Here is a 258,893-nt window from a genome sequence, read left to right on the forward strand (position 1 = left end):
ACCCCTCCTCCCCTTCCCCCTCCCCCTCCCCCTCCCAGCCGCCGCCGCTGCCGAGCAGCGCGACCTCCTCCATCTCGTCGGCGCCGGCGCCGGCGCCGGCGAGCGGCGTGAGCTGGAGGTGGGCCATGGCCGTCAGAGAGAGAACGGGAAGGGCCACGAATCGTGGGGAAAATGGTGGGCGGGCGTATTTGTATATATATATAATTATAATTATTATAATAGTAGTAATAATAATATGGGAAATGAGGGGGTTTTCTGGGAAATGGGAGGAGTTTGAGGGGGTTTATGAAAATGTCGCAGATGTACTACTATTGTTCGTTTGGTTGGTAGGCAGCATCTGGAAGGGTCAAAATTCTCCCATTGGATGATTTGATTATTACTTCCTGATGACTCTCTCGGCCACCGGACTACCATGGTTATAATACAAAATTTTAATTTTAAAACATCACTTTAAAGTAGATTTTGAATTTTTTTAGAGTACTTTCTTCGTTCCAAAATATAAGTATATATGTGATTTAAATCATGTGCTAAAATATAATCATTTCTATTAATATCACATAACTACTTGTCTAATCAACAATTTCTCATTTAAAATCCAAAATTAAGTCTATGACTTAAATTTTGGCTAACAAGCCATTCCAACTGCGAAAAGATGGAAGCCTAATATTTTTTTATGTTTTCATATACGATGTTGGTTAGTTTAAATTGAAGAAATATAGGGAGTGTGTATACATGGGGAAGGGTACTGTTGCTTATTTTCCATTCTAACATATATGTACCCATTTTATTTTTCTCTTTTTTTCTTCATTATGCCATTTTTTTTCTATTACACAGCTTGTCTTCACTTTACCAATATTTTATCACACCAAAATACCATAAAATATTTCAAGAAAAAAACTAGCAATAAAAGTGGACAAAATTATCACTTGGCACCATCATCTTCCTTATCTGAGATTGTCAATAGTCTCCATTTGTTTGGACAGGAAATCATAGGTGGTGCTTTTCATTCTTTTCTATTGTCAAAGGGGCATGGTTTGGTCCCAGAGTACTCGTACCTAATAACGTGGATAATACTGAGAATTTTGCAAAATGGCCCCTCTCCTTACGTCCAAATCTTTATGTTGCTCCTGATACTGTTATCGTTATTAATATTTTTCGCTTATGCTTATGCTTGAAGCTAAAATTTAAATTTTCAAACTTTAAAGTTGAAGATAATTTTAGAATTTTGTTTTATCATAGTTTACTTTCTAGCCTTGGATTTCTAGCCTTGGATTCTAGATCGCTAAGAATACATATATAAAATTTTTATATATAAATTATTTTTATTTATAAGTATGTTATTTTGTTTATTCGTTGAATAAACGAAAAGACTGGCACCTTGGTCAGTACGACTAATCGGGTTTGTATATGAAAATGGTACGACGATGGTCGCGGCAATTTGCAGGCGATTGACGAACGAGAAGAGAATGGGTCATCGTGATCTCTTTGGTTTGGAGGAATTTTATAGAAATTTTAAAAAAATTAAATTGTTTTTTTTGAAATTCCTGTAAAATTCATATGATTCAAAAAAAAAAAGCCCTCAAATTGGTTGGAGCTGACGATGATGTAAATGCTAACCGGTCCAGAGAAAGAGAAGAAAAGGAGAGAAACGGTCAAGGAGGCGTGAACTGCAAGGCAAAAGATTTTGGCGACCAGACCAACGAACCAGAGACGCAAGCAACGAGTGCTTCCATGCCTGCTTCTGGATCAAGCTAACCTGTGATTAGCGAGGCTGCCATTGGCTCTAAGTAGTCTCGGCGGGAGGTTTAATGAGTAATAAATAGGTTGTCAGGTAAACAGTTTTAATGATATGACAATATATTAATGAAAAGAGATGAAATGAGTTTTATGGATATAAAACATGTATACACAATTACCTAGACAACTTATGTCTTGTATGTAACCTAAGAAATAAATAATAGATGAAACTAAGATGAGTGTTTTATCCTACTTTTAAACATTATTAGATGACACGTCACTCTAGATAATCGTGTTCATAAAATTTACATTGAGAATGGACTTCGTGCAGCCAAATGTTTGGAATGCACTATCTAAAAGAGGAGAAATTTGTGTTCTTTTGCAGCACCACAGTATAGATTATTTTGGTTTTTATGTGTGCCTTTTTCTAGACGGTTAAATGGAGTGGTTTTGTAAAAAAGTTTCTATGCAAAAAATTATTATCTCACATTCATGAAGTAGATTTTTAACTTCATGCAGTTAATTACATTGTTGATTTATTTTTTATGCATAAAAATGTATCATCTCACAATTAAATATCTGATAAAAATTAGATAATTTTTTATGCATAAGAAAACACGATCTTAGCAACACTCGAGAGTGGGAGAGGGGCAGGTCGATATGGATGTCGCTGGTGCCGGTAGGCATGGCATGGGCGGCACTGTTGATTTATTTTTTGCCTTTTGGGGTTTGTGAATGATGAGAGAAGAGCAAAGCAAGTGTAGTACAAGGTTGTACAACGTACTACTGCTGGTGTTGCAGATAGATGCCTTGGAAACGGTCTTCAGTGTACTACTGGGATGTGATGTTTGGGGAGTTTTAAGGCCACATTATCTCTTAGCTATCTAAAAAATAATTTTTTTAATGATCTGACTCTTAGCAAGTAGCTCATAATACAAATGACGCTATATATCATTCTTACTTGACATTAAAAAAGTATGTGCAATAGACTATCTCTTAAGTAAGAGATAACTTTCATCTCTCTTCATTAAAAAATTATATAGTATATCTTATAGATACATTTTAGAGGAGGTCTTCCTGTGCAATTTTTCGTGGGATTTTTGAGAAGGCAGAAGATCATGCAACCAGTATGAGAATCGGTAGTTATGTAATTTAAGAAATGGTCTAGAAGTCATAAACTAGAAAAACAAACCTTTCCGTATTCTCCAAACTAAAGCTAGAGTTTTATATTCTAGATAAGCTGAGTTTTTTGTGTTATGGAAAATTGGCTTCTGATCAGCTGCTTAGTCTTAAACTCCTGTAATAGTGCCTTCTTTTATAGCCTGTCTTTGCTTCTCCTAAAAATCTTTATTTTCTTGAGAAATTATTATATTAGAGTTTGGTAAAGAAAGGAATAGATGTATTAGGATTTGAAAAGGTAAAAAAATAAATGCAGAGTCACGTCGCAACGACGCATAAGAATAATACAATTGGGTAGCTAGCTGCAGATGCATCCCATGTTCCACCTACCCCTTCATGTCGTCGAAGAGACTAGGTAGTTATGTTCTCAGCTGATATATATATATATTTATAAATAAAAAATAATTTATAAATATCATTTTGATATATGTATTTTTATTAATTTAAAAAGAAAATGAAAAAACAAACTATGATAAAAAATCTTAAAATCAAATATAAATTTAAAGTTAAAAATTTAAAACTTAACCTATAAACCAGCAAAAGTGAAAAGATAAGACTGTTTTGATGGGGCCGATTGGACATTACGCTCACGTTTTTAAACTCTTGTGGATAAAATATGGCGTGCCATATATACTGTGGCTAATAATTATTTGATAAAAAGATTGTGTTTATGATATGCGGTGTACTGGGTTAAGTTTTTGTGGCAAGCTAAATTATGGCACGAGATTAAAAGTTAGGATAACTTGGTCAAACCTCCTTGCAGAAGATGTGGCAAGCAAGCAAGGTGTGGCTAACATGTCATAAGGACGATAGGAATTTACTGAATTTTGATAGAAAACAGGTCGATTCCTCCAAAATTTATATGAAATTCCTCCTGGTAGGCTCTAAACTACGCGATGGCAAATGACGAAGGACTCGCACTCGCTAATCGCCGGCGTCAAACTGGTGTTCACCGGCCTACTGAATTACTGTGCGTGTTACCCTTTTTCAATAAAAAATTACAACTCCTAGTCTAATCGAAATGGGTAAAGTGTAATTGGTAATCTCGAGGATTTACTGGCCTGTCTTCGAAGATGAGCAGGTAGTGTTTGCATACTGCGTTCTTAGGGAGAATATGCGTATATTATGAGCGTTTGTGTTGTGCTGTGTAATTTAGAAAAATGTTTCTGTCTCCAGATCAAGGATTCTCGTAAAGATTGTTATTTATTTACGGATATGTGATTGCATCGATAGTATTTAAATAGATCGTTTTGTTTCTCTTATCGATGAAATATAAAATTTTAAACTACTTTAATTTAACCTATAAATTTCAAATCTAATTTACATTAAAAAAAAAGAAGTAATGGGCAGATGGTACATTGGGCCGGAACTGGAGAAAGCCCAAGTAGCCATCTGGACCTTAGGATAGAGCATAACAGGATCCCATTTCAAGGCCCAGTTTCGCCAGTGCTCAGCCTTACTCAGCTATGCGGCCCGCGAAATGGCATTTTTTGTGAAAAGAAGTCTATTCTACATCCCTAGGATAGTTTTGATTTCCAGCTAATAAAACCGGTTCATCGAGACTCCCCGGGTTATTTTGAGGGTCATTGTTTTGCAATTTCAAAAAAAAAGAGATAAACAATATACTATTTATAAATAAAAAAAATTTATGAATAAAACCTTTATACATGTGTATTCTCAACGTTCGAAGAGCAATGACTGAAAAACAAAGGACGATGAAAAAAAATCTCATAATCAACTTTAAGTTTAAAACTTGAAAATTCAAATATTAGCTTCTATACATAAGCAGAAATAAAAAGATAGGAGTGTTTAAGAGTGGTTTTATCTGCGTGACATTTCGGCCGGTCATGTTTTGTCTGGCACCTGTTCTTCTGCTGGTGGCCATCTCGCTCATCTGAGCCTTCTCGTAGCACAGTTTACCTTGCCGGTGTCATCGTCGAGCTCCATCTGCCAGATGACTGAAACTGCCTGTGCTGGCTGTTGCTGTTGGCGTGTGTACGTGCTCTCAGGTTCAGACTTTCAGACACCGGAACAAACAAAAGAAGCCTCCTTTTGCAGTTTTACATTCACAAATTCAGCAGATGTCTGTGCCTGCGTATAATTATTCGATACTCCATTCAACTCCAGATCTCAGAGCTACTTACTGTTCATGGTATGGATCCATCAAATGAAACTTGTGCCAGTAACAATCAGATGCATTTACATGTAGCTATTTTTTTCTCAAGTATCATTATGACTCCGAAACGCATGGATTTTATAGGATTTTCATAAGGAACGATTCGGTTCTTATAAAATCGTCGTGAAATTCCTTAAAACCAATAGACACCGATAGATGGAAGATTGGCCCTGTTTGAATTTAATTATGGATTTTGGATTATTGCAACCACGCTTTTCAAGTGTTTTGTGCAAAAAAAAAAGTATTACTATAAAAGTTCCTCGCCTGCCATTCCTAGAACAAGATTTCTATTTTATACTCCAGTCAGTTCTAAAATATAATTATTTATATGATTCTAATTTTGTACCAAAATATAAATATTCATATCACTATGTTTGGCACTACTTGTCTCATCAATCAATTCTTATTTTATCTCCACCCACTCTGTTGCTCTTTATTTATTAAATTGCATCATAGTTTTTTTTCGCAATATTAATCTCTACTAACTGATCTTAATCTATAGACACTTCCATTTACTAGTTTATATTATTAAATAGTTATCATAAAAATAAAAATAAGAGGATCCTTCCATTATAAAACCTCAGCTCTCTCGAGCATAGCCGGAGAGGAGCAAGAAGATAGTTTTTATAGTTTATTGTCACATCGGATGTTTGAACGTTAATTAAGAGTATTAAATATAGACTGATAACAAAAACTAATTATATAAATAAAGGCTATTTCATTAGACAAATTTTTTAAGCCTAATTAATCCACGATTAGCAAATATTAATGTAGCATCACATTCGCTAATCATGGACTAATTAAGCCTAATAAATTCGTCTCGCAAAATAGTCCAGAGTATGATGTGGATTTTATTAATAGTCTATGTTTAATACTTTTAATTAGTGTCCAAACATTTAAATGTGACAGTGACTTAAAAAAAATTTGAGGAAAACAAATAAGTTGCCTGCCAGTCAGCCTGGGCATGGTCAAAAGACAGGAATACCTGCCTGGCTGACTGAATGAAAATGAATGCAGTGCAGTGCAGGCAGTCAGAGCTATAGCCATACTAGAGCCGCTGGTAACAGCTCTCATGCATGCCGAAAGTTTGGATAGTTTTCTGCATGACATGGATATGATCGATGGAATGGATGTGATAGCTCGGCTAGAGGCAGCTAATTGCCACTCATGCTACACAGTAATGCTATTTGGATTGTTTTTTTATTATTATTTTTGAGAGAGAATGTGCGAAGAAATTAAACAAAAAAGTAGTTGTAATTATTTGAGATAAAGAAAGCACGTACAAAACTAGTTAGTAGTAGTATAATTTGAGAAAAGTGATATTTTTTTGGAGACGCGTGAGTAGTGTATACTATGTATTAGTGACGGGCCAAAGAACAATAATTCACAAGCATCCACGTCCATGGATTTGATTGCTCGGTGAGCATCGCCAAAGACTACCCAACATGGATCCGAATTCTAAAATTTGGACCTCCAAATAAAACATTGGTTTCGCAACCACCTTAAATATGTGTAAAGAAAATTACTATTCCATCCCACAAAAGGTATAATTTACAATGTTTTATGGTCAATGTTTGACTGTCTATCTTATTTTAGAAAAAAATATAATTAGTATTTTTATTATTATTAGATAATAAAATATAAATAATATTTTATGTTTAACTGTTTTTTAAGAAATTAGATAAGACGAAAAGTTAAACTCTGGATACAAAAATTCATATATAGTTAAATTGAAACCGATGCAGCCGTGGTTTTTATTTCTGTTTCGGTTGATAGTTTAGGATGTGTTATAAGTCAGTTTGTAGTTATATATTTAAATGATGAATATATCCCACACCTAAAAGGCTGATAGAACACGCTCTAAACAGCTTAAAAATAGTGTATATGCAACACCAATACTATAAATTTTATAGTTTAACATAATTTATTGTTTTAAGCAGTGGTTTCTAAACCGGTAGGATTGTGTTTTTCGAGGAATACCTACTGATCCCTCCGTTTTTTATTGACGTTATTGACTTTTGAACGTACGTTTGATCATTTATAAATTTAAAAAATTATATTGGTATTAATAATTTTATTATGATTTGACTTATTACTGAATAAACTCTAAACATACTTATTATTTACATAGTTGCATAAAACTTTTAAATAAAATAAATAACTAAAAATAGATTAAAAAAAGGTTAACGGTGGTAAATAAAAAAACTCGAGGCACCAGATAGGAGCCTAAAACCGTGTCAAAACGCATTGCGACACTATGTGGTTTTTGAAATAGAATATGCTATGGTACGAGAAAGGCAACCTGCATATGCACGTTCTCACGTCCCTTTCTGTGCTCAATTATTTTGTATCTCTCAGCATCGATTACGAGGGTGCTTAGTTGGTGAAATGAAAATTTTTACGTGTCATATTAGACGTTTGTTTGATCGTATGTCGAAAGAGGTTTTTGGACAAGAATGAAAAAACAAACTTCATGGCTGGCATAGAAACCGCAAGACGAATCTTTTGAGCCTAATTAATCCATCATTAACGTATGTGGGTTACTGTAGCACTTATGGCTAATCATGTATTAATTAGGCTCAAAAGATTCGTCTTACGATTTCTCACATAACTGTGCAATTAGTTTTTCGATTTATCTATGTTTAATACTCTATTTAGATGTCTAAAGATTTGATGTGATGTTTTTGGGCGAAAATTAGTGGAAACTAAACGGGGCATATATATATATACACACACAACCTGTCAATTAAAATCCATGTTCATAGAGCATGATAGCTCGGTGTCCCATCCTTGGTCTTACGTGCATGGCCATCCTGGTCTTTCACAAGGGACAACATGAACATAGTGTCACACCCACGGCTATCGGTTTCTTCATTTAAATTGAACCACAAGGACAAAAGACATAAGAGGTGATTGCTCAATATTTTTCAGAAAAAAAAGCCCAAACAACATATTTAAATAAAAAAGTTATGTATATGTTTTAGCGATCTAAAAGTCAAGACTGAAATATAAAGACGATGAAAAACCTTAAAATCTACTCTAAATTTAATATTAAAAATTTAAATTTTGGCTTATAAGCATAAGGAGAAGCGAAAAGATGAGAGTGATAGAACATCTCATTTTATCTCCTTTTCTTTGACATCTCGATCGTTGATTTGTTCCATGTGTCAACCATGCTGATAATCACATGGATCCTGTAGTACAATGTCCCCAATTATGAATTGTCTCTACATGCACGATTGGCTCCGTAATTGGACTTCCAAAATGATTTGATTGTCCTTTAGACAAGATGGAGCATGATTCTCGTGTGAGTTTAGATATGCTTTGATATACAAACCCCAAGATTTGTGATATGCATTACAACAAACAAAATTCCTATTTAGATGAAGCGTCGTTGGACACCGGGGAGCACAAGGTGGTGACACAGACTCGTAGGTATATATGACTCTACTCACCAGATTTATATCGTGATGCAAATGAGTTTGATATGTAATTTTTACATTTTAGCTCTTCTTATTTTACAAATAGATATATGAAAAAACTTGTTTTAGAAATGGACCGTTTTTCTCGGTGCCAGTGTCATTGACGCTGAGGTCCAATGTCTTGGCACTAGGATGCTGGCGCCGACACCCCCACCTCCATGGGCACTAAGATGAAGAGGGTCGACGCCAAAGGGATCAGTAACGATGAATTATTTGTAAGTAACTTATTTTACTAACGTTATTGGCATCGAGATGGTGGACCTTGACGTCAATTACCCTGCATCCGAGAAAATGGTCCATTTCTAGATTAAGTTTTTAAAAGGATCACAAAGGAAAAAAAACAGTGAATTTGATGCATACGTAAGTGTGTGTTTTCGATATAATCCTAGTGAAGTAAGAGGGTTGCCACTGATCTCCGTCTCTTTAAAGTCCATATTAAGAATGTATTCGCAGGTGTATGAGTATGACGTACGTGTGAGCATATGCGTCTTTGATATAATCATAAAAACAAACAAACAAACACTTTGTTTAGAACATAATAGCCTTATTTAAATTCATCAATTGATAAATGTATATAATTTATATATATATCTAGATTTATTAGCATCCATATAAATTTAGGCAAGACTAAAAAATTTTATATTGTAATACGGAAGGAGTATGAATTATCCTACCATAAATTTTCACAAACATGCATACTCCTAGCTGACAACTGGCTGTCCATGCTTGAGACATATCCACCTGTGCCTGGAGCTTCTCTCTAGCTCACTCCACTCCATGCACCCTGAACACAACCAAGGCTGCGTTCAGCAGTGGCTCATATATTCGGCACGAAAAACGTAGTAATAAATTAATACATGATTAATTAATTATTAGTTATAAAAAATAAAAAAATAGATTAATATGATTTTTCAAATCAACTTTCTTATAGAAATTTTTTTATAAAAAACATGTCGTTTAGCTGTTCGGGAAACATGCGCGTAAAAGACGAAATAATCTGGGTTAGTAAGAGAGGGAGAACAAGAACGTGGCCCAAGTCCTACCAAGTGCAGCGAAACTACCTTTAATAGTTCAATCTTTCACAAGCAAACGGCCGATGCATCATAAAATAGAGAAAGAGAGAGGGGGGGGGGGGGGGTACTGTACATCATAGGAGGAAGGACGGCCATGTAAAAGGAGGAGGAAAAAGATACAAAGAAAAGCAGAGAATGGTAGTAGCAGCATGCTTGAGAAAGCAACAATAAAAGCTTATCATACATGCAATATATGCAGTTTTTCCTCCTCCTGCTGCTGCTGCTACTCTTGCAGAGATGATGACTGATGAGGCAACAAGGGGAAATAATGTTCTACCACTAGTAACTGTCTTGGAGCTAGATTCATTAAAAGCATTGGGGGTTCAGATTTGGAGCAGGGAAATGTGTCAAGTGTGAGGAAATATGGGTGAATATGAATGTTTTGGACATGAGAGCAAACTATTTGAAACTCCAGAATTGTGTTTCTTACATCGAAATGTAAGTAAATGTTGTCGTCACCACCGGCACTGGCCAAATGTTCCTTGATATGAATGGAAAAAAATGCTATGTCTTAACGTCCTACTCAACCAATTTTGTGAAACATGACCTACGTCGTTGAAGAAACAGACACCCATTTTCTTACTCTATGCACTTAACTTGCGAACAAACGACATCGTATTTGAACAACACAATCCAGTGAAAAAACATGAAACAAGATACAAATAATAGCAACACTTTGAGCATATCCTAATTTTTAGTGAGGGCAACTAAGGGGCGAAATCCCATTGGACCAAGGAGATACTTTGTGCTAACTTCATGCTGATGTTAGTATATTACCTATGGTATCAAACTTGATACGGGTGATACCACTTAGGATAACCATACATGACTAGGTACCATACCGACATTCAACATAAACTATCACAATGTAGTATGTCTGATGTTTAGTACAGCTAAATCCGAAATAAATTCCTGATTTTTTAAAAATAATTTACTCCGAATAACATGATCCAATTACGGAAACCCCCCTCCTACCCCAATCATTCACCCCCATACCCAAGACCCTTCGTATTATTCTACACCCTTTACTGACCTAGATTCTCTTGTTTTTATACGTATGTTTCTTAAACTGCTAAACCGGTGTATCTTTTACGAAAATTTTCTATAGAGAAGTTATTTTTAAGAAAATCATATTAATATATATTAAATTTTTATAATTAATAATTAATTAATCATATACTAATCTATTATTACGTTTTCCGCGTCGAATAACATCTCCTCAGCCGAACGCGGCCAGAGCAGCCAAGTGCCCCAATCATCCCACAAGGGATGACATACATGCATGCATGCCAATGCCAATGCCACCATTGCCGAAGGAAGAAATAGAGAGCTCCTCCACTCCCTCATCATCATCATCATCATCAAGCTTTGCATGGAGCAGCAACAAGATTACAAGAACACCTCCAACCAACCAACCAGCCCACCCAACCCCAGCACTACTTGTCCCACACCACCATGCCTCCCTCCCTCAATCACCACCATCCACATCTCCCTCTCTCTCTATAAATACCATCCTCCATGGATTCGTTACCACATTCTCCTCCCTCCCTCCCTCTCTCTCTCTCTCTACAGCAGCAGCTACTACAAGACAACAAAGCCACACCTCTCTCACCATCACGAAGAGGAGAAGAAGAAGAGAGAGAGAGAGAGAGAGTAGTATAGCACCGAGCAATTACAGCAGCGGGAGACAGGCAGGCAGACAGACAGAATTGCCTGCCAAGAAACGAGAGATCATAGCCACACCTAGAGAAGGAAGAAGATCATCCCTCCATCACTATAAGAGGAGGAAGAGGAAGGAGGAAGGAGGAAGAAGGAGATCTGTGCGTGTGTGGGGGGGATGGGGATGAGGCCAGGGTGGGTGGGCGGCCTGGTGGAGGCGACCTTCTTCGTGGGGTGCCCCTCCCACGAGAGCCGCAAGAAGAACGAGAAGAACATCTTCTGCCTCTCCTGCTGCGCCAGCATCTGCCCTCACTGCTCCCCCTCCCACCGCCACCACCCCCTCCTCCAGGTCCATTCCCTACATCTCTCTTACTTGTGATCTCAACACTGCCTGATTCTGATTCTTGCTTTTCTGCTTCTTGGGCTCCCTTCTGAGTTCTGATTCTGCGGCAACAAGAAATGGAGCAGTTTTTCTTTTTTTTTTTTCTGAATCTGTTCGTGCAACTGCAAACCCTGAATTAATTAATCAACTAATTAGCATTTTTTTCTTGGGGTAGTAGTAGTAGCAGCAGCAGTAGGAGTGAATTGATCGATTAATTATGAGGTTAGTGTAGGCCAGAGATGAGGGGGGTGGTGTATCTTGCTTTTTGTTTTTGTCCTGTGCTGTCTTTTCATGTGCCCTTCTTGACTTCTTCTTCTCTCCCCTGGATTAGATTTTTTTTTTGTAACACCCTGGATTAGATTTGGGTTGCCACTTCTTCTGATTGATGTTCATGCATGCTACTACTAGTTCCTCTCTTTTGGGATTATATATATATTTGTATGTATGTTTGCTAATCTTTCTTGGCTTGTTGCATCGCCATTGTCGCCTTGTGATCCTTGGGCTAATCCTGCCACCATCACAGGCTTGAATTAGGGGGTGTGATGGTGATGGCATCCGGTAATTATCAGCACCTGATCTGCCTGGGACAGCAATATTTCCATATGCACTTTGTGGATAATTCCACTGGTTCTTGGCATGTACTAATTCTTTACTTTGGGAGGTACTAATTAATTGTGGTTAAACTGAGCTAGGTAACTTATGATTGTATATGGGTGTGTGAAAAAAAAAATTCCTGAATGGTGTAGAAACTTAACTGAGAGAGAATTTGAGATGCAGATTCTCCTGTTGCATTTGCATGCGAATATGCAAGACCAAAAATTGATTGATTTCTTTCCCTTCAATTCAATTCTGCTTTGTCCTCTTGCTGCCTGTTCCTTTCCCTGCATGCCTTTCATTCAACTAACTTTGGTCAGTAAAATTTGTTGGGGGTGAGCAGTTGAAGAGGTAAAAGCTGTGAAGAGTTCTTTTTTTTTTCTTTACTGCTTGTCCTTCACTTGAAATGGGCATAATGACATACCCTTTTTCACTTGTTGAATTCAAAGTTGCTTCAATTCTCTACCATGTTCTACCTTAGCCATCCAAGTTTTTGGTAAATTGATTAAGTAATTATCATCTCTGGCAAATTCTGAAAATTATCATCTGATTAAGTAATTGGGCATAGTGCCATCCATAGCCTTTCACATGGTGAATTCACACCCCCTTTCTTTTGTGTTCTAACTAGTATTAAAATTTTAGCAAGATGATTAAATTAATTATACATAAATCACGAGATTAGGGCGGGTCTAGGAGATTTCCTTTAATAGGCCAGGTTATCCAAACTGCCTTGCTATGTATAGATAGAAACACACAAATATATTTCTCATAGAGAATCAATCACCTGCCTCTGCAAAGCAAAGCACAGGTGTGGTGTCATTTGGTGATAAAGAGAAAAAAAATGTAAAGGAAGGATATTATTATGGCATCGTCTTAGAATTGTTACTGCCAGGATTTACCATATGTGTGTGCTATGGTAAATTTGCACCCTTGTCTTTTTTACCAAAGAAAGGCTCAATACTGTTCCCTCCTTACCTCACCCTGCAACCGCCCAGTGGGCCCCACTCTCAGCTTCTCACTTGCTGATACTGTTCATCAAAGCCACAGTGAACTAGTCACCCTTCCAAAATTTTATATATATATACATATATTCCTATAATAAATTTATTTTATATTTTTGCCCAACGTTTGATTTTGAAAATTTTGTAAAAAATTAGTCACGCATAAAATACTATTCATGTTTTAGTTTTATCATCAAGTAAGAATAAAACTATTAATCGTAAAAAAAATTAAATAAGACGAAGAGTCAAAACATTATATGAAAAAACATGAAAAATAATCTTATTTTGAAACGGAGGTGTATATATTAATTAATTCTTTCTTTTTTTTTCAATGCATCATCTCTGCCATTGGCTGGTTGTGTTTTTGGTGTTTGGATTTGGAATTTTTACCCTCAGGGCCTTTGGTTGAGGGTCAGGGGCATTTCGGTAATTTTATCATGTCCCCCCACGGTCAAAGCATGGTCCTGCTTTTCGTACGTACTACTCTGGTATCAGCTGCAGCAGCAGCATCCATCCTATTGGAGGATAGCTGCACGAATCCTAAAGCGCCCGGGTGGCCTGATCCGACGGTTCCTGGTGCAGGTGCGGCGGTACGTGTACAATGACGTGGTCCGCCTGGGCGACCTCGAGAAGCTCATCGACTGCTCCTACGTCCAGGTGATTAATTAGCTTAAACCAATACGTTGTCACCGCTAATTAATTACCACTGTGATTAGTGACCAACTGCTAATTAATGTAATTAACGTAATCATGTTGTTGCAGCCGTACACGATCAACAGCGCGAAGGTGATCTTCCTGAAGCCCCGGCCGCAGTCCCGGCCGTTCAAGGGCTCCGGCAACGTGTGCCTCACCTGCGACCGCATCCTGCAGGAGCCCTTCCACTTCTGCTGCCTCTCCTGCAAGGTGGACCACGTCATGGTCCATGGCGATGGCGGTGACGGAGGCGGCGACCTCTCCAACATCCTTCTCCACCAGCACCACCACCATCACCAGGGTGGCGGCGGTGGTGGAGGAGGCGGTGGCTTCCCGCGCCTTGAGGACCTCCGTGTCGGCATGGAAGATGACGATACTGTTGCCGTCGCCGCATCCAACCCGGTTGGGCGACGTGGCGGAGGTGGCGACGGGTCTAGCGACAATGGCGGTGGCAGCGCCGAGACGGAGGAGACGGCGGCGAAGAAGAAGAAGAAAGGAGGAGGGTTCTTCCCCAAGATCCTGTCACTGGGGAGCAGGAGGAAGGGTGCACCCCACAGATCACCCCTGTCCTAAACCTAATCACCACTTTGCCCCCCTACTAGCTGTTAATTACTCCAATTAATTAGCCATCACTAGCTAGCTAGCCCTAGCTCTACTAGCTGGTAGGCTTAGTGTGCCACCTCATTATAGCCCTATGATTAGCCATGTAGATTGAGAGATGAGTGAGTGTGTGTGTGTTAATTCGTGTGTTGGTTGGTTGGTTGGGTGCTTGTTTATGTGATCTAGCTTAAGCCTAGCTTATGCTAAGCTTAGCTAGGGCCACTTCTAAGCATGGCACTTAGGGAGTGTTTTGATGAGATAGAGGAAAAGGGCAAGTACTTATCCTCCTGTTACAGGACTAGGTAGCTAAGGCACAGACATGTGGGCCTAGGTTGCATGGCTTCCCCTGGAGATGTGTGTGACTAGCTACCAATTTTGTACTCGATGTAACAGCAAGGGGTTACTTGCATACACTTCCATAACCACATATATATAATTAATTAGTTAATATCATTCCCCAGATTATCAGTAGATGTCACTGTTGGTGAATAATTAATTGATGTTAAGCTGTTCAGTTGGTGTGATGGTTCCACACCGATCCTTGGAGTTCACAAACTTTTTTCACACCTAAATAAAGCATTAAACTGAGATGAAATAAAAAAAACTAATTGCATGGGTATGAGTGAAATCGTTTGACGAATTTTTTAAGACTATTAGTCCATGATTAATCATAAATGCTACAGTAATCTATACGGTGCTAATGATGAATTTGTCTCGCGGTTTTCATATGAGCCGTGAAATTTATTTTTTCATTCGTGTTCAGAAATCATTTCCACATCCGGTTCTGACATGCTATCTAAAAATTAAATTTTCTTTTCCTTGATTAAACACCCCAGGCTGTGTAGCATAGCATCATCTGTACATGCATGAGAGTGATCTGATGTGTCTTTCTCCGAGGAAATTGTTTGTCACTTTGACCGACTTAGAGAGAGAGAGAGATGCATGTGATGCAACACACACACATCAATTCAGTTGCTCCAGGCCAAACTCTTCAATTCAGTTGCTGGTGAGGAAAAAGGAGGGGGAGAAGCTAGGCCCTGTTTAGTTTCTAAAAATTTTCACCCAAAAACATCGTATCAAATCTTTAGACACCTAAATAGAATAGAGTATTAAACATAGATAAAATGAAAAACTAATTGCACAGTCATGTGAGAAATCGTGAGACGAATCTTTTGAGCCTAATTAGTACATGATTAGCCATAAGTGCTACAGTAACCTACATGCGCTAATGACGGATTAATTAGGCTCAAAAGATTCGTCTCGCAGTTTCCATGCCAGCCGTGAAATTTGTTTTTTTAATCGTGTCGGAAAACCCCTTCTGACATCCGATCAAACGTTCGATGTGACATGCAAAAATTTTCATTTCACCAACTAAACACCCCCTTAGATGGTGTTTAGATTGAGAAAATTTTTAGGAGAAGTGTCACGTCAAATGTTTGACCGGATGTCGGAAGGGGTTTTTGGACACGAATGAAAAAATGAATTTCATGGCTAGCCAAGAAACCGCGAGACGAATCTTTTGAGTCTAATTAATCCGTCATTAGCACATATTGGTTACTATAGCACTTATGGCTAATCATGAGCTAATTAGGCTTAAAAGATTTGTCTCAAGATTTCTTATATAACTGTGTAATTAGTTTTTTTAGTTCATTTATATTTAATGCTTAATTTAAGTGTCTAAAAATTCGATGCGATATTTTTGGAATAAATTTTTGGGAACTAAAGAGGGCCTTAGCTGTGCCTGTGGAATTGTGCTGTTCTGTTTCCATGCCATTGTGCTTGCCTTCAACTTTTGCAATGTGCCACACTGTTGGCTTCTCTCTGCTGCACAGTGTGTCCATCCATCCATCAGCCAATGGCCAATGCCACTCTCATATCACCTGGATGTCTGTCGTAGGCTGAGCAGGCAGGCAGGCAGGCTGCATCTTTATTAACCCTTTCCCATCCCTTCCTTTACACAAAATAATCTCAGGCCTCCTAAGCTACGGCTGTGTTGTTTTGGTGATTACTTGAAAATTTTGTGTAAGTATGCGAAAACTTAAGCTACGTCCTTTTTTGTAGGTTACACACCATTCACTTTAAATCTGCCTTTGATCACCCATTTTAATATATATATATAATTATTTAATTATTATGATGTATTTTATTATTAAGTAAAATTTAAGCATAATTTATAATTTTACATATTTTTTAAAAAATAAATAAGATAAATGAATAAACATATATAAATATATATGCTTAAAAGTCAACGACATCAACCATAAAAACTGGAGACAATACTTGTGTTGTATCTTACAGAACTATACTCGTACTCCCTCCGTCCCATATAATATGAGATTTTAACTTTCTGTTGGTAATGTTTGATCACTCGTCTTATTCAAAAAATTTAAAATATTATTTTTTTTATTATTAAAAGTAGTTTAAGTATTGCTTATAAGTTTTTATATTTGCACTAAATTTTTGAGTAAGACGAATGATTAAAAATTATAATTAAATAATCAAAATTTCATATAATATGAGACGGAGGGAGTAATATTTTGGCCTCATTTGGACCATAAGGGATCAAAACAAAAATATAAAGGTGTATAAAATAGAGTGGGTAAAACTCAAGAGTACTACTATACATGCTTAGGCTAAATTTTCAGGCTATAAGAATATCCCTAACAGCTCATCTAAATTTGGTCATCCATATCTTTATTATCTAAACTAGTTTTATTCTTCATATCTCTTTGTACCCTACTAGATCATCCATATATGATATCCTCTATATCTTTTTGGAGGATGCAGAGAGATATTCAAATATGAAGGTTCTCTCCTAATATGGATGACCTCTAAAAGTAGATGATAGGATAGCTGCTCTGTTGGAGCTCAATTTAAAATCTTCGTTCTCTATTTTCAGAATAAAGGATGGGATAGATGAGCTGTTTGGACGCTTAAAAGGAATAGATAGCCGGGGAGATCAGCTTGATTATCCAAAGTACCCATTAATTGCATTTAATTGACCGGCAAATTAACCCGTTGATTAACTGAGCTGTGTCAACTCCGAGGCGATCGATCCCAACACATACATTTGGGAGTGTGGTCCCCTGTCGGTGCCACATGAACCGATCGAGACAAACAGCAAGCAACAAAAATCCATCTAGGCCAATTACAATGGCAAGCTATTTGGGATAGCATTTCATTCAAATTTCATGCCATTTGACTGGCCTCGAATTCAGATGCTACAGACCAAATCATTTTCTTCCTCTTCTTTTTGATGCTACACGTACTATACTTTTCGTACTACCGTCGTAAGATAACAATCCAACTTGTGCGTGCGCGCCGTGCGTCTTGCGCTCCGTCTGTCTGCGCCAGCACGTGCGTCCGTCCATCCATCTGCTAGATCGTACGTATAGCAATTCCGATTCCTGTATATTTTCTATATTTTTTAATTCTCTATGTTACATATATATATTTATGTTAAAAATGCTATATTTTTCTCGATTCCCTCGTTCTGTCAATCCTGTTTTTCAAAAGAATCCAAGATTTGAGCTAAATTCTGCGAAAATCCTTTGAAATTCCTGCGCTGCAAAGAAAAACTCAACCCAACATTTGTTGTTTTATTCGTATGCAAATGAGTCGAGGGAACCAACTCGATCCATTCTTGTTTAGTAAAAAGGCAAAATGCTCACGGGGATAATATTATGCAGGGGATGGATTGGATGCATTCATAATTTCATTCACTAATCTTTGGTTTGCATGCATGGCAAAGTTGGCAGCATAACATGAGCAAGCTAATGCGTCCGTACACCAGTTTATTACTTCCTCTATTTTAAAATAATACAATATAGTAATCTTAGTAAGGTTGCAAATGACATGGAGATTAATTAATTTATCTTTTTAATCCGCAAGGGCTGGTCTGCGGTGATATTGCCATCGAATTGCTGGCCCTTTTTCCCCTCATTGCCAAGTTCGTAGGGAGTATTTTTGACTCGGAAAGTCGTGCGCCCCGTCTTTTTATTGCTCATTTTTATAAGGTAAAATTTTAATTTTTAATTTTTAATTTAGAGTTTATTTTAGTGTTTTTATTGGACTTTATTTTTACAATATTGATTTTTAGATCGCTAAAAATATGTATATAAAAGTTTTATTCATAAATTATCTTTTTTTTGCAAATACGTTGTTTTCTCCTGTGTTTTTTTTTGCATGACTAGATTAATTTTAGAGGTTTCCATGGGAATTACTCCATCCTTCCATAAATAATATATGTATTTAGATTTATATCAACACTGAATTTGCATGCATTTGGCTAGATTAATTTTAGAGGTTTCCATAGGAATTATTATTAATGCACAATACTCATCCATTCAAGAAAAAGAAGAAACTATATTTTTAATCATTGGTTGACAAACTGGTGGTCGAAAATAAAAGAGTAATTAAAGTGTGCATCATTAATAAAAAAACTACTATATGAAATGGTATATAAGGATATATATTGAACTGATAAATTTTGATATGTGAACGGAGGATAGGCAAAAAAGTTAAAAAAAAATCCTTTTTTAATAGAGCTGAAGGGCCAGAGAAAAAAAAAGTCCTTTTAAAACAAGGAGTACACTGTATATATATAACCTGTGGCGTAGAATGGAACCATTGGCTATGGCGCACACTATTTTTTAGGAGTAATTGATTGCAATCACTATACTCTTTCAAGGATGTCAAGTCTCACCACAACACGCAAACTATAGCTAGTTGCTAAAATAACTTCAATGTTTATCCATTATATATATATATATATATATATATATATATATATATACCAATAAAAAGCAAAAAGACAATTAGAATATCTTTTACTTTATCAATCCCCGTTAATACAGTTACCCCCTATTTTATTTGCTTCTAATATATTTATTCTCTATATTTACGAACTTAAATTTAAAGATTGACTAAATGTGAATTTATTTTAGAATAAATTAATAAGAGGCACAAAATGATTTTCGAATGGAGGTAGTATTTCAATCAATAAATAAAAACACAGGCATATAGCCTATAGCTATAGGCCAGGATGATTATAATCTAGTTTTTGGACAACACCATTAATTCCACCAATATCCAGCCCCTCGTCACGTGCTTGTCGACTCATGAGACAAATGAATTTTAAAACAATTATTTTAGAGTTCCATTTATATCTTTTTATTTCATGTTATTTTTCAATGTTAGCTTTTAAATTGAATGACACATAAAAATTGCACTAACAAATTTTTTTTGTTGCTTTTTCTACGACTTATCAACCATAGCCAAAACAACCAGTGGTGTACCTTCATCTTTCCGGGTGCTCGGATCCCGGATAAATTATCTAATTCTTACCTAATTATATCATATTAATTAGTGTACCAGTAAAAAAAATAGTTTGTACGTATTGGACCCCGATAATTTCTATTCTGAGTTCGCCATTAAAAACAACCAAACCTTAATTTAAATCACTGTATACCTAGAAACAAAACAAATGAAAAGATATCATAATCGATTGTTTGAGATTGGACGACATTCATGCATGCATGAGCAGCATTCAAGCATGTACAAACCGTACGTGTGGACCACGAGTAATTAATATCGTGCAAGAGAGCTGTACCTGTCCTGTCACCCTATCTTTTCGCTTCTTCTCGTACATAGAAAATTAAAATTAAAATTTTCAATCTTAAATTTAGAATATATTTTAGAATTTTTATTGTAGCGTATTTTTTAACCTTAACTTTAGAACTCTAACGCAACACATATATAAAATTTTTATTCATAAATTATTATTTATTTATAAATATTTCGTTTGTTTTTTTTTAAATAAGTGAAACGGCCGTCCCCTATTGGTATAATATACTTAGCGTATGTCGAGTGCTAATGTGCATGATGATTGAGCTCTCTTTCAACAGTCAATATCGATATCAATTGCGCGCGACCGAATGATGGACCGAGCCACTCGTGCCAAAATCATTTTTTAAAAATTTATAAACCATTTTACTTTTTAAATTTTGGAACTAAACTCTCTAAAAACTATTTTCAGATATAAACCTTTGTCACGCCAATTTAATCATGATGCGTGGCCAAAAGATTCAGACATAAAAAGTAGTTTTTCGAAGGGTTTAGTTTTAAATTAAAAAATTCACCAACATATACGTTGAGCTCAAAGAAATTGGTAATATTATTTTAAGAAAAAAATTTCCAGTTCTACTATATATAGTAATGGCTCATTTAGATAAAAGCAAACGCAGGAATTATGGATAAATTAACAATATTCTAACTGGCGCATACTTATAATTAACAGCTCGATCTAGTTAAGGTCTCATGCATTCGTTATGCTAGTTAGCCGTCCTAAAAAAATATTGTTTTAAACTAAAAATTGATTCTACACTGAGTGTATTTCTAGACTGGCACCAACTACTTAACCCCCTTGTCTTTCTTGTATTTTTCTCCTCATTTTCACTACACAATAATAAAAAACACACTAGTATTTTATCTCCTTCTTAACTAGCTAAAAACTATACACCATTCGGTTCCATAATACTACTTATATATAGTTTTGCATGGATAAAGCTTTCATCAAACTTTTACTTTGACCATAAATAACCACTAAAATACCTACCTTCAAGAATAGAGGCTATACGTATATATTAATCTTAAAATATATTTAATAATATTTCTATATATATTAATAAAAATTAATGGTTAAAGCTATTTTAAAGATCATATTCTTGTTTAAAACAATTAGTAAGTATTATGAACCAGAACGAGTAAACTTTTAAGAAATTTATACTCTTTTTGTTTCATATTATAAACTTTTTAGTTTTATTTAGATTTATTATTGATAATACATATAAATTATTATCTATATGTATTTAGACATGACCAGAAGATAATAGAATTAGTAAGTAGATTAGATTATCAATGGAAGGCTGGCGCATATATAATTTAATTTGCTGGTATGGTGTGTGTGGACCGACATGCCGGCGACACGACTGATCCAGCCATTGTGTGCACACATGCATCCTCCAATACGTTGCATGCATGCGTTATATGAGAGGCTGACAAGCCACCCCCGCCCAATTACCCAAAGATCCTTGATATTAATTTCTATTTAAAATATAAATATTTATTTATCATGTAATATTTTCTTATAAAAATTAATATTAAATATAGTTATATTTTAGAATGGATGGAGTATTTTAGAACGAAAAAGGCAGCTAGAGTTGGAGACATGTAGCTACAATGTATGCGTGTATCTATTTGTCACCCCATCAGTTTCTCTACATTAATTGTACAGGGACACATATTTTTCCGTATGGGTACCCCAGCCGTAGAATAATTCAAATCGAAGAAAGGACATTTCCTATCTTGTTTTACATGGAGTATAAATTAAAGTTGTGTTTTTTTCTGGCTAGATATAAAAGATAAAAGATTATTCGATTTTGTGATATGTATTTAACGGTATAACATGAAATAGCTAATATAAAGTTGAGAGTTTATTTTACAACAGTGAGATGATAGTCTTTTATGTATAATCTTCTTATAAAAGTACGCTGTTTAGCAGTTTAAAAAATATGTATACAAAAGTTAAGGGAAAAATTAAAAATAAGCTAGGCAAAAGAACCTAGCCTAAGTCCAAGATATGCATTCACATGTATTAAAATATAACTACACTAAGATTTTTTTGTTAAAAATATGATCTTACTTAATAAAAAATAATCTAGGTTGATCTTATTTTGGGAGGTACGAGAGGGGGTAAAATAATCTTATTTTGTGATGAATGATGTACATAATAGGTCGATCTTACTTAATGGTGTATATTTATGTGCTACATGCACATCTGGATGCATGGCATTTGTGCAGAGGATTAAACAAACATAAAAGTATTGCTCTCACAGTTGTACAATATAAAGGGAGTCTGAGCCAATTTTCCATGTTAAGTCTCATCAAGGATGACTATGCTACCTTGCTACTATTGGCTGCTACTGCACAGTAATAGTATATATGAGCATCTATCCATCATCTATACCCTCCAAACAATGGAGATCATTGTGGCCCATCCCCAATCTATGAATTGGTCGTCTCATATATGCATTCATGTAACGGGTGCCCACACCTCCCCTGTGCCCAAACATGGTCTCATGTTTTCTCCCTTTCAATGTAGTGTGGCCCTCATAGATAGGGCTTTATTCCCATTCTCACGCCACTGTATTCGTGCAGACGGTTGAGTAGTGTTGGCGTGTCCGTGAAACCGTTAGATCCACCGTTGTACTTGCCATCACATACACGTGCGGGAATCCAGATCTGTGTCAAGACACGGTCGCCAGAATATAGGGTGTGCTACATTGATATTGTCGGACCGACAAGTAGAATGTATGAATGTGCTATAGGCGTTGTTGTCTTTACTTCAAAAGACTGTACATAGAAACAAGACGGATATATCGAATCCTTGGCGGTTGAATAATCGTCGGGTATGCAAAATAGAGACAAAACATATGATGGCCCCACTTGTACCCACCATTATTTTATTTATTGAATGCATGAATAAGATGATACTCTACCTCTGACAACTCAGTATATAAGAGGTAACTAATCTAGGATACTAGCTAGCAGCTAAAGGTAAAACATGTCACTGTTATATGTAACAGTGCAGTAGAACATGTTATTGAATCAAAACATAACCAAAACTAACAAAAAAAAGGGTCCTAGGGGTTACATAGGATTCTATTATACACAGATAATTTGCAATTTATATTATACATGAAATTACTCGCCACAACTACAAGACTACTCACACACATAATTAGGTGTCGGGTTATCATATTCGAAGAGCGACCTCATCGAAATCTATTTTTTTCTAGATCCGTCCCCGAGTTCTTTCAACCTGGTGATCCTAATGGATACCAGAGGATGTACAAAGCTGAAGCTGGGGATCTGGATCAGCTTGGGTCGCTAGAAACGGTGACATGCAAGAGAGCGTGTGTGTTTCGCCAATCTTGGAGAAGCAGCGGTAACTAGCAACAACCAACGGCTGCAATACGCAGCAGCAATACTGACTTTATTGTAGGCCAATGATTGATGTATTATCTAGCGGTTGCAGTGATCAGGGACGGATCTAGCAGAGGCCCCCAACATGCTAGAGCCGCAAGAAAAATAGGAGAGTGAGAAGAAAAGGAGAGACCGAAGGAGGAAGAAGTTATGGGTTTAAATTTTCGTGAAAATAAATTTTAAATCGAGTAATTTAAGAGGCTAAGTTCTTATTTAAAAAGGTGCATACACCCCGATGGAAAAAAAAGTACATACGTGTTGTGTCTGGCAACAACACCTCCTGAAAACCCTGCAGAATGTAACATGTTTGCACGATGAAAACGGGCCGTATATATCCTGGTAGCTAGGTAGCTTCAGCTCCTCTGAGGTCTCCATCCATCTACTGTTTCATCGTCTCAACATTGTCAGCTTTACCACTTGCAAAGTTGCTGAAAGCCCTACCAATCAGCCCATCTCTCTCTCTCTCTCTACAGTTTCTGTATGACACGGACTGGCAATGATTTTCACCGTCGGTGCTTCTAAATCGCGCATGTATATACCTCTAATTTGTGATGCACTTTATGGGCTAAGTAGCATCATAAATATGTACAAGTTTGCAATAGTGTAAGATACTACATCTGTCCTAAAATACAATAATGCTAAATACCTAAATTACTACTGCCTCCATTTCATTGTAAGAATTTCTAACTTTTCTTAAATTTATCAATTGATGGATGTATATAATATATATATGTCTAGATTTATTAATATTCATATGAATCTAGGCAAGGTTAGAAAGTCTTACATTGTGAATCGGAGGGAGTAAAAGAGAAATAAAATAGCTGATGGTTGGAGCTGAATTTTCTCAGTTATCTATAACTGCAAGAGCTGGTTGGAGTTCAATTTTCCTACAGTGGTCTGATGCCCTATAATTGCAAGGGTGGGACCCAGTCCAAAGAAGCAGGTCTTTGCCATGCAGGCTTTTTCCATGGCATGCATTGCCAAGTGAGAAGGACCACCACAATCCACAAGTGAGAAAGACTAGGTTAAGAGTAGGATGATGAAGAGAGAACCACCAATGGAAGAAGAGCTATGTAGGTAAGCTAGAATGCTAGATAGATGATAGAAATAATTGAACCTGGAGGGGCATGGACCATCTCAAACTGGTGCTGGTTTTTTGGAGCAGTGCGCAACCATGTCTCCCATGTCCCATGCACTTGGAGTTAATTTGGTCACCACCAGCACTGCCAGCCCTAATATTAATTGCTTTGCATCAAGCAAAAACATCCACACACATGTAGTTAAACACTTGTAGTCACCCTGTGCAAATTGGAAGTCCCATGGCCTTAGTTCAAAGTGCGAGAAATTTACACGAAAACCAATTTCGCGAATGTACCTCCCCCTCACAGAAATCCTTGGTTCATGGCTCTTAGAATAGTGTCATAGAAAAGGATCCAATTGCCACAAGTATCAGACACATAATATCAACATCCAGGTGTCTCTAATAGCCTAGAGTTTCAATTTTTTGTAGTAGGAGGAGATAGACAAAGGGGACAGAAAAAAGAGAGATATGAAGTGATGTGTTTTGTGTCATGTTGTTAGTGATGGTGGAGTAAAAGGCCCAATGATGGAGGGAAGAAAGCTGGGGAACAAAAGGGGTGGGGTTCCAAATGGCAGTGGGCTTTGAGATGGGCCCCCACCCTTGAGGCTGCAGGAGAAAGGGAGACAGCCCCCATTTCCCCATCTGTACCTTCACTCAGAGGCCCCCCTTCAGAAATTTAGATTTCAGAAACCCCACCATTCCCATCATTATTGTACAATCACTTTGACCATTGGTCTCCTTCCTCGTCCTCTTCCTCATCCTCTCTCCACAATGATGGACTGTCTACGACTGCGTTTGAGATCCATTTTGGATTATGGATTTTTGTTGGCATGCTTTTTAAACTCCTAAGCTGATATTTCGTATAAAATATTTGTCTACAGGTGCATTGAGATCCATTCCGGATTATGGATTTTTGTCGGCATGCTTTATACATACAAGTTCATCATTTAATCTTTCATCTTTGTAAAGCAAGATTTTACATTTTACTAGCTAACTTAGTTTTTTATACCATCAACTAGCTATAGAAAAACAGATAATTTCAAAATCCTTATCACTTCCACACAGGGCCTACGTGTGACGTGGTTGTTGCTCTATGTACACATCTGCTAATTAATTAGATTTGTTTTCATCATTTTCTATTTCTATCCTTGGCTTTTAAACCGCTAAGATGTATAAAAGTCACACTATAAAATTATATTGGATTATTTATTTTATTTTTCTGCTTAACCAATCAGGCACTAAGTATATACTAAATTTAACCGGTCTATATTAAGGATTGAATTAGATGTGTCGGATTATAAACCCGACATGACGGTTAGACTCACAACAATACTGACTTGATTGTAGGTTGCCCACATCAATTTTCGAGCTCCGCTGTTATCTGCTACATTTAAAAGGGTCTGAGGTTGAATCATATTATTTTGATTTCAATTTGTTATTTCAATGCAAAAGGATGAAAGAAATTTTGTCTTTCCAGAAAGAAGAACCTGGTTTTTTACAATCTTGTTCTACTCTGGCTGCATTAGCTAAATTTTACTTCAACGTTGGCCACTTAACTTTATTGATACTAAAATTATGCGAATTCAATGTCCAGCAAACGTGGGCAGTGACGTGTTGTACCAGCTATGAAAAGCTCACATGTGTGCTTCTTGGCACGTGCAAGCAGCAGAGGATTATGTGGTTTCAAGTGCCTCCTGTTCATTGCAATGTGTCAGCGTGTGGGGCTGTGGAATCTCTGAAACAGTGTGCAATCTTTGCATTGCTAATGAATCAATTATCTGGTCCAGCTTAAATAAGTTGGTCCAGCCCAAACGAATCCAACATTTCAGCCTGGCCCACCAAGACCAGGAAGGAGGATTTATTGCAAGTACAGAAAGAGGTCATCATTCCCCTGCCCAATTTCCACACAATGGTTTCTTCTACTTGGGAATTCACATAGAGCTATAACCTACAATGCAATCAGAATCAAAGTATGGTCAATTACCTGAGAGGAGCAGGCGTACGCGAAGACAAATTTTTTACATCTTCGTTCTTCATGATGCAGAATATGGGCAAGTGCCAAGGAATGATCCCAGTGCTGCCAGATGACGTCTCAAGAAGAGGTACACAGACTCTGTGCTCACTGCTGTTATCCTAGCAATCATGCCAGTACCCTGCAGCACGAGGAAAAAAAAGATGTTTTCACATGTTTCGTAAGCCAAATAGGCAGATCATCGTGGTAGTGTCAGGAAAGCTGAGGCAGCGACAAACTATGCGACCGAATGGACTGCAAGAGGCGATAAGTGGAGGCCTCTGGGGGTGTAGAGGTTGTAATCTTGTAGAATAACGGCCTCCAACAGAAGTGGGAGGGCGCAGTTGTACAGACATCATCTTCTTTACTTCATCTTGCATCTGCTCTTGTATGTGCTTCAACTTTGGCCTGCAAGAGGAAGCATATAACTGATTCACTGAACCGCGGGAAGCAATATACTAATTCAGGTCTAGCCACCTTGGTGTCCACTAGACTCAGTAAATTGTTAGACTGGAGTCAGTCATGGACTCATGGTTCATGTATTCCTGGTTCCAATAATTTTCTTATAAATCTGGAGTCCACTGTGGTCCACGGATTCCTGATTCCCATTGATTTTCTAGGAAATTTGAAAGATAATAGACTAGCACAAGTGTAGTAATACCAAACACAAAAATGGAATAGCAGTCCATAAGCAGTACACAATCTCTTATCTCTAAAGGTTAAAAGGACCTGTGCAGAAGGCAAATGTAAGTGTTTCATGCCCTTACCCTAGCAAAATGACCATTGCAACCACATTGTATTCCTGCATTCGGTCAGCAATACTAAGATTTGAGCTTTGCTACAATAAAACCTGCTCAGACATTAAAAGAGGATACATGGCATTGCATTAAGCACAACTGACGATTAGAGTGGAGATGAACTGGATGAATCAGACAAATGCTAGGAAGAGCTGAAAGTTCAGCTTTTACCGAGTCAATAAATAGAGGCTGATCTTCCAGAAGAATATGGTTGATGCTCTTGTAGAAGCTGAAATTCCATTTTTCTCCACTCTCGTAACGACCACTTGTAAATCAATCTACGACGACCAAGTTTGAATCAGCAAAGACATGAAAGACTTGCTTCTGGTGGTATCGAGCTGTTGATAATCAGGTTACAGGATCTGGAATAAGTGCGAAGAGTGTATCTTTTCCAACTCTTGCCTACTACATGTAATGAAGGGTCATTATCATTGCCATTTTAAAAAACAAAAAATGAAGCACCCTAGTAAGAAATTCCGAGGCCTTTCGATTTTGAAGGCACATTACCTCTAAAACATGCTCAGAACATTTTGAATCCACAGCCTTGTACACCTACACAAGAACTTGCCCATTAACAAACACGAAATAATCAACATATTCTCCAACAACTAACTACAATTAAATTTCAATAATGAAGTTTGTAATTACACTGATTAGTGGGGCATTGCTACTTGAATTATTCTTTTAGATAATGGATAACCTAGCTGATGCGTCAAAGACACACAAAGCCCAACACCATATTATTGCAATGGGCTACTTGAAGTTTGGGCGTCCACGGTGTGCATGAAAAATAGTAAGGGCATTAGGGCTTGTTCACTTCATCACCCCAAAAAGAACCCTACTAGACTTTAGTAGTGCCCGATTTTGCAAAGGGAAAGTAAGGTTGAGTGGTGTATGGTTAGATTCCTTACCAAATTTCTGTGAAAGTTTTGCGAGTAGAACATTCTAGTATTGACTATAGATTATGCGAAACATTCGTTCGCTAACCGATATACTCCCTCCATATTTTTATATATGACACCGTTGACTTTTAGAATCACGTTTGACCATTCGTCTTATTCAAAATTTATATCCAAATATGCAAAATTATAATGCATAATTAAAGTTTCTATAATAATAAATCATATTATAACAAAATAATTAATAATTATATAATTTTTTTGAATAAGACGAATGGTCAGACGTGGACCTAAAAGTCAACGGCGTCATATAAAAAAATATGGAGGGAGTATCATTTTTTGCCAACTAACGAAATTCATAGCATCTATTCGCAGCCTTATTGTGGTGCATACTTTGACTATAGTTGACTACAGCTTCTGCTGAAGCAAAGGCCGTGATTTCCTCATTTCCATGACGTACAGAAACCGAAATGCAGAACGTTTACTCGGGCAAACGCATGAGAAGAACAATGGAAAAAAAAGGAACCTTGGTGGAGGCCTGCGTGGTCATCGCCGCCGTGCACCCGTCACCGACGTCCACCGCGAAGGAGATGACGTCCCCCTGAAGAGAAAAAGGGGAGAGACGCATCAGGCACCCCAACACCAGCCATCCAACCAACAACCAAACTGTTGGTTGCTGCAATCCAATCCAATCCAATCCGGAAGAGAGAGGAGGAGGAGGAGGAGGAGGCTCACGGAGACGATGCCGCCGCCGTAGGTGATGGCGTAGAGCCAGCCGGCGCCGGAGGACGTGGGGCCGACCTGCCAGAGAGCGCCACCGGTCAGCCAGAGAGCCGATCTTGTCGCACGCCGGGGGAGGAGGGGGGAGGAGCGGCGGGTACCTTGGAGGGGGCGATGAGCTTGAGAGGGTACTTGGCGAAGCACGTGGTCACCACGGACCTGCCCCCCACCCTCTCCACCCGCACCATGCCAGTCGCCGCCGGCGCCGGCGCCGCCATTGCCGCCTCCGCCTTCGTGAGTCGATGAGAACGAGAAAGTCAACTGCGTTTACTTTTCTCCTCCAATTTGTGAGCCCGACCCACCAGGTAGAGGCACTGCTGCGCCGCGTGAAAAGCAAAACTATTGGGCCATCATTCTGGCTAGTGGGCTGACTGGTCCTTGTGATGGGCTGACTTGCCATCTACTACATCTTCTTGGAATTTTTTGAATTTTTGAATTTATTTATTAAATAATTTACAAATTTAATTTTGTATTTTAAAAAATTTAACCTCCTACCGCCCTAGAAAAGCCTACTTGGCATACGGTAGGGTGGACGGTAGGAACGAGCGATGACGACAGCTCGACGATTTTATATTAGCCCATTTCCAGAGTTTTTTTTGGTAAAATAACCACCCTGACTCTTAACTTTTGACTGGGTTACGTCTTTTTCACCTTCCTATACGGCGGTAAGAGACTAAATACAAAAAAGATTAGACCACCGTTTGAACAGGTCAGGCCACCGTTTACCACCTTATCTTTTCGCCCTCTGGACCGTTTGCTAAGAGGTTACTTTTGTGATTTTTTGAAATACAAAATTAAATTTATAAATTATTTAATAAAACTAAAAAAAATCCATCTTCTCGTGTTAAACGAGTACGGAGTTTAAAAAAAATCGTCTAGTGGGCGGGGGTCCGGTGCACCGCCCACCGATTCGTGCGCGCCACGTGGCCCGTAACATGGCGCACCGACCGGGGCAGGAGCACTCACGTCACGCACACGGTTTCGCGGTACTCGACCGACCGCGACCGCACCCAAACACCTTATCCATCCGAACCAATTGACCCGTCCCCGCGCGCCTTCCACTTCCGCTTCTTCCCACGCGAGCCGGCGAGCGAGAGCGCGCGCGCCATGGCCGCCACCGCGGCCGCCACCGCCACGCGGCCCGCGTCCACGCCGCTCCCGTTCCCGGCCGACGTCGCGCCGCGGCAAGCCGCCGCCTCGCCCGCTCGCCGCGGGACGAGGAGGCGCCCCCCCGTCGTCGCCGTCAGGTACGTGACGTAGTATAATCCGGCCCTGCCCTCCAGGCGCTCGACCGATTGCCTCGGTGGGCGGCCGGCCTCTCTGGACGTCCCCCGCGCGTGTCCGGTCGTACCGACGTCCCGCTGATGTGTTTTGCAGGTGCCAGTCGACCAGCGTCGACGACAAGCCCAAGCCGAAGCGGGGCTTGCTCGACAACGCCAGCAACCTGCTCACCAACCTGCTCAGCGGCGGGAGCCTCGGCGCGATGCCCGTCGCCGAGGGCGCCGTCACCGACCTCTTCGGACGCCCGCTCTTCTTTTCGCTCTACGACTGGTTCATCGAGGTGATCAACCCAGTCCGTCTCCTGCATTCTTTACACGCACGCACTAACTCTAACTCACATTCTCATATCATCTCTAGACTCTAGTAGTCTAGTGCGCTGCTTTGTTCCACTTGCTTTTAATCTTTAGCTCATAAATTTTGTTCCACTTACTGAAACCGTGCATCTGTCCACTGTTTCTCTCCAAACTAGCACATGACATGATTCCACAAATTTGTGATATTTAATTAATGACTTATCTGAATTATGGTTCAGCACCATTTCTTGACCTCCATATTCGAACCTTAACTGTTCGATTACTTAACATGCCTTTAATTTATTTTGCAATTCTAGTCATTTTTAATTCCTTGTTCAAACTTTATGCCTTCAAGTTTTTCTTTTTGTATTTATCCATAAATCCATTGCCAAATGCACATTACACCATTCATAAAAACAGTGAAGTTAGATGCCAATAGTTGACTTATGTCCCTGCTGTTCAGGTTGCTGCATTGTATCTTTTGATTCTCATTTTCATCTTTTGTTTCATAATCTAGTAGCTACGAGGGAAACTTATGCAACGATGCTAACCTTTCATGATTTCTTTGCAGCATGGCTCTGTTTACAAACTCGCTTTTGGACCCAAATCATTTGTTGTTGTCTCTGATCCAATTGTTGCTAGACACATTCTGCGAGAAAATGCTTTCTGTTATGATAAGGTATTCTTCTGATACAAAATTTAGGAATATCCTTAATTGACTCCATGCATTATAAGCATAATTTTTTAAGGCCCATGATAGCTTTCAGGTGTCAGCTGATTTGTAGCATGTGCTGCTTCCTAGCAACTGAGTTTCACTTATTGTAGTATATATCACATGAGCACTGGCGGATCTAGAGTGTGGTCCTGGGACCACCCGAAAAATCCCAGCTTAAGCCTATATATATAGAAAAAATAAAAAATAACACATGTGTGAAGTGGAAAAAAGAGAAAAATATCATTTATTAACATATGCAAGATGCATTTTTGATCAATTTTATATTTCTATTATATATGTTATATTTGTGACAACTAAAAAAATAATGTAACTTGCATCACCCATATAAAAAATCCTGGATACGCCACTGCATAGGATGTTTTCTCCCATCCTTGGAGAGGTATATACCTCCCTACTATTTGATTGGTAAAAAAATAAAACTGGTTGAATTGATTATAACTAAAGTGTATGGTCGACACTGTCAAGACTTTTCTAATCCTTGGGAGGTATGAAAAGGTATACATATCTCAATAGTTTTAGATAGAGGCATATACCTATTGACTAAAACTAACTACTTTAACTCGCAAAGATTGAAGTAAACATCAATAACAGATATGGAGATGGATTTTAATCTTACTCTTAGTTATGAGATTAGTTGTAGTACATCACTTCGTGAAGAGGTATCTCTCAAGTGGCACGGATAACTGATGTTTCTACTGAACTACTGGTTTAGTTTGTTATGTTTCTTTCTTACATATCTCTGTACTTGAAATCAGGGAGTTCTCGCTGAGATTTTAAAACCAATAATGGGGAAGGGTCTTATACCTGCTGACCTTGATACCTGGAAGCAAAGGAGAAAAGGTTAGAAAGGTTGTATATTGAATCTTAGTTTGTGTATGTTAGGTTTGCTTCAAGTGAACTGCTTCATATTTTTGGTGCACATCTAAGGCCATACTTGTCAGACTTTTTAAGGTCTTTTAGTTTCAGTTGTCAATAGTAATGGACTTTTAATGAGGCAACCGATATAACCAAACGATTGCATGCCTTTTTATGGGAGAACTGAGTATTCTAACTGAACTATTTCATAGCCTAATGTGAGCTTTATGTTTGCATTTCACACAGTGCTGTGCTGATTGTGGGCCTTTTCCAATTTCCTTATTCTGCAGTTATAACTCCTGGGTTCCATGCCTTATTCATAGAAGCTATGGTGAGAGTATTTACTAAGTGTTCGGAGAGAACAATATCTAAGCTTGAAGATCTTATTGAACTGGGGGAACATGGCCAAAATCATACCATAGTGGACCTTGAAGCAGAGTTTTCGAATTTGGCTCTTGACATAATTGGCTTGGGTGTCTTCAACTTTGATTTTGACTCAGTTACTAAAGAATCTCCTGTAATCAAGGTTAGCATCATACAATAGTCTAAACCTCTAATATTTGACAGTTGCTTTTTCACAAGAATCAGATATATGTTAGTAATTTGGAAATTTGAGCAAAAATATGGAGTGTTCATCGTGCACATCTATTAATAGGCACAATCACATGACACTCGTTTGTTCAATGAGGTTTTATCTTCCCTTATTTGTGGGATTTTAATTTCTGTTCTGCAGGCAGTATATGGAACACTTTTTGAAGCCGAGCATAGATCCACCTTTTACATTCCCTATTGGAATATTCCTATAACTAGATGGATAGTTCCAAGGCAACGGAAGTTCCACAGTGACCTCAAGGTTATTAATGATTGTCTTGATGGTCTCATAAAAAATGCAAAAGAGACGAGACAGGTTTGTTTAAACTGCTGCTTTATTCATACATAGTTGCATGGTTTAGATCTAGTACTGGTTTTGATATTTTACAAACATGAAATTCAGGAAGCTGATGTCGAAAAACTCCAGCAACGAGATTACTCATCATTGAAGGTTCGCTGTGGTGATACCTTCCTGTGTTCATTTTGCGAGTTCCAGATATCCTTGTTATGAACAATAGGTCATTTTGGCATCATGCTTGTAGGATACCAGTTTGCTGAGGTTCCTTGTTGATATGCGGGGAGCTGATGTTGATGATCGCCAGGTAGTCATCAAATCATCAATATTTTTCTGAAATTAATATCCTATGACATCTATTTCTTTCCGCGCAGCACAAATAAGTTGACAAAAATACATGTTTTGTGCTAGCTACGAGATGATCTTATGACAATGCTTATTGCTGGGCATGAGACAACTGCGGCAGTTTTGACATGGTCTGTTTTCTTACTAGCCCAGGTATACACATTTTTTTCATTACCATGCACAGTTCAGTGATTATTACTTTAAAGTTGGATTGAGAATCATTGGATGTCTGCATCAATCATATTCTAATATGATGCAGAATCCCACCAAGATGAGAAAAGCACAGGCAGAAGTTGATTCTGTACTCAACAATGGGACAATTACATTGGACCAGCTCAAGAAATTGGAGTATGTTACCACTTGTAGTACCATTCCTGTGAATTGAACTGAAAATTAGCTGTTGTTTATCTATTTTATAAAAAAAAATTAAGCAATAAGTTTGCTTTACCCCTTTCACATGAATTTTAGGTACATAAGATTGATAATTGTTGAAGCTCTTCGCTTGTATCCGCAGCCGCCATTGTTAATCAGGCGTGCTCTGCGCCCAGATAAATTGCCAGGTAATCTTGTCCTTGTTATTTCAGATTTCTCCTAAATCAAAAGGGTCATGTGAAAGACACAAGTTTGTTAGGTATACACATGCCAGATATTGAAGGGCATGTGACATAAATTTAAAGTTCTATTCATCGGATTGAGACACATATTAAAGAATGCTTCTAAACTACTACTTTTTTGCGTAGGAAGTAAGAGAGGAAGGAAAATATAGCATGCTCTCATGAAAAAACATATTTTTTGAATTTTCATTCACTGTGCATAGTGAAATTTTGTTGTCTTGGGCAAATGCAAAATGTTTGTAGTTTCATATCCCCAATTTACCTATGAAAATTCATGCAAAGAATATGCACGTTATATATTTTTTTTCTCTAGATTTACTTGTGTGGTATTTATATTTTATTTACAATTAGCATGGTGCTATTTATATGTTGGTTCAGCTACATTGATTTACAAAGCAGGATTTTTGTGTTGTTATTTCTTAACATAAATATTTAAATAGCATACTTTAGTCAAGTCATTTTGAGTTTTCAACTTTAGTTAGCTCTTTGTCATTTATCATTTCTAATGATGTAATGCTTTTGGTATGTTTTTGCATGTTCTTAACGACTTAGTTTAGTAACTGGAGTAACAGAAAAATCATCTTGCTTTCCAACGTTGTTATGTCCATGAACATGCAATTCCCTGGATCCTTCAACCTCCGTAGTGTCCTTCCATACTGATCATCTCATGTCTCGTTGTCCAGGTGGGTACAATGGAGCAAAAGAGGGATATGACATACCAGCTGGGACCGATATATTTCTCTCGGTATGATGTGCAGCTGTCAGATTATTAAGGCTATACTGGCCTCCTAATTTGAGTCTGTTCGGCGCCTTATGAAAACTGTTGGCTATGTAGATATACAACCTTCATAGATCTCCATACTTTTGGGATCGGCCAAATGAGTTTGAACCAGAGAGATTTTCAGTTCCAAAGATGGATGAGAGCATAGAAGGGTGGGCTGGTTTTGATCCTGACAGGAGTCCTGGTGCTATGTACCCTAACGAGGTCTGCTAGTCTCAATTTTTTACTGGTACCTTTGATGTCATTCTGCAAAAAAATTGACAACAGAACAAACCTGCTATTCCCAGATTATAGCAGACTTTGCTTTCCTTCCTTTTGGTGGAGGACCCCGCAAATGCGTGGGAGACCAGTTTGCACTCCTGGAGTCGACAGTAGCCCTGGCCCTGCTATTGCAAAAGTTTGATGTAGAGCTGCGAGGGTCACCCAATGAAGTAGAGATGGTGACAGGAGCAACAATTCACACGAAGAGCGGGTTATGGTGCAGAGTGAGGAGAAGGACCTGATCAACCACCACTTGGCACAAAAAGGTACATCTTGACTTCTCATAGCATATGCTTTAACCAAGTAATTAAACAGATTCACATGACAATATCCCCCGTTAGTAGGGACAACAATTTCATGCATCAGTGCTATCTGTTCGACACATGGGCTCAAATTCTGCATGCATGCACCTAAAACAATTATACACATACTTAATGCCAAAGTCGATCATTGCACCCTTAATGTTTCACCTGAGGTGCCCGGTTTCTTCTAAACTCAGATAACCTGATCTAGGCTGTGGCAGCATGCCATTTGGTAGTTCAGAGAATGGAAGCAAGTTAGGTTTCAGTCTTGTGTTTTCTTGGCAGGTGGCCACATCATTATGACGTGGATCAAACTAAAGTTAGGCTGTGCAAAACATGGACCTCTGGTTTTCATATGAGCTGTTCGTTTTGTGCAGTTGTTGTTCTGCCGTGCCGCAGCGGGATGCATGCAGTGAAGGAAGCAAGAAGCACACAGGAATAAATGCATCGATGCAGACAACCATGCACGGGTAAGTAAAGCCAGCTACCCCCAAGTTCTTTTTTCATTCATGATGTGATGGAGTATAGAAGTATATTTGATTATTGTACCATGCATACGCATCTGGGCGTGCCTGTTTGACTGCGAAAAATCTTTGGGGTTGAACTGGGAATTCCTCTTGAGTTGTTACTTCATCCCAGGCCGAAACAGCACGTTCCTGCGACCTTTTTGTGGTCAGCAAATTCGCTGTCGGCCGAGCTGTATGAATGGTACGGATGATCCAGTCCATTTTAATCAAATCTGCACAGACAATGAAAGCTAGTTATTTTTTACAAACTTGCCTATATTTTGTGTAATGACTAGTTTATCTGCTCTTAAATATATATTAATTTAATTGTTATTATCTCTGTTTCAGGTTACAAGATATTTTGGTTTTCCTTAGTTTCATATGTATATTGGTGAATTTTGACATATATATGTGTATAAGACATATATATTGGTTTATAGATGAATCTAGAAAAAAATTAAAACATTCTTATTATAACCTGAAACGTTATAAACGGAGCCAGTACAATATACTGTCTCCGAGCTGGGTCACATCATATCATGCATAGTTAGACTTCTTGTAGTGAAAGCCTGAAAGGATATAGCAGGAGATAAAGTAGCAACACCCTAATGTGACGCTATTTACCGTGTTAATCATACATCATGGATTAATGGGATGCTTGAAGCCTAACACTCTCAATAGTAGTAACCTGAAGTGGACCATAGTTAAGCAAAGCTAGTTTCTTTTTTGTGCCTTTGACCATGTCTAGTGACTCTTCATCACAAGTTGACACAATTAACTAAGGTTCCTTGTAACTCAGAGAGCGAAGGTTCTAGAAGAGGCGTAGACCGATCTCAACACACAATATATATGTGTGTTTGATATGATGGTATTGTGGAAAATACTTGTGCCGGACAACTATGACTTGAATATTCAACGCCACACTTTGGACTGGTAGGGCACGTATGTGACCATTTCAGGGTGTAGGAGCACCCACGCTTTTTGTCTATAAATTGTACACTTGTCAGTAAGAGAGCTTTTGGAACGTGTTTGGGGCGCGGAAATATTTATCTATTCTTCTCTGAATTGAACCCCATTGAGCAAGTTCAATAGTATAGTCAACTACTAGCTCTAATCATCTATAGTCAATATAATAGTCAATTCATACAATAGTTATCTACAGAATATTTATATATGGTCTCACGTGTCATACACACATGGCGCCTTGAAGCCCGTGTTGTAGCTAGCTACAAATTAGCCCACTCTCTTCTCTCCTCTTATCTCTTTAAAATATGTTTATAGCTGGCTTATTATCTACTATTGTACTTGTTCTTAGGGATTTCTTTGAAACGGATGAATGCAAAACAAACAGGAATAAAAACGTAGAAATATGGTAAGATTATATATGGAAAACATAAGGTTGAAAATAGAAGAAAAGCATGACAGGCTGTTTGGAACATAGAAATAGAGTAAAACACATGATTCTTGTTATGTGAGTAAAATATAGCTTTTGTTGTTTGATGAGACTCTTAAGTTGCAACCGTTTGAAGTCATATGCATTGATTTGTCTTGGACTTATCAAAGGAAAATAAAAGGAGGTCCGAATGAATGTTCCAATTCCTATGAAATGCATATCATGGGCAAAGGAACAATTCCTCCAATTTTTCTATGGCCCTTTCCTTAAGGTTTGTTCCATTGTTTGGATATCTCGGATTAGATCACCTAGGCCTTTCTGTAGTGCTAAAATTCCCATTCCTACATGGGTTGAAATTATTTCCAGAGAAATTCATAGGTTCTAAATAGGCCTAAACCTACTTGGAAGAATATTTAGTTTTATTGCACAAACAAAAGAAACTAGGACCGATAGTCATCCATTCAAGCAATCCTTGTAGGTTTGGACAACTCATAATTCTTGCAAGTGAAAGCAAATAACTAGATCTAGATGCACTGAACAAAAATGGGTTCTAATCTTTTTGTTGTTTCTAACAAAAGCAAATGAATGAATTGATATAGCAAAGCATAGGAAGGAAGTGATTCCAAATTGATGAAGTGACTTGGGAGCAATAGAAAAAAAGAAAGGAAGAATGAATTGACGTCCAAAAGGGGACGAGGGTGCAACCTAGCAAAGGGCGAAAGCACCGGGAAAATTCCTAGCAAACCTTTGACTCAGAGGTGAGAAGTAATGGACTTCATAAAAGTAAAACCATGCTCCATTAGCAAAGCTAATATATGTGGTTCTTACAAATTTAGGGTCAGTTATCAGGTCCAGAGACAAGGCATTTATTTAGTGGTTCTAGCATCAAGCAACTAATGTGAGGATTAATTTTTTTTATATCCATGGTGTTATTTGAAATCTACTGGGAAGAGTTTTTATCATGTATTTTTCTGCCTTTAAGTAAGATAAAACCATCACAGAAGAAGACAGGAAATTCAATTCTTAGGATCTATTCGGTTTGGAGGATGTTTAAGGAAATTTTGGAGGAATTAAACTCTTACCTATAAAAAAACCCTGTAAAATCACTACGTTCCGAAGAAGCCCTTACTGAATTAAGAAAGATATCACTAGAAATAATGAAATTTCTACAAAATTCATATGGACATTTTCCGGCGATCGTAACATGGCTTTGTTAGAACGTGAACGTGTGTATCCTCCTGTGAACAACCCCATTTCTTGGTTCTTTGGATGCTCTTTGAACAGACAAATTGGGTAGTTACTAGTTAGGCGTCTAGACTAATTCTCTGCTTCCTTCCCACCAATCCAAGGTTGAAAGGTCAAGATCTTGGTGGGACCCATTCCTCACCAAATCCTAACCAAACCCTATCCTCTCCCTCCATCCATTTCTATCTTGTATTATCCTATTATTATACTCACATGTGTTAAAATAGTGACGTGAAACTGATAGGTAATACTCTAATGCCAAGACCAATAGGTCATTTTCTTGGGCTAGCTAGCAAAGCTGTTCTTACACTAGTGTTTGCAAACACACTAATTTTTTCGTCACATGATAGAGTAAGACATTATTTGTGCATTGAAATAGCATGCCACATCAGTATTTTAGTACTATGATAATAAAAACTTCAAAATCAACTTTAAATTTAAGGTTAAAAAATTAAATTTTAACTTATAAATATAAGTAAAAACGGAAAAGATGAGATTGTACTTTAAGTAACGTGTCAGTGAACGAATGTGTAGGTGTATAGGTGCCAAAGAGGTTGTGTATGTGCGTCTTACTAGTAATAACTTTGGCGACCTTTGATGCAAGTTAAAATGGGTGATTGTTTGGTTCTTTATGAAAAAGACAATACAATATATTTGTAAATGAAAAATAATTTATAATAAAATTTTATATATGTATTCTTTTATATATCTAAAAGCCAAGCATGAAAATAGACTTCAGTGAGAAATTCTAAAATTAACTTTAAATTTAAGATCGAAAATTTAAATTTGGTAAGCAGAAGCGAAAGATGAGTGTGAAAGTATTTTTAAATGACGCAATTTAAAGTTGGTTTCCTTGGAATCTATATTGTGTAGTAATAGTAGCACTTAGAAGATTACATATGGAACATCAACCGGAACATTAACCTTAGGTCTTGTTTAAATTGCAAAAAGATTTTGCAAAAACATCACGTCAAAACTTTAAACATATATTCGAAGTATTAAACATAGTCTAATCACAAAATAAATTTCAGATTCTGCCTGAAAACCGTGAGACGAATCTTTTGAACCTAATTAATTCGTCATTAGCGCATGTTGGTTACTGTAGCACCTATAGCTAATAATGTACTAATTGGGCTCAAAAGATTCGTCTCATTATTTCTCACATAACTGTGCAATTAGTTTTTCGTTTTGTCTATGTTTAATACTCTATTTAGATTTTTAAAAATTCGATATACGTTTTTGGGCGAAAATTTTTGGAAGTAAAACAGCCCCTTAGGCTAGGGAAGAAAAAGGTGCTCAATTAAAAAGAAAGGAGGTAGCTTAGGTAGCAGCGTGTGTGGTAGAGATGTTAATTATCAGGGAGCATGTGAGTGCGTGACTTGAGAATAATATCAAGTCAACCCTTTGACCCATGTCATCGCGTAAGCTCACACGTCACCGCTTGTCTGCATCCGTCAGCTGGGCCCCACTCTCACTGCTCGGCTCCGCTCAGCTGCTCTGCTATTAGAGTACAAATTTATAATCCGTCTATGTATTTCTACGTTTCCTCGAAATAAATCTAAGGCCTCGTTTAGTTTTCAATTTTTTTTCTAAAAACATCACATCGAATTTTTAGACATCTAATAAATCATTAAATATAGATGAACTAAAAAACTAATTGCATAATTATGAAAGAAATCTTGAGACAAATTTTTTAAGCCTAATTAGTTTATGATTAGCCATAAGTGCTACAGTAACCAATATGCGCTAATGACGGATTAATTAGGCTCAAAAGATTCGTCTCGCGGTTTCTAGACTAGCCGTGAATTTTGTTTTTTCATTCGTGTCCGAAAACCCCTTTCAACATCCGGTCAAACGTTCGATGTAATGTTTTTACCAAAAAATTTTGGCAACTAAACACCACCTAACTATACCTACGTTCAGCTTCATTTCGAGAGTCTATTCGGAGCACATGAATTTTATTGGATTTTTTAAAAATAAGAGATCAATTTCTCCAATTATTTTCATGAAAACCCTCCAAACCGGAGAGGTCCTTCGAAATATTTTATATTTTGAAACGATCACCAAAAAAACTAGAAATTAACTAGTAGCAACAACAATTTCAAAATTGTGGTGCATACTGGAGAGCTTGTAAAAAGAATTCTTGGCCACACATCATGTAGTAGGCTCGCAAGATGCTTTTATGTTGTCAACTCAAAGGGCACTGTACGTACGAATACAAATTTTGTACCCCAGGTGTAGTCACAATCATGTTGAAAGCACCAAACAAAACACAGTTCAGTCGCATTTGACCTTCAACTAGTCAGAGCCGTGCAAACTCAAACAAACAAACATGTATAATATATATACTTAGGTAGCTGGATGGGAAAGAGACAACTGACAAGTGTATACGTACGCATGCTTGCTTAACTACCCGAGAGGCTGCCGTTTTGACACACCAAATTGTTCTTCTTTTGACCAAGACAAACAAGCGGCGAGTTTTCGAGCTCTCCACGTGCACAGGGTTAGCACAGTATTGGTTTTAGGCACTGTTTAGTTCTCGAAAAGAACTTTTTAGTGTCACGTCGGATATTTGATCCGACGTTGGAAATGGTTTTTGGATACACTGTTAAACTATAATGTAATGAGTGCGTGTATACGAGATATGCATGGATGGTTCTGTTTAGATTGCTAAAGATAGGATTATGTTAGTTGTGATCTATCCGGAATCGTCGCATGCGATAATGATGTAAAACCCGGTGATGGTTGTTATCACCGCTATATAAACAAAGGTGCGGCCCCTAAAACGGGGTTCAACGCTTTTGCACCTCTGGTTTTGATATACACATGAAAAACAAATTTTATAGCTTGCCTAAAACCACGAGATAAATCTTTTGAGCATAATTAATTCGTCATTAGCACATGTGAGTTACCGTAGCACTTTATAGCTAATCATGGACTAATTAGGCTCAAAAGATCCGACTCACGATTTCTTTCCTAACTGTACATTTAGTTTTTTTATTTATATTTAATGTTTTATTAGATGTTCAAAAATTCAATGTGATGCTTTTAAAAATAAATTGGAAACTAAACGGGTCCTTAGTCCCATATCGATAATTTGATGATGAAAGAATATAAATTTAAAGGTTGGACAGTATTCATGCATTAGGCTAGTTTTTTAGGTTGTGTAGGTCCAACACCTTTTATTAGACTTGAGGTCCCAAGCACATACATGCACCAATGGATCTAAATCGCATACATGAACTTACAGAGGCGAATCCATCGGAGGAGCTCCATGACCTCCAAATCGCATACATGCACTAACGGAGGGGAATCCAGCGGGGGAGCTCTACAACCTCCAAATAGCATAAATGCATTAACAAGGGCAGATTCAAGCCCCCCTTCACGACCTACAAATCTCGTACATGTACTAAAGGGGTCCCTTTGCATCCTAGATCCACCACTTACTAAGGGATCACCGTGACCTCCAAATTGCATACATGCATTAAAGGTCCTTTAAATCATATATATTTTACCTCTAGATTGCATTTGCTCATATATATATATATATATATATATATATATATATATATATATATATATATATATATATATATATATATATATATATATATGAAAATTAGATCCTACTATCAAGTGTGTGTGTATATATTTTGTGTATATATATATATACACATACATACATATATATATATATATATAGAGAGAGAGAGACATATATGATTTTACCTTTAGACCATATTTGATCATACGATGAGATCATATATGACTTTATCTTTGTACATGCGATATGTTTGTAAATGAACTAACTAAGGTTGTTTAAGGTAGGGATGGCAGCGAGGCTGCACTCGTAGGGTTTCATCACCTCGTCCTCGTTTCCATAGCAATAAAATGTTCTCATCCCCATCCCAAGACACGGGGGAGGATTTTTCTCCGTCCCCATCCCATGCAAGTACAAGTTACCCAACGAGTGCCCATACCCGACAACGGCGAGCTAGGGTGGCGGCCCTAGCGTGCAGGTGGCGATGGCGGCGAGCTTGCGTGAAGCGGGGCGACATGGTGAGGCTTGTATGTTGCGATCAACAGCGCCCATCGGTGGTGCAGGCGGTGGCTGGTGCCTTAGTAGCCTCGTATCCTCCGTGCTCTGGCCGTCCGGCGAGATTCAAGAAGAAAGAGAAGTACAAGAGTAACTGAGGCAGAGAAAGATTGAAAGAAGTCGGCCGATCGGGAATTTCCTAGCCTCCTAGAATTTTCTATTTGCTCTCCTTTTATATATGGCTGCTAGTTAGGCCTAATGGGCTGATATTTTTATTTGGGTCGGGCTGAGAGATATACCCACATGTATACGAGGACGGGGGCTAAGGAACATCCTTGCCTCCCGCCTCACCCGACGGGAGGAACTTAGGCTGATATTAGTCTCATGGATGTTGATTTCACCCCGCTTTCGTAACCCTAATCTTGCCCACCGTGGATCGGGGTTCGGGGCCATTGCCATCCTATGTTAGGGTGTTTTGAGGGTGGAGGGTGAAAAGAAAACGGTTTGTAATTTATAGTGAAAAACATACTTGGAAGAAAGTTGGACGACTAAAAGTAGACTTTACCCCGTATTATTTTCTCAACCACTTATCGCCATTCTTGTCTCGTAATTCGCGTTATCTTTTTTATTAATAATGGAACTCCCGTAAATCTTCTCATGGATGCATGTTTACACTAACGTAGAGAGCTAGTGTGCATACGTCAAATTAGGGTTCAAAGGGGCACGTTGTGATTAGATTAGCCTACCTAGCCCCAGGCCATCCATGTCCCCATCGAGCTACTGTTTCATCTGGGCAGGAAAGAGGGAGACGATGATGGCGAAGACGAAGTATGTATAATAGGATCAAGAATGGATTTTTTTTTACATATCCTTAAATTGTTCGTTGTTTTAGATTTAAGGTCTATGATTATACTATATATATATATATATATATAGTGTAGATGCAGTAGAAATTTTATAAGAGTAACATAGAAACCAGAATATATAATATTACGATAAATTTGTATGTCATATATTATATATTATGTTAAAACATATGAATTGATAAATATAAATTAGCAAAGTTTCAAACAAAATTTTTAATATACTTATTAAAAAGGTACCGTTACATTGCACAAAAGAAAATGGTTAAAGATCGACGAGAGGAGATCGATGTCGTTAACGTTTTTGGTCTTTTTTTTTTTTTTTTGTCATCAGTTAGTGAAGCTTCCTGGCTGGCTGGCTGGCTGGCTTGGCTAGTCTCTATGGACTTAATTAGCTGGTCGTCGTCTTTAATTTCGCTTCCCTGCCTGCCTGCCTTAATTGCAATTTGCAAAGTTGTTCTGAATTGCTGCTGTTGATCTCCTTATTGTCGGAGTTTCACATGTAGTAATGGTTGCTGTGTAGTAAAGGATAGACAGCGTTCGCTAGCCATAGTGTAGAGTGCATGCTCACCGACCGACGACCAAACAAATTCTTTGCCAGCTCTTTCCATTATGACTGCATTCATGATTATTTGGCCTTTTCATGTATATTTGTAAACGCAAAATAATTTATGAATACAAATTTTTTTATGTATTTTTAGTTATCTAAAAGTTAACAATGGAATATAAATTTCAGTGAAAAACCCACGAGATCAACTCTTTAAGGTTGAAAAATTATTTTTTGTTTTATGTTTAAACATAAGTAAAAACGATAAGACGAGGGTGTATATATATGCAACTGACTCTCGTGCTAGGAAGCATATTAATTATTAGCTGACCCATGCACCACTACTTTCAATTCCGTTCCTTTTTTATTTCATGGTTTTTCTTTCAAATATGCGCGTTCCATTGTAAGTACTGTACATTGTGCAGTTCTTGTTTCTTACAAAATATACTCCTTCTGTTTCTTTTTAATATTTAACATCATTGATTTTTATTACTCATTAAACTAAAATTAAACATAATTATTAATTTTTCAATGTTTTGTTTTATTATTAAAGATACTGTAAGTATTACTTATTGTTTAAATATTTGCTTTTAATATAAGATAAGTGCTTATACATAGATTAAAAATTAATGATATCAAACATTAATTGAAAAGCAGAGAGAGCACATACCAACTTTTAGTGCTAAAATGTTGTTTTAGAGTATATCAACTTCTTATCTACTCGATCATCTCGATCAAGCCCAGCCATCTACTATCATTCAATTTTCACTACCTAGTTTCTTAGCTATTTTTTTTCCTTTGTTTTTAATCCTTGTAGAAAGCCGATGAAGTACAAATACTTTTGAGATGGAGCGTTACCTAGTTTTTTTTTAGTGAAATTATACAAATCACATACAATAATTTTCTATGAAAAACTCATTATGTAGGCTTGAATTTTGTGCTAAGGTCTAATAATCAACCCCAAATATTTGTAAATGTGGTGCTGTTTAAAAAAGCATAAGATTCTGACTACACTAGAAAACTGAAGTTTTTAGCATTGGCCTTTTCTTATAATCTATTAAATAGATTAAATTTATGAAAGAAACTGTTGCTGCTAGATGTTAAACAATACATCGCCTGAAATCATTCATTCATATTAGGTTCGTTCTCCATTACGATACTTCTAAACATGAGATTTGTTCTGGTCTAACAAAAAGTATCTCGATTTGTTCTGGTTCAACAAAAAGTATCTCGATGGATCAAATCGTTTCCGACCATTGGATCTAGCTGAGTAAGATGTGTACTGTTAGATCCAACGATCAGAAATAATTTAATACCACGAAGTACCGATACTTCGATATATTTTTTATTAATTTTTATTAGACTGAAACATCTCTTTCTGGCCGTAACTGTAGTTTTATAATATGAAACTTACCAGAAACCTACAAAGACAGGTGGTGTGAGAACGAAGCTAACGTGTGAAGCGCTGCCCGACCGGTATGTCCGTGCTATGGTAGCTATCGCACGCGCGCCGGTACGTCGCCGGCGCCATGAACGGCGGCGACATCACTCGACGTCGCCGACAGCCGACGATGGAGACGACAACCAAATCAACCAACCCAAACCCCTCCCAAAAAAAAAACTAATTAAAAAATACAAGAAAAAGGAAATCTCTTTCAAAGATTAAAAAAAAAGAATGGAAAAGGAGAGAAGCTGCCTCAAGCCAACGGCGCCGAGTGTGTGGGGCCCACCCGCCCGACGCCTTCGCGGAAACCCACCTCGCGCTTCCAGAAGGCGGCTGCCCGCGCATCCTGGCCGTCCGTTCGCGTCGCTGGGCGATCCGACGGCTCGCCTTGACGTTTGACTCGTCGCCGTCCTCCCTATAAGTAGCCCGCCTCCGTCTCTGCCGCCACGAGAACTCTTCACACTTACGGCGACCATGGGCGACGCCGGCGGCGGCGGCGGCATGGCGGCGGCGCACTGGGCGGCGCTCTACGGCGGAGGCGGAGGCGGAGCCAATGGTGGCGCGGCGGCGGGGGAGGGGTCGGGGTTGACGGTGTCGAGCCCGACGTCTGGGGGGTCGGGGGGGAGCCCGACGAGGGCGGCGGCGGCGGCGGCGCAGCAGGGTCCGGGCGTCGAGGCGGGGCGGGTCGGGAAGCCGGCGAGGAGGCGGTCGCGCGCGTCGAGGCGGGCGCCCGTCACGCTGCTCAACACCGACACCTCCAACTTCCGCGCCATGGTGCAGCAGTTCACCGGCATCCCCTCCGGCCCCTACGGCCCCGCCGCCGCCGGAGGCGCCGGCCCGGTCATCAGCTTCGCCGGCGGCGGCGGCGGCGACTATGGCGGCGGCGTGATGCCCGTCCGCCCCTCGCCGACTCCGGCCTCCGTCATGTCGTTCGACCACCGCCTCGGCCACCAGCACCACCGCCACGCCTCCACCCCCGCCGCCGCCGCGTCGCTGCAGAGCCAGCTCTTCCGTCCCCACCACCACCACCCGTACGGAGGCGGCGACGTCGGCTACGGCGGCGGCGGCGGCGCCATGCCCGGCGACATGTTCCTCCACGGGTTCGAGTCCTCGCCGGAGGACAGGCTGCTGCTGCAGAGCATCCAGGCGGCGCAGATGCTGCCCAGGCCGGCTTCGGCTAACAACACTAATGGCTACAACTTTGGGTGATTCATTAGCCATCACACACACACTTAGCTGGGTAATTAAGGTAAGCATCAAGTGCTAATTAGAGAGAGAGAGAATGATATTAGCCATTAATTAAGGCTATGTAGATCAGTGATACCAATCAAGATGCATGCTTGATTGATTGCTTAATTTTCTCTCCTCTTGGTTAATTATCACCATGATGATGTTTCAATTAATCAAGGTTTTATCTTTTTTTTTTGTTGGCCTTGCTGTAGAAAAGAGAGAGGGATGAGCAAGGCTAAATTAAGTTCTTTAATCACAGTAATTAGTGGTAGCAAGCTATACTTTCCTCATGTGAGTTTAGCTTAGCTAGATGCCTTAGATGGATGAATGTGAAATGGATTATTGGAAAAGATAGCACGCCATGTAAATATTTCTCAAACAGTTTGGTTAATTTTTGTGCACTTTCTGTGATCGCTAGTGCAAAAACTTGATATTGAGGAATCTTTTCTTTCTGGATTGCCTTGCTTTGGAAGCAAAGTTTGAGAATGCTATTATATCCTCTCCTAATTAATCAAGTCGATCGCATTAATCACATGTTGTTTTCTCGAATAAAAATGTGCCTTTTTTTCTTTCTGGCTACCAACCCATTGGGTTTGATCAATATTTTGTCCTCTCCTGTATAAATATATTCTTCGAGTTATGTATTAGTGGCTGAGCCATCACATAAATATATTATAATTTTTAAGCTATGTCTTAACCGCTGACCCATCACGTATATAATTGAATTTTTAAGCTAGCTGTTAATTGTACAATATATCCTTATAATAAGTATAAGACCAACCTTTTCGAACTTTGATTATAAATACTTACTCTACCCCATTGATCAATTCCAGATAATTTAGTACACACATAAAACTATCTTTATGGTTCTATTTACTTACTTTTTTGGTGATGAAATGTTATGTAATAGTTATGCACACATCTATTTAATCCGTTTTCTTTTATTCGTAGTTCCAAAGTAGTGTCATATTTCTTGGGATAATTTTTTTTATCAAAGTGGTCACTTATTTTGGGATGATGGAGGGAGTTTCTTTTAAAATATTTAATTTATAAGCATGGAGACTATACATATAGATTTATCTTACTACATCAATAATCATTTATTTATTAGTATATATATATATATATTAAAATAAAAATTGTGGTTTAATTGTTTTTAAGGCCATGTACTTATTGAAAATATTAAGTATAATAGAATTAGAAAATTAACTGCTAAACCATCTTGTATATGTAATGCATTTTTAACTAATTAATGTATTAGCCGTTGAGCCATTGCGCATGTGGATGGCTCATTGTATACTACTTTCATTTTATGTTTGTGTAGAATTGTAAGTATTCTATATTTATGCAAAAGTAAGTTTTTTTTTATGAATGAAGGTGGTGGTATCTATTTGTCACACATGCTCCATTTGTTAGAGCAAGTTCAATAGTTAGCCAACTACTTGTTCCAATTCATCTATAGTCAATCTAATAGTCAATTCATACATTAGTTACCTACAAAGCATTAATATATGTCGCCACATATCTTAAACAAATTGTATCTTGGAGCCCGTGCTACAGCTGGCTACAAATTAGTAGCCACTAGTCTTATCTCTCTTCTCTTATATCTTTAAAATATATTTACAGCTGGCTTATAGGCTGCTATTGTACCTGCTTTTAGGTGGTAGATATGGATGGATTCATAGGTCTATGTGCTTAACAATTTTTTGGTTCCCATAGTAATAATCTGTAACTCGATCGATCCCATGACGATCGGATGATGCAAGTCAAAGTCATAACTGTTTAGAATAGTCCAACTCAACCATTAATATTGTTTAATTAATTTAATTAACTAAACTAACTAGCTAGGTCAGTTAAACATGCTGTATGGTGTGCATGTAGCTATCAGGGGCGAATTTACCACCGGTGCTAGGGGCTTCAGCCCCTCCTAACTGGTTGACGCTATTGAAGCCCCCTAGCTCCCAACAATTTTTTTTATTACTGAAAAGAATAAGGGCTGAAAAGAGAATAAAATCTGAAAGTAGATTTTAGCGTTCATACGTCTTTAGTTCTTTTTCTTCTAGTTTTTCCTAATATTTTTTTCTGGATCCGCCACTGGTAGCTATGGTAGCATCTCTCTTTGTTTGTTTCTACACATGTATGGATGAATATATATGTTGCTTTGTGTTGTCTTTAATTTCCCTTTCAGGGGTTTGTTTGTTGTGCAACTCAGAAGATCTTTTGATCAATCCATGCTGCTTAAGGTCAAGCATCCACATGGGTATTATATTTGCACGCTACTTCTTCCGTCCCAAAATATAATCGTACTTATAATTTAAACCATGTACCACAATATAAAGCATGTATGCATTGATGCCCATGATTTCATAGCCAATTAGATGCTTAGAACTTTATCTAAAAAATTAGATGCTTAAAAAAGGATTATAATCAATTCAATATTTAAACATTAGCCATTGAAGTGACTAAAGAAAAATCTTTTAACATCTCCTTAATCTATATAAATAACCTAGAAATATATTTTGGAACATAGAAAATGTGATGTATCATATGTGCTTATCGCATATGATTAAATAGTAGGCGGCATTTAGCAATTGATATATTTGTGACTCCTGAACGGGGTTCCATGTTATAATATGTTTCAAACACTACCCCCATCATTTTTCATTTCTTTTTATGTTTATAAGTTAAAATTTAAATTCTTAACTTACATTTAGTGTTAATTTTAGGGTTTTTTTATCGTAGTTTATATCACTAAGAACACATATACAAAAGTTCTACACACAAATTATATTTCGTCCGTAAATATGAGCTTTGGCTTTGTTATGACTTCACGCCACGGACAAAGATGTATATGCAATCGAGTCGAATACTATCTGCACGTATAAAAGGAACTCAAATGTAGAGTATATCCGAAAACCTTAGCACTATTCACTTTAATTGATCTCTCTCTTTTACAAGATGGGGATACAGGCTTTTATAGTTCCGGATCTCCCCTTGTACAATTACTAAACTGCCCATAAGTAGTTACACATAGAGCTAGAGAGTATGATCGTAAAGTCTCTAGGCCCGGGGGACCGCAGTGCCAACTGTCTTGGTTATCTGAGTGCAATTGAGTATTGGTCCCCTAGTATCCAGTAGGAATATACCTAGAAGTCTTCTTCGGCAAGCTTCGTCATGCCTTGTTTGGTAAGCCTCTACCATCTTTATTCGAATCCTTCCTTCTAGAAGCCCTACTGCCTTGGCTCGAAGACGTTTCCAAGATTCACACGCATATGCAAGTCACAACATTGTCTGAGAGCCAAATTATCACAACATGCCTAAGAGTCGAATGTCATAACATGCCTGAGAGTCGAATGTCACAACATGCCTGAGAGTCGAATTGTCACGACATGCCTGAGAGTCGAATTGTTCGGGCGAATGGGCAAAGGGGATGGCCCTCTACGTACCAACAGGCTTTTTCCCTAGAAAAGCCAAAATAATGACACCGTACCTATTTGTGTGTTCAATTTGAAGAGCATAACAATTATTAAACAAATAATATTTGAATAAGAGTTGAAATCACAATGAGTGATACAAAACCTGACAATATCACAAAGGCATGCACCATTCCAAAAACGCCATTTGTGCCCATACCCAAAAAATTCAAAAAGGAATTTCGCTAATGCTCACTAGAAAAAATATATATACTAGGTCTGGTTGATGCTCTAATTAATTTGGTTGAAAAATAACACACTCTTTCATGCAATGCATGGTTGTAATAATGCAAGTCAATATAAAATGTTTGTATGCCTAATCATCCAATGTTAGTAGAGGGCGGAGTTCTGACGTGTCAAATTAAGCTCCAAAACATCGTGTGCTTGTTTGAAAGAGATCATCGGTGACGGCCGGCCAGTGCTTGTCTTTGCCTAATCAACTAGGCTTGCTTGCTTCGCGCCTAATTACTCTCTACCCGTTTTACACTTGGATAGATACATGTAGTTTCAGATGGAGACATGTAGTTTTTGTAACTGTATTTATACGTGTGAGTATGTATGCTTGTCTGTACGAACAGGACAAAACTGTCGAGGCAACTTTTGCTAGCTAGAGCTGAACAAAACCATACAAAAATTGTTATGGTTGATTAGTCTATTATATACTCTCTATGTTTTTTTTACGCCATTGACTTTTGAGCCTACGTTTCACTATTCTTCCCATTTAAAAAATTATATAGTTATTAATTATTTTTATGATTTGATTTATTACTAAAATAACTTAATAAACTAACTTATAACATTTCATATTTACATAAATTTTTGAATAAGACAAACAGTTAAACTTAGATCCAAAAGTCGACGGCTAAATAAAAGAAACGGAGGAAGTATTATGGAATTATCTAGTTACTTCGCTTGAATGGTTTGGTTTCTTGATCATTTTATTTTATTTACTATTTACAAATAACTAATTTAACTACCGATATAATTTGAGTTCACCCACCAAGGTTCAAATCGTAGAAGTTATACTTTCTTTTGTCCAAAAAATTTGCTTTAATTTTAGGATGAAATGTTAGCAGCCCACAGAATTACTATATTTGCCAAACATATGTTGAGCGTTCAATTGATCATCCTATCTCTCAAACCAAACAAATTATTAGATTCTAGATGGCCTGTATATTTTTCCCCCTTCCTGCAATTTAGTTTAATCTAGCCAGGTCAAATAGGCAGCATCACTGAGGATAAAATCAAGCTCCAAAATCGAGTGTATCAAGAATTCGATTAATTGGCCGAGTCAATAAAAAAGAGGGTCAATTTGAGATGACGTCATGATCAAACAAGTGAAATCACCATGGCTAGCTGCTTACTAGTCATGAAAAAAAAAGGGGAATAATCCATTTTGATGACGAGTTGACGACAATAGCACACCCCAGTTGCAGTATTGTTTTTGACCTAATTGATCACTTTATAATCAAGGGATTACATGCATTGATATTAAAGCTCATCTCCCAGAATAAACCATGATGGATGTTAGAAACTTTCTTATAAATTATGCAAGATTTTCGCGGAAAAATAGTTCAGTTCCTCCGAAATTCCCACGAAATTCGTCCAAAGCGAATAGGCCCTAACTACATGTAAGTTCCAAAACCGAAAATCACACATCAAATAGAACTCCCAGCCAAAACCACATGCTGTACTTAGTGATGCTGTGTTGGTGCAAATTTGATTAGGGCACAGGTAGATTAGATTGCTCTCTGATACAGGAAAGGACTTAGGCCGGCCCACCAGCAATCGTATTATGCTAAGGCCCATATGGTAAACTTTGACGGCCCATCCTATTTTAGCCTAGGTTGTCACAGCCCATTTTACGAAGAAAACCAAAGCTGATGAGAAGCTTATGGTTATGGTTATGATCACGAGAAGCAGCTGAAATCCAAAAAAGTTTAGTTTATTTTCTGGATTCTACGATTTATGGGAAAGAGTTTCTGAGTTCTGAAGATTCTACGAGAAGAAAATGTAGCTACAGAAATTCCCAAATTAGCAATAGTCAATCATCGTTCCACGCCAGGCTGCAATGGCTCATTCCTTCCCAGGTGCTTCACCCGTCTAAAAAGTTATTTATTTTTAACTTGTGTTATACAAATTAATATAAAACCGTCATACAAAATAAAAAAAGAAAAGCAAAATTCATTTTCAGAATTCAGGAAGAGACACCACATGTCATGCACTCACACACCTGGGCTCCAGCTGACAGTGACATCCAAAACGGTAAAAAGAAAAAACAGTAAATTTCGCAAAATTAGATATAGTTTGACTAAATTATCGTACAACTGCATATTCAATATTTATATCATAAAACTACATGTTTAATGAAAGAACTATATGTTCTAGAACTCCAACGTTGTCTCTTTTAAATCACAAAGCTATATTGTTAATAAAACTTATGCTAAATCTATAGCTTCATGATATAATTTCTTAAATATATAGTTTTGTGAAATTTTTAATACAATGTCTTAGATATGTAGTTTTATATATACGCTTTTGGGATGATCTTAACAGCATATTTGGATAAACAAAATAATTTATGAATAAAACTTATATATATATATATATATATATATATATTCTAAGCGATATAAAAGGTCAAAGCTGAAAAATATACTTTGGTAAAACAATTCTAAAGTCAACTCTAAACTTTAGATTTTAAAAATTTTAAATTTTAGCTTACGAGTATAAGAAAAACGAAAAAAATGAGGTGTTTAGTTTTGTAAAATTGCTCGAATTTAACTTCTTGCCACTCTTACAAATATCACATAACATATTTGTCACCTTCTGTCTATCCGTCTATCACATGTGACCCAATGATAATTTTGAGTGACAAAAAATTAATTATTTTACGTAGATACATGATGATGACGTCACCACGTGTTCCTCTCGATTCTCGAATGCTTCTTCTCCTTCCCTTTCCCCTCTCTCAGTCCTCTCTCCCTCCCCTCCCGAACCTTCTTGAATCCTCCTCCTCTGCATCGCCATGGCCGACCACCACGCCACGGCGGACGCGGCGAGGCAGCCGCAGTCGTCGCAGGAGGAGGAGGAGGACTGGAAGGAGGCCGAGGGGGGAGACGTCGAGGCGCCGGCTCCGGCCGCGGCGGCCAGGGCCACGGCCGACAATGGCGGTGTCGGCGCCGGAGGTGCGGGGGACAGGCCGATCCGGGTCTACGCCGACGGAATCTACGATCTTTTCCACTTCGGCCACGCCAAGTCGCTCGAGCAGGCCAAGAGGCTGTGAGAAATCCCTCCCTCCTCCCTCCATCTCCTCTCGCGGGTCTCTACTCATTCGATTCGATCTGTTCCTCGTGGTGATGTCGTGATTGGCTATGTGTTTTTTTTTTTGATTTGGAGGATCTTTGCACGGTGTGATCAGAGGTTGTTTGCTCGTTTTGGGGCGCTTGCAGCGAGAGATTTGAGCGAGAAAAGTTGCTTCCTTTAGGACATTTAGTTCATTAGTTGGGAATCTGACGCCATTGTCAGTTTCCTCCTGCGAGTTGCTGTCATCTGCGATGCTTATCTGGGTAGATCGTTTCGATGATTTGGTGTAGAAAGTGTCTTTTTACTGTTGCCGATCAGGAGGTAGTCTGACGGTGAATCTTGCTGTAGATAACTTACTAAGAAAAATGGATGGATGATAATTGCAGATTTTTTTCGTGCCTTTTATCATTTGAGGGACATGCTTGAGCAATTTCAGTAGGTTTCACCTAACGTGATATGACTCTGGATGTCCTTTCTTGTTTGTTTGCCATATCATGGATCATTCAGAGAGGAAAAACTATTGATAGATTCCTTCAAATAATAATGCTGTTTGCTTTGGCATTATTGTGCCATTCTCGGTTTAATGTGTGTGGTAATCTTGCTTTGTTGCATTTCAGCTGTCGAGTAACTGAGATTATTGGTTCGATGTGATCAAATCAATCTGGTCTGAGGAAATGCGCTTTTCTGTTCCAAACTAGTTACTGTTTTAAGATCCATTATGAGTTCCTTACACTTATCGTTCACAGAAGACCTGTTGTGTTGTAGGATGGTTACTTCTTAACTAATGAGAAGTGCCATGTGCTGTCAACCCTGTAGCCCTGTAGCTTATGGGGATTGGGACTCTCTTTTCCTCAAATATATTTTGTGTAAATAATAATATTAGTGTTCATATGGCATGCAGACACAGGAGCTCGAAAATGCTTTCGGCTATTTATGGGGAAAGTGCAGTGCTGACTTTTCCGAGGCATATTTAACTTTTGCAAGGAACCTTGCACTTGCAGTCATTCTCTGTTTCTTAAGCATGAAGCTGTGTTTCTATCTTTAAAGGTTATGCTGCGTGATCTTGACAAACATTATTATTTTATCCAATTGCACACCTCGTAAAAGAAAAACAATTGTTTGCTTGCCTACTTGGAACCACCCCTTTTTTGGTTATATGTTACATAGATTTGTGCATACTGAGTCACCTTTTTTGTGTTTTGTGCTATGTAGATTGTGTGCATGTATTAATGTAACTTCTGAATAGTAGCAGCCTTGTTAAAATTTGTATTCAATATATAGAAATCTATTTACCGGATCTTTTGTAATACGACAAAGATGTTAATTGACTGAATTTCCTTCAATAATTTAGGTTTCCTAACACATATCTCCTTGTTGGATGCTGCAATGATGAGTTGACACATAAGTACAAAGGGAGAACTGTTATGACAGAGGATGAGCGATATGAATCACTTCGTCACTGCAAGTAATCTTGTCTCATGCTTTGTTCTATTCACGTATTCAGTAAGCCTATATTTTTATCTTTTGTTAGTTTTTTTTAAATATAATAACAATACATATTTTCTTCTATTCCCAGGTGGGTTGATGAAGTCATTCCTGATGCTCCATGGGTGGTAACAGAAGAGTTCCTGGATAAGCATAACATTGATTTTGTTGCTCATGATTCTCTGCCGTAAGCATTCTGAAAAGACCTTTATGTTTTGAAAAAAGTCCATTTTACTCACCCGAACTATTTCACTAGATCAATTTGACCCCCTAAAGTGTTTTTTGGCTCATTTTATCCCCTGAACTGTTGAAAATGGTTTACTCCACTCCTTATTAGCATTTCTCTTTGTTACTCCCCATACGAGTATTTTAAGCTTATAAGGGGTTAAGTGCTCCAGTGAAATTATCCGGGGGAGTAAGATGAACTTTTTCTTATGTTTTTAACATAGTGAACACTTCTGACTGCGATAATACCTATGCTGGTATTTTTATTTTTTTTCCTATTTAAATCTATACAGGTATGCTGATGCTAGCGGAGCTGGTAATGATGTCTATGAATTTGTGAGTCCTAATTTCCCAAACTGTTGTGTTCAATTATGATATTGATTATTTCTTTTGTGGTAACAGTTATTATTTGTGTGTACTTTGGCTGTTTGGCATATTTCTGACAGAGAACAATATCATTATGTTTATCAGGTCAAAAAACTTGGTAAATTTAAGGAAACTCAGCGCACAGATGGGATATCAACGTCAGATATTATAATGCGGATTGTTAAGGACTATAATGAGTACGTTATGCGGAATCTAGCCAGGGGGTACACCAGAAAGGATCTTGGTGTCAGTTATGTGAAGGCATGTGATACTAACCTGATACTTTTACCTCAATTCCAACTTGAATAGGTGGTCTTTGTATTTTAACAGTTTTGCGGTAGTGTTTTGAGGTGACCAACTGATCTTTGATGCACCTTTATCAGGAAAAACGACTGAGAGTTAACATGGGATTAAAAAGCCTGCGTGACAAAGTGAAGCAGCACCAAGAAAAAGTAGGGGAGAAGGTACTTATATTCACAATCTTCCTAATTTGTGTCAAAGTAGGGTTTAACAATTGTTGCCATCTTAGTTTCTCTCTATGTTGATCAGTAGTTGGTTAATGCAGTGCTACTTGCCTTGTATGCCAATTTTCTTTTGATAACCAATCTGAGTGTGACATTATGGCATATAAACGTATAATCTTTTATGGATAACGTTTTGTTAGTTCAACTAGTAAGGTTTTTATTGGGAGCTAAAAATGCATTCTCAAGTTTACCATCATGATGATGCTACATGCCAATATCTTCAGTTTGACATACTCTCTTTTCTAGTTCAACTAATCTTTTGGTGTTCAAAACCTAAAGAATCCAAATCTGATATATGTATCTTGTTTACCCTTGTACTTCAAACAAAGACAATATTTTTTCCTTTTCAAGTTGCAAATTACTCCGTATTTTAATAAATATCGTTGTTGACTTTTTGACACACGTTTAACCATTCATCTTATTTAAAAAACTTCCATAATTATTATTTAATTTGTTATGATTGGTTTTGTTACTAAATATATTTTGATTATGGCTCACATTTTCACATGTTTGTAAAAATTTTTGAATAAGATGAACGATCAAGCGTGCTCTAAAAAGTCAATGGCATCATCTATTAAAATATCGTAATAATATTTTAGACCGACAAACCTATCATTTCCTCTAAAGTTAACCTGTCCAAATGTTTTGAAAATAAACTGGCCTTTTGCAGTGGAATACAGTGGCAAAACTCCAGGAAGAGTGGGTAGAAAACGCTGATCGATGGGTTGCTGGTTTTCTAGAGAAGTTTGAGGAAGGCTGCCACTCAATGGTGGATCTCTCTCTGCCGCTCAGTGTAATATAGCATATGCTTCAAGGAATTCAGTGCTCACTTTATCTTGCTTTGAAAATTTTCCTCAGGGAACTGCCATCAAAGAGCGGATCCAAGAGAGGCTCAAGGCACAATCCAGGGATTTCAGCCTCCTACAGTACGACGGTGAGGATGTCGACGAGGAGGACGACGATGACGACGATGTGCGAGATTAATGCCACCACTGTAAATATACATCAAGTCTGATACATACATACCCTGCATGTAGCAGATCTTCAATCCTTCAACATGCCATGTCTCCCTCTCTCCATGAATGGTGAACTTGTGCTCCCCAGGTAGATGGTCTTGGTGCTGTGTTGTAGCAGTAGAACATGCTTTTTTTGTTTAGGCAAAGTAAGCCTGTAAAAGACCTAGTCGATGGCCTGGATGGTTTTCTGGAAGATACATATGTGCTCAATTATGTTTTTGTTTAGAACCCAAGAACACTATATCTCAATTGGGTTATCTTACATATTTCTTTTGTAGTTATTGCCCATACCTTTTCTTTTGTCGAGTTCGTTCATTTTTGGAGATAAAGAACCAGAGCTGAGCAGGTCCAAGATTTACCAACATGGTGAAGAGCTGGTTAAATGGGGCATTTGTAAATTTATCATTGTTTTTTTTATATATATAATTTTTTTTTTGCAATTGCCCCCATGAATATATATGATCGTCCAATCAGGGTTTTCGGCATGAAAAAAAAATCATTACAGCGTTGCCAGTGGCTGTGCTGACTTGCCCCCATGAATATATTTTTTGTTAATTTTCAATAAAAAAACATATAAATAATTATAAAAAAAATCCTCCGGCGGCCGGGGCGCCATGGCACGATGACGGTCGCCCACTACGTCCACCGCTCCGGCGCCCTATTTAACCAGTCCGTCGCCGGCGACGGACGTGACGGCGGCGTCCCTGCAGCCTCTCGGCCCGATCGGCTGTCGACCATTTCAGGCACAGGCAGGAGGGATCATGATGTGGACGCTGGCTTTTCTGGAGTTTGAGAGCAGCGGCAGGAGGAAGACGACGACGGTGCTGTTTGCTCCTCCATCAACCCGTAAACTAGTAAAAATCAAAATCGCTCGTCACATTTGAATTTATACAGTAATAACAACGAAATATCTCTTTTTCTGATTTTTTTTAAACATATATAAAACGCATACGCTCGTAACATACACACAGTTATCCTTTCGAATGAACACACCCTTAATCCTTGCAAGCACCTTTAAATAATAAGCTGGCTGGACGGATGTCTTGTTGTCGTTTCGTCTAGTACACTGCTTATCACTGAAAGAAAAAAAAAACATAAATTTTCCTTTTTCTGGCTATGAGATTATGAAACCAAAAACTGTGGACCAAAACCTCCTGTATCGACAAATTCCACTGCTCCCCCACTAACCACCCCTAGTTTGGCCAAGCAGCCAGTCTCTCCCCAGCTCCAAATTTTATAAGATTTTTTTTTTTTGCCAAACAGTCCCAAACTCCAAGATGAAATCTTGGAGCTTGCAAGGGAGAAAACAAAACAAAAAAAAGCAAGCCTTTCCTTTGGTTCCTTTCCAATTGGCTACATTGCCATTGGAGCAGCTTGTTGCCTTCTTCAGACTTTCTTGAAGTCTCAGCCAAGAAAGCGAAGCCACAGAAGCTCAGGTGGTATTAGAATACGTTTGCTCTGTGCTGGGGCCATCTGGAATTTGAGGTGAGATTGGTTTGTTTCTTGCCATTTCATTTCCTTGTGCCAGGAATTTTGGTATCTCTTCTGGTGCCTTATTCTGATTCTTTCATGCCTCCTAAGTTTGTTTGTGTTCTTGCAGATTCAGGCTGCCATTATTTAGAGGCCAAAGGAAATGTCTGTCACTTTCTTGTCTGAGGTGTTCAGGAAGTTATGATTATGATGAATATGCTTAGTTTTATCAATTTGTGCTTTGGATTTCCTGTGATATTTGTCAAGGGTCGTAATATCTGATTACGTTTGTTCGTGTTCTTGGAGCAGACAGAAATATCTGGCACCATTTTTCACCATAATGGATACTTCTAAATCCTAATCATTGTGCTTTGAGAGGTAATGAGCTTGAGTGTGCTTTGTGGTCTTTAATGCTGATCTTTGATTGTGGCAAAATAATGTTGGTCTCTAATAGTGGAGGTTGCCCAGTTGTTCAACACACTTCAATTTTCTTGTGAAGCAAGAAGACGGCTACTACATTAGATTTTACTTGCTCCTTTTTTTTTTCTTTCTTGAGAAATAAATGGAATGAAAAAATTGTGGGCTTTAAATTTTCTTGCTTGGATTGCTTGAAAGAGTTTTTGCTCTTCCTTTTCTGGGAATGGTTGCCTCAATCCTGAGATTGCAGATTTAGGGGTTGCTTTCATAGAGGTGGTAACTTCTTTCTTGCTTCTATTTTGCCCTGTAGTTCAAGCCTTGCAGTTATAACATGTGATCTTGATCTTCTCTCATTACTCTATGCTGCTCCTGCTGTTTCATTTGCAATGTGATTTGGTTGTCAGAGGTATGAGATATTGAACTGCTACTTCTAGGTTGCTGAGCCGATCTTTGATATACTTTTTTCCTAGTTGTTCAGTTCTGAAAATAGTTTGTCAGGTCCTATTCTTCCTTTTTCTTCTCTTGAATAACTCTGCATTTTGCAGTTTGCAGTTCAGAAGACAAAACTCTGTCTGACAATTCTGGACGAAAGCAAAGATACAGAATCTGTTAGAAGAAGAAGCCAGCAATCTGATCATCAGTTCATCACCAGGCATGTCTCTGCTGTCGAAGCTGAGGCTGGTGACCGTGGACGTGACCGGGACTCTGATAGCATACAGGGGGCAGCTCGGCGACTACTACTGCATGGCGGCCAAGTCTGCCGGGATGCCGTGCCCTGACTACAAGCGCGTGCACGAGGGCTTCAAGGCTGCCTACGCCGCCATGGCCGCGAAGCACCCGTGCTTCGGCCATGCCTCCGACATGCCCAACATCGACTGGTGGAAGATGTGTGTCAGGGACTCGTTCGTCAGGGTAACAGAACATCTGCTGTCATCATCTTTCAAACCATGAAAAAAGATGATTTTTTAAAAAAAAATGCAGTGTTGCAGTGTTTAGCTTTTTCATCGTCTGCTTATTAGCTTATCAGCCGTAGCTAAACTTTGAATTTTGAAAGCTTAATTTCAGAGTTGATTTTAAGGTTATTTCATCTTATTTTGTTATGTAGTATTGGTTTTTAAACATCTAATAACAAAAATATAATTAATATCTATAAATTATTCTCGGTCCCTTTGTTTCGAACTTACGAACATTAGTATCAGGTAGATTTATATAGAACGAATTCAAACATACAACCTCTGTCCCAAAATAAACAAATTTCTATGTTTTTTTAAGAATTTTTGACTCTTCGTCTTATTTAAAAATTTTTGATGATTAATATTTTTATTGTTACTACATGATAAAACATGAATAGTACTTTACGTGTGACTAATTTTTTTAAATTATTTAAATAAGACAGATGATCAAACGCTCAACCTAGAAAACTTAGAAATTCTCTTTTTTGGGACGGAGTAGTATGTACAAATAATATATATTAATCAATATATAAATCTAAATATAGCTAAAATGTCTTTTAACATATGAAACGGATAGAGTAATCAAAATGTGATCTTTCTTGACATGGTGTAGGCTGGGTACGAGTACGACGATGCCACATTTGAGAGAATATTTCGACGGATTTACTGCACGTTCGGTTCCTCTGCCCCCTACTCGGTGTTCCCGGATGCGCAGGACTTCCTCCGATGGCTGCGCCGCAATGGCTGCGCCGTCGGGATCGTCAGCAACGGCGAGCGCCGCTACAGGGACGCCGTTCTGCCTGCGCTTGGTCTCAATCAGGTCTGCGAAAATAAATCTCTCTCTCTCTCTCTCTGAATCGAGCTCGAATCAGAATCGCGCTGCTTCTTGATGCTGGCTGGTGTGGTGCGTGCTGATGGAAGGGGTCGGAGTGGGATTTCGGGGTGTTCTCCGGCGTCGCCGGCGTGGAGAAGCCGGACAGGAGGGTGTACGAGGCGGCGCTGGAGATGGCCGGCGGCGTGGCGGCGGCGGAGGCGCTCCACGTCGGCGACAGCATGCGCAAGGACTACGCGCCGGCGCGCGCGGCCGGGATGCACGCGCTGCTGCTGGACAGGTTCCGCACCGCGGAGGCGGAGGGCTGGCGGCGGTCCGGCGCGGTGGTGCTCCCCGACCTCGCCGCCGCCCGGGAGTGGCTCACCGCCGGCGAGGCAGCTGCCCGAGACGTCTGACACAAGAGAGAAATGCAGCGACCAAAATGCATGGAAACTTGTAAAATATCACCCCAAGTTTCGAAACAAATCGCAAAAATTTCACGCGAAATCGAATTTGGTTTGCCAAAAATCTGTGCGCCGAATTCTGTCCATACATTTCGCCTTGTATGTATGCTTCACATATTGCAGTCTCTTTTCGTTTCAGCCTCGTTACCTACAGTTATGAATTTGTCTGGCAAAATTTAAATGAGCAAGAGTCATTCAAACAAGACAAGAATTCGGATACCTGGTGCTCCCTTTTGTTCGTAAATATTTGATGTTAACAATAAAATTTAGTCAAAAAATTTAAATTATGACTATTGATAATTTTTTTAAAAGGTATATTAAAACAAAAAAAAGTATGTACAAACTTGCTTTAAAGAGCTCTGTCTTAATATCATATAATTAGAAAAAAATTAACAGTAGTAGAAAAATACATACTTTAAAAGTATTGTCATATAAATTGTACCTACAAATATTATAAAAGTTGTATATAAAAAATCTGTATATAAAATGTTAATATTTAGAAAGTTTGTATATACGAAGTGTTCATCGGACAACTGTATCTGTTGCGCAAAGATTACAGCTTTTCGACAGAAAAAAAAAAGCTATTGTGGCAGTTTTGTTAAATTCATAGCTAAATTTGTAGCAAAGGGCGAAAGTTTTAACTTCGTAGCGGCAGTTCTATGAAATTTAATCCGGAGAAATGAGTCAACTAGGAAAGGCCCACATTTCAGTGACAGCGGAGACACTCCTGCATTATTGTGGAGTAATTGCAAGTCGAAATATCCATCCACGAGCCCCGCCGTGGCCAGCTCGTGGAGAAGGCGATGCTGCGCGCTTGCGGCGGCGCCAGCGCGGCGCCGGTGCCCGCGCTCGTCAGGGCGCGCCTCGCGAGGCAGGCCTCCTCCGCAGCCTACGCCGCCGCCGCCGGTGCCGCCTCCCGTTCTGCTCTGGAAGAGCTCGCCGCCGGGCGCAAAGGTTCGCTCCTTTTACTCCGACGCTCTCTCTCTGTCTGTCTGTCTGCGGCATTTCGCCGAACGGTTGTCAGTCGCGCCGCGAGAAGCGGCCTCTCTCTCTTTCTCTCTCTTCGACTCTTCCATCTTGTATAATGCTGTTACGCGTTGAACCCGCTCGGGGGTTGGGGCCGTCGGGGTAAGAGGACGGACGGCCTGGACGCGCGAGCGCCATGGTGATTGCTTGCTTGCTTGAGGAAATGCTTTTAAGTGATTTGTGCATTACTTGTGATGCTGCATTTCAGCCTTGTTAAGTGGCTGTCTGGCTGAAAATTGATCCAATTGATTTTTTCTGCGCCTTTAAATACTATGTCGGTTTCAAAATATGAGGATTTGTAGGTTGTTTAGCAAATACTAAGTTTGAGCCAAAGGATAATCACTTTGGATTGCTTAGATTCCCTTTTGCAAGCACCTGATTACTTGTAGAATTATTAGAGTCAGGGAAATCATGGGAATTAGCGTAGAAATGCTTATATTATGGTACATAATTTGAATCCTATGAATGATTATATTATAGAACGAGTGAATAGTAATAAATTGTCGTTCGTTGTAACTGATTTCCAGAAGCATATTTTTGTTGTTCAAACTAATTGTATGAAGAGAGGTGCTACTCTGTGATGTTTTGTGTACAAAGGTGCCTGATCATTGCTATAGAGCTAATAAGTTGACTCTGATTAACCTTCAAGAGGGTTAGCAATAATTCACGATGGTTTGTTTTTTTTTTCCTGTCGGCAGCTAGATCTGTCCTGTGGTGCTCTGGTGTTGTGTTACGCATAACTATACTGTTACAGATAATATTAAGAAGTTGTGATAGTTAAGTTCTTCTAAAGATTGCTCCTAATTAGTTTTGGTAGTTTAAAACAATTTAAATGCCTAAGAACAAAGTGGAGTTGAATTTTTCAATTGTGATACCTTGTCCTGTACTGACACACTAAAAATAAATCATAGCTGATATTTCTTGTTTGGGTTAATAATAGGCTATGGTTAGGAGACTACTTACTAGACTTGAAGGATGGCATCATTTTCTTTCACTTTAGTTAGCATAAAGACTAACTTCAAACATTTTTTAGGTTTGGCAAGAGTAGTATTAAAGAAGGGAAAGACTCAAATATTTCGAGATGGGAGTCCAATGGTGTATAGTGGTGCTGTTGACAGAATAATTGGTCGACCTCCTCCAAAAACAGGTGATGTTGTTCTTGTAGCTGATGGGGCAGAGAAACCTATTGGATGGGGTCTCTATAACTCCGTGTCCATGTTTTGTGTTCGACTGATGCAACTAGAAGAAGAGGCAACAAGGTGAGTTCAAGTCCTGTGTTTACTGACAATTTGAGAACCTAAGCTAAAATATTCCCTATTTTTCCTATTCACAGGGACCCGACATGTGCACTAAATATGGAAAGACTACTTGAGGCAAGGATTTTATCTGCTGTGGATTTACGGCGCAGTTTGGGTCTCCCCTCAGTTCACACCAATGCTTATCGTCTCATCAACAGTGAGGGGGACAGGTATATATATTATTCTCGTGTCTCGACTTATGTTATACTTATGTGGTCAGGTCACTAAAGGAACCATGTTGAGATCAATCATCAGTTCATCACAAAAAGTGTAATCAGTGCAGAACTGTTTGGAATTCTAGTTATAGAGTTTATCTGACCTCTGCTGCATTCTTCTGGTGTATTTAAGACAAAAATATTTTCCTTACTGCCGTTAGGGGATTCTCCACTCTCCAGCTGATTCAGTGAATGCTAATCACTGGTAGTGAAGACATTTAGTTTTTTCATGGAATCTTTAGGGCCTTATGTCAATGCTGCTTTTTTCCTAAAAAAATGGACCTTTTAACTCTCAAATAACTGGTTTTGATATGCAGATTGTCTGGTCTAATAGTGGATATCTTTGCTGATGTTGCTGTTATTGCTTCATCTGCTGCTTGGGTTGAGAAATATAGGCATGAGATCCAGTTCCTTGTTAACAAAGTAAGTGATGTCAACCATATAAAGTGGAGATCGTCAACAGATATTCTAAAAGAAGAAGGATTAGATGTGTCAGAACAAAAGGAACTTGAACCGTCCCCATCTTCACACAGTGGAACAGTAGAGGTGAATCAGCTCACTTAATAATTGTTGAAAGGAAGCTATTCTATTAGTTTTTAGTAAGCCATTAAATTTGGTTTAGCTTGAGTACTAATTTAAAGAGACAGATGGCATTCATGCCTTCTATTCAGCATAGCAATTAGCCAATGATCTTGGTTTGTCAGATTTGACATCTTTTCTTCGTGCTTGTTATGTTGCCTTTTATTCCAACTCTTCTCAATTTCTGCTCTTACTTTCAGGTCATGGAGAATAATGTTCTCTATCTAATCTCATTGGAGGGGCAGAAAACAGGGTTTTATGCAGATCAACGTGAGAACCGTCATTTCATATCGACACTCTCAAAGGGTCAAAGGGTTCTTGATCTTTGCTGCTACACTGGTGGTTTTGCTCTAAGTGCAGCAAAGGGTGGTGCTAATAATGTCATCGGTATAATGCCATATGCTAGTGAACCTTTGTCCTTTGCTGATCTGCTCATATGTTTCAATAGTGCAATTGAACCATTAATCAGGAAACTCCACAAAAGAGTATCAATATTAGTTTTGATTTGTAACATTATGCATGTTATCATTAACTAAAAAAACATTATGCATGCTTGACTGGTAAGAAAGAAAACGTAACTAGTGTATCCTATTTCAGGCGTTGATTCATCAGTATCAGCACTGGACCTTGCGAATAAGAATATTCTCCTGAATAATCTTGACACCGAAAGAATTTCATTTGTAAAAGAAGATGCTACTGTATTCATGAAAGGTGCTATCTCAAGAAATGAGTTCTGGGACTTGGTAATCCTTGATCCTCCAAAGTTGGCACCTCGAAAAAAGGTAAACATACTACGAACCTTGTACTCTCATTTGACTTGAAATGAGATTTTTCATTTGTAGATATGAAGTGACAAAGAATGTAATATGTCCAGCAGTTTGTGAATCACCCAAGTGCCCTTTAGCACAGGAACATCAGTTTGCTACTTTTACCTGTTGACACTTGTTTACTGTCAGTACATATTCCATTTGGCTCTATATAATCATATCATGAAGCATATGTGTTAATTTACTGAAGGTTTCAGAATTGGAGAAAAACAGGAACCTTGATTTTGAACCATAGTTTTTATTAAAAAAAAGAAGAAGAAATCAAGTAAGGAGCACGTCTTAGAATATGCTACTCCTGTACTATTTTAGTCGAAATCATGCACTTGTAGGGGTACTTAAATTAGATGGGGAAACCAGTCAAATAAAGCCTCTTTACAAGACCGGAGAGAGTCCGATTCTGGTTTCCCAGGTGGTTTCCAGAAGCAATAAACCATTGGTTTTCTGAAGGCTGAGCTTACCATTGTTCTCCTTTTTATCAAATGTGTTGATGATCACCTGTTCTGATGTCTTTAGGTGCTACAAAGTGCGTCTGGTATGTACAGAAGCTTGAACGCTCTTGCGATGCAGGTGGTTAAGCCTGGGGGGTTACTCATGACATGCTCCTGCTCTGGAGCTATGACCCAAAGTGGTCTCTTCCTCAGAACCATTCAGGTATTTGTCTTTGCTCATGTTGCATAACCAAGTACTCAACATACACCTTGTCACCAATATATATCCAAAGCAACTAACACTTTTTACTATTGTCAATTGAAACATCTAATAAGGGTTAAATCTAATGGTTTCCAGCATGACAAACTGTGAATATTTTAGAGAAAAGGTAGGGCAAAACACAATGCCTAATTCCAGCTTCCAACTCAAGCTTTTCTCCCATTTTTTTCAGTCGAAAGTTTGCAATGTAACTTTGTTGCCCTCTTGCAGCCGTCATACTGGCTATAGGTTTAAGGTGCTAAAACATAAAGTGCATTCCATTTCTTGTAATGATACCGATAGGATTCAAATAAGCTTGTAATGTTTTACGTTGAAAATTACCGTCAGTTTATGCACATTGGTGATAACATTCCCCTCTTGTTTCCAATTTCAAGGGTGCTGCATCAATGGCCGGCCGAAAGGTTACGGTTTTACGTCAGGCAGGGGCAGCCTGTGATCACCCCATAGACCCTGCATACCCTGAAGGTCAATATCTCAGCAATTACTTGCTCCGAGTGACGTGAAAGAGAGGCTCAAAATCCTTCTACTGACCAATTATTATCACAGAACACATCTGAAGAGCTCCCTAGTTGTAGCTGTAGATCATTTTTAAGTCAATACTGGTTAGATCAAGAAACTTTCTGAACATGTATGAATGGCATAGCTTTTGAAGATTATATACTAGTCAATTTTGTAGTGCAGACTATAGTTATCCTTGTTGAGATTAACGTTTTAGACAAATTATATATGGAGTATTGAAAATGAGTAATCATTCACATGGAGGTAGGAATGCAATAAAGGTAAAGTTGAACTACAATCTGCAACAGTATAAAAACAATTTCATTGAGCTTCTGTGGTATTTAAAATTTTCAACAAAAGGAGGCTGTATATATAATTTTCTTTTCCAACATAATGTACATCAGGGTCGCTCATACACGGGCCTAATTCGTATAAGCCGTATTGGCACTCCACCACGGCTAACAAATAAAACTGCTATCTTAAAATTTAAAATGTACAAGATACATTTGAACCATAAGCCCAGCTTGCTTGATGTTGAATATGCAACTTAAATTTGAGAGCTTATCAACGGCCTGCAGGGTGTCTGTTCCATGACAAGTAGTTGTTGTCACCCAATTTCCTGAAAGAAACCAGAAGCAAATTAGAGATGCATTTCAGATCAGAGAAATGAAGTAGCTCACAAAGGCCACCAGAATAATTCTAACAAGAGTTCACTATAATAGGATAGGAGTCTTTCTGGGCATTGTGCTTCTAAGAACTCTCTAGGTTCAAGTCTGAAGACACATGGATCACAATTCACATATTGCAAAGGTCCCTTGGTGTACTAACATCATCGCAAACACTGATGAGTGATGACAATTTTGTAGCCTACAACTGGCTTTTTTGGTTGGGTTGGATGGGGTACACCAAGAAGAATTCAATCCAACTTCAACGTAGATTGGTCTCCAAACAAGGCCTAACAACGCCCCCACTATCCCCAGGGCACATGTGCTTCTTCAAATGATTGCATTACATGAGAATTGATAAGTGCTAACCTTGGTTTTATCAAGTACAGCAATGTGAATGCAAATGCCAGGAAGAAGCAGAGTCCACCAACAGTGAGATATGCTAGACCAAGAAAATCATTCTTTCCACCAAGCCATGTTGAGGTAGAAAGTACCAACTTCTTTTTGCCACCAAAGCTATATGTGTTGTAGTTGTTCTCCAATGTCACCGTAATGGTGTCACCTTTCTTGAGGTCAGTGTGTATCCTACCATACAGCTTTCTGAATGTTGGAAGTGCAGCAGTTCTCATCCAAACGATAAGGTCCTCTTGTTTACTCAACTGCGTAGAAAGTAACCAAAAGAGTACTTTAGGTAAAATTTATTATTCTGACTGCTCAGAGGATTTTTCTTTCCATTTAAATTCAAATTCCAATTGGTCTTTAAACAGGATGACACGGAAATACTAAAAGCATAATTGCCTGTCCAATATATATGTGATAATCTACCAGAACAGAGAACATACCGGTATGTTTGGATCAAGTGATTTTCCACCTTTAAGAGGACCATTCTGGAAGTTTTTTGGAAAGACATTACTCCCGAATTTGTGCTCCCTGTCACTCTTCCAAGAAATGTCCTTCTTGTCCACTCTAAGGTTCGAACTGTTGTGAACGAAGGCATACGTATCATTAAATGTGCTCCATGCAATCAAACCACAAGGAACAATTGCCGTTCCATTTAGCACGCTCTCAGGATCACAAGTGGAGGTGTCGTTTTCCTTTTTGGCATCTCTGAGCTGTGTATCACTCCGGCTCTTGACATATCTGTGCGAAATATATGATTTAATCAGGGGAAAATGTCATGCAAGGCAAGAAGAATTCTCATTTCGTAAAAGTCCTAAAAGTAAAACAAAAGGGCGAGCAGATCAAAATGAATCATTTCCAAAATCAATACTTTCTAGGCATCTGTACAATAGAGACAGATGTAAATAGTGTATTCTTAATTTCAAGGCTATTAGAGAGAGAGATTGATTTAGCCCATTTCTACCATGCATAAGATATTTTTTGCTTTGGGAAACTTTAACTTAGAACATATGTTGAGGTTGACCATTACACTGGCTTAACCAACATATGTTGTGTAACTATTGTATTGGTAATTTGGTATGGTACTGTTCGTACGCTATAGATATACTGTACCAACAGCAAACTATTCAGGGAGGATCTACTGCTGTGACAGATTAAACATAAGAATAATTAGTTTTTTAGAAAGATGGATTTATTTCCTTATAGGTATATTACATGCATTAGAGATAAATTCCCTCAGTTTGGATATAATTTTCTTAAGGTAAAGAAAAATCTTCCCAAGAAAAAAACTGTGAATTCATCCAGTTTTATCATCTCATTTTGTAGTTCAATCTTTCTCTACCCCTCGTTTCTAAAATAATAATCAACTTCAAGCCATTGTTCCACCCTTCCTCTGCACAGCAGCTACCTCGTGTGGACCAACAATCACAAAAAATCTTGACACATCTCATTCAAGAATTTATTAATACAGAGCTACTGGTTAAAATGTCTTTGAAATACTTGTGAAAGCATATTGCATACCTCCTATGATTCTGATAGAAATTATCCAGCTGGTAATACACAAAAATTGGTGCATCCATATCTTTTGGGACCTGGAATAGAGAACAACATTAAATGAAATATTCCAGCCGATGATTATTTTAACGCTCAAGGCAAGATGTATATTTATAAATTAACTGAGCTATCAGTATATCACACTGCCACTGTTTGACATTCTTGTGGCTAATGATTTTCATTCCCAATTTTTCAGGGTATAGAAGAATATGCATGTAGCTAGGATCATTCACCTTTAGAGTCCTTGAGCAGCTTTTGTTTGTTGTTGGGTTCTGGATGTAAGCAAGCTTGTCAGTTTTATTAGTAGCTGGGACACATGCATCATCATATCGATCAACAATCTCAACAACCTACAACAAAGGAAAGAATAAACATTAACCAAAAAGAAAAGGACGTTGCACGCTTGGCCCTGATGTACTTTGAAGCTAAAATCAAAACAGACAGCATACCTTGTGTGAAGCCATCAACGAAACAAGACCAATTGGGACAAAAATGACGCCGACAAGAACGAAAACCGAAATGACCTGCACAAGATAATAGCAACCATCGATCAGGTGTTGAACGTGTCATCTCACTCAGAGCTAAAATCTAATTAACGGCAGCTCCTATTTTGTCTTATCATCTTACCCATTTTGGAGTAAGAATTGGCTTGCAAGCTGGGAGCTCCTGCTGAGTAAACTTGGAATCTGCTTACATAAAGAGAGTAATTAAAATAACTTCCATACCAAATTTAACAGTTCCACCAAAACATCATCCCACCATCAGAGACGATGGCAGACCATTCCAAAATCCAAATTGCAAAGACTTCGTTGATGACTCAAAACTCCAGTTCTAAAGCTAGAGTCAAGTCAACTTCTAGTCTGCTACTATTGTAATTGTAAACAAGAAAAACATGAACTAGAAATCATATAACAACACAAGCCCAGATTGAAATCTAAATTAGGACATCAGAACACAGAGTACTCCAGCAAAATTAAACCTTTGGTACAATAAAAGACCTAGACCTCCTCCAAACTCATATAATCCATATCACAAAACAGGAAAGAAAAAAAAGGCAATCGATCATTCTAAACCCCGATCAAGGGGGAAAACCCGAGGAACAGTAAAGAGAACAGCATCAAAGATCTCACACTTGGGCTTCCTGGTGCTCCTCCTTGGCGCCGCCGCGCCACCGTCGCCGGATCCACCGGAGCTCGATCCGGCGGCCTGGCTGCTCATCCCACCGCCCGCCAAGAAACGCCTCCGCTACCCCGAGAAATCCGCGCAGAGAAAAGAGACGTCGACTCCGAGAAACCAACCGCCAAGAAGCCGCCTTTCCCGGACACCAGAATGCGCGCTTTTTTCCTCCCCCTCGCCTCAGAGATTTGGAGGCGTACAAGGCGAAGGCGGGGGAAGAGAGGAGAGGAAAGCTACGAACTTGCGGTCCTGCTGCGGCGGCTGTTGCGAAGATTACAAGGGAGGAAGGGTTTGACTAGGGCGGGGAGGGGAGGGGAGGAGGTGGAGGTGGTGGTCGTCGTGGACTCTCTCCGCGTTGAGCTGCTCCAGCCGGCAGAGACGACCAGGAGAGGGAGGGGAGTTGGAACCGCGGAATGGAATTTGCGCAGGAAACTGTCCTACTAATTGTTATTATTAATTACTAATTACTTTGAGATTTTCCTTTAGAAGTTTCTCATGGTACTTTTCCCAGCTCAAAAATGGTATTACACCCGTTTTCGTACTGTAAGATGTTCTTGTCTATTTTATATTCGTATAGATGCTAATAAATATATATAAATATATAAACGATGTTTATTTATCTATATATATAAATTTAGGTAGAGTCAAAATAATTTATAATATAGAATCGGAGATTACAATTCTAGAAGTACTGTCGTACTAGTATTAGAACGGTTGGGGTTGGGTTAAGTCGTTGGATTGGATTGTTCTGGGTCTTTTCTTGCTGGGGTGAAAGTTACTACTACCATGTGAGCTAACACTTATTACCGGCTGCGTTAGAAGGCGAACGTCACGAAATCTGATTAGTCCATGAAAAATGATAAACGCAATTAGTATATGGTTAATTAAGTATTACTATTAAAAATTTAAAAAATAGAGTTATTTAATCTTTTAAAACAATTTCTATATAAAAAATTTTGCACGAAATATATTATTTAATAGTTTGAAAAAGCGTGCTAAAAAATAAACAACTAGCTCAGCCCAACGTGCTGAGACGAAAGCAGCCCACGTATTAGTTCTTTTACCTACTTTATGGCATTATAGTAGAATGGAGGTTTGTTTTATCAATTTTTAAGTAGTTCTTTTTTAAAGAAAATGATATTGATAATTTGATATGGCTAATAAAGTAAGTGTGGTTGTACCTAAAATAGACGTTATCAACTTCAGCATACTAGATGTTTAGACAAATACGGTGGTATATTTCGAGTCAACACGTGGCGTGGAAGAAATAGCAGCCAGGCAAGAAGAGATAATAATATGAATAGGACGATTATGTACGTGTTGATGGTATCAAAACAATCAATATTTCTCTTATCTATTGTAATTGATAATTATTTGGTTTATTTTTTTTATCTATATGCTCGAGGATAATTCTTTTCCTAAAATTATTTATTGCTTACATCGTACCTCTGTTCTGTTTTACATGTGGTTTTGGGCATTAACACAGCCTCCAGTGTACACGTTTTACCATTTTTTCTCAATATTAAATGTATGTTTTAAAAAATTATATATCTATAAATATACGAGAGTGTTTTTCATGACAAATCTACCAGTACCGTCTTTAAAATGCCAAATCCACACATTTGGGACGTCAACTACTTGAAAACAGAGAATATACTATTAATCTTTACATCATATGTTCTGGATTTTCTTTTATGTTTAGTTATATGTCACTATTGAAGAAAATGATACAATTCAATTCCAAAGAAAGAAAAGGAAAACTAGCCTAATCATCCCCAAATTCATAGATCTGATATTGTTGGTGAACATTCTCAAAACTAGCCTAATCATTCCCTGGCCCATTCTGTCTAATAAGCCCTAACTCCTCTAATTCATAGAGCCCAGTAAGGATGGCCGAAATTTGTTTTTCTTCCCCTTTGCATTCTACTACAAATTTGCTTGGAAGATCAAACATCTTTTTAGATAAACTCTGTGTATAAAATTTATCCAGACAAAAAGCAACATTTTTATTTACAAAAAAATATAAGTATTTATAGAATTCAAACGTTATATAAGTATTTATAGAATTCAAATGTTATATCATAATATAAATATTTCTATACTTATTTCTATAATTTTAATTATTCCAATGAGTCAAGAGATAATCAGATTTAGACTTGGAATCTAACCAATTCAAAATTTAAAGATTGATAACTGAAGTGACTAAAATAAAATATTTTGACATCTCCTAAGTCTATAGTAAACAAACTATAAATATTTATATTTTAGAACGGAGGTATTATATGCTAGTTATATACTATTATCGTCTTTTAAAGATGTTTGACTTTTTAACTTGTAATGTTTGACCATTTATTTTATTCTAAAAATTATGGAAATATCATTTATTTTGCTTGTGACTTATTTTATTACAAAAGAACTTTATACACGACTTACCTTTTTTATATTTATACTAATTTTTTAAATAAGATGAATGGTCAAACATCGTAAAAAGGGTCAAACATCATAAGTAGTAACAGATTATATGAATATGAACAAGTAATTATATTATAATTGTATTGTGGTATTTTTTTGTGATTTTAGGAAAAGAAATCATTCAATTGATATACGTGCATTCGTTAAGTTAAAACATGGGGGAGTACATATTCAATCTTTGAATTTCTTAAATTAATAGCATACTGCCTTTACATTATAACAATATTTTACTTAAAAAATTACCATTAACATGCTATTAGCATTATTTTTACATGCATCATCTCTTAATTGCTGCATATATTTATTATTGACACATATGACTAACTTACATTCTAATTTTTTTCTTTTTATAACCAGTAGAGTTAATACAAATGGTTAACACGTACAAACCCCAATCATTTTTTTCTTTAGAACGAAAGTACAAATAAAAATAAGACGTCGGTGGTGGCAGATTCAGTGCTCTGCCCATCACCATTAGAAAAATTCAAATTTGAAGTCCTAGTGCTCAAAATAAATCGAAATTTTGCCAGCTCAAAAAGCTCAAACGATCGTTCAAACAAACAATCCGTCGTTTAAAATAATTAAATTCTCCACACAAAGCTCCAGGTGGCCCTCGCCTCGTCGTCTTCCTCGCCAACGCACTTGCCCCGCTGCACCTGTGACCTCCCACCCCCATGGCGATGGCGATGGCCACGGCGATGCGACGCGCGGCGGCGCTCGGCGCGCGCCACATCCTCGCCGCCTCCTCCACCTCCACCCCCTCCGGCGTCTTCCACTGCCGCCACGTACTCCTCCCCCCCTTCCTTTCCCCCCCATCGCCTACTCCGTCCTCTTCGTATCCCCCTCGCCCTCCGCCGGTGTGGGGGGCTGAGGACTGTATTGTATTGTATTGTATTGGGGTGGGTTGGGAGTTGAGCCTCTTTTGCTATCGGCGGGGTTGCGCAGATGAGCGTGGGCGCGGCGATGGAGAAGGTCCGCGCGGCGGGGCTGCTCCGGACGCAGGGCCTCATCGGCGGCAAATGGGTCGACGCGTACGACGGCAAGACCCTCGAGGTAGGTGGCCTACTCCTAGCCCTCCCGCCCCGTCCTCATCTCACGTCTCGGGGTTGCTCTTGGGTCGCTTTCTCTCCTAGGACGGCTTGCCAATTCCTTTTTGTGGAATATCTTTTTTTTTTGTTAGCTCACTGTTATTCTGTTAAGTTTGTGTGTTTACCATGCTTGTGGTTTGCTGTGATGCGGATTGAATCGATTTCAAATGAATCACGGATTGGTACAGGGCATGGAAATTGGGATTGCGAGGGTGAAATTTATATTGAACTATAAGTTAATTGGTGAATTTATTAATCGTGTGTATGCATGTCTCGGTTATGAACATGCTGTTTGCCCTTGGGAATCCCAGATATGAGACGCTTAGAGCTTATCAGGGTAGACAAAACTGGCGGTTTCTCCGCTGCTGTTACCGGGATTATCGTGATAACCGCTATAATCGCAGCGAAAAACCACCCAAAAGCAAAGCACAAGAAAACATGATAATCATGCTCTGTGGGGCAGCGGTTTCGGAGCATGGAGCGGTAACATAAACCCTGGAGCTTATTAAGCAAAGTTATTGATTGCGAGATGCTTCATGTCTGGTGGTTTTTATCTCGCATTACTAGGTGGATTTCAAGGATTTTTTTATTTTCTAAACCTTTTTAATAAATAATTTTACTCTCACGCAAAAATTTCACCATTTGAACCTTTTTGGCCATGTCACCCCTCACGCCAAGCTGGATAGCGTGGCAGGGCTGCCGCTCCACCACCACTGGTGTGGCAGGAACAAACTGACACGCCAACTATTCAACTGACAACGTTGTCTTGATGCACCAGACGGGGTGGCATGGTCAAAAGGATCAAATGGTGAAAATATTTATATAGAAGGTTTAGTAATAACATTATTTATTAAAAAGGCTTTAAAAATCGATTTCAAGAGGGGCACTTATAATACTGTGTGTTGAAATGTGAAATCATTACTGAGGCTAGATAAATGCCATACACTTAAGCGCAGAGAAAGAATAGCTCTATAGCTTTATACTTCTGTTAGAGCTGTATTTGCCGTCACTGTTAACCTATAGCCTTCTATGAAGAACATAGCATTGCAACTTAACCTGGTAGTGTGCCCTTGTCCTTTTTCCTTTTTTTGCTTAAGGTAGTTTTATCAATTGAACTGGACAATACGGACACCTTGCTACCGGAAATAAGTTTATCCACTGTATATACCTCTATTTTATGACAGGGTTAGTTGTTGATCATTAAAATCTTATTCTTTTCCTCTCTTAGGTGCAAAATCCAGCGACTGGAGAGATTCTTGCCAATGTGTCCTGTATGGGCAGCAAAGAAGCATCTGATGCAATAGCTTCAGCTCACAGTACATTCTATTGTATGTCAGACTTATATAAGCTGCATTCAACTTTTATGCTTGAGAATTGTTTTATTAGTCTAGAACTCCAGATCCTTTTAATGTTATTGATTAAATTGCTTTGAGATTTCAATAGGGATACTGAATATTTTGAATTAATGAAATTTAGTTTGTCTCAGTTCTGTTTATTCTTCTTGGCAATGATGAGTGCTAGTTGTCACATGCAACTGATGTTTTGTTCTTTACAAATATCTCGTTATATATCAGAAAATGGCTTCTGTTTTTCTTAGATGTTATGTAGCTCTACAATATCCTTCCTAATGTCAACTTTGGTTATTAGAGTAATTCATAAACAAGTCATAGAATTCTTCTTTCGTTGCAAGTCTTTTGAAATTTAGTACTGGAAAATTATATAAAAGACGGGTGATTTTTTCGCTTTTTTGTGGAAAAGCCAAACAACATATTTGCAAATTGAAAATAATTTTTGAATAAAAATTTTATATACTTATTCTTAGTGATCTGAAAACAAAGGCTGGAAAATAAACTTTGGTGAAAAAAATCCCAAAATCAAATCCAAATTTGAGGTTGAAAATTCAAAATTTCCCTCATAAGCATAAGCAAAAGTGAAAAGATGGAGGTGAGATTTATATGACAGGCTGACCTCCAATGGAATACCTCGACTATACCCAAATGCTAAGAAGAAACACAGACTAATAGAGAAATATACTAATAGAAAAACAAAGATAGAATTTGAAAGAAAATTTCCTTCCTTTCATTTTTTTCTCCTTTTCTGTATCAAGCTAGTTATGGCTGCTCTTTGCCTTGTAGAACATTGAATTCCACATTCTTATAAAATAATTAGGTCTATATGGAATTATGGATGCAACTTTGGTCTCTATAATACTATTTTTATTTTGGCACAATGATTTGATAAATTATTTTCCTTTTTCTTGTTGATCACCTTCAGTACTAATTCTTCTGTTTGAATATTAATCCTTTTCATTTTTAGCTTGGAGCAAACTCACTGCAAGTGAGAGGAGCAAGGCTCTAAGGAAATGGTATTTTTTTTATGAGCACCTATTTTAATGATTTAATGATAATACTGATTTTTCTGTAGTATTACTTAAATGCTTTTTCTGACTATCATATTCCACAAAGGCATGATCTAATTATTTCACATAAGGAAGAACTTGCACTTCTCATGACACTGGAGCAAGGGAAACCTATGAAAGAGGCTCTTGGTGAGGTACTTTCTGAAATACTGGACTGATATTAGTTAGTTGGAATTTGTCATTCTAAAGACTTACTGGAGCCTCATTGGTCTCTATAAATATTCAGGTCACATATGGTGCAAGTTTCATAGAATTCTTCGCCGAAGAAGCAAAGCGCATTTATGGTGATATTATCCCCCCAACTCTATCTGATCGCAGATTATTGGTTTTGAAGCAGGTGATATGCTAACACATTTTACTTTTCTTAATTCTGCTCAAATAACTTTAGTTCCAATCACTTAACCAGCTTGTTTTTTTTACACATTCACCAGTTCGTCTTGAGCCATTGCCGATTTATAACTGTAATATGCAGAGTATCAGAGTACTAGTATGATATACTTTACTATCTTTGCTGAGCATATACATTTTTATGGAAGGGGAAGAGTGATGTACTCAGAAATGAGTATCAGTTGCTCTCTGATTATGCCCTAGGACTTAATTTTCTCTATGGACTTCCTAATTGCTATATCCTTTTTTCTGGAAGATCCCAGCTACTCGGCCTGTAATGCATATTCATATGCAAATTCCTGTCTTTGTAAGCGTCCCTAGAAATTTTGGAATAATTGCTTGTAACAAGGAAGACAAGGTTTCACCTTCTTACGACTTTTTGTGAAACTCTGCACAGTGCTGACTGACAATTATCTTTGATATTTAAAAATCCTAGTTTAGCAACTTTTCCATCTTCATTCTAGTAAGTAAAATTGATTAAGCGTAAGGTTTAAACACTCCATTACTGAACTATAGTATAGTTTAATATTACCTATGTTTCATATTGTAAGACTTTCTAGTCTTGTCTAGATTCATCCGTTGATAAATATATATAATTTATATATATGTCTAGATTCATTAGTATCTATATAAATTTAGACAAGGCTAGAAAGTCTTACATAGTAAAACGGATAGAGTAAATAGTTTTCTTGACCTGCTGGCTGTAGTGTATCTTTAATATTTAATCCCTACCATGTGAAAATTTACCTATAAACCACATACTATATATCTTAATGTTTCTTTTATTACAGCCCGTTGGAGTAATTGGAGCTATTACACCATGGAATTTTCCGTTGGCAATGATAACCAGAAAGGTCTCAAGCAATGCACTACACTTCTGTTGTTTTTAAATGTTCAAAAGGGTAAGACAGCTAAGGTAGTACACCTAATTCTCTTATATGTGGTTTTGTACTTTTGTGCAGGTTGGACCAGCATTGGCTTGTGGTTGCACTGCTGTTGTTAAGCCATCAGAGTTCACACCTTTGACAGCACTTGCTGCAGCAGATCTTGCTCTTCAAGCTGGAATACCAGCTGTAATTCTCTCAAGTTATCCATGACTCCCATTTTGTTCAATTATTTATTATTACTAGCATAGTTCTCATGCAATTCAAGGGTATAAAAAAACATGCATCGCAATTATAAAATTCACAGTACAAATGATCATTCTCAAATCTGAAAAACATGCTATTCACGTCAGATCAATGATCAATCAAACAGTGGATACACACGTGTGAAAAAGATACAGTACTTTATTAAAAATACTAGTACTAACAACACACGTCTATGTAGATGCATCCATAGAACAATGAATGGGGATTGGTGTGAGGAGGGATGGAGGTTTAGAGCACATATCACCAGTTCAGTACCAACTCCTTTTAAGTACTACAGAAATCTAGACTCCTCTGTTATTCACACATGCAGAAGTTCCTCCATTATCTGTTCATTCATCCAGTGTTATGTTTTCTTCTCATGCTTCCATAATTGGTCGCATCTTGAGCATATTATTTTATCCAGGGCGCACTAAATGTAGTGATGGGTAATGCTCCTGAGATAGGTGACGCACTACTCCAGAGTACACAGGTTCTATTTCGTCCCATTTTTCATCATACCTGCAACATTTGATTCTTCTGAGTTAATAGGATAAGTAAGAACAATTTAGTTTGACAAGATAATTTACTTTTAATAGGTCAGAACAATTACATTCACAGGGTCAACAGCTGTTGGCAAAAAACTGATGGCTGGATCAGCAGATACTGTGAAGAAGGTATTACTTAGAAGCTACATAAGAAGACCTCTCTGTTGACATAAGAGTTCTGATGTTTGGACAATAAAATATACTATGAATGCTGAATCTCCTTTAGAACACACTTGATTGCCACATTTTATATAAGGATGCAAGGGATCTGAGAAGAAGGTTTCAAAAAGTTAATGTTAACTGTCAAGTTTTGTAAACTGGCCCCTAGTGCTTTTTCTTTGTTCCATCCTAGTCATTAATACCATCATATAGGTGTATTTTTCCCACAATGTCTATATCACTAATTAGATATGTTGAAAATATCTACGAAAAACAGGCTGAAACTTTTCATTTGGCAGAAGCTGGTGGAAATGCCTGCATTTTGGAACCCCCTAATGTTTTTTTTGGGGGGGTGGGGGCGGCTAGTTTTACTTGTCAAAGCATGCTAGTGCACTTAGCATGCAAAGTTCCTAAATGATGTTTTGTTCTTTTAGATGGGTTGAATATAGAGTTCTAAGGTTTAAGCATTATTTTGGTTAGTAATATTATACCATGTCAATAATATACTGCTTTGGCATTTCTGCTTTTAACCTTTTTGGTGGCATATTGATAACAATTACACCATATTGTCAGTGAGTAAGATCATTTCACTTTGTGGTAATTTATATATTCTTCGTGAGACTTCTTTTCAAAAGCATCGCCTGCTCCACCATCTGCTCTGATGTTCATGCCTACAAGTTATTTTTATAGGTTTCTTTGGAGCTTGGTGGCAATGCACCTTGCATTGTCTTTGATGATGCAGATATTGATGTTGCTGTTAAAGGCAGCGTAAGTTTAAAAATGACTTATTTACCATTTCAGCTATTTTTTGTGTTGTACTTTGTTTCTCACTGATATACTGATCAACATATATCATATTTAATTTTGTTTCTTTAACTTGTAATATGATGGATATTTATGAACACTGTTTGTGTTCAGCTTGCTGCCAAGTACCGGAACAGTGGACAGACATGTGTATGTGCAAACAGGATATTGGTGCAAGAAGGTAGATCTCTAGATTGACCATATATGACATGTTTATGCTGTTAGGGCCTATTTTGTTCTCTTACAACAGTGTACATCTCATCTGTAGGCATCTATGAAAAATTTGCAAGTGCATTTATCAAAGCTGTTCAGAGTTTGAAGGTTGGTAATGGGCTTGAAGAGAGTACAACACAGGTACATAATTGTGCCATTATAACCATTATAAATATAGAACTAATGACTTTTGGCAACTTATATTCATTGCTTAGACATTCTATGCAATGTTTATTTATGAGCTTTGTAAGTATACCTAATGTTACAGTACTTAAATTACTTACCGTTCACCTTCTGGATGAATCCCCATGGACCAATTTTGCTTCTCTGCTCTGTGCACTTTGTTATCCTCATATGACATACATTTGAGAATTGATAAATTCCCAACTTAGGATTTCTGCTTCCTTTAACGTGCAGGGTCCTCTGATCAATGAAGCTGCTGTTCAGAAGGTGTGTATATTCTGCAGACTTCCAATAATTTTCCAATATTGCTAAGTGGCAGTTCCTCACATGTTTCATCTGTTAACCTGTTTTCCTCCAGGTAGAGAAGTTCATAAATGACGCCACTTCGAAGGTAATTAGAGGGTAGGGTTTCAAAAAAGTAAAATTCCACTGATTACTGCCCCTAGTCCCATCTGGTTTTCTGGGATAGGTTGTTTTCTGGATTTATCTTGGAAAACATTAGCTTGGCCTTGGCCTGTAAGGGTATAACTTTGGCTAGAACTTATGTTGTTTGCTTGCTTACCTTTTTTTTTTTTGGTCCAGTTCTCTTTGCAAATGCATGTAAGATACCTCCTTCACCCTTTTGCAGGGAGCAGACATCATGCTTGGTGGTAAAAGGCACAGCCTTGGGATGTCATTTTATGAGCCAACTGTAGTAGGAAACGTCAGCAAAGATATGCTTCTTTTCAGGTAGGGTTCAAAATTTTGATTTCACCTTATTTTAGTGCATATGCTTTGCCTTCATGTGAAGAAATGCTCAATCATTGATCAAGCCTTTAGCATCCATGTTCAAGTTTCTAAAAGTCAATTGACTTCAGGGAAGAAGTCTTTGGTCCAGTTGCACCTCTTGTACCATTCAAAACTGAGGAAGATGCAATCCATATGGCCAATGATACCAACGCAGGTTCGTACCAGTATCCAGTATATTGATAACTATTCAACACTCATTTTCTTATAAAGTCTGTTCAATGCAAACCCGCTAGGAAAAAAAACCCTTGCATTTTGGCATAATGTCGGAGTATATTCTATAGTGAGAGACCAGGAAGCTGCCATTGTTTTAGCTGGGATATAGGATTTTTACCATGTCAGAGTAGGCCTGTCTACCTTGAAAAACCTGACAGTTATTTATGCATAATCCAGTTATGTCCTGGTTTTACTTTAAGGTTATTTATCAGAAATTGAAGTACGATTACTTCAGTATAATCTGGTAACTAGCCTTAAAACATGAATCTATCTGAAAGTCATACTTAAAATTAGGCTATTGATCAGAAAGTTTTGTGAAAACTGAAATACGATGAGAAACCATGTGCATGCTGCTAACCTGCAGAAACTGTGGGTCGTCATTATTTGCCAATGAAAGTTTAGCTGTACATGATTGAGCTGTTCCGTGTGTTTGTCTTGATGCCCCAAGAATTATCTCAGGTCATTTCACTTGACTGATGAGTGCTTCTTATATTGCTTGATTGCAGGCTTGGCTGCATACATCTTTACAAAGAGCATGCCTCGTTCATGGCGCGTTTCCGAAGCTCTTGAATACGGACTAGTTGGTGTGAATGAGGGAATCATTTCAACAGAGGTAAGGAGCACCGTTCCAAATAACAAAACCCGGGCAAACTCTCCCTCATGGTCCATGTATCAATGCTCTTCTACCTTGGTTTTTCTTTTTCAGGTTGCGCCATTTGGCGGGGTCAAGCAATCTGGCCTTGGGAGAGAAGGATCGAAGTATGGCGTTGATGAGTTTCTAGAGGTTAGCATTGCAACTAGTCATGCAAAACACTTTCCTATCTGTTCTTGACGCCTATGACCTATCCTGTTCTCGATGATCACCTCATTGCTGTGGTTGCAATTGCAGCTCAAGTACATATGCATGGGTAACCTGAGCTGATCCACCTGGAAATGGAGGGGCAATGGTGAGGCAACTGGCTCCTGCAGGACAGGTTAGTACTTAAGAGTAAAACTATAGAGTAACAATAAAGTGAAGTGAGCCAGTGAGCCAGAATAAAAAGGCCCCCAATGAGTTGTACATGATGTGAACCGTAAAGCACGGCTTCATCTCCGATCTTAGTTTGCTGCTCTACTACCTGAGAAATCATCACGCTACTCATCAGTAGTGTCCATGTCCAAAGACAAGAACTTTAATTCTACCACCGCAAAATAATCAAAAGCATCTAGTGAAGCAATAACAAAGCAAAAGCAATCCAATGGGCTCGCCCCTTGGTCCATTTTGCAAGATTCTTTAACTGAGTTTGCAGCTCGAGAACTTTTCAGAACTCATGTGGGCTGTTGAATCTTAGTACTATAATAATTGCCAGATTTGCTACGTACTTCCTGTTTTTCTTGTGCCTCATTCAGCCATGCATGATGCATTGCTGGGTCGATTCGTTGGCGCAAAATGCGGGCTTTATATAGAGATTTGGAGGATAAGGTGGTAGCCACTTCTTAACCTGTTCGTGCTCTCTTTTTCTTCTTGTTTCTTGATTCTTGGAGGTGAGGCTTCCGCATTGTTTAAATCCCAGTTCAGATTTAGGGTGCGTTTAGATTCCAAAAAATTTTGGAAGCAATGTCTCGTCATATGTTTGACCAGATGTCGGAAGCGATTTTCAGACGCAAATGAAAAAACAAATTACAGATTCCGCCAAGAAACCGCGAGATGATTTTTTAAGCCTAATTAAGCCGTCATTAGCATATGTTGGTTACTGTAGCATTTATGGCTTATCATGGACTAATTAGGCTCAAAAGATTTGTGATGTTGTTGGAAAAAAATTGGAAACTAAACAAGACTTTAGTTAAATTTCAGACTTTTGGGTGTCTCGTGTTTAAGCAACTGATTCTAGTCAACCTATTTTGGGTCATTTGCTGCTAAAAGAGATCCCACCAAGATCTGTGTTTGAGGAAGTGAATTCTACGGGATCTTACTTCTTCCATCTTAAAATATAAAAACCTAAATACTAACTACGAATCTGGATAAATATGGATAGACTAGGAAGTATGCCCACGAAAAAAAATAAAAGTAGAATTTAACTGAACTATTTAAAGAGCCGAAGATTACGAAAGTAGCTACCCTGTCCGAAACTTCTCCAAACATGTCCCAAAACTGTACCATTTTGCATCGACGCCTTCAGATCACATCGTGTAGAGTATATATGTATATTTGGAGGAGATAAAAAAAAAAGCAGAAGAGAGAGAACGTAGGGGCGGTCGGCGGCCGGGATATCCTCTCGAGTCTCCAAAACTCGTACTACTATCATCCCTGCCTTTTCACTTTTGCGCCAACCGAGGCATCAGCAGCAACAAGACAACAAGACATACACCATGGACGTAGCAGCATGCAGCAACTCCATTTGCTGCAGCTAGCAAAGGGTAAACGAAGCTTCCTCTTGCATCAATGGCACCTTTCCCTCCCTCTCTCTCTCTCTCTCTCTCTTCTCTTTTGCCCAAAGGATGCCTGTCTCTTGCCAGTGGGACCCACCTGCCAGAGCAGAGCAGAATCCGAGGCCAGGTTGCCCAGGATGATTTGCCTCGGAAGTTGTGCTAGCTAGCTTTCAGTGTGTGATGACGCTTTTGGAGTTTGCTAGCTCCCGCCCCGGCCCTAGCATATAGTACGACTCACCTCAAACGTTTGAGAGATTCTATGTTTAAATTTTGTCCCCAAATATAAGTATGTTCATATCAATATATACGTCTTACTCAAATTCCTATTTATTTTACTTCCATCACCCTCCACTCTCTAACTCAAATGTTAATAAGAATTACTATATATAGCACGTCCTTTTGCTCGCTCTATCCTTTATTTATTCCAAACAAGCTATAATTAATACTTTATATTTGAGGATTGCATGGGGGTTCAACCAGAAGCTTCCTTGAAATCTCTGCATCCATCCTCACTCTCTCTATGCTTTATCTTATCTCTCTCTATCTATCTACATTTCCCAAGCACCGACAAAAAGTAAGTAGGACTGGACTAGGGTACCCTGCACCTTTATATTGAAGATGGCAGAAGAAGGAAAAATATTAGGCCCGGTTTGAAAGAGGTGAATAGTTGATGGATGACTTATTACTACCTATGGAATTAATATTTTTTTATTTTTAAAACTTTTTATTAAATAATTTTATTACTAAACTTCGAATGAAATTATTTTTATTGTATGAACCTTTTGGCAATGCCACCAACACTGACGTAGCAAGACAACGTTGTCACACAAAGTTTTTGATGTGGCGTGGCCAAAAAGTTCATACAGCGAAAATATTTTTCTCCAAGTTTTAGTAATAAAATTATTTATTAAAAATATTTAAAAAATAAAAAAATCTGGAATTAAATATTATATGATATAAAAGACGTTGATAAAGAAATTTTATGGGTAAATTGAAATTTTGGGTGTGTCACACGTATAATCTACTCGATACTCCCTCCGCCCCAAAATAAACCAATATTTCACTTTTAACTTATAATGTATGATTCTTCGTCTTATTTGAAAAAATTTTACGATTAATATTTTTTATTAGATGATAAATTGTGAATAGTATTTTATGTGTGACTATTTTTTTAAAATTTCTTGAATTTTTTTAAATAAGACGAATAGTCAAATGCTGGACACGCAAACCTAAAGTTTGTCTTATTCTGAGACGGAGGGAGTAGTACATACTCGATGATTTTGTTTAACTAAATGAAATAGGATTAATTTAGAAAACAGAGAGAGGGAAATGTAGTTTAGAGTTATATTTCAGCCCTAAAAAGAGAGAAAAAAAAAGAATGATACTCTCTAGTCGAGCCAAAATAGTTGTCGTTCTAATGCAAAGTTAAAAAATGCCTAACATCAGGGGTTTCTTGACCTATTTTTTTCTCTCATGTATATATATCCCTGGAAGGTAGGGTAGTACCCTCTTAGGGAATTCACAATATGCGAAGTAGAAATATATGTTGCAAGGAACAATTAATTCTCACCAGAGAAAACCAAAAGGGAGATCGAGTGCAAAAGATTGGAGATACTCGATCGCTGTCTGTGTCAATAATATAAGATGTTTGATTTTTTTCTTTCAATATTTGACCATTTGTCTTATTAAAAAAATTGTGAAAATATCGTTTATTTTGCTTGTGACTTACTTTATTATCAAAAGAACTTTAAGCACGACTTATTATTTTTTATATTTGTACTAAATTTTTAAATAAGACAAATGGTCAAACGTTGCAACTAGAAAAGTTAAACATCTTACGTTATGAAACGGAGGTAGTATATTTAGGTACCAAGGGATTCATTGCCTATTTATGCTTGTTCTGTGGTGTTGTATTGATCCTATTTTCGTCCGTGGTTTGCCTATGTTGGAGTGTCAACTTCCACTCCTTCCCTTTCTTCGCTGTGCTGTGCTGTGCTGCTGTGCTGCAATTGATCTGATCACATTTCTGATATTTGCCCGAAGATTTGTATTTTTATGAGGAGTTAATAGGCTGAATCATCCACGTATTAAGTGACATTTTGACACAGAGACCGACATCCTGAAAAGCTTCTCCAAATGCTTAGATCCATCATCCACATATTAATTAAGTGACATTTTTGCAGAAGAAACATCCTGAAATGCATACATAGTTAATTAAGCTCAATCCCTGCTATGATACATATGCATAAACACCTTGATGACTTAGCTTTATATATATAATTTCAGAGAGTTCTTCCAACAGTACGGTGTGTGCATATATAATGCAAGGACAAAAATACAAATCAACTAAAGAATTGTTAGAAGATACGTTCCTGCAGATTGACTGCACTTCGTTGCTTTCGTGTCTTTTCTTTTCTTTTATGGAGCCTTTTGTCACTGCACCTTATGTACACGTCATTCTGTTCATTATGTTGAATTGTTGATGGAGACAGCCCTAATGGGTCGATATGAACAAGATATAAACACAAAAAACTGGAGCAGTTAATTAATTAATCAATCTCTCCGGCCGTATGTAAGAACTGGTGTGTGTGTATATATATATATATAGGAGAATTAGATCCTACTATCAGGTGTAGCTATTTCTTTCACGTCTATGATGCAGAAACAATTCTATACCTATTTCTGCTCTCACCCAACAGAAAATATCGGTTTCTGCTTTAAATCGTATTTCTGTTCGTCGTTGCTTCCCGGGTTGAAAAACAGAAAAGATCACAGCTGGCTGCTTCTCTGGGATCAAACAGAGAAAGATCGTTGTTGGTGGCTTCTCCGGACTGAAACAGAAAAGATTGTAGCAGCTGGTTTCTGCTGCATCATCATTCTCTGGATTGAAACAGAAAATAACGTTGCTCTTCCGGCTAAAAAACAGAAATTACTATAGCATGATTGATCCAACAGTGAAATTCTGAAATTTATATTCCTCCGGCAAGAAAACAGAAAATATTGTTGCTGTTCTTCCGGATTAAAAACATAAATTAGTATCACCTTTCGAAATTTGTATTCATCCATCTAGAAAATAGAAAATATTGTTGCTTCTCTTCCGGAATAAAAACATAAATTAGTATTACCGTATTTCAGATTGTTTCTGCTTCTCCGGCTAGGAAACAGAAAAAATCGTAGTTGTATTCCTCCGGCTAGAAAACAGAAAATATTGTTGAAATAGAAATAACGTTAAAACAGAAATTAGTATAACGTGATTGTTAAAAAACAGAAAATAACGTTAAAAACAGAAAATAACGTTAAAAAAACAGAAAATATTGTTGGAACAGAAAATAACGTTAAAAACAAAAAGTATTGTTAAAAATAGAAATCAGTACAACGTGATTGATCCAACACTGAAATTTTGAAATTTATATTCCGGATTAAAAACAAAAAATAGTATTACCGTACAGATCGTTTCTGCTTCTCCGGCTAGGAAATAGAAAAGATCTTAGTTGTATTTCTCCGGCTAGAAAACAGAAAAGATCTTTGAAACAGAAAATAACTTGCGTTGCTGCTCTTTCGGTTAGGAAACAGAAAGGATCGTTCAAACAGAAATTAGTATTACCGTATTTTAGACGTTGGATGCTTCTTTGGCTAGGAAACAGAAAGGATGTTAGTTAAAAAAATTGGGTAGGAGTAGCTACACCTGGTAGTAGGATAGAAGCTTTCTATATATATATATCTAAAATGTTATCTTAATTAATTAAGAGAAGTGCTGTTTATATATAGATTAGGAATATATGAACATTATTATGTTGTTGTCAAGAACCAAATTCAATGCATGCGAAATACAGTACATCGATTGATCGTTTGCGTGCAGTACGAATACACACCTGTCTTTCTTCTTTTTCCTCTTTACATGGCTGTAGAATCATCATCATTTCGATTAGGCCCACACCTGAGGGGCTTGATTGCAAAAATTCCTTTTGATAATGCATACCTATATGCATGATGCATGTATGTAATTAAGCTCGTTATTATTTGTCTTAGGCTAGCTAATAAGCCAGCTAGATAGTATGATATATAATTAAACATGTAATGTACTTATATTTCTTAAATTAGTAGTATATGATTTCCTTGATTCCATGTGTATGATATGATTGTACAAATTAAGCCAATAATGTTTGGGCAGATTCGTGTTGCTTTTGCTTTTGCAGGAGTACTTTGATGATCGATTCACATTTCTGCAGGTTGATAAGATATATCCTGGTTATAAAATACTTCCTGCTAATTATATACGAGGCTATATATATATATATATATATATATATATATATATATGGGGCTATATATGGGTCAATATGTAACACATGTTTTCTAGTGTGTTCATTAGTAATAGCTTGAAATGTTCCATGTGTTCATTAATACAGATCTATAAAATTTATCCAGCAATTGTGGCATTGTTAATTTTGCGGGTTGATTAATTTGGCAGTATTTACAGAGAAAACAAATATCGATCTAGGTATATAATCAATCTAGTATAGCTAGTAATTAAACTATGGAAGGGTTCATCACTTATATGGTTAACTTAATTGGCGAATACATACATATATTCGATCAACCTTGAACCGAAGCTAGCTAGCTAGTCACCTAGCTAATTAAGTTTATCAAGTATTTCAATATACAATCCAATAAATTAAAAAAAATCCCAGAAGTATCACCTTGAAAGTTCCATTAATTAACATGTGTTTTTTGATGGATCGATATGATATACATGCATGCATGCCTCAGATCAACGAAAGCTAGTTTCTTCAGCATGCAAGAATGCCAAATTAAGTTACACATTTACACCCACGAAACCATAACACAAACACAATTACAATTACATAGAACTTACACGCATCCCCAAAATAGATAATCTTAATTAGAATTTGAGCTGCATCATCATCATTCATCATAAAGCACATGATGATCGATCGATGCACCACTATACCCACAAAGATCATCCTGATTAATGCCGCATTAATTAATATAAGTACGTAATTAACCTGTTGCTATTATAATTAATATTGCCCATTGATTCCATGCACGAACTCGAAGCTGTAAAACTTATTTAGCCACAGTTCGATCGATCACGAGTCAATTAATTAATTTTTTCTGAAGTGATTAACTGATATAATTATCAATTAACTTTACTTAATTAATTAATTACCCGTAGGATAGGTTCCTCGTCTGAGCTCCCATCACCGACGGGCTGCCTCCTCCTCCTCCCAGCTGCTGCGGCCGCCGCGGCGACGGCCTCTCCAGCTTGGACACCGGCGGCGCGTCGTAGCCGCAGCCGCCCTTGCTCCCCGTCGAGTCGCCGGACATGATCGGCTTCGGCTCGTAGACGTCGGCGGCGATGGAGTCCATGACGTCGATGCCGCCGTCCATCATCGGGGGCGGCGCCATCTGAAGCTGGCCGCTCTTGCCTGCCGGGTCGTCATCGTCGTCGTCCACGTCGTCGCCGCCGCCGCCCCACATCATCGGGCTCTTCCCGGTGGCGCCGTACGGGCTGGCCCTCCTCGTCTTCCCCAGCGAGCCGATGCTGCCGCCGTCGCTGCACGCGAAGAAGCTCTCCATTGTCGCCGTCCTTTGGTCCATCTGCTGCTGCTGCAGGTCGATGTGGCCGCCGCCGTACATGTGCAGGTCTTGCAGCGACGGGAACCCCATGGAGCACACGTCGAGCATCGCCTGGTTGCCTAGGGACTTGTACCCCGCCGCCGGGCACGCCGCGACATCGCCGGCGGCGAGCGTCTGGTAAGCTTTCTCCAGGATGGATTGCATGTACTTCCCCTGCGCTTCGATCCTCATCTGCAGGTGCTTCTGCACCTGCATGCCACCAATCAGAATTTTGTTGGACAATGCATGCATGCATGAGCTAATGTTCATTACTAACTAATTAACCTAATTAGCTATCTTGCTAATCAATAATTAAAGTTATTGATGATGAGAAGCTAATCAATATGCATGGCTATGTGTAGCATGGGAATGAAGGGGCGCAGTTCATTAATTAGCTGCAGAAAAGTTAGGGTAAACTTCCTGCTAGTGCTTTATTTAAAGGGAGAAACTTGATGAAACTTCATGGGAATTTGATGGTGTGATTTAATTTGAATGCATGCATGCATGGATGAATGCTTTTCTTGGTGAATTACCTCCAGCTGCTCATGTAGCCTTCTTTGCACCTCCATCTGCATTCTGATGGCATCGTTCACGTTGCGGCTGAGAGATTAATTCGCACACAAAAATGAGATTAAGAAAAAGAAGCTAGTAACTGAACAAGGCAAGGAAATAAATTAAAGATCTTAACCAGGATTGATTCTGCAGGACTAGTTTATTAGTTACTAGTGTTAATCTGTGAAAAATAACCTACTCATGGTTCATGCTTCTGCCCATTATGCCTGAAGAAGATGCCGCGTTCCTTTGCATCTCCATTGCCGCGGCTGCGAAAAATTTGAACGTCAATCTTGCAGCAGCAGCAGCAGCTAGCTTTTCATGATTTGAAGTGAAATTGAGTTGAACACTTGAAATTAATTCAGACGTGAAAGGGATCGGGTTGATAATTAAGCTGTTAATTTACCTTCCTTGACTGAGTGGTCGCTGAACTCCTTGTGTGGTTGCTTCCCTAACCTGAATTTCTGTTCAGAACATAGTTCAGAGCAGCAGCTAAATCAACATGGGAATATAATTACCAGCTCGAGATAGAGATTAGAGAGAGAACAAGGAGAAAGAAAACCTAACCCTAAGTGGTGAGTTACCTGGAGATGGCTCTTGAGGTGGTAGAGGGTGAGTCCCTTCACACCCATCACCCTCATGATCGTCTTGGGCGTCGCCTCTGCAGCAAATTCCATGGATTAATCAGAACAAGATTTTTGTTCCTGTTGCTGCGCTGCAGAGAGAAGAAGGATTGAAGATAGAAGCTGTGTGTGGTGGGGCTCGTACTGTCGGGGCCGCCGAGCTGCGTGACGGCGTCGACGAAGCGCTCGTGGAGCTCCACCGTCCACCGGAGGCGGGGCTTGGGGTCGGTGGTGAGGACGAGCCCGGAGTCGCCCTGCACGCACATGGCGGCGGCCGCCGCCGCCGCCCTGCCGTCATTCGAGCTCACGGCGGCGCCGCCGCCCTTCTTCGAGCCCGGGAACATTATCCTACCCGGCCTACACCCTCTCTCTCTCTCTCTCTCTCTCTCTCTCTCTCTAGATCTCTCTCGAAGAATTAATTCTCTCTCTCTCTCTCCTCCTGCCCGATTGGAGAGGGACGGGCAGATTCAAGAACAAGGAATAGGGTTCCTCGCGACGAGCAGGGAGACCCTCCCTCCTCTTCTCTTCCTCGCCGGCCGTTGCCCTTGATCACTTCATCAATTCAAGCTAGCCTGAGCTCATATGCTCTTTACTCTCTCTCTCTCTCTCTCTCTCTTTTGGCTTTGCTTCTTTTCTCTTTCTTTCTTTCTCTCTCTAGGTAGCTATAGGGGTGTGTAGCTAGCTGGGGAGGAGTCTTCTCCTACAAAGGGAGAGGGTGATATTCCCCATCCTGGCCGGGAAAAAGCCACCTCCGGCCGGCCGACCCCATGACTGCTCCAACCCTCTCCTCCTCCGGCCACCTCCTTTCGCAAAAGATGAGAGAGAGAGAGAGAGGCTCCTTTTAGTTTTAATTTGAGTGTATGCTAATATAATTTACATACTTTGCACAACATGGTTAGTAATAGCTGCTACATATGTTATCAATCTATATATTTTAGAGCATTTTTTCCATCTCGAGGAGTACCACGAGGTATTACTGTTTCTAATGTAAAATTTGGTATCTTCTAGTATCTAAGCTACTAAAAAGTACCAAATTTTACATAGAAAACAGTTGTATATACCGCTCGGTATCTTTTCAAGGATGGTAAAATTGTTCTATATTTTATACATAGTATATGAATAATCTCTCCATTATTATTTTTGGTTTGTTCGTTGGTCGGTTCAAAATTGAATTAGCAAGTATATAAGATAAGTCGGCATACTATCAAGAAGAAATTAGATGTTTAATTAGAACTGTCTCATATATGTATGTATAATGTTTAAATATATGTAAAAGCAAACAGAGATTTATAGGAATGTCTAGAGCCTTAGATTTAGTATATCAAGTAATAATACTCCGAGTAACACATACATAGGATATAGTATATCTTAAGCACACTGCTACCGGAGAGTAATTAGGATAATTTTCAGATTAATATATGGAGCTTATTTGCATATTTTTACATAAACATGTTGTCCAATTAGAATCCCTTTAACCAAAAGAGTTCGGAGAAATTAATTATAAACAAATCCTATATTAAGATTGGATTGATTATTTATATGTTTCGGTCAGTACAATATATATATAGTACATATATTTTTGCGACATGTCTTGGAACTCGTTTACACGTGGATCTTCTCCCCCCATCTTTGCAAAATCTTCCATCAATCTCTTTCAGAATCGGAGGATGTAACAGTTAGAGCATGAAAGCATAATTAATTAGCATCAGTTTATGATTAACTGTGTTCTTTTTGCTCTAGCACTAAGAGCGGTACAATAGCAAGCTATAAATTGACTATATACATATTTTAAAAAGATAAGAGAGAAGAGAGAAGCACAGTGAGCTACTAATTTGTACTGTAGCCAGCTGCAGCATGGACTCCAAGATATAGTATGTGTATGATATGTGGGACCATATATTAATGTTTTGTAGGTAACTATTATATAAATTAACTATAGATGAATTAAAGCTAGTAGTTGTCTAACTTGCTCTAAACAGATCATATGCTGATTTTGTCTTTGCGTGCCCCCACACCGTTGGATCTTATACTCTCTCTGCTTTTTATATTTCCCCCTTTGGCACTAGAAACAAAACAAGTTAGTAGCTCCTACTGGCCTTTATTTTGTACTTAGTGTGTAGTGTGCATACCAAGTTCCTTTTTGACCAGAGAGTTGCATTTGTTGTGGTTTTTATTTGTTGATGTTGTTGTCCAGACTACTTGTGGCTCTAAACATGCATGGATGTTTTTGATCATTATTTGACCAAAAAATTTATTAATATCTAGTAGCATAATGTGATGGGGAAGTGCATGTTACTTTGAGCAGAATGACTTCAATTGTCGTTCTAAAGTATCCTAAATGATATTTAAAGCAGAAAATCTATATCTATATCAACTAACAAGGAATTTGGGTAGTTAGGACTTAGTAGTAATAACTACCTAATTAGTTAACTTTTTGAACCTTTGGTTTAAGCTAGATATAATAGAGGAATTTACCCTTGTACTTAATTTATACACTACTTTTCATGAGGCGGTGAAAACTCATTGAATTGTGTTTAGAGAATTGAATATATATGAATGTCAAATGCCTTCTTCATAAAATGTTTATTTTGCCCTTACCTGAAAATGGAAGCGATGCATGAAAATTAAATGATCTTTTATTTATGTTTTTCATTTAATTTCTCACCCAAGCCAAATCAATTACTTTATGATGGAGATATAGTACTGGAACTATGTCCATGCTTTGCAATGGATCCCGATTGACCGGATATACTACGTACAACTCTAATATAAATGAAATAATTAATTAATATTATTCAAATATAAAAAACATGTAAAGATGTATTCTTTTCTATAAAAATCTTGCCAATAACAAATATGCTTACATATTTGTAGCCGCAAAATTAAGATCTACAGAAGAAACGGCCAGCTAGAGTCTATTACATTTACAGGCCATCACCGTCCTAACTCTCGATCGGCTAAAGAGTAAGACCGATATAACACACACACACATGTGTGTGTATCATTAATTAAACTTTTTACAATATCACATAAGCTACATATAAACTTCTGAATATACTAGCTAAATGCCCCAGCTTTGTTATGGATAAAAGAAAATGTATTATAATACCGTCTAAAATAAGTAAATATATATTTTGCAAAAAGCGTGACACCCATCTTTTTATATGGAATGTTCAATCTGATTTGATTTTACATGTAGCTATCCATTTATATTTAATTATTAATTTCTTGATATTAAGTTTAATGAGTAATTTAAAACATTTATAACAGGAACAAATGGGATGGCGGATTTACTACCACCAACACTACTTTGTTTTTACCTTATTTTAAAGAGCGTAGATAGCTAGAGACTTGTCTTTAAAAAATTAAACAAAAGAAGAGCTAGCTAGGTATGCTAACATATAGGTGCAACATATAAGTACTCCGTCTGTTTTATACTATAAGATGTTTTACTCATACATGAATTTATCCATAAATCAATGTGGATGTTTTATATATTTGTCTAGATTAATTCATTAGAATATATATTAGTCTAGGAAGGACTAAAATATCCTATAATATGAAACGGAGGTAATATGAGTGTAGGAATAATAATGAGTATCACACATTGCTCCCCCAAAAGGTATCTAACATTCAGACAGATCCATTGCTGCAGGAAGCCAGGAACTTATCATGTGTAAATGATTGCAATGTAGAACAGATTTTGTGGGAACTGGAAAAAAGGGTGAGAAAAAATCGTTGAGCCCTGTGAGCCATTGACAGTTTGGACAAGAAGACATATTGATGTTACACACATATATTTACACAAAAGAAATCTAATCAAAGCCCCCCATTTCTTCCATGGTATATATAGCTAGCCACTCATGCCATTGGTGTGCTCATGTGGGGCATGCACATAGAATTCATGCAACTTTCTCTTTGTTTGTCTTTCTCTTCTTTCCATTGCTGAGTGCTGACTGAGGCCTTGAATGTGGTGTCAGATGACCAGATCACACAATTGATACTATATATGTTCTGCATAAAAATGAACCAAGAATTTTTTTATCTTATAATATATGATGCATGAATGAAACTAATTAATTAAATACGACTTGCGCCTTGATCGATCCCTTGATCACATGCAACAAAACAGAACAAATTAAGGAAGCTGATGCATGCATGGTTCCATAATGAATGTTGTTCCTAATTAATTTTGCTAACCTCAGAAATCTCTTTTTTATTAGTACAAAATTAATTGGGTAAACATATGTAGAAATTTTGGAAATTAATCCACGGCAGACCAATTGATTGGAACAAATTAATAAACTGAAAGAGAGAAAGGTGAGAGGTCCCTTTTGCACTTATTAAGAAAGGAACCCTATAATGTTTTGCATGATTAATCATGAGTCTTGTTATCATAGGACCCTCCTCGTGTACATGTCCGTTTCTGATGGGTTTTTTTTCATAAATATCAATATTTTTTCTGCGAGCTAAATCTCAATATTTTGATGGCATCAATCTATGTACACATGACAGCTTGTAAATATATAATAAAAGACAAAACCATATACAAAGATCAGCTTATATATATAATAGATATTGATGCTACAAGGGGAATCAAAGGAGCATATATTCTTCCTCTGCAATCACCACATGTGTTTGCATGCTTACGTCAGCACTAAAGCAAGCATTCATTCACCAACAACACCTCAAAAAACTCCATGCAAAATAATATAATTAAGAAAGAGATTAGTGAAGTTTGTGGAAGGTCAAAATTAACTAGGATTTGAGCTTCAAGCTAGCCTCCATAAATGACTGGGGTCCCATTTAGGAAGGGGATTAGTTAAAGTAGAGAGAGAGAGAGAGGGGATGAGTAAGAACATTGTAAAGCGCCCGTGCGCTAGCTAGCTGCCTCATGCACTGCCATTTTCTTTATCCACAAGGGAATAGATGCTTCCTTCTTTGACAATTAAGCAAAGATTCTTCTCAAACATTCCTCAAATGTGGTTTTATTTTGAACACTATTGTATGTAACTAGACCTTGTGTGTGCCCCTTTGCTTAAGCAATAAGAAATCGATATATATATATATAAGAGAAGTGGGAGGCATGAATGGGAAGAAATACGGCGGTAATTAATAATTAATCTGTGGTGGTAACTAGTGATTATTCTAGGGTGGAGAATCTTAATTAGTCCATCAAAAAGGCAGTAAATTTGAACTTGTTTGACTGCTATATATGATGACTCATGCAGATTTTGTCATTCCAAGCTGTAGGTGTAATGAAGACACTAATTAATAACCCCCTACATCCCATGATATAAGACATATATATCTTTCTTTTTCTCTGCCTCGTAATATATATAAGAGGCTTGCGTGCAAGCGTGCATCAAGGGCACATATAAAGATGCTTGTTAACTAACTCTCATAATCGTCACGTAAGCAAATTTGATGACAGGGAGAAAATAGAGAGGAGAGAGAAAAGTCATTGTCATGTATGACAATGGCTTAGAGTCGATTCTTAGTATTTATTAAAGTAAATTTTGTTGTGTAGGGGTGGATAAAAAGAAAAGTAGCATAATAAAAAAAATTGTTGTATTAATGAAAAATCATACTTGACTCTACCTTTATACGTACCATTATAAAATATATTATTGTTGCTGATATAGATTAGACAAGAGTCTACAGTGGATTCCACCTTTGAACATGCCCTACCTAGCACATATCTTTTCTCTAAATTTGATTTATTTTAAATTCTTCACCATCAAAACGTCCGACCATATTACATACATGCATACATGCACCTTATAATATAAACGAGAAGATGGTTATAACTCTTAGTTTTTTCTTAGTAATTGCACCTTATATTATGGGATGATGGGAGTAATAAAGGTGTATAGTCGCTTGGAGAAAGACCCTCCTCCTGCCCCTCTCTGATCAAACAGCGAAACATACATATTTGTACCATGACCCTTAATTATAAAGTTTGGATAAAATATATGCAAATCTCAGTTTTCGTTTCCATGAAACAAAAAAAATATCTTATTTACCCCAAACTTCTCAGTACATGTTTTTAGGTTATGAAGTTCTTCTAATGTATCCCATTTTATTGTGGGCTTAGTATTTATATGTGTACTAACTACTAAGTATTTATTACTCGTCCTGCAATCAACTCTCAGTAAACAAAACATCATCGATTATTATATGAAGTAAATTAAACATTGGTTGAATTAATGGACGGTCCATGCATGCATGCACACTGTAAAAGTCTGTTTTTATGGTCAATATTACAAAATGAAGAAGTAAAATTAACAGCCATAGACATCAACATCAAAAATCGTTTAAAATGCATGCAACTTTTCTCATGATCACTACTCGACCTCTGCATTCTTTTCTGCACGGAGGTGGAAGAATAAAGACGATATATTCTGAAGAACAACGCTATATAATAGCAGCCTTATTTGAGCATATACTCGATTTTTAATCAGTGATGTCTTGTTTTGTTCTCACAAAAGATAATGGCCAACAGTCCTTATCCTGTAGCCAAAATTAAATAACCTTGTTTTGTCTTTTTCATGGATGCAGCTAGCTAGAGAGAGAGAGGACAGCACTACCGTATCGAAGTCAACTAATCTATTTTAAGACAGGCATCAAAATCTAATGACGTTATTTCTGATAAATTTCAGAGCCTTTATACGGATACATGTATTTGATGCTTATGTCAGTCTCAATGCATAGTTTTATGATATAGTTACCAAGACCGTAAACTAGATAACTGAGCCAGACGAGTTTCATGGGAATAAAACTCCTCTCTCGTCTCATGAAACTCCCTCGTTTAATGATTTTACCAAATTAGCAATTTTGCTGATGTAGCACCCTGTTTAATGTGTACGACACTCCTATGAAACATGGATTGAGACTGGGAGGCTGTGGTTCAATTGGAGACTCCTGTGAGAATAATTGATCCGATCAGATCAGAAGCCGAACTAGTGCCAGCAGAAGTTTTCAGTTAGTTCTCCGAAGAATCTTTGCCCCTTGGCCGTTATTCATAACTGAAAAATAAACACAATAAGAAGAATACAACATCTAGAACAAAATTCATAACATATCAGTTAATTATTTAATGGAAATAAAATTCAGTAAGACATATGTGGCATGTTTTTAATTAATTAAAATTTTCTAGGTGGCATCAGGTCAACATATATATCGAGAGCAAAGCAATCGTGCATGCATGACCCAAAAACTTGCTTGGTACCACCTCCATCCCAAAACAATGCACTTATAAATTATTTAGTAGAGATTAAGGTTACGCACAAAAGACTTTGGTGTCTCTCAATAAATGGAATGAACAGAGGTGGAAGGGTAGACGAGGGTAGAATGAGAAGATATTTGACATGGAAGTAACTGATGAAACAAGTGGTATCATAAATAGTATTAGAAATACTTATACTGGGAAACACGATTTGAATTTTAGAAATGTTTATATTTTGGATCGAAGAGAGTACGAGAGAAGAAGAATGCTGTCAAAATTATTCTTCATTTACTCATGGAAAACATATATGTGTAGATTTGCATCAAAAAGTTAATTTGTGCTATTAAATTAAAGTTCACCGCGGGTTTTGATAATAAATATATGACACATTAATAGAAATAAGTTCAAAACTGTATTTTGGAGAACATATATTATTTGATGTTGAACATGGCATGTTACGTTTGTGTGACCCGAGAGAATACTACTCCCCTCTGTTTCGTAATGTAAGATATTTGATTTTTTTGTTTGCAAGGTTTGACCATTTGTCTTATTCAAAAAATTATAGAAATATCATTTATTTTGCTTGTGACTTACTTTATTAATTATCGAAAGCTTTAAGCATAACTTGTCATTTTTATATTTATACTAAATTTTTAATAAGACGAATGGTCAAACGTTATAACCAAAAAAGTCAAACACCTTATATTATTACATTATGAAACATTGATAGTATATGTTATGTAAAGTACTAAAGTGATGTTTAATTAACATTCAACCTCATTGTTAATTTAAGCTAAAAAAGCTATATATCAACATCCGCTAGAGACATAAGCATGCAGTTAGCTTACATTTCAAGCAGACATTTGGCGACCGATGACTTAGCTAGGACAACTTTATTGTTATCTTTATTTATGTGGGAGCTCCTTTACTGTCATTCATAATGTGCAAACCCTCATATAATTACATTTTAGTGATCTAAGAAGCAAGATTCCTAGTAGGTGCAGTTAAGAAGCAAATCAAAATCGACTAATCTAAGAAACAAACAATAACATCTTGTTTCATCTTTCCATGATGATCTAGATCCATCAGCTAGTTTAATTAATTAATTAAGCAGTTGATTAGAAGGTTATATTTATATAGAGTTTCTTTCATAGCATTTTGTACACATAAAACATTCTTAATTAATTATAAATTAAAACTCTTACAAACAAAACTCTTAACTGTTTAATTTCATTATACGGAGTTATAAAAGTCTAGATTTATTCACAGCATGCCCCATCAATGTTTGTAAAGATTTTGTAACAAAAGCTTTGTACGTATAGCATTTTTCTTTCTGCATCTCTAAAACTAATAGTTCATTAATCTGTGACCTTAGCAAAGCCAATACAAATTAATCACTAGAGACATTATTAGCGCATAAATGAAAAGTCATCTTTGGCCTCACATGATTAAACACCACACAAAATAAAGTTCATCTTCTACCTTTAAAGATGTACACTTGATGACAGAGCCTTTTCTAATCATCATAGTGTAGCCTATTAACATTTAGCAAGGTTAACGTGTGAACATTCTTGGTTTGATTGTCAAAATGGCTCCCAATACTATTATCTATCGTGGTGAAAGAAACATATCTAAGCTGCTTTGTCTAAAGGAAATCTATGGAAGTGTCTAATGTATATCCTCTCCTTTTTTTTTCTCTTACCTTCCTTTTACTTTTCTGTGATCTTTGAACATAAGATGAGATGAATGCCGGTCGTTGAGCCCCTTTTTGCAGTTATTTTTGCAGTTTGTACAAAGTGATGTTCATATGATGAGCGATCTTGCCCGGTTTCTAGTTTATCCTCCGTCCCTAAATATTTAATGCCATTGAATTTTAATTAGTCAAATAATTTACATAATAATTATTTTTTATTATTTTATTTATTGCTAAATATATTTTTATGTATATATATATAGCTTTACATATTTTATAAAAAATTAAACAAGACGAATAGTCAAACGTGTATAAAAATATCAATGACGTCAAATATTTAGGGACAAAGGGAGTACGTGATTAATCAACGTAATTAAGATTGTGTCATGTTAATTCTTTCATACTACTGCACCATATAATTAGCCAATAATGGTATATATATATATACTCCTATATTTTAATTGTAGTGGATTGAGTCAGCTGTAATAATAATTAATTACTAGAGATATTTTAATTAGTCAGTTAATACCAAGGCGTGTGTAAATGGCCGGTTTGAACTCAGAGCAAGCTTGTCGGGTCACCGGTCAAGAGAGGGGCTGGTTAATTAGTAATCAGGTAGTTTTCTCCCTTCTAATTGCAGTTTTTACCTGGCTAATTAAGCTCATCATCGACCTGCCTGTGACTGAATGGGCGACACTTAGCTTTCATGTGTGCATCTATGTCGGCTTTGATTTTTGTGTCGCTCTTCGCAACTTTCACCCAAGTCCCAACCAATGGTCTCCATGGTTGAAAAAATATTTCCTTGCGAAAGTGACGATGCACTTGTTCTTTGACTCCAACATAAAACTTCCTCAATGTATACACACATATATAAGCTCACTTATATTGTAATTAATTAGGCACATATATGCATTTCTTTGTTTTTTTCCTCAATTCTACAATACTATGAACTACGTAATACATATATATATATAGTTAGTGTCATAAGTAGACTATGCAACTTAATTGATCTATAAGCGCGTCTGACTGGTTCACTTACGCCCTCTGTGTATATAGGTCTTAACAATGTGATTGTTTACCCATGGTAACACATAGACACTCAGTTAGTAAATAAAAAAAATGCTACAAATAACTAAGGAGTGTCTGTATTTGTAATGTGTTTTGTAAAAGAAATAACTGAATCCTCCCTCCAGAAAATCTAAACTAGGCTGCAGCCTAATGATAGTTCTAAAAGGAAATCCAATTGAAGGTGACCATAGTTTATTGGGCCGAAGAAAAAGAGGGCCAGCCTGAAATGCAGTCATGATCTATTGGGCTCCAAGGTTTCTTCATGGCCCAGTAAGTATGTGCATGGCAATTTGGCACTGTTTCCTCTTTTTAAAAAAAAAATCGCATGAAAAAAGAAAAGGTACACGTAAACAGCACACTTTGATGATGAAAAATTAATTAAGTTTCATGACAGATGCTAATCTACTGCTACTTTCAAATACTAGGAGGAGCAATAATTAATGTTTGGATTGGACAGATAAATCAATTTTGCACTTTTGGTTGTCAGTTGGTCTGTTGGTGCATGAACGCAAGCAGTAACTGAGAGCTGATGCGTCCTTCAGTCAATTAGAGTTAATTAATTAATTAACTCTTGTTGGCCATACTGAAAGAAACTAATTAGCCGAATAATTTCAGTTGTTTATAGCACGTGTATGTCAATATCCTACTGCCCTACTCACTTCACGTTTAATGTACAAATACACATCCGTACATGTTTTTCTAGCAATAAGTATGAACTTCATACATATCATACATATAGTTACATCATTTATACGAGATTTAAAGATGTCTATATTTTCATATATATATTTCGATGTCTATATTTTTCTGTTGCGTAAGAGCATAAACAAGTACAAAGTGTTTCTGCATCGTCTCTGTGACGCTTCACCATAGTGTCACCGTATATATATCACGCATGCCTTCCTAAGCATATTGTCGAAATCATTAATTACCACCAACAAAGTTCACATGTAATAGGATCTCAACCATGAGGATCAACACTACAGCCACATGCATTCAATTAATTTGCACTCCATCTATATCTATTTTTGTCAATAAAATTTCCATTTGTCAAATTAACTATTACTTGCTATGTATCTTGGACAGCTATGAATTGACCTGAACATGTCCAAATTTATTATTAGAAATAGCTAGTTTTAGTATTGACAGAGTAAATAATCATTCGCGCAGACAAAAAAAACCAGAAGAAACCAGTGACGGAGTCAACAAGATCATTAAGTCTAAACCAACGCTGTGAACACTTGATAATAACAACACCAGCGGCACAGCCTGAGATCGACTAGCAGCCCACAGCTAGTTTAATTTCCTTTGAAAGAATCCTCTTGAAAGCTAGAGAAATCCAAAATATTGTCTATAATTCTCAAACTTTTTCTTCCACTTGCAAGTCCTGTCGCAATTGACAAAGAGGGATCACTTTCAGGTTTCAGCCTAATCTTTTTCACTTCTGCTTATATCTATTAGCCAAAATTTGATTTTTTTTAATTTTAAATTTGAAGCAGATTTTAAGGTTTTTTATCAAAATTTATTTTTAGCTTTGGCTTTTAAATCGTTAAGATAAGAACATGTATATAAAAAATTATTTATAATTTATCTTTTATTTACAAATATATCATTCGGCTTCTTTACGAAGATCCAAACAATCACTCATTGGTAGTGATCTACAGTAGTAAATTAAATGGGAATTGGCCCGGCACCAAACAACGGCTCCATGGCAGTACAGTGTCTCAATCCCAACCGTCCGTGCTGCCTCTTTCGAGATCATATTATTGACTCCATCGAGATCGTACGGCTGTGATTGCTCCGGCAGTGACGCCTCGCCTGTTAACGCCTGCCCATAAGCCCGTATTTAATTCTCTAATCAAACAAAGCAAAATAGAAAAGGGTGTGTATGAATAATATAATATACAAGCTCTGAATTGAACCTTACAAGTACCATGTGATTATCTGATAACTGGCAAAAGAAAATTAGGAACATTAATATTTGGTAGTGGTGCTGTCATTGTTTCTAGAGACATTTTTATGTGACGTGTTGCACATTAGATTTATTCCAAGTGATCAGATTAAGAAGATGCAACTTGAGCTTAGGTCAAACTGTCTCATGAAGCCTCTTGAAATGTAAGAAATTCCGTTTTATCTTGTGAAAGCGAGTTAGAATTATGGTGTGTCGGAGCATGTTCAATGGTAGAGTACATTATAGGCTCTATCTTAATCCCGTCAGCAGAAAAAAAAAGCTCCTCATACCAAGAAGAGTCTTTCAAGCCGAATCTTCGTAATTACAGGCTAATTAATCCTCCATTCACATTTCATCTAATCAGCGCCTCTAATTAGAGTCAGCATATGTACAAAGCAGATTTTCTGGTTGTCTTCTCGTTTTATGTGCTAACAGTCGATGTTTTGCTAACTCCATGCAGGATAATCACTTTTCTCTCTCCTATCTCCTCTCTCTTCTACGTCAGCGAGCATGCAGCAATAGAGACGATAATGAGAGCTCTTTGTACGTGCCCTCAAATGACTGAATCAAGGCACAACGACCACGGGCCTCTACCCGGGCTCATGGGTCCTAAGTAATAGATCTGATAATTTTACGTAGGTGATAGTGCAGTTAAAATACGTAAAGTCTTAAGTTTGTCAAAGCTCAGAAAATTTCTAAATCGGTCACTAGATGTATCACTCTATGGGTCTATTTGGGGAGTTTTAGATTCTGAGAAACAACTATTCGGTAACCAGCTTCTGAGAATCTGGAAAAGCTCTGAAACCCAACTTCTGGCTTCTTTGTTCATTTTCTTACAGATTTTCATAAGTTATGGACCGTTTGGGACCGCTTTTGACAAAAACAGCTAGCTTTTGGCAAAACTATAGCCAAAAGAAGCTTCTCCAAATAAACCCTGTACACACAGATACACTGATGAATGTACAAAGACCGAAAGTTATACTTTCGTTATCATCGTAAAGATGTCGAATGAGAACCCGGCAAGGCTTAAAGAGTATACTAATATTTGCTTTTGCACAATTAATTTGCATGAGAAAAAAAATGGTAGCATCATAGAAACAACAAGATAAGGCGTGAGAGCTTGTGAATATAGTGGAGGCCGAGTCGGAATCACAGTCACCTCCACATCTTATCTTCCCATCAATCGAAAGGAGATGAGAAAGATAATTGGAAACAGAAATTAATGGAGCAGGAAAACGACCTCTGACCTCCATTCTTTATATATGCTACTAGCTGGCAAAGATTCAGCACTCACTACACACATATATAGTTATATATACTCAGCTTCTCAACTATAAACAACATTGAGTGCCCCACTAGACAGTAACAGCTAGCTATAGAGCTTAATTAGTAATTAACAACAGCAATTAGCCTATTGGATATTCCTTAATTTCAAGAGAGAGATGTGTACACTCCCCATGTTTTTTTTTAATTATGCGCACACTTCAATTTGTAACAGAGAAGAGAAGGCTTGAGATAACCATGGACACAAAAAAATCCGACTGATATTGCCTGTGCATAATTACATATAAAATCTATAATTTAAAACTAACCAGTGATTAGAAATGAACCAAGAATTGCAAAAGGACATGTAGTCTATTAATTACAAAGGTCTTAGCAGCACTTGAGTTATTGTGTTCGACTCCTTGTTACAGCGAATTAATATTCCAGGATTCTAACGGCTTCGTGCTTTCGGTGGTAGGCGATGTACCCCTCGACAACGAGGCAAGAAAACAAATTACGCTTGTCTTTTCGTTTCTTCTTATATTTTTAAGCCGAAATTTAAATTTTCAATCTTAAATTTAGGTTTGACTTTAGATGTTTTTTATCATAGTTTATTTTTAGTTGTTGCTTTTAATCATAAAGAACGCGTATATAAAAAATTATTCATAATTATTTATCATTTGCAAATATATCTTTAAAAAGCTAAACGATCACACCCTTACTCTTAGAGGGGTAATTAAGCAAGGAATAATTCCATGTAATTTATTTGTGCAAGACAATTCATGGCAATCTATTTCCTCCGGGTTTTTAATTTAATATCGTTGTCATTTGAATATAGTTTTGATCATTCATCTTATTTAAAATTATTTAATTATTAATTATTGTATTGTAATTTTATGTGTTACTGAAAGAACTTTAAAATAACTTACAACTTTATATATTTATATAGGAAATTAAATAAGACGATGGTTATATATATATTATATATAATATATAATATATTGCCAAATAAAAAAACAAAGCAAGGAGGAGCACCGAGGCATAGCCAACCGTGCCAACTAAGAGAACAAGCTACCATGACCTAGTCGATCGAAGCGAGTTTGTTCCACCCACTCAAGTCTAATGGTTAGGCAAGCACACTATGCTTTATTTTATTTTGAGAAATCAATAGTAAACTGATCTTCTTGAACCTAAACACAATTATTTATGGACATTACAATCTTAGTGCCATAAGTGCATATGTATGTCACATATGGTGCGTTGCACCTACTCAAGGATCTATTTTCTGTTTCCAGTGTAATCTAAACTATTTTCATATAAAAACCCTATAAAATCCTACATGTCTAGCTATAGATTGACATATTCAATGCCTAAAAAAAACCGCGAAAAATGCTTATTTCTTTCGTGTCAAAATAAAAGCAACTCATTTCTTTTGTATATGAAATGCTGAAGAATATAAAATAAAAGATGTGCTTGTTTAAGAAAAGAGTCATTTTTAGACCGAAACAAAAGAAATAAGAAGTGATATAAATTTTGGCAAAGAGTTGGCCTTTTTTTTCTATTCCTCGATGTGTTTGTCTCCACAGTCCACACTGTTCATCTCCTCTCGCTGCGATCCCCAAATCCCGAACTGAATCCGCCCCAATCCATGGACTGGATGGCTCCTCCCAAGCCCACCTCCCCTCCCCTCCTCTGGGACTGGGCCGACGCCGCCGTGCCGGGCTCCTCCGGCGAGGCGGCGGCAGCGGCGGCTGCTCCGGGGAGGCGACGGAAGGAGAAACGGGCAAGGGCGGAGGAAGTCGGCGGTGGCGGAGGAGGAGGAGGAGGAGGAGAGAAGGTGAGGTGCCAGGTGGAGGGGTGCGGGCTGGAGCTCGTCGGCGTCAAGGATTACCACCGGAAGCACCGCGTGTGCGTCGCCCACAGCAAGTTCCCCCGCGTCATCGTCGCCGGCCAGGAGCGCCGCTTCTGCCAGCAGTGCAGCCGGTGAGTCTCCTAGCTCTGGTTCCTTCTGCTTGCTCGCCGGAGCTTTCTTCTCCCCCTTTTCTCTGTCACCTGTCCGCAAAGGTCGCGCCTTTGCGCCTCTCTCTTTTATCGGAAAAAATCCCTGGAAGCCTCAGTTGCTTATCTGCAAAAAGAAAAAAAATTCCTCCTCCTCGTTTCTTCGAACAGGACGCATCTGCAGGTCAATTACAATCGAGTGATTCGGTAATCGCGCGATTGGCTGTCGATTAGTTTGTGCAATGCAAAGCTTGCGCTTTTACGTGGCTGTACAAGGCTCCCGCGTGGGTGGTGATTTCCTGCCCTCCGTACGGGGTTGCTTTGGGTTTCCACATATGGGAAGCTGAGATGCTTCCTTTCCACTATTAGTACTGTGTTGTCCAAGTGGTGCATCTGCAATTGTTGTTTCCAGTTTTAGTATGGTACTTGACTACTTGTCCTGTGCCTTCATATTTGGGATTGGGTTGCTGTGCTTGCTGTGCTTTGAGCCTGTTACTACTGTGTTGTAAATTGTAATTACTGTGTGTGGAGTAGAATCATCTTGTATGTGGTATATAAGTATATATGTACTGTTGTTTTGTGTGTATGGGATTTACCTGTAGCCTGCAAGTAGTAGTTCCTGCAACAGTGTACTAATTTGGTTTTGGTGAATGTTTGGGATCTGGTGATGTCAAGGTTCCATGCGCTCTCCGAGTTTGATCAGAAGAAGAGGAGCTGCAGGAGGCGTCTGTATGACCACAACGCTCGCCGTCGGAAGCCCCAGACTGACGCATTCTCCTTTGCAGCGGCGAGGGTGCCGTTGTCACTATTGTTCGGTAATTTGCTCGTACCCTGTATGGATTTGCAAGAGAAGCTACTGTTCATTATTTGGCTCTGTATTGATGTGTGCGAAAAATGGCATTACTAGTGATCAGCTTTTAAGATCGTTATCTGTTTCCTTCTTGGCAACCTACACCTACCTTATCCTAAAATACTTACATGTTCTTACTTCTGAGCTTACTATCCTTTTGTGCCTGGTTTTAAGTTTTTTATCCCCTGATTAAATTGAACAAAAGAATTAGCACAGCTTCTGATCTTATCTGGATTACTCATAAAGAAACTATATTTTTATCATACTTTGTATCAAGTTTTTATACTTTTACCTTGTTTTCCCCCTTCAAGTAAACTTTACCTTTGCACCAAAATTGAAATCACACTGCAGATGATAGCCGAGAAATAAGTTTTGTCTGGAACAAAGATCTACTCAGCCAAGTAAAGCCTTTCGCTGTTTCTCCATGGGAAAGTTCATCTGAAGTTGGGACAACTGATGGACATATTTATTTGGATAAATCTCACCTATCCAAATCTCTCCCAACATTTAACACCAACATATATGAACTTTTACGAATGAAAGGTATAATTTTCCAAAGATTTAAGTTTTCATGAAAATATTATCAATTGAGACTATGCAATCTTCTCTCTTTCATAGTTCAGCACATTGCATAGATATTTGAAGAACTTCAACATTATACATTGTATCAAATGCCAAATTCTGATTCTGTTCTTTTGTTGTTAAAAAGTGGAACATTTATGCATATCCAATTATCCATAGATTTAGCTCATCTCCATCAGAACTAATTATAGGAATGCAAGACTCTTTTTTTTCTGGAGTGTGCATACCCAGGAAAGATAGGCCCATAAGATTCTATATTTGGTATAAATGCTATATGTGGGTGGGTGTTTGGTTGGAGTGATTGGAGCTTTAGATGAATATTGACAGATGCTGATCCACGTTGGTTGCAAGAATTTAATTTAAACAGTAAACAACCGTTTGAACTATAAAGTAGTGGTCTTTGTGGTCATCGGGCAGAGAGCTACTTCTCCAGTCAGCAGTACAAGTGCAAGGATACAACAAAGAATGACCTTGGGCATTCTTTTGGCTCCTTTGCTCTCATTTACCCTATTAATTATGTTAGATACTCTTGATGACAGTTAATTCCTGCTGCTCGATGTGCTTGGAAATGGAACATGCACCAAAAATTGATTAGCAACGCAACAAGTATTTGTATTAGGCTTTGGTGCCAGTGTTGCATTATTAATGTGCAGTTAGTTATTGCATTTGGTTTGAGATTGTATGTAACAGCAGCAACTATTTCCATGTGGTAGTATTCGAATACAGGGATTAAACAGGGGGCATTATTGTACCCAAAACCATAACCTGATGCTATGTGAATGTGCATACTAGTCTAAAACTACTTGTATTGCTAGGGAGTATTATATTATGCTATGTCTTTTACTTTTTTTTTTACATAATGGGAATGCTATCTTTCTTTAGGGCATGCTATAATATGCAGAAGTCAGCTCACTTCTGTGTTCTTTTGTTAGATGAAGATAAAAGATTATCTAATTTTTGTGATAGCTATTTCATGGTATAAACAATGGAATTAACTACTACAAAGTTAAAAATCTACTTTAGAAATATAAGATGATCAACTTCTATATAGAAACTTTTTGAAAAAAAATATACCGGTTAGCGGTTTGGAAAGCATGCGTGCAAAAGCTGAGAAATAATCAACCCTAAAGAACGCAGAAGTCCTTAACTTTTCCTTAGAATGCCTGTTTCCTAGTTCTCTGGCTCTCTGCATATGGGAGAAATAGTTACCAAGCTAAAAGTCTACTTACCAGACATACTGTAAAAGTTTCTTGGGTAACCTGCTCATTTATGCTAAATTTCAAATATATATTTCAAATGAATATGGACCACTCAGTCCATTTCCATTCCAGACATCTCTACACTTAGATGTTCTTCAGTTCAGTGTCCAGATTCTGATGGGAGAATCACATTTGCTCCATTTCGCAGGTCCGGACGCATCTATAACTGCTTCAAAATTCGATGGAGCGCCGGATCTTCAGCATGCTCTCTCTCTTCTGTCAGCTAGTTCTTCTGGATTACCTGATCCTGTACAGCAAGCATCTCGCCTCATCCAATTCACAGGCGGCAGCCAAAACAGCCGGGGGCTCCCTCCACTTCATGGAGGGAACTCTGGTTCAGCATCATGTGCCGATGTACAACCTACGGCACAGCCGGCTCATCTGGTCCGTTTTACCATGGGTGCCAGCAGCAATGCTTGTGAGTCCAATTTCTTCAGTTTGAACCAGATAAACTAAGGGCCTGGACCGTAAGATCTGTCGTCGATTTGCGCCAATATCCACCAAGTTGGCCTGAGCGGATTCAGGAATTGCTTCTATCAACTATCAGAATGCAAAGTGCCACTGGTAATGTTGTCGACATAAATATCAGTCTCATCTGAACTAAAATCGAACCAAACGATGGCCTGCTTGTGTTTGCGTTTCAATACAGTTGCAACCTGTGGTTGTCCCCTTTCTTCCCTATTATTTTATGCCAATGTACCTATGTTCAAACCGTGGTCTCTGTCATTTATACCTGTACAACCTAGTTCCAAAATGTCATGTATTTGAATCTGTTCTTGACGAATTTGGGACGTGATTTCAAACTGCTGTTTTTAGCAGCGGCATGTGGTTTCAATACAATGGTGGTATGCTTTGGCTCCATAACAATATTATTTTTCCAAGAAAAATAATTTTGTGAATGTGTGCAAGCAGAACAAATTTGGCATTGTGCAGGAAGAAAAGAACAGCTATTCCCAGTTTTTCTTAACTTGGCCTCAATTAAATTACATTTGTTCTACAGAACGTGCATCCGTATACCATCTTCCGTTGATCGATATCATCAAAGAACTATTAGACCGTACTATCTCCATACCGAAATAAGATCATTTTTTAGTTTTTTATACAATGTTTTGACTCTTTATTTTATTAAAATTTTTTACGATTAATATTTTTATTTTTACTAGATAAAACATGAATAGTACTTTATGCGTGACTATTTTTTTTAAGTTTTTATATAATTTTTTTAAATAAGATGAATGGTTAAACGTTAGACACAGAAAAAAAAATAAAGTTAAAATAAAGTTACTATGAGACAGGTAGTATTATTCAACGTACATAAAACAACCTTGTCTCCTCGAAGCAAACGAATCAAACAGGGACGGCTCAGTTGGGGATGGATGCAGCAAGGATGTCACTATCACAGTTGTGTTGGTATAAATATGTTTGACTCGTACAATCTTGTGGCTGAAACATTGTGCCGTCTGTCAAAGACAGCAAGACAAGCCACTGCACAGCTAAACAATTGCTCAGATGATGAAAAAAAAAATCTTTATTACCTGTTTCTTGAAGAAAACTTCGTTGCTGTCATACACTGCACCACAAATATAGACCAAATTAATTTAACATCAAGACAAAGAAAGGGGTATTCAAAATCAAACTGGGAACACTTGGTTACAACAAGCATATGTTATTAACATAGGAAAGCTCCATTAGATCTTGTTAACATACAAGGCAACATCTATATTCCAGAAGAGATTACTTGAGCTGTGCAACTCACACAAAGATAGAATCGAACAACACAGAAGCTCAAAGCCTAGGAACTTCTGCTGGCACACAGACCCTATCAGCTGGTACTAATGAATACATGGAGATTGCCTCTCTTTTCTTCATCCTCCCTTGCTTCCTCCCCCTGATCCATGTTGCAATCATCTACATTGCTTTAGTTTCAGTCCGTTGTCATGGGCTCAGAGATGCAACAGCGGAAGCGTGCTTTACGGACATTGCTCAGAACCTCCATCTCTGCACTCTCAAGCATACAAACGATATCAGTAAAGGCGGGGCGAACTTCAGGGTTCGCGTCCCAACAGAGAGTCATGATGTGGCTTAGAGCAGGCAGGCAGTCCTGCGGGATCACTGGCCGAGCACCCTTGTTTACAACAGCGAAAGCTGCCTGAACAGCCGTCATGTTTGTGAATGGGAGCATGCCAGTTATAAGCTCCCACAAGACAATCCCAAAGCTATATACATCAACTTTATGATCATAAGGCCTGTGCTGGATCATTTCCCTGAAACAAATAAGGCCAACCATTAGCTCATCAACAAAATGGGTAGACTATATTGATACTTTGTTTAGAAAATCAAGATTGCGCGCGCAACTTGCTACTAGTGTGTCAACAGCAAGACAAACAGTTACCTCTTAATTTTTGCACATGACAAAAGAAATTATCAAACAAAAAGGAAAAGTGTTAATGTTATTTTCTGTGAATGGTAAGTGACTATAACATATTCAACAGTGCATCAGTATGAACTAAATGTGGGCCACACTAGACCTACTTCATTAATGTTGTAATAAGGTTAGTCAATCCACTATGCCATGTGTAAAACCTGGAATAATTCAGTTGATTTGGGATGGCACAAAAACGACAAATCTGGATGGAACTGCACAGATAAGTCTATACAAAATTCAACTAGCCCAGAAAATTGCAGAAGTTGGTGTGTATAGTTGGGTGTCCAGGTATACTTCTAAAATAAAGCAATCCTAAACATCTTACGTTAGAAGTGAAACTATTCGCAGTAAGTCAGCAACAGATTGCTGGCTGGCAAACAGACACCATTCTATATTGGAGGCCATGCTATACATGCGTTGGCATATACAAATAACACAGGAAAAAAAATCAAACAGGGGAATATATAACTTACGGTGCCATCCAGCGATAGGTTCCTGTCTCTGGTGTCATACCCTCAGTTTTCACTTCAATGCGAGCCACTCCAAAGTCAGCAATCTTAATGGACTTATCAGCGGCAATTAATAAGTTATCTGACTTTAGATCCCTGTGGATAAATCCCAAAGCATGCACATAGGCCATCCCCCTGGCTATATCCAATGCCTGTTTTACAGCCAACCTCAAAGGCACTGACTTGTTCTGCCTTCTGGCCAGAAACTGCCGGACTGAGCCACCTTTAGCATACTCAGTAATGATGCACCACACAATCGACTTCCTACATGCACCAATAAACCTCACAATGTTTGGGTGCCTCAGTCTAGACAACATCATAACCTCTTGCACAAATTGTTGTTCCAACGCTTGTGCTCTCTCTGGATCATTCTCAGGCTTCTCCAGTAGCTTAATGGCAACATCCTCTCCATTGTATGTTCCCCGGTATAGCTTCCCAAAGGCTCCTTGAGCAAAAGGAACCCCCATGTCCAACCTCCCTAGATCAATGGCCCATTCCTCATAATTACTTAGTATCTCAGTCGGATGGCTTGGATCCATCAAAACACGAGCTAACGCATCCTCATTTAGCGTGTGTGCAGCCACACGGTTGGGGCGGAAGACACTGTTGCCAACTGAATAGCTTGCAGTTGGGGCATCGCGGAGGCCTGGGTGCTTAAGTATAACCGTGCGGGACTCATTCGATCCCACGCTGCTGTTGTCCACCGACATGGCAACAGAACCCCCAACGTAAGCCATGTTGAATCCGTCGGCACTGTCAACAGACATCTGGGAGCCCTCCACAAACTTATGGTAAGATGGCATGTTGTATAGGCCATTGATCTCGTTATCTTGCATCCCCTTGCCACCGCCACCGCCACCGCCTATCATATCATGGAATCTCGGCTGCCCGTTCATGTCGAAACAATCCAAATCCAACGCGAATATTACTTGACCTGGGGCAGGCTGTTCATCCTTGTACAACAAATGCCCTAGTTTTCGCTCCCGCTAGCTGCAAAACAAGCTGGAATTAATGGACAACGACACAAAAATGCAATTCTATCATACAATCATACCAACTAACAATACCTAGGTTTGCACCACCTTTCTACCCAAAACACCACGAGAAACAATCCCAAAAATGTTCGACACAAACAGACAACAAATTCCCACTAAAAACCATACCTTTCTCAACCCCACGCAACATCTACAAGCCTTCCACCCACAAGCGCGAAACTTTATCCAAACCCCTCCCCAACCCGATCGCCCCCCTCCCCTCCCCCAAATTCCCGCAACCACACACCAAAACCCATCAAATTCCGGCGCCCAATCCAACACCCCACCTCCCAATCGCCCGAAAACCTCTACAACCCCACCCCCCCTCTTCCCGATTCGCTCCCGAATCACCTCACGCGCAAGAAGCTCACCTCGGCAACAAGAAGCAGCAGCAGCAGCAGCTGATCAAACCACCGCGCAAACCAACCCCGCCCGCAGCAGCAGAGCGCCCGCCGGAACCCTAGCCAGCGGGAGGAGGCGGGCAGCGGCTCCGGATGGATTGGTCGCGCCTGCGCGTGGGTGGGCTTCTCGGCGTCGCTGCTTTGCTTTGCTTTGCTTCGCTTCGCTTTTTTGCTTTTTCTTTTTTTTTTTTTCTGAAGGGCGGAGCAGCAGAGACGACGACTCGACTCCAGTGGGAGAAAAGCGAGAGGAACAAGTCGTTAGTGTCATTTTCTTTGGCGTTTTCCCGTTTTGCCCCCTCGCTTTTGGGCTTTTTGCAGTTTTTGTCCTTGCTGTCGTTTTCACGGCAGCTATAGCGAAATGGATTTTATTTTTAAAAAGAAAAATCAGATTTTTTTTCTTGTTTATGTTTAGATTATTGGTTCGATTATACTGCATGCGTGTAGATAAAGGAATAAATTTTGAGTGAGGGTGATGAGAACTTGAGATTGTGGCGAGGGAGGTGAAGTTAATGCAACTGTCCAGAACAATAAGTTGTGGTTGTTTTAGCAGTTATTATAATACAATAATGCAAGCTTTAGTAATATGTTTTTTAATAGAAAATTAAGCTTTAATAATATGATAAATCTATATTATAACATAGTAGATTGATTGATATAATTGTATCTAAAATTAGATGATAAGAGTTATATATAAAATGTAAACATAAAAAAAATATAAGTTAAGACTTGTATATAAAATGTAGATATAATTATACGTGCAACGATATCTCTCAAATAACTTTAAAGTTGTATATTAAATCTAACTTTCCATGCAATGCATGTGGCAATCCCTAGATAAATTACTTCGTACTCTTTCTGTTCTAAAATATAAATATTTCTAGATTTTTTAACATATATTAAGGTTTGAAAAAAATTATAATGTTATGTAAGAGGGTGAAAGTAAAGGTGGAATAAAATAAGAAAAAAGATTAAATAGAAAGTGATCGATAGGATAAATATGCTGTGAACGTGAATGATAAAAAAAAATCTTATATTACGAGGAAAGATTAAACTCTAACAAGGTGAAAGTTTGCGGTGAAGGTTGTACTTAAATAGTAATGCGGCCAGAAAAAATTCATTTTTTTCTCCCCTTCTCCTAGCTTCCAGTGAGCGGAGGTGTCAGTGCGAGCCAGCCACCGCACCGAAGCTGGCGGCCATGGATCCGGACGCGGCGGAGTGGCCGTGCATCATCCAGGCGCTCCCGGCGCTGCCGCCGTCGCCGTCGTCATCGGGAGCCCTGAGGCTCCCGACCATGGTGCAGGCCCTCCCGGCCGCCACGGAGCCGCCGCTCGCCGCCGCCTCCGCCTCCAGGTCGAGGGCACGCCGGTCCGAGCCGCCCAGCCCGCGCCGCACCCGCTCCGGCGGCGCGCCGGAGTGGACCCCGGCCGAGACGCTCGCGCTCGTCGCGGAGGTCGCGGCGGTCGACGACGGGTGGTCCCGCTCCGTCTCTGCCTTCCAGAAGTGGGCCATTGTCGCGGAGAACCTCGCCTACTCCCCCGCGTCGCGGGGGAAGGCGAGGGGGAGGGGGAGGGCGGCCAGCGAGTGCAGGCGCCGGTGGGAGATGCTCGCCGCGGAGTACGGGGCGGTGCGGCGGTGGGAGGTGCGGGGCGGGGGTGGGTACTGGGGGATGAGCGCCACCGCGAGGAGGAAGGCCGGGCTACCTGCGGACTTCGACGCCGAGGTCTACGGCGCCATGGAGGCGCTCACCCTCGTCGAGGAGGCGCTTCTCGCCGATACCGCCATCGCCGCCGCCGGAGAAGAGGTGCAGGGCTTGGTCGGTGCCGTTGGCAGCGGCAGTGGTGCCGATGAGATTGGTCAAAAGAGCGCCGGTGAGGCTGGGGAAGCAAACGAAGGTGATGCTGTGAAACAGGATGAGGATGACGATGGCGGCGAGGAGGAGGAGGAGGAGGAGGAGGATGGCAATGAAATGGTGGAGGAGGAAGACGATGACAATGACAATGACAATGACAACGAAGGCACACAAGTAGATGGGGGAAATGCCACTGCTTCTGATGGTGGTTTGGGTATGTTTCTTCTCTCCTTTAGCATTTCATGTTCATATGCCTGGATATTCCGGTATGGTAGCCATGTGCTCTGAATCCGATCATGATACATCGTTGATGCTTGATGGTGAAGTAGTAAATCTCTCTGTTAGATAGCTGTTTTATTTGAGTCTGCAAATCCGCAATGCAATCACGGGGCGTCGCAAGGATGAAGGATAGAACGTAAAAGCAATTCAGAAATAAGGGGATATGATATGGTTGTACCTAAATGTGGATTAACTTGTATTCGCGTGGATTCTCTGTATAATTTGGCCAATGGAAATTTTGCAGCTGAATGTGGTTTAGTTCTCTTAATGTAGGATTGAGAACAGTGTGGTTTGTTAGGCTAAAAATTTGTACTGTTTCAGTATATATATTTTTTTTCACACTAGTCTTATTAGAATAGCTTTCTTATTTGTTTCGCAAAAAAGAAATATTTTTTTTTCATGTCCACTATGATAGTATGATTGTTTTTCCTTGGGCTTGGTTGAGACTAACAGACTACGCATCCTGGATGATGATGATATGGTATAGTTATAATCTTCAGGAAATCTTTGTTTGCACAATCAGGGTTCACCTTACCACCAGGTACAAGGTTACCATAGCCCAGTGGTAAGCGTGGTTACCACGGTAACCAAGGCAAACCATGAAAAATCATACTTAAGTTACCAAAAAGATAAATTAATGTTTAGATTTGTTTGAATTTGGTGGGGTTACCACACGGCGGTAACCAGCTGTAAGGTGAACGCTGTCCACAATATGATTTATAGAGCTATCCAGCACTTCCTGTGTCGTCAGGTCATAATTTTTATGTACCGGTATGTTGTTTCAATTTAATGACACACTCGAGCTGTTCTTAAGTCTTACCTGAACATGGTTTGCTTTTCTAAAATAAATGGTGCATTATTTGTGAAAATGTGGTAAACCTTTATTTGGTGATTAGTTTCAGCTTCTGAAGTTGTGTGAATCCCTTAATTAGTTTCAGCTTCTAAAGCTTGTGTGAGGCCCTTTTGATACAGTATGTGAAATTGAAAGTTCTAATATGAAGGAGGAAGTATTATTTCATATTCAAATTGCTATACAATGCACAGTGCAGTGAAGGTCAAAAATCAAATTCTCACATAATATACGAGTTTTACTGCCCAAGCTTAAATGGTACTCCGTAGTACATATTGGTACCTTTCTAAGGATGATAAAAGATCCATAATAAATTGGTTTCACCAATAAATTTGGCTTTGGTGCTATGTTTGCCTTGTTTACAAAACAGCATCGGTGTTAGTTTGATCTAAGTCCTGCTTTTATCTTCATTGAATGTAGAAAGCTTCATCCAGGAACCAGGATGATAGTACTATGCTTAGCTACATGTGTAATATTTCATACTATCTTCTGCTATCAGCTTACAATCTGTTTTTGTTCTCATCAAGCCACCTGACATCTTTCACTGATACCTTTTTTTATGTTATGCACTTCTAGAAGTAAGTGAAACAGAAGAAAACAATGAGTTGAACAAAAGCCAAATTGATGGATGTCAACTGGCCAACAAGTTACAAGAGAACGCGCAGCATATCCATATGCTACTCAAAGAGGAGGCAGGCGAAGGCCAGAACCACAATATTGCTATCTCATCTGATGCTATGGAGACCACTCGCCAAAAAGCCGATGAGCTTATCAAATCGCTGGGTGGGCTTGTGAGCTACCTGAACCAGTTCACTGATCTGATCAAGGAGAATGGATTCGAGAATGTAGTCGGTATGAGCTGATCTATGATGAACTAAATCTCTAGTAGGATGTAGGTTCCCTTTGGAGGGTTAAATCAGTCTGCCAGAAATTCGCCATGTTCTACCTTCCCCATCGTTGTAAATATGAGTGCACTGTAAGATGCTTCTAACGAAATTCTGTAGGTTTGTGGCAAATAATTAAGTGTCTGCCTAGGTTTTCTGTCAATCAGTTCCTACAGTAGTTGGATTTAACCAAGCCCAACAACACGCACAGATCTTCAAGCATATATAATGGCCTAATTTTTTTTATTGATGGATCCAAAATTTTCAAGCATTTGAGAATAGCAAAACTTAATAACAAAATACGCTGATTATTCCGTATGCTTTATATTATAAGATATTTTCAGCCTTACCATTTTGTTTATGTTTTTTTTTCTTATAAGCTAAATTTTGAATTTTTAATCTTAAATTTAGAATATATTTTGAGGTTTTTACGTAAACATAGTGATATTTTCAACATTAAACAAATACACTCTCTCAATATATGTAATCTTGTGTTCAATAGAACAAAAAGTACCAAAACATCTCGTTTCAAGTAACAAACATGATGTGCTTGAGCTGAGTGCTGTACAGAAAACCAAGATTGCAACTATTCTTAGCCCTCCACGACGCACCTTTTCTCCCCTCCACCTCCTCCCTTCCTCCCTTTCTTTAGCCATGCACATGCATAACGCATAGCCCCTTCTCCCCGCCGCCGCCGCCACCGCCTCGCCGTCGCCCACGACTCCGGCCGGCGTGCGTCGTCCCCCCGGGCCTCATGGCGCGGCCTCGGCAGCCTGGCCTCGCCGTCGCCGTCGCCGTCGCCTGGTGCCTCTGCGGTGCCGACGGGGCCGCGGGGCGCACCGAGGCCGACGTGCTCACCGCGTTCCGCGACACGCTGCGCGGGCCGGACGGCGCGCCGCCGGCGCCGCTGCGGGCGTGGGGCACGCCGGGCCCGTGCCTGGGCAACGTCTCGCAGTGGTACGGCGTGTCGTGCCACGGCAACGGCAGCGTGCAGGGCCTGCAGCTGGAGCGCCTGGGGCTCTCCGGCGCGCCGCCGGACCTGGGCGGGCTCGCCGCGCTCCCGGGCCTCCGCGTGCTCAGCCTCTCCAACAACGCGCTCGCCGGCGCGTTCCCCAACGTGTCGGCGCTGGCCGTGCTCAAGATGCTGTACCTGTCGCGGAACCGGCTCTCCGGCGTCATCCCCGACGGCACGTTCGGCCCCATGCGCGGCCTCCGCAAGCTGCACCTCGCCGCCAATGACTTCTCCGGCCCGATCCCGGGCTCCATCACCTCGCCGCGGCTGCTCGAGCTCTCGCTCGCGCACAACCGCTTCGATGGCCCGCTGCCGGACTTCTCCCAGCCGGAGCTCAGGTTCGTCGACGTCTCCGGCAACAACCTCTCCGGCCCCATCCCTGAAGGCCTCAGCCGCTTCAACGCCAGCATGTTCTCCGGTAGGCAAATTCACGGCGTCTTCCTCCTCGCCGGCCATCGATTCGTGTCGACGTGTTCTTGATCTTGGATTGATCGGCCGCAGGTAACGAGCACCTCTGCGGGAAGCCGCTCGACGTCGCGTGCGACACCTTCGCCTCGCCGTCCGGCATGTCGACGTTCATGACCATCGCCGTAGTACTCATCATCGTCGGCGTGATCCTCGCCGCGGCGGGGATCGCGACGGGGGTCGTCGGCCGCAGGAAGCGCCGGCGCCGGCGGCGACACGCGGCGACGGGCGACCAGACGCCCTCTAATCCGAAGCTCCACACCGCGCCGGCCGTGAGCATCAACCAGGGAGCCGCTACCACCAGCGCCGCCGCCGGCTCCGTGGCCGCGGCCGGCGGCGCCGCCGCCGGCGGAGCGGCGGCGAAGCGCGCGTCGCGGCGCGACGAGCACGGGCGGCTGGTGTTCATCCAGGAGAGCCGCGTGCGGTTCGAGATCGAGGACCTCCTCCGCGCGTCGGCGGAGGTGCTCGGCAGCGGCAACTTCGGGTCGTCGTACAAGGCGACGCTCTGCGAGGGCCCCGCCGTGGTGGTGAAGCGGTTCAAGGAGATGAACGGCGTCGGCCGGGAGGACTTCTCGGAGCACATGCGCCGCCTCGGCCGCCTCACCCACCCCAACCTCCTCCCCGTCGTCGCCTACCTCTACAAGAAGGAGGAGAAGCTCCTCATCACCGACTACATGGACAACGGCAGCCTCGCCCAAGTCCTCCACGGTAGCCATCCCAACCCAACCAACCAGTCATGAATCTTGCATCATCATCTCGATCGCCATGGATTGGAAATGAATCAAATCGAGTTGTGCCGTGATGTGTAGGGAATCGGGGAGCGATGCTGGATTGGGGGAAGAGGCTGAGGATAATCAGAGGGACGGCGAGGGGGCTGGCTCACCTGTACGACGAGCTGCCGATGCTGACGGTGCCGCACGGGCACCTCAAGTCGTCGAACGTGCTGCTCGACGGCGGGTTCGAGGCGGTGCTGTCGGACTACGCGCTGGTGCCGGTGGTGACGGCGCAGCACGCGAGGCAGGTGATGGTGGCGTACAAGGCGCCGGAGTGCGTGGCGGCGCAGGGGAAGCCGTCGAAGAAGAGCGACGTGTGGAGCCTCGGGATCCTCATCCTCGAGGTGCTCACCGGCAAGTTCCCGGCCAACTACCTCCGGCAGCAGGGGCGGCAGGGCACCAGCACCACCGACCTCGCCGGGTGGGTCAGCTCGGTCGTCAGTGAGGAGCGCACCGGCGAGGTGTTCGACAAGGACATGGCCGCCGGGCCCAGCGGCAAGCACTCCGCCGCCGTCGAGGCCGACATGCTCAAGCTCCTCCACGTCGGCCTCGGCTGCTGCGAGGCCGACGTCGACCAGAGGTGGGACCTCAAGACGGCCCTCGCGCGCGTCGAGGAGATCAGGGATCCCGACCCCGCCGCCGCCGATCCCTCGCCGCCGGCGGCGGACTCCGGCGAGCCCCGGTCGTAACCTCGCAACACACACGCGTACGTAAACCCAAAGCAACTCCATGGATCGCCGCCTGGTCAACGGTCAGCGCTTTGCATGCACGCAGGCATGCGTGCCACGTGGCATGATACGGTGGGACCAATTGCATGGATGGAATTAATTGGTGGTTTGGTGAGCGATACAATGAACAAATTGAATTTGACCAAATTTGATGCATATGCATGGAAATTTTGAGCGTGTGTAAAATTGGATTTCGGCCTAATTGATTTAGCTTAATTTCGGAAGGTATATACGTGGTTAGCTATGTTGATTAGAGTGTAAGAGTGAGTAAATTGAGATTTTGGATTTTTTTTTCTTCTCTCTTTTTTTTCATACATATACATTTACATTGGTAATTAAATTGAATCTTGTTGCTAGCTCCTTAGTTGAAGCTCCTTGTATAAAATCTCGAAGTACAAATTCGCAGAATTTTCGCCAAAAGTTAATGTTTAGATTGTTCAAATGGAGTTTGCCAGTAATGAGTATTTGGGAGGGAAATGGTTGAGATGGGCCGAAATGCGGCCCAGCCCAATACCTTTTGCTCTAAAATCTGGATTTACATACAGTAGTGCATCTTGTGCCTCTCTTTTACTACATTTGAATATCTGATGGAGAATGGAGTCACCAACGGTTGCTCGATACTCCCTCCGTTTCATAATATAAGATGTTTTAACCCTGTCTAGATTCATATGAATGATAATAAATCTAGACATATATATATATAATATACATTCATCGATTGATGAATTTAGACAAGGCTAAAAAGTCTTACAATATAAAACAAATGTGGTAAAAAAGAGAAAAAATTATTTTTATTTTACCTTTGAATGGAACTAAGGGAAGATGATACACCCCGAATTTTAAGGTATGCTTGGAGATGGCCGTGCAAGGTCTGTTCATCGCTAATTTCTTTTGAAAGATATTTCTTTTGTATTGATGGGTCAGAAGTCCCCAAGGCTCTAACCACGTACTCAGCTTGTTCAAAATCTCCCCTTTTCGACCTGAGATCAAAAAACAAAGTCAAAATTCTACCGGCAGCCAGGCAAAATAGTCTCAAAAGGATTAGTAACATTATCCAAGGGTTTAAATTGTTTTATTTCCATAAATTTTTACATCAATTTATATGATCTCAATCCCTGAGAGAAATAAGTGACGAACTAACAACTTTTTTGGCATAAGAAATCAAATTAGACTGATTATAATCTAGAGTGCACAACCAATATTTGTTTCCTCCATTTCATATTATAACATGTTTTGGTCTTACATAGATTTATCCACAAATTAATATATATTTTTTATATATGTATTTAGATTTATTAGCATCCACGTGAATTCAAATATAACTAAAACATCTTATAACTAGAACGAAAGTAATACCTTTTAAACAAGAAGATGCTCTCATCTAGAAGCGGGAATCATCAGGACAGTACTCCAACACATCAGCATATAGAGTACTGTTCCTTGGGCATGAAAGTTTCCCTTTGAGTACCTCCAAAAAAAACTACTAATCTCATTTGACATACTAAGATTTAATAATTTTGTATAAAAATTATCCTCCAAGAGAATATCTATTTGATTTACCATACCATTTGAATGGCTAAACATGGCTCCTCAATTACCAAATCTAACAAGTCGTTATGCACTAGCGAGATTGCTATATGTAGGTCCATGTGGGTGGGACCCATGAGTCATCCTACTCCTTGCCAAATTTAGGTGTGGGGATTAAGAGTTATATTAGATTTGAAGTTGTCAAACCTAATAAATAGCTAAATTTAGATATGAGAAGTCAAAATTTAGCTATTTTCTTGGAGATGCTCTGACGAGCCAGTTTGGAAGAACTACACTCTGCTGCACTTCAAGCACTTTCTCCTGACTTGTCGTCCATTTCTGTTGCTGGACACGGCCGATAGATAGGCCGAGCAAACGAGGCCTGCCTCACCCAAGAAATTGTGTCTTCCATTATCAACATGGCAAAACAATTTACCACATCCTAATCAGCTGCCTGGAAGCTCTTCAGCTCTAGACCCAATCTTAATACAATCATACGCATTCTCTGCGTATTCCCGAAAAAAAAAGACCTAATCTTGGTCAATGTAAATTATTCCCGAAATCTTAATACAAAGATACGCAATTCTTATGTGTTCCTGAAAAAAAAATAGAATTTTTTTAGTGAAAAAGATCCAAAAAAAAGAGTCTTTTTGAACTTTTAAGAAGATTTAACATGATACGATTGCACTACATTTCTTGCATCACCCACAGATTTGGTCGGTTGGTGCTCCACTGAATTTCAGAGACTGAAACATTGGTGAGTGTACAGTGTACACACCACTGCACCCTAGTGTCTGAAGTCCCAATGGAGCTGCAGCCAGGTCCAGATGGCAGCAAAAAGAGTATTCAGACGGAATAAGACCCAGTTTGGATACACAGGGATTTTTTTATCTCTGTCCCATCAAATATTTGGATACTAATTAAAAATATTAAATATAGACTATTAATAAAACCCACCGCATACTCTGGACTATTTTGCGAAACGAATCTATTGAGCCTAATTAGTCCATGATTAGCGAATGTGATGCTACAGTAAACATTTGTTAATCATGACTTAATTAGGCTTAAAAAATTTGTCTAATGAAATAGTCTTTGTTTATGCAATTAGTTTGTTATCGGTATGTATTTAATACTTCTAATTAACATCCAAACATCCGATGTGATAAGAGACTTAATAAAATCTCTGCATCCAAACAGTCCCTAAGTTGTCTCAACAAAGTTGATCCGTTTGAGATAGCAAATATATTACTAGTACATTTTTTATGTCGCGTCAGAAAAAGATTGTGGCGAATAATTAAGTGCAAAATCGTTAGGAGTCGTCACTTTTATGATGGTGCATATATGCATACAACTGCACAAGCCATGCGTGTGAGAGGCATATTATTCGCCTGAATTTAGTAGCATCTGTCATTTCATTTTGAAAGGGTAGGCACACCTGCAGGTTGGGCTATGCTCGATGCAAGAAAAATCCTTTACTTTGGAGTCGAACTCTACAATTTTACCATATCATGTGCAGGCTTTTAATTGTTCGAGGACATATCATGCACAGACAGGTCAGGATTAGTCATAATAGTTTTAGGCTGCGTCCATTTTCTTTTTTCCTTTTAAGATGAAGATGATGATTTTCTAATTTTTTTTAGTTGTTTAGTGGTATAAACGAGAAATTGAATACTGTAAAGTTAAAAATCGACTTTACAGTTGTGAGATATTGAACTTAACTTTATATAAAATATGCACTCTTAAATAGTTTAAGAATTGTGCGGGTAAAAACCGAGGAAAAATCAAGGGATAAGCTGCGCGGGGGTACGCAGACAGCTTAGCATAGCAAAGTAGCAAGGACTGCATGATGCTAGAAATTCGTAGAATTTTTATATGGGAAAAATTGTATCACAGTCCTTTCCTAATTTATTACTCTCTCGGTTCTAAAATATAAACACTTTTTAATTATCATAAATAATCATATTTTGAAAGGGAGAGCACATGATAATGTCCTTGGGTCCAAACAAAGGTTTAGGCCTCATTCGGTTTGTAGGAATTTTATAGGATTTTTAAAGAAATACTGTTCATGCGATTTTTTCCTTTTCCTACCATTCGGATTGCAAAAACCAATCATAGGGAAATCATAGGAAAAATTCCTATGCTGTCAATTCCATGAGAAAATCATAGGAAAAAATCCATCCACTCCAAGCTCATGTTTTATTTTCTTTGCTTTTGATGTGTCTTTACTTTGTACATCCGAACAACATATCTTCTATATTACTGTATTTTCTAATCCTCTGTTTTTCACCTCAATTCCTTTTATATTCCTGCGATTTTCCTATCCTATATTTTTCCTATCTTGCAATCCAAATAGGGCCTTAGTATGTTCCTGAGCTTAGCTATCAATATCGATACTAAATATAAATAATTAGGTTTTTGAGGCTTGTGATAATTACTGCGGGATTGAGATAATTCTTAATGTTTAAATTCAATTTCTGCCTCAACTAGTTTATGCATGACTAGGCTAGTTTGTGATGAAACGTCTTTTTAATTTATTCTTTCTTCCTATCACACTTTATTACCACTAGTACATTATGATAAAATATCTTTTTATTCCTGCTTTATCACCACTAGTATAAGGTGATAAGAATATATTTTGGATGTGCTTATTGGCTCAGAGTGCCATTGATTTGTCTCCTCTATTATGGCCTGGTCGACCGCATCGTCTTAGCATCATAGCTAGGGCAAAAGTAGTGAGTGACATTGATCATTAAAGCGGTGATAATACATATATATATGTGTTTCTTTCTGGAATCATTTGCTTTGCACATTTGATAAGCTGCCAATTGGATGAAGCATATCATGCAGAGATGTAACATGCTAGCCTTTTGACTTTTCATCTTATTTAAATTTTTTAGTTTTTACAAAATATTTGAATTTTTTTAGTTTTTTGGTACAAAATATTTGACTTTTTTTAGTTTTTGGTACAAATATTTGACTTTTCGTCTTATTTAAATTTTTTTGCGATTAATATTTTTATTATTACTAGATGATAAAATATGAATAGTACTTCATGCGTGACTTTTTTTAAAAGATTTTGAACTAATTTTTCACATAAAACGAATGGTTAAACGTTAGGAATAGAAATTGAAAAAACAAGTTTTTATGGAACGGAGGTAGTAACTTGTAATATTCCTGATCCATTTAAACGCATCGATCATGTGTGCATAGAGATGTGCATGCATATATACATGTCGAACTGCTCCGGCTTGCTTAGTTATGTCGGATTACTTTATTTTAATTTGCAATTAACCAATTATTGCACCATGGGAGAAAACTACAAAGTCATATCTCAATTTCTGTTTTGAGATCTCAACGAATTAATGGTGTCCTATAGTTTGTATACTAGGTGAACCCTCACAGAAACCGGAGAATATTGTAGGTGATGGACAGTTGGTAGTCTCCAGCCCTTAGAGCGGATATAATAGTAGACTATAAGTCAGCTATAAGTATATTTTAAAAAGATAAGAGAGAAGGGAGAGAATAATGAGCTACTAATTTGTAACTAGCTACGGCACGGGCTTCAAGACGCAGTGTATGTATGACATGTGAGATCATGTATTAATGTTTATAGGTAACTATTGTATGAATTGACTATAGATGAATTGGAACCGGTAGTTGGCTATACTATTCAACTTGCTCGTACATTGTCAAGTTCATGAGACATAACAAAGGCAAAAAGTAAAGATGCGAGTGTTTGGGTGTTTCATATGATAATTTTAAAACAAAGATTTTTTACTTTATAGAAGATAATTTAGTTCTTTATGCCCTCCAACAACTATTAAAAAAATAAATAATCTTATAATCTCAGCTATCTCAAACAGTACATTTCCGTTACATAAAACCCACCCTGCCATAATGTGTCCCAGTTGAGATACAGGAGTACTGTTTCCCTCCTGCTTAACATTGTGATCTTTAGTCCTACATAACCTAACATACTAAGATCTTTCTTTTGGCAACTGATTAGGGTTTGGTGATTGTGCTTATTCGATCAATTACTCTGGTCATGATTTCTGTCGAGCCATGGTCGTTGGTTGTCTACAAATAGGCCAGCACATGTCGCATTTTCAGATCGGCCTCCTCAAGTACCTTTGGCTGATTGATGGTCAGCAGTGAAAGAAAGCCATTAAAGTTGGTGGTTCAGGTTCAGAGTGACCCATATCACAGGTCAGTTTTCTCAGCCATGGAGGTCTCAGCTCAGGTCAGGTATATTGGACATGCATGATAGTATGTATTGTGGATGAATTTATTAGGTGTCCCGGCCATGAGATGAGGATGATAGTGACAGATGATTGTGCTCAAAGTATGAGGAAAATTGGTTGCACACTGTATCACCAAACAATGGATGTTTCCTAATTGGACCTCCTTCGCAACGCTGGAATTTTATAGGATTTTTATAGAAAGAAGTTCGCTGGAATTTTATAGGATTGTCAGAGAAAAAAGTTCACTGTCTCTAGAATTCCAGTAAAATTTCTCGAAATGAAATAAGTTGTTGGAAATACACTGGTAGCAATGTGACTGCTTAAGAGTGGCATAATTAAACTGACATGATGTTCTTGACTGGATGATTTTGACAATTTTAAGTCTATGAATATTGACACTCAAAATTTATCAAATACCATGAGTTTTTTGGAACAAATGCATTCTAAGTTGTAATCAGGGTCCTTGGTGAAACATTTTAGTTGGACTGTCTATAAAATTGGGATCATAATTATTTTCTATGGTTTAGTCTTATTGGCACATACAATGATGATTACCACTTTAAACATTGGGTTCCGGTTATAATCAATAGCGTTGGGATTACTGGTACCCTTTTTTCCCTGCTTGATGACAACACTTGCAAGTGACATGCAAATGTGCGATAAACTTTTCTCCTCTATTCTTTTCATGACGATCGTGACACAGAAACAGAGAGAGCCGTCCACATTGGATCGATCACACCGAGATATGTTTTACTAATTTGCCAAGTGCTTTTAGAAAGTTCACGAGCCCTTTAGTTTTGTCTAAACAAAAAAGATATTCAGATAAAAGTTAAAAATGACATGCTTCAATACACTTTTTTTTAAAAAAAAATGAACTTGAGGAAACAAAAGTGTGTAAAATCATTAAAATTTCTCAAATTAAGGATGTGTGTGCATCTGAATAACAAGCAAGTTTATGCAGGTGACCACACGCATGAGCGTGTCAAATCTTCATCATATCATTCCAAGAGAAGCAAGCAAAGATAGCAGGGCCAACAATTCCACGAACATGCAACGAAACAAAAAATCAGCGAAACTGCCGAAAAGCAAGTTTGTATGTTAATTGCATATAGGTGTGCATGGACAATCTACCCTAACAAACATCCAAAATGCTCAACAGACAAGCTACATGATTCTTTCTTGTGCATCAATCACATTTTGATCACCAACACTCAACTACTACAAATCATATAATTAAATTGGTTTTTTTAAAAAAATCATAAAAGAAAGTATACTTACAAATCGTTTTGGTGGATTATACTCTGCCACACATAGACAACGATCAACCGATCGTATCTAAATCTGAACAAAATTTAAAAAATTTCAGACACTTAAGAAAAGGACAAGTACTTGATTCTCCCATACGATAAATAATTAATATTGGGGAATATTCTCCACTAAATATCATGAAATTAAACACCCAAATTAAATTAAACAAAGGAGCTCCCCACATGTGCAACACCACTGAATAATTTAGCCCTTAACAAACCCATTTTCCCCAGCTCCCACTCACCCATTTGCTCCTTTAAAATCTTGCCATTGCCACCACCTTCTCCCTCCCTTCTCTTTCTCTCCTCTCCCTCTCTTTCTCTCTCTAAACCTCACCATTGGTGCTCTTTTAATCAGTGAGAACAAGTGCAAAGTGGGGAGAGAAGAGGAGAGCAGAGATGAGGGAGTGAACTGAAGAACAACCACATAACTAAAGCATCTCTCTCTCTAGAACACAAGAACTGCACCAATTGAGTGCACACTAGCTAGCTGATCTGATCATCAACAGTGGATTCGGGCAAAGAATTTACCTGAGGTGAAAAGACGATGAGTTTTCTTGAGCAAGCAATGGAGAGGAAAGCGGCAGCGGCGGCGCCGGCGAGGCTCGGCTCCATCACCAAGCTGACGGCGGCATCGTCGTCCTTCGCCAACCTCCTCTCCACCTTCCTCGGGCCGGCCGGCTCCTCCGAGCCGAGGCCGAGGCGCAGCTTCGACGAAGGCGCCGGCGGCGTCGGGCTCGGCATCGTCGCGGCCATGAGCCACGTCTGCCTAACCGAGGCCGAGCCGATCGCCATCGGCGCGGCGGCGCGCCGCCGCGCGAGGGAGGCCGAGCTCTCCGAGAGCTACACTTGCGTCATCACGCACGTCGCCGGCGTCGACGGAGCCGGCGGCAGCGTGAGGAAGCGGGTGTACTTTGGGTTTGGCGACGGCGGCGGCAGCGGCTGGCTCATGGAAGCCGACGAGGCGGCGCCGGCGCCGGCGGCTGACTTCTTGAGCAGGTGCTGCCTGTGTGACAAGAGGCTTGATGGCCTCGACATCTACATGTACAGGTAAATAAAATTTCATGCATCACAAAAAGAATTAAATTTTTGATGAAAGTATATATTTTATATTGTACTCCTACTTATTTGGCGCCAAGGATCTATTCAGTATTTGCTCAATATTTTGAGTTTATAACATTCATTAGAACTTTAATTTTCTTTTTTTGACTGTCAAGCACAGCACCTTGCTCATATAGAACCTGCCATTAACCTTGCATAGGTGAAAAAAAAAACTCGAAAATAGTTAAGTTTATATTCTTTCCAGAAAGCGGTTGGAAATGTAATGTCAAATATCATACGTGAGTCATTTTCCCTTTTTTATTTTTACCTAATCTTTTTATCTGTAGCTTTTTGGTTGAGAAGGATGATATGGTTTTCTCTTCCTGGAAGATTATTATCTAGTTCGTAGCTTTTTAGTTTTAGTGAAGTTGCTTTGTTTATGGAACACAGCTAACTTTCAATACATGTAAAAAAGTGTATACACGATTAATATGCCAAGTCAATCACAAAGAGCTAACGGGATACTCCTATATACCAGATCAATCGACAATGTTATAACCTGGATCCATAATAAGTTCATAACTAGTGGTGCTTATGCCTTCCATTTTATATTATTAGCATGATAATCTCTAGCCTGGAGAGTGAAAGTGAAGACCTTTCTCTAGTGATTCCACAATAAATACTGTATATATAATGTAATAACAGATCCTATTCTGGCTCAGCTCAACGATTTCCCCTTTTTAACTCGATTCAAAAGATATTCAAGGTAGAATGAGATCACTAAAACAGCAAACCCAACAATAACATTTTCAGATGGTACACATCGCATAGAAATATCAGTGCTTCTTTAAGCTAGCCCTGGATTTGTCAAAAGCTAGAAAAATTAGAGCAACCACTTACCTCTTTGTGCCATGTCTCAAAACCTGTAGGGGGGAGAAAGCCTTCTGCAGCTCCGAGTGCCGGTGCCACCAGATGCTGATGGACGACCATGCAGAGAACTGTGGATCTGAAGCACTCAAGGCCAGCGACTACTCGGCCTCTCCACACACTGCTCCGCTGCCCTTCTCTCTCAGCGTCGCAGCTGCCTAGTCGATCGAGCGATCGATCGACCGCATGATGTCGAATTCTGTAGCAGAAAAGAAAAATATATAAAGAGGTCAAAGAGATCAATCATTTAATTAAGCGGATGAAACATATAAAGAGTAATCACTAGAATGCTTCTTAACTGTGGCTTGAGTAATAAGAGAGGACTCTCAAACTGAAAAAATCAAATTAAAGAGAGGAAGAAAGTTTTGAGATTATGCTCACCGCAAGGCACTGGAAACTCTGTGCTTGCAATATTATGTATGAGCAGGAGTGATTAGTTAAGAAATTTGATGTTATGTTATCAGATGAAGTTTCGGTAAGAGAAATAGTGTCCTGCATACCAAGTATTTAATTGGCTCAGGTAAAAGTTTCATGATCTATTATTTCTTCTAATGAAGGAGTGAATTTCGGTATTTTCTAATTAAGCACTGGTAAAATCACAGCAGAATCTGATTTCTGAGGGAAATTTCGAGTTGCAAGTACAAGTCCATTTAAGTTATAGATTGTCACAAGAAGCATTTCCTCATCCATCCCGATCACAGTTACTGTACAAGCATCCATATGGACCATATGGTCCATGCATGTGCAAGCACATTATTTTCATATTTTGTACTAGGTGCCTTGGTAAGATCAACTAGCAACCTTGACCATTCTTGCTCACATACACTATGGCAGTATCATCAATATCAGACTAGCAGTTGATGCATCAGGAAACATCCGGTTGTAAGACTGACATCCCTTGGGACCATCCATTACACAGCACTATTAGTATGAGCATACAAGAAAGTTTAACATTTTGTCAAGCAAACAAGGTAATAGGTCTGGAGCTATTCTTACTGCTGTATTGCCTTACTTTGTGCATTTTGATTTGGCATAGTCTTCAAAATTAAACTTTAACCATTTATTTATCTTATAATATATTCTCAATGGCTACAAAACCAATATCATGTCATGTGAAAACGCTTGAAAATACGAATTTTTTAGTATATTCTTTATAGACTACACAAGCATATTCTTTAATAAAAAACAAGAAACAAGCATAAAAATCTATGATATTATAAAGATAGCTCGAAAAGAAGACACCATGTCCACTCTAAAGGCTAGAAATTACAATATTAATCAGAGAAAAACAGAAGAAATTAAATCGTTATAGTGGGGGTCTAGATTATAGCGGTGTAGATTGATCGATATAGATGCAAACAAAGTATAATGTTGTATGTGAAATCATATATAGAGATAGAAGTTAAGAGTTGTACGTGAAATCTAAATCTGAAAAATATAGTTACATCCATAGAAACAGAATTTACTTAAAATTGAAGAGTTGTATATGAAATCCAAATCTAATAGAAGCTAAGAGTTATATGCGAAATCCAAATTTGTTTTTATAGAAAATACATTTACAAAGATAGAATTTAAAAGTTGTATATCAACTCTAACTCTACTTCAATCATCTAGCTCGGCACAAAACTGCACACAGAATCTCCTAGTTTGACTAATGTTGGCCAAACTTGTAAGGTTTGGTTTATTTTCTTCAATGCGTCCATGACTTACAAAATTTAACAGAAGGAGACATTTTTATATTTCTTTTGACGGAAATATAAGTTTTTAATACCTGATAGCAAGCCATCAGATGTGTGCCAAAAGGTGATAACAGTGCTGTACTAAAAATGTCTGGGAGGCACGTGCCAATAATGTATGCTGTTTCCATACTGACCTGGGACAAAAATGCTCCCTTGAATAGTTTCTTGGTGTATGAGAAGCAGGATATAATCTTGCCATCTTTGGAATTAGATTCTATGGCCATTCACTCCGTATCTAAACCAAATGAATATAAGCATCATTTGATTTAATTGATCAGAAGCAAACAGTAGCTTGGAATGGACCGAACAGCAGAGTCTGCCACAATCTGCCTCCTCTGCATCTTGAGCATCACTATTCGCATCATAGAAGGCAATGATCATAAGACGTACTTATGATCATCATCAGTTCTGAAGGTAATGGAATTATCAGGCAGACTGGCAAATGTTGTATGGTTACCAGGTAAGAACCTACACAAAAAAAAAGTGACATGTTAACCTTCTTAATGACGCTGTAAAATAAAAAGCAACTGATACCATGAAAGAGACACCAGGACACATTAACTCACCTCTCAGTTATGCATAATACAGAAAATCAGTTGTTTTATATTTGGAATTTCTGTTATGCTGATCCAATAAGGGGACAGCAAGGAACTTCCACACCTGTTCCTGTGTACCATTGTTCTTCAGTTGTCACCCAGTAGCAATAGCTCTCTCTCTCTCTCTCTAAAATTTGAAGGAATACAAAACTAATAAACTAATAAAGGGATATAAGTGTCCTAGTAGGAACAATGCATTGAAACAATTCAAGTTCACAAATACACGCGGTCTTTCTGGTTATTCATCTATGACCAAACCTTGCTGATGCAAAATGATGGTTTGAATATTTTTCCTTTTTTGCATGCACAATAATGCACCCCTGCTAACAGTGTCTTTGTTGTGCAAAATATTCACTGTCGAGCTAAGAAACAAAATTATAACATGAACATTTTATGTAGAATAATTCACTGTATTTTGAACGACAAGCCTATCAACAATATCGTAGCATCAGAATTAATGAGTCCATTAGCAGCTACATTTCCCAGAATGTAAATGCAGCCACGTAAATATGAAGATAAGAGTTACGATGATGCAAGGAAGTTGTAATATCCACTCACAGAATGAAAAATGAGATGAACAGTTGATATGCAAATCTACTGGTTCAATTAAGATAGCATATTTAAACTAGTCCCCACAGCGAGTATATGCCAATATAGAGCATCTGTGTAAAGTATTTGAAAGAATTTGTTCTGTATCCACTCAACACGTGAAGCTTAAAGACTTAAATCTAGTCCATCAGTCTTCTCGCCCCAAAAGGTCTGATTTTGCTGTAGTGGATGCTTTGTCCTTTGTTCTAACAAAGTAAATTCTAGTTCGCCAAGATGTGGATTGCGCATGATTGTCATATGAAATGGAAACATAACATCAACCACATAAAGAATACACTTGAAAATATCGTGTACATCTAGAATGAAACAAGAATACATTAAATAAACAGGAAAATTCAAAGATTGTATCATTATGTTTACTCTAAAATGGGGTAATTGTTACACAAATTATAGGCTCCACATTCAAGTAAGCAACCCAGGAAGAGCATTTTAGGCCTAATTGGGTCTGACGGTCTGACCTCTGGTTTTAGTCCAGGATTCAGATCTGACAATGTTTTGTAACCAGACCAGGCCAAGACTAGGACCAGCTTCGTCAGTCCAAAAATAACCCTAAGAGTTCCCTAAATATAGTATTGGTGAAGGTTCTATTCCTCTTGGGTAAAGCTGATGCGTATAATACTCCCAATAGAAAGACCGCAAAGATAGAAGTGTTAGATTTGGCAGGCACGAACCCTACAGCTAGCCCTGACCTAACTCTCAATCAATCTTTAAAACTTTTGGCACAGCCAGAGGTTCTTCTTGCAAAAACATTTCTGAACTAGGGTTTTATTCACCCTTTATACCAGTGGTCGGACTTTGGATCAAGAGTTATACACCCTCAAGCACAACATCACTCTGATCCTAGCCAAGCAATTCTCAATTCTCAACTTCTGAAAGGGCCAAAAGATGGTGTACATCAAAACACACACACACACACAAAAAGATGATGATCTCCTCAAATATGGCAAGATATGTTCACAATCTTAAAGATAGGGATGTAGATAGCTCAATATTCTTCTGTTGGACTAGTAATAGAAAGATACCATCGTTTTTTTCTCAAGTTGTGCCTAAAGAATCTAGTTCAAAGGTTCTCGTGGAGTTCTAGACAATAACCACTCCAGCCAATGATTTAAGGAAGTCAACTGGTATTTCCACAGCTCCCGTAGAACAGCATAAGATAAGGACTTTTGAGGAGATGTAATTGACTGTGATCAATATAAAGCTTCCATCAGCTAAACAAAGATAAGAAGGACACTACAAATCTTTTTAGGCATCTAATCTGGAATGATCAATTGCCTAAACACTAAGCAGGTAATATTAACTGCAATGATAAAACAACTCATATATGTTCAATGGATCTAGTCTTTAACTTCTTTACTACACCAAGCTTATTGGGTTAATTTTGTGTTTCATAACAAAATGACAGACTTAACCTTACAGAAAAGGGAAAGAAAACTCTGACAGGGAGACAACAAATTATGTTAGCATGCTGTGTAGTCACCAAATACTGATTCCAGTAGTATCTAGTGTGTATTGGGATGGCATAAATAGGCCTTCCCAGACCCATTTTTTTGTAAAAACAACCACTTGCGACTGTATATGCATAAAATGGAACATGCAGACGTCTTCTTGCATATAGAATTCATCAAAAATCACTGTAATTGATCCTTTCATAATGTATTCCCTGATTTACATTCATGGAAAGTCATCATGGATTGGAGAGAGAGAGAGAGAGTGAAACCAACGCATGTCTATTAAATACAACCTAGTTCAACAGTTTAGGATCAGCAAAGAAATACTAACTCATTTTGCTTACAGCAGCTCAAGCATGGATCTTAGTAGAAAAAATGAGTGTTAGATTGTTCACATTCAGGGATATTAAGAGAGACTATACTGCTATTATATTTTTGCTAATGCTAAGGAGGCATTGTGCGTGGACAATACATACATTATGAATTTATGACCGTATCATCTCATTAATTCAATTTTCTAAAAAAATGATGAAAGAACATATTTTCCCCACAAAAAAAGGAAGCATATTTCATCTGAAGACAACATAGTTAAAAGCAAATACCGAAATATCATTGCATTCGAAGTGCTAATTTTTATCCTGCATTTCCACTAACCTGTAGAATCATTTTCATAACAGACTGTTACTTGTCACAATCACATTAGAGAATAAATCCTTCAGCATTTCATTCTATAACACATGCACATAATTATCTGGAGTCCAAAGCAGTTTTGATTCTTTGATCATCGTTGTCCAACAAGTTCACCACTAACTCTTTGATGCTAATTGCTTTTGTTCTACAGCAGAGATATGTACGAAACATCATAAGTTGGAGGGAGAATATTTTTCTCCTATATAAATGGACACAGATCAATACATTTATGCAAGTAAGGAGGCACCCAAGACATGCTATTTAGCTCCACACAAATAGTTCGAAGATGATTCATTGTCTTTTAGTATCCCAACAAAAACTCCGAACTTTCTTTGCATTTGCAACCACCAAGTTGTCTTATTTTACCAAATCTGCTCGGTGGACTAGAAAAAACTTCATCCAGTACATCTGCCAAAACAATCCACTCTTTGTCCATGTCACTTACTTTGCCTTGATTTCATTTGCTGGATATGCAGCACTAAAGGTCATCAAGCCACGAGATAAGTTAAACACTCTAAGGGACTTGGATGTGCTATTTACTTCTATATCTGCATCAACTGTGTCAAGCATGGCTACTGTTGAAATGGAGGATTTCTCAAGCGCTCAGCTCTGGGTTTTGACTATTTTAATGCTGATTGGTGGTGATATATTCACTTCAATGCTTGGCATTCACTTCATGAGAGCCAAATTTGGTAGAAAAGAGCCAGTCAACACAAGGGATCACTCATCTTACATTGATATAGAGCCTATTACTTCCACAAAATTTAATCCCAGCACTCAGGACATGAAGGTTACTGTTTCATTTTCTGAACCCCACATGGAAAATGAAGGACATGTAGAGCCCAGTACAATCGAATTTTTTGGTTTTGTAGTGATGGGATATCTTCTAATGACAAACTTAGGCGGCTCACTACTTATTTACCTCTACCTTAACCTGGTACCAAGTGCACAGCAAATTCTAAAGAGAAAAGGCATTGGAATGGTCATATTCTCAGTATTTACAGCCATCTCCTCGGTAGGAAATTGTGGTTTCACTCCAGTAAATGAGAATATGATTATCTTTCAGAAGAACTCCGTTCTCCTATTGATAATTATTCCTCAGATATTAGCAGGAAATACATTGTTTGCACCATGCTTGAGATTGATGGTGTGGTCAGTCGAGAAGATTACTGGAAAAAAGGATTGCCGATACATTCTTGAACGTTCAAAGGCCATTGGATATAAACATCTAATGAGTAGCAGGGAGGGTGTATATTTGATTTTAACTGTCGTGAGCTTCATCATTATGCAAACCGTATTGTTTCTCTCTTTGGAATGGAACTCAGCAGCTTTGCATGAAATGAACAGCTACCAAAAGATAGTATGCGCTCTATTTCAGTCGGTCAATTCAAGGCATGCAGGTGAATCCATCACAGATCTGTCAAACCTCTCTTCAGCAATCCTAGTCTTATACACCATCATGATGTAAGTCCCCTCTGAAACCTTCTCCCAACAATAAGAATGCCCATAACTCGTAAGGAGGAAAACTTCCTCGAATTGTCGCTCCAGTCAGTAAACTGTATAGTTCAACTACCTCATCATGGACATTACATTTGCCTTCCTCCACTTATAATTGTCCAATAGTGATTCCCTTCAATATGATCAGCAACAATCAAATAGTATACCATATACTTTACTGATAGGAAGGTTGCGCATGGTAGCATGGGAGCATAATGACATCAGATAATCTTTAAGAATACACAGGAGAGCTTCCTATGGTATTATCTATTAAGAAAGGAAAAAAATCAATCACACAACCCCACATGCCAATCTCAGTGCTAGATTTGGTTAAATGTTATAGCATTTCAAGAACCATTTACAGGCTACAGCATATTACTGCTAAGAAGCTAATCCAGTGTATGCTATCATTCAGATGAGTTGCTCTTATTATGAACTCTTAACGCATACTTGGACTAACTTTTATGTAGGTATCTTCCTGGTTACACTTCATTTTTACCCAGAAATGATGATGGGGATTCTAAGACCAAGATGATAAAAGAAAGAAAAAGGCTATTGGAGAACTGGATCTTCTCACAGATTTCTTATCTCGCCATCTTTGTCATACTGATTTGCATCACCGAGCGAGAATCGATGGCCACAGATCCACTTAATTTCAATGTTTTCAGCATATTGTTTGAAGTTGTAAGGCAAGTCACTGAAATTCACTGTATTGAATGTAATAAAGCTCTCTCTCTCTCTCTCTCTCTCTCTTTTTGCAACATTATCATCACTGAACATCTGGCTCTGATGACTGACTGTTGCAGCGCATATGGAAATGTGGGGTTCTCAGTTGGTTACAGTTGCAAGAGGCTGCTGAACCATGATGCACACTGCAAGGATGCCTCGTATGGGTTTGCCGGGAAATGGAGCGACAGCGGGAAAGCAATTCTGATCATCGTCATGCTTTTCGGGAGGCTTAAGGCGTTTAACATGAAGGGTGGAAGAGCCTGGAAGCTTAGATAGCATCTACCATTTCCAGAATATAATTTCCTGAATAGTGCTGATCAGCTTCAGATGTACACAACAGAGCTGGTGACAGATTCGAGCCTAGCTTAGCATGACAAAGGTGATTCGGTGAAAGGCGCCCATTAGCACTGTTGCCTTCCTTCACCAAGAAGCCATCTTTCGACATAGTTGTGTTAAGATATATTGAAAATGCTACATTGGTATCCACGGCTCGATCCCGTTTCTAGGGGAATTTAACTTTTTCCCACTCTTACGAGTGGTCAAAACAGATTTGTCACTCAGTGTCTATGACATATGTGCCCTCATAAGTTTATAACATATGGGTTTAATGATAAATCTATTATCAACATTCGTAAAAGTGCCAAGAAGTTAAATGCCCCCGTCTAGGGTAGGAACCCTAGATTCTGCTTGACTCCATAGTTCTCTACGCCGATTCCAGGTCTTCCACCCTCCAAATTTCACCATCCAGAGCAACAAAAAAAAGCTGACGCATTCAGAGAAGAGGAGAGAACTCGAAACGACTAGAAAATCCCAGCACCAGCACCGCGACGCGACGAATCGAATGCTAAATGCGCACTGGTCCTAGCTCCAAAATCGGGAGCAGCGGGTAGCGGAGGGTGGACCGGATCGATTCAACTGCAACAATCGCAAACATCCCAGCGATGCGCTCCCGATCACTCTCCCACTCACCAAAAAAAGGCAATAATACGGCATAGCAATCGAGCGGGAAAAGGATGCATTCGAGAGGACGGAGTCACGAAACGTACACGCATCTCGTCGGGCAGCGAAGGGAATCCAATCCCCCTCGCATGGCGGCGGCGGCTCGACCTCGAGCGCGGCAGTCGGCGACGGCGACGACGAGAGAGAGAGTCTGAGAGAGAGAGAGTTTGGGCTCTGCTTCGGTTGGTTCTCCGGTGCACGGCCCAATCAATTTGGCCCAACAGTGCTGGTTTTGCTTGGGCCTATTTCGTTTTGGGAATAAGTTCATTCGAGGTCCTTCAACTTAACATCGAGTTTATCTTAGGTCCTTTAACCCAAAAACAAAAACGTGTGCCCCTAAATTTGTTCACGATGACCTAACATAGGCAGTGAATGGCTCAATCGTTGTGCCCAATAGGCCCAGTTTACTTTTAAAAATAATGCTAGGAAAACGATATATACGGTTGGAACGGAATACATTAATGTGTATGTATATTAAACCTGATACATATTATTAAACCTGATTATTAGGTACCAGACCTACATCCTTATGAAACGGGATGCCGTTCCATAGTCTCCCTCTTCTAGGCTTAAGCCCAACGAGCAATAGAATTCATCTTTAACTTTTACCCATATTGATCCTCTCAAAAGAAAAACTTGTATACTTAGTATTCGAAACATTTTTAGATGTGACCTTTTATTAGCTATCCTTTATCGACGCAGAAATACAAAGCTGTCAATCAGAAGTTAATGTTGCTTTATGAAACAATTAGGATGTAGTTAACGAGAGAAACAATATGATCTGTGACATCTTAGTTGGTCAAAAACCTTAAATAGATATGGAGGGAGCACTACTAAAGTTACGTGTGAGATAGCTGAGATGTACATATTGTTACACCCCTCTTTCTTATATACTTTTAAATCAAAATTTGAATTTCGAACCTTAAATTTATAGAGTTAATTTTAGGGGCTTTCATCGTAGTTTATTTTTCAACCTTGACTTTTAGATTGCTAGCATATAAAAGTTTTATTTATAAATTATTTTATGTTTGCAAATATGCTAAGATCACCCTCTTAGACTTTTATGATAGATATTTGAGAGTTAACATACACCATAAACAGCCCGCGATGATTTAATTGTTGTAAAGTTGAAATTTACTCTTTGAAAAATCATATGAGAACCACGGGACACAACGTTTTAAACTTGAGAAATGTACCCATAAAAAACCATATTCTATTAACCTAAATGATTAATTAAAAAATCTCTCGTCTTTATTTTTATTTTAGGATTAATTTAATTATACATAAATTCGCTAAGTATGGGTATAAAATAGTCCTATAAAAGGGAGCAACAAGGTGTAAGAAAAAGAGAAGAAAAGGAGTTTGGTGAGATGGTGGGGAATGAGATAGCAAGCGGACAAAGACAAATCATGCCAATTTGGCCAAGTGCGTCACACAATTTTTTATCTAACATTATTAATATTGAACCATTCGTTTCTAAACAATACACATTAACCCACTTATAATTTCGTAAATCCACGTATAAAATATTTTAAATAAAGCAAACTATTAAACGTGAATCAAAAGTTAAACATCGGAAAACGATGAAAAAAAAAGCCCCGATGAGCTGCGGCAGCCCGACACGTACCGAGAAAGCGCTACGGCTGCAGGATGGCAGGGTTGGTAAATACGGCGGAGAAGGGAGGGCAAAGAGACCGGCGGTGGACGCTTTCCACGGCGAGCTGACGCCATCGCCGCCGAAAAGAGCTTTTTTTTCCTCCCCTCCTCCTCTCGGTGGTGGTCTGCCTCGCTGGGGCATCTCTAAAAGCATCCGACTCCGACGCCGCCACCACCACCGCAGCAGCAGCAGCCACCCACGACGACGACGAGCGAGCGAGCGAGCGATCGGTCCGCGGGGGAAGACGATGAAGAAGTGCCCGTCGGAGATCAACTTCGAGGCGTTCATCCACGGCGGGAGTGGGGAGGCCGACCCCGCCGCCGCCGCCGAGCAGAAGCCCGCCGGCTCGCACCCGCCGTTCATGATGTTCTCAGCCGCCGACCTCTCCGCCTTCAGCTTCGCCGACTCGGTGAGTGCTCTGCTGCTGCTGCTGCGACTAGTACTGATTTGCGCGGAGTGATCATCAGCTCCTTGTACCTTTCAAATCGAAAACCTCGCTCCAATTTTTGCAAGTGCCCTTTTTTGTCATGTATATGTATGGCTGCTTAGATGTATTCTCTGCAAGCTATGTTTCGTATTTGAAAGGAATTTAAATAGCCGGATTGATATGAGGGCGTCCTGAACTCTAGGCATAGAGAAGATATTAAGAAATTTTTTAGGTTAATAGGCTAACAGGAGAGTTTACCTTGTCATGACAGGGGTTAATTGGGTTGTTATTAACATATGATGACTAGAGTAATAAATAATTAGTCACTAGTATATTAAGAAATGAAATGCTTTTTTACATAAGGATGATGATTACATACTGATTAGTACTGCTGATTAGTCATTAGTATGTTAAGAACTGAAGTAATTTGTAGATAAGGAAGATGGTTACATACTGATAAGCCAATCATTAGTATGAAATCTTGCAATTACAGGAAGTAGTATCTCATACTAGCTCTGGTTGCTTATATTAATCTGTACTTGATTCTTCATGTGCATGATTAATCACTTGACTAATTGTACTTTTGTTTTTGTCCAAGCAGAGCACCATCACTGGGGCCATTCCCAACCACATATGGCCCCAGACCCAGAGCCTCAACGCACGGCATCCTGCGGTTTCAACCACAATTGAATCGCAGTCATCAATTTGTGGTATCACCTCACACACGTCTTCTTCTACAGCTTTTATCAGTTATTAAGGCTGCAATTTACACGCAGAAATACTCGGTGATCTATGTATGCGATTATTTGCTACTGTACTGATACTGAAAACACATGCAAATTGGATTTTACCACACATGGAGATTCAATCCATGGACATGCTGCACATGCATGGACAGTACCAGTACTGTTACTGTGTTATATATACTGCATCAAAATTGGATTTGATGATGGGGCAGATGTTCAGATGTTTAATTGTTCTTGCTCACCTCTGTTCATATTCTCTGTCAGCAGCAGCAAGTCCCACATCAGCCACCAATCTGACTATGAAGGAGAGTCAAACTCTGGGAGGCACAAGTGGTTCAGATTCTGACAGCGAGTCAATGTTCGATATAGAGGGAGGTCCGTGCGAACAAAGCACAAACCCATTGGATGTGAAGAGAATGAGAAGGTATACCAAAGAACACGACAACTTATTGCCAGCGTTTCGTCTGCTCTCTGCTGCAGCTTTGTAACATTATAGTGGTACTCACAAGTAGAAATTGCATTTCAGAACGAATGTTTGGCAAATAACTTGCATGGAATGGTTGTTGGTTTCAAAATTGTAGGATGGTGTCCAACAGGGAGTCTGCTCGGCGATCAAGGAAGAGAAAGCAAGCTCACTTAGCTGATCTCGAGTCACAGGTAAACGATATGGTGTATACTTGTGGAATTTTTGACAGTGTCAAACGGTAATATCCACCACAGATTGAGTAACACATCTTGTGCCAACTGGTAGCCTGGTACTATGATTTTGAGTCAGAATGACAATGCCACCTCCAGTTCTTTCAGATTATTCAGAGTTCAACTCGTGAGCTTGTTTGTCAGGTCGACCAGCTCCGGGGCGAAAATGCGTCGCTTTTCAAGCAATTGACAGATGCCAACGGGCAATTCACGACCGCGGTCACGGACAACAGAATCCTCAAATCAGACGTCGAGGCCCTCCGTGTCAAGGTGAATCATCCATCTGCTCACTGCGTTGATCATCGCCATCGCCATTAGCTGCATCTCGGACAGTTTTCTGAAGCTCTGAAGCCGGTCCCGTTCATGCAGGTGAAGATGGCGGAGGACATGGTGGCGCGGGGGGCGATGTCGTGCGGGCTCGGCCACCTCGGCGGGCTGTCGCCGGCGCTGAACGCCCGGCAGCGCTGCGTCCCGGACGTGCTCACCGGGCTGGACTACGCCGGCGACGACCCCTTCACGGGGCTGTCCCCGCCGGACCAGGGCCAGATGCCCGGCGGCGAGGTGGTCGACGGCTGCTGGGGCTGGGACTCCCACTCCAACGGCGGCATGTCCAAGTGAACGACCTACTACTGTCAGTGCCATGCCATGCCATGCCATGGCATCTCAAGCTCAGGCTCAGGCTCAGCTACGTATGAATGTGGTGTCAAGTGAACGGACTTGAGTTTTTCAGAGTCCTCGTGTCGTGTCGTCATGTAATAGAACTGACCAGCTATATACTATTGGTACTATAAATGCTAAGAGATTTGAACTACGAATTATAAATGTTGTGCAATTTACAACTTTTTTTCTGATCTGGTTGCAGTTTTTTGCATTTTGAATCCATGATCCATTGGTGAGAGCTTGGAGAATTCAAGTGAGTGACCAAATGGTTGCAAAGAATCCATGGCGAGTTTATACGATGGGTAAGTTCAGTTTTGAATGGTCTCTTCTTCTCTTCCCGCCATCTCCCTCGCGCGTTCCCTCTCTTCCATGTCCACCACCAACTCGTCGTACGCGGCGGCGGCCAGGCAGCCGGCCTCCGCCGTGCTCGCCAGCGCCGCCGTTAGACCGAGGCAGATCCTCTTCTTGCCTTCCTCCTCGTTCCAGTCCTCCTCGCCGCCTCGCCGGCGCGCGGCTGTGGCGATGGCGGCCGCCTCGGCGGCCACCGCCTCCACGTCCCTGGTGGCCACCTCGACGCTGACGGCCTCGACGGCGCCGGCCCAGGCGACGAGGAGGCGCGGCATGTGCTCGCCGTCCTTGACGCAGCTCCGGGCCCAGCCCCAGAGCGCCGCCGCGTACCAGCGCTGCGACTCCGCCCACGCCTCCATCGCCGCGCGCCACCCGCGGAGCTCCGTCGCGAGCGCGCCCGCCGCAGTCGCCGCGCGCGCCTGCCCCGGTGGCGGCGGCGGGCCCCTGATGCCTCCCTCGCCGCCGGCAGCCGCTCGCGCGGACGCGGCCGCCGACGACGACAGGAGCGCGCACGCCTCATCCGCCGTGCGCTTCATCGCCCGGTGAGCATCGGCGATCACCCTCCACATCCTTGCCAACCTAAACATTTTTTTATCCAAAATCAAGCACATCAGACGCCCAGATCGATCGCTGGTGTTCTTGCGAGATCGGTGGTGGTGGTGGTACCCTCGGATGAGCTGCGTGAGCTGGGGGAGGAGCTCGTCGCGGCGGACGGCGGCGATCCTCTTGGAGACGGAGTCGACGGAGGTGATTGAGATGTCCAGCTTGGTCCGGAGGTCTCTCATGGCGGCCCTCGTCTTCTCGATGGCGAACGGCTCGGCGCCATTGGCGTCCTGGCTCCGCAGCAGCGCGCACTTCTTCTCGTAGGCCAGCCTCACCCGCTCCCCTGCCTTCACCACGACGACGCCATGAAAACGAGAAAATTCAGATCGTTCTTGACGACTCAATCAATGGCGGATTGGCAGATCGAATTGGATCAGTCTCTACCCTGACTTCCTCGTAGAGCCTCTTCTCCCACTCGTAGAGCCTATCAAGGCTCTCCTTGTGGCTCTTGAACAGCTGGAATGCCTCCGGGGAGACCTCGCCGCCGCCGCAGCCTTCCTCGTCGCCGTCGACGTCGCCGTGAGCAGCTGGTCGGACTGTCTACGTACGAGACATGACATGAGTGATTCAATGGTGGAGACTGGAGAGTGTGGAAGGCGCAACGATGGCGTGTACCTTTCCTCTGGTAGGGGACGACCTCGAGGAGCACGGAGACGTCGTTGGCGACGTCGGCGATCTTCATGAAGTGGCCCTGGATGTCCCTCATGGCCTCCGCCATGCTCGCCGGCGGCCGGTCGACGTACACGGTGAACCCCGGCGTGCTATGCTGCTCGACGTCGGCGCTCGCGAGAACCCTCAGCTCGTTGTTGACACGATCCACCGCCTTCTCCTCTTCCTCCCTCGGCTGCTGCTCCACCGCCGGCGAAGCCTCCGCCTCTTCCTCTTCATCGTCGCTGTCGCTGTCGCCGTCGCTTTCTTCTTCCAGCTCGGGTAGCATCTGCTCGTCTTCTTCGCCATCGCTTCTCCTCCCTTCGTCGACGTCGCCATAGTTCACGTATTGCTGGTGATCGGGATGGAGAGAAGAGAAAGGGTCCCAAGGGAAGTCCCATGTCGTCGTCGGCGGCGGCAGCGGCGAAGCCGGCATGGCATTCGCCGGAGCATAGGAAGAAGGGTGGAAGAAGAACTGGCCGGGGTCCACGCCGAAGAACCCATCCACCGTGGCGGTCTCGGCGGCCTCATCCACCCACTGCTCCTCCACCACCGGGTGCACCGGCGCGCCGCCCCCCGACCTCAGACAGTTCACGACAAGAACCTTCTTCTCCGGCGAGCACGGCCGGTGCCGGCACGCCGCCTCCTGCTGCAGGAAGTAGAGGTGCTCGTCCTCGGCGAGGTAGTAGAAGAGGGCGAGCGAGACGCGGCGGAGGGAGTGGGCGTAGGCGACATGGGAGGAGGCCAGCAGGCTCCTCTGCGCGATCGCCGTCTTCACGAAGCTCCTCCGTTCATGGCACGCCCTGACGGCCTCCTCCTCCAGCTTCTTCGACGACGAGCACCCCATCGATCAGAAATGCGCAGGTTTTTCTTTTTTCTGCAAAATTCAGAAGAAACCGATGGTTTTTATCCATATGTGTGATGAACACGATCAAATCAGGAGCTGAGACTGCGATGAGATTCTTGGTCGTGTTGGGTCTTTGCGAATTGCAAGGAAAGAACATTTCTTGGGTGAGGCAACTGAAGGTGCTTGCTTACCAAGAACTCTTTTTGCAGGGTGAACAAAGGCAAGTCTTTGAATCTTGATCATGTTATTCTGAACTTCTTTTGTAGGTTAGGGTGCTAAGATTTCAAGTTTGCAAAGAATCTCGGTCAGGGAAGAAATGGATGGATAGGAGCAGAACAGCTATGAGATCTTGGGATGAAAAAGAGTCTACCCATTGACATACTTTGAGTTCAAAAAAATATGCCTACTCATGTTCATACTGGAGGAACCACACTTTAAAAAGAGGTTAAAGCTAAAGAAGTTGAGTTTAATTATTCGTCTTAACATGGTAATTTGTGATGTCTGAACTTGATAGTTAACAGTGACACGAGATTGGATGTTAATTCGAGCTATCAAGTGGGAAGAGGAAGAGAAAGCTTGTTTCACTGACAGATGCTACAGAATTATCCACTGTCTAAAAACAAAACAACAAAAAAAAATTGAACTTACACGCTTCAACATGGATAAAAAAAGAGATTTGCTCCGGTCTAACAAAAAGTAACTCGAGATACCGGTATACTAAATCGTTTTTCATCATTGGATCTAGCTGAGTAGAATGTGCAACAGATTCCACGATTTCTGATTTGTTACCGTGATGTAGAGGTATCTCGAGATATTTTTTATTGGACTGAAACAAATCTCATCCATGTTGCTCTGTGCTATTCCCCCAAATCTGAAGTGCTGGATCCACGTTGGTTCAACTAATTTAGTCCCCTCTTTTAGGAGAGAAGAGGACAGAATCATATGTAAGGCAACGGAATTTATGCTGCTCAACGCTATCCCATTTTGCCAATTGGAAATACAGATGTGGATTATTGCATGATACTCCATCTGATTTTTAATTTTGAAGTCATTAATTTTTAAACACATATTTATCCATTTGTTTTATTGAAAAAATATGTAATTATTATTTATTCTGTTATGATTATTTTATTATTATAAATAATTTAATCATGACTTTTTTATATTTACACAATTTGTTTAAAAATACAAATGACCAAACGTAATAACAAAAAATCAATGGCATGGGACGTTATCCCGTAGTTGCAACCTGTAGATGTTACTATGGAAAATATGCAGAAAAAAATTCAGATATACGAAAGGTGACTCTTACTATCTCCGCTTACAATAACTTGACCATTTGTCTTTTTTTTAAAAAAAATGCTTAAAAGATGACGTATCATCAAACTGTTTACATGCTAAATGGGAAACTTTCGTTCATCGTAGCATATTCATTTTGAACTTAGGCCATGTCATGTTTATTTCCCAAAAGTTTTTAGGAGGAAGGTCACACCGGCACGTACGGTTACATTTGAAGTATTAAACACAGTTTAATTATAAAACAAATCTTAGATTTTGCTTGAAAACCGTGAGACGAATATTTTAAGTCTAATTAATCCGTCATTAGCACATAGTTACTGTAACACTTATGGCTAATCATACACTAATTAGGCTCAAAAGATTCGTCTCGAAATTTTCCCATAATTATGTAATTAGTTTTAATTTTCATCTATATTTAATACTCTATTTAAGTGTCCAAAGATTCGATGTGATATTTTTGAAAACTTTTTGGGAATGACACAGGGCCTTAATTTGCTGTCAAAACCGGAACGGTGAAAGTACAAATTCAAGTAAATGCGAATGGTAGGAGCGTGCATATAATGGAATGCATGACCAGTAAAATTTAATTAAATCTTATATTGAACAGTTGTCATTTTCATAATTTATCCCGAATGTTTTAGAGTTGAGTCAAGCGCGAAAATCTTTTCATGGTGAAGGGTTGACATCCACGTAACGTTAAATGCTCGATATATCAGTTTTGTGTGCTGTCGAGGTCACGTGACTTTGTTATTGACATATGGGTCTAACAAACCCTGGGCCACATGTCAGTGACAAATGTACGATGACTATAACCGTAATAGATCTCAATCCCCTCGATATATGTGTTAGTTATAGATAAATCCTTATTATCTTAAGGTATTTATCAGCTTTAAGAAAAATATCATATAACCGTGAATCCTAAAATCTCGCATATGTCAAACACGCTAAAAAGGAATAATTATCTATTTGTTAATTCTAGTTTTGACATTTAATCAATATATCTATAACATATAATATATTAGTATAGAATCAATATGCGACAGACACATTGGGTGATAAATCTATAACAAAACGATTACCGGACATAATCACATCCAAATAAGATAGATTATACCAGATGATACCAAACTTATTGACATCCCGTGACAAGAACAACACGAGGGGCGTGGGTGGAGATGGATGCCTGCATGAGGGTGAGCAGGCGAGTGGAGGTGGGCTACTCGTTTAGTTGATCCCATTGAAACGGAAGAGCGTCGTGTAGAATGTTTGAATTTGTAAACGTGTAACCATGACAAAAAAATATTAAATACCCCGGTACTATGTATAAATAAACTTGATCGACGGATCTCAGTAATAAAACTTATTCCATTTATTCAAATCAGAAACGATTACTAATTAACCGCGACCGACCCACACACACCACAGGTTCTATGACCACTGGCCCACAAGTCAGCGCCCCAAAAACCAAGCAGTACGAACCGCTAAATCACAGCTCGAGACGAACCCATTGCTCCAAAATATCAAATCAGAAAATAAAAAAGCAAAATAAATACATAAAAAAGACACGCGACGGCGACATCTATTTAAGGCGGCATCCACCTCACCACCGCCTGCGTGCGTGGCCCTCCTCTCCTCCGCATCGCCCCCCCAGATCGCGACGAGCCCCACCGCCCACCTCGCCGCCGGCGGCCGCCATGGCGTTCGGCGACCGCATCACCACCTTCGAGGACTCCGAGAAGGAGAGCGAGTACGGCTACGTCCGCAAGGTCCCTCTCTCTCTCTCTCTCCGCCTGCCCGCTCGCATTGCTCCCTCCCTCCTGCGTAGATCCCATTCGCGATCCCGACGGGCGCGGGCCCCGTGGCGGCGTGGTTGGGCCCCCGCGGGCGTCTGGCGCGGTCGGATCGGAGCTGAATTGGCGCGAGATTTGAGGTGGCTTGGTGCGGGGGTTCGGCGGGTGGTGGTGGTGGCGCGGGTTGCTTCCTGGGGATCTGTCGGGGGGCGACTGGTGCTGTGTGGGAGGAACCCTCGGATCCAGTCAGCATTGGTGTGGGCACTCGGTGGAAGTAGGTTTGCAGGGCTGGGTTGCTGACTTGCTGTGCTTGAGATTTGCGTGTGGCGTTCTGATCGCTAGGCTGTACCACACCGTAGTATGATCTACTCTGCTCTTGGAAGGATGCTAAAAGTTTAGGCTGTACTGTGGATTCGTCACTCGTGTGTACAACGGGTTCAGATGGGTTTGACTGATGCTTGGCATTTGTACATTGTGTTTGGACTGTGGACGAGCATAAGAAGCTGTTTCTTTTGTAGCATAAGATTTGGTGTTGATTGGTGCCAAAATGTGGCCCGCGTGCTCATACTTGTTCCTTGGCATATTAGATCCTATTACGAACTCAGTGCTGTCGTATCTGTCTGGTAGAATACTTAGATGCTGTCTACTGCTAAGATTTGGTTTCTAGTTATATGTACAATAGCAATCGTCCTCTCTTTTCTGTGATGGTATGTTTAAATCTGAACTTTATTCACGCTGTGTTGATGAACGCTAGTGCTTGACTGAATGGGTTTCTGTAGGTTTCTGGACCTGTGGTCGTGGCTGATGGAATGGGAGGTGCTGCCATGTATGAGCTTGTCCGTGTTGGGCACGATAACCTCATCGGAGAAATTATCCGTCTCGAGGGTGATTCAGCTACCATTCAAGGTGTGCAACACCGCTCTAGTTTTTTTTCTATCTTTCACAGCATACAGACGTGAGTTCTAATGGTGATTATATGCCAGTTTAAACCACATACAGTCAATATCTCAACATCGGAAATGTTGCTATTTGTGTATCACAGTTTACGAGGAAACTGCTGGACTGATGGTTAATGACCCTGTTTTGAGAACACGAAAGGTGCATTTTTGTCATCTACCAAACTAACCTGTCAAGTGTAACTGTTTTTAACACATAATAGTTATGCCTGTGCAGCCCCTATCAGTTGAGTTGGGACCTGGTATTCTAGGGAACATTTTTGATGGAATTCAGGTAACATCAAGTTGTGAACATGGAATAATTTCATTAAGGTCTGTGCACTTCATATCTGTTGAGTGTTGACTATTGCCATCTCCTTTTTCCTATCACGTTGTAGCGTCCTCTAAAAACTATTGCTATTAAATCTGGAGATGTGTACATCCCTCGTGGTGTCTCGGTACCTGCCCTTGACAAAGATGTTCTTTGGGAGTTTAACCCAAAGAATCTAGGTAATGTGTTCAGTATACTTCAGGCATGTAAATCAGGGACATCCATTTATCCCTTTTCATTTAGTGTGCAGTGCAAGACACTCTAAAATATCTCTTATATCCTTCTGCTGCAGGTGTTGGAGATGCTATCACAGGCGGAGATATATATGCTGTAAGTAATCATGATTTTGAGTCTCGTGTTATGTTATTATTGATACTATGCATCAGGATATTGGCTAAAGTTTCCTGACTATATGGCAGGCTGTCCACGAGAATACTTTGATGGAACACCGTGTTGCTCTTCCACCTGGCTCTATGGGGAAAATAAGTTACATCGCCCCAGCTGGTCAATACAGCTTGCAGGTTAGTGGATGCTATCAGTATCACTTTATCCCATGTCCTATTGATCTGCATGTGTTATACTTTGCTTACCTTTGTTTCAAACCCTGCGTTTGCTATGCAGGATACTGTGTTAGAGTTGGAATTTCAGGGTATCAAAAAGCAATTTACCATGCTTCAGGTAAAAAAATTGTCTCTTTTGCGAAGATTGTATGTCTGAGGATTAAAGCATTAGTTTAATTTCTTGTACCTATTGGACTACAGACATGGCCTGTTCGTTCACCAAGGCCTGTTGCATCAAAGCTTGCTGCGGATACACCTCTTCTTACAGGACAGGTTTGTGCCGAACCTGTCATGAGCCCAGTTTAACATTTGTTTTCCTCCCTAGTTTCATCAAAGTTTTGTTGAATCACTAAATGTTCTCAGGTGTTGTTTTTATCCCCTCTTTTCCTACTCATTTAATCTAATTCTTGTCTACTTTTAAATGGTCTCAGCGTGTACTTGATGCGTTGTTCCCCTCAGTTCTTGGAGGAACTTGTGCCATTCCTGGAGCTTTTGGTTGTGGAAAAACTGTCATTAGTCAAGCACTTTCCAAGGTGATCACTATTTTTCTATTCCTTATAACTGTGTAGTATCTTTGGAAATATACTCTCTTTTTGTTGCCTTGGCCTACATCTTTGTACTGAGATAAGTAGCCTTCTCAACTCTGCAGTATTCCAACTCCGAAGCTGTGGTTTATGTTGGATGTGGCGAAAGAGGAAATGAGATGGCTGAGGTTCTCATGGACTTTCCCCAATTGACAATGACATATGAGGGACGTGAAGAGTCAGTGATGAAGAGAACGACACTGGTGGCTAACACATCGAACATGCCTGTTGCTGCTCGTGAAGCTTCCATTTATACAGGTAATGGTGTAATATTGTAATGCCCCTGATTGATTTGATATTTACATTAAGCCACAACATAATAGTGACTGATATCAATACTGTGCGCCCCAATTTGGTTTTGTTCTTTTAGTTGGCATATAGTTGTTTAGTAAAGGTATGTATCTCATAAATATGATGTTACATCAACCTGGGCCATGCCTTCTTACCTGCGACTAAACATGTACCCATTTTTAGAATCTTTACACTGCACAACAGTGGCTAAAAGCACAGCATTGATACAGGGCAAAATGATAAGCATATCTGCATTTATTCCTGAGATCCACACATGTATATTACTGTGGAATTTATGATAAAAAAAATCTTGATGATGAAGGCGTCCCCCTCCCCAGTTATATTTCCTATTATTACTCTCCAGTTTAGAATTTATGTAACATTGATTTTGTCAATATGTTCAGTTTCCTGGTTCTTTGGTCATTTGGAGTACTATTAGCATGCATTCTATGGATCTTAAAATCATCAACAATGATTTCATTTAAACAAAATTTTGTATGGATTTTCCCCCAGGAATTACGATAGCTGAATATTTCCGTGACATGGGCTACAATGTCAGTATGATGGCTGATTCCACCTCACGATGGGCTGAGGCATTGCGTGAGATTTCTGGGCGTTTGGTACGTTCTGCTGTTACTTGACCCCATTTCCTTTTGTATTTCTTAAAGTAAATTGCTTTAACTTCTATGCTCATATGAAGGAAAATTAACTTCTCTGATTTCTTATCAGTTTAGTTTTGTTTTCATTGTGTTTTTCGTTAGTTGCTATGATAGCCTATTTACGCTGGTAGTCTGGATTATAGAATCAAGTTTTCATCATTTAATATAATTCACTATGTATGCCAAACAATACTATGCAAGGCTTTAGGAGCTTAGCACAATATAAAAATACTAGCTGAATGCCTATGCTTTGCAAAGGATAAAAACATATTATGTTATTCCTAGAATAAATAGAAAATATTTTTCATGAAATATGTGACCATCTTTTTTATATAGGAAATATCCATATCAATTTGATTGTATGTGGATATCCATCTTTTTTAATATTACGAAGTTAAGAGGGTAAATTGTAAAAATGCAATGGGAGTACACCACTAGAGGCTTTTATAGTAGTAAAGATAAACGCCAGATTAGACGACAAGAACTACCTGATGACCACTTTTGCTGGTGCTAATATATCCTTTGGAGTAAAATTGTTCTAACCCATTTCTGCTGATTCCTTAAAACATCTGTCTTATGGTAATTTTCTAATGGGCAATGCCACATTTTTGTGGTCCAGGCTGAAATGCCTGCAGATAGTGGATACCCTGCTTATTTGGCTGCAAGACTGGCATCTTTCTATGAACGTGCTGGTAAGGTAAGGTGTCTTGGAAGTCCAGATCGGGATGGAAGTGTTACAATTGTGGGTGCTGTCTCTCCTCCTGGTGGTGATTTTTCAGATCCTGTTACCTCTGCGACCCTTAGTATTGTTCAGGTAAGGAATCATAAATTACTCCTCCTTTTTAGTCTGACTTGATAAAAATGTTTATTGTTTCTGTGTTGTTAAACCGTGTCTTCTTTTTTAAGGTTTTCTGGGGATTAGATAAAAAGCTTGCCCAGAGGAAGCATTTCCCATCAGTGAATTGGCTCATTTCTTATTCGAAATATTCCAAGGTTCGTTTCTGACAAGCAACTTGCTTAATTAGTTTATACTCCCTTCAGATTCCAACTGAGTTGTTTTTAGACTTGCGCACATAGATTAAGAATTCCATGATGCATGAGCTAATTGTTGTTATGTGATCATACAATGTTTCTGCCTAGCAGGCGCTTGAGTCATTCTACGAGAAGTTTGATCCGGATTTCATTGATATTAGAACAAAGGCACGTGAGGTGTTGCAGAGGGAGGATGATCTAAATGAAATTGTGCAGGTACTTTTTTTAGCCTTGTGGATATTTACTCCTGGAATTCCATGATGTTTTGACCTTTCCAAGTGAAGTTACCTTGTTTCATAATGTTCTATTGCTTCTTGCTGTAATGCTTCTTATTAATATGCAGCATGCCAATGTGACATCCCATCAAAAGTGCTCACACATGCTTTTGTAAATATTTTCTCAGTACCAGTTTCTTGGTATTTCATTCACTTGTTGGTCCTCCTAATCATTTTGAAAGTGATAATAAACTTGACTTCAGTACATACTTTTTTTCTCAAAAAGATGTGGCATAAGTAAGATTTGAGCTCTTTGATCTTTGCGTGAGATTTACTGTGGACTCTCTACCCCCTACATTCAGCTTGTTGGTAAAGATGCACTGGCAGAATCCGACAAGATTACACTGGAGACAGCAAAACTTCTGAGAGAAGATTATTTGGCACAAAATGCCTTTACCTCGTGAGTGTTAAACACATTTGATAGTTTTACTGCCATTTGTTATCATCCATACTAACTAATTGATCAATTCTGTTGTGTAAAACAGATACGATAAATACTGCCCATTCTACAAATCTGTGTGGATGATGCGCAATATTATTCATTTCAACACACTGGCAAACCAGGTAAATTCTCTTACTCATTGTTCCAGCAACACTACAATTTTCCAATTTCTTTTGAACAAGCCAATCTAGCTGAAATTTTGACATAGAAAATCATGTCAAAACTTTCTGATAATTTTGTTATATCTATTGTCACTGATGCTTGTGAGCATATATTTAAAACAATCGTTGGTCACCTAGAGGCCCGAAATCCCATGACCATAGAATGGCATGAAACTGAACCACTGGTTCCTGCTTGAATCACTGATTTCTGGAACAACAAAAGTATGAATTGGATTGATTCATTGGTATGTGAAGTTACAGGTTTTGAACTTAATGGGATTGACAGAGGTTGGACCTCTTAATCCCTTGAATTTAAATATCAAAGTAGAAGATTGTTTGGCTTATAATTTATAAATAATTGAATCCTGGCATGGCATCAACATGCTAGGATATTTAAATTGGAAATTGAATGAGTGGAGCTAATTGAAGACAACTGAGGGCACAGTTTATTGTACTGTGGTTTATAAGTTACTCAAATTGTTAAATCACTACAAATAGGATCTTTTCAAGACATGTTATATTCCCATACAAAAGTAGCATAAGAATTGTATTAATTTGCATGGTTTGCTGTTTATAGGCAGTGGAGCGGGCAGCTGGTGTTGATGGACAGAAAATAACATACAGTGTCATCAAGCATCGCATGGGTGATCTATTCTACCGCCTAGTGTACGCATTTCTACCCTACTTCCAAGTTTCATCACTTGTTGTGTAGGAGTTATTACAAGATTACTAATGATATTTATTGCTTATTACAGGTCCCAAAAATTCGAGGATCCCGCAGAAGGCGAAGAGGTTTTGGTTGTGAAATTCCAGAAACTGTACGACGATCTCACCACTGGGTTCCGCAATCTAGAAGACGAAGCACGGTGAATTGTTGTAGATTCTGTGTAAACAACAAGGATATCACCAAAAATGTTCTATAGAACACATGGAAGCATTCCGTTTGCCACTTCCGAGATTGTAGGTCGAGAGTATGTACGAGGTTTTTTCTTTTGTGCAACTATAAGCGCCGTCGCTGTTGTCATACCCAGCTCTTGTTTTGATCCCAGGTGCTCGATGGACACGCCATTATTTCTATTATATGTATCATTTATTTATCATCACAGCATCATTGTAATAAACATGGGCATGTTTATAGTCTCGAATAAGTACGATGTCCAGCTGTTGAAAGTTCTTTCTAAGAAGGTCAATCGTCTTTATTTGTTTGTTGAAAAGCAATGTTGCTTTAGCTTTTAGGTAGTGGTATTTGGTCATGTCAATTTATGACTTGGTACGATTGGCAGGTAATTAGCATTGAGCCTTTTTGGCACTCATTCTTGTACGGCTGAAACTTATAGGCCAAAGTATGAGTTTAGTCGAACCACCTAATGCATTTTTGGACTTCATTTGTCAATGTTAGTACTTGGAAACTATCATTGTCAATGCTTAGTACTTGGAAGTTGGAACTACGTAACTAGTAGGTATACAATGTTAAATGCAAAACTCCAAATGATAGCCAGACTAGTGCACAACAATTAGTACAATATTTATGAGACTGATCTGGCACAAGACAATCCAAATCATGCTATTTTTTGCTGTATTATTGCCATTATTGAATCCTTTTCTCCACTGGACTGGAAGATGCTGCAGCTGGAGTGCCCAGACAAGCAATATCCAATGCAGATATTCCAACTTGCATGTTATTCTTATCTGGAACACAGCAGCCTGTACTTATTTGACTCGATCCATGTGGATGGTTTCCACACACACACAAAATCCAAGCGTCATTAACATTTGGGCCAATCAGCAATGCCTAATTATATTTGAATATTACATTGTGATCTCTACTGTAAGAGCATGGCTAATAATATAGCCAACAAGCTGGCTCCACTTTTCTTATAACCCACCACTCATATATAATAGTTAGTTCTTTATCTTTAATGCAGGACACATATGTATATCTCGCATGCTGTCTTGGTTCTTGTGCCTGAGCTGACTATAAGCTTATAGCCAGCTTCTCCTATCTCTTCTCTCTTCCACGTCAGCATTTAGCTGGCTTATAGCCTGCTATTATACTTACTCTAAGTGCGTGGAGACTTTTTAATTTGTATTGGTTGTCTTCTCCTCAGCTCCTACTTATTTGGCTGGATTATCCTTTTGCGATATGTACTACTTTTTGGCAACCTAAAATTCTCCTTTTCTTTGTTAGTTACTATTCTATTTCCAAAACGGAACACAACACCTGTTTCTGACGTGTACAACTCCTACAGATTAGCGCGATGGAACGAATGTTTTTGACTTTTGACACTAGGGCATGTGAGTATGAGTAGCGTTGATTCAGTATTGATGATTAAGGTGAAGTTAACATCTGATATAAGTAATGTTTTTTTTGGCTGTCTTCTTTTTGATAGATGAAGATAAAATATGTCTATTTTTTATGATAGATATTTTATAGTATAAATAATGAAATTGATTGATGTAAAGTTAATGGTCAACTTTAGAAATATGAGATATCAACTTTTATATATAAACTTCTTATAAAAATTAAAACGTTAAGCAATTCAGGAGGCATATACGAAAAAGCTAAAAATAAAAATAATGCGGCCATACGATGATCCGTCGTCCACGGCAACGCATGTCTATGGCTGAAGTTTAACAGTCCAAAGCAGATGTCAAGAACTGCAGCATGGTGGGGCCACTATATGTATGTGAAATGGTATTCCAAGGGCAAGAGCAATCAGCCTAAAATTATTAATTCGGAAATGCTATATTATGGTCTACCGTTCAACCCAGCAATAATAAGATGCTTGTGGCGGTTAACAACGTCTGGCCGCCGGCGAAGAGCGCCTCAACGGGGCTGCGCCCTTGCGGACGAGCGAGGTGAGGTGGTTTATGAGGCAGACGAGGTCGATAGAATACATTATATATGGTATATGTGAGGTACCATGTTACTTGTGAGATGTCATATTACCTGTGCATGGTAATACCTTAAGATTTTATACGTGATACATGTGAGACACCATTATTTAGGAGATACCATATTAATTAGACAATGTAACATGTCTAGAACTTATTCTGTTGTCTTAATAGTAAACCATCCGATTAATTATGGGGGCAGTTTGAGCATGAAAATGTTATTCGCTATTGGAGACACACCAGGAAAAAAAAGGCAAATATTCAATCAAATATAGGAAGGCCATGCTCTTCTTTTTCCGTGGATTCTTGATTTTCATCGACGCATTTTCTAAATATCCTAAATGGTATGCTTGGCACAAAAGTTTTTCAATAGAAACATTATTCACCTGACCTTTATAAATAGAAAATTTAACTTTATACTCCTATCCACTTAATTCATTCAGTCATTTATACCCTCTATCAGATAATCCAAGCACATAAGATGATCTGGGCTCTCCGATCCAGATCGGACGGCCAGGATCCCCTCCAAACTGTCCTCGCTAGAACCGAACTCGCCCTTACTACCTCAAGGCACAACACAACACAACACAAGACCAGAGGATCCCAAAATTCCCAACCCCACCACCCTCTCTCTCTCTGTCTCTCTCTCGGACTCTGACTCCGATCTGCGGAGAGCCGGAGGAGGAGACCGCCGCCGCCGCCGCCGCCGCCGCGGTTGCTCTTCTCTCGTTCTCTCCGCCCGCCTCGCCACCTCGCGCGCGCGCGCGAGGGCGCGGCCGGGGACGCTGTGGGACGACGGCGTCCTCCTCGCCTTCCCGACCAGCCTCCTCCTCCTCCTCCCCTTGGAGAGGTGGCTTTCGTTCCGGTGGCCTCCTCCACCTCGGGGTCGGATCGAATTCGAGGTATTGGTTCTACCCGCGGAGCTCCCCCCTCTCTCCCCGATGCTGATGCTTCTACTCCTGCGGTGATTGATGAGCGGGCGTCGACGCGTCGTAGATTGGGAGATCCGTCTGGAGCTGGGCTGATTCCGTTCGTCCTAATCACTTTTACTCCCGATTTATTTGATGAGTTGGTGATGCGGTATTATTGATGTCAGTTTGTTTCCGAGGATGTTTCGGGGGGCTTTGTTGATAGTTTAGCTGTGCTATGGCACTTTGAATGTGATTGATGGATTAATGCGGTGGATGCCTCGCGTTGCAGGAAGAGGCGGAAGGTGTAGCGCTGCTGCCCCTGCTTGGAGTGGCATGTAGTTTTTTTTGCAAAGCTTTGGTTATGATTCGATCAATGGCAAGGAGATGAAGGTATCGCGGGTGTGGCAGCGGGGCAGCAAGGACATGACAGCCATGTCCCCTCCGCGCCAACGGGGCACCGCCAAGAAGCCCATGTGGATAATCGTGCTCTTGTCGCTGGTTTGCGTCGCTCTGATCGGGGCCTATGCGTACCCTCCGCGGCGCTACTCCGCGTGCTACTTCTTCGCTTCGAGCGTCTGTACTCCATTCAAGGACTGGCTCCCTGCTGTGGCCCGACGGGAGCGAACGGATGATGAGATTATCTCATCTGTGGTTATGAGGGATCTCCTTACGATGCCTATGCCTGTATCGAAGAATCCAAAGATCGCCTTGATGTTTTTGACCCCAGGTTCACTGCCCTTTGAGAAACTCTGGGAAAAATTCCTACAGGTGTGGTTCATAAATACCCGTCATGTGACTTCTTTCTGTAATTATAGTGTGTCGATGAATCAACACCTTGTTTCAAAAATTTCTTTGCTTGAACTTCTGTGTGCAGGGTCATGAGGGTCGATATTCCATTTATATCCATGCATCACGTGAAAGACCTGTACATTCTAGTTCTTTGTTTGTTGGCCGAGAGATTCGTAGTGAAAAGGTACCAATGTCCAACCCCACTCTTTGTACTTGTTTGTTTCTTGCTTTATCTTAACTCATCTGCTTAGTAAGGTGTTGTGAACAATAAGAAATGTCATTATGCATTGACAGTTGTTCCATCTGTTCACCAAGAAAGAAGAAAAAAAGGTGTTATTGCCTGGATTAGTTTTTAGTGCCTATAAGTGAAATTACATTTGTAACCAATGATCTGCATACAAGGCAATCTTTTAGGAAGGAAACTCTATTTTCTTTTAATAAAGAAGTAAACAAATTCAAAAAGAAGACCTGAGCCTGGGTGGCTGGGTTATACCCCACCAACTGAGGTAGGCTTAGTTCCTTCCTTTCTATTTTTCTCATCTGGCATTTACTTCCAGTGTTTAGGAAACTCCACGTTGACTCTCCTAGTAGTACTCCTTTGTCCTTTGCAGCAAATAAGCAAAAGGACTATGTTTTTTCTTTTGAAATCTTGGGCATCAGTAATTCATGTTGTTGTTTTTTACATCTAACATGATATTCTATATTTGTTTTGGAGAACTAAAGCATTACAATATCTTTGTACTGCAGGTTGTATGGGGGAGGGTTTCAATGGTTGATGCAGAGAAGAGGCTGTTAGCAAATGCATTAGAAGATGTTGATAATCAAATTTTCGTCTTGCTATCTGACAGGTTTTTTAAAAAAACTGTGCCTGCAAAAAATCGTTTTTGTTGAACTATTTTAATATTCTTTTCTTTTTTGTTTGGCAGCTGTGTTCCGCTGCATACATTTGATTACATTTATAATTATTTGATGGGAACGAACGTCAGCTTCATTGATTGGTGAGAGCCCTAAACTCATATTTTGATCCTTTTGACAATAGGAAAAAAAAATCTAGTACATACAAGGGTAGGGAAGAACTACTTCTAGAGCCTGTAATTCCGATTTAAACAAAGATTTTCATACATTGACGATAACATCACAAATTTAATTTCAGTTGGAAATTTGGTATCCTATTTACAGGAGAAATGACCGGGAATATGGAAATTAGGAATATTTCATTATGTGACCAATGTAGGAGTACCCATGTTACATGATACATCATAAGGATTGTCTAGAAATGTTGATATGTTTTGCATTAAAGATTACAATGCATCAAAAACAGGTCTATGATCACTACCTAATTTTTGATTGCCCAACATGTTTGTTTCATTGTATGCCATCAGCTTCCTTGATCCTGGACCACATGGAAGTGGAAGATATTCTGCGGAAATGTACCCTGAAATAGAACAGAGGGACTTCAGGAAGGGTTACCAGGTACATCTTTTGCAGTACTACTTCAGAATGTTGACTATTCCAAAGACTGTTAGGTGCTTCATATATTCATGGTTTACAGCCATTCAGTTAAGTCAGCGTCTTGAGAAACTAGGGCATTTGTTTGTGAGCCTGATGATCATTCACTTCCATCTTTTTATGCATTGCTGAGTTTGTTTTTATTTGTATTGTAGTGGTTTACTGTAACACGAAGGCATGCTTTACTGATTTTAGCAGACCACCTGTACTACAATAAGTTTGAGCTGTATTGCAAGGTATGTTCCTCAACGTATTGTTAATGGTTGATGCCAGTAGCATGTATACTTCATTTCACGTGTACAGTGTGCAATAACTAAGTTTCCAATGGGTGACCAGTTAGAGCCTAGTGACCAGTTAGAGACTGTTATTTGGTAGCATTCAGATAATTAGATACCGATGCTATTATAGAGTGGAAGAAAAATGGAAATAAATACATCTTCATGTTATTCACTGGGAACTAGCCAGTAACTGGCATCACAATAGTTACTGGGGTTTATCCTGAAGTTGGAAATGAAACCATGGTGATACTGTAAAAACAATAGAAGTCCAAAACTAGGATGTTTGTTGAGATCCGAAGTCTCGAACTTCTATTGGTCTTGTAAAGTTTTAGCAGAGACGATAATTTGGAATGGCCTGAAATTTGGAACATTAGAAAGACTTCTGCCATTTGTTCTAACAGCTTGAGCTAAAACAAAAAAGGGTTATAAAATCATGTTTTTTCACTTTTTTGTGTTTTACAGCCAGCAGAGGGACGCAACTGTATTGCTGATGAGCATTATTTGCCAACCCTCTTCAATGTTAGTAAATATTTTGAATTGATGTTTAGCTTTCTGCTTGGCCCCTTGCTTTGTTTCATATGCTTTCACTTTAATCCACAGATGGTTGATCCTGGTGGAATATCAAATTGGTCAGTCACACATGTTGATTGGTCTGAGGGAAAATGGCATCCAAGATCGTATAGAGCTGCAGATGTTACCTCTGAACTCTTGAAGAACATAACGGTATGCTCTAAATTGGTAAACGAAGACATGCTTTTGTCCTTTTGCCAATTGATATGGCCTCTATGTGTTCCACACTTACCAATGTACTTTACTGTTGTGTAGGCTGTCAAAGACAATTTCCATATTACAAGTGATGATAAGGTAAATATAGCAAGTCCTCTTTTCACCCAAGTACAAAACACAAATTTAATATCACTAGGATTTTGGTTACGTATGCTGTATTCATGTACTTGTCTGCAAACGCCCATGAAGATATTTGCTTTTCTATGTTTGCATGCAGTGTACTTGAGCAATTTTACTGAAAACTTGGAAATGTAGCACCTACTTGGAATATTGATGTGTACATTTATCTCTCTGTTTTTTTGAACTTGTGTACATTTATATGTACTGCAGAAAGCTGTGACAACGACCCCCTGTATGTGGAACGGAACAAAGAGACCATGCTACCTTTTTGCTAGAAAGTTTTACCCAGAAGCTCTCAACAACCTACTGAAGCTATTCTCCAGTTACACATCCACATGAGTTCTACACGATTCTTTGCCTTTGGCCTAGGATTCCCCTGGGATTTACTTTTCTTCTTCTGCTTTATGTAAATTGTGAAATCGATACTTAGCTGCGTAACACAGATCCAGGCTTGGCCAGAGAGACATGTCATCGCTGCTGCGGCAATGGCGATGTCTTGCAATTCTGAGTCCCTAGGTAGGGCTGAGGCGATATTTATTTAGTTTTGACACAGCCCTCGTTGTAACAAGTTGTGCTCTTTTTGTATGTTGGCTACGAGCTCTTCACGTCCACATCTTCTCTCTCCTTTCTAATTGTTCCCTAGCTCCCATCTGTTGAGGAATAGGGGTTTTGTCAGATTGAACTGTTATTATATGATCCATTCTTTGTAGGCATGAAGAGATTACGACACAACACAACTTTACAATTAATCTGCCCTCCTCATTGAGTTGTGTTGGCAAACTTCCTGATTGTCATGCCCATCTTTCTTTCTTTTTGTCTGCTGCGGAATGGTCGTCTGCACTATTCAATAGTATAGCCAACTATTGGCTCCAATTTATTTATAGCCAATCTAATAGTTAATTTATACAATAGCTACCTATAAAACATATATCACCATGTCTCACATGTTATACACACATTGTGTATTAATCAATTTATACAATAGCTACCTATAAAACATATATATCACCATGTCTCACGTATTATACACACATTGTGTATTAGAGTCCGTGCTTCAGCTGACTATAAATAGTAGTTCACTTTTCTCTCTTCTCTTGTCTCCTTAAAAATATATTTACAACTGGCTTATAGCCTGTTGCTATTGTACCTGCTCTAAAACAAATTATTTTAATACATCTGATCATTATTTTTAGAGGATGGATTATTAGCATGATTAATAAGAAAAACGGCATATAAAATTATTTAAATACCCTAAAAAAGGATGGATCATTAGTGCATGATCACTATTATAAAACTGAAACAACAAATTTCTCTAATTTTTTAAAGTAACTTGATAAGCTGGAAAAGAACACTGTCAGGCCAGTCTGAATGAACTCTCGCTCTTACTAGCCCATTCCAACTCCTCAGAGCAGCCCATCACGAGTGAGCGCTCAGCGAGAGGCCCAGCCCATCTCGCCCACCCCCGAAACCCTAAATCCCCCGCATCCAACGGTCACGATCACCCCTCCTGAAGATCCAACGGTTGATACCCCCTCGCCGAGCGCTATAAGCACCCACTCGCTCGCCTACCTCGTCTTCTTCCTCCCCACCCGCCCGTACTCCCGCCGCCGCCGCCGCCGCCGCCGCCGAGCAGCCATGACGACGCGCTTCAAGAAGAACCGGAAGAAGCGCGGGCACGTGTCGGCGGGGCACGGCCGCATCGGGAAGCACCGGAAGCACCCGGGAGGCCGCGGGAACGCCGGAGGGATGCACCACCACCGGATCCTCTTCGACAAGTACCACCCGGGCTACTTCGGCAAGGTCGGCATGAGGTACTTCCACAAGCTCCGCAACAAGTTCCACTGCCCCGCCGTCAACGTCGAGCGCCTCTGGTCCATGGTGCCCGCCGACAAGGCCGCCGAGGCCGGCGCCGGCAAGGCCCCCGTCCTCGACGTCTCACAGTTCGGCTACTTCAAGGTGCTCGGCAAGGGGCTCCTCCCCGCCGACAGGCCCATCGTCGTCAAGGCCAAGCTCATCTCCAAGGTCGCCGAGAAGAAGATCAAGGCCGCCGGCGGCGCCGTCCTCCTCACCGCCTAGGTTAGGTAACTTGGAGGAAGGGGTTCTTGCCATCGACATTATCTAAGCATCTAGTTTTTTTTATATCCATCTTGTTGTGTCTCGTTGAAACACAAAAGACTTCTTTATTTAGCTATTCTTGTGCCTTTTTTTTGTTATGGAAACCTTCATGGAATGTCTACTCGCATCTATTCAGCATGAGTTTCGAATTACAGGATCATTATCAAAAATATGTTTGCGGCATGTCATGCTGATTGCTTCTAATATTAGGGTTTGCCTTGTTTAGTGTGTTTTGCCATTTTGATCTGAGATGGCAACTTGGCAAGCACTCTCCCTCCGATTTAGGTTATAAGATGTTTTGAATTTTAATAGATTCATCTATGGACCAATATATGTGTTATGTATATATATGTCAGGATTCATCAGAATTCCGAAAAAAACCAAAACATCTTATTAGCTGAAAAGGAGGCAATAGTATACATCATTGTGCAGGTTTATTATCTTGGTGACACCTAAATTTCGTGATGCACTGCCGCATGGTGTGTCACCAGGTGTTACAGTGGTTTAGGTCAGTTGCTTTAGTTGCAAAAAATTGTTTTATAACTGAATAATGTGCATAAGGATGCAGTTCACTTTAACTTGTTTTGTTGTAACCTTTTTGTGGCATTCCTTGAAATTTGCGATGGGATGTGCTCGGTATCAGATATCGAGGTCAGCCTTGTTGCTAGGATTTCTGTCCGTGACGATGCTGTGATCCTGTAAATGGTGATCACTACTGCTTATAATATTCTGCAAATTCTGGAGCAGGAGACTGAATTTCACAGGATACTCGACCACCCTAGCTAGTAAAAATGCCATATATCATGTCATGCAGTCCATTCTGTCATGGTTTGTTGAACCTGTTGTAAATTAGGCCGTAATACGACAGTATGAATACTGCAGTTTTGTTCTTATTTCCGGATATGTCGTTCTCTGCAAAAACTATTGTTCACAATCTGGCAAATATTGCTGTTAGCAGTCTGAGCAGCAAAGAAAAATGTTCCATTTCATCTTTCTGTGTACATAGGTGGTGAACAACCAGATCACTGTTGTTTGGCTATTCTGAGTGCACTGTCGTATGGCTTCAAAATTACGTTGCTGATTGTAACTATGATCTCAAGCATCGACGATATGATAATCTGTTGAATGCCCTGTTCCTGTATGAGAATGCAGCGTTTCATAAAAAAAAGAGCTTCAAAATGTCCTCCAAAACTTTATATTTCTTAGGGGAATAAATTTGCTCATAACATGATGAATTTGGAAATGACTACTGGACTAAGGTTTTAATAATAATCATAAATGAATTAGTACCTTGTGTGCCACACACTAACGGGAATAGAGCAGCAACAATATGATTGCTAAGCCCTATCGCTCGAGCATTGCAGACTGGTGTTTATCATGCGTGGGCCTTGTTTATGCTCTGGTCAGGTTCGACCTTCGCAAACCGCTGACCGAATATTCGAGTTCTTTCCAACATATTATTGCCCGGTTTTTAAGCGTGGTATATTTTTTTGCCAAAAAATATAGAATTTATCACATCATCTTTATCGGGTAGACTTTTAGTTTTCTAATAGTTAATTTTTATTGTGTGTACTTTTAAATAACTGAAAAAAATAGATAATCTTTACCTTTCATTAACCAAAAGAACATACTTTTTCTCTGCTTTTATGCTTCTCAAATGATTAAATGGTATGTTTTTCAAATATTTTCTAAGTTCACCTTCACATTTCTAAAATAAAATTTCAACTTTATTATACTTTATCTTCATTTTCAGTCCACCCTAGGAGATTCCAAAGGCAGGTGAACTCTCCAATCCCCCTCAATAGTATAGCCAATTACTAGCTTTAATTCATCTATATTCAATTTAATAGCTAATTCATACAATAACTAATTATAAAATATATACTATCATGTCGTCATACACACATTGTGTATTATAGTTCGTGCTGTAGCTGACTATAAATTTATAGCTTATTCTTTTCTTTTTTTTTTATCTTCTTAAAATATGTTTATAGCTATGCTATAAATAGCATGCCATTGTACCTGCTCTAAATACGATCATGGCGAAGTACCTTGCCTCCAAATGCACGTAGAGCAATCATCGCCGCCGTCGACGAGCGCTAATGTGGATATTGCAGTGCCGATATCAGTAAAATGCGGACATTGCAAGAGAAAGCAAGATGTCAGAATTACATCTTAATTCTCAAGTTATCTATGTTAATTGCTTGGGATCAGCAACAGCAGGACCGGCCAAGTTCAAAGCAGGCTCGAATGGCCTTGTTTTGGAGGGGCAGGCATTGGTACAAGGTCACTGAAAGGGTCACCAAATGGATTGGAATATCCAGCCTGAGTTGCAGGGTACATCTGATGCTGCTGGTAGTAGTACATCTCATGTGCCTGAAAATACATGGTCTGTATCTGTTGCTGATCCTGGAAATGATGCAGCTGAGGCTGGTAATAATACTGTTGCTGGTAGTACTGATGCTGCTGACTCAGCATTGCCAGCTGGACATTCGACGGCGGCGCGAAGCTGCTTGACGTGGCGAATGGATCGTTGGTGACGAAAGGGTTGGCTGCTCCTCCTGTGCCACCATTGTAGGTGAAGCTGGCGATCTGCTGCCTCCTCGCTTCGTCTTCGTAGAGGCTGTCGAGCAGCAGCTTGTCAAAACCTCCAGCCTGTTTGGTCAGATGCAATCTTGTGAGTAATTTAACTGTTGATGATCAGTTCTTGAAGTTTTTAGACATGAACAATGCTATCTGAAAGTGTTAAGGATTGTTCAGACCAGTCTAGGTTGAACTGCTTGGCTAGTGTGGCTGCTTGGAGCAGTGACCAGTGCCAGCTCCCAACCAGATGTATTGCCGGAAAACAAGTCTTGGCAAGTTGATGCCTGGCTTTGATCACCTGCAAGCAAGGCCAGAACACTGATGGCATTTCTGGCTCATAAACTCTTTAGCAACCACTGAGCTAAACTACAACTAAATTTAGCTGTCCAATGTTTTGGTTTGTCCGTGTACATTCGTGTTGGATGTAGAGGTCGGGTTTTAGTACATAAAAAAGTGGCCAATGTTCTGTCATTTTGAAATTGATATTGCTGAATATACCTGGTGCCACAATGGCTAGTGCCAATGCATTGTTTTCTTCTAGTTCTGCAACCAATGGATTCACCTCTGCATCCAAGTTCTGAAAGATAAAAAAACATGGACAGACTCAGAGGAGCAGATACTGTATGTATCAAAGCATAATGGAGCAGAGAAAAGGTTGGGGAAGATTACTAGTAGATCTCCAGTAATTTGGGGTGGCTCTGGTTCTTGTTCAGGCTCAGGTTGAGGCTCTACTTCTTGTTCAGGCTCTGCAGGATCATCTTCCTCCTCTTTCAATGGACTTTCAGGTTCCTTTGGAGCTTCTTGGTGGTAGGTCAGTAGCTTCCTCTCATCATTCTCCTACTTTGGCAATAATAAGATTACACAAACGAAATGGTACAAATATAATTGCATCAAGTACTTCAACACTTGTTTCTGAAGGAGAACTGCACTCACCACACCCTTAATCAAGGGCCGAGGTGCTTCTCGGATGTACTCTTCCATTGTTGCAAGGAATGATGGGGGTGGCTGCAGAACAATGTGGAAAGAATGAGCATTAGAGATCCAAAATCATGAGGTTGTGGCTGAAATTCATGAAGCTGTTTTGCCATCTTGCTCCGACTAAGACTTGAGATAACTTGTGAGATCAAGATGACAAGATGTTAAGACTAAACATGAACTGACCTGCCTTAGAGTAGGAAACTGAAATGTCCTGGCAAGCTCAAGTTCTTTGCAGAAATCGTAAAAGTCAGCAAGATTTTCTGCCTGTGCATTGCACATGTCATGAGGTTGGCACCATTTTCATGAAAGATGTAAGGGTGGATGTCCATTATAACTGCCTCAACTATTACCCGATTCTAGAAATCAATCTTCGACTATAAAATCAGATATTTTGCACCCTTCACCTATCAAAAACCAGTTTAAATACCCCCTATGCGCAATACCACCTGGTTTTAATGGTGGTTTTACCAAAAAAAGGTTTTCTTCCAAGTATTATGTTCTTGCCATATATGTTTTTTCAGCATGTCTTGCTAGTTGGGTGCCATATATGTGCCCATGTTAAAGAAATTAATTGATTACAATGCCAAATTTTACACAAAAATACACTTAAAACTAGGTGGTATTACCGTTAAGGGGGTATTTTAACTGGTTTTAATGTTGAGACGTGTACAATATCTAGTTTCATAGTTGAGGGTTGAAATCTAGACTTGATTAATAGTTGATGGGAGCCAAACTGGACTTCAACCAAAATGTAAATACACCACGTTTGCTTGAATTCAACAAGACCTCAGATTATAAAATTAAGATACCTGATGGCCAGCTCGTTTATAGATAGCAAGAGCCTTGAGAGCATCATATTTTGGCATGTCAAAGAACTGCATTATCACATGAGGAACCAGAAATGTACATCTATAATTCAGCCAATAATCTTTGTAGGAGAATGTCATGAAAAACTACTTTACCATATCAACAAGATTGATGATACCATCATTGATTGCACAGTAGATCTTGAAGCTCTCCTTCAAAACCTAAACACACGTGAAGCCACCACATGATATTTAAGTACATATAACATGTTGAAAAAGGGAACTAACCTATGCAAGATTTTATGCAGATTACCAGGGCTAATGCATATTGGATAAGGTAGTTCGTGCCGGCTGCTCCTTCAGGCTGCAGTGGCAAAATTATGGATGAAACTAGTGAACAACACCCAACAAGATTACAATGGCATGCTTGTAAGACAAGGGATTATCAAACCTGGCAACCCATAAGCCTGAAAAGCAGCTGCTGCAAAGCAGGCAACTGCTCCATAAGATCAAGGCAAGGCAAGGTTCTGGTTCTACTATGTGCCTGCATTTTGTCAAGATCACAACAATGCAATCATCACATAACTCATTCATGGTATTGGCAAAATTCCCATTTAAAGGGTGACAAGATTAATGTTACCTTGCTAGAACATTGAGGAGATTTCATCAAACGCTCGGTTTCGATATCGAATTTCAAAACTCTAAAGCACTCGAGCCGTTCCTCCAGGAAGAACGCGTAGGTGCGAACCCATGCGGAGCAATCCCAAGCTGACAAAAAATCAAAGGATATGTTTAGTTGAGGTATCATTTGTGTCCTGAAATCGACAGTTGCTTCTGTTGCATTGATCACTACGCAGGAAAGGGAACCACCTAATGGGCTTGAGTCATCCTTAAAGTTTGCCATCTGCAAAACATTTCCCCTATGTGTGTAGGCTAGGAACTCTTCTTTGAATGTAGGATCACCTTCTCTCAAGAGCCTATGTAGCACTATCAGTGTCTTCAATGCAACCTGTAATGTAACTATATTGTCATCAACACAGAACATAACTTTGGTAAACAGAGGGATGGGGATGAAGAAGACAAGAATTAAGAGGAGGACAATGAGAACAAGACCCACTATCCAATTCTTTGTCTTAGCCAATCTTCTTGACAATGCATATATGCAATATTGAACATCTGCTCGAGGGCGGTTTATCGAGGTTGCGAAGAAAATTTCTGTGACAATGCGAAAAAGGAATTGTAATGTCACCAGCTGAAAGAGAGAAAAAAAATCTACCATTGAGCTACCATATGATGGAGTACTCACTTCTAACATGCCTCTCCTTTGGAGGGCACTCCACATGGTTGGTGGCCTTTACAATTGCAATATCCAACTCCTGCAATCCAAAAAAACCCAACAGACAAACCATGGTCAATTCACCAAAAGACAACAAATTCTGCATTGCCATTCGATCCAGATACATACACAAAGCAAGCAACAACATTGCTAGTTTGCTACACCCCCAATGCGCAACAAAACGAAAAAAAAAAGAAGAAGAACATGAACACAATTTCTACAGCAGCCACAACAAGAAAGTACTTCCTCCGTTCTGGGATTGTTTAGATTTATCCATATAACAACGTGTATGTTTCGTATATATGTCTAAATTTATGAATGCAAACAGAGGGAATGTAAAGAAAAGAAAAAGAAAGCAGCGAGCACTAGCATGATGATGAAGAAGAAGAATTGAAGAAGAGGAGGAACCTTGAAGTCGCTGTTGACCTTGGCGAGGCCGACCTTGGTGGAGTCCTTGAGGGCGCCGTAGGCCTTGCGCCATGACCCCATGGCGCCCTCGCCCTCTCCCTCTCCCTCTCCGATGATCCAACCCCAATCATACTGTCTTCTTCCCGATTAAACTCCCCTCCGCCTAATTTTAGGCTTCCCCCCACATGCGTGCGATCCACCGCGCAGCTCTCGCAATCCCACATGTTTATTGCTCCCTCCCCGTTGCCGGAAATTTAACGATAAATTTGTTATTCCAGTAGGTGTTTAAAACAGATTTATGGTTCGCGGTATATAACACGTGTGTTTAAGTGATAAATCTGTTATTAATATTGGTAAGGGTGAATACCCCCTCCCCATTGCAGCCTCGTATGTTATCATACCATGCTTTTCAGCGTTTGAGATTATAGAAAAATATAACGATATTTTCAACGCAAAGCAAATATATTCTCACGGTATATTCATTGTTTTTATTTAATAAAACTAATCCAGTGGTGTGGTTGTGGCTGTAGTTGTCTATTATAAATTCAGTCAGACTTTAATAAGTTTGGCTTTTTAAATAAAAAAATAAGTATGTTGTAATATGAAACGAATGGATTACTTATCTAAAATGCAATTAATAAGTCACTAACATGCGGAGATAACTCCCACATGCCAGTTATACGATGGAGGGGCACAATTCTGTAGCGTAAGCCCATGAAGGCCCGGCCCGGCCCAACAACTGCGCGAACAAATCCATCCCTTTGTCTCCTACTCCCGTCTCGGAAAGCCAGCGACCCCCACCACCAAACCCTAGCCGCGAGGCGGACGCGAGGAGAAGAGAGATCCATCCATGGCGATGCGGCAGCTGATCAACGAGATCCGGGGGATGAAGGTGCGCGACGTGCCGGGCTACATCAAGCCGCGCCTCAGCTGGGAGAACGTCAAGAAGAGCACCGACCAGGCCATCGACCGCTACATCGAGAAGTACATCGACACCAGCTCGCCGGAGCCGCTCTTCCACGTCTGCTTCGGCATCATGGCGATCTCCTACCTCGTCAACCTGCCCAAGGAGCGCCGCCACCTCGCCCACCTCGAGGAGCTCGAGAGGCAAGGCGCCGCTGCCGCCCACCACTAGATCCCGGGTATGTCTCAAGGTGAGATTTTTTCGCCCGTCTCCTTGCCTGATCTGATTCGAACTAGGCTGGTGGTGCGGTATGATGATGATTGCGTGCGATCTAGCCGCGTCTCCGATGCGTGGACAGGGGAACACGGTTAGATTGAAATTGTTAAGAAGGAGAATTGGGGAACACGGTTAGATTGAAAATGTTAAGAAGGAGAATTGGGGAACTGGCGATTTTTTTGGGGGGTTCCACGGGTGATTGGGAAATTTGGTTAATGTATACTGCTCCATCAGTACAATTGAAGAATTGAATTGGTTTTGCGGGAGTAATCAAATTATCGTTTTAGGTACTTTTAGTATATTATATTCAGGAATTCCTGCAACACAACAAAGTTCACCTTTTTTAGGATATGCATATCTCTGTTCTCAGTTGTACAGATATCTATCAATTTTAGGGAACTCACACTTTGTTGTGCCTCCTTATCAGGAATAAAGTGAAAACATGTTTTAATGTAAAGCATGGAGTGAAGCATTTTTGGGTGAATGGATGCAGTTGGTTATTAATAATCTACTAGCTGATGATTCATCTTTTGATGGCTATTATAGTATGGGATGTGATGAGAGTCAGTATTTATTGCTTGATTCACTGCATAAGTGGCCTTGTTTATGTCTTCTTTGTTTAATTGAAATGAAATTTAGTTGAGAAGCTACATATGTCTACCAGCATATTTAACTAGTCTTAGTATGTGAATAATCTCAGTACTATGTAATCACAGTAGCAGCATTTCATGAAACCTGATCCAAAGCAGTGTGAGTTCATGGCTCTAGTCCACATTTCCTTGCTTGTTTGTTAGGTTGAGGATTGGTAGATGTTCTTTTGAAAAAGAACAAATAGGTATTGTTTCAGACAGTTTTTTTTTTTGTTGAGCTTCAACGACGCACATATGTATGGAGGTTTTTTTTTCCCCTTGTGGCTTACCAAACGCAGTTTGCCTTTTGGATTATATATGCACTTACATGTCAAATATGCCGGTTCCCTGTGGATGGCTTGAGGTGATTTAGGTGTCATGTGTGCACTTACATGTCAAATATGCCGGTTCCCTGTGGATGGCTTGAGGTGATTTAGGTGTCATGTGTACCTCTCTGTTTTGTGTAGAGAAACTATTTGGTTATAAGAAAGATTGTACAAGTTCATGAGGGAAGGTCTGCAATGCACCTTTTTATTTTGCAATGCCACTTGCCCTTCCATGCTCTACCTGAATGTTCATGATTCAGAAATCATCATACGAACCTCACTGCAACTTATGTAAAAGCTCACTACTTATTATGTTTTATCTATTGCTGTATTTCAGGACTTGGAGCTTATCTGTGGTCAGCTCTTTTATCTAATGGAATTTCTGTTTTCTTCCACCGATGAGCTACCAGAAATTGATGTTCATTTCATGGTTTATTTTGTACGGGAAGGCAGCAACAAACTGTCCAGTTTGTCAATATGCTCGTATGCATCTTATCATAAGCAACTTCAAACTAGGAAGTGCATGCATTGTGATTAAAAACTTTTTCAGTTAATTGAGCACAAGTGTTTCGTGCTATACTCTTATGACAGTTTTGTCTGCCTTTTGATGTATTTCGCTGCCTTTCTGGACTTGTAGAGATAAGCTTGCTCAACTTTTCTTTCTGCTATATTTTGCTGCAGTTGGTACGTCGATAAGTCATATGTGGTGCTTTTTGTGGCCTTCTCAAGGTTGCAAGCTTTCGTCTAATTTTTATCCGTGAGCATATAAAATTTTATCACGAAAGATGGAAGCAATCAAGAGTTTTTGGCACAAGAGCTGCGTTTATTCCATACTGGAGTTTTTGGCACAGGAGTTTTTGGCTTTTGTGCGCACATTTCTCAAACTGCTATAAAAAGTTTATATATAAAAGCTCATTCTTCTCTTTTTCTAAAGTATATTTTTATTAGAAATGTATGGTTCAACATCAACATACGCTGCCATCACATCTTGTATGGTTCAACATCAACTATGGTGTCATCACGTCATAATGAAATTTAGCCCGAGAGCGTAAATGTGTTTTGAACCATAGATTGGGAAACAGAAATTGATTAGCGGGCCATATGGGCGATTGTTTCGCATTTTTATGGAAAAAACGAACTGATATATTGCAAATAAAAAATAATTTGTTAATAAAACTTTTGTGTATACTTTCTCGGTCCCAAAATAAATCAATCATTTACTTTTTAGCTATAATATGTGACGCTATATCTTATCTTTTTTTATGATTAATATTTTTGTTTTTATTAGATGATAAACCATGATTAGTATTCTGCGTGTGACTAATTTTTTTCAATTTTTCAAAAAAGACGGATGCTCAAAAGTTTGCTTTATTTTGGAATAGAGGGAATATGTATTTTTAGTGACATAAAAAGGTTTTACAGTAAACTTCGGTAAAAAAAATTTCTAAATTAATTCTAAATTTAAGGTTTAAAATTTAAATTTTGTCTATAAGTATAAACAGAAAAAAAAAAACCAGGGACATGCTTCTTCTTGCACAACGCGCTCAGGTGGACCTATCTCGTTAGACGAACTTCATTTGCAAAGGCCAAAATCAACAAATGTATATGTACAAACAGACTGGTTGTACGGTTCAAACTTGGTCATCGTTGTTGAACTCGTAAGCGGGAAGCTCTAAGACCGTGTTTTCGTAGGTGAAAGGTAGACGATTTTCCAGTTGTTATGACAATTACTTAATGGCATAAACAATAAAACCAACTAATTTAAAGTTGAAAAATCTAAAAATAAGATGATGGACTTTTATTTAGAAACTTTTTTTAAAAAAGTTCTATTATATAGAATATTTTTGAAAAAAAATATATCGTTTAACGATTCGAAAAACGATAAACACAGAGCTTGAAAGAAAAACCAAATTTCTCCGTTTAGGCTTTCAGCTTGATCTTCACCAACCCACCGTTGAGGCAGGTTGACACGACCGTATGCTGCGATTGCGACCTAAGCTTAATCTACCCGGGGCTCTCCACAACCGGATTTAGAGATAATGTTAACTTTAGGTGAATCGGGAATTGAATGGTATCCATTAGTTTAGCTCGAGAGAGCAAATATATTTTGTACCATAGATGGGGAAAAGTAACTAGGATACCCTTGGGTACACACATCGATTAGCAGTTTTGACTTCGTTGTGTGGTTTCTAAAAAGTTTTCCCAAAAATATCACATCAAATCTTTGGACACCTAAATAGATATTAAACATAGATGAAATAAAAGATTAATCACACAGTTACGAAAAAAATCTTGAGTTGAATCTTTTAAGTCTAATTAGTCCATGATTAGCCATAAGTACTACAGTAACCCACATGTGCTAATGACGGGTTAATTATGCTCAAAATATTCGTCCAGCGGTTTCTAGGTGAGCCGTGAAATTTGTTTTTTCATTCGTGTCCGAAAACACTTTCCGACATCCGATCAAACGTCTAACGTGACATCTAAAAATTTTCTTTTTTCCAACTAAACACCCTGACAATTGCTCTTTCGGCTGCAGGGCCATGATTTAGAGTATCTCCAAGAGAATGCTAATATTTTGCTATTTAAAAACTTGTATTGGGTTTATCTAAAACATATTAGGTATAAAATTACACACACTTTTAACAGAAATAAAAAAATAAATAACTTATATTAAAAACCCTTATTTTTGACTCAAATTTAGGATACAACTGAGCTAATTTTAGTTATGAGTAAATACTATGAATGCATTTGATAATATGAATGCATTTGATAATCCGTTAGAGATATATTTTCTAGTCTAATTTCTAAAGTTTAGGCATGAGCTCATGGAGATAGACATCTCGTGCAGATGCTCTTATGCGCAAGGTGCTCGGGATGACCTATCTCGTTGGATGAACTACCAATGGCACAAAACAGAAAATGTGCAACTGCAGAATGGGGATTTTGCCACGGAGAACCTACCTTGGTCATCTTTTGTTTTTTTAATAAAAAAGCAAAAGAACATATTTGCAAAGTAAAAGTAATTTACAATTAAAAATTCAAATTTTAGCTTACAAGTAAAAGTAGAAGCGAAAAGAAGTAGGACGTAGGACGCAGGACGAAGCGTACAATACCATCACAAATTGCTTGGATAATGCAAAGAAAAGTACCCTATCAAAGGAGGGAAAGTTTGATTCCAACTAGTTTTACAAATTGGTTTATAGTATTATCAAGAACAATTTACAACAAAAAAAAAATTCAGACAACAAACGAAATACACAGTTCAAATCCAACGTATATGCCCGTCTTACCATATTCCGCATCCATGCTCACCATCCATATTTTGCTTGAGTCTCTGCTTTCGTGAGGAATCCCTTGGAACGCCTCTCGGCAAGCTCCATCTCCTTTTGCTTCATGTCATAGAATAGAGACCCAATCTGGTGCTTTCTTTTGTGCAGCTTTGAGGGTTTTCCTTTTGCCGAAGGGGCCGGCTGCATTAAGACAGAAATCTTTGTGTCAGAACAATCCTTAGTTAATTAGTGATGAAAAATGGTTTATTTTTTCAAAAAGAAAATATGAAGATTTGTGAACAATCTCTTATGAGCTCATGATTGCTCATTCACACAAACTACATTTCTCAAACTAATGGTAATGGGCACAATGGCATAATAACACCTTATGGTCAATACAAACTTAATCATGAAACTCATAGAAGCCAACTTTTTTTGACAGATTCCTTTCCACCATCATTTCAATCTCTATGAACAGCACTTCAACAGTTGGCCACTAGAAAGAGAATGTTGGATCTGCAAAACATCACTCCTACATATTTCAATTGAAATCCTATAGTGCACCCTAAGATATGTCCTTTCGTACATAAGCTATCTACAAACCTTTTCTACACACTATAACTAAACCCTTATATTCCAAACAAGATCTAACCTACAGTCACCAGCCAAATAAAAGTAGATCAAATGTTCTACTACACATGGTCTCCTATTACCTACTACCTGCTCCGGTTCATAATGAAGCTATTACACCCACCATTTGACCCAAAATGAAGTTATTTCTTCACCTTCTTCCTCATCTTAACCAATCACAACCATTCTCCATTTAATTTTTCAGCATACATTCTCTTCTCAACCAATCACAACCTTCCTCCATTCATTCCTACATAATTTCTTAATCTCTATGCCCGGCTCTAGAAATGGTTACATTATTAGACGGAGGGAGTATATTTTATTTTGTAGGGGGTATAATAATACATGCAAATAGCATAAAACCACTAACCACCAACAGATATGCTGTATGAACCGTAAGTAACATGTAACCTTTCTAAGGTTAAGCAAGTATGAAATTATGAATAGCATGAATCAAAACTGTACCCTTCACAAGAATTCAAGAACAAAAGCTGTATCCAATTGCTCAATTGAAGATTAGTGAACTAGTAAACCGCACAACTGAAATATGACCAACATAATTACGTCCTTACAGATGTTATCAGTAATCAGTGACCAAGAATATTGCTGCCCTGATGAAATGCAAAATTAAATTTTAAAGAAACACTGTTTCATACTTCTACTATGTCCAAGAAATAATTTCTTGGGAGCTTTTGCATCGTTCTAAACTGCTCACAAGCATGTCAAATAAATACTACCATATCACTCAACTAATAAGCAGTTTACCTGATAAGACTAACCATTTGCAGGAAGAACTACACCATTTGGGTGGTCTAACCAGTCATAGTGATTGACATAAGGTTACGGTGCTTGGCAAGAGAGTGAGCTACTCTAGAAATCTCATCCTACTATGTACTGTATGTGATACTTGCCATAAAAATAATCAAAGCATAATAGCAATGATGCAAATTAAGTCTAATCATAACAAGCTAACTCTGTACCTGGTAACTAGGGCCAAAGGCCATTCCAGTGAGCTTGGACTTATCCTCCCTCGGTCGGTTCTTCATCAGCTCTGCCTGGTTCACCTCTAAAATCTCTGCCGGCATATCACTCCTACCTCTCTTCCCTCCAATTCTGCCGACCTCTGGTGGCAGTAACGGTTCCTGGATAGGTGGTGCTGTTGCAGCAGCCGCATTGTGTTCATACCCACCAGTATATCCCCCTCCATATGACACCGCCATCGAATGCCCATATCCATCACCATGCTCTCCTCCGTATGTATTTCCATACACACCACCATGCTCTCCTCCATATGCCACATACTGTGCTCCAGTCCCATAATTCGCATTGCCACTCGGATCCCAGCCATAGTTTGCACCGTAATTGGCATAGTAATTTGGATCCCATGCATAGCCTTCCTGTCCATTACTGCTCCCAACTCCAGCATCATAGCTTTGCTGCTGTTGCTGCACCTGTCCAGCTTCAGAATCAAACCTCTGTTGTTCCTGCTGCTCCTCCGGCATAGGCATCTCCTCCTCATCATCACTGCTGTTCGCCGATTCATCGTCGTCGTCATCCGCAGAGCTAGTATCGGGCTTTTCTGCGGCAACTGCGTTGACAGCTGAGGACGGTGGACCAGCAGCGCCACCATTTGACCTCTCCGGCGCAGCAGTGTCTATGGCCGACTTCCTGGCGGCGCCGGAGCCGAGCCCGAGGGAGTGCTTGGGCGGCGGGAGGAACGAAGAAACAGGCCCCGCGCCAGCAGATACGGGCGGCCGCGGCTCGGCCTCGCTAGGGCGGCGCTTCTCGGCGCCGTCGTCCTCCTCGTCGGAGCTCTCGCCCGTGGGCTGGCGGATCGGCGGAGGGCGGAACTGCACAACCCGCTTAGGGTTTGCGGCGGCGGCGGAGGAGGACGACGACGACTTGGGAGGCGGGATGGCGGAGAAGACGGGCCCGGATTTGGGCGCCGGGAGGGAGGAGAAGAGAGGCGCCGACTTGGGCTGCGGCAGCGACGAGAAGATGCCACCCGCCGCGGCGGGAGGAGGCTTCGCTCGGGAAGCCTCCTCGCGGCGGGCCGCGGGCACGGCGGCGGCAGGGGTAGGTAGGGTTTCGTCGGCGTCGTCGTCGGAAGAGGCGTAGTTGGCGAGGAGGGAATCCATGGGTTTCGATCGGCGGCGTGCGGGGGCGGAGAGCAGGGAGGACGACAACGGCGACGGCGTCGGCGTGCAGTCACCGGCGGCGGCGGCGCGCGGAGGCCCGAAGTTGATAGATGGGCTGGGCTTAGGTTAGCTTGCGGTGGTCTGGGACCTGTGCTAATTAGGCCTTTTTCGTTCGACATAGGCCTCGTTTAGTTCCAAAAATTTTCGTCAAAAACATCACATTAAATTTTTGGACATCTAAATAGAGTATTAAATATAGATAAATCGAAAAACTAATTGTACAGTTATGTGAGAAATCATGAGACAAATCTTTTGAGCCTAATTAGTACATGATTAGCCATAAGTGCTACAGTAACCCACATACGCTAATGACGGATTAATTAGGCTCAAAAGATTCGTCTCGAGGGTTTCCATGCCAGCCGTGAAATTCGTTTTTTCATTCTTGTCCAGAAACCTCTTCCGACATACCGTCAAACGTCTGATGTGATACGCGAAAAATTTCATTTCACCAACTAAACACCCCCATAATTGCTATGCACAGCACCTATCGTACGACTAGAATTGATCACCGGCTGCGGTGTATATCAACAGCCACTTCATTAATTGATCACCGGCTGCGGTGTATATCAACAGCCACTTCATTAATTGTCTATGGTTATATGTTTTAAGTCGTATAATGGGATTGTATATATAGCACTACTCTTCGTTCAAGTATATTGGACTCACCTTCGGTAAGGTTTTCATCAGGAATATGTAAGGTTTTTTATTTGTTCATATCAAAATCCAATTTGTTTATTAAATGAAATACTCTAAAATAGTATAAATTCATGCATTTAAAAAGGCTTATACATTTGATAGAGAATTTGACAAGACTATAACATAGCTCATATTTGTACTTATGTACGGTGGAATTGTCAGTCCACAAAACATAAATAACCACACAAGGCTGCCTTCTTTGATGATTGAACGATGAAAGATTATCTATTTTTTATAGATATTTAATGATATAAATAATAAAATTAACTAATATAAAATTAAAAAACTACTTTAAACGGTGAGACAGTGAAGTTATATATAGAAACATTTTTAAAAATATAACGTTTAGTAATTCAGAAAATATGCGCGTAAAGTCAAGAAATGATGTGGAAAAAGCTATACAAACGATGCATCCAACATCTGTTTTTGCTATTGGAGGTGCAGCGCAGATGTTCTGTTGTGTTAGTTCTCATATGGTGCCAAAGATATCAATTATCCTATTATTAGTAGTCGATAATTAAGAATGTCAATCTACTATATATTATTAATGAGTCATATTTTCTGATATATATTATTAATGAGTCATATTTTCTGATCAGTGTAATCACATATGTCGAGAAAACTAGTAATCGTATATGGTTTTTAAGATAGACCAACCATATGGTGCAAAGTATAGGCCAGCCATATGGTGCAAATTATAGTCATTCGTCCCTTACTCATGACACGGTAACACGTTATGGCATTTCATATGGCAATAAAACTATACATGTCCGTGCTCTCCACCACTCACCCATCGATGAACATGAATGAATTAGTATAATAGTAAAAATCCCGTGAATAGCCTAAAGATTTAAAGAAGAGGTGTTGAAAAGTAGCCTTGTCATATGTGACATGTCTTTTTTCGTTTAGGGGTATTCTATCGAGTAGCTCTGACTGTGCATGCTCTAAACATGGCCGTCCAACTCTAGAGCCTAGAGCCTAGTAGAAAGTACTTCCTTCGTACATCCGAAAATATAAAACTTTTTAGAGTTGAACATGGATATTGATTATGTAATACATAAAGTTAAACGAGAGAATATTGTTATGAAACAGATGGAGTAATAGTTTGAGTGGGCATCGTTAGGCTTTTTAGGTAAAAAAACCAAACAGTATATTCGTAAACGAAAAATAGTTTATGAATAAAATTTTTCTATACATGTTCTTAGTGATAAAAAATAATGATAAAAAACAAAATATGATACGAAAACCCAAACTAATTTTAAATTTAAGATTGAATATTTAACGTTGGCTTATAAATATAAAGAGAAGCCATAAGACGATGGTGTAATTTCTCTGAGTTTCTCTTCGGTTTAGAGGAGTTTTACAAGAATTATAGAGTAATTAAACTGTTTCCTTTGAAAAATTTCTATAAAATTCGTGTGATTCCGAGAAGCCCTAAAGAAATTGTAACAGCTTGTCTGTCTCTGCTCCTGTGACACGGCCACGACGCCCTTCTCTCCGGCGTCATCTGCTGCGTCCCGCGTGGCCGTGTCGCGACTTGCACGCGTCGATCGGCAGCTGAAGCCGTCGTCGCCTCTCTCAGTTCACGTCACGGCGAGTACACGACGGCGACGAGGTCACAAATTTCCTTTCTTTCTGGTCAAAAGTGAGCTGCAAAGACACCATTCATCCCGTCCATCGGTCCTTGCCATTCATGCTCTAACAACTGTACTGGAACTCGACTAGACTGCTGCTTCTTAAGCTGCGGTTTTCTGAAGGAAAGACGGTGATTATTGTAATAGCTATTTAATATTATAAATAATTAAATTTGATCACTATAACATTACAAATCTACTACGTAAGACGGTGAACTCTACGTAGGAACTTTTTATAAGAAAAATAATGTTTAGCGGTTCGAAAAATATACGGGCAAAAATCAACCAAATGAACACAGCCTGAAAACAAAATGATATATTTATAAATAAAAAATAATTTATAAATAAAACTTTTATATATATGTATATAGCAATCTAAAAACATTGACTGAAAAATAAACTTTGATAAAAATAATTTAAAAATTAATTCTAAATTTAAGATTGAAAATCTAAATATTAACTCATTGAAAAGGTTAAATGCCTTGTGTTATATTACTGTCCATAACCATAAGTGGTTTCAAAAGATTAACGTGGACAGGTCAGTACACTGAGATACTACACCCAACAAACACCAACCAATTTGAAGCACTCGCAACTAGCAAGAGTAGAGGAAAAAATATCCATATGGCATCGAGTTGGTAGCACAGTGAGACATTCTTGACCACATATATGATGTCTGATCACACCACCTTTAGTTAACCAACCAATCTGTATCATTTGTCTAATCAAATCACCTTTAGTTAACCAATCAAACCATATTAGTACCATAACATTGTGCAAGTAGTATAATAGAAGAATGATAAATGCCACCATATTATTAGACAGCTAGTATTACACTCCCATCCATTTGGACTTGGTTCATCTCAGTTTGGATGGATGCTTTCCTAGCCACAACATTTTTTAGCCTTGATGATAATTAATAAGAATTTAGGATTAATTAATTGAGGAGGAGGAAGCGAACAAATAATGATTGCCCACAAATTTTGCATTTTTTTAGTAGTAGAGTATCTATCTAACTATCTATCTGAGATGGCCGGAAGGTTCGCCGTGCGGTGGACGGCGGCGACTCAGGAGCACTCGGCCCAGCCCTCCTCGGCGGCCGGCCTGGAGGCGCGCGCCATCCACGACGCCACCGTGAGCAGCAGCCTCGCCGGCACGTGGGTGTTGGCCTCCAGCCGCCGGAGCAGCGCGGCCTCCCCGGCGCCGACGCGGCGGCGGGAGGAGGAGGAGAGCTCCGACCAGAGCGCCGCGGCCATCGCGACGCGGATCGGGACGCGCGAGGCGGCGACGCCACGGCCCACCGCGCGGAGCGCCGCCCCCGCCGCGGACGCGCGCCGCCGCGCGGCGCCGGGCGAGAGACCCATCCGCTTCGCCCAGCCCTCAAGAACCGCCTCCGCCCGCGGCACGCGCCGCCGCCCCCTCCTCCTGGCGGCCCCCGCGTGCGCAGCCGTGGACGACGCGGAGTCGGCGGTCGACACGCAAGAGCTCGACGCCGCGGACCGCGCGTCATCCTCCTCCTCCTCCTCCACCTCCACCTCCACGCCCAGCCGGCGGCGGCGGTGCCTCGACGCGAGGAAGTTGGCCCCGTGCACCTTAGCATCGCAGGTCAGGCAAAGAAACGCGGCGTCGGCAGCGCAGTGCACCGCAGCCACGCCCCCGCACAGCTCGCACCCGACGCCGCCGCTCTTGCCGGCCTCCATTATCGCCTTCCTCCTCGAACCCCGGACAGCTCTCTCGGCGACCGGAAGACTCTCGTCACTTCGTCGAACACCTGGCGGGCGCGCGGTTTGGCTTTAATAGCACCAGCCACCAGCGTACAAAACGAAAGGGGGACAAGTCTCCGCGCGATCGCGAGGGCGACCCGGCGCGGCGCGGCGCGTTTCGGGGAAACCGGCGGCGAGGCGAGCGGGAGGGAGGGAGGCGTGGTTGGCTTGGAAAACCGCGGGCGCGCGAGGAGATGGCGAAGGAAGGGGAGCGCGGATTTGGTTTGGTTGGCTTCCCGGGGGAACTGCGAGTGTGGCCCGTATTTAAAGAGGCCCCGCGCCCGCGGCCAGTCTCCTCCATCCATCCATCCGCGACTGTTTTTTTTTTTTTTTCTTTGACTTTTCTCACCTCGTTGGTAAGGAGAAATGGAATAAAAAAATAAAATACCATGAAAAAAAAGAAAAATAGGTTTTTTATTTGAATTTGTTTATTTTGGACGACCGTGGAACTTATGCAGAAATTTTATGCAATATGCGGAATTATAAGTTATGTTTAAAGTATTTTTAATGATAAAATAAACTATAATAAAATAATTAATAATTATGTATTTTTAAATAATGTAGATTGAAAAATCAACGATAAATTAGAGGGCAACAAAGTTCTACATAAACTAAGTATGCAAACACGCTCATATCAGGAATAATTAACTTTTTTTTGCCACGCGTACGAGTGGTGATAATAAATTTGTTATTGAACCCACGTGTAGACAACTCTACTAGCATACACTTATTGCTATCAGACCATGCCCCATCCATCTATGAGACCAAATTTTAGGGATGAACCGTACATCCAATTACCCAGATTTATCTTTAGAAGTTATTTTACGACGGATGATGTACCCGTATTTGTATAATATTTATGTGTCGGATTTAAACTGTAGTTGGTGAAAGAATCAAATCATGTCTACACCACATGTGCTTTTGGAAAAAAAAATTAATTGTAAATACATAAATATTAATTAGATGTTAAATAAACATGAGATCCATGTGTAAAATGAACTGATGGTGAAACATATTATTATGAAGTCGAATGTTCAATCAAATGCAAAGGATAACAACAAGGTCGCTGACGTGTGGAGTTTCATTGTCCATAAACCTAAATGTTAGTAATCATGTGGAAAGTCCACCTCTGACAATTTTGGTTAGAAACTGTAACTGCTTAAGAGCGGATCAATTTACCGGCAATTATGTTTATAATTTGACGTTTAAATTTTTAACCTTAAATTTAAAGTTGATTTTGAAAAAATTTTTCACCGATGTTTATTTTTCAGCTTTAACTTTAGATCTCTAAAAATACATATTTAAAATTTTTATTCATAAATTATTTTTCGTTTATAAATATATGTTTGTCTTTTTTTTCACCCCGGGTGTTTTCTCGACTTGTACCAGCTCGGTAAATCCGATAACCCAGCGGCAGCCGTCATATTCGTCAATCCTAAGTACTACTTTGGCCATGACAAGGTTAATTAAGTTGTGATTTTGTTATCTTAACCTTTCGATATAAAATCTCCGTACAAGACTAATAATTGATTGATTGTAACTTTATTAGTTAAAGCAAGATCGAAATGAATTTCATTATTTAAAGGGGTCAGGCACAAAGAATGCAACTCCAATTAGCACAAATAAAATGATGCCCTGAGGAGTGTTTTAAATTTTAACAAGTATATCTGCAGTCGGCACAAGATGATCTGATCAAATCCTAGAACTGAACTTTGTGTCTATCTATCTAACAACATGACTCACAAATACAAATTTCTCTAACCTATCCAATTAATCCAATCCCTTTACCTTTTCCAATTAACAAGAAAAAACAATTACCACTTGTGATTAAAACATCATTCAGGTGTACTTTTCAACATGACATGCACAAATGGAGTATTCCATTATTCTATGCACCATCTTGGATCAATGTCTGAAATAATATATTATCTTCTCTTCTGACGAGCTAGCGGCCACAGTTAAATGGCAGGTTTAAAAAAAGAGTTAGTTAATTAGCTTGTGTGATTAATAAAAATTTAAGGAGAAAGCACAGCCGTTGGTTTGGGAGTCGTAGAGCGATCCCTGTCCACAAGAACCTCGTCTCACTCGAAGATAGAGACCAGATTTTTCTCTTTTTTTTTCTGCCAAGAAAAATATTCTTTCACCTCTCCTGAAGGCAAAGCTAGCTTCTAGTTGCTTGGCTCTTTCGGTTTGGAGTTTTCTCTAACTAGCTGAATGCATGTATTTTACTACGGATAAAAATAAGCAATTTCACGGTAGGTACTAGGAGATACTAAAATTTAAGTGTAAATTTTGATACAATTTTATACTAAAATTTTGGTACATCTCGGTACCTACTTAATTACTGTAAAGTTGTTCGATAAAAAATATTAAAATAAAGGAAGATATATTTTTTCTATGAAATATGTTACCATTTTTTCTTCTAGAAAATATCCGCTTTAATTTGATTTTGTACGTGACTAACAGTTTGTATTTGATTGTTTGTTAGTAGGATTAAGAAAAAAATGTAAAAGTTACAACATAAGTGAGGTGTGACAGATTCGCTGCTAGCCACTGTATCATAATTAGTATGAATTGTGCTACCTGATTAATTTTTTATTTGGGCTACAGGATTGGGGGACAGAGAGATAGACATAATTAGTATGAGTTGCGTTATCCGTTCTCTCTATCTCTTGTTTATATGGGGCCATGAGTGATGGAATGCCATGCATTATTGCTTATGAAATGTTATCCAGCGTCAGATCGATCTACTTGATCTTTCTATCAGCTAGTTTTCTTGTTTTCATCATCATGCATGCTCTGTATCGACCAAATCTTGATCAGATGATTAGGTTGGATAATTATGCATTTCCTTTTCTGGTGATGTTTGCATATCATGGTATTCTTGCCACATGCATGGTTTGCATATCATGGTATTCTTGCCACATGCAGTATTACAGCAAGCTGATGCGCAGAAAACATGGTAATAAATAAGTACATGATTAATTAATTATTAAAAAATGTGAAATAAACTAATATGATTTTCAAAACAACTTTCCTATAGAAAATCTTCGCAAAAAATACACCGTTTAACAGTTCAAGAAACGTGTGTGTGGACAAGGGGATAAGATAACTTAGGCCTCTGGCCGAACACGGCCCAAGAAAATTAATCCATAGTTAAAGTTAAATGATCTGACAGGTAGATTAATATTCTCTAGTTACGTCATTTAGAAGAATGACAGAGAGAAAAAAATATATGTGATCAATCTTTGTTGCTATTTTTTAGAATAAATATATTTGTGAGGGTAGAAGAGGCCAAGCCATGCGATGGACGATCGAGACGATGCGATTGATTAGAAAATGATTTGGGGAGTTAGGCAGGGAGCTCGTGGCTCCCTCGTCGCCGGTTATAAGATTCCTCCCGCGGGGTCATCCGCTTGTGGATCAGATGCAATTAATAATCTTGAGCTAATCAATATATCACCGTTTGTTTGGCGATCAGATGCAATTAATACTCCTTTAAAATATATCCTTGTCTAATATTTAAATATTATATTAAAATTTATGGCAATGTTTATAGTGCTATCTTCTCATATAAAATTATTCTCATTTAACTTCCACCTATTATTTCTTGTTTATTAACAAACATGTCTTTTCTCACTGCCTTGACATATGTCGTGGTGTGTCGCTTGATCAATGGTTAGGATTACACCTACCGTTAGATTAAAGACCAATGGACCATCCAAAAGAGCACATTAGAGAAAGTCCGAAAAACAAACTAACATATTTAAAAAAAATACTTATAAAATAAAACTTTAGAGAGACGTTTTTCGATAAAAAATAGTCTACACTTAAAAAGCTTAAAATTAATCTTAAAAAATTTAAATATTAGCTTATATAAACATAAATAAGAACGAAAAGATATAGCCGCGCCTCGCTCATGTCGGTGGTCAAGGCACGGCCGGCCGCTATTGAGCGCGCGACAGTATGCCCTTGTCGTGGCCAGTAGCCAGGCCACCTGCCCCACTCTGAATCTCTGATGCTGGTCCAAGCTACCTCCTGTTCAGACATAATAAAAAGTTATTTACTTTATTATTTTATTTAAAAATTGTAAGGGGTCGTAAGATTACCTTATTTCATATCTAACTCGTGTAGTAATCCTTATTCCTCACCACGTTTATTCTCTCAAACAGCACCATGTGTACTCGTTTCTTCTTAAATCATCTTTTTTGCCGTCATTTATGTCTTTCGCTTCTTCTTATGCTTACAAAGAAATATTTAAATTTCAACGTTAAATTTGGAGTTGATGTTAGGGTTTTCTACCAAAATTTATTTTTTTTAGTTTAGATCGTTAAGAATACATATAAAAAATATTCATAATTTATTTTTCGTTTACAAATATGTTTGTAACAAACACCCCCTATGATTTGTCTTTGGTGACAAACCTATTATGCTGACTAGGTGCAGTCGAACCAGACCCAGTCGGTCTTAGCGCCGCACCCTAGCCTACAGGGCGACCGAGTAGGCGGCGGCGGCGGCAGCGACCCAGCTACGGTGAGGGCGGCGACGACCCGACCACCGAGGAAAATCTCGTCATTTTTAAAATTTTTGACTCTAAAATTAATAAAATAATGGCCAGAGTGTCTACTAGCTAATTACCATATATTTATAATGCCTACAACAAATTCGTATCCACCCGCTAATTACACGTTTTTTGATGCCCTATAGCAAATTTTGCCTAATTTATATATGTGCATAGAGTCATTAGCATTCATATAAATCCAGATAATGCTAAAAATTCTTACATTGCGAAACGGAGGGAGTACTTGTTTAATTTTTTTAAATAAAAATTGGTATAATTCCTCACATGTTTGCACGGAAGAAGCAGCTAGGTTGTCCCGTTGCGGAAGGCGGTGAGGCTGGGTCACTGCGAGAGCGTGAGGCTGCGGTGCACCCATCGCCCACCACCGCTCATCATATCAACCCATCATTCGCGATATGTGGCTTCCGTCCTCAGCCTCGAGCTATGCATGATCGATCATCGTTTTTTCCTTTCTCCCTACACAAATCTTGATGTGATTTGATGGTTCCTCGATGTGATTTGATGGTCCAGAAATAGAAAGTTACAGCATAGTTAGTATAGTTGCAATGTAGTCATATTATAATATGTGAAAGTTTTTAACCAGAAAAACTTGCAGTAGTTTTTTTTATCTATTCCAATTTAAAACCAACTAGAGTGTACAAACAACTGCTAAACAAACTGAATTTGGATCAGTTTATAGCTGAAATGATCAAAAGCGACTATATGGTTTGTTTGCTTTTCAGCTTATAACTCGTTGCAAATATTCTGATTTAAAGAACTTCATTTTTAGACTTTATTTTGGGTTTCTTTTGTAGTTATTTGTTGGCATTTGCTTGAAATCCTTACAGAAAAAGATATAGAAGTTTACTCACAAATTAGTACGTATCATCTGATAAGTTGTTTTGGCTTATGATTAGTCATTTATATTCGGGGGATTTATATTTGTGAAATCTAGAAAATAATATAGAAGTCAGAAGTCAGGGAATCTAACTTTTCATAGTATTTTTTACTATTCATCACGCGCCGAATCTAGTTCCCCATACGAGAAGATAAAAGGGCGTGTTCACTTCGATGCCAAAATTAACTGCACCCACCAATTTTTGGTAACAGGGTAGACATGTTGGTGTTGTTTAGTTAGGTGTCTTGCCACATATTTTTGCGTGGAGTTTTATAGACAAGTTAAATTATCATATGTTGGTACGGTAAGATAGGGTTTGATAGGGTAGAACATTTATGTTATATTTAGATTGCTGCCATACCAAATTTTGGCATGGTCGAAAATTGTAGCAATAGAATAGACCTAGAGAAGAATATGTGTGTAGAGGGAGGGTCATTTTTTTAATGAAAGGAAAAAACAATTATATTTGCAACGTAATTTATGAATGAAAATTTTATACGTATGTTGTTATTGATATAAAAGAAATGATAAAAAATAGATTACAATAAAAAAACCTTAAAAATAAACTAAATTTAGGATTAAAAGTTTAAATTTTAGCTAAATAAACGAAAAAAAATAGTGTGGATAACTGCCTCCGTCCAAAAACGGCGCCGCGGCCCCGTACAGTATCCGTATACGAGTGAAATTTCTCTCCGTGTCACGCGCTTGGTCCGACTTGGCGCCCGCAGCGCATTACCTAGGTCGTTAAGTATCGTTTTAGGAACAACCGTATAATATTTTATAAATAGAAAAAAAATATTACTGGTCGTATTTTAGTGACCAGCGCGTGTAGCCAGTCAAAACCGCAGGCGTCTCATCACCGGTCAAAACGCAGACAGCGCAGCAGCAGCAGCACTGCAACAAGTGGCCAAGCTCGGTTGATCCAGCGAGACACGCCGGAAGCCAAGAAAAAACCAGGGAGGGGATCCGTCCATCCATCCGTCCTCCGGTTCAGTGCACCGGGTCACCTTCTCCGGCAACAACGACAAGCTCCCTTCGACCAGAGACACAGAGGGATTCGTCCACACTTGCAGTTTACGCGATCGATAGAGAAATACCGCACGCGTCTGTAGCATTGTGCCCCTGTGCACTGGACGCACGGAACGTGGCTCAGAAGCTTCCATGTAGCTTTCCAAGGGCTCTCCTGAACAAAAAATCATCTGAGTTTTTATAACTATTTAATAGTACAAACAATAAATTAATTATTATAAAGTTAAAAATCTACTTTAGAAAAGATAAGATAATAAATTTTTATAAAGATTTTTTTATCAAAAATATATTGTTTAGCAATTTAGATAGCACGCCGTTTAGCAAGTTCCAGCGATAAACGGATCCGTAAGGTAGCCAAGAGTGTACGTTAAACACCTAAACACCATACCTGGGAATGGTTACTGCGAAGGCACGCATGATCCGCCATGATAAGCACAGGATCAGGATCCCTCACTATTCAGCGGCCAAATGCAAATTGGCAAAGATATGCATGAGTATGACAGTGAAGTGAGATCTGATACGAACCATATAATTCTAGTTCTATTTCCGCAGAGAGAAACCGGGGAGACCCAAAACCATTCATGAAAACTTTATATCCGATCTGCATCGTCAGTCGGCAATGCAGTTGCCCAGTTGATCTCGCTGAAATTAGGCAACTACATAGTAGTACAAAACATGGAGCACTGACCGATGCCATCGATGAAAAAAAGTTCAATGTACCATGGATAGGATCAGTGGCAACCACAGAACTGTTACAATGTGATTGATCCATTGATGTGGACAAGCTCACCTATAACCAGGAAACGCTATGCCAGCCATCCTTACTGGAATTTTGACATCTCGATCCTTTTTGAAAACTTATTTTATAAATAGACCTTAAAAAATACTTATTGTACGATCGGACTTTTTTTTTTACCGCGCCAACGTCATTGACACCGTCCTCCAAATCATTATGTTATGACATGTGGCCGGAGGACGGCGTTAATAACATTGACGCGGTAAAAAATGTTCTTTCGTGTAATAAGTTTTTCCAGAGGTCTATTTGTAAAATAATTTTTTAATTAGACCAAAATGTCAAAATTGCAGCCATTCTTACGCATATGGAGCACTACAGAAATATACGAGGCTTGTCAATAACTCAATATAGAGAGACTCATTTCTCGGTGTGACATTTGTAGGGGAGAAAGTGAGAGGCCAAGGCACTTGGCAGAGAGCACCCTGCTAGGGGAACTCTTGCCAGCCTCATAATATTTGCAGCCTTCGCAAATGACATTGCCTATTAGTCAAATCAGCGCACGCAAAACGAAGAAAGTCATTAGCATATGATTAATTGAGTATTAGCTTTTATAAACTTGGGAAATGAATTAATCTGATTTTTTAAACAACTTTCATATAAATTTTTTTTCCAAAAAATACACCGTTTAACAGCTTGAGAAACGTACGCACAGAAAAAGAGGAAAAGAAGTGTCCCGCCTTGGTCGGATTCGAACGCTGCCATTGGCAATCTACAACTTGCAGCCACCCACATGGCAATATGGCATGGCAAACTGCTTTCTGAAACCAGGTGCAGCGTCCCAAGTCTATGTGTGCCTCTGCAAAGCAACACCTTCCTGTGGCCGGACATCTGTGTAGGTGTCACTGTCCTTAGTGAGCACTGCAAATTGGAGTATCTGTGGTTCTAAGTAAGTAGAAGTTTTAATGATTGATGAGTGCACTTATTTATCCAGATTTTTGTTCAAAAGCAGTAAGCCTCCCAGAAAAGTGGGTGAAAGCAACAAAAGTCTAGGTTCCCATTACTCCAATCAAAGCAGATCATAGTGTTATACTCTATACTAAAAAGGTAAATAAAACTATTTAGTCTGCGAAATTTTTTCCATATAACAGGTGGGACCGATGCTCCCAGTGTTAAACACAGCAAGTTTTTCTAACTCAAATCACATATACAAGTCAAAATAGATGGTTGGAGCTTTCAGTATTAGCTTTTGAACGAGGTCAAAAGTAGTGTCAGTCTTGTACTGACCAAATTATTCGGCAGAGTGCTATTCTAACACTACAAAAGCAAACTTAAGTATACCACAAACTTTCATCACAGATCAGACAAGTTAGCAATCAGCCATAAACTTGCCGTCTATCTTTCAAGCAATATATTCCCCCAGCTTGTCCCTATTACTCGGCCACAAATCCCTAATTCATTGAAAGACTACACAATATATCATACAAAGGAAATACGATAGGAGAAAATTGAGTACGGGATGCATACCTAAATGAGGTCCTTTTGCCTGCAGCCTGCAGGAGGAGAACGTGCATGTCGAGTTTCACGGAAGTATATCAATGCCGATAGAGTATATCCACCTCTGAAGAACATCTCTACGCCAGTATACTTTCTAAAATCACAAAAACCATCTGGAGTTAATCAAACAAAATAAATGATTTCTGGATGAGTTTCCAGAGAAAGAGGGCACTCAAATATGCCAACAAACATCGTATGAACATAACTAGTTTTGATGTAAATAAATGATCAAAATTAGAATGGGTTATAAGATATACATGCAATTTGATAATGTCCAGAAATTACAGGAATCTACTTGGCCACAATAAGAAGGCCCATGCCCCCTCCCCTGGCTATACCACTACCACCTTTCAACAGGTAAACGCCGCTCCAGAATCAACATGTACACTACAGGACAATGTTGTCCATTATAAATACTGAAAGGATGCTCCGCAGAATTTCTAAAGATGTTTCCTCTGAATATCTTCACTAGCTGCGTGAGCTGGCTTCCTAGCTAGATGTATGGCCCCGCCATGATCTCTTTGTTACTCTGATTCCTCACCGGTAACACTAACAATCCTAGCTAGGTCTTGGACAATTTCTGACATTGATGGTCTGAATTCTGGTTCCGGCTGCATAAGAAATTTCAGATCACTCATCAGTCACATTATTCATAAGTCCATCTCATAGCTCTCAAGAAAGAAAAACAGAGCAAACAGAATATCGTAGTGAACAGATAAACAAGTATTTAACCTGAATGTGATTAAGTATCAAAATGGTTAAACGAATTAATTTGTAATATAATAACTTGGAGATGAAATTGCAGATGCATTTGACCTCAACAATGAAGTAAAATTATGCAATGGGCTAATAGGATATTTCGACAATTTGATGCTTTTAACCTAATCAAACAATTCTGTACAGAAAATTTTGGCATAATACCCACAAATGTGCTAAGGAAACAGCACATGTACTATATAGTTACCCCATGGAGAATTAGCAGCACCCCACAAATGATATAAATACTATCGTTGCTTTAGATTTACTCACGTCAGTGGCAATCTTGTACTATGCTTAGAAACTAGAAACTACAGTATATCTCAGGAGAGAATGGAAGCATTTGATTACCCGGATACAACAACTGATGATGTCTGCAAAACGTGACAGTACTTTCTCAGAACACTCTCCTTTAATAGAAGGATCAACCATCTTTGACAGGGACTCAATGTCATGAAGTTGAGAATCAGCCCATCTAACAAGATGTTGTTCAGCACGTGGACGAGAACTGTAAATTGTAACAGAAAACTAAGCAAATTAGAAAGTTCATACATAATTTTTTGAGACAAGTAATCTAACATAATTATGAAACTAAAATAAAGAATGCAGATTTTGGTGAATCACTGACCTGTCATATGGTTTACGGCCAGTGAGCAGTTCTAGCATTACCACGCCGAAACTGTAAACATCACTTCGGTCCGTAAGAGTCCCAGCTTCATGGATTTCAGGCGCTTCATAATTCAGGAGTGCCCTCATGCGACCTGACAACTGGAATAAAAGAACACCATTCTAAGTAAAATCCACTGAGAGGACGAACTTGCATCAACAGCTTCATTAGGAGATGCAGCAAGACCAGAGATGGAATGAACTTGCTTGTTTTCTTTCTTGCTTAACAGATCAATGCTAAAGCCCTTAAATGAGGCAGTTCCTAATAATATTAGCTAAAAGCTTCTTAACTGAAGAAAATCTCTAACCGAGAGATAACACATTAAGAATAAATCAAGGAACAAAGTACTACTGCCGTGGTAGATGTGCATGGTTGCTGAAAGGCCCAACATAATTAATCTAAAAGCTTAACACAAGTGAAATTTCAATCCCTTTCTGTCAATAGCCTTTCCTGTCATATAATAGTAAAGATTTGGGAGAGGCAGCTCTAGTTTGGAAGAAAATTGTTGCACTAGACCTAATAGCTGTCATGGACTGAGAGCTGCTAACTGTACTTCATTATGCTTCATGGAGTTGGTATACTTCACGAGTACATTATCTGATCTCCAAGAGACTAAAAGATCAAAATCTGGAGAGATATACACTATGTAGAAGGCAAACAGTTCTAAATTATAGAAGACATAATCTGACTTCAGATATTCTAGGCGATAAATCAAAACTATTGGTGACAGAAAAGCTGAAATATAACAACCAAAAGGTTGACATACAACACTAGAGGTTACCTGTGTAACAGAACCTGACAGCATCAATTCTGCCAGTCCACATTCAGCAACACGTACTAAAAATCCATTACCAAGAAGCACATTGGCTGGTTCAAAATTCTGGTGCACTACTGGAGGTTCACACTTGTCATGGAGATACCTGAAAGAAGAGCGTAAGTACAAAAGCTGGCCCATGAAAAAAATAAATTAAATATGGTAATTATTTTGAACAAGAATACAGCTTGGTAGCTTACTCTAAGGCCTTTGCTGCACCTAGAGCAACCTGGAGGCGAGCATTCCATGATAGTGCGCCATCCAATTCCTCCCCTTCATGTAATACATCATGCAGTGTTTTTCGACTGAAATGATTATAAACAAGTAACCGTTGACCATATTCTGCACAGTATCCAACAAGCTCAAGGATATTGGGGTGCCTAATATCTGATACACGTGCAACCAGTTCTAGAAATTCATCTACTGGTATTCTATCATTGGCGTTATCAATCTTCATAACTTCCAAGAACTGCATAGGATAAAGGATGATGAGCATAGCATTTCAACAATCATAGAACCCCATCATTTAAATGAAGCAGTCCTTTGTACACATACCCTGCCTTCAGGAAGTTCTGCCAGATATACTTTCCCCAACCTACTCTCTCTTATCAAATTTCCCTCTTCAAAACTATTTGTATATTGCTGAAGTGACGCGACAGAAAAAGATGTTGCAGATGTCGAGGGACCTGTCCTAGGTGGAGTACTAACTCTTTTCTCTGGCTTAACAATGGGATTTACAATCACTTTTTCAACAGGTGGTGGTGGTGGCGGCGGCGTCCGTGGCGGAGGTGGTGGGCCTGGTGGCGGCGGAGGAGGAGGTGGTGGTGGTGGCGGTGGCGGCGGAGGTGCAGAAGCAAAAATTTCTGACTCTGATCGCTCCAAATTAATTGCATGTTCCTTTCTTTTTTCAGGAGGCTTCTCAAGAGCAGCTGCCAGCAGTTGAAAATTATCTTATAGATCTGAACTTAAAAAACTGGATAGTATTACAGTACTAAACAACCTGATAGATCAGATTTACAAGCATTTATACCTGGTACTGCCAAATTTATTTCACGAACCTGCCTCCGATCAGGAACCTCTGTTGAGCCTGTTAAAAAAACATCAGATGCATGATATAAAACAAATAAGAGAAAATATAGAAACATATTACATAATAATAACTAATTGTTGACCTTTTTTAGCATCATTCCTTGACTGTACTGAAGCTTGCTTAACTTTTGGCTCTTCAACCCTCTGATGAACCCTCCCCACCTGACTTGTTGTATAATCACGTCTTGACTGTCTCTCTTGGTACTTGGATAGGCAAAATATTACCAGCAGCACTGTAACTATAAACAGAACAATAGCTAGAAGAACATATCCAACAGTCCTGAGGGTTGAAGACTTATGTTTCCTGGATGATGGAGAGCTGCTGTCTCGAGCAGTAGATCCACCAGAAGAGTTAGAGGGCGAATTAGATGCTGAAGGTGTTCCTGAAGGAGAGGAAGGTGATGATGGCGTTTGTGTTGGTGTAGAGCCTGTAGGTGTTGAAGACGGTGATGCAGAAGGAGCTATGCTTGAATTAAATGGGTTCCCATCCTTTCTGTAGGCAAAAACAATAAATTACCTCATTAAGCTACCTACATATAATTACAAATAGAAAAGGTGTACAGCACATATAATTATGTATGAATACAAGGACTATGTGCATGGCATCAATAAATTGAAATATGTAAGAAAAGGGTTTCTCACTTGAAGTTTGGCACATTCAGCAGCTTTGGAGGAACCGGTCCAGAAAACAGATTATTCTCTATATTTCTGTTTGAGGTAAACAAATTATCAGAAACAAGCATATATATTTCATATTTGTATGCATGACAACCTTCTATGAAAATGGATGGTCTAGATTAGACATCACATATTGGATTTAGAGCAAATGTTTTACTGGTGAATGTCTATGATAAGATAAAGCTAAATTACTTATGTCAACTGTTCTTTATCTAACTGGTAGCTTTGCCAAAGCCTAAATATGCAGTTTTTTTTGTCATGGCTATATGGTACATTATTCTTCTACAAACAAATGGTAAATGACATTTACTTTGTGAAAAGATGTCTACTTTCTACAACCTATCTAGCAAATTCAACATGGCTATGTTAAATAATGGAGAACTTGTGTCTGCTAACATATGTTGCATGTTAGTTCAGAAAACTGCTAAAGTGAAGGAACACTTATACTATGACATCTCTAAATTAGACCTGAAGAAAATGTCAGTTAAGCATACTCATTTTTGTAAATCAATGCATATCTGATCAAACAGTTGCAGATGCTCCAACTACTATCTAGAACCTATCTAGCAAATTCAACATGGCTATGTTAAATAATGGAGAACTTGTGTCCACTAACATATATTGCATGTTAGTTCAGAAAAATGCTAAAGTGAAGGAACACTTATACTATGACATCTCTAAATTAGACCTGAAGAAAATGTCTGTTAAGCATACTCATTTTTGTAAATCAATGCATAACTGATCAAACAGTTGCAGATGCTCCAATTTATATATAATGATGTGCTAATGCAAGTGACTCAGTAATATGATGACAGAGTAGAGAGTGTGGGAATACAAATCTTTGAGGGGGAGATCCTGCAAGACATCAAGGGTTCCAGAGAGCTGATTGTTTTGAATGTGCCTGTGGAATAGCAAGGGATGAAAATAAGTAAAAAAAAAGTAGGGAAAAAACACGACAAGAAAATAGTTGTAGACTTACAATGTAGTCAACGATGACAGGCTCCCCAACGAAGTTGGTAATGGACCACTGAAGTTATTGGATGAAATATCACTGTGGAAAAATGTTAGATGTTATCAACGAGTTAACAGTTCAGCTCTTTAGTCCCTTACATAAGCCTTGAGGAAAATGAAGATATGAAATACTCAGGTGCATGAGCAAGTGCACATGAAGAGTAAGAATAAGCAGGATGATAAAGAGGGGGGAATGAGGATCTTACAGATTTACAAGGCCAGTAAGTGAATCAAAAGCATCTGGCAGTTTCCCGTCCAGATGATTATCATTTAGAGACCTATAAAAAGACAGATCTTGGGTGAGACAGATCAGATGAAAACAGTACAATTGCTTCTTTAATTAGGAATGAGCATAGGACAATAGTCATACATGTCTGTTAAACTCTGAAGCTTTGATAGTGACGTCGGAATGCTTCCAGTGAGCTGGTTATCAGACATAAAACTGCACTAGCAAGGAACATACGGCATCTCATCACTCAATCACAAGAGTTAAAAGAATTGCAAGGGAGGAAGACTAGCCCATACAAATGTTGCAGTGTAACAGGTAGATCTTCTGGTATAGTTCCACCAATATTATTGTTGCTAAGATTTCTGCAATAAAAGAAAAGTAAATAGTCACAAAACCTGATCAGGAATTCAGGATACATACAGAAACAACATAACTTCTGTCAGTATATAAGTATAGCTTTTGAATGCCCTGTTGACATACTAATTACTATGCATGGACAATTAAATGACACAATAAACAATCATGAGCAAGAGAATAAAATTAACAGTAACATGCTTACATAGTGGTTATTGAAGTGAAGTTCCCCAGGCTGCCTAACTGTCCTTCCAAATTTGCAGCATTGAAAATTCTACAGACAATGAGTTGATAAAAGCACAAAATATAAACGCTCTACCAGATAGAGGAAATGCAAATGTACAATTGACGTACATTGAATCTATATTTGAGCCAATACATACAACGCCCTGCCAACCATCACCGCAGGGGTCACCACCATTGGCAGTCCATTTAGGAAGAGCAGGTGATCCAAGTGCAATATACAGTCCATTTATAGCAGCAACTGTCCACAGATAAGCAAAACAGTCATTAGTAACAAACATGATTATCCCTAACATGGATTCACGGCAAATCAATAACATTTAAGCTACTTAATTAATGAAATGTACCTACATAGTAAGAACAGTGCAGATTGTGCAAGTGGGCCGGTCAATTCAAGTTAAAACAGAGCCCAGCATTGCACCAAAAATCAAGGGTGAGCATAGAAATCAGTCATAGATGACCTTCAGCCAACTTTCTACCACCAAGACCCCTTTTTAGTTTTTATGCAAACAGTATGAAAGGAACATTTTCAATAAAGATGTCAGTAAGCGAGAGCAAAACCATAGTTACCACTTTCTCATTATAACACAATTAGCCTAAAAGTAATCATCTATCACTCTATCCTGCACCCATTGCTGTCAACAATCATCATGATCCATAAAGCACATGTCACACCGCAATCCTTAAGAACATCAAAATCCCTCCACACCGAAAATAGCAGCCCAATTGCAGCAATAAACGACGTCATTGCTTTGCTTCCACAAGCAAGCGCACATACAAATTCAACTGCCCCCATCAACTCTCCCTCCACAGGTACGGGAGATATCCGCTGTCAATCCGCACAGCCAGATTGAATCAATCCCCAGAGCAGAGTACAGCACTGCATCAAAATCAATCCCCCCATTACCCCGCCTCGATCCACCGACAAGTCCCCTCGTTCATCCCGAACAGTAACTGGAATCATCACTGCGCAGACGGTGCGAACGAACGGCCACAAACCAAAGCGAGTGCAACATGTACTACAAAAGTAGCCAAAGCTATAGCACGCGCACGCGCGCGTGCACTTACCATCGGCGGCAGCGGTGGCCGCGAGCGCCCGCCGGGGCAATGCCGCCGCGGCGATCAGCAGCAGCAGCATCAGCCTCAGCACGACCGGCGCCGGAGCCCCCCTCCGGAAGCATCCCCAGGGCGCCATCGACCCCCGCGTCGCTCGCCTCGAGAGTTACCGCAGCATCAGCCGGCCACCGTGCCCCCCCGCAGGCAGATCACTACACCCACTGACCCACCACCACCGCGCGCGCGTCGCAGATCTAGCCACAGCACAGGCCAGCGAGAGAGCGATGCCGCGCGTGCCCCCACACGCAGCACCCACACCACCACCACCGGCGCGCGGCTCGGTTCCCGGAGCAGGGCGGCGGCGCAGCAGGAGCAGAATCGAATCTAGCTGCAAGTCTCCAGAGGAGAGAGAGAGGAGAGTGGGAGTGGCGGCGAAGTGAGAGAAAGCGAGGAGGAGGAGGAAGAGGAGCGTGTGCGTGCGTGTGAGTGAGCAACGGGCATGGAAAAGGTTGAGAGAGAAAGCAAGAGCGGGTGGGTGACTGGGTGTGAGTGGCGACGGGAGAAAAGAAAAAGGTTCGTATTCTTTTGCTTTACCATGGAAATGCTTATTTACAAGCGAAAAAAAACACTTTAATGTGTGTATATATATATGATAAAATAAAAGTAAGCGTCGTAAAATAAGCTACAATCAGAAAGATTAAAAAAAGACAATTGTAAAAGTCTTAAAATTTAAATTTTGAATTATCCTTTGTTTATTCTGAAATAAAATAAAATGGTACTGAAAGTGATGTACTAGATATAACTCATACACATATAAAAGAGATGATTGTATGATTTTTTTCTAAAAAACAAACAGCATATTAAATAATTTGTAAATTAAACTTTTATATACATATTTTTAGCAATTTAAAAACTAATATAGAAAATAAACTTTAATGAAAAAACATTAAAATAAACTTTAAATTTAGAGTTTAAAATTTAAGTTGTGACTTGTAAATATAAACATAAGAAAAAACGAAAAGACTGAGATAACAGGGTAGTAACTAGTAAAAAGGAATTAAAAAAGAGCGTGTGGGATTTGTGGGAAAAGAAAGGAGAAAATGTCGAAAAAGGAGAGCAGAATAGCAGAGCATGATTGGGAATTTTATGCGCGTGACCTGTGGCTTTTTGTGTGCGGAGAAGAGTAGTACTCCTCCTGCCCTTCTGTATCCTGCACGCACGCTGCTCGGCATTCAGTGCAGCAGGGTGTGTGTGCGTGGGGCCCCCGCTGACGTGGAGCCGATCGGCTGGGTCTGGGGTCGTTACGTTTGGCGTTTTGGCATCCGACTCCTGTCTTGCCTGGCCTCCTCGTCATCGGCCGCGTTATAGATTACTATATGATTAATTAATTATTAATTATTTTAAAAAATAAAATATATTAATATAATTTTTTAAAATAATTTTTTTATAAAATTTTTTTATAAAAAAGTGTGTGTGGAAAACGAGGGAGATAAATTAACCAGGGGCTGCTGAAAGGTGTCATCATCCTAAGAGGAGACTTGTTCTGGGCATAAGAAAGAAGCGAGTGAGAGCAAGTATAATAGCAGGCTATAAGTCAGCTAAATGCTGATGTGAAAGAAAGAAGGGAAGAGAGAGAGGAGAAGCTGACTATAAGCTTATAGCCAGCTTAGGCACAAGAACCAAGACAACATGTGAGACAGACATATGGGTCATGCATTAAAGATAAAGAGCTAACCATTATATGAGTGTGCTATAAAAAGACTATAAGAAATCTTATAGCCAACTTGTTGGCATTAGCCATGCAGCTTTGGATGCAGTTGGTATGTAGTACATCCATCTCGCCCAAATCCAAAATGTCTTTCTGCAGTTGTTCATGCCTTCACCAAAGGCGCTTGCTATTTTTTTTTCCTTTCCTTTTCTAAAGTCTTTGAGCAAAGTGGCTAGAAAAGGTGTGTTTTCTTATAGGTGGTTTAGACATTTTCTATGTTAAAAAAACGGTTCTTACGATGTTGTTATATGGCAGAAAGATATACCTAAACATGATTCTTTAGTACTTTTGAACTCAAGTATATTTAAACATAACCCTAATTCGAGATATATGTGCTGATTGAAGATATGATTATATAACTATAACATCATGTGAGTGTAACGTAGCCGAAGCTGTACCTTCTCGAAATGAAGAAGAGAGCTCAGTCATATATTTTCACTTATATTTATATTTATAAGTTAAAATTGTAATTTTCGATATTAAATTTAGAGGTAATTTTGGGTTGTTTATTTACAGTTTATTTTTCAGTGTTGTCTTTTAAATTGCTAAAAATATTTATTAAATATTTTATTCATAAACTAATTTTCTTTTTATAAATATATCGTTTTGACGAACCTCGCTATATCACTGGAAAAAGAAAGGGGAAGAAAGAAGTACTACAAGCAAAGTTCCATTGCCTTAGCCGTCAAGCACCTGGCACTTTCCAGCCCAAAGGCGTCAAAAACCTAACAAAAACCATGATTCGACAATGACATCGATGCCAAGTCACAATCTCGGGCTAAGAAGGAAGCTTGAATCACATTGGAAAAAAAAAGAGAAATACCCATGCTTTTTATTATTATCAAACATCACTTCACTTGGAATGTGACAAATAATTAAGAGCAGCAATCCTCTCCCTTATCCTTCAAACCTGAGGCCTGCAAACCAAATGACCCCACTTTACTTAGCCAAAAGCTGCCGTGACATGATACTTGTTGAAAGCTCATTAGGTCAAGGGTGAATGCTACTTAATGACAATACTTATCACTTATTATCTCATGTGTCCTAGGAAGCAAACAGTGTTTTGACTAATATTAATTAGGGTTTATCTTTGGATTGATTTTTACTACTAGGAGAGTCAAAGCAAATTAGCTAGCTCTCCTTCTAGAGCTCTGTTAGTTTGGTTTACTCTTACTAAAATAGTTTAGATAAGAGCAATTTTACTATTTTTGAGAAAATATCAGTAGGTATCACGTAAAATTTAGTACCTTATGGTACCTTCTTACGGATACGAAAATTCTCTTTAGATAAAGTTTAATTGTTATTTCTCCATTTTTTAAATATAGAAATTTATTTTGTTTCGTTAGGATTACATTTTAACCAACTATTACTCTATTGAGTATATTAAGTAAATAAGTAATGATATTATATTCATATTGATTCTTTTTCCTGTAGGTATACTTTTGTGTTATATAAATAATATTTCATATTAGTAAAGTAATTATTAATCAAAATCGTGGTTCTAGAAAATAAAATAAGTATTACCAGAGGGAGAACTGTCTAATCTGTGATATGACCTCCAGGCATTAATTGTTGGCTTCATTGAAGAGAATTTTCGGCGCGTTATGGGAGTCGTTATTAGTTCATTTAAACATGATAGACACGAACGCAAGATGGACTTTATCACCAAGGATCAGAGAATGCTTAAGCATCACGGCCAAGTTGTCGCGTAGCACGTCATTTTGTTGAAATGAACCCTAAGTAAAATAACTTGTTAATAATTAAAAATAATTGAATATTTTTACATGTGTTATTAAAAAGTAAAATATAAATTCGACTTATAGTATAATCGAGCGAAAAGAAGGAAAGATTTCCATCGATTTGTCCCGTCGTGGGCCTGCTGCTGACGTCACTGGTGTCACCTAACACGTCAGGCTAAAGCGAACGTTAAATTGGAGCAGACACTTATTATAAATATTATAAATAGTAAATATAGAGTATTAATAAAACTCATCATTAATTCATAATTAGCCTAGTAAACATATTTTAATTTTAGATTAATTAGGCTTAAAATTTTTGTTATGCAAATTAGTTCTAATTAGTTTTATAAGTTTTATAATTAGTCTACGTTCATAATACGTTTAATATTTATAATAAGTGTCCAAACATCCAACGTGACACGAGGTTAAAAAGTTTAGCCACATCTAAACACCCCTATTAATGCTTGTTGGCTTATATCATCCATAGTTAAATCCTTTCATAATGTGTTTTTCCAACGCTGAATTTTAAGATATTTTTTCTCTATCCCACGAAAGACATGTACTATGATTTTCTCTACACAACCTTCAATATTACACTTTAACCATTATTTTTTTCTTGATACTATATTATGAACACATCACTGCGAAAACGTAGTACTCCCACTAGATTTCAGCATGAATTGAAAACACACAGATGTTTCAAAACTATTATCTGATTAATACACATAAGAAACACGACAATTATTTGAAGTCATGGGTAGAAGAAAAAATGAGATAGGATCTCAATTTTGTTTTTCTCTTAAATCTTTATTGTTATGTCCAATTCATGGAAATAAAGAAAACGGAAAATTCCTTTGTTTCATTGGCTTTCAATGGATTTTTTCATAGGACAGAAATTCTCCAATTTTCTATGTTTTTTTTAAGAATCACAGGACCTTGTATTTCTGCAGCTTCTAGGAAAGTTCTTAGGACTTTTAGAAAAAGATCCCTCTTCTTTCAAACAGGAGGAACTTTTTTTTTGTGTAGTTCCTACAAAATCAGTAGTCTTTTGGGAGAGATTTTTTCTCCCTCTTTCCAAGCTCCCTACGCGCGCCGTCTCGCCCACCCGCCCGCTCGCCGGCCGGCCCCGGTCCCACCCCCCCCCCCCCCCCCCCTTCTCTCCCTTAGCAGGTAGAAGCAGGAAGCAACGGGCGTTGCTACTTTGCGCAGCTGCTGTGTATGCCAGCTTAGCCGAATAATTCAGGAGCAGCAGCAGCTGCAATGTGGACTCTAGTTAAAAGAAAGATTCTACTCAAGCTAAACAATGAAAAAGACTCAAGAAGGGGTGTAAAAGGTGAGAATAAAAATAGGAAAAAGCCAATCAAAAAAAGAGAAGAAAACCTACTCTCCTTTCGACCATTGGACTTTCTAGTACATGATAATTTTGGGTAGCTGCTTTGTGGCCTAAAGCATACAGAAGCATTTTTGTACTAGCATCATGCAGGAAGATAGGTTTAAATTTGACTTTGGTCTTTCCTTAGTCAAATTGTATGGAGTTTGTTTGGGCAAAAGCTATAAAGATTGAAATGAAAAAAAGGAAATTCAGTGTGAGCTGGATCAAATTTGCTTCTCCAACCTATGTGCCTTATCAGAATCAAATGCAGAGTTGCAGACTAAACCAGAAAGGTTGTAGCTCATTATTATCCTGAAGAACTGAACAAACTGAAGTAGGCCAAGTTCAGGAAAATTTTCCTTGGACAGAATCCATCGGATGGGTCCTGCTACGGATTACACAATTTAGATGGATATCCATGGCATTGCTAGCGAGGCCCACTACTACTATTTGTTGTTCAGGAAGCAGTATCATCGAATCATATCTATAAAATTATAAAATTAAAGAAAATTTGTAAATGTGTCATTATAATTTTGTAAAGTTAGAGATATATCATTGATATCTCAATGACATATGGACCTCGCATGAGTTAATGACATATGGGTCAGAATGACATATTTTCAATTTTGTAAAATTATAATGACATCTTTGCAATTTTCCCTAAAATTAAACTAACTGCAAGCGTAATTCTGAACATATATGGCAAGCAAGGGAACACTCATTATTGATCACATATAACCGATGAATTTATCACATAGAGCTGAAGAATGAATTCAAGTCATTTTCGCTAAGATCCAAAAAAGAGAGTCATTTTCACTAACCATCGGTTCTAAGTCAGAGTGTCAGACCATACATATCTCCTCATGCCAACTGTCTCTTGTGCTACTCCAATTTCAATATTTTTTTCCTGAACTGCCAATTTCAGTCTATTGATTAAGGTCCTATTTTTTTCACTTAGAATTATTTTAATCTTGCAATATAGATTGAAATTGGCTGAAATAGGTAAGAATGCCAAGGTGAGTTATTCAATTAAATTATTCAAGGGTCAGCAGGAGTTTAGCCACAATCAATCTAAAACACACACCTTACAACCAATAATGTGAAAAAAAACACACTTGCATATTACAATAATCTAGACTTTAGATTTAAATAATCTATCACAATACTCTATTTATTTATTTTAAAGTATTTATAATAATTTAGATTACAATAATCATAATTAAAAATAAACGGGCCCTAAGTAACCCAAATCCATTGCCTTTCCCCCAAGAGATCAGTTCAACTCGTCCTCCAATTTTATTTATTTCACCAATTTCAGTCTCTTAATTTACTAATCCAAATCCATTAATTTTTTCTCCAGAGCCATTTTGTTTCGCAGAAACCAATTTAATTATAACTATCAAATCAGAAAAATTGTTGCGCTAGTAATTATCCCTACACAAATGATTGGGAAATTGTAAAAGGAAAATTAGATGAACCGAACTGTTTTACGTGAAAGTCTTATAAAATTCATGCGTTCGGAAAATACCGTAAAAATCTTATAAAATTCACGCGTTCTGAAAAAAATGCTCTAAATTTTAACGATTTATACGCATATACACACGCTGTTAGTTACACATCCCTCTTGCGTTCGCGCCAACCGTGCCAAGAAAATCACGCGTGAACAGCGCCGGAGAAGCGGCGCTGCCGTTCGTCTCCGGCGCCGGCGCGGGACGAACGTGCAGCGATTGCATCCGCGTCGGCGGCGTCACGAGAAAGAAGGCGTCGTCGTCGTCTTCGTCGCCGTCGTCGATGGCTGTCACCTCTTCCTCCTTAACAGCGGCGTCGTGCTGCAGGCCGCCACTAGGCGCATTGGAACAACGGTGGTCCTCCCCGGCGGCAGGACGGTCCACGGCGCCGGCTGCGGGCCCCGGCGCGCCGTCGCGTTCCTGGACGGCGCCGCGCCGCGCCAGCTTGGCCTCCCAGCGAGCGCGGATCGCCGCGAGGACCCCCCCGGCGTCGCTGACGCCATCGGCGACGAGGCCGCCGTGGACCTCGCCGATGGTGTGGTCCATGACGGAGGTGTACACCGCGGCGACGTCTTCGCCCTTAATTTTAGCCATGGCAGCGGCGGCGCGCCGGCGCCGGCGACGGCGAGGCGATCGACGAGGCAAGGGGATTACGTCTACGCGGATACGTGTACGCCCTGTAGAGTATTTATACCTCGAGACGTAACGGATGGGAATGGGATAACCATTTTATGGGTACGTGATGAACACGTCTACAATTTTTTTTACCAAAACTAAAATATACTAGTAATAGCAATAACAATAAAAGTAAATTTCATGAAACACTAAGCTTTTGAGGCATGGCGTAACCCAAAACCTTGGGTGTTATAATTTGTTTCAAGATATCTCGTATTTTAGGGTGAAATATTTCATAGAGCTACATGTCTATATAAAATACTTATTTCTATTATGATACGTGACATTTTTAACATATAGTCACGTATAACTAGGTCAAAATGTACCTCCTTCCTGGCTCCCGCCTAATTTATCTTCTTCCTTACTATCGCACTGTATAATTAAAAAACTCAACACAATCTTCACTAGTTAACCGATTATACATAAACTCAACACAATCTTCAATCTTCACTAGTTAACCGATTATACATAAAAAAAATTCACTATCGATAACTGACACATGTTGAAAATACGGCTAATCTGTATTAATACTTACCAATATCACATCCTACTTTTAAAAAAACTATCATGCATAAATATTATTAGACAAATAGATAATATAAGCTTATATGCGAGATTCCTCGAAACATTTAGACTTAAAACATGCACTTCCTTGAAACAGATTACTGCATGTTGGGTTTTACGTTATGCATGTTTTGTGAAATTTACTCTAACAACAATAATAATAATAACAACAATAATGATTGTAAAAATATGTTATCTCTGTCACTAAATGTTTGACACCGTTGACTTTTTAATGCACATTTGATCATTCGTCTTATTTAAAAAAATTTGCATACTTACTAATTATTTTTATATCATTTTATTTATCGTTAAGATGCTTTTATGCATATATATATATATAACATTACATATTTAAAAAAAATTAAATAAAACGAATGATCAAACGTATATAAAAAAATTAACGTACCTTTAGATAGGGGGAGTATGTATGTGTTTTACGGGCCAAAATGTTGTTCGGCCTCCGGGAACGGCCCAGGAAGACGCAGATTCCGCGGGGACACGTGTCACACTTCGATAGGCCAGTCGTTGAGGCAGACAGCTATAAAAACGGCGGAGCTTGACGAACCCTAAACCCATCCGTCCCACTTGCCTCGCCGCCTCCTCCCCCTCTCTCTTTCCGATTCAGATCTGCATCGCCTTCTTCTCTTCTTTCTCCCGTTTGATCTGGCGATTTCATGTAGCAGCAGCTGCTACCGCTGCCGCTTGTTCGTAACGTGTTTGGCGCTTTGAATTTGGTTGAGATTCATCTAGCAGTTTGGTTGATTTTTTTTTTGTGTGTGGGAGATTAGGGCTCTATACTCGAGTCAACAGCAGGAGCCGTTCGATGGCGCCCTGACTGCCGCTTGGAGCCCAGATCGAGGCCCTAGCCAGGAGAAGATTGTTTGGAGATCCATCTTCTTAGTTCCAAGCCACAATACCTGGCCACACCGCACCAAATCCCATCTCCCTTCCTCACAAATTCCATCTAGAGTTTTCTCCTTAAAAACAAAAATATTTGTTTGTTCATGTGATTTTGCGTTTTTGGGAAGAAGCATTGGTGATGGATTTGATTGGGACGGCTCTCAGACGAACGGGTGCTCCGCCGATCTGTCCATGGGCGAGCCACCCTTTGCAGAAGTGCCCAGAGAGACGCTCGCCGCTACACGATTGGATGCGCGCTTCTAGCCTCATCCAAATTTAAAGCGGCCATATATTTTTTTTGTTTGTAACCCAATCGATTTCTCCGTGTTTTGGGGTGGTTTTGCCCGCTTTGGTTTTTGCTACTTTGATCGAAGAACGGACTCAATATTGACGAAGTACTCGATATTGACGAAGCAGAGTTAGGAGGACTAATCCAGACCGAAGGACCTCTATATAACATATACCTATGTATATTGCAATTGAAAATGAGTAAATCGAAATAAAATTAAAAAATGAGTTAATTGAATTAACGAAACGAGTAAATCGAATTTAAAAATGAGTAAAGCGAAAATTTAGTGGGTGCCCCTGCCCGCCGTTCCATGTTTTCTCTAAGCCATTTTTGTGATTACAGGGGATGATTGTTGGGTTTTTTAAAACGGAACAGAATATTTCCAAAAAAGTTATGAATAATATATATATATATATTCTTAGCATCTAAAAGCTATTAATGAAAAATAAATTTCAGTGAAAAAACTCCAAATTAAAGTAAATGTGATGAAAAACTTTAAAATCAACTCTAAATTTAAAATTCAAAATTCAAAAAATTTAGTTTATAAATATAATCAGAAGCTTTGTACGCTGTCTCAATTTTCAAAAGATTAGGAGAGCCGGCAACACAGCGCTGAACAAACTTTTTGACTGGCTAGCCGCAACAGACCAGCGAAACTGTGCAGACTTTTCTCAAGTGAAAAGTCAGAAGTAGCAAGCTGATATCCGTCTTGTAATTCCATGTCTTCAATTTCCTAGTCGAATAGACGAATTTACTGAGATTGAAGAAGAGCTAAACAGCACAGCTGAAAATGGTCCTTACGAAAGATAAGAGGATGCTCCTGCTTGAATACTTGCTCTTGCTCAATGGCCGAAAGAGAACTTTATTTAGTAAAGCACTTTAAAAAGCTTTCCAAAATTGGCTAAATGTGCAGGATAATCACACACATAGAAGAAAAAACACAGTAATCTGTGCAGGATAAAAAAGAAGATATGAACGAGTAATCTGTGCAGGATGAAAAAACACAGTAATCTGTGCAGGATAAAAAAGAAGATATGAACGAGTAATCTGTGCAGGATATGGTTCCTGATCCGCACAGACACATAGTTAGGGAGCTTTCAATCAGCAAATCGTTGCTGTGCGTGGTGGTCCTCTCATGTCTGGGCTGCCCCTCTCTTCTGTTTTTGCATTTCTGTGCAGTGATTAGTGGAAATAGTGCTCTGTGCAGGATAAAAAAGAAGATATGAACGAGTAATCTGTGCAGGATAAAAAAGGAGAAGATATGAACGAGCAGAATTTTCAAATCACACAAACAGAAGAAGAAACAGGAATAACTTAGGCATTCATATGCAAAACAAAGGATTAAAAACCACATGGAAAAAAATTCTACCTTTAGGCTCTCTTTATTCAAAGGTAATTTATAGAGTTTTTAGAGGATTTTATTTCTATAGAAAATTTTCCTATAAAGCCCTTTAAATAAAAGGAATAAATGCCTCCTCAAATAAAAGATTTGGAGAAAATTTAATAAGAGGTAGAACCTCAATGAAAAAAAAATCCTTTTAAGTCTTTATCTCTACTTAAATTCCGACCATTTCTATGTTTTTCCTCTGTTTTACAATTTAGAATCCTATGTTTTTTTTTCTATTTCTCTGTTTTTTTATTCTTGTGCTTTAAAAGAGGCTTAGTTTTTTTTCGATTGATGCCCTTGATTGTCTTTTGAATTAACGTCTAATCATACATCTTATTTAAGAATTATTAATTATTATGTAATAATTAATAATTTTGATTTTGAATGAACGTCTAATCATACATCTTATTTAAGAATTATTAATTATTATATAATAATTAATAATTTTGCAATGGAACTCATTAGGAATCATAGGCAAATCCTGTGCTTTTACTTTGCTTTAATCCTACGAACAAAATATAGATGAATAGTAATCAATCCTACATGAATCTTCATGTTTATACTTCATTTTTTTGGTACAAACCTAACGAGCACTAGGGAACTAAGGTAATACAAATAGTCTCCATAGAGACAACAGGAAAAATTGCAATCGAACACATCATATGAGCCAGTGGAAATATTCACACAATTGGCACATTATGTGAGCAACAGTGTTATTATCTGACATGGGGCAAACCTGCCACAGGCCCACAGTGCGGTGGTGGCAGCTTCACGAAATCTTAACACAACAGCACATAACATGACAGCAGCACAACATAATGTTCTTATCTGGCATATTAGCCACAGTGCAGCAACTCCACATAATCACACAATGGACAACCTTTCAGCTCACCACACCATAATGCATCATTATGGGAGTAGCATTTTATATGTACATGTCTAGAAGTTCATCCTACAAGGGGCAGAAGAAGAAATTGACAAGATGAAAATGACGAAGGGTGTTTGCAGTTGGGGGCAAGATGAACCAAATCACCTCTTCGTGTTGTCTAGATCGGTGGGATGTTTGAAAACGAGAAGCCCTTGTATCCTTTGTAAGCATAGTAGGCAATTCTTGTGTAGTAGAACCCAGGGATGAACATCACAATACCCAAAATCATGAAGAAGATTCCTGTTCCAAAAGAGGGGCAATGGCTTCAGGTAAAGAAGGAATAAAGTCCCAACAGAAAAGATTCTGTGCAAGGGGTGCCCTACCCATGATAAGATGATTTTACAAGCTAAACAAATGCAAATGTTACCACCAAGCTCTGATGACTGAATCACCCTATGCCACATGTCTACCAACTTAAACCCAACAAATATACATATATACTTAAGATGAGAAGCACCCATTCGAATCTTGAATTCTACTCCAGCTCTGTTGCTTCCAATGATTGCTATTATCTGGAGCTTTTTGGATAGAAAATGCTATACCAAAATAAACTCGATACATGCATGCTAGACAACAAACTAGTAGTATTAAAATAAATCTGTGTTGATGTTCCACTCGAAATTTAAGCCCCTCTTCTGATCCTACAAACTGCCACCAAATTGGAAGCATAAGCACATCACTCAATTTCCACCATCCAACAGTAATGAAAGGCCATCTCATTGGCCAAATCAATATGTAATGAGCATATCAGCAGTAAATTCGCTCACGAAATACTATCGCAACGCATGAAATTCTAAAAAACCCACTTAATATCTTCCTCACAACCCCTAGGCTTAACTTTTTCCTCACAACCCTAAGGCACTGAAGACACACCCTACAGCTAAATATCTGTACTACCTACCACGGCATCAAATTATCAATCGGAGGAAAATTCTAGCAAGGGCCGAGACCCTAGATAGCACGACGAAGAGGATGACCGAATCGAGAGACGGGAGGGAAGGAGGGCTGGGCTCACCGTGCGCGCGGTCGCCGCCGACGCGGTTGGCGGCCATGAGGACCCCCCCGACGGCGCCGAGCGCCCCGAACGCGAGGAGCGCGGCGGCGAAGGCGATCTCCTTGACGGGCGCTCCGCGGGGCCCGCCCACGGCGCCGCCGACGAGGTCGTCCTCGTCGGAGATGGAGAAGGCGTGGTCCACGTACGCCATGTCCCCGTCTCCCCCTCCGGTCGCCGGACCCGGCCTACTACCTAGCAGCAGCAGTCCTCGTCGCCGGCCGGCCTCCGCCTGGATTTGGATCGCGAGAGGGGAAAAGGGGAGAGGTGGATGCGGGTGCAAGCAAAGGAGGCGAGGCGAGAAAACAAGCGGCTTGGTACGTCATGCGTGTACGTGTAGCGGGCGGCGGCGCCGGGTCAACCTGGCAGGTTGGGCCCTCTGCTTGTTGGGCTGGGCTGGAGCATTTCGGCCCTTGATTTCTCGGCCCACGTAGGATAATGGCTTGCCCTCTTTTCTTCTTTTTCATGTCAGTCTTGCCATGGGGCAGTACTATTTGTTATTCCCTCGGTTATTGATTTTTTTATACATGTTTTACTATTTATCTTATTCAAAAAATACATAATTATTAATTATGTTATATTATTTTATTTATTGTTAAATATATTTTTATACATATATATATATAGCTTTATATGTCTTTTTTTAAAAAAATTGAATAAGACGAATAGTTAAACATATATAAAAAATTTAACGACATCAGAAGGGAGTACTACTTTTCTCCATTTTATATTACAGGCTTTATGTCTGTATCTAAATTTATTTATGGATCAATGTATATGTTTTATATGTGTGTTCAGATTTATTACATTATAATATTTTGTAATGTGCAACGAAAGTAATATTATGAAAGAAAACTGGGAACCATTGCATTACATTTGATTCAAACATGTAGCCGGATATATCTTAATATAGAGCTTGTATTAATTTTCATTATTGAAAGAAAAGCATTTGCTTCTTCATACAAGCATGCATGGCCATGGCCATGTCCATGGGAGGGCCCTCACCAATTAGGCATTACAATATTTGCACCATGATGTTGCCATACTGACTCCAAACTTGCACAATTAATGAGATCTAATTAATAAACCACACTAGATAGCTATAACAAGGTGTTCAAGTGCATATATGCATAATTCGTCTTGCTTGCATGCATGCCCCTAATTAAAGGACAATGCAAGCAAGCTCTCAAGTGCTTGCTTCATTTTTCACTTTGGAAAAAATAAAAGGTAAAACCAGCATCATTATTGTTGGTGTGCTAAGGTGTGAGGATGTGCTCATGTAGAAGCAGTTAAAGGTAGATGCTGTAGTCTATAGTGGGAATGCATGCAAAAAAAAAGAGGCAGTAAAGGGGAATTGCTTTAATTACTTATTACTATCCGTCCCTAAATATTTAATGCAGTTGATTTTTTTATAAATATTTGACTATTCGTCTTATTTAATTGTTTTTGTCAAATATCCATATATACATAAAAGTATATATAACAATAAATAAAATGATATAAAAATAATTAATAATTATGTAAAATTTTTGAATAAGACGAATAGTCAAACGTATATAAAAAAAGTCAGCGGCGTTGAAAGGAGGGAGTATTAGGCAAGGCATAAATTGTTGTAGTACTGCTCCCTGCAGGAAATGTAGAAATACCACATTGGTGGTGGGGAACATACGTACGTACATGCGTGCGTGCATACGCGAGTGTCCGTCCAATACTTGCATGTGCGGAATTATCAAAACCACAGTAAACCTTCGTCCTTTATTTTCTATTTATACTTATAAGCCAAAATTTAAAGTTAATTTTAATTTTTTAATCAAAGTTTATTTTTTAGCATTGACTTTTAGATCGCTAAGAATACGTATATAAAAGTTTTTTACTCATAAATTATTTTTTATTTATAAATATGTAATTTTTTCATAAAAAAAAATCAAACAATCACCCCCTAACCCTCAACGGTGTGCCAAAGTAGGCCATAAATGTGAAGACCTCGATGCTCGGCTTTACTCTCTTCGGTACAAAATGTAAATATTTATAAGTTATTTAGTAGAGATTAAGATTAAGAATAATTTTTTAATGGTTTTGAAAATATAAAATAAATTAAAATGGAATGGTGGGAATGGGTAAAGATATATATAAAGAAATCTGAGCAAGATTTGAATTCTGGAAATACCTGTATTTTAAAATATATGGAGCACATATGTACTCTGTCATCCAAAATTATAAGACACATTTATTTCATTAGAATAAGACGTTTAACCAATAATTAACCTACTATGGTTTGTTTTTAAAATAAAATTGATTTTGTTAGATTTGTATTGAAAACACTTACTATTATGATACTTTTCTATCACAAAATAACATTCTAATAAAGTAATTGTTACTTAAAAGGACTTGTCCTACCGAAACAGAATATATCTTACAAAGATAGAAAGGTCATTTTGTCCTCTTTATAAAAATATGAGAAAAAATAATATTATGTTGATTTCCAAGCATAAAGTTAAGAGTGACAGCTGAACCAACAGCGCGATGAATAGGGTTTGAATTACATCACATTTGCATTTTGGATTTGGATATGTATATATCCTTTTCCCCAAAAGCATGCAAATTAAGTAACCATTTTATGTATGGATATAAAACTATTAAAAGTATCTTTTAAGAGAAACCAATACCTATCATAGTTTACTCTTGAAATCTATGGGTTGTTTGGTTGACTAACACAACTTGTCTAACCTTACCACAACTCAAGTTAGCTAAATTTAACCAAGTTAGTTGTGTGTTTAGTTTGTAGCATACTTGTGGCAAGATTTTTTTTTTAATATATAGGACCCATATATCAATGATAAAATAAAGTGTGGTTCTATTTTTGTTAGCTAAAACTTTAGCATATTAGATAAAATATTATGACAATCTTAAACAAATTAAGTATATCAACCAAACGACCATAAAGAACAAAATACGCCTGCAAATCTAGCTAAAACGACTTATAATCATGATTATAGATGGACCAGTAGACTTAACATGGCAACATTTTTTAGGGACAAGTATGATGGGCTGGCAGCCTGCCACTCATCGATCTTTCTGCCACCTTCTAGCAATAGCTTATTGTCCAGGGAGAAATACATGCAGGAGTGTTAGGGGGTGTTTGGGACAAGGGGCTAAACTTTAGCCCCCTTCTTTAATTGAATGTTTGGACACTTATTATAAATAGTAAACATAGACTATTAATAAGACCCACCCATAATCTTGAGCTAATTCGCGAGATGAATCCATTGAGCCTAATTAATTCATGATTAGGCTATGTGATGCTACAGTAAACATGCTCTAATTATGAATTAATTAGGCTTAAAAAAATCGTCTCGTGGATTACCACTCATTTATAAAATTAGTTTTTTATTAGTCTATATTTAATACTTCAAATTAGTGTCCACATATCCGATGTGACATGGGGTTAAAAAGTTTAGCCCCATCTAAACAACCCCTTAGTTCACCGTGGACAATATCATTGAATCCCCCTCTTGCAATGGCCCCACACACAAAAACTTCAGATCTGAGTGGCCATTAAACCCATGCAATGCCCCTTTCCTCTCCATCCAGATCTGTGTTGCTGTGCTTCCACTGCTCCATGCCTCCCTCTCGCACCAATTTTTTCGCTTATATTTATACTGATACAACACAATTTAAACTTTAACCTTAAATTTAAAGTTGATTTTGAAAGTTTTTTCACCGTAATTTTATTTTTCACCATTAACTTTCAGATCGCTAAAAATACATATATAAAAGTTTTATTTATAAATTATTTTTCATTTGCAAATACGTTATTTGACTTTTTTATTGAAAAAACCAAACAATCAACGCCTCTCTCTCTGCATGGATTGCTCTTGCTCTGCTCATGCTAGCTACCTCATGCATGCAATGCATCCCTTTTTAGGTAACAAAAAGGACCAGGCACACCAAGGGGGACACCCTTTGGAAGCTCTCCTTTCCTCTCCAGCCATTACCTGCTCTCTGCATGTCTCTCTCTCCCTACTTCAGTTAGCTGATCATCTTACTGGTACTTACTCAAATCAAGAAATATTCATGAAGTAGAGAGGGAGGTTCAGTTGGTCTTCAGTTTTCAACTAAGTTCAATCTAAGGACTCATTTGTGTTGTGATATAAGTGGATTATCTTTTTTTTCTCACCAGCTTAAGCTTTTGGGTTGAATTAGTCATGGTACAGTATGGAACGAGAATTCTTTAAATTAAAGTAAATCCCCATAGTTAAAAAAGAGAGACTAAATCCCTATAAAATCCTGTGTTCACAAGCAGCTCTCAAACCAATTAAGGAAGTCATTCATCATGTCACAAACTGACGATCGAGAAAAACACAAGCTTTTGTATATGGAGGTTTGGCTCGATGCTTCCCCATTTTCTGTTATCACACTTTTCAAATCATTAAATGGTGTAATTTTTTTTAAAAAATCTATGTAGATTTTTTTTAAAATCAAATAGATCTATTTTTTGTATTTAATTATTCACACGCTAATAGCTCACATTGTCTCGTGTGCCGTGAAAAATCCCACCCAACCTCCATTAAAAAACGGCATATATAATCGATCGACTGGCAATATTTCAATTGGCAACTGATCGAATTTGCTGAACATCTAGCTAGCTAGGGGCAATTAATAATAATCAACTACATTTACAGTTTGTTATTCGAATACAGCCCCAGTAAATTAAACTAGATTAAGCTAATTAAGCTAAACTAGGATTAAATACTAATTAAACTAAACCGTCTCTCGTTGCAAGCAGCCAACTCTATAGCCTCCATGCACGTAATACATACGTTGGCAGAGTACGTAGCTAGCTAGGTTGCTCGATCGCCATGGACGGCATCATGTGCTCGCTCGCGTCGATCACGGAGAGAGACCAAGAAAGGTAGGATCGATGCATGGATCATATCAGCGCACGACGTGCACGCGGGTCTTCTTGCCGTCCGGCGGCGGCGGCCGGCACAGCGCCGTCGAGGCCGCCGGTCGGCGAGGGACGAACACCCTGGCGAGGTCGTCGTCCGGCACGGCGACGAAGGACGGCGTCCACCACCGCGCCGGCGCCTCGCGGCGACGTCGTCCGCAGCAGTAGTAGTAGCAGCAGCAGCAGCAGCGAGCGTGCTGTTTGTTCTTCTTCCTCCTCCTGGGCCCCGGCTGCCGTGGCGGCCTCGGCTTCCTCGGCGCCGGCGGGCACACCGACGGCGGCCGCAGAGCGTTCGCCGCGGCCGTCGGCGTGCTGCACGGTACCTCCTCTTCGTCCTGAACGGTACCGCCGGCAACGTCGTCCGCCGCCGTGCGGATCGGCGGGAGCTGGTCAGCGGCCAGCAGCTCGAGCTGGAGCCCCATGAATATAGTGTCAGCTACGGCTCCGATCAGCTCACGCAAGAAAGCACAGGCAGCTGATATATATACCGTGGCGCGCGCGGCAAGAAGAAGAAGAAGAAGAAGAAGAAGAAGAAGAAGCAAGAGGTAGGGTTGCGCGAGGTGTACGTAGTTAAGTAGAGCGAGCGAGCGAGCAATGGCGATCGATCGCGCGGCGCGCGGGGTAAAGCAAAGGAGGAGAGGAGGAAGGGGAGCAGGCGTGGAGAGGATGGCAGTGATGATGATGGCAAAGGAGGCGAGAGAGAGGAGGCAGACAGCTGCAGGCTGGTGCAAAAGGTTGATGAGAGAGAGAGAGAGAGAGAGAGAGAGAGAGAGGTGGTGATGCTGATGATTGTGAGAGGAATCAAGTGGAGTTGGAGGATGATACAGATACTTCATGGCAATTAAGCTTTGGACCTTGGAGACGATCAGATTTAGCTGTCTAGATTGGAGTGCATTAATTAACTTGTGTTAATTATGATTTAGTTTACTAAAAGTTTGGAGATGATCAGATTCGATCATATTACTTTTAGTGTGTTTATCATGTTATTATAACAAATTACTCACTCCATTCTAAAAAATATACAAGGTCATCTTTTGACATATTAGAAGAATACACCAAACGGCATTTTTACAAATGAAAAATAATTTATATATAAAAGTTTTAATTGCGTGTTCTTACTTCTTAGCGATTTAAAAGCAAAAGCTGAAACATAAACTACAACGTAAAAACCTCAAAACCAATTCTAAATTTAAGGTTATAAATTTAAATTTTTGGCTTATAAGTATAAGTAGAAGTGAAAATATGAGGGTGATAATTACCTTTGGGGTTTAAAGAGAGTCTTTAAGGTGTTACTTTGACTAATAATATATTTTTTAGATAAAAACAGTTGCATACTATGACCAATTATAGTACGTGGTGGTGCATGCAGTTGTGTTCTTTTATGGCCGAAGATGAAAGATGAAGGATTATCTGATTTTTTTATGGTTTTTTAATTGTGTAAACCAAATTAAAAAACTATTTTAGAAAGGTAAGATGTCGAATTTCTATATAAATTTTCTTTCAGAAAATACATTGTTAGTTGTTCAATAAGTGTGCACGTAAAAGCCAAAATAGAATAAGAATAGTCAGGGGAAAAAATGCAACCTATATATGTACCTGGATTCTTGTAAGATAAACAGTTTAGAGTACTCATTATACACCAAAGTCAGTCATGTATATACAAATGTTAAATATATCTGGTAAAAAATGAGACACCATACTTTCTAACAATTTAAACAACGGAGATGGAAACAAATTAAAACATCAATTTTGCACTATGACTGTCTTCATGTATAATAGCAAGACTACTCGTGTATAATAAGTGATGTACACGAACACTAAAATTTGCTATGTTACATTTGTACTTAGGCGGAGGAGAAAAGAGAGAAGAAAAACATGCTATATATTTGAACATAGAGACGGGTCAAGTATTAATGGTGTAATGGTGTAGTATATATTTACGTGTAACTATCAATTATATAAATATTATATTAGATTGATGGTAGATAACGTGTTAATTTTCAAGCTAATAATTGACTATATTATTAAACTTACTATAAGTAAGCATTGAACCCATTATCCATCATCCTGAGCAGTTAGTTACCTCAGCCTAGCTGGTGCCATCAAAGATATGAAAAGGCACATCACATTCACCGGCATTTAATAATATATCATATTTTTTTTGGAATAATATATCATAATTTGTATAGACTATATGGAATTTCTACGTCTACGGTTGTTCCAAGCAATTACATATATATAAAAACACTATAATGTAGTCGTTTTACGTACCATTTATCTCCCGCTATAAAACCACGAATAATGTCTAATCTCTAACCCTTTGATAACAACCAGCTTCTTGTTTACCAATGGTTTTTCTTTTTTCTTTTTGTATACTTCAGTTCTTCTCGTCACAAAAACAACCGGCCGGATGGCACAATGAAGGCCCTGTTTAGTTTCTAAATTTTTTTTCTCAAAAAAGCTATAAATATTATCGTAACCTATATGCGCTAACGACGGATTAAAGTGAATAGTAACAAGCAAGCCCATCCGATGCTGTCCACACGCTACCGTTGTAGCATAGCCCAGCCGCATGGGCCCAGGCATACGTATTTGGCCACTGACGGGTGGGCCCACGCACGTAGTGTACCGGGTATGGGTCGTGCGAGGGCTACTTATTACGTGGGCCATTTTCCATGTTTATTTAGTATCACACTATTTTACAAATTTGTTTAGAAACCAAATTGAAATCATAATTAATGAGTACTAAAACAAGATAAACGCTTGCTGTATTATAGTATCATACTATTTACAAATTTGTCTACAGACCAAATTAAAATCCAGCGTGGTGAAAACCGAGAAAGCCATTATTTTTTTCAAAAAAAAAACAAACTGCGAGGTGGTAAGCCAAAACTTTAGTTGCATTTATGGTGTCCGCAAGTTGCAACATAAAATAAATCTGCGTGCGTTGCAAGCATGCCCCTCTAGTTCACTTATTAAAAACATTTAATTAATTACCCGGCCAATCTTACTCGAAAAAATAATTAAAAAATGAAATTAGCCTAGCTACATTAACTAATTCATGAAGCACTGGCACGTTGGTTTTAAATGTTTTGTATGGAACTGCTCTGGCAAGCACGTGTAGTGATATATACATGTTGGATATAATTAACATCTCAATTATATGTTCAAACAAGGGGCCCATGCCAATCAATATACCATGTTATTGTTGCAACTCGCGTGTGATCCTCTCTGTTCGACGATTCAATGGCTTCTCGAACGTTGAGAGCACATTGATTCATTTCTACTTTTGGATTCAGGAGTTTGTAGTTGGGAACATTTTTGTTTAGATTTGTTCCGGACAAATCCAGCTAGAGATATACTCTGCCCGGTACTCCGGTCCTGGATTTACCTAAATTGATATAGATGCAAATTAAATTTACAGTGCATCGCGTGACAAATTTAAACACATATACAAAATATATGTTGATAATCTAAATTTTGCTACCACGTCGTAAGTTCATCGGTCGAATTACTTTGGAGATAATATAGTTCCAATGAAAAATTGCAAAAGATAGGTGCACGGTAGAGGAAATTGTAAAAATATATGGACGGTTAAAAATACGTGAGTTTGATAGGACACCTGTCAACTGCCTCAAAATTTCCCCCCAAATCTAAACCAACCGTCTATGCATATGCATTAGAACGCCCTCAAAGTATGTGTAGGTAGGTCCAGCTTATCGCACGTCGTTTATGTTCCTCGTGGCTTTGATCGATATACGACGGTTAACAAATACTCTCTCCGTATATTATAAATCTTTTTTAAGTTTTATCTAAATTTATCTATGGTTTAATGTATATATTTGACATACGTGTTTAAATTCATCAGTATATATATAAATTTAGAAAATAACAAAAAAAAAAGTAACGTGGAACAGATAAAATAGTAGACACTGGGTCAAGCAGGAGAGATTGTTCTGTAAGTGTCAAACTAAGGCTCGTTTAGATTAAAAAAACGTTTTCTAAAAACATCACATTAAATTTTTGGACATGTATTTAAAGTATTAAACGTAGTCTAATTACAAAACAAATTTCAGATTCCGCAGGGAAACCACGAGACGAATCTTTTGAGTCTAATTAATCTGTCATTAGCACATATTGTTTACTGTAGTATTTATGGCTAATTATGTTATAATTAGACTTAAAAGATTCGTCTTCCCTATAACCGTGTAATTAGTTTTAATATTTATATATATTTAATGTTTTATTTATGTGTTTAAAGATTTGATATGATGTTTTTGGAAAAAAAATTTAGAAACTAAACAGGCCTAAAAAAACCCACATTGACGGGCACGTGTTGAGAGGCAGCTCTATCACCCACATCACCAGGAGATATCGTGAGTCCGTACACACGCATATCAGCAAACGCACCATCCGGTGCGAGATCCAAGATCCATACGTACAATTAATTATGCTTATCTAATCGATAAAGACGGCCAGGGTTTAGATGCAATTCGTCGATACGACCGATGCTAATCTCGCCTCGCTATTAGAGCAAGTTCGAAAGTATAGCTAACTACTAGATTCCCCAATCTAATAGCTAATTCATACTATAGTTACTTACAAAATATTAGAGCAAGTTCAATAGGATAGTCAACTACTAGCTCCAATTCATCTATAGCCAACTAATAGCCAATTCATACAATAGCTAGCTACAAAACATATAACACTATGTCCCACATGTCATACATATAGTGTGTCTTGGAGTCCGTGTACAGCTGGCTAAATTAGTAGCCTACTCCTCTTCTCTCTCCTCCCTTAACTCCTTAAAATATGTTTATAGTCAGCTTATAGCCTGCTATTATACATGCTCTTAGTACATAGTCACACATATCATATACATACTGTCTTGGAGTCCGTGGGCAGCTGGTTACAAATTAATAATCTACATCTCTTCTCTCTCATTTCTTATCTCTTTAAAATATACCAACAGCACGTGTCCATCCCGGTAATGGAAAGCGACCAACTGATGTACTACCGCTAGTAGCAAATTTTTGGACGATTGTTCGCTAGAAAAAAACTAAGCGATATATTTATAAAGAAAAAATAATTTATAAATAAAATTTATATATACTTTTTTAAAAAGATAAGACTATAAAATAAATTTTGATAAAAATGATATCTAAATTTAATATTGTAAATTTAAATTTTAATATATAAACATAAACCAAAGCGAAAAAATAGAGTTGTTACGGCCGCTTGCTTGCATGCAAGGGGAAAGAAAGCGGCTGCAGGGAGCACGCAAACTAAGCATCATGATTTGGGTGGGAGCACGGGCATGTGATGTGCCCTACATAATGTTGGAATGTTGGCTCCGCGACATGCTTACATTACGGCCCCCGTAAACAAATCAAAAGGTGGGGGTTTAAAGCATAGCAATCATCAAACCCTACGCCGATTCAGGTTCACTCGAAAACTTGCAGAATTTGAGACCCTTGTACTCCCTTCTATATTATAAGATCTTTTTAAATTTGTTATTAGCATTCATATAAATCTAGTAAGATCAAAAAGTCTTATAATGTGAAACGGAGAGAATATAACATATACACCAGTACTATAGGCAAATGTATAGCGAGATGATGATTCATATAGTGAGGACATCACGAGGGATTGCCATGTCATTTCTCTGTTGTAAAAATATAATCATTTCATATTGTTTAGCAAATACTTATTAAAATTAGGTCAAAAGATACCTGTTTAGTTCTTTAAGGGATCAACTTTCGAATCTCGAATGATTTAGATGCTCTTTCAAAACTTTATGTGATGATGACAATATAACTCAAGACATAAATGCTCGTATGATGGCGCAAAAATTGAATTCCAAACATGCTTATATTTTGGAAGAGTACTTCTCATAAATGTGCTATGAAAGCTATCAGCTGGATGGGCGGCCTGTCATGCTTGTGTAGTACTAGCCAAATACGCTTAAATCCTTCCATAAACAAGCTATTATCAAAGGGATTATAATATGCACAAAAGGCAGGCTGATTCGGAAAACACCTGAGCAGCTCTCAAAAATCAAAAGGCAGAAACGAACCTCCCAGTCATCTTGCTGAAATATTTTAGACATCCATTTAGCTACTTTTGTAAATATAATAAAAGAAAAGGTGTTGAGTAACGCGCTTCTCAATGAGGAGCACGAGACTATACTAAGACCAGATGCACAAATGCTAACTAAGGTGATGATGGGTCGACCAACTATACTCCTTGACCAACCCTAGTCCTGCTAAATGAACTAGATTTCCATTTTAAACTTTCCAAGGTAAATTTAATTAATTTAGTTGAACTAGCGAGGGTCAAGAAGTATCTGCAGGTCACTCCACGTCCATCCCTGTGTGTCATGTATGTCTAGAGTTCCTAATCTTTGTTTACATTGGCGTCGGGCCCAATTCATTAGCAAGCAAGGATGAAACATCTGAATCGCATTGGCTTCAACCTCACTATACACAGTCAGGTTAAGAGGTAGAGTGGTTAGAAGAATTCAACCTTCAAAATTATAAAAGCATTTATGTGCGCCACCGCTAACTTCAGAGCCAATAATTTTGGCCACAATCACACATTGTCATTTTGTGGAGTTGGTCCTTCGTTATCTGTAGATTGAGGCAGAGGATCATGATTAATATGGTAAAAACTAAAAAGAATCAATTGTACTGCCGGTGCTCCAATAAACATCAGTGAAAGAAACAAAACACAGATGCAAATATAGTTGCTAGAGAACAGATACAAACAGATATGTCTCAAATATTTCCAGCAGCGAGCTAAAATATAGTGGGTACCTTGCTTTCTCTGTTTGCGCCGCAAACACCATAAGATACAAGTTTTCAGTTCAGTTTTGGGAACTGGAATGAACTTGCCAGCAAAAGCCAGGGGCCAACTGCATGAATAAAGCCATAGTTAGCTGCATGAGTAAGCAAGCTGCAGTAATCATTATAATTTATCCATCCCAAACTAATTCCGAGCTATTTTCATATTGTTATCAGATTAATAATTGGAAGAAAGAAAGGTCACTAAATAATTTAGGAAAGTATAATCATCCCTGCAACAGAAGCTCTAGGTTCTATGAAGAGGTGGAGTATCTCACCTCACAAAAGCAATAGCTATGGAAATAAGCCAAAGCTTCCAACTGAGTCTCACTGTTGATGTAAATTTCCCAAGAAACTCAATGATAATCACCTGAGTATCAAATATATGCAAGTTAAATCGTATCTGCTTCATAACCAAGTAATCAGCATTTGAAAGTGGATTCAGTTTTTCTTCATTCTTCCATACCTGCAGCACGACGGTTATGCTCACTACACCCAAAAAAAGATGGTTCCTTGAAACACCATCAAATATATTCAGTTCGTATGGTTTGCGAGAATTGAACTCATTAAACACCTATTTGGAAAAATATTTTGGAGAAGTTAGCACTTTTCTCAAGCTGCAAAATGGTGCGCATATGTGCTAGTAAATAGTAACTAGCATGACATTCTTTAGTCCAAATGTATGAAAAGAAAAGATTCGTCATTCAACCAAAACTATTAATATGTTTTCAATAGGTGCAAGAAGCTCATCAAAGACAATTTACCTGACAGAGCACAAATGTATTAAATATAAATGAATTTTTCACTTTATTGGCATGATCGAGAGTATCTTGAGTCAAATGCAGAATATCCCGGCCCCTAAAGTTGAGTGTCAGAAGAACAGCAACTTGATAGACAGCCTGTGGTTAGAAAAATTCTCAGCAACTAGCCGGTTAAAAATTAAATAGAAATAAACAATGTGGGACCATTATATGACAAGGCCGTCCTACCTGAATGAACAAGTTTCTCCACATAATGTTAGTCACAAGAGGTTCTCTGCATTAAATACGCACATGTTAGAATTCTTTTTTGTTCCTATTATTCTATAAAAAGTTATAACAATCAAGAATTAGTGAGCACAGATTGATCTTAAGAGAAAGAGTACTAACTTCCTTCCAACAGGTGGCCGCTTCATAAGTTGGTCTGTTGGAGGTTCAGTAGCCAATGCAAGTGCACCAAGTGTGTCCATAATGAGGTTAACCCAAAGAAGCTAAATCAACAACAGAAGTAAATATTCAGCCATGCGTTGACATCATATCAACACAATTAAGTACCTTAAATTCACTCCCTGACAATTTCACAATATTTTTCAATTCCATCTTTCTTTACAAGAAACTCTCATCTTCTGAACATGCTTTTGACAAACTTGATTGATTTTAGCTTTAACATATCACAACATACTAGAAAACATACTCATCTGAAGTAGCTTTTGTCCTAGTTATGCTTTCGATAAGCTACCGCCAAATTCCAGGTTCCAAGTGAAGCCCTCACGTGATTAAAGAATGGTACGGTCTCAATAGTAACAAAACTGAAAATATACTGGTGTGCAATGCTACTAAAGTAACACATACTCCATTAGCTATAATGATTCAGCCATCTGCAAGTGGACGAACTAGTTTTTCTAGGGAATGCACATATAGCTCATGCATCATTGCATTAAGATTGAAAGAAACAAATTTATCAAAGAATCCATCTTCCCAAGGCAAGCAGAATTATCCAAAACAAAAATGAGTTCAAAACAATGCAGTTATCGCACAATATCTTTTTGTGACCTAACTACAAAGAGCAGTGGACGAATTAGTCATGTGAATTCAGGCATTACTAACAATTTAACTATCAATACACAAAGTTATATTAATATAGCATAGCGCATAGCAGTAAGTCTAAGTGTACTTTCCCTCTCAGTAAATTATAAGAGCATTTTGAGTGTTGTTTCAAACCTGAACGGCATTTAGGGGAACATTTCCTGAAGAAATAGCAGCAACCACATTGATTATAAGAGCCGCAACATTTACAGTAAGCTGGAATTGAATGAACTTTTGGATATTTGCATAAACAGAACGACCCCAGCGAACCACCTAGAATGTTAAATATGGGAAAAGTTAAGTCATTTGCTGATCTAATTGCAGAGCAGGAGATTGTTAATACCTACAAACTTGCCTAACCTTTACAACTGAAGCAAAATTGTCATCCAGAATAATTATATCTGAGCTCTCTTTAGCTACTTCTGTACCTTGGATGCCCATAGCAAGACCAATGTCTGCCTGAATCAGGAGGAATGAGAGATCAAATTAGAAATGCTAGCATCAACATGCATGACTAACCATTTTTATCTGATTGAAGTAAAACCATAGTGTTTATCCTTTTATTTGTTCAAAACCAAATTCCCCACATATATGTACCTCATGCAACGCAGGAGCATCATTCGTTCCATCTCCAGTAACAGCAACAACACTGCCATTCTTCTTCAGTGTTTTAACTAAGAGAAGTTTGTCACTTGGAGAAGATCTTGCCATAACCTAACGACCAGGCAAATATTGAACATGATGATGTGTGAACTCAAAGACTCAAAGTATGTAGAAACTAGAAATTCCTATTACATGAAATAAAGCGTCGGGCATGCTGCAGCAATTTCTGCAATCTAGTTATTGGTTTATGGTACCATTTTTGCTAAACCAAAAAGGCAAGGGAAAACAACATACACAATGCAAATCATTAAGAGCAATTGATCAGCCTAAAGAACTGAAACATTATTATTACGTTATGTCAATATACTTGGGACACATTTTAATATTTTTGCAAGACAAATGAGTTTGTTCTTACAGAAATCTTTTCAGCAATCGCCTCCCTTTCAACATCACTGTATCCACGGAAAACTTTTCCCTCTATTATAACTGGTGCAGATGCCTGCGAGTCTGTGAGTATTCCACACTCAAGTGCTATTGCTCTAGCTGTTTGTAGGTTATCTCCAGTTACCATGCGCACCTGCATGTTCAAAAACCACAAGAATTTGTCACTTATCAGGTAACGGTGATGAGAAGCACTCCAACTGTTCAAGTGGTACTGTGCCAACATTACTGGTGTTAGAAAAGTTTAAGTTTTATGCCTACAGTGCTATACATCCAACACAAAAATAAACAGATCTAGTTCCTTAAGTAAAAGAACATAATCCTAAAGGCAAGAAAGTACAAGGATCTTATGTTCAGTGGAGCACAACGTGCATCCAAATCTAATTTTTCTATAATTGCACTTAACAGTCAACATTGAAGGAAGATTCGAGTATCAACACACTCAATTAGGCAATTGAAACTTGAAATGCCTGTAAATGTTTTTTCTATGTCCTCCAGTACACATGAATTCAACAAACTACATACCTTTACACCAGCATTGATGCACAGCTCTACAGCATCTCTTACTCCAGGGCGACAAGGATCCTGCAAACAGATATGGATGTCCAACTTTCAAACAAAGAAGCTATCGCAATATTGCCAGAATAGTAAAGGAGAAGTGAGTTATAATATGTAACTAGCCAAAGTCACATGCAATCGCATGGCTAGATACTAGCACATGCTTGTATTTGAAAATAGATAACGAGCATGCATGTTCCAAAGAATACATTTTCTTTGAATGACCATGTGGCTCTATTTAAAATCCCATCAATCTATAGTGTAATAGTGTAATCTAGACCCACCACATTAAATTCTGCCTTTTCTTTTTCCTTGATTAACAAGTTAATTTCTTGCCTTGAGAACATAGAAGCTTCTTTTAACCCCTGCTTTAAATACAACAAATACAGAATTCAGAGATCATGGTTTGCTTTGCATGTACCTTCATCCCAACGATTCCAATGAAAGTCAGGTCATTATCTGGTAATTCCCAGTTGATTCTTTCTTCCTCATTTGGAATATCCTCCTGATCAAGATTTCTATAAGCAAAAGCAACACATCGAAGACTTTCTGCGGCCATCTCCTCTATGTATTTCTTGAATTGATTAGCCTGAAAGACCAAGCTGAGATATGAGAATATTATTAAACAAACCTGAGAAGGGTTTCCAATATGGTTAATACCTTATCAGATGTCATTTCATGACTTATGCCATCTACATCAAGCCAATTGACACATAAGGCAAGAACAATTTCAGCAGCCCCTTTCCAGTGTACATGAATATCTGAATCACTCTGAAAGTAACATGCAAAAAATATTATTCCGTTGCAGTGTGTTAAATAGCAAATAGAAGGCACTTGCAAATCATAAAGAATACTTGTACTCTAGCTAAACTAGATCAGTAGGTCGAGCATTGTGTATTTCAGATTGCTGTGTAATCAAAACATGCTGAACCCGCCCTACAGTCTTTCTATGTAGAGGACTTTATTTTTCATTTCACTGCAGGAATTTTTGTTCAAACAAATCAGCAATAATGTTTGTAACCAAATAATAAGACTTATAACACATAAGTTCCTTTTCATATATTGTTCTAATATTGTGAAAAGGATGTTCTGAACTGATATAATATCATATTATCATTAAACATGTAAAAAAGATGATAGGGGAAAATATTAAACTGCACTCCTGGAGACATAATGAATAAACAACAGTAAACAGAAAAGAAATGAACCTTTTGCCAATTAACCAACATAAATAAAGCATGTAATCATCGAATTCCAGGGAGCCATATTTGAGATTAGGCCCAGTAGTATTTCTTTGCTATCAAAGTACATATTGGCAACACAGGAAAAAGCTGGTGTATCTAATGAAAATATGAAATAATATTTCTAGCAGATCATTTCACAAATAGGATGCCATGAACAGACCAAAAAAAAAAAACTAGATCTCAAATAACATTAGTGACAAAAGATGGATTTACCACAATCACTGCAACACCGCCACGTTTCTTTTCTGAGTTGAATGGAGATACATGAATAATAGAAGATTTTAATTTCTCCTCCGCAAATTTCATATGGAGCTACAGGAGGCATCAGCTAGATAAGTTAAACTATAGCCACCGAAAGAGAAGCAAATTTTGAGAACAAAAGGAAACTTGCCTCAACACCCCAAGAAAGTATAGCCTTTTCAGTTGGTGAGCCTGTTATCTCAAGAGGTTTACCATCCTGATGAATCAAGAATCAGGAATCAGGATGATATGGAAGGATAAAGACATCAATACAAAACAATATATCAAAAGAACACAGACCACTGCAACCAGCCAGGCACAGTAAAGAGATAACTATGCCATGATGGTGACTGAAAGTAGTGAGAAACATATGTGGCATTACCTCTGGCTCAAAAATACTGCCCGAAGTATTCTGTGCAATTCCTTCAAGTAGAAGAGAAGTAACAACAGGCGACAAATTCTCGATATCAGCTGGAGATTTCAGCATTATTCCCCCAACAACTGATCGCACAACGGTCATCTTAAGCAATCAAAAGTCATAAAGTCAAATAATCACAAAAGCACCATGGTAATTTACAACTGAATATTAGAGAATGAATCTTCTCCGTTACTATGCAAACACAACTAACCTGATTGAGAGTTAATGTACCAGTCTTGTCACTACAAATGGTTGTAGCTGAGCCCATGGTTTCACAAGCGGAAAGCCTTCGCACCTGAAAATTACATGGTTAGATTAATGTAATGACCAAAACTTTACAACATAAACAAACTGAGAAATATATACCAGAGCTTTATCTGCCATCATTTTTTGCATCGAATAGGCCAGCCTGACAATAAAAGGGGTTGAATAATTCAAATGAAGTTAACATGAACGAAAACATCAACTTATATCAACTCACGTTAGAGTTACAGCAAGTGGTAGTCCCTCAGGTACGGCAACGACAACAATAGTCACCTAGAAGTACTTTGTAATATAAGAATGGGATAACAAAAGGATCTTAAGATACACAGAATAATAAACTGCTGCATACCGCGATAGTTAGTATCTTTATTGTCCCAAAAATTGTAGATTTCACACTTGTATGCCCCTTCACAAATTGAATGGAGCCATCTGGGTTTTTAGTATGCCCTGTAAAATATCTGGGGACAAAGGAAATATTCTAAGTACATAGTTGATACATGAGCAACAAGCATCATTACATGTAAAGCTTAGTTGCAAGTGCAGTAGTGTCTCTTTACATCTGTTTCATGTCTGGTCCAGTTTTTATGGCAGAGTAAGCACTTTGTTGTTTTACCAAGCAGTAATGATATGCAATCTTGCACTTAAGGTTCCAGTTCCAGTACAATGCAAAAGATAAAAGTTTAGAGGTAAAAGGTGCCATGTGGACAGTTTGCTCTTTGCTTGTACTATTAGTTACTAGAGCTATATTAAATTTACATGAAGAAGACATTTAGATAGCCATTCACTTTGCTTACCTTGCAACAAGGACTACGAGGACCAGTGCAGCAACAGAAAGCCCCACAATACCTATGAAAGTTGCAACTCCATTCAACCGGACCTTCAAGAGAAAAGAGAAGACCAAGAATCAATCATAAGATTTTTTGAGAAAAATAATCAACCATAAGATGTAAATGATGACGTGGGAAAATTTCCAAATACAGGGCAAGTTTGGTTCTCTACCCTATCAAATTGTTGGTAGTGCCAAATCTTGGGCAAGTTTTGGCTCTACCAAACTTCTGACAGGATAGAAGTGCCTCAACAATTTGTAACACACTACTAAAGTTACCAAATAATTGGTAGTGCAAGTTTTGGCATCAAAACAAACTAGCCCACAATTCCCAATCAGATCAGGGATTGAATGAGGGAAACCTGTAGTGGAGTTTCTTCATTGTTGTCTTCTGAGATGCTGGCCATCAATAAGCCCCACTCAGTGTTTAGACCAACTGCAGTAACCTATAAAAAGCTGCAAAAGTTCATATACGAAAGACCACCACACCCTCCACACCACATTATGAATATTTGAACAAAAAAGCTTGCAAACAACACCATTCTTGAGGGTACAAGGAACTAACATAAATGGGTTAAAGTAACAAAGTTCATATTTTTGCACTTGAGTCATGCAATTAGAGGTGAAACTTCAAAACATTTCATTTAGTCATGTTAAAAAGGTTCATTGCATTGGTTAGCTCTAGCTGTGACTTAATTGTTTAGTCTAAATAGTAATACTTAAATCGATGACCACAGGTGAACATATGCGCTTCAAGTGCCTCTTTTTGTCAAATAAGCAAGCAATTTTTGTAACAAAACAGGAAAAGAGGAAACAAGGTATGGTTACTCACCAACATGGTACCATAACCATCGGCTACTTTGCATCCTCCCATTAAAAAAGGTGACTTGTGATCCTTTAAGACCTAAGAAAAGAACCAGGGTTTACAAATGATGGGAAAGTCAGTCCTAGTTAGGGCGGTAGGGGTTGAAAAGGTCACTTACGATCTTGCTTTCCCCAGTCATACTGGATTCATCAATGGAAAGAGAATGACCACTAACCAAAACACCATCAGCAGGGACCTAAAAAGTGGATTTGGCTTTCATTATAATCTCAGAAATACAGATAGCATAGGACATAAATCAAATCAGAATGCATGGATTTACTTAATCTTACCTGATCACCAATTTTTAGAGCCACTACATCACCAACTACAATATCAAATATCGACACTTGAATTCTTCTACCACCTCTAATAACCTGAGAAGTGTAAAACAATTACAGCACAATTAGAGGACTAAAACATGGTTGCTAATTATTGGGAAAAATGTGTACATTCATATCACAAACCTCCACTTGTATATTTTGCTTCTCTTCATTAAGGTGCTGGAACTGCAGGGACTGTTTGTAATCACTCACAGCTAACACAAAAGCAAATGAGGGCTCAGTGAAGCAACTAAATTATTCTGACCAGAGTGTCTTACATGGGTTTGCTGAGCATAATGAAAAGAAAAGTTGAACATTTGCTCATGAAAACATTCCTATTATGTCAAATGTAGGATTTAGTGTGTAGGAGCGGGTACTCCATCTCTTCTAGGCTTCTCATTGCTCATGAAAACATTGGTCAGACAAAAATGTAGGAGTTGTATTGTTTGCTAGCAATAAATGGCTTAACATTTATCGTAAGCTATATATCTTTATAAGTTGTTGCCTTAAACTGTCTTCTTTGCTGCATGAACCTCTTATCTTCCCTTATTTTCCATTGGTGTGTGTGCACATTTATAGTCTATGCACATAAATTTTGTTGTTTTTAAGGAATTTATTTTATTTTAAATTCATGCAGAAAACATTAAGCCCATAAGAAAGTGTTTTGTTATGAAACTATTTTCAAAATTCGTAGGCCGTAAACCCCTAAAAGGAAGGAACATGCATATTATTTTAGTATTTTTCTCAAACACATTAACAACCTATTGCTAGATATAAAGTTAATCACATGAACATATGGTTTTCGACTTTTCGATAGGTTTAGATTGTCGGCTAGATGAAAGGGTGGCGGTCGGCGATTAGGATTAGGGTTTGATCTCTCTCTCCAAGATTGCATGGGCCATTGCATTCACATCCTTCGATGCCATATAACCACCAAAGTTCCCCATGGCCCCCAAAAGATCACATTGTTGCCACAATATGCTATATATAGAGTAAGTCATTCTCACATAAGCATACCACTGATGTAAATATATATTTTGAGTGTTTTGAAACTCTCCATAAATATTTACTAAAGAATAATGATTTATTTGCAAAATAGATTTTACTAAAGGGGCAAATCATATAATTATGTGCACACACACAACCTTATCTATTTGTTTCTAGGAAACTCTTTTCTTTTACCTCCTTTTTTTTCATCCTTCTTCTAGTACCTTCATCTCTAGAAACCTCATGAATGATTCTTTTTACCAACTATATGATCCAATAGTTAATATTAATTCGCCCTTTTTTTTGTCCCCTAGTGTATCTGACAGCTAAATTTATCAGACGATGTGGCAGATTATGGTTGCATTTTGGGGAGGAACTTTCACTTATGTAGATGTGCAGTCTGTACTAGCCATATGTGTAGTCATGTATTTGGGGACATCTCATCATAACTCCATTATTGCAGTGTGATTGAATATGATTTATTACTCTTGACAAAAATAGTTCTCCGTCCGTCCCAAAATGCAACATCTAGCATTCAAAATTGTCCCAAAATATAACGAACTCTTACAACTATATTCTCTTTTCAACCAATCACAAACTACCACCACTAAAGTTTCTCACCTACTTCATCTTCCCAACCAATCACAATCTTTCTCCAATTAATTCCACAAACTTCCTTAACACAAATGCCCAGCTCTAAAGCTTCTTATATTCTGGGTCAGAGGGAATATAAGAAAAAAAATAGAAGTGTTCAATTTCCAAAAAAAAAAAAAACTGCAACCACATTACCAAAGAATAACACACAAAACATCTATTCTTTTATCATTACGAATTAAGACTCCAAAATCCATCCCGAGCTTTTTATTCCACCTATCCTCCCCAATCCTCAATCAAACTAGCCTTCCCCAGCAAGAAAAAGTATTAGATCATGACTACAACTTCAGAAAAAGTTAAAGAAACTGCATGTATGTAAAGTATAATGAATAGTGCAATATCTCTACTATTGAACTGCTTAGAGGTGATCAATTTGCATAGAGCTGAACAAGTGAAAAATAGCATACCAGTAACAAGTATGACAAGAAAGACAGCAAATGCAATGCTTGCACCGTCGTACCATCCTTCTTTGATGCCCTAATGAAAATTTTAGTAGAACTTAGAACTAAAGAAAATTCTGGTCAAAAGTTTTGCTGGACAGTGAGGTGTTCAAACAAACCATCGTTTGTGTGCATTAATAAGGGAAAACCATGTGCAACCAATATTTAGATAAAATATAGTGCAAGGAGGATGGTTATAGGAGTCACCTCTGTTGCTATGCCCAATACAAGAGAAATTACAGCTGCTATGATAAGGATAACTAGTGTCAAGTCCTGGCAAGCTTCCCAGAGGAAAACCTGTTAACCCTCCCCCCAGATAGAGAGAGAGAGAGAGAGAGAGAGAGAGAGATCAGCACTGGAAGTAAACCATGTTTCTAGGCTCAACTGGGTAAATAGAGTTACCCAAAAACTTCTCCCCTTCTTGCGAGGGTATCTGTTAGCCCCAAAAGCATTTGCCCTGCACGCCAAATCTGCCTCATCTCCATGTGTTCCCTTCTCCGTGTTAGTTTTCAGTAAATTTGCGAGTCCTTTAACCTAATGTTTAAAGATGAATTCCATGCCTTAATTAGTAGTTATAATAAGATATTCAAGTTAATTTGCAGATATTAATGGTACATGCCCCTCCGTATCCTTGCAGAGTAGAATAATTATGATCCCTTGTCATAGCTGTAAGCTGTTCCTCTCCAATTCCGAACCCACGAGGGAGAATTTCTGCGTTATAGGAATGTGTAAGGTTTTCATTTTTGCACAGTTATATATCACAATGCAATTCAGTCCTTAACTATGTGGTTATTAGCTATGTGAATGATTAATCTTCGACAAAGATAGCAGTCATGTCAATAAACAACAGAGATAAACACAACATACAATTATGTCTCCAGCCTGAAAGTGAATCTACAAAATCTACCTGGTAATTCCCTATCACCACTTTGCTTTTCTCCAGCTTCCTTGAAAAGCAATGCGGCCTGATTGAATTCAAAACTGAAATCATCAAACAAGAAAACTGCGCCATGATATAATATGCATTGCATAAACATAAGCTTAAACATATACCCGGATGACTTGAGCATGAGCCCTAATTTTCCTCCTAATCTGTTCCTTTTCCTCCTCTTTCTTCAGATCAAGAGTATATCTAAACCGTCGTGAAGCGTTGAGCACGAGTGCAGCTTGCTGCCGATAGAACACATAGTTGTATTTATGTAAACACAATGAACAGATTACAGCATTAGTTAAAATTGCATGTGCATTTGCTAGGTAAAATAAGTTTCATGAGATTGTTTAACTTGTAAATACAGTAACATTTAACGAATGCACAAGTTCAATAGGCCCTATCTAAAAGAAATTCAACAAGGTCGTGAAAACATTAAAATTAAGAGAACATTTTTCCATCTGTACATGAGGGATAGGTTCATTGAGATGTCTTAGTACGTAACAATTGGGTGTGTAGCCAAGGGTCATGAATGAGCCTAGACATGCATACGTATTCACCAACATAGTTTAACATTTGACAGTACCTGAAGAGAACTAATAACTGACCATCGAAATTCACAGCCAGTTTTCATCTCATTAGATTATAGGTGCAGCAACAGAGCAAAAACTAACATCAGCAACATTCGGTTCTGATTCATAGTATAGTTTACTAAAATCGGCAATCCAAAGATCATTCTGCAGCTTTAGCAAAGCACAATTCCACAACCGCAGGCAATACTCTAGAATTCTACAGGACTCACAAAATAGAGAAAATGTATACACGATAATATTAGTTTAATCAAATATGCTCCACCAAAACACGTTGCCTGGTAGCACTAAAAACTGAAAAGCGCAAGTTCGCCCAGCCAGCAGCTAAAGGTAATCCGCGCGAAATTACACAGCATTGCACATGGAAGCATCACCACAAACCTGTGGACCCACACTCTAGGTAGCGCTAGCGCCCACTGAAATGTAGCAGTTAGCGGAGCAGAAAGGGGAACTCACCCTCCACCGGCGTAGCCGCTCGACGGACGCGCGCTTGGCGGGGATGTCGAAGGGGTCGGCCCCGTCGTCCACCAACTCGACACCGAGTACGTCGCTGCAGTCGTCCTCGTCTCGCCGCCGGTGGTACCGCCCCGGCGACGCCTCGGGCGCCTGCACCCCCGCCGGCATCGTTCCTCAGGAGAGATGACACGGACACCACCACCCTCGCAGCAGGCGGCCGCCCCCGATCTGCACCAGCATTCCCACACCACCACATCAGAAAGCACAGCAACAACAACCACCAAAACCAAGCGCAAACGCAAATCCAAACCCCCAAAACCAACAGCGATCCCCTCGCAAAATCCAGTGTGCAGCCGCGGGCGACCTGGGGAAGAGAAGGAGGCGTGCGGCGGAGGAAACGAAGCGAATCGAATCGAAAAAAATCCTCTGCTCCCCCGCCGCTGCCGCCTCTTTAGTTTCCGCGTTGCTTCGCTTCTTCCTCTCCCCCACCTCCCCGCTTTTCCCGCTCGCTCGAGTGCTTCACGCAGACGGCAGAGCCGCAGAGCTCCCCCCCTCTCTCTCCTCCCCGCTTTTGCTTTGGCCGCTTTAACTCGGAGCGTAATCGCGGCAGTTCGGCGGTGGTCTCCGGCGAGGTCGCGGCGGTGGGGGGAGTGTGCGAGAGCGAGAGGAGTCCGGTCCGAGTGGCGTCGCGGTCGGTCGCCCCACCGAACTGCTCGAGCCGAAACGGGCGGCGCGATTGGCTGGCGGAGTACAACGTGCTGCGTGTGCGAGCGTGGCACGGCCGATAAATTTGGGCCTTTTTCTTTTTCCTTTGTGGAACTAATAAGGCTCGGTTCGGTTTGTAAATTTTTTTAAAAAATATCGTATCGGATATATGGACATATATATATATAAACTATTAAACGTAGTTTAATTATAAAATAAATTACAGATTTTGTCAAGAAAGTGCGGGACGAATATTTTGAGCCTAATTAAACCGTCATTAGCACATGTAGATTACTGTAGCACTTATAGCTAATCACGTACTGATTAGGCTCAAAAATTCGTCTCACAATTTCTTCCATAATTATGTAATTAGTTTTAATATTCATATATATTTAATGTTTTTAGGTGTCCAAAAATTTAATAGGATATTTTTGGAAACTAAACACGGCCTAAATTTGGGTGGGCTGAGCTGCCATGCGCGTGAGAGAGAGTCATGTTTGGGAGCGAACGAACGGCGTCGTGCGCGCACGCCGGGTTTGGGTTTGGGGGTTGGTTGCGAACCAACGATACGATGGAAGATGGAACCGCCCTGTCGATGACCTTTCCTCTTGTTTTATCAAGTAGACATATACTGTTTTGGTATATTTAAGTATTTGTTGTTATTAAACATGTTAGTTACCTCATATAACATGTCAATGTGCACGAGAGTAAATGACTAAACGCGTTAACGTAGCAGTGGTAAGTAATTAAATGTCTTATTGTTATCGTCGTTCTTGGGCTGGCTGTGTACAAGAGTAAACGACTAAACGCGTTAACGTATCAGTGGTAAGTAATTAAATGTCTTATTGTTATCGTCGTTCTTAGGCTGAGTCAGGCTAGCCCAAAAAACATACTCGTGTTCTGTGTTATTTTTTTAGATGAGCAGCGTGTAAAAAAATAGTACTTCCTCCATGTACTAATGTATGACGTTGGTTAGTTTAAAAATGAATTAGCCAACGTCATAAAAAATTTTTGAAGGGAGTAGCATGTTACAATATATTTTAAATAAAAAAATTATTTTAATGCCATAAGACGGAGTACTTAACACTAACATGACACAACTTTATAGAGTGGATCAAACCGTTGAGTAGGGATATTGTATCTAAATGATTCCAAATCTATAGTTTTCTATAGTGTAGCAAACGTGGTTACATAATATAGCAAAGATAGCATGCTATGGCAACAAAACTAGCATAGAATTATATATTGAGCATTGATCTATAAATAAACGGGCAAGATCACAATAATATCTGGTTATATTATTTTTCTCAACCTTATAGTAGGATCTGGTTCATTTGGAGTGCACATTCAATGTAAGTAGTAACAATTACTTATATGCCCACTTTTCTCAACTATTTTGAGTTTGACCCCCCTTTATCTAGAACTCATGGAGTGTCCTTGTTTTAATAAGTACTAGGAATTAGCTGTCTCTTTATTCGACGAGTCGTGCTTGTTATGCTCCTATTTCTTCATTTCGAAAAATATAGTTTAGTTTCTTATATATTTGTTGTCTCAATATACTTGATTATTATATTTTGGTATCACCACAGTGACTAATGTACATATTTTTTTCTTTTAACTGGGTAATTATTTTGTTTCTTTCGTCTTATAAATAGATGCTCCCTCCATCATACTAGACTTAAAATTCCGTCCAAAAATATAAGGAATTCTAATAAAATCCACCCACCATGTATTAACTCACAATAGCATCTTATCCACCGCTCCCTTGATTACCGTTGATTACCGCTAGATCAAGATCAATTGGTCAATCACAACATGAACAAGGTTAGCTGAACAGAAGGTTTGTGATTGTGGTAAGCATGATCCGGTTTCTGAAGCTTACTTAAATACTACTAACAGTTGAATTTGTTTCCATATTGCGTTTAATTTATCTAAAATCCTCTAAGGTCATTCATATATATATATTAGGACGGAAGGAGCGGACAATTATGCCATGAACCAAGAAGCTATAGAAGTTAGGCTTTAAAGCTTTTCTATATTTTTAAAAGTTATTCGGTAAACATCTGCTTCTATGTTAATGCCTATACTATATCAACACTATAATACCTTAATGTTCTCCTTTTTTTTCCAACAATAATTCCTAAGGTCAAAACTAAACGCACAGCCCCCTCCCTTGACCACACCCCCCTCTTCTTCCCTAAGCCACTCGAGCATGAGCAAGGATCACGAAGGAGATGAAGCACGGCGACGCACACAGCAAGCGAAGAGGCCAACGGCACAAAACCCATCGGAAAAAACAAAAAACCAAAAAAAAGGATTTTGTAGAGAGAGGCTAGCTAGCCCTCAGTTTCAAAGACCTTTTTTAAAAAACAAAAAACCGGAGAAATTTCATAAGAGGAGAGGAGAGATACACACGTACATGCCTCGGCCACGCCGACACCGGCGCCGGCGCCACTTCTTCCCGGCCGGCCGGCCGGCTCGACCGATCGATCGCCGGTTGAGCTAGCTAGCTAGACGCGATCGATGCGCTAGTGTGATGTGTCTACTGTTTGGCTAGCAGCTGGACGGGCTATTAGAAGAGGAGGAGGCGCGACACTCGGCTTTGCTTCCGGCGAGGAACAAGGAAGCTCAGGCCGATCCGATCCGCGGCCGGGGCCGGCTTTTTAGTTTTAGCCTGTCGGTCGCTAGCTTTTGTGCTAAGAGCAAGTTCAGCAGTCAACTGCTAGCTATAATTCATCTATGGTTAATGTAACATCCAACATATATATAATAGCTATCTACAAAACATTAATACATTGTCCTACATGTCATATACACATGGCTTTTTAGAACCCGTGTTGTACCTAGCTATAAATTAGTGGCACACTCTTCTCTCTCCCATCTTATCTCTTTAAAATATATTTATAGTTGGCTTATAGTCTACTATTGTACCTGCTCTAATAAAACACCTGCAGCTGGCTCCTCGCTAGGGAAAATTCTTTCTTTTTTTTCTTAAGAAATACGGGATCCGTCTCAATATAACTACATTTATAATAGATCTCCATGTCCAGCGTTCGACCCTTCATCTTATTTAAAAAATTATGAAAAAAATTCAAAAAAATAATCATCTGTAAAATATTATTCATGTTTTTAATAGGATGGATGATCAAATGTTTATATAAACTGTGCAAAACTATACTTATCATGGGACGGAGGGAGTATTCTCTGTCTGTTTTGTGTTACAGTAAGATTTATCCATTAATCAATACATGTTATTTGTATATATGTATGGATCTAGTAGCATCCGTATAAATCTAGGTAAGACTAAAAAAATATTATATTATAAAATAAATGGAGTATTTTTTTGCACATGCTATCTAAAATTTAAAAGAATTAGATAGTGATTTTCTTTTCTTGCGGTTGCGTGAGGGGAGAGCCACATGCGACCCTCAATAAAGGCAGTGGCAAAGATCGCGTATTTGGCAACGACATGGCTAGTGGTGAACTCAGCCTCACACATGTTCGGCGACCAAACAACGAGGCTACTTCATACAACTGAGACGATTACTCGATTCACATGGTCATTGAACCTTCTCCGCCTCAATACAGCTAGAGTTTGCTGCCAGTCATGGTGACAAATACGCCGACGATGGAGGATGATGACTACTGATGTATAGTAGTGACTATCATAGGCGGTATTTTCGATGGCACCGTAGAGATTTGGGGGATTAGAACCAACTAGATATAGTGTTATCCATAGCTACTGGCTCTAGGACGGTGCGGACGTGGTGTTTGGGCAATGGTTTCTTAGCACGGGCTACTTGTTAGTGTGAGGTTGGTAAAATAGTTATGCATTGTTCATTGGCCATTGGTCCATTTTTGATGATTGTGATGCCCTTAGGTTCCCTTATTGGACGCTATCATTGTAGCGTTTTTCTCCTCCCCTTTACTCATCTATAGGTGAAAGCTTCGGATGAGAGCGATGGTGGATCAGATTGCATCCTCTATATGAGAACCTTCTTCGTTCGAGAAAAATTTTCGATGGGATCCTGTGTTGGCTTGTAATCAAGTGGTTGCTTGATATTACATTCTTTGTGTTATTGGACTACATTTAGGAGAGCTCTTGATTTGCAGGTTTGTTACTTTCGATTTCAGTTCGATATTACTGGTTTGTGTGATGTGTGCGAGTTTTGATCGGTAGAACGATACAACGCTTATTTTGAGTAGTTTGTTTCAGGTTTGTTGAGGACAATCATCATTATCTTTTTCACTCTAATTTATATTTATAAGTCAAATTTAGAGTTGGGTTTATGGCTTCTTTATTATAGTTTATTTTCAGCCATTTAGATAGCTAAAGAACTTTTTATAAAAGTCTTATTAATAAATTATTTTTTTTACAAATATGTCGTATTGTTTTTTCATACAAAAGCCAAACAATAGCCCGGCAGTACCACTGTACTTTATGGCTAGATCAGATCAGAGAAAAGACCATTTTAATTGGGGTTTTAAATTATGCAGTACCACTGTACTTTGTGCAGTAGTAGCAGATTCGATCACGTATTTATGCAAAAACATGAATCCTACCCAGCAGTGTTTTACTGTTTTCTAGTGGTTTTAATTCATGTCTATGTCCCGGCCGAAAACCTATACTCCTTTAATTTATTTATTTGACGTAATTGATTTTTGGTATAAGTTTTGACTATTTATCTTATTAAAAATTATAATTATTAACTATTTTGTTATGATTTAATTTATTACTAAATCAACTTTAAAAATAACTTATGATTCTGCATATTTAAATAATAATTTTGAATAACACAAACTATATATCCAAAATTCAATGACATCCGCTAGAAAAAGTAAAGGAAGTATACCGGAATGTAAATACATGTGCCCATCTTTTGACTTATTTAATCAACAAGCCAAACATTATATTTGTAAATAAAAAATAATTTGTGAATAAATTTATATATATTGTTTTTAATGTTCTAAAAGTAAAAGTTGAGAAATAAGCCACGACAAAAACTCTAAAGTCAACTCTAAATTTAAGATTAAAAATTTAAATTTTACTTATAAATATAAACATAAACAAAAAATAAGATGCGCCAATTTGCAAGGAATCTTAGCAGTAGAATATACTCGTAGTCACGGACAGTCAGGCAAAGAATCGTCTAACAGCAGCTGTTACTGTCCGTCCAGGATCTTGAAGGATCGGAGGAAGGAATCTACGTATATTTGTCGTTGATTAATTTGACATGGTCGGCGGAGCTAGATCGATAGACATCACGGGTCTATTCGTTTTTGAAGAAAAAACAAACGAATGATTAAATTTTTAGGGATTGGATTTTTTTGAAAATTATTTGATTTGTAAGAATGGAGCAGAGAAAAACCAAAGAAAATTTTACTATTCCTACCAGCTGCAGAAGGCAACATAGAAAAATTCCGATCCACTCAACCTACTTAGAAAAATTACTATGGTTATTGTCCTACATTTCTATTCATCCACCTTTTATATTTCCGTGGGTTATAATTTAGGTCCAACATCTTTTCGCTTGTGGGAAAAAAATAAAATTTTGAAATGAAAACTAAACTGTGAATAGAATCATACGTATCCATAACGATTAAAAAAACAAAAATGATGTAAAATAAACTATAAACCATGATAAAAAACCATAGAATAAAATTAATTCAAGATTTAATTATTGGCTTATAAGCAGTCAGCACGCTTTGTTGCAACTGGTTGTTAATTATAAAATCCGCATTGCATTGCAGTGCTAATACTAATTTGACGATCGAGGTCGTGAATTACTTGGATTAACACTTGAATGTGATGCTTTCTCCGTCATTTAGTTACTACTTTTTACTTTGTTGACCTTGGTTGCACGAGCATCCAGTCAACCATATCAAATGTGGAGTCGGCGAAAACACATACGTATGTTTCAGTCTCCTCGTATACTTATAAGATAATATTTAAATTTATAATTTTAAATCTGGAGTAGATTTTAGAGTTTTTTCATGTAATTTATTTTCAGCCCCAATTTACTTTTAGATTACCAAAAATATAAACATTTTATATACAATTTTTTGTTTTACAGATATATCACTTCGTTTTTTCCTTCGCCAACTAAAAGATGACCACCATTATCTTTTAGAAATATTAAAAAAATGTTGACCGTCAGAAAGTTAACATCGACGGCCGTCGGCCGGTGCATGCACAGACACGATCGACAAAAAAAAAGAGTGATGTGCATGAAGCAGCTACAGCGGTTCATCGATCGTGTTCGGTTTGGTGGTGGCAGATTAATATTATTGCAGTAATACAGCTTTGGCTAAGCATATAAAAGGTATAATATATTTCCTTCGTCTGATATTAAAGACATATTCGTGTGAACCATACGATAAATATGACGATGTATTCAGATATATCCTTATTAGTTACACTAGCTGACCCCTTTGCGCGCCCAAAGGTGACGTTCGTTCCAATGTAAGTTAACTTATCTTCTCATTTTTTTTACGCATGCCTTTTAAACTGCTATGCATGACGCAGCTACAGCGGTTCATCGATCATGTTCGGTTTGGTGGCGGCAGATTAATATTATTGTAGTAATACAGCTTTGGCTAAGCACATAAAAGGGTATAATATATTATTCCTTCGTCTGATATCCAAGACATATTCGTGTAAACCATACGATAAATATGACGATGTATTCAGATATATCCCTTATTAGTTACACTAGCTGACCCCTTTGAATACCCAAAGGCGGCATTCGTCCTAATGTAAGTTAACTTATCTTTTCATTTTTTTTCGCATGCTTTTTAAACTGCTAAATGGTTTTTTTACGAAAATTTTCTATAGAAAGGTTGTTTTAAAAAATCATATTAATATATTTTATATTTTTTAATAATTATAATTAATTAATCATGTACTAATCTATTACTTTATTTTTCCACCTCAGATAAGTTAACTTAGCATGCCTCGGAACGAACGCAGCCAAAGTATATTACAAATATAAGTATTTTTACCATCATGACATCCATTATAAAAACTAGTTACCTTCAATTAATAGTTATCTTTTAAGTTATTAAGATTTTAGGTACATTAAAAAATTGATACCTCGAGATACCTGTACAATTATATCTGGTCGATTATTGATGTTCTCTCCTGTGCAACGCACACAATCACACTCCCTTTGGTCGATCAATGAGACAGGAAAACTGCAACGTACGTCATAAAAATTCGCTCGATCTCCGAATGGTTCAACGCGCACTTCAGCTGGAAATTTCCAGCGATAGGGCTATAGCTATCTGTGTGGAGCACGTATGTCGAGCTCATCGCTATTAGAGCAAGTTCAATAATAGTATAGCCAACTACCGGTTTCAATTTATCTATAGTCAATCTAATAGCCAATTCATACAATAATAACCTATAAAACATCAATACATGGTCCCACGTATCATACACATATTTTGTCTTAGAGTCCGTGTGCAACTGGCTACAAATTAGTAGTCCACGTTCCTTCTCTCTTCCTCTTCCTCTTATCTCTTTAAAATATACTTATAGCTTATAGTCTGCTATGGTACCTGCTCTTGATTCATGACGGCATGCATATGCAGAGATATCGATAGATCAACGACGACTTGACCCAAAACATGGCAATTGCTGGTCCAGGGATCGATAGACATGGCATGCCATGTCAGGGCATCACATATATGCGGCCGGCCAGGAGACCGGAGCTGGCGTCGACGACCTCGATCGATCGGTTCCCGAATTCCCAAGAGACGACTGGGAGAAATTTCCGACCAATTTCCTTCAAACGTACTCTTCTTAACAAAAAGAATGTACCCTTTTTTTTTTCTGGCTTTACGCGTATGTTTCCTTAGCAGTTAAACAGTGTGTTTTTAAAACTTCATCGTCTGATGTTTCGAAAGTCATATTTTTAACTTTTAGTGGTTAATTCTACCGTTTATCACATTAAATAGGTATTAAAAACCAAATAATATTTTATCTTTTATCATAAAAAACACAACCTAAAAGTTGGCCGATATAACATAGCGATGACTAATCTACATCAATTTAAATACGCTAGACTACGACAAAAAACACATAATAATTATTAATAAGGTTCAATCGAACTTTAATCTTCGAGGATTTGTTTGTGGGCGCACCTTCCAATCAATACAATGCACCGAGCCGCTATAGATTCATGGTCTTACCGTCATTCTATCTCTGCATGTCTATGTTATCTATCAGTATTGTTATATTATGATACTGTCTCTTTAAAAAGGTTACTGGGTTACAAAGTTCGACGTTAACTCTAACCCCTTGCTACCTAATACAACTTCAAGTCCAAATCTAATATATTAGAACTAGTGTATCTAACATATATTCTAATAGTGATAGCTTCGCCCACTTGCATAGCCACGCTAAATACAACTGATAGTTTAGTTATATCATTTGTGAATATGCATATTAGCATGCACACTTATTGCATGATTTTATATATTTGTACCCTATATATTATATTTTCTTATATATGATGTTGGAGATGGATGGCCGGAATATTGGTAGCTCGGCGGGCCAATGCCTCAGCTGTGGGTCATGGGTTGCTATTGAGCAGTGAGACGAGACAAATAGGGTTGGCAACGGGATGGGTTGGGGCCAGGAAGGGCAAGAACAGCCCTGCCCCTGTCCCTGGCGGATCCCCAGTCCTAAACGGGGACCTGCTCGCCCTGAAAAAAAGTTGAAGATGATCTCCTGTAGGCCAGAGATGGAGAGGATTGCAGCCAGAGCTAGAGCCGGCGAGGAGAGAGGCACACGGGTGACAGAGACGATGACGGAGGGGCGCGGGCGACGGAGAGGGCGGCGTGGGCGCGAGGGGCCGCCGCCGCTAGTCGCGACGCCGGGGGCTGGGGTCCCTTTGGAAGTTTCAGTGTAGTTAGCCAGAACCTCCAACCAAACTTCTCTATTTGATCGAAAATGTTGACCGGAAGTTCCGACTAGCGTACGCCAAAAGCTCCAGTTAAGGAGAATTTGACCGTCGTTGTTAAAGAATTTTTCATGAAGCCTATTCACATTCCCTCTAGGCTACTTCATCGAGCTTCCGGTGAGGATGTGCGATGAAATGTCTTCGAGGTGGAGGGACTTCACAACCAATTAATTGAGCAGCGAAAAGCTCCCGTGTGCCAGGAACACGGGAAAGCAACCAAGTACTGTACTAAACACCCGAGAGCTTTCTCGCATGCATCTGGTAGTGGGTGGTCATCATGCTCCATTGATCTACCCCCAAAATGTAATCATAGCATTCAAAACACAAACTACCAGGAAATCGAAATGACATAGAAAGATTAGAGATGGCCGAGTGTAGAGCGTGGTTAGAGATAAGATGAGGAGAAATTTAGATGGTAAGTGATTAGAGAAGAAAAAACAACACTATAAAAGTGCACTCTTGATGAGTCAAAATTTAAATCCTACAATTACACTCCTAGGATGGATATAGGGTGCATTCGCGAGTAACCTTATACCGACGTAATGGGCAGGTGCGGAGCTACTTGTACCGAGAGTTCCTAGGAACCTCCCTAAAAAAATTAGCTAAAGTTTATCAATTTTCACCATATATCAAATTTAGGCACCTGCAGTGGTTTAAATCTAATTTAAAACACTGAAAAACAAATAAGTGACATCTCTTCTATTTCGCTTTGGCTTGAATGAGATCCTGATCCTCGGTGATATACCGGCCCTCACGCGTTTTCTCAAGGAGGAGTGCAGCGCAAAGCTTGTTGAAACCCCAAGTTACATGACTTTGATATGCTTTTGGGAAGAACATGAGAAGAGGGATTCCGGGGTGATAGGGACGGATGCATTAATTAATGCCTCTATTGGTAATGTGTCTGCTTAATTACGTTTTCGTACGCTTTATGAAACGAAGACAGTTTTCATGACTTTATACTTCGACTCTTATTAGCAGTGCACACAACCAAAGCGAACCCATGGAAAGAGATATAAAAATCATAAATAAATCAAGTCATATATAGTTTAAAATTCAAAATCAATTAGCTGCTGCTTTGTAATTACTTACTAAAGCTCAAATTAACAAACGTGTACCTAAGTTTCTTTGGGGATGACGTATTGAACGTGGCTAATTAAGTTCACTAAAGGATAAGCTTCCTACCTGCTCCACTAGGCAGAGCAAGTGCTTGCGCTTGTCATCGCGACAAGATCAAGAAGAGAGCTACGCACACTTAATTATATGTTTTAAAATATGTTTTCTTAGAAAAACATTCCTCTATTACACAGCTGAAATATATAACTTATTCTAGATCATCTGTTAAGTTTACTATTAAAAGTATTCCATTTATGTTTATAATCAAGCAGATGATCAATATCAACAATATGATAAACAGCATGTGTCAAAACATGGGATAGTTTATGTTCCTCTTAGATCTGGAAACGCAAATAGACGACCACAAATTAACCAGAGTCAAGTCTCGATGTGTCTGCCCTTAAAATATCACACGATTTTTCTACTCATGAGATTTGCTTGATTCCTTGTATACCACTAACTTCTAACTTTTTATTTGGATTCGTTACATATCCTTTCTATTTGTTGACAATTACTTTGACACTTAATTTTTAGAAATGATCTTATTACCCACGTATTGCTTAAAAGTTAGAAATGTTTCATGTATTAATTATTTGGGTTGTGAAGCACAATAAGGAATAAATTACTGAATATTCATTATGAATTTTTAAAAAAGTGAAACATAATTTTATTAAATTTTTTTAAAAAAAATCAAACTCATCATCAAAATTGAAAAGGTACTTTTTTGAACAAATATGTAGGGAAAAGTTTCATTAATAATGATTAAAACATTTGATAACAATTTAAATAAAATTTGATGAATTTTGTGCGATGTCTTCCCCAAAATTTAAACCTAAGTGACAAATAGTCTTGGTTCTTGATTTCCTGTTGAACTATTGTATGGATTTATTCACAGTCTTTAAATTTTGTTCTTCAAATCAGGTATGGAATTATTATATCCTATTTATTGTATCATAAGTTGTTTTTGTTACGTAGGAATTTTGGATTAGGTAGCACATAAGTATGCAAGAAGGCAATATAATCAATTTTAGAAAAATCTAATGATGAACTACTGGTCAGAAATAGACATACAAGTATTCAAGATAAAAACCCAAGGATCTATAAGAGATGAGGTAAAACTCAAACACACGAAGGGATTAAGTAAATTTCTAGGGGTACGTAGGGGATTTTCTTATTAAATTATTAAAGCTCATATAACCATACTAGCTAGTAGATGGATTTACCATAGTGTTAGAGGGGGCTCGAGCCCCCACTGGTACGTTGTGACCACTGAGCACCCACTAAAATTCCATTTCAAATATCAATGGGAAGAGGGCTAGAGTTCTAGCTATTTTGTTGAGACCCCTGATATTATTTCCTAGATCTATCACTACTAGCTAGCTAGATCAATTGTTTCTTAAAATCTATCTTTAATCTCCCCAAAACAAATTCATGTCTATCTATTTATAAAATATATAGAGAAAGGCATGTGGGCCTTTCAACTAGCACCATGGGCTAGCTAATCTAAATTCGAGCCCGCTCACTCTTAATAATTAAATAGTGGTTTTCTGTACTCCTATAAAGAGGAGTAGTGACGGTGGGTGGTGGTGAATCTGTCACCCACCTGTCATCAACTCCCTCATATCTTTTGAAAGAAAAATAACCGAGACATATATATTAAATCAATTTTATTAACTTTACTTTAATAGTGTGCTAATAATATATTTATCATAAAATATAAGAGATTATAGGTATATATGTTGATAAAATGTCCAAATATATAGCTATTTTAATTGGAACAGAGGTAGGAGCTTATTCCTAGCTTGATTGTTTGGTAACTCCACGCAAGGGTCACATGCCGACACTAGCTTTAGTTGCTGCCCCCCGTTCGTTTCCAGTGAGCACAAGGCATCAGGCATGCAATGCAATGCGCACACCTTTGTTTTTAATTAACGCTGTTGACCAGGCTAATTTTATCTTTGATCAATATAAACTTTTAGATCACGATATTCTGATGAATGCAAGTATAAATTTATTTAGCATGAAAAAATATTTTAATTAATAGTATGATGTCTTTTTGAATGTGTACAAAACTTTAAAAAAAAACGAGCGGTCAAAGCTTATATATTAAAAAGTATCTAGTGTCAAGTAAAAATGAACCGAGGGGAAACTTAATTAATACTTCTTCTATCCCAAAATAAATGATCCATTTTGATAATTAAAAAATGGTGCCAAAATAAGTCATTACCTTAGGACTTAGAAGTAAAGAAACTGGAGTAAATAGATGCAATACATCATTATTGTAAATATGGGAAAGTAACGTTAGCACGGATTTCTATTGAAAGAAAAACATGATGTGTATATTATTTTATTTGAGCATGGATTTATCTAAAATTGATCAAAATAGTCACCTATTTTAGCCTTTAGGATGGAGGAAGTAGTCGCATACATGTTGATATCTAGGGTTACATTGGGAGTTAGATTACATTAACTAATCACACATTAATTCGAGATTTCGTCATCCATGATGCATTGCATTCAACCTGACAACATACGACATCACCAATCACTAATAATCACAACAGTTTCCATCAAGTGAAGTAACACCGGTAGGTCAAGATCATATACTAATACACTACATGTTAATACAACACTATCCTATCATCATGTCAGTGTTTACTTATACGAGTTTGTAATCTCATTGCACCTGCTCCTGGCGTCTGGACACCATTGTCAATATTTGCAGAATGGCGTCAGGCCGCTTTATTGTTCTCTTCCCTTTTTTTTAAAAAAAGGTTTTTTAGATTTCTACGTTATTTAATTTTATGATAACTATTTAAAGATATAAATAATAACTGAATTAGGCACTGAAAAGTTGTTTTAATAAGGTCAGGCAGGTAACTTTTATAGACAAACTATTTTTATTTTTACAGAATACACCGTTTTAAAGCTCAAAAATGTGTCGGTAAAGAGAAAAGACAACCACTATTTCAGTTTGGGCTATAATGTGGCGGGGAAGACGAAAGCTACGGAGACGTGCATCATTCACGCGGAGCACGCTTTATTCCTCTTTGGCAAAGCTAGGTAACCGCAGCGCCACAGCTAAGCTAAGCCTTCCTCTCTTTCTCTTTTTCTTTTAGACTTAAAACAAAGCAAAAGAGATAAAGAATTGAAGCTAATAAAGAGTATAAGAGATGGACCATCGATGATGAGAGGGGCTACACAGCAGCAGCATTATCTTAGAAAGAGATTTGCTCTGGTCTAACAAAAAGTACCTCGAAGTATCGGTACCTCGAGGTACCAAATCATTTTCTACCATTGGATCTAGCTGAGTAAGATGTGCACTGTTAGATCCAACGATCAGAAATGATTTGATACCACGAGATACCGGTACCTCGAGGTATTTTTGTTGGACTGAAACAAATCTGTTTTGGAAATATATAATAAAAGCCCAATTAACAATTAATGTTGGTCTCCTATATGCGTGATAGAAAACTACAGATCAGGCCCAGGGAGAAGGCCAGGCATGGAAAAAGTGTTTTCAGGCCCAACTGAACCAATGGACACTATTTGATGGAAGGACTTCATACTTCCTTTTGCAGTGAGTTTGTATTGTCCTTCTCATGGGGAGCCGAAGCTACCAGGTTGTGAATTTACCATTGGAAGGAGCTGAGATTAGTTTTAGCAAGCATTGTATATATTTCATAATCTTCAAATCAATCTTCGAGCTTTTACTGTTACATTTCAGAACCTTCGAGATTTAGATCAGCAGTTGCTGACAAGCAAATGTTCTGCTGATTTAGTATTCAGAGCAATTAGTTCTTGAGAAGACAATAGAAGGTACAAAATTTTATTATAAAATTTGATACTTTATAGTACCTTAGAAAGTTTTAGGTACTAGGAGGTACTAAATTTTACACTAAAATTTTAGTATCTCTCAGTACCTACTCAAGGACCGTAAAATTGCTGCCGTAAAATTGCTCTAAAATTCAAGGACAGTAGTTGTACAACCACGAAAACCATCATTCTGTACAGCATTTCTTTTCCACAGACAACATTGTAAACTCAAATTAGACTCTCACTTATTGTAATACAATACATTATGTGTGTGGATGATGCCTATGACCCTGAAAAAAGGGGTGAAATTTCTCCATCTTCTCTCTATATAAAAAAAGAACACGATGGCGACTTATAACTCCAATGTTGCTCTTCCTGCAGCAAAACTTGTGGTATTTCAGTATAAGTAGAAAGTATTCACTTATTGCTCTTCTATTACCCCAAAATTATATATAAAATGTCAGGAGAGTCTGTCATACTTACAGGTAATGCCAGAATGCAACCACTGAGAAATTCAGATGTGCTATATCCGATGAATTATTTCAGGATCCCACTGTCCGCTGCTGTAACTGGATGGAACAACGGAGATCTCCTGCCTTCCTTGCCACTCCTCACCAGGCCTCAATGTAATTGGTTTTTCAACGTTTGCAGCCCCTACACATAGCATGCGCTTGTACTCTTCCTCTGCAAAATCCGGTATTGTCTTCGCTTTCATGTCCCATGGGTTCCAAAGAACTGCGTAAGATAGAATGTATACTGATGATATATACCACAAAAGTAGGCAAAACAAAAGGCATAGAGCAACTGTCCTATGTAATCCAGAAATCAGCACTCAGTACTGGCACAGGTGCAATTGTTTTCAGAAAAAGAAGGATAACTTACCAACATCAGGAAGTCCCTCTTTCCTTAATTCAAAAGTTCTCTTCTTGTCATGGTCAATGATCACAATCTTTGGTGGAGCACTCAAATATACCTTGTCCACCTTAGTAATCAGAGTTTTTTTAAAAGGATATTAATAAGAAATAAAATCTAACTGCAATGGCTGCGAACCATGAAAGTTACAAAGGAACATGTGAAGCTTACTTCAGATTCAAATACAACTGCATCACCTTGTTCAGTACGACGGTCTTCACTTTGCAGGTTGTCAAGATAGTCCAAGGTCTCCAAACCCTCGATCCGTACTTCACTGGAATGTGAAAACATGTTTTATGGAGGAAAAGAAAATATTAGAGAAGCCAAATGCCCATATCTCAGTGCATCTGTTCTGTACATTTGGATAATGTTCTGATTGCTGAATCTGACACTAGTTCAATCATATTTTGTTTCATGAAAAAAATCAACATGACTTAGTAGTATAAAAGTGTACCATATGAATTACACTCCTTAGTCAACAGAATGTAAGAAATACCTAAAACAACTACATACAAACATAGGCAAGCAAATGCCACTAAAAAATGTACCTGATATCAGAGACTAAGAAGTATGTGTGATATGAAAGTCTAAATTTGAATGGCTTCCCATCTGCATTGGTATTTTTTATTCGAGAAGTGAGCATCAGATCTCCTGTAGGACTAAGAGCAACTCGCAACCTAAATTCAAAACTGAAATACATGGATAATTAGCACAATCATTTTAGTAGGTGCAAAGGAATATATATCAGCCCCAAATAGAGCATTTTACTCTGCCATAGAAACTAAATAATCTTAAGGATTTACTAGAGGACACTGGACACCTATGCGGCCAGATCTTCAAAACTTCTGGGGACTGCTTGAGTATCAAGTCAATATGACAGTTTGAAGCGGTAGCTGGAAAAGGAGGAGGACTTTCATCAACACTCCATAATCTGTTCCTTGCAAACCCATGTTGTTCCAGAACTCCATGGTTACCAAACTGCATGATGGTATCGTGCAATTGGGTATTACAGGGCAGATAAATTTTCTGGAAAGCATAACTGGACTAGCAAATGCCCAAGGATCATACTTGAGGAAAACAAATTTGTATGCCCCCACGAATAGCCTTTGGTGGTTTGAAAGAAGCCTGTCAAGAAATTTCAGCATGCAGAATTACTGGGTAATTGAAAATGGGCAGAGTCTCAATTCATGTCTATGTATAAAGGTATTAGTTGGAGGATAAAACTTTTGGCACTCCTGTCCCATTTTTCTGAAAAAACAACTTGACAAAAAACTAGAATGGTAAAACAACCCCTTATCTAAGAATTGAAAAAAAAAATGAAATTAAGCATTGCTGCCAATTCTGTAGTGTGTATAAATATAAAAAGGCATTCTAACCTTGGAGCATTCAAACAATAAAAACATCTCTATAGGCCTGCGAGGATGCAATAATGTCTTACAAACATAAAATATTTGAATACCTTTCTACTAACAAAAAGCAGTTGTTCTCGATATTCATTCTCCCAAAATATCACTTGGCCTCCATATAGATATACCTGAAAATAGTGGAAACAAGAAACTTGACCACTTTGGCAAAAAAAAAAAAAACAAAATAACAAAATAACAAGGAACATGTAAGGTTGTTTGATGCTTTATGTACATCGGTTTACATAAATAACTGAAAGAATCAAAATGAAGTCATAAAAAACAAATCATGAGTGGACTGCCAAACATGATCAGGTGATTGTACCAAACAACAGAATACAAAATGACAGTGAACAAATGAAACATGCCATCACCAATAATACATATATAGCGGCAAGACCAAGCAAAACCACAGCTAATCAAGAGCATCATGGCGTCCACATCCCCAATAAACAATTTATCCACATTGTTGAAAATTAAAATCAAGCAATACTAAATTAAGCCAGGGGTCAAACACCAATTGGGCATGTCGTTTGACCAACCCCACGAATTCATCCAACACATTGCAAATCACCAAACTACTACTGCTCAGTAAACATCCCCCCTCCCCAGCCAGAATGGAAACGGATCCTTTGACGCAAATTTTCCAGCGACATGGTCACCCACACGTAGGCCCATGGACGGTGGGGCCCACATGTCAGTGTGACCATGATCTTCTGATATCTCAATCCAACCTCCATCCCCACCAGGCCACCAATTCCCCTACAATAATCTAATCAATAACAAGCCAATTAATAAGTTTGTGCGATATCCACGAGGAATCCAACAAACAAATCGATCCAAAGCCAAATACGTATTGAAAATCGAAGTGGTTTTATCTTTGGCGAGGGGATCGAGCTAGGGTTTAGGATCAGGAGAGTGTCGACCTCGACGGAGCAGCCATGGGCCGCGCGTAGGACGAGCTTCTCCAGGCCAGTGGCGCCGTCCTTCACGCGCTCCACGGAGGCCTCCCCGCCGGCCATCCTAGCTGCCGCCGCCGCCGCCGCCGAGGAGTCGCTGGATCGCACGACGCGGCCGTCGAGGAGGAAACCGGTGGGGGTGATCGACGAGGGAAAATTTTGGAGGGAATTGACGAGAAACGGTGGGATTTGTCGCCTTTTTGTGTACGGTCTTATTTATAGGTGTTGGCTAGCATGGAAATGAAAAGTTTACTGTTAAAAAATCTCTATTTCCGTTTTTGACTTGTGTTATCGTTGCGCTATTTGAAATCTGCGCACGCTCATTCCTATGAATACACGCATATATATATATATATATATATATATATATATATATATATATATATATATTGTATTTATGAGCACATCTGAAACATAATTTTTTACGATTTAAAATTAACAAAGTCACGATGTATATCTATATTTAGCTTTAGAAACACACGTACGCCTTATCCTCTATGAACATCTTCTACATCTCCAATGTATCATCTCGTCGCCGATAAATACATGAGTTCCTATTAGAAAGCAATTATTTGTAAATATAAGTACCTGCTGAGCCTATCCGGCTGAAATACGCCGCTGATTTTAAAAATTTTCTTTGGAAGTACTAATTCAAGATTTGCCGCAGCTAGCCCATAGGTAATTAATCTTCGTCTGCTGGTGTCAAGAGAGCCATAGATATATATACATACATATATATATATATATATATATATATATATATATATATATATATATATATATATATATATATATATATATATATATATATATATATATATAATAGCAAAGTGCTTGCACGTATGTAGACATTAATATATTCCAGGGTATTATTTAGGATTTTAGGATATTCTTTGGCTGCAAAATTAGGAAACACGACATTTCTATGTGGCACTATGTTGATCAGAACAGGTCATGTGTTTTCATTACTTTGGTCTAATTTCTGACCAGCTGTGAGCCATCAGACCTGTTTTTTTTTTTTTTATTTTGTGCAGCAAAGGAGACCAGGAAATTCAAACTCTAAAAGAATATACAAGTTGAAGGTTCTTCATCCTACCTGAGTTACACCCTATCGCGGAGACAACCGATTCAAAGTCACCAATAATAACATGTCTTTTATACTTTGGAAAAATTATACTCCATCTGTTCCAAAATACAAATATTTTTATACTGCTTAACAGAGATTAAAGTTAAAAAAAATGATTTTTGGTACCTTAAATAACCGTACAAGTAGGGCCAGAAGAAATTTAAATGAAAAGTATTTCATGTGATAATTAGTAGAATAGTATTATAAATATTTACATCATAAAATAAGATGTAAATGTAGAACCCTTAATATTTTGAAAAGAAGAGTAAAATAAAAAGAGTCGCTATTGTACCGGTCCTGTTCAGACAGGATGAGACTACTAGAGGACCCAAATATAAAAAATAAATAAAAGAAAAAAAAACAATCGGCTAAAAATGGGTCAATTTAGTGCTCACCCTTGCGTTAGATGCTAACCTGGGCCTCTAGGGCCACGTTCGTTTGAGTGGGGTAAGTTAACTTATCCTATTACGAAAAACATAGTAATAGATTAATATATGATTAATTAATTATTAATTATTAAAAATATAAAAATAGATTAATATGATTTTTTAAAACAACTTTTTTATAGAAATATTTTATAAAAAATACATCGTTGAGCAGTTTGAAAAGTATACGTGTGAAAAATGAGGGTGATAAGTTAATTTACAAGGGCGACGGACGCGGCCTAGGTCGGTTTTCTGTTCGGTCCAAACCAGGGTTGGATCACACGGGCTGAAAATGATGCGGACAGAACAGGCCAGGCCCAATTCATGTCAAAAGGAGGGAAAGCCCAAGACCAGCGTCTCAATCCCAGTTGAAAAGTTCTGAATAGACGGTAGACTCTCTTAATTACAAAAAGAACGGTAGACTACTGATTAATTATGTGATAATATAACATTTGAGGATGCAAAAGAATAAATTAATTAAGTACTATAAAGATTTATTTAAAAAAGCATCCCAATCAACTTATATTAAAAATATAGCAAAAATTATATCATTAGAAACTTAGAAAGTCTCGGGGTGGATCTGCCATGGGGGAGGTGGGGGCTTGATCTTTGACATAAAATTTAAGGTGGAGTTTCATAGGGCTCCCTCTAATTTTTTATGTCAAAGATGAATAAAAAAAAGCTAAAGCTCTATCTAAGTATATTTAGACCAGTAATATCGTTTTCAAGATCCGTCGCTGACAGGTTTGCTCGTGATAATCCACAACCATAACTGAAGGTTTTTAACCGGTAGTCAAGATTGTTGCCAGATTCAGAAAACAAATAGACCCAAACACCAGGGTCATGGTGCAGAGACTATTGGATCATTTGGATGCAGGTTCTGAAGAAGAGAACTCTTCTGCCGATCAGGTAGCTAGCATAGCAAAGCCAAGCATGCAGATGCAGGCATCAATTCAATCCCTTTTCTACGAACAGTGCCATTTTTTTTAAAAAAAAACAAACATGAATACACAGTAGCTGAATCTTTCGATCGAAACGACCATGCATCCTGACACACACCACACATATATATGTCACATCACCATTGGGCCATGTCCATCGTACCATGCATGCTACATATATATGCAACTGTTTTCTTTTTCCGATCAGTGAAAAAAGATTGCATGATTGCCCTTGAAAAGGGCTACAAAAGCACTGTGCATGTAATAACAATATATATATATATATATATATATATATATATATATATATATATATATATATGTATATGTATATGTGAGACTTGATCGATCGATCGTCAATGGTCGAAACTGTATGTCTGAATATGGGAGATGAAAGGATTAAATTAACTCTCAGTTACGTCCCATAATAACTTTATTTTTTGTTTTCTGTGTCCAACGTTTGATTATTTTGTTTTATTTGAAAAATTTATAAAAAACTTAAAAAAATTAGTCAGGCATAAAATACTATTTATATTTTATCATTAACAATAAAAATATTAATTCCAAAAAAATTTCAAATAAGATGAAGAGTTAAAACATTGTATCAAAAAACTAAAAAAAATTAGTATAGGACAGGGGTAAGTATTAATTCTGACCATGAACATTTGCAGCTAGCCTATAGCTAATTAAGCTAGTGTCTGCTCTACCCAGCTGCCGCGATGATCCAGAAGAAATTGATTAATTCTGGGACTGCGAATCTGCAGCTGCATCTAGCTATCATTATATCAATATGGACCGGAATGATGTGTAGCAGTAGCAGTGAGGACTGGAGACTGGAGAGAAAAGCAGCTTTAAACAAGATTTGAGCTGCAGCTAGCAGGTGATCAATACTCTCCTACGATTCGATCTAGGTTCATATGCTGATGCATTGAGCAGTAGTATTTCCTGTCTCCAATATACTACCTCTGCCCTGCCCTCAAAAGACTTCGTTTTTTTTTCTCATTTCACACGTATCAATATACAACCAAATTAAAGACTAATTAAGAGAACGGCTAAATTTTGACTCTCCGAATAGAAATTTAGCCATTCAATTTAGTTTTGGCAATTCAAATTCTGATAGCATCTCCAAGAGACTTTTCATCCCCACTTTCCAAATCCTGGCAAGAGTAGGATGACAAGGGTGTGTGGGTGGGATCCACGGATAAGAATTTTGCTAGTTGAGTTGCCAAATTTGACCATTGAGGACTCAAGTTTAACCATTTAAATGACATGACAAGTCAAATAGCCACTCCCTTAGCTAAATTTAAGTATGACAAGTAAGATTGTCATTCTCTTAGAGATGTTCTACGAGCAAAGTAGCTAAAAATTAAAGTCTTCAGATTTGTCTTAATTATAACTACTTTCTGTTCAACTTTGAACTTTCTTTATAACCAATCACAATTTTTTTTATTTAATTTCTTGAACTACTTACTCGTATTGAAAATCATTATATATATATATATGTGTATGTATGTGTGTATGTAGTATGTATTTATGTATATATGTATGTATCCTTTTTAAATTTTACTTCTATTTATAATCTCAGCAAAAAAGCATTAGACGTGTATATATTTTAGGGTAGGGAAGTAGAAATATAGCCGTAGAGAAACTGCAAGATAAATGAATCGGACTCTCTCCTAGCTATCTGAATAATACGGTATCCAGCAGCTGACCGTTGGTGCAGGAGTGCAGACACTCGAGATCACGTAGTACGGCATTATATTTCTTCATGAATGGATCGATCGATCTCGGGATTCGTTCACTTTTGTACGATTGCTGTCTTATTACTTATGATTGGGGCAGTGGAGGAGTAATATATACTAATAAGCTATTTTACGCTCCCAGGCTGGTAAAGTGACCGCGGATAAGGCAACTTATCTCGACGCGAAAAACGTAGTAATATATTAGTATACGATTAATTAATTATTAATTATTAAAAAAAATAAAATAAATTAATATGATTTTTTAAAACAATTTTTTTATAGAAATTTTTTGTAAAAAATATACCGTTTAGCAGTTTGGAAAGCGTGCGCGCGAGAAATGGGGGAGCTCTGGCCGAACGCAGCCTTGGATCACTTGGACTTTGTCGTGTGGTGTTTGTGCCATGTGAATAGACATTTACTCCCTTCGTGTTAAATTTATTATCACGTAAAAAAAAGAAATCTTAATTGAATTGTTATATAAGGAAATGAGTTCATTATGTCTTGCTTGAGATACACACAACCATTCAGTTCACATATATATTAAATGCTTACATGCACAAGATTTGCAAATTTTTGCTTTGCACCTGTATCACTGTACGTTTACAGGTTGAGATTCGTGACTCCAGTATTTCAATGCAGATTAAATAAATTCTTAGTCGTAGTTTTCATATTAGAAAGCATTTGATAAATTTAAAAAATCAGGGGTACCCCCTCGCCCCCCTCCCCCGATTTTTCACTTTTAAGTCATCTGGCTTTGCCTTTAGGACAACTAAGCCGCATTTGCCTGCTTCGTTACTTATCCCTATATTCTCTCGTTTTTTACGCGCACACTTTCCAAACTACTAAACGGTATTTTTTTTCAAAAAAATTTTATATGAAAGTTGTTTTAAAAAAATTATACTAATATATTTTTATTTGTTTATAATTAATAATTAATTAATCATGTACTAATCTATTATTACGTTTTTCCGCACCGGATAACGAACATCCCCTTACTCACAAATGAACGTGGCCTAAGACTAGAAGTATACATAAAATTCCTACATAACAATTATTTTCCGTTGAAACGTACTGTCGTTGGATTACAATCTGTAATCAATCACCTCCGTGATGGAGTAGTAAGAATTATCCTCTCTCTACGAACTGACCTCTCCTAAATTGACAAATACTTTAAAAACAAATACACCCGACAAAATATAGACATCAGAGTATCAGACACTAAAGCAACGAAGAAGGAAACCAGCATGGCGTTCTAAAGATATTAAGGTGGTGTTTAGACTGAGAAAATTTTTGGAAGAAATGTCACGTCAAATGTTTGATCAGATGTCGGAAGAGGTTTTCGGACATGAATGAAAAACGAATTTCACGACTAGCCTGGAAACCGCGAGACAAATCTTTTGAGCCTAATTAATCTGTCATTAGCAGATGTTGGTTACTGTTATGGTTAATCATGGACTAATTAGGCTCAAAAGATTCGTCTCAAGATTTCTTCCGTAACTGTGCAATTAGTTTTTTGGTTCATCTATATTTAATGTTTTATTTAGGTGTCTAAAAATTTGATGTGATGTTTTTGAAAAAAAATTTCGGGAACTAATCAAGGCCTAACTGCATGTAACATTAATAACTATATATACCTCTCTATATAGTAGTATAAGTGTGCATCCATGCACACATTTTCTTTAATAAACACCAGTAAATTACTCACATGTGAATTAAGACCGAATTAATTAAGTTGCCCTTGCATTGATCTCTTTCGATTGATGGCAGCTAGTACAACAGGCCCCCAATCTTAATTGATGCATATGACACGACACCATTCTTAATGATGATCCCAAATTGAGCTCCTAATTAAATGTCACGTACTTTGTGCTATAGTTAGCACATGTAGCTATATATAGCTAGCTAGCGAGCGTGTGTGCGCTGCATTGCATGCACAAGCTTGCATTTCCTTTTGAATTTGTGGACATCGCTACAGGGGTAACTGTTTGCCCTTTGTATAGAAAAAGCAAACGGTATATTTCATTTTTTTTTTACTATGTTTATACTTATAAGTTAAAATTTAAATTCTTAACCTAGTTAATTTTGATGTTTTTCACTGAATTAAGTTTATTTTCGAGAATTGTCTTTTAAATGGTTATATATATATATATATATATATATATATAACTTTTATTCATGGATTATTTTTAAAGGTTAAAACACCCAAATAATTAATCACTGATTGAACTTTTAAAACAAGGTGTCGTTTTGAAAAGGGGAGAGTATGTAGCAGGTAGCCATGCGTACGTGTGCAGTACCTCACGCACATTAACTTGTTCGTATCTATCGACAGCGGCGTAACTTTCATATCAAATACATTAATGACGCAGCTAGCTAAAGATGATCCCTAGCTAAAGCAAGATCCATGTAAGAGCAAATATAATAGTAGGCTATAAACTGGCTATATACTTATGTGGAGGAGAGAAAGGATGAGAGAGAGTGTAAGCAGACTATAAGCTTATAGCCAGCTTTGGTACAAGAACCAAAAAACTGTGAGAGTAACATGTGGGTCCTGTATTAATGATGAAGAGCTAACTGGTATATGAGTGGGCTAAGAGAAAGCTAAAAAAGTCTTATAGCCAGCTTGTATATTATTAGCCTTGCTCTAATGTGCACCATATTTAGTTACATTGTCTAGCTAGCTAGCTATAGCTTCTAGCTATGTATATAGTCATATTTATTAATTTGAAAAAAATGACCAAGAGCATTGGAGTATAAATCAATTGCGCAAATACTACGTGAGTGCCTACAAATTAATATATCAGCACAAATCATGTACGTGTGGCCCCCTAATTAATGTACTTAGATAGACATTGCCCATGGTCGTTGAGAGGGCTCTAACTTCTACCGAAGGGCCGGAGACATGATTGATTACAATTAATATAACAAAGTTTATAATTGGCATTAATGCACTGACAAAATTATTACCGAGTTACTCCCTGTACTGCACCTCCAAACAGGTTTTCAAAGGAATCCACTGGTCTTTATTTAACCTTCCAATCATGCCTGCCTTATCCAAACTTAATAATGGAGCATCCCTAGCTGCAGTGAATTAAAAGTAGAGCGCTCACCACTCGTTTTAATATAATTCAAAAATAGAAAAACGAAAAGTATTAATTCTCTTATTACAGGAAAAGACTCATATATCCGCTATACGTACATAAATACACACCCACGAGTGCGTCCTCTTTATGTACGCTTAAAAATACAAACTCTGATTAAAAGCATACATTCCAACATGTACATGATTATAGGCATAATATTTAAAACGCTTAAACATTTTTGTGTGTGAAATCAAAATCCCATTAGTGATTGTTTGGTTTTTTCATGATATATTTGCAAACGAAATAATTTGCAAACAAAAATTTTATATACGTAATATTAGCGATCTATGAGCCAAGGATGAAAAATAAACAAAAAGACCCAAAATTAACTTTAAATTTAAGACTAAAAAATTAAATTTTAGCTTATAAGCAGAAGTAGAAGCGAAAAGATACGAATGGTGTTAGACTAATTGCTCGTGATCTTGTTTTCATAAATCGGCTGTAGCAGGTAAGCTGGCAAGTGCTTGATTTATATATAGATGTACTCTTGATTTCTTTAATCAATCTATCGCGGAAGCTACATCGCTAAAAGCCGCATGAAACGCTTGGAAGTGAGCTAATTATAAAATGTAGCAAAAAAAATTTCATAATCCCACATCAAACGTTTGTACAAGCACGGTCTCTAAGGTCGAATGTAATAATCAGGATTTAGTTACCACTTATTTTCTCTAGTATCGGTTTTAATTAGCACATGCCGTCTCATTTCTGATTTTTTTTCATTTTCTTTAACTCAGTGGAGTGATAATAATTTGCAAATAAACGAAAAGACAAAATGTTTGCATTCTCAAAATAAAATGTTGTGGAGCCCTGTTGTTTTTTTAATATATTGTGGTATTGTCTCAGATCGACTGGTTGATATAAAATCTATTTAATTATATATATATATATATATATATATAATCTATTTTATGATTCTTAGGGGGTACTGATAATTAGCTTATTAGGTACCAACATTTTTGCAAAGTAGGCGGCTAAACTAGCTTTTTGTTGGCCATGTTCTTGGATTCGATCAAAATTAGTGATAGCAATTATGTCAGGAGAAGTACTATAGGCCATGCACATTTAAGCGTGTACTGTCGATTGACATAACTGTTGCAATCTTGTGTGCTTCTGATGCAAAATGATAGTGTGTCAAAATTAAGGCTCTATAGTGTGTCGTTCTTCGTAAGTAAGTAACCGCAATTTGCACTGGCTAGTGCCAAGCAGTGCCCTAGCAATTAATGGCTAATTGAGCATGCAAGCGTCTCGATCAACACACAACAAAAGCTAGCCTTCATGTCTACTTCGCGATCCATGCTCAAATAAGTTTTTCCCTCCAAAATAGAGCAAAGAATTGCCCACTAGCACTTTCATCTGATTTAATTTGTGAACAATGTATGGTGTTAGGATGACAATTTAGTCGAGTAGGGGGTATATATAGACGATATCTTTATCACTAGTGATTAGTAGGCACGACTAGTAAAAAAGTTTATCTCATGTGTCTTATAGGTCTTAACACATGACCCGTCATATATGACTCCTCACCTATGATGAGTTGTGACATGCACCTCATCTGGAATGGATGTTTTTTTAACTCATTAAAGACGGCTCCCTTTCAATTGTCAAAGGTGACTCAACATGGATACCAAGTTCGTTCTTTAGTAGAGTGATATAGTGAGTTTCTCGCTGAACTCCAATGACCTCGATAAATTCTGGCAACCGATGATAGTGATCCCAATCAGTTAGGATTTAGGATGGGGCCAATGTGAGAGGAGGGGAAGTAAGGGTCACCCAAGCTACTGTAGGGTCATGAGTGTACAAATGCAATGGAAGTTTTGTATACATAAATCATCATAGAGAATGTGTAGTATATATTTGAACAATAGATGGGCTTAAATATTTGAGTTTTCACCCAAAATACCCATTTTAGCCTAAGGCACATGTCAACCATTTTGTTCTAATTTCTCTACTTAAATTTTTTACTTTTGTATAAAAACATTATTTTTTTTATTGATTTTGTACATCCATGGTAAGGTAGAGGAGGTTGAGGCTGGCAATTGGGCGTGGCAATGGGAGGCAGTGAGGCTGGGATGAACTAATTCCAATACATGCATGTGTCTCGTATTTACCAAACTCCAATACAATAATTATTCAAGAAATAAAGTATTTTGTGTGACAAATAGGGAAGCTAAAAAAATAAAGCCTTTGTTGGATGGAGTTAATTAGTATAATTTTCAGTTTAGGATCATGGGTTGTTCTACTCTGGCTGATAAGGAAAAAATTGGCAAATGGAAATTTTGGCTTGTGTCATCTACTTATTGGTTTATCAGCTACAATTAAAATTAGAAAGTTATTTTAAAGTTAATTTTAGGTTGTTAATCGCGGTCTATTTTCCAATATGTGCTTTTAAACTGCTAATAATAACAATAATACTATCTCCATTTCATAATATAAGATTTTTTAGTTTTACCTAGATTTATATAAATATTAATAAATCTATACATATACACAAGCCATATACATTGGTCTATATATAGATAAATCTAGACAAGCCTAAAATGTCTTGTAATATGGAACGGAGATACTAAAATATAAATTTCACCATAAATTGTTCTTTTTTCTTCATTCACTAACAAAATCGATCAGGGCCTAAAAGTCCCAAATCAGCTATATATATATATATATATATATATATATATATATATATATATATATATATATATGTCATCCCTGAACTCCAATGTCGATCGTATCGTACGTATGGTATGATCACTATGTTCATATATATGTACCATCACGGATCAATATCCATGCATTGCATTGCATGAATCCTTCTGAAACTTTGGCTGGCTGGATATGATCTCAATAAATTTACACGACAAAAAGGCCACACCTCGATCAGTTCAGTTGGGTACGTGTGCGTTCATGCATGCACGATCGATCGATGGATCAGTACATCCATGTGCCACATGTATATGTACCTACTGCATGCGTACTTGTTCACCACACCGGTCAGTGCACACAACCACTGTTCAGGCACACGTATGGTGTCATCGTTTGGTTTTTTCATGAAAAAAAAGTCAATCAACGTATTTTTCATTTTGACTGTGATATGCTAAGTTATTTTTCGGACTATAATTACGGACTGCTAACTGTAATTATGG

The 258,893-nt window shown here is 38.8% G+C and overlaps 30 protein-coding genes across 42 annotated transcripts in view; 17 read left to right on the plus strand and 13 right to left on the minus strand.

Moving 5' to 3' along the window:
* The window catches only part of LOC102719838 (cation-transporting ATPase HMA5-like), a 5,255-nt gene extending 5,113 nt beyond the window's left edge, over positions 1–142 (minus strand). Inside the window, exon 1 of the mRNA XM_006648291.2 lies at positions 1–142. This exon is cut by the window's left edge and continues 155 nt beyond it. Coding sequence (XP_006648354.2) covers positions 1–127 — 127 coding nt within the window. The 5' untranslated portion in view covers positions 128–142.
* Positions 143–11,200: 11,058 nt separating this feature from the next.
* Positions 11,201–15,031, plus strand: LOC102705498 (protein RGF1 INDUCIBLE TRANSCRIPTION FACTOR 1-like). The gene is made up of 3 exons (XM_040521140.1): positions 11,201–11,655; positions 13,866–13,940; positions 14,046–15,031. Exons 1-3 carry the CDS (start codon positions 11,485–11,487, stop codon positions 14,547–14,549), a joined length of 750 nt encoding a protein of 249 aa, XP_040377074.1. The 5' UTR covers positions 11,201–11,484; the 3' UTR covers positions 14,550–15,031.
* Positions 15,032–26,735: 11,704 nt separating this feature from the next.
* On the minus strand, positions 26,736–30,298 carry LOC102720118 (urease accessory protein D). The gene is given in 9 exon segments (XM_040520347.1): positions 26,736–26,855; positions 26,953–27,121; positions 27,481–27,563; positions 27,682–27,912; positions 28,018–28,062; positions 28,936–29,010; positions 29,145–29,210; positions 29,291–29,419; positions 30,245–30,298. Coding segments are annotated over 9 exon segments (972 nt in total).
* Positions 30,297–45,764, plus strand: LOC102720404 (cytochrome P450 97B2, chloroplastic). Of its 5 annotated transcripts, none has more exons than XR_005811144.1 (16): positions 30,297–30,436; positions 30,567–30,750; positions 31,335–31,442; positions 32,255–32,339; positions 32,645–32,880; positions 33,088–33,261; positions 33,349–33,396; positions 33,488–33,547; positions 33,652–33,738; positions 33,845–33,933; positions 34,054–34,145; positions 34,883–34,944; positions 35,035–35,184; positions 35,268–35,507; positions 35,921–36,013; positions 45,567–45,764. XR_005811144.1 is itself a non-coding variant. In XM_040521046.1 (15 exons), the coding sequence occupies exons 1-14, from the start codon at positions 30,297–30,299 to the stop codon at positions 35,481–35,483; spliced, it is 1,731 nt and encodes a 576-aa protein (XP_040376980.1). In that variant the 3' UTR covers positions 35,484–35,507; positions 35,921–36,312. The 5 variants fall into 5 exon arrangements, 1 of the variants encoding a protein (XP_040376980.1); XR_005811143.1 differs by lacking the exon at positions 45,567–45,764 and adding an exon at positions 38,042–38,313; XR_005811141.1 differs by lacking the exon at positions 45,567–45,764 and adding an exon at positions 36,849–37,104.
* A 287-nt stretch (positions 45,765–46,051) lies between these two features.
* Positions 46,052–47,374, plus strand: LOC121053563 (glycine-rich cell wall structural protein 1.8). The gene has a single exon (XM_040521048.1). It carries the CDS (start codon positions 46,052–46,054, stop codon positions 46,784–46,786), a length of 735 nt encoding a protein of 244 aa, XP_040376982.1. The 3' UTR covers positions 46,787–47,374.
* A 5,876-nt stretch (positions 47,375–53,250) lies between these two features.
* Positions 53,251–57,468, plus strand: LOC102720680 (choline-phosphate cytidylyltransferase 2). Its single transcript, XM_040521047.1, has 8 exons — positions 53,251–53,562; positions 54,938–55,051; positions 55,163–55,258; positions 55,590–55,632; positions 55,768–55,923; positions 56,046–56,126; positions 56,857–56,955; positions 57,045–57,468. The coding sequence occupies exons 1-8, from the start codon at positions 53,309–53,311 to the stop codon at positions 57,168–57,170; spliced, it is 969 nt and encodes a 322-aa protein (XP_040376981.1). The 5' UTR covers positions 53,251–53,308; the 3' UTR covers positions 57,171–57,468.
* A 1,329-nt stretch (positions 57,469–58,797) lies between these two features.
* LOC102720956 (haloacid dehalogenase-like hydrolase domain-containing protein 3) lies at positions 58,798–61,499 on the plus strand. The gene is made up of 5 exons (XM_006648294.3): positions 58,798–58,859; positions 58,982–59,050; positions 59,635–60,001; positions 60,656–60,862; positions 60,964–61,499. Exons 3-5 carry the CDS (start codon positions 59,744–59,746, stop codon positions 61,267–61,269), a joined length of 771 nt encoding a protein of 256 aa, XP_006648357.1. The 5' UTR covers positions 58,798–58,859; positions 58,982–59,050; positions 59,635–59,743; the 3' UTR covers positions 61,270–61,499.
* A 572-nt stretch (positions 61,500–62,071) lies between these two features.
* LOC102705783 (ribosomal RNA large subunit methyltransferase I) lies at positions 62,072–66,790 on the plus strand. The gene is made up of 8 exons (XM_006646885.3): positions 62,072–62,271; positions 63,377–63,602; positions 63,677–63,811; positions 64,174–64,402; positions 64,636–64,822; positions 65,033–65,217; positions 65,776–65,913; positions 66,345–66,790. The coding sequence occupies exons 1-8, from the start codon at positions 62,121–62,123 to the stop codon at positions 66,471–66,473; spliced, it is 1,380 nt and encodes a 459-aa protein (XP_006646948.2). The 5' UTR covers positions 62,072–62,120; the 3' UTR covers positions 66,474–66,790.
* Positions 66,779–70,652, minus strand: LOC102706071 (ALA-interacting subunit 1). The gene is made up of 8 exons (XM_006646886.3): positions 70,217–70,652; positions 69,714–69,772; positions 69,536–69,610; positions 69,320–69,436; positions 69,054–69,124; positions 67,976–68,273; positions 67,503–67,792; positions 66,779–67,087 (listed from the first exon to the last, which is right to left on the minus strand). Exons 1-8 carry the CDS (start codon positions 70,302–70,304, stop codon positions 67,033–67,035), a joined length of 1,053 nt encoding a protein of 350 aa, XP_006646949.1. The 5' UTR covers positions 70,305–70,652; the 3' UTR covers positions 66,779–67,032.
* A 2,640-nt stretch (positions 70,653–73,292) lies between these two features.
* LOC102706353 (succinate-semialdehyde dehydrogenase, mitochondrial) lies at positions 73,293–81,888 on the plus strand. The gene is made up of 20 exons (XM_040521201.1): positions 73,293–73,519; positions 73,680–73,787; positions 75,051–75,150; positions 76,139–76,187; positions 76,288–76,375; positions 76,468–76,578; positions 77,420–77,482; positions 77,591–77,701; positions 78,183–78,248; positions 78,355–78,432; positions 79,153–79,230; positions 79,381–79,447; positions 79,535–79,620; positions 79,897–79,929; positions 80,021–80,053; positions 80,291–80,391; positions 80,520–80,605; positions 81,171–81,277; positions 81,371–81,448; positions 81,554–81,888. The coding sequence occupies exons 1-20, from the start codon at positions 73,409–73,411 to the stop codon at positions 81,584–81,586; spliced, it is 1,587 nt and encodes a 528-aa protein (XP_040377135.1). The 5' UTR covers positions 73,293–73,408; the 3' UTR covers positions 81,587–81,888.
* Positions 81,889–87,765: 5,877 nt separating this feature from the next.
* On the minus strand, positions 87,766–90,654 carry LOC102721242 (myb family transcription factor IPN2). Of its 2 annotated transcripts, none has more exons than XM_040521060.1 (6): positions 90,034–90,654; positions 89,850–89,926; positions 89,672–89,729; positions 89,465–89,534; positions 89,247–89,313; positions 87,766–88,917 (listed from the first exon to the last, which is right to left on the minus strand). In XM_040521060.1, the coding sequence occupies exons 1-6, from the start codon at positions 90,230–90,232 to the stop codon at positions 88,261–88,263; spliced, it is 1,128 nt and encodes a 375-aa protein (XP_040376994.1). In that variant the 5' UTR covers positions 90,233–90,654; the 3' UTR covers positions 87,766–88,260. The 2 variants fall into 2 exon arrangements, with proteins under 2 accessions (XP_040376994.1, XP_015689133.2); XM_015833647.2 differs by having other exon boundaries at positions 87,766–88,923.
* Positions 90,655–104,648: 13,994 nt separating this feature from the next.
* LOC102706628 (squamosa promoter-binding-like protein 4) lies at positions 104,649–108,647 on the plus strand. The gene is made up of 4 exons (XM_006646888.3): positions 104,649–105,074; positions 105,765–105,904; positions 106,291–106,482; positions 107,929–108,647. Exons 1-4 carry the CDS (start codon positions 104,740–104,742, stop codon positions 108,234–108,236), a joined length of 975 nt encoding a protein of 324 aa, XP_006646951.1. The 5' UTR covers positions 104,649–104,739; the 3' UTR covers positions 108,237–108,647.
* Positions 108,648–109,426: 779 nt separating this feature from the next.
* On the minus strand, positions 109,427–112,580 carry LOC102706910 (serine/threonine-protein kinase STY13-like). The gene is made up of 3 exons (XM_006646889.3): positions 112,120–112,580; positions 110,679–111,704; positions 109,427–110,044 (listed from the first exon to the last, which is right to left on the minus strand). The coding sequence occupies exons 2-3, from the start codon at positions 111,608–111,610 to the stop codon at positions 109,705–109,707; spliced, it is 1,272 nt and encodes a 423-aa protein (XP_006646952.1). The 5' UTR covers positions 111,611–111,704; positions 112,120–112,580; the 3' UTR covers positions 109,427–109,704.
* A 615-nt stretch (positions 112,581–113,195) lies between these two features.
* Positions 113,196–116,253, plus strand: LOC102721520 (trihelix transcription factor ASR3-like). Of its 2 annotated transcripts, none has more exons than XM_040520896.1 (2): positions 113,196–114,212; positions 115,707–116,253. In XM_040520896.1, the coding sequence occupies exons 1-2, from the start codon at positions 113,345–113,347 to the stop codon at positions 115,988–115,990; spliced, it is 1,152 nt and encodes a 383-aa protein (XP_040376830.1). In that variant the 5' UTR covers positions 113,196–113,344; the 3' UTR covers positions 115,991–116,253. The 2 variants fall into 2 exon arrangements, with proteins under 2 accessions (XP_040376830.1, XP_040376829.1); XM_040520895.1 differs by having other exon boundaries at positions 113,201–114,212; positions 115,704–116,253.
* A 512-nt stretch (positions 116,254–116,765) lies between these two features.
* Positions 116,766–119,399, plus strand: LOC102721808 (pollen receptor-like kinase 5). The gene is made up of 3 exons (XM_040520348.1): positions 116,766–117,441; positions 117,525–118,196; positions 118,298–119,399. Exons 1-3 carry the CDS (start codon positions 116,766–116,768, stop codon positions 118,948–118,950), a joined length of 2,001 nt encoding a protein of 666 aa, XP_040376282.1. The 3' UTR covers positions 118,951–119,399.
* A 6,867-nt stretch (positions 119,400–126,266) lies between these two features.
* On the plus strand, positions 126,267–128,521 carry LOC102722090 (FCS-Like Zinc finger 13-like). The gene is made up of 2 exons (XM_040521335.1): positions 126,267–127,114; positions 128,035–128,521. The coding sequence occupies exons 1-2, from the start codon at positions 126,612–126,614 to the stop codon at positions 128,192–128,194; spliced, it is 663 nt and encodes a 220-aa protein (XP_040377269.1). The 5' UTR covers positions 126,267–126,611; the 3' UTR covers positions 128,195–128,521.
* Positions 128,522–133,302: 4,781 nt separating this feature from the next.
* On the plus strand, positions 133,303–135,917 carry LOC102707186 (probable cation transporter HKT6). 2 transcript variants are annotated; one of them, XM_006646890.3, is made up of 3 exons: positions 133,303–134,581; positions 135,085–135,303; positions 135,421–135,917. In XM_006646890.3, exons 1-3 carry the CDS (start codon positions 133,404–133,406, stop codon positions 135,617–135,619), a joined length of 1,596 nt encoding a protein of 531 aa, XP_006646953.1. In that variant the 5' UTR covers positions 133,303–133,403; the 3' UTR covers positions 135,620–135,917. The 2 variants fall into 2 exon arrangements, with proteins under 2 accessions (XP_006646953.1, XP_040376195.1); XM_040520261.1 differs by having other exon boundaries at positions 135,085–135,917.
* A 2,197-nt stretch (positions 135,918–138,114) lies between these two features.
* Positions 138,115–140,503, plus strand: LOC102707462 (bZIP transcription factor RISBZ3-like). 2 transcript variants are annotated; one of them, XM_015833396.2, is made up of 6 exons: positions 138,115–138,408; positions 139,028–139,136; positions 139,437–139,596; positions 139,754–139,829; positions 140,013–140,138; positions 140,238–140,503. In XM_015833396.2, the coding sequence occupies exons 1-6, from the start codon at positions 138,247–138,249 to the stop codon at positions 140,484–140,486; spliced, it is 882 nt and encodes a 293-aa protein (XP_015688882.1). In that variant the 5' UTR covers positions 138,115–138,246; the 3' UTR covers positions 140,487–140,503. The 2 variants fall into 2 exon arrangements, with proteins under 2 accessions (XP_015688882.1, XP_015688883.1); XM_015833397.2 differs by having other exon boundaries at positions 139,440–139,596.
* A 188-nt stretch (positions 140,504–140,691) lies between these two features.
* LOC102722371 (protein ALTERED PHOSPHATE STARVATION RESPONSE 1-like) lies at positions 140,692–143,331 on the minus strand. Its single transcript, XM_040520242.1, has 4 exons — positions 143,166–143,331; positions 142,095–143,004; positions 141,864–142,015; positions 140,692–141,766 (listed from the first exon to the last, which is right to left on the minus strand). Exons 2-4 carry the CDS (start codon positions 142,972–142,974, stop codon positions 140,837–140,839), a joined length of 1,962 nt encoding a protein of 653 aa, XP_040376176.1. The 5' UTR covers positions 142,975–143,004; positions 143,166–143,331; the 3' UTR covers positions 140,692–140,836.
* Positions 143,332–145,838: 2,507 nt separating this feature from the next.
* LOC102707743 (V-type proton ATPase catalytic subunit A-like) lies at positions 145,839–152,517 on the plus strand. The gene is made up of 19 exons (XM_006646892.3): positions 145,839–146,039; positions 146,843–146,969; positions 147,106–147,161; positions 147,237–147,293; positions 147,397–147,508; positions 147,622–147,659; positions 147,749–147,850; positions 147,951–148,007; positions 148,091–148,162; positions 148,321–148,422; positions 148,539–148,731; positions 149,278–149,384; positions 150,043–150,237; positions 150,330–150,416; positions 150,567–150,671; positions 151,033–151,130; positions 151,216–151,294; positions 151,911–151,999; positions 152,089–152,517. Exons 1-19 carry the CDS (start codon positions 145,968–145,970, stop codon positions 152,201–152,203), a joined length of 1,863 nt encoding a protein of 620 aa, XP_006646955.1. The 5' UTR covers positions 145,839–145,967; the 3' UTR covers positions 152,204–152,517.
* Positions 152,518–154,834: 2,317 nt separating this feature from the next.
* LOC102708028 (glycosyltransferase BC10-like) lies at positions 154,835–159,395 on the plus strand. Its single transcript, XM_006646893.3, has 11 exons — positions 154,835–155,130; positions 155,429–155,907; positions 156,014–156,112; positions 156,676–156,776; positions 156,855–156,926; positions 157,311–157,401; positions 157,593–157,673; positions 158,178–158,234; positions 158,316–158,438; positions 158,541–158,579; positions 158,832–159,395. Exons 2-11 carry the CDS (start codon positions 155,524–155,526, stop codon positions 158,958–158,960), a joined length of 1,176 nt encoding a protein of 391 aa, XP_006646956.1. The 5' UTR covers positions 154,835–155,130; positions 155,429–155,523; the 3' UTR covers positions 158,961–159,395.
* Positions 159,396–160,201: 806 nt separating this feature from the next.
* LOC102722650 (60S ribosomal protein L27a-3-like) lies at positions 160,202–160,857 on the plus strand. The gene has a single exon (XM_006648299.3). It carries the CDS (start codon positions 160,257–160,259, stop codon positions 160,695–160,697), a length of 441 nt encoding a protein of 146 aa, XP_006648362.2. The 5' UTR covers positions 160,202–160,256; the 3' UTR covers positions 160,698–160,857.
* A 1,881-nt stretch (positions 160,858–162,738) lies between these two features.
* LOC102722932 (putative clathrin assembly protein At5g57200) lies at positions 162,739–166,963 on the minus strand. The gene is made up of 15 exons (XM_006648300.3): positions 166,848–166,963; positions 166,410–166,479; positions 166,221–166,318; positions 165,974–166,112; positions 165,744–165,871; positions 165,555–165,647; positions 165,417–165,467; positions 165,260–165,325; positions 165,107–165,172; positions 164,481–164,561; positions 164,253–164,324; positions 163,989–164,156; positions 163,818–163,896; positions 163,499–163,617; positions 162,739–163,391 (listed from the first exon to the last, which is right to left on the minus strand). The coding sequence occupies exons 1-15, from the start codon at positions 166,926–166,928 to the stop codon at positions 162,972–162,974; spliced, it is 1,731 nt and encodes a 576-aa protein (XP_006648363.1). The 5' UTR covers positions 166,929–166,963; the 3' UTR covers positions 162,739–162,971.
* Positions 166,964–167,609: 646 nt separating this feature from the next.
* LOC102708307 lies at positions 167,610–169,727 on the plus strand. Its single transcript, XM_006646894.3, has 2 exons — positions 167,610–168,001; positions 169,320–169,727. Exon 1 carries the CDS (start codon positions 167,698–167,700, stop codon positions 167,980–167,982), a length of 285 nt encoding a protein of 94 aa, XP_006646957.1. The 5' UTR covers positions 167,610–167,697; the 3' UTR covers positions 167,983–168,001; positions 169,320–169,727.
* A 2,390-nt stretch (positions 169,728–172,117) lies between these two features.
* Positions 172,118–175,132, minus strand: LOC102708586 (proline-rich protein PRCC). The gene is made up of 2 exons (XM_040521403.1): positions 173,865–175,132; positions 172,118–172,455 (listed from the first exon to the last, which is right to left on the minus strand). Exons 1-2 carry the CDS (start codon positions 175,020–175,022, stop codon positions 172,294–172,296), a joined length of 1,320 nt encoding a protein of 439 aa, XP_040377337.1. The 5' UTR covers positions 175,023–175,132; the 3' UTR covers positions 172,118–172,293.
* A 3,071-nt stretch (positions 175,133–178,203) lies between these two features.
* Positions 178,204–179,423, minus strand: LOC121053570 (B-box zinc finger protein 32-like). The gene has a single exon (XM_040521090.1). The coding sequence runs from the start codon at positions 179,110–179,112 to the stop codon at positions 178,480–178,482; it is 633 nt and encodes a 210-aa protein (XP_040377024.1). The 5' UTR covers positions 179,113–179,423; the 3' UTR covers positions 178,204–178,479.
* Positions 179,424–188,158: 8,735 nt separating this feature from the next.
* On the minus strand, positions 188,159–195,318 carry LOC102706716 (protein STRUBBELIG-RECEPTOR FAMILY 3-like). Of its 2 annotated transcripts, XM_040520737.1 has the most exons (17): positions 194,863–195,318; positions 193,906–194,035; positions 193,757–193,825; positions 193,494–193,559; positions 193,339–193,410; positions 193,175–193,246; positions 192,937–193,008; positions 192,793–192,858; positions 191,922–191,987; positions 191,363–191,772; positions 191,221–191,277; positions 190,746–191,119; positions 190,391–190,659; positions 190,158–190,296; positions 189,338–189,477; positions 189,061–189,217; positions 188,159–188,564 (listed from the first exon to the last, which is right to left on the minus strand). In XM_040520737.1, exons 1-17 carry the CDS (start codon positions 194,987–194,989, stop codon positions 188,478–188,480), a joined length of 2,373 nt encoding a protein of 790 aa, XP_040376671.1. In that variant the 5' UTR covers positions 194,990–195,318; the 3' UTR covers positions 188,159–188,477. The 2 variants fall into 2 exon arrangements, with proteins under 2 accessions (XP_040376671.1, XP_015699060.1); XM_015843574.2 differs by lacking the exon at positions 194,863–195,318 and having other exon boundaries at positions 193,935–194,035.
* Positions 195,319–204,493: 9,175 nt separating this feature from the next.
* Positions 204,494–207,341, minus strand: LOC102699660 (transmembrane protein 230). 3 transcript variants are annotated; one of them, XM_040521509.1, is made up of 3 exons: positions 206,996–207,341; positions 206,086–206,220; positions 204,494–204,864 (listed from the first exon to the last, which is right to left on the minus strand). In XM_040521509.1, the coding sequence occupies exons 1-2, from the start codon at positions 207,183–207,185 to the stop codon at positions 206,099–206,101; spliced, it is 312 nt and encodes a 103-aa protein (XP_040377443.1). In that variant the 5' UTR covers positions 207,186–207,341; the 3' UTR covers positions 204,494–204,864; positions 206,086–206,098. The 3 variants fall into 3 exon arrangements, with proteins under 3 accessions (XP_040377443.1, XP_040377444.1, XP_040377442.1); XM_040521510.1 differs by lacking the exon at positions 204,494–204,864 and adding an exon at positions 205,774–206,004 and having other exon boundaries at positions 206,996–207,339; XM_040521508.1 differs by lacking the exon at positions 204,494–204,864 and having other exon boundaries at positions 205,774–206,220; positions 206,996–207,336.
* Positions 207,342–217,791: 10,450 nt separating this feature from the next.
* Positions 217,792–231,185, minus strand: LOC102699934 (calcium-transporting ATPase 5, plasma membrane-type-like). Its single transcript, XM_006648303.3, has 35 exons — positions 230,864–231,185; positions 230,500–230,727; positions 229,579–229,695; positions 229,433–229,490; positions 229,145–229,236; positions 228,928–229,059; positions 228,733–228,822; positions 228,493–228,562; positions 226,589–226,659; positions 226,415–226,498; positions 226,243–226,320; positions 226,092–226,163; positions 225,622–225,705; positions 225,228–225,310; positions 224,783–224,891; positions 224,651–224,706; positions 224,536–224,578; positions 224,381–224,464; positions 224,134–224,271; positions 223,903–223,968; positions 223,725–223,823; positions 222,928–223,038; positions 222,689–222,856; positions 222,235–222,294; positions 221,684–221,845; positions 221,263–221,379; positions 221,026–221,124; positions 220,801–220,938; positions 219,970–220,070; positions 219,811–219,856; positions 219,586–219,720; positions 219,288–219,395; positions 219,100–219,191; positions 218,795–218,892; positions 217,792–218,608 (listed from the first exon to the last, which is right to left on the minus strand). Exons 2-35 carry the CDS (start codon positions 230,665–230,667, stop codon positions 218,571–218,573), a joined length of 3,267 nt encoding a protein of 1,088 aa, XP_006648366.1. The 5' UTR covers positions 230,668–230,727; positions 230,864–231,185; the 3' UTR covers positions 217,792–218,570.
* A 14,017-nt stretch (positions 231,186–245,202) lies between these two features.
* On the minus strand, positions 245,203–248,564 carry LOC102708865 (putative glucose-6-phosphate 1-epimerase). 2 transcript variants are annotated; one of them, XM_006646896.3, is made up of 9 exons: positions 248,341–248,564; positions 247,471–247,545; positions 247,080–247,136; positions 246,832–246,989; positions 246,560–246,700; positions 246,183–246,285; positions 245,982–246,081; positions 245,583–245,834; positions 245,203–245,474 (listed from the first exon to the last, which is right to left on the minus strand). In XM_006646896.3, the coding sequence occupies exons 1-8, from the start codon at positions 248,434–248,436 to the stop codon at positions 245,623–245,625; spliced, it is 942 nt and encodes a 313-aa protein (XP_006646959.1). In that variant the 5' UTR covers positions 248,437–248,564; the 3' UTR covers positions 245,203–245,474; positions 245,583–245,622. The 2 variants fall into 2 exon arrangements, with proteins under 2 accessions (XP_006646959.1, XP_015688916.1); XM_015833430.2 differs by having other exon boundaries at positions 245,203–245,485.
* Between the last annotated feature and the right edge of the window lie 10,329 nt (positions 248,565–258,893).

This window comes from Oryza brachyantha, chromosome 2 (assembly GCF_000231095.2).
Source record: "Oryza brachyantha chromosome 2, ObraRS2, whole genome shotgun sequence".
NCBI lineage: Eukaryota > Viridiplantae > Streptophyta > Magnoliopsida > Poales > Poaceae > Oryza > Oryza brachyantha.

Coding starts and splice junctions, on each gene's coding strand:
- LOC102708028 (XM_006646893.3), top strand. CDS start 155,524: ATGAAGGTATCGCGGGTGTGGCAGCGGGGCAGCAAGGACATGACAGCC. Junction 156,927..157,310: donor AACGTCAGCTTCATTGATTG/GTGAGAGCCCTA, acceptor GTATGCCATCAG/CTTCCTTGATCCTGGACCAC. Junction 158,235..158,315: donor ATTTGCCAACCCTCTTCAAT/GTTAGTAAATAT, acceptor TTTAATCCACAG/ATGGTTGATCCTGGTGGAAT.
- LOC102706353 (XM_040521201.1), top strand. CDS start 73,409: ATGGCGATGGCGATGGCCACGGCGATGCGACGCGCGGCGGCGCTCGGC. Junction 79,231..79,380: donor ATGTTGCTGTTAAAGGCAGC/GTAAGTTTAAAA, acceptor GTTTGTGTTCAG/CTTGCTGCCAAGTACCGGAA. Junction 81,278..81,370: donor AGGGAATCATTTCAACAGAG/GTAAGGAGCACC, acceptor TTTCTTTTTCAG/GTTGCGCCATTTGGCGGGGT.
- LOC102720680 (XM_040521047.1), top strand. CDS start 53,309: ATGGCCGACCACCACGCCACGGCGGACGCGGCGAGGCAGCCGCAGTCG. Junction 55,052..55,162: donor GAATCACTTCGTCACTGCAA/GTAATCTTGTCT, acceptor TTCTATTCCCAG/GTGGGTTGATGAAGTCATTC. Junction 55,259..55,589: donor GTTGCTCATGATTCTCTGCC/GTAAGCATTCTG, acceptor AAATCTATACAG/GTATGCTGATGCTAGCGGAG.
- LOC102706628 (XM_006646888.3), top strand. CDS start 104,740: ATGGACTGGATGGCTCCTCCCAAGCCCACCTCCCCTCCCCTCCTCTGG. Junction 105,075..105,764: donor TTCTGCCAGCAGTGCAGCCG/GTGAGTCTCCTA, acceptor GGTGATGTCAAG/GTTCCATGCGCTCTCCGAGT. Junction 105,905..106,290: donor GCCGTTGTCACTATTGTTCG/GTAATTTGCTCG, acceptor ATCACACTGCAG/ATGATAGCCGAGAAATAAGT.
- LOC102721242 (XM_015833647.2), bottom strand. CDS start 90,232: ATGTTCCCGGGCTCGAAGAAGGGCGGCGGCGCCGCCGTGAGCTCGAAT. Junction 89,927..90,033: donor GCAGCTCGGCGGCCCCGACA/GTACGAGCCCCA, acceptor AATTTGCTGCAG/AGGCGACGCCCAAGACGATC. Junction 89,730..89,849: donor ACCTCAAGAGCCATCTCCAG/GTAACTCACCAC, acceptor TGTTCTGAACAG/AAATTCAGGTTAGGGAAGCA.
- LOC102721808 (XM_040520348.1), top strand. CDS start 116,766: ATGGCGCGGCCTCGGCAGCCTGGCCTCGCCGTCGCCGTCGCCGTCGCC. Junction 117,442..117,524: donor CAACGCCAGCATGTTCTCCG/GTAGGCAAATTC, acceptor GATCGGCCGCAG/GTAACGAGCACCTCTGCGGG. Junction 118,197..118,297: donor CCTCGCCCAAGTCCTCCACG/GTAGCCATCCCA, acceptor CGTGATGTGTAG/GGAATCGGGGAGCGATGCTG.
- LOC102708586 (XM_040521403.1), bottom strand. CDS start 175,022: ATGGATTCCCTCCTCGCCAACTACGCCTCTTCCGACGACGACGCCGAC. Junction 172,456..173,864: donor CCTTTGGCCCTAGTTACCAG/GTACAGAGTTAG, acceptor GTCTTAATGCAG/CCGGCCCCTTCGGCAAAAGG.
- LOC102708307 (XM_006646894.3), top strand. CDS start 167,698: ATGGCGATGCGGCAGCTGATCAACGAGATCCGGGGGATGAAGGTGCGC.
- LOC102706071 (XM_006646886.3), bottom strand. CDS start 70,304: ATGAGCAGCCAGGCCGCCGGATCGAGCTCCGGTGGATCCGGCGACGGT. Junction 69,437..69,535: donor CGTTGATGGCTTCACACAAG/GTATGCTGTCTG, acceptor CCTTTGTTGTAG/GTTGTTGAGATTGTTGATCG. Junction 68,274..69,053: donor TTCTATCAGAATCATAGGAG/GTATGCAATATG, acceptor TATTTCGCACAG/ATATGTCAAGAGCCGGAGTG.
- LOC102705498 (XM_040521140.1), top strand. CDS start 11,485: ATGGGGATGAGGCCAGGGTGGGTGGGCGGCCTGGTGGAGGCGACCTTC. Junction 11,656..13,865: donor GCCACCACCCCCTCCTCCAG/GTCCATTCCCTA, acceptor TTCCTGGTGCAG/GTGCGGCGGTACGTGTACAA. Junction 13,941..14,045: donor TCGACTGCTCCTACGTCCAG/GTGATTAATTAG, acceptor ATGTTGTTGCAG/CCGTACACGATCAACAGCGC.
- LOC121053563 (XM_040521048.1), top strand. CDS start 46,052: ATGGGCGACGCCGGCGGCGGCGGCGGCATGGCGGCGGCGCACTGGGCG.
- LOC102707462 (XM_015833396.2), top strand. CDS start 138,247: ATGAAGAAGTGCCCGTCGGAGATCAACTTCGAGGCGTTCATCCACGGC. Junction 139,597..139,753: donor GATGTGAAGAGAATGAGAAG/GTATACCAAAGA, acceptor TCAAAATTGTAG/GATGGTGTCCAACAGGGAGT. Junction 140,139..140,237: donor TCGAGGCCCTCCGTGTCAAG/GTGAATCATCCA, acceptor CCGTTCATGCAG/GTGAAGATGGCGGAGGACAT.
- LOC102706716 (XM_040520737.1), bottom strand. CDS start 194,989: ATGGCGCCCTGGGGATGCTTCCGGAGGGGGGCTCCGGCGCCGGTCGTG. Junction 194,036..194,862: donor GGCCACCGCTGCCGCCGATG/GTAAGTGCACGC, acceptor ATCTGTGGACAG/TTGCTGCTATAAATGGACTG. Junction 193,247..193,338: donor CTTCAGAGTTTAACAGACAT/GTATGACTATTG, acceptor GTCTTTTTATAG/GTCTCTAAATGATAATCATC.
- LOC102706910 (XM_006646889.3), bottom strand. CDS start 111,610: ATGAACGGGCAGCCGAGATTCCATGATATGATAGGCGGTGGCGGTGGC. Junction 110,045..110,678: donor ACCTATCGCTGGATGGCACC/GTAAGTTATATA, acceptor TATTTGTTTCAG/GGAAATGATCCAGCACAGGC.
- LOC102707743 (XM_006646892.3), top strand. CDS start 145,968: ATGGCGTTCGGCGACCGCATCACCACCTTCGAGGACTCCGAGAAGGAG. Junction 148,163..148,320: donor CACCTCTTCTTACAGGACAG/GTTTGTGCCGAA, acceptor AAATGGTCTCAG/CGTGTACTTGATGCGTTGTT. Junction 149,385..150,042: donor GTGAGATTTCTGGGCGTTTG/GTACGTTCTGCT, acceptor TTTGTGGTCCAG/GCTGAAATGCCTGCAGATAG.
- LOC121053570 (XM_040521090.1), bottom strand. CDS start 179,112: ATGGAGGCCGGCAAGAGCGGCGGCGTCGGGTGCGAGCTGTGCGGGGGC.
- LOC102722090 (XM_040521335.1), top strand. CDS start 126,612: ATGAGTTTTCTTGAGCAAGCAATGGAGAGGAAAGCGGCAGCGGCGGCG. Junction 127,115..128,034: donor CTCGACATCTACATGTACAG/GTAAATAAAATT, acceptor CAAAACCTGTAG/GGGGGAGAAAGCCTTCTGCA.
- LOC102720404 (XM_040521046.1), top strand. CDS start 30,297: ATGGCCGCCACCGCGGCCGCCACCGCCACGCGGCCCGCGTCCACGCCG. Junction 33,262..33,348: donor ATGCAAAAGAGACGAGACAG/GTTTGTTTAAAC, acceptor CATGAAATTCAG/GAAGCTGATGTCGAAAAACT. Junction 33,548..33,651: donor CTGATGTTGATGATCGCCAG/GTAGTCATCAAA, acceptor GTTTTGTGCTAG/CTACGAGATGATCTTATGAC.
- LOC102721520 (XM_040520895.1), top strand. CDS start 113,345: ATGGATCCGGACGCGGCGGAGTGGCCGTGCATCATCCAGGCGCTCCCG. Junction 114,213..115,703: donor TGCTTCTGATGGTGGTTTGG/GTATGTTTCTTC, acceptor ATGCACTTCTAG/AAGTAAGTGAAACAGAAGAA.
- LOC102722371 (XM_040520242.1), bottom strand. CDS start 142,974: ATGGGGTGCTCGTCGTCGAAGAAGCTGGAGGAGGAGGCCGTCAGGGCG. Junction 142,016..142,094: donor CGTCCCCTACCAGAGGAAAG/GTACACGCCATC, acceptor GTACGTAGACAG/TCCGACCAGCTGCTCACGGC. Junction 141,767..141,863: donor GGCTCTACGAGGAAGTCAGG/GTAGAGACTGAT, acceptor GTCGTGGTGAAG/GCAGGGGAGCGGGTGAGGCT.
- LOC102708865 (XM_006646896.3), bottom strand. CDS start 248,436: ATGGCCGGCGGGGAGGCCTCCGTGGAGCGCGTGAAGGACGGCGCCACT. Junction 247,137..247,470: donor TGCTTTTTGTTAGTAGAAAG/GTATTCAAATAT, acceptor ATTTCTTGACAG/GCTTCTTTCAAACCACCAAA. Junction 246,990..247,079: donor TACAAATTTGTTTTCCTCAA/GTATGATCCTTG, acceptor ACCATCATGCAG/TTTGGTAACCATGGAGTTCT.
- LOC102722650 (XM_006648299.3), top strand. CDS start 160,257: ATGACGACGCGCTTCAAGAAGAACCGGAAGAAGCGCGGGCACGTGTCG.
- LOC102699660 (XM_040521509.1), bottom strand. CDS start 207,185: ATGGCGTACGTGGACCACGCCTTCTCCATCTCCGACGAGGACGACCTC. Junction 206,221..206,995: donor CGGCGGCGACCGCGCGCACG/GTGAGCCCAGCC, acceptor CTTTTGGAACAG/GAATCTTCTTCATGATTTTG.
- LOC102707186 (XM_040520261.1), top strand. CDS start 133,404: ATGATTCATTGTCTTTTAGTATCCCAACAAAAACTCCGAACTTTCTTT. Junction 134,582..135,084: donor GTCTTATACACCATCATGAT/GTAAGTCCCCTC, acceptor ACTTTTATGTAG/GTATCTTCCTGGTTACACTT.
- LOC102699934 (XM_006648303.3), bottom strand. CDS start 230,667: ATGCCGGCGGGGGTGCAGGCGCCCGAGGCGTCGCCGGGGCGGTACCAC. Junction 229,696..230,499: donor AGCGGCTACGCCGGTGGAGG/GTGAGTTCCCCT, acceptor TTCTATCGGCAG/CAAGCTGCACTCGTGCTCAA. Junction 219,192..219,287: donor GCATAACCGTCGTGCTGCAG/GTATGGAAGAAT, acceptor TTTGATACTCAG/GTGATTATCATTGAGTTTCT.
- LOC102720956 (XM_006648294.3), top strand. CDS start 59,744: ATGTCTCTGCTGTCGAAGCTGAGGCTGGTGACCGTGGACGTGACCGGG. Junction 60,002..60,655: donor TCAGGGACTCGTTCGTCAGG/GTAACAGAACAT, acceptor GACATGGTGTAG/GCTGGGTACGAGTACGACGA. Junction 60,863..60,963: donor CTGCGCTTGGTCTCAATCAG/GTCTGCGAAAAT, acceptor TGCTGATGGAAG/GGGTCGGAGTGGGATTTCGG.
- LOC102705783 (XM_006646885.3), top strand. CDS start 62,121: ATGCTGCGCGCTTGCGGCGGCGCCAGCGCGGCGCCGGTGCCCGCGCTC. Junction 62,272..63,376: donor GCTCGCCGCCGGGCGCAAAG/GTTCGCTCCTTT, acceptor AACATTTTTTAG/GTTTGGCAAGAGTAGTATTA. Junction 63,603..63,676: donor CTAGAAGAAGAGGCAACAAG/GTGAGTTCAAGT, acceptor TCCTATTCACAG/GGACCCGACATGTGCACTAA.
- LOC102722932 (XM_006648300.3), bottom strand. CDS start 166,928: ATGGGGTCATGGCGCAAGGCCTACGGCGCCCTCAAGGACTCCACCAAG. Junction 165,326..165,416: donor TCCAATATGCATTAGCCCTG/GTAATCTGCATA, acceptor ACGTGTGTTTAG/GTTTTGAAGGAGAGCTTCAA. Junction 164,325..164,480: donor AGTTTCCTACTCTAAGGCAG/GTCAGTTCATGT, acceptor ATTGTTCTGCAG/CCACCCCCATCATTCCTTGC.